A 287,528-nucleotide genomic window follows, 5' to 3' on the forward strand; every position below is an offset into this window, starting at 1 on the left:
AGAGTTAAATTCCTGGTATTTCCATATTAGATCTATCTGAAAGTCTTGGAGATCTGCAAATAAACCCTTCCTGGGATGTTAGAAACAGAGGAAATGATGTGCAGGAGAGGTCAGGCCACCAGAGCGAGCTGACAGGGTGAGAGCAAGGTCCCAGCCAGGAAGCTCCGGTCTGCTCCCGGCCTCAGTGCACCCCATATTTCATCCTGCCCCGGGGAAGTGGAAGAAATGATTTCATAATCCCTTGTCATGGGGTTGGGCACGCTGCAGGTCCTGTGGACAAAGCCATTTGTTCAAGTAGCTTGACCTGAGGACTCCTCAAAAGCTGCTGAAATCTCACGGCCTCTCATTCCTCAAAGAAGTCAAGTCCTGCATCCAAACTAAACAGGGATGGCTCCTTCCCCACTGAATCTTGAGTGCTGACCAAGACCTGCCTCCCTCTTCTCAATGGGGTCTTTTGTAGCTGAGAGATTTTGCTGCTTTTTCCACAGCATCCTTTAGGCAGAATAGGCCAAGATGAACTCAAAAGTCATCTTTCACTCTGAAAATTTTCAATTATTGCAGCTTGTCAAACCTTTGAAAAGCAGAAACATCAATAATATTTGGTGTTTTGGCGGTTTGGCCCAGTCCCTCACTGCTGGTGTTGTTGTTGGTGTGTCGCTGTCAGTATTTTGTACTGAACTATCTAACAGCTGTCTTGGCTCCCTTCCCCACTAAAACAACTGCTGCTTCACAAAGAACACAGATAATTTTGTCTTCCTTGATATTAACAGATCAAGAGAGGCCTTTGCCAATAAAAACTCATCTTTTATTTTTGCAGTCTGAGAGAGATCCTTGGTAGAATTTGTTGTTCTCTTTCATTCTGTACTTGGAGACCAGTTGGCATCTAATCTTTTCATTTCAAGTGATGCTGAGTGGGTGGGACATCCAGGAGGGGGATGAAAACTCTCACAAAAGAATCCCAAGTTAAAAGGATTTTAACCCAAAGGCAAAACAAAAAGCCCTGCACAAGGCACCAAAATGAAAGGGCTTGTTTAAAGGCAGAACACTGACAGCACAGTGTTGGTCTGAGCTTTAAAAGGCAGTGAAATGTGAGATGCTGCCTTGGGATCAGTGTTCACCTCCCTCCATTCCCTGTGTGGAAAGGGGAATGGCATCAAACACCAAGGGGGAAACGCTGCTGCTCGTGCTCTGAAAGGCAGAGCTGGAGCAGGGGGTGCAGCACCCACAGCAGGACATCTCCTCCTGCCCCACAGAGCCCTCTGGGTGCTGCCAGGCAGGTTCACACAGAGTATTCATGGAAATTTGGAAGTAATGGCAGTAGCTTGAAGGAAAAATTTATATTTGAGTTAATTTTGGGATCTAAAATAGGGACAGTATTTGGGGGGTTTAATGCCATTAACAGCAAATTCTGGAGGATGAGCCTTCCAGAATGGCCATGGGGATTTCAGATGATGAATGTCCCAGTGTCAAAGAGATTACTTGGGTCCTCTGAATAATCTGCTGAACACCTTGCAGACTCCATTTGTGAGAGCTGCTCAGCCTCCAGAGAAAAAACTGAGTTTGAGGTCAGTGAAGTGAGAATTTCACACAAACCAGTCCAGGTTTAGAATTCCAAATTCAGGGCTTAGCCTTGCATACATCCCCATGCCTTGTCATACGTACATAAATACATAAATGCCCCTGGTATATTCAACTGTGAATTTTACCTCTTGGCAGAGTTGCTTAGACATTATTACTTGCCAGTTATCTTCTTGCAATCATGATGGCAAAAAAGGTAACACAGCAGTGAGGGGAGTCTGCTGGTTTCAGAGCAGCTAGGTAGGTAAACAGTAACAATTCTCACTCCCACATACAATGAGTAATTTGTTTTTTAAGAACTGAAATTGACCCCAAATCAGAGCATCTGTACCACACTAATGCGTTGTTGAAGAAACTGAAGTTTCATCATTTGAATTTTCTATAAAATGTAATAAGATGGAATTAAGTGGGGAAAGGATCTTATGTGAAAGATGTAAGAGGTTATTTTTAAGGGATTACCAGAGGGCACCTGGACAATATTACCTGCTGCCTTCCTGGACTGTATTACCTACTTGTATGTGTATAATAAGTTGTTTCTTTACACCTGGTGTTATTTTTGCGTGCCTGGTTAAGGTGCCTGCTTGTCACATTAATGTTTATTTAATGACCAGTGCTGGGTAGCAAATGAGCAACAGGCAGATTGTGTGATGTAATCTGTGTGAGGAGCAGTGTGTGTTAACTGAGGGTGCTGGTCACCAGCAGGTCACCCCTGGCTGCAGATACCACACAAAGGTTGCCCAGAGAAACTGGGGCTGTCCCTGCATCTCTGGAAGTGTTCAAAGAGAAGTTGGACTTGTCCTGTGATGCCTTGTGCAGGCTGCCCTAGAACAGAGACTAGACAGAGTTAAAGAATAAAGCAGGGATTGATTCCAAGGATCTCCTCCATGGATGCACCTCGGGCAGCACCAGAGCCCAGCCAGGGCTGCCCCCAGGATGAACCCAAATGGCCCCAAAATGCACGAGCGCTGCCGGGGTCTCTCCCTGGGCTCAGCTCTGCTCCATGTGCACATTGCAGTTCAGTGTCCAACCCCAGCTGCAGCCCCTGCAGTCCCATCCTGCTTGTTTTTCTCTCTGCAGCCCACGGGGTTTGTGCTCCTGGCCTGACACTGGGATCATTTGTCCTTGGTGCCCAGCTGGAGCAGGAATTGTTTTGTCTCCCTGCTCTGTGCAGAGAGCTCATCATCCCCTAATGTGAAGCTCAGACCCACAACTAAAGCAGCATAGAATCTGAAAAATAGAAAAACCAAAATCAGAGGCATCACTTGGAGCAATCTGGGATAGTGGAAGGATGGATCTGGTGCCCATGGAATGTGATGAGTTTTGAGGTCCGTTCCCACCCAAACCAGTCTGTGATTCTGTGTATGGTTATCTATAGCCATTGATAAGCACTCAGAATAGTTATTTCTTTATTTTGCACCTTTCAGGGAGTACAAATTAATCCCTAACCTAATGGGATCCTAAACCACTTAGGCACATTCAGAATATCTGCTGTGAGTCTTGGGTTAGAAACATTGACTCATGAGAGGTTTTAAGGGTTGAGTGGTTTGAAACAAGCTTAAGAAATGTAAGACAAGGAAATTAAATATATTGAAAACCTCTTTGTTCCAAAACCCACTAATCCAAATGACTTGTCTGAATGGTGACGTGCTATCACTTCTGCCACTCCTGCTGCCATGGCCATATTTTGTCTTAAATCAAAACTTTGACTTTAAGAAAAAATAGCAACACAAAAATAAAAACAGCACTGGTATGTCTGACTACTTACTAATATTAGCAAACATAACCTTGAAATAGCATCACTGTTCCTAAATCTGAGCACTGCTTGAGTCCAAAAATGCTCAGATTACTGACGTCCACTGCAATTTTCTTCCCCCCAGCACTGTCAATAAGTCTTAAACCAACCTTTGAATGCACTACTTGCCTCAAACTGCTGTTAAGCAAATAAATAATTCTGTGATGCAGGTGAGGGAAAGAACCTGGGTTTCTGACCACGTTTCCTTGGACATTTTCCAGACAGCAGATGTGTGTATGCCCTCATTTAGCTGTTTACAGATTTTCTGCTGCAGGAGTTTGGTAATGCATCTTATACCTATAGGTGGAAATGTATGGAAAATCTGGGCACTCTGGGCTGTTCTTCAGCTCATGAAGCCATCACAGACCTCAGAGCTCAGCTCCATCTCTAATGTAGGGTTCATGGTTTCACAGAGATGTTGGAGGTACAAGGAAATTGTACCTTGGGAAATGAAACATTTCAAAAGAACATGTTTTCAGCTTCTGAAAAAGAGAGCACATCCTTGTGAGATGTGCCTCTACAGATTTTAAGGAAATGCTGAATTGTGTTACTTCATCTCCAGAATGCCTTCACTGAGCCTAAGAAAACAATCTGTAGTTGTTAACTTACATACATCCATGTTTTTCCTAATTAGCATTTGTGAAGTGATTCTAGACACCCATATATAGAAAGTTATTTAGGATTTAAAAATTACTATTTTTCCTAGTGCTCTCTCTGCATCAGCTGCATAAATAGATGCAGAACATTGCTAGTAAAATTAGAAGGGACAGCCAGAGGAGACTTGGTTGTGTCTGGATCAGCTGTGGTTGATGCCCATGGTGGGTTCCTTGGGATGACAACAGCCCTGCTCCCACATTCTTCAGTGTTCCTTCAGAAACAGAACGTGCTTGTTGCTGTCACCTTCCACCTGCCCTGGGAGACCTCAGGCTCTCAGGAGCTGTAAATTAAACAAGGATTATAAAAAGGATGAACATGATAAGCAATGCATGTGGTGTTCTTTACAGTTTTATTCAATGCACTCTGAACTTTGGGGTCCCATTTATTTCTAAAACTCTGGAAATTGGCAGAGCTGATGGTTTCATTAAACTGAGAAGTTTTGGTGACACCATTGACTGGCAGACTCTTTATCAAAAGAACACCAGGTAAAAGTATACTTAGTGAAAAGTACTTTAAATATAAATGGCCAGTTCTCATTGCAAAAAGAGACAGAAACTGGTACTTGGGCTCATCTATTGTTTCTTCCCTGCAATATGTAAAAATTATGAGGTGCCTCATTTCAGCAAATGCCTCTTTCTGATTTCTGTAGCTTGCTGATTTTTTCCTGCATTGGCTTTGGAGCCTTGCATCCCTAAACAGAGCACCATGGGCAGCCATGAGTCACTGTGCAGGAACTAAATGTCAAAGTTGAACTGGAGTTTACTGCCACAGTTGGTGTGAGCAGTGTGACTGGTGTGTCATTCCCATAGCACGGATGTCTGGGAGCGCCGGCTGACCCTCTCGAAGGAGGGTGTGATTCAGCAGAGATGCCACCAAAAGCACAGCAGCCTCTGCCTTGGTGGTCTTTAAAATGTACATTTGAGGGGTTCAACAGACCTTGAAAACAAACGTGGTGACCCAAAATGATCTGTGGGGCAAAGTGCCCCCCAAGGCAGGAGAGTGGCCGTGTCTCCAGCGTGACTCGCGGACGCGCCGCAGCCCAGGGGATCCCGTGTCTTCCCAACAGCTGAGCACGGAGAACTCAGGGCTCAGACAGGAGCAGGAGGCCCTGCTGGGCTCCCTCCTGCAGCCTTGCACTGGAACAGAATGTGAAAATTGTCTGTCTCGGGTCCTTGTCTGGCCTCTTCTTAACAGAACCTTGGTAGCCTCAATAGGGAGAGCCAAAGGATTCTGACAGAAAGCCCTCCCCTGCTCCCGTGTTAGGAAGTGACTTCAGGACACTTGTTTTGGCTCATTCCCTGCCCTAACATCACCCCTGCCATTGTGGGCTTTCCTCCTTGCGACTCACAGCATTGAAAATAGGAGCAGATGGAGGAGTCACTGTGACTTTGCAGAGACTGGGCTCTTTCTGCTCCTGACCTGCCCAGGGAACTCAAATAAATTCCTTCAGTGTGCTACCACTCTGCTTTGTCTTCTGAAATCAGGGAGAACATTTTTGAACCATTTTGAGATCAATGGCTGAAGCCTGTTGTTCACTATGAAGTGCAGAGGAAGTTAAAGAGAATATGTTAAGCAGAGGAAGTTAAAACACGAAAATGAAAAACAAAATGCAGAAACAAAAGTTGCAAGTATTCCTTACTGCTTAAATTGAGACTTCTTGGAATCAAGGATCATCCTTTCTGAGCTCTGAGCAAGTATCAGATGATGACTGTAAAGAGTTAATAACGGGTTAGACCATGAATTTGGGATAGGTTGTGCCACTGTGATGGGAAGTCAGCACAGTTTGATTTCATGGGGCATTAAAGGCACACAGCATCTTGCAGTTCGGATGTTAGGTTTTTCTCTTTTCTTATCTGGGGTTAAAGCTTCATTCCCATTCAGAACAAAAATAAATAAAATCACATATCCCAACAACTGAAAAAATGCCCTTTTGGTGTTTTTTGGTCTTTTTATGGAACCTTGTTTATAGAATGTTATTTATAGATTTTTTTTTATATGCTCCCAGCTAACCTGCCCTGCTGGGTCTTTGCAGGAGCCTCTGCACTACCACAACACATTCCTGGGAATGTCAGCATTCCTCTGCAGAGGTGTCACTTCAGCAAGGACACCCAGCTCAGGAGGTACATATTGTCCTACATAAAGTGCTGGTGCTGAGCCTGTTCCAGTTTTAGTAATTCCCCTTGTCTACACACAGCTTGAACATTATAAACTAGGATTCATTCTCCTGCTCACTATCTGTAATACTTCCTAAGGACAGGAGAGAAAAACTGGGAGCAGGGAGTCATAGAAATCTCAGTCTGTGGGATGAAATTCAGAGCAAGAAGGGGAGCTGTCTGTTGCTAGAATTCCTCAAATCAAAGTGAATTAACCAAAACTTTTTAGATAGGAATGAGACAAGGCAGAACTCATGGTGAGGAAGCATCTTGGTAGCAGAGACCTGGAATTCTGAAGCGTGTTCCAAATCTGGCCTTTCCAAACACCAGTGGTGGGACTCTTCTGGGGCCCAGTGTCCCTGGTCACTGAGAGGTGCCAGCTCACAGTGCCAGCGTTGCTGAGCAGCTGCTCTGTGGCTTTGGAGGCTGTCGGGATATTCCGCTTGGCCGCCAGGCTCGGAATGTCACACTGGATCCTTGGGCACTCCTGGCCTAAAAGAGCCAGGCAGCTCTCCTGGGACAGAGTCCTTTCCACAGACTCAGCAGGAGCCAGCTGTCATGACACCGAAAAGGCTGGGGGAGCCATGGCTCATGGAAACAGGGCTTAGGTTCAGCTGAAGGAGGCATGTCTGAGAAGCAACTTTTCCCAAAACTTAAGGAAAGGTCAAAGCACATGGAGCTGGCACTCTAGGACAGTCCTACTGCTCGTAACTCATGTAACCCTATCTGTACAAAGCCATTCCCATCTTTCACCCCCTTTTCAGGAGAAACTGAAACTACTTCAACTTTGTGAAAATGCCTGAACATCACACTTACTGTAGACCACTAACACTTTCACCTCTGTCTCATCAGACCCTAAAAATAACTGATTTTTGTCTCCAAAGCCTTGATATCTCTCCAATCTTCGCTCTTATTGCTTTTGGATCTCCAGCTCTTGTGAGTCATATCTGCAAATTACAGGGCTCGGGTTTCAGTGGTGACCATCTCAAAGTGGCTGGGGGAAAAACTCACCATTAGTTCATGGGGTTTATTTGGTGAGCCTTTGCCATTTCTCTTTTAGTTTTTAAAGACATTTAATTGTATGTTGGCATTCAGATCCATTGTAAGGAAAACTTTTCTCTGCCAGCCTTGGAGGCCTTATTAACTTAAGTTATCCTCGAAGCAGTAAGAGGAGTTTTAAGTTCTGTGTGGGGTTTTCAGGTAACAAATAACTTGAGGAGTGTGGCAGGCAGAGCAGGGGTGACAGGCACAGGCAGGGACAAGCTGTGGGAAGATGCCAGCAGCTCTGCCAGGAGCTTGCAGGGACACCCAGACAAGATGCACTTGCCATGCGGAAGGTGACACAGGAAACATTACGTTTCCCGGAGCGGTGGCAGGGAATGACAAAGAGTGTCCTCTATGAGCTCAGATGTACAAAAAGGAAAGCATTTTGTCAGCTGCAGCTTCTGACAGAATGAGGATTGTGGGCTTCTGCATTCAAAACCAAATTTCCTTAAATTGGCAAGCGGCTCCTAGCGCTGCTGTGGAGAGTCCTTCCAAAGCCGGAGCGAGGGAATTGACACCGTGCTGAAAACAGCAATGAAATCACCCGGCTTCCTTCCTCCGAGCCGGGCTTTGTGCCGGGCCCGGCGAGCCCGGCCTGGGCCTGCGATGGCCGCCCGGGCCCGCGATGGCCGCCCGCCCGCCGAGCAGGCCGCGCGCAGCACGGCCATCGACCATGGACGGGCCCGGCTGGCCCAACGCTGGTTTATGGCACCAGCACACATTGTGGTGTGTCATGCTGCAGGGGGAAAGGAGAGCGGGGCCGGGGTCATGAACAAAAAAGGAATTTGCTTATCCAATTTCCGCCTCTTTCTGAGTTTGATTGGAACTCGCAGTTGTCAGGCCGCGTTTAAGTCTCGTCTTTACCGACGCCTCTTAAACTGCGGAAGGTCAAAACCAATTATTGTTCTGCCTCCGGGGACTTTCCTTCTTCACAGGGACCTTACAGTGGATATTCTCTGAACCCTTTCCCTTCCAATTAAGGCAACAAGTTCCTCTTTTTCAGGGTTTTTCAAGGGGTGAGGGGGACAGTAATCAGGAGACTGATAGATTTATCAATAGCCTTGAAAAACAAAGCCTGTATGTCTCAGGAAGCTTGAAGCCTAATTCCTTTCAGTGACTTTTCTCACTCTGCACTTTAAATCTGTCGTTTCATTACACCGGGAATGGAAAGTCCCTAGTTTTCCCAGGCTGCACATTTCCTCTGTTTTTTAACCTTCAAATACCACATGGATTTATGCCTCTGAGTACCTGCTGGTTAACTTTCTCATGTAGATAAAAATGCTGAAGTCCTGCTTTTGGAAAGAATTTACAGCTTTTTGGACTGGGGGAAATTAAAAGAGGCTGTACCTATGTTAGAAGCTATAGTCTGACTAGTCCTGAAGAAACCTTCCAGGTTTTCAGGGTGAAAAGAAAACAAACAGATAGTTTTAGATTTTTTTTCCCCCTTTCCTTTCTATTTTGAACAGCACTGTTTTCACTTTTATTGATATTATCTCTTTTTCTGCTCCAATCCATTGATATATCTAGAGCCTGTGTCAGCACATGGATTTTTAAAAATTCATTTATATATCACATGCTGCTGTACTTGCTCCTTTATCCATTGGAGGGGTTAAATCTACTGCCTCCCCTATATTTTTCACATACTATTTGTTGTGGCAGAGGTGAGCAGCAGAGCAGACAGGAAATAATGTCTCCTGCAAGAGAAAATCCAATGTAAGGTCAGGGGAGGGAGGCTGTGGAGGAACAGTGAGTACAGGAAGCAATACTTTGGTATTCCAATTGGTACAGCACGTTTCAAAACCACTCTGTAATTGTTATTTGTATCAGGGTGAACTGTGAAACCGCAGTACAGGTGTGGGATGCAACCCCTGCTCCTCTCCAGGTACTTCTGGGTACTGTAATGTTTGGGTGGTTGCTGGCCTGGCTACACTGGCTGCTCCTACAAAAATACTGGATTGTGGACAATATTGAAGGAAGTCTGTTTTTGTGGAGCTGGCAGATTTAAGACCCTTGATTAAATGCATTCACAGCTTCTCTGCAGAACTGCAGAGCTATCATGATGTGATTATAGGGCAGCTGTGGTCTGGTGGACTCAGAACTCAGAAATTAGGAAATATGAATTTTCTTGATGTGCCACAGTTTGTTTTGTGAGATCCTGGGCTGGTCACTTAAAACATTTTGGCTACTTCTTGACAGACCTACTTTGGATGTTTACTTTTTTTGGAGGACTCAGCTCACTCCTTTGACTGTATTGCCCACAGGGAGTGTGGACTGACTGGTGAGATGCTCAGGCTCCTATCCCAGATGCCAGCATTCAACCAGATAATGTGGCTGATGCGTGCCTGTTGGCCCAGAGACTATTTGCAATTGGTTTATAAAGGGTTAATCTATCCAGAATGTCTTGATCAGTCATTCCCTACCAAGCTGAATAAGTTTAGGAAGTACTGATAAACGACTTGCCATTTACTGTTCCCTCTGTGATGTGTGTGTAAAGAGTCAGCCAGGTATTAATCCTTTCTAAAACATTTATAAATAAAACTTGAATACCCAGGGTGGCTGAAATCCCCGCAGGTATGACTGAAAGCAGAGGTGCAGAGCACTGCTCTCCTGTGACACTGCCCTCAGCCCTGGGATCACATCTGGCCACACATCCCAGCAGCAGTACCCAGAAATCATTTCTTGGTTGAAAAGAATGATTCCCTTTTTACCCAGAGTAAAGAAAATCACCCAGCTCTAATAATAACTCGCTAATCTCACCCCACCGGAGCAGCGCAGGGAGCGCAACGGAAATTTCCTTCCCAGCTGCTGGGAGAGCCTGTCCCCAAAAAGGGCTTTTCTTTTGATAAGGTGCCTCCTCTGCCGGGCTGCTGAACCAGCCTGAATCAGCACGTCACCCCGGAGTGCAGGAAGATCCCGGTCTCCGCCGCTGAGTCACATGAATAACTGGAATAGTTCTGCAAAGCAGAATTAATTCCCAGAACCTCTTCAGGCATATACCAGCAGGCACATGCTTTTGCTCTGGCGTTACTTTACAGCTCCGTGATGTAGTGGGAAGGACACTACTGATATTTTTAATTGAGATAAAGCAGTTTACCTGGTGCTAAGAGTGTTAAACCTTACAAGTTTATTGTTGACACTCTCCTGCTTTCAAGAAGATTTAGGAATAAGCCAGGACATAACAGAGCTATTAGGGTTAAGCTCAAATCAACTGTGCAATGACTCAGAGCTTGTAGTCCTTTCAAACCAAGTGCTGGGGGAAGAAGCTGCTTATTATTAACTGTTGGGTGGCTCATGGTTTGTGCAGCCTGTTTAGCCAGCAAAGACATCTATGGAAACTCTCTGGGGGTTTTGATCTAGTACACTGTGAATAAGAAGTCTGATTTACAAGAAAACCAAATCAACAGCACCGAGGCTGTGGTTTATCAAAGTCCTTATACAGTGTGATGGAAATTTGGGCAGAGCTATGAAATTCTCTATAGAACCTTTCAGTAAATGCTGCCAATATGTTAAAGAAATGAACTTGTCTGAAAGAGGGAAGTGAAGGAAAAAAGCTCTGTAGCAAAGGTGGGATCCAGGTGTTGCTCTAAAAAGTGGACCAGGGTGGGCAGCTGAAATAGAGAAATAGGATGATAGAATCATAGGAAAGCAAGGAGAAGGCTGATTAGTAGTTAATGAAAATTGTCGAGATTTTTTTTCCACTTAAACTGTATTTTGTTATCCGAATAATAATGATAAGCTGACCAGGCACACAGAAGAAGCATTACTTGTACTTCCACCTGTTGCTCTGGAATACATCATAAATAAATACAGGATAACCTGTTCTGCACTCCAGCATCAATGATAACAGGAACTGATTACATGGCTTTGATTTCTGCTCTTTCTTCATTGTTCTAGAATGTTAAAATCAAAGTTTTTGCCATTTCTCCAGAAAACCTGATGTGAGGTTACTCCTGACCTTTCGCTTTCAACAACGATCACACACAGACACAAAAAAAAACCCCCTTGAAATCTAGAAATTCAATGCCATTGGGAAACAGCACTGAGGTAGAGCTCCAAGCCCAGTGTTTGGAATCTGGATGTCTGTACTTTCTTTATGTTTTGCCCACTGATGAGCTTGTGCCACTTCCTTGGGCTCCAGGTCAGTACCTTTCCCCGTGGTGTATCCAAAATGAACCCTCACCAAACCCAAACCTTATTTACAACATCTGTTGCTTGTTTGGATGGCAAAATTTGTGATAACAGTGAGAAGAAAGTAAACAGTCCAGTAGCCATGGAAACCTCCTGTCGTTTTTTCCTGTTTCTTTTTCTGCTTTTTGCAGTGAATGAGTCGGTGCCGAATCCAGCTGGAATGCAGCCCAGGAGACGGCCATCCCCAGCTCAGCCACGGCAAGGGACAAAGCCTGCCCAAAGCCAGCAGCTTTCTCTTTGCACACTCTCACCAAAGGACTTTTTCCAGGGAGCAGCTTGTTCAGGAAGAGTAGTTCAGTGCCTCAGGAAGGGTGGCCGTTTATTCCCTGGTCTCTCTGGCTGTGGCCAGAAAATAAAATAACCCAAACACACAGTAGAGTATTGTGACTCACATCCATATGATTCATCTCTTTCCCCCCATTCCTGCATCCCAAGCAGGTGGTCTCATCCAGACAGTCCACAGGGAACAGTCCTTGGACTTTGATGTATTCCAAGGCATCATCTGGGAGAGCTGGGACAGGCCAGTGCCATGTCAGGGAGGGTTCTAACAGTGACACACAGCTCTAACACAGCCTGGGAGATCATGGACTGAATTGTGTCCTTCTCCTTCTGGATTTGCAATATGGACACAACCTCTGTGAAAGGTGTGAACAGGGCCTTATGGTTCACACAACATATCTGGCTGAGCAGTAAAGCTCAGTTTATGTTCCAGAATGGGGCAGGACAGGTATTTATTGTAGGAAAGCCCCCAGAGTACCATAGTTAATGGAATGCTTTTTCTATAAAATTTTATAACCAGTTTACAGAATTCCACAGAGAAGATTGTCAAGATGCAATCTTTATTATATTCCAGTCCAAATCTCTTGTGTGGCTGCTAAATATGCGCAGTAAGTGTGTCTCTAAATGGACTTGTCCCTGGTCACATGGGCACTGTGTCATGCCAGCATTGATATCATCATTGGATTATCCTCGTTAGCACTTTGAATCTCTCTAATGCACTTTGAAGTCTTCAGAGGAAGAGCTTCATGGGAATATTTGGAGAGCCTGATTCAGTTCTTAATTGGACTGACTCATGTTGAGTCACCAGGATATCCATTAGCTGCATCTTTAAAATCCAACATGGAGATTTTCAGTGGTGTGTGAGGGAATCAGACACCCCCAGCAGCTGCTGAGATTCCCTAGGACTGGGAAATCTGCTTCCATTGTAGAAAGTGCTGATTCTGGTGCACCAACCAGCACAGCTCTGGCTGCCAAGTCATCCCTTTTCTGTGTTCTCCTGATGCCTGGATGACCAACTGCTTGCCAGGAAGATCTTGGAAATATCTCCTCCTCCCTGGCTGCTGCATCACTGGCACCTCTTACACACACAGAGCCCACCACACCCACACCTCCCCCTCCTGCAGGGAGCACTACCAGGAGCAAAGTTAGAAATGCAAGGAGCATTTTCCTTTTCATTTCTAGGAAAGGCTTTTTACTCCGTAAATGCTCCTTGAACAAAACAGCAAAAGGCAGTGAGTAAGGCACCTGATGACTAAAATAATTCAGGTTGTGGGAAGAAGCAGGATTTGATGTTTAATACAAATCTGAGTGTGGTTCACTTCACCGAGCTCCAGCCATGTGAAGTTAAGCATTCAGCCTCAACAAGGCACCCAGGTCCTGAGCTGCTGGCAGAGGGGACAAGCACTGAGAGCTGACTCATTCCCCTCTCTTTGTTCTGCTGGGCTGAAATGCGTTGTCCTTTGATGTTCCTTCCTAATACCACTTCCTAATACTCAGCAAAACATGTAGAGAATCTGGAGAGGGCAGCTTATTGATGTTAGACAGCTGAAGTTAGGTAAGATAAAGCTAGCACTGATTCACTGCCATGTGCCAAGGACCACAGATCCATAGGATCACAGATTCCATGATTCCGTGGGTGCCAGCAATGGTTCACTTAACCTTGTTCCAGTCGTCCCATAGAGTGTCTTAGCAACTTTTTTGTCTCTTTATAGGTGGCATTTGTAGCAGATTTTTGGCTCATTACCACTCCTTTTGGAATAGAAAAAGGGGAGATAACTACTTTACAGACCACCTGGGGAATCTCTATCCTGTAAGTCTCTTTCCTAGGGGAAAAAATATTTGCTTGATTCTCTAGTAACAACAGCATAGAATGGAAGGCAGAGGAGAGAACAAGCAATTCCAACTTTTAGAATAATGAAGGGAAAACAATTGGGCCACTCAGCCAGAAAATTAAACTTTGGCAAACTTGGCCAAACGCTTACCTGTTCTAGACCTACTTTACTTTTCTTTGAGGATGCAAACCCTGGCATCATTATGGGGCTGCTGAAATTTCCATCAGGTAGATTCAATATGGGACAAGACTTGCAAACCTTTCTTTGATGCAGTAAAAAAATTCCTACAGGATATTTGCAAAATTGGGGGTAAAGTACTAATGCCACAGCCTTACCTAGGGTGTGATTTTCCTTTTTCATTATGACAGATTAAAATTCTAAAACTAAGAAAAAGAGCTCTTAGGCTCACTAAAAACAACCCCCATGAAACAATGTAAGTGATCTGTGACAACTCTCTCTGAGCAGCAGAAGGTTTGACTTGAGAATAACTGTGAGCAATTAAATATTGAATATAATGAGAAGAATATTTTCTTTGTGTTTCTTACGACATTTCTTGGTTAATTATATCATGCATCTGTTGAATATGTAAAGCTTGCTGCTAAAAATGTTCCACTTCTAAAATTAATAAAAGTATGTCAGAGAAAGAGATACTTTTAATTTGTGTTGTGAATAATACAAGAAATGTTACAAATAATGACGACTATGGAGCCAACGGGCCTACTCCCACAGGCAGAAATTATCAGGGATGAATAAGAATTGTGGGATGACAACTGTAGTACTTTAAATCTTTGAAAACACTTCACACGCTTTCACCCTAGAGACACCTTGAGACAACAGCAGAGGAGAGATGGGGGAGCTCATGGTGTAACAACAAAACAGCTCTGAGTTTGTTGGAGGAGCTGGTACAGACTGGGACTGGGGGTACTTCCAGTTAAGAGTGGCTGAGTCTTCCCCTCTGGGCAAGATCCATGGATATTTGTTCCCTGAAATAACCCCTTTCCCTTCTTATGCTTATCTAAACCCTGTTCTTACTGGCAGCAAAGGGAGTTTCCATTATTTTTCTTCAGTTTTTGCTGGGTTTTCACATCTTAGTCTGTTCAGATATCAGAGAAGTTCTTTTCAGGGCTTGTTTCTTAACAAATGTTTATCAGAACTTACTTTTAGTGCCAAAGTAATGTGCTTGCTCTGTGTGTCTCAGTGAGAAGGGGAAGGTGGGCTGTGAATTCCCAACATTTCAGCAGGTTCGTGGTGACTGCATGGATACTCATTTTCCCCTTGGAAAATGGAAGTTATCTCACTTCTCTTTTCCTGAAGGCAGATTATTTTATGTCTACTGGAAACAAAAGCAAAGCACTGAAGCCATTATAACAAAATTCTTCTACTCCTGGAAGTTCATTTTTGTCCTTGTTCTGCAGGTTCCTGGCTGCTCCTCTTGGTGCCAGTCCAGCTGTGTGTGGAGTTGTGCTTTCAATTAGATCATGGGCATAATCTGGGCTAAGGAAAATAGAAAATCCCCTGGTTTTTATTGATTTTTTTTAACTTATTTCAATTATCCAGTTCTAGGTGTGATTATAAATTTTGGCAAAAGTAGCTCAGAGGCTGAAGCAAAGGTTGGAGAAAGCCTTGCTGTTTTGACAAGGTATCACTGAACCCTGACAGTGTGTGCTCCCTACCCAGCAGCTGAAAGCCTTCAGTTTCATCCTCTACCTTACCTTTTTTAAACTTGTTTCTGTATTCCCAGCTAAGGCTCACTGGTAGCTATTGGCTGTATCTTGGGAAATCATCTGAAATTGTTTCATGGAATAACTTCAAACCTCACTAAAGCTTTTTTGACTTGAAGATCTGAGCCTGCTTCCACTGTCAGAAATGACAGAACTCTCTGATAGTGAGGCTGCCATGAAATTGAAAAGTCCCTGTAAATGCTTTAATACCAGTGGATTTAGGGATTTCCTCAAGCACTTTATGGTTATGTTCCCAGCTTTGTCTGTGTTTCCCTGTCAATTGTCTACTGTTCTCCCTAATCCTCCCTGGGCATTCTGGAGCTCTATCTTCCCTTCCCGCTGACAGACAAAAATTTATCGTTGCTACCTTCAATGTTCTTGACATGCTAAGAGCTCGTTCCTTTCATGTAAACAGAGGAATGTTTTGGTGTTTTAGTCTTGAATTCTCTAAGATAATTAATTCAGTCTATTATTCTGATCCCCTTAGCAACCTAACATCTGAGTTTCAATTACTCTAACCTTACTATTTAATTAGTTAAAGCTTCCTCAGCCCTTTGAAAACTGAAAGTGTTAATTACTTTTGCAGCATGATTATTTTATATTTCTGAACGATTGGCATCTGTACCTTTTAACCTTCTCTTACTTCAATTGATGGAGCAGTGTCCCTTGTCACTTCCCTCCAGAAACCAGAGATGTAGACCAAAATCATCCATTGAGTAACTTCTCTAACATCATTTGACTTCTGACAGGGAGAGATTTAGTACCTTTGTCTCAGCTTTCCCCACTTTCTCCTATGGATCCTTGTCAAATGGTTGCTTAAATGGATCCCAAAAAGACTTGGGAATGGTGCTGCTGCTGCATTTGCCTGCGGCAGAACCCACTGCCCTCACCACAAATGCATTCATGATGCACTGGTTTTCATTTATGCATGGAGGGACTAAAATTCCCTGCACCTTGGCTGATTCTAACTACAGAATTCTATCTCCTGTCCAGGAACAGAGAATGTGGAGAATTCACGTCCATAGCCCATCCTATGTTGGGCTTTGTCAGGGGAAGGAGAGCCAGCAGTTACACGTCAAGGAGCTCTGAATATTCACCCTGAAGAGCTAAACCCCTCTCATAAGTCAATCTTCGTAAGGGCAACAATTTTTTTTTTTTATCTTTGAAAGGGATGTAGACTTATTATTCAACAGTAGTCATCAAGTGATTCTGATATCTGTTCTTGTGAATCACTGGTATTCTCCAGGACTATTGCTTTTAAATGTCAGCTCTTCACATCTCTGCTTCTTATCTGCCACCTCAGCCACCACGGATTGTTTCCTAATCACCATCGTTGACTCCCAAACCCACAAAGACTCACCGCTTCAGGAAGGATTTTTTTTTTCCTGAGACTGATTTATGCAAGGAGAGTTGTGTGATCACTCACAACAAAGTCCTCCTTGAATGTACTCCCTCCTGCAAGTCTGTCGTGAACTAAGTGAGAATTTGGTTGAGGTAAATGTAGTTCCTGTGCACCTTTGTGAACCTTTGTGTTCCGTGTGACACCAGAGTTGCAAGAGTCGTCAATGAGAGAAACACTTGAATTTCTGCTCTACACTAACTTTGAGACATGGAAAAATTATGACAGTACTAGAAAGAGGGGGTTCTTCAGAGTCAATTTTCAAGAAACCATTAGAGATTTTTTTTTCTGGTATAATTCCCAATCTTTTCCTACTCAGCTTTGATAATAAATATCCCTTGAGGACAGCAAATATGAATCTACTGAGAATCTTGGACAAGGGGTTTTAATGATTTCCTTTAAAGTGCTGTTCATTCAGTTCTTGCAATCTGCCTGTCTCTTTCCTCAATTCCTTATGTTTTACTCAAATAATTCTCCCTTCCAATTAAGTGAATGAAGCTTAGAATTAAGTAAGGCTGTCATAGGAACTAAAATGAATATGACTGATTTTTATAATATAAATTGGAAGCAATTACCAGTTTTCGATCTTCATTTTTGCTTGGAAAATTTACACTTAACCCAGCAATACACCTTAATTAAAGGCCTATCTATCTATCTATGCAACCTTCTCTTTCTAGCAAGAGTCCTTCTGCGGGCTATATTAAATTTACTATGGTTTCATCTCTTCGTTAATAACCTTTTCGTATATTTTCAATTAAGTTTCTGGTCACATTATAGCACTGAGGTAAGAGCTCTGGCTGACCTTTAATAGGATATGGATAATAGAACATCTTTGGCTCATGTTCTCCTTTGGTAGCACAACCTTGCACTTCTACTGAAAACATCTCTGGAATTTGCAGACAGCAAAATGTGCTCCTTGCATGAAGAAATTCTATTCCAGACTGCAGTAAAACTGGATGGACATCCATCCATACTCCCTGAGACCAGACAGTGCTGAAACAACCTCACTTTGTCTTGGTTTTATGGCAAACACCAGTGGGAGATCGTGAATGGCCTTCTATGTAAGATAAAAATACTTTCCTTTGACTGATATGTTCCATATGGCAACTCATGCTTCTCCCCACATGAACCCACAGGACTGTACTGTGGGGTAAAGGGTGATAAGGACCTCTTGTATCTGCATTCAGAGGTCAATGCTCTGGTGGTTGGACAGAGTAGGACTGGCAATTAATGATGTAGAATGATAAGGGATGTTTGTGCTCCCTTGAAGCCCACAGGATTTCGGGGTGGGAAGGGATATATTTGATATCCAGCCAGAGTTTTGTCAATATGAATATCTGAACCAGCTGCTTTTCTTGCTGTTCTCCCGTGGTTGGATTACTCTGTTTTTCTTTATGTCTTTGTCTTTTTTTTTTTTTTTAATTTATAGCTCATGATTCTCTTATGAATTTTTACTGCCAGAGTATCACATATTTGTCTTTTGATAGGGGATTATAATTTTACTTCCTTGAGTATGGAACCCCCAGCTCCTCTTCAGCTCAATTTTTTGTTCTCAAATCAGCCTTTCCCCAGTTTAGTTCACCAAATCACAACCAGCCTCAGCTGAAAGCTGGCAAAGCACTGAGGGGACACAGTAAGTTAAATCTGCCAAGGGGACATCTCTCTTTTAATTCCTGCTGATATTTCCATCTCCCTGGGTGAGTGTCCAGGAAACCTCATCTGGCCTGTCCACATAAAGGGGTGTCTGAAAATAAAGGTAAATTTATCCCAGATGAGGGAGAGCTTGGTATTTCAGATGGAGAACTCCATCTGTGGCAGAGCCTGAATGGATGGAAAGGGAACAGCTCTGGGATGGGCTTGGCTTAGGGGTGCCACTCCTGCACGATGTGACTCAGCCTTATTCCCACATGGGTTTGTCCCATTGCCTTGAATGCTTTGTTCAATTAATTACTGGTAGAACCTGCTGCTAAATGTGCCACATCAATGGCCTGTGGAGCAATATCTTCCCCAGGCAGGTGCTTGGCTTCAGCAGTGCTTTGGAAGTGGCTGAGATCCCAGATAACCGAGGTGGCCCTTGCCCTGCAGCAGCAGAATCTCCCAGTCTGGGTTTCACCCTGAGTCAGCAGCAGTCATGTTCCATCACTGTGCAAACTGAAAAAGGATTCTTCATCATCATCATCATCATCATCATCATCATCATCATCATCAATCATCAATCATCATCATCATCATCATCATTCTTTGCTCACCTGTCACAATTTCAGCTCTACCAGTATTTCCAGCCTGGCCTATCTTTCATCAGCTTCTTCCACAATTATTTCCATCCTTCCTTCTGTGTCACAGCCTTTGTTCCCCATGTGAACTCGCTGATTTTTTCTACCAGGCTGTGAATCTTTCAATATTTACTCTGTCTTAAACACATATTTCAGCTTGTTTTCCTAAGAACTGAATTTACTTCTACACACATCAGGTTTTGTTCCCACACAGCTCCACACTTTCTACTTCCCTATCTGTCCTGAGAGTGTGGGATGAGGAACAATCCCTTGTTTAACATGCAAAGCATGCAAACACACGCTAAATAATTATGCAAATATTTTTCAATTGCTTTCTTTGTGATTTTTATTACCATTGTTTTGGTCTCACCATGGAAAATGGAAGCCTGTGAGCCGAAGTGTCTGAGTGGAGCTGGACTAGAGCCTGAATTTCCCAATCCCTGTTCAGGCTAGAGCACGACTCTCTCCTCTGTATGTTCTCCCCTGGAAAATTCTTATTTACAGAAACAGAAGATCTGGAATTTGCATAACTTTGTAGCAGCAGTTCCTGCAATATGCTCAAAATACTGGGTTTTTTTTTTTTTAGAAACCTGAATTTTCATGTTGTTTGATTACATGAGGCTTTCAGCCTTCAATGAAAGGTTCTACTGTTTCTTCAGGTCATTGAGAAAACCTTCACACAGATAACCCAGTTTAGGAGGCTGAAAGCCTGTAGTGAACTGCATCCTTTGGGATGTCGTGTGGGGTTCCCAGTGCCATTCACCGTGTCCCTTCTTTAGAGCCAGTCTGAGCTGCCACACGTATTTGGGTTTTCAGGCCATGCATTCCACCTAAAACGTGGTAGGTCTGTGGGAGGAAGATGGAACAGCCCAGAAATGGCATCATTTTGACACATGGAAGACAGTGATTCAGTTATTTCACAGGTACATGGACTTCTGCAAATATGCAGCTCATAAAAACCTTGACAGTGTTTGAAGAAGCAGTTTGGTAGTGTCAGACCCTTGTCACTCTGCCAACTGGCCACTTTGGTTTCCATATAAGCCACGGGCTGGAGGAACAGGTGAGCACGTGGTTGGCCTGAGGAAATGTCCTGTCTTCTAAGGCAGCTTTGTGCATGAAACTTCTAAGCAGTTTCTTGATCTGGACTTGTTCTGTGAATGAGGAGAGGACCTCAGTCTCTGCAGATGCTAATCCAGCACTTCTTGCTGACCTAACATTGACCTACATCATTTAAACCGAAGTGATGTGCAGGCGACACAGTTTCTGCTGAGAAAGTGCAGTACGTGCCAACATTTTAATATCACTCTTTTCTCTCAGTCTGTTTAATCCAGTATCTGACATGAATGGAGGGAAGAAATGATGTACAACACATTCCTTGCACCAAAATCTGAGAAAATGAAATGTAAATGTGTGAGTAGGACACAGACTCCCTTTCTGTGAACACACACTCGCAGAGTTGCTGGAGTTGCCAAGAGCACAGCGAGCCAACCCAGGGCCTGTACGCCTGTAATTTACTGAAGGGAGGGGACAGGTCTAATTTATGCACTTGGCCCTCAGACCAGGGTTTACCTCAATGCTTTTCAATGCACAAATTCTGTAAATCTTTCTGGGAGAAGGAATGTCAGCTCCCGCCAGGCTCTGGACATGCCGAAAATGTCGCTCGCACAGATGATGGCTTGTGTTTAATTTGCTGGGGCCTGAACCAAACTCCCCTTCTTGTTCCAAACATCTCTAAATTTAGGAGGTTTTGGCAACCCAGTCCAGATATGAGTCAATAGTTCTCTGCGTTCCAAAGAATAAGTATTAGGCTGCAAAGGTGGGAGTCGTTATGTAAATGGGATAAAATAAGGGAATATCAGTATTAATACCTTTGTTATGCTCAGAGCTAGAGGTTTGCCAAAGCTTAAGTGGACTCAGGATGAGCTGGACACATCCAATTAATATAAGTAATGTGGCCTTTCTTGAACAAATGTGACTTCTCAGTGCACATTACAGCTGCTGAGTGTTCCAGCTCTGCTGCATCTGGTCCTCAGAGGGTTACAAATGTGTATTCTAGTGCTGCAGCCTGCTCTTATTTCTGCATTTGTTTGGTACTAAATAAATGGGTTCTGATTTTCAGTGCTTCTGTGAGGGAAGTAAAAAATATTGGCGTGGCTTACTGATGGACATTAAAGCCCCAGAGAAAAAAACACAGAATATGAAATGAAGAATTACATATCCACATGCAAAGTAAGAGAGCTGGACCTCCCATCCCTTTTCCTGATGTCACTGCTGTGTTCACAAATTCTGCATCAAGTTGTGGCTTACTGATGGACATAAAAGCCCCAGAGAAAAAAAAAAAACCAGAACATGAAATGAAGAATTACATATCCACATGCAAAGTAAGAGAGCTGGACCTCCCATCCCTTTTCCTGATGTCACTGCTGTGTTCACAAATTCTGCATCAAGTAGGTGTCTTCTAAGGCTCTTCTCAGTGAACGTCTCATCTGAATTTCTTCCACAGATGCCACAATTAACACTGACCATGTTCTGCTGCTCCTCTCTCTTGTCCAGAGGGAAGCCATCCATGTGTTTATGGTGGCACTGGAGTGCTGGCCCAGGCAGGGCAGGTGGAAGGTGAATTCCTTGAGCTGTGCAGTTGTTTTATCAAGTGTGCAATTCTGCTCAGTTTCAAGAACAGAAAACAGGATTTCCTTCCACAGTCTCCTACAGCACCCTTCATTTTCTTTAAATGTTTTGTGATTGTCCCATCATTATGTACCAGTCTCACTCCAGGATGTTTCCTGAGGGACTGGGATTTACCACTGGCAGATAAAAAGGCAGAAATGCAGTGGCATGGAGGAAGATTATTCCAAACCCTCTTCTGGCTTCCCAGGCTAACAAGGCAGGCAGATCTCCCAACTTTCCCTGTGGTTCACCATGATCTGCACCTCCACTCCCTCCCAGGGCCTCTGACTGTAATTCTGGAATTGTCCTTTCCCCCTCAGTGCTCCCTTGCTGCTCTGCACCAGGCTGGCTGTAGCATGTGGGAGAAGCAGGTCTGTGCCTTTTTCTGTGCTGACTGAAGTGCTGAGCGCTCTGAATTACCCCCCTGGAAGCAGTAGGCAGAATCATGGAGCAGGCACAATGTGCCACATGAGGATCAGCTTAGCGAGCTGGATCAGTGACACTTTGCAGCAGAATAAAAACTGCTTTTTCTCGTTCCCAGCTGTTCTCCCAAGCACTTTGAGCATTCATTCGCCTCAGCGCGCGGGAGATTTACGTGTCTCACTTCCATTGACACGGCAGAAGAGACCCTCCTCACTTGCAGATTTGTTCTTTTAATAGGCATCCAGCACAACTGGGAATTAAGTACATATGTGTGTCCAACAGAGAGGAGACCAGAACCAGCTGTAGGCACAAAGCACTGCTTAGGAGGCCCATTTTTTTGTGCTGATTTGGTAACTCAGGGGACAGCCAAATCTTCCTTTTTAGGAATGGGGAGAAGAGGAAGAACAGAGGACATCATCTTCAGATTGTATCACCCATGGAAGGGGAGAGATAGCAGGGAGAGAACTCTCCACATGAGGTTCTCCTTTCCCTGATGGGGCAGCTGGAGAAAATAAGGTTCATCGTGGGCAAATGTGAATTTCTTGTGCCTCCACTCGGAGCTGGCAGAGCAGCTGTGGTGTTCAGGGCTCTGAGTCAGTGAAACTTCCTTGGTGACTTCCTAATTGAAGTTAGAGATACTAAAAGACACTGAGCGGCTGTGGCACAGACCTGCTGCTCCCAGACTGAGCACTCTTACACTCCAAACCTCTTCCAGTTGTAGATCTTATTGCAAGGACATCATGGATTTGGGGAGAGACGGGTAAGGTCCTGTAGCCATTCTCACCATGAGAGATGCAGGGAATTGAAGTTAGAGATGATCCTAAAAGATACCGAGCGACTGTGGCACAGACCTGCTGCTCCCAGACTGAGCACTCTTACACTCCAAACCTCTTCCAGTTGTAGATCTTATTGCAAGGACATCATGGATTTGGGGAGAGACGGGTAAGGTCCTGTAGCCATTCTCACCATGAGAGATGCAGGGGTGAGTCACCTGTGCCAGCCCAAGGAACACGATCCTCAGCGAGGTCCTTTTAGAATTAGCCACACAAGAAGTCCTTGGTGACTTCCTAATTGAAGTTAGAGATACTAAAAGACACTGAGCGGCTGTGGCACAGACCTGCTGCTCCCAGACTGAGCACTCTTACACTCCAAACCTCTTCCAGTTGTAGATCTTATTGCAAGGACATCATGGATTTGGGGAGAGACAGGTAGCCATTCTCACTATGAGAGATGCAGGGGTGAGTCACCTGTGCCAGCCCAAGGAACACGATCCTCAGCGAGGTCCTTTTAGAATTAGCCACACAAGAAGGTGAATCTTAAAGACAAAAGGAAATGGTGTTAGGAGGGAAGAAGTGGCAATGACCAGAGGCCTTAATTTGATGCCAACCGGTATCTCAGAGAAAGCAATTTCCCAGAGGATTGTCAGAGATGTGAAATGAATTGTAAGAGCTGCTTTACAGGCATTTGTGGGCACACACACCTGCTTACAGCAGGGGAAAGACAGTGCGTAAATGTCTGGAATATTACATAAAAGCTGTCTGGTAGACTGGGCAGAGCAATTAAAATCCATCTCGCTTAAACGAACCCTGAGTGCAGGTCAAACAAATCTAATTTTTATTGTTCCTTAAGGAGATGTCTGTACAGGAGACAAAAGGGGGATGCAGCCGTCAGGTTAAAAAATCAAGATGCCTTTAAAAAATTAAATGTTCACAATAGTGCTACGGCAAGCTGGATAAATGATATATTACAACGATGGTTTAAAACTAATTGATGACTAATGTTGTAATGCATTTGTAGCTACACTGATCTATTATATATCTTGGCCAAGCTGAAGGGACACTTCAAGGAGAAAAATTGCTAACTGTTTTAACCTGATGGAACTCAGGGAAAAAATAGTTACTTTACGAGATAAATGGAAAGGTTGTGACCTCCTAATGTACATCTGGGTCTTGCAATGCAAAATCAAATTATCATTAAACAGAATGTGATCTGTGATGGAATTAAAACAACTACAAACCAGCACAGAAGTTTCCTCAGAGAAACACAATAGCCCAGTTTGAGCTGGGAGCAGTGGCTGCAAAGCTGCCTGGCTAAAGAACTGGTGTAACAAGTTGGGATGGAATTGTTTTGCTCTGTAATGAAAGTTGGTTTAATTGGAGAGTGCAGGAAAAACGTAAGCATCTTTACAGCCATTTACATATGTAAGCCATTCTATAAACATTACTTAATTAGTGTATAAATCATTAACAATTTAGCCTAAGTCCTGAGTAAAGTCTCTCTCTGGCTCTTGCAGGGGAGACAGGAAGCCCCATTTTCCCCTCCTCATTTTTGTCATGCCTGAGGCTCATGCCCTCTGGGTTTTACCCTTACAGTTGGAATTTGGAGGAGATGTCAGTCAGGCTCTGCTTATTTTCACATCTAATTCATGCAAAAACCAGGTTTCCTCCTGAGGCAGTAAACTGGCCCAGATTTGCTTCAAAGTTTGGCCCAGGTTCAGTGAATGACTCACTTTAACTGAGGTACATCCATCTTCCTGGCTGGAACACGTGGTGGGAAGTGTTGTCAAAGAGCAGAGATCCCCTAGAACCACAGCTCAGGGCTTCAGGACCTTGCAAACCAAAAGCAGTGGCTCATTCCCTCCCCTGCTTTCTTGTCACCCAACATTAAGGACATTGAGTGGGTGTCCCAACCATTGCTGATCAACCCAGGGTCCCAACGTGGGGTTTTGCAGGCTAAAAACTCTGCAAAGGGCTGGGATGCACTGCTGGGAGCTGGGCTGGGAGGAATTTCAGCCAGAAGTCTCCCTGGTCTTGGGATCTGTGCAAAATTCTATGGAATAAGTCTGGCAATAGGTAACAGATAAAGATAACATTGTGGGCCATTGCCAAAATATGGATTACCTTGAACGGGCCATGATTAAAAGGCCAAACCCACCACTCTCACCCTCTGAATTGGTTCCCTCCAATCGGAGTATGGAAAATGAAAGAGAACAAGATAACCAGGACACCCCCTCACTAGGGGTGACACTAAGTTTCTTCTGCCTGAGAAAAAGTTAATGTAGCGAGGACATGACCAGCCTGTGATATCATCTGAGAGCAGCTATTCCTTCATGATAGATTCACCTTCCAGTGGCAGGGAAATGCCCGCAATACCAACCTGCAAATATGTTGTACTTTGAAGGGTTTGATGTACCAAAGCCCTCCAAATCCTTTGTATATTTTAACTGCTGTGCATCAGACTTCCTCTGCTGCATTCACTTGGTTTTGGTTTGAAGCCCAATACAGGCAGCAGCTTGGAAAATTGTTTTATAGCTCAAAATGGAGCAGTTGGAGTTTTAATTTGGGGGCATCTTTCTTTTACAGGGGGACATTACTCTTGGTGCAAAATTTTAAGTTATTCAGGTCATGGTATTTGTATCAATTTTCAACATTTGGAAACTCAGTTGCACAAGGATCACTGAGCTGACTTAGAACATTTATTTTCTCAAAGGATGGCAAACAGTCACATCCATGGCTCTGTCTGGGAGATGTCTTTCCTTCACCAACATTTAAACAAAATAACTCAGATAGTTTTTTATTCCAGATCAATGTGATTTCTTAAAGCTTCATGTTGAGTAGATAATCCTCAGACGGGCTTTTTTTAAAGCAGAAAAGCATATGAAACAGCTTTAGATGAAACTTTGAGCTGCCAGATCATTTAAAAGCAATAAAGAGAGGAGAAAAAAAAAAAGAGTTAACTTGAAGTAGGGCACTTGGCATTCAAGGTGACTGTGAGAGGTGGTCACAAAGGAAGGTTGCTCTCTCAGCAACCACGTCAGGTCCTGTGCCACTATGGCAGAGTCATGCCCTGCACATGGATTTGCTGCTGACCCTCAGTGGCCAGGATTCCATGGAAGGAAATATGGGATAATTATCTGCAATTCTAATTTTCCAGTCCCATATGTCCCAAGATGACAACTTGCCAGTGTTCACTGTGGCCATGGGGATGAGGTGTCCACCAGAACATCCCATGGCATTTCCATGACTGCAACTGGAGGTAAGGAAACTGCTCTGGTGTTTGGATACACTCACAAACAATGATCCCAGCAATCCTTGGAGAGGGTGGAGTTACATACCCAGTCACATATTCCTCCTCATTTTGGAACAATCAGATATAAAATACTCTAAAATAAGAATGCAGTTACCACTTGTTTCCTTCCTCAATTTCTTATCTCGCTTTATCACAACATTTGTAGCTGTGGCTGACAGAAATGGCAAACATGTCCAGTATTTCTGATTTTTGTCGTGTCTTGCTTTTTATTTGAACTTTCGGCTTTTTTGACTGCCAATGACTCAAAAAGTTAACTAAAGCCATGATAGCTTTATCATAGTTTTGGGAAGACAAGCTGCAAAATCCAGAGGTTACCAAAGCAGAATGGGATTTTAAAGAATGCTTGAAGCAGGTTCATTCTGCTTCTTGTGAGAACTGCAGCTGTGCCAAAGTTTTTTGTAACTTTTGTACACACATAAAAGCATATTCTACACATATTTCTATCTATATTTTAATTTACTGAGAGCATTTGCTCCATTTGATTTATACTAAGGCTTTATGATTGTCAGATTAGTGTAAGAATGAAAGTAAGAAAATTAAATTGTACCTGTGATTGTCCTATCATTTTTCCATGTTTTTCAGATATTATGTCTAGAGCCCAAAGGAGTTTTTAATGTGATGCACTGAATATTCTGACTTATTCATAGGAGAGCTCAGCATTGGGCACATCATTTACCAGCTCACTGCTGTCACAGGCTATTGCATCCTTCTTCCCTCTTGACCCAAGCTCGATTAATCTTTTCATAGTTTTGGTTCTGGTATGGTTTTGAAAAAGTGTTGTTTTTGCCAGGAAGCCTTAAGAACCTGAGCATCTGCTTCATGCTGTCTGGGCAGCTCAAAAAACTGCAGAGGGAAGGGAATGATCTCCCCCAGACCCTTGACAGCATCACATTTCCACCCCGTCACGGTGCCCGGTACGTGCAGCGCTGGCAGGAAGAGCTGGGGAAACTCCTGTTTGCTGGGCCATGACCTGTGGAGCTGCATGATTTTAGGAAATACCAGGTTAGCTCCAGGAGCAGGGAATTGTTACAGCTCTTTGTTCCTGCACAGAAGTTTTCAACATCAGTGAGAGCATCAGTGTGTGTATTCAGATTTCCATCTGTCATGCAAAGCATAAATCCAAAGCACTCTGTGAGATCAGTCACGCCCAGAATATTTGAAGTTACCCAAAATGTTGGCGAATTAACATCTCACATTTTTCTCCAGAGTCCTGAGTGGTGCAGGCATTCTGTTAATCATATATTGCAAGCTCAGGCAATACATTAAGTATGGAAAATAGGTTTATATAACAAAGATAAGGCAGAACGAACTGGATCCACAAATATCTTTCTACTCTGTCTATAATCATTTCATTACATTTCTTTGGGGTTTATCCAGTTTTACTGTGACCACCTACTGACAATGTGTCTGAAAGGAAAGAAGAAAAAGCATGAAATTCTAACATGCAAGACATACAAAATAAATCCTGTGACGTTTTCTAATATGGGAATGTTCCTAAATGCCAGACTAAAACATCCCTCCAACGGCTTCTTTTACAGACTTCCCTTGTTCCAGAAACTTGGCCTGACTTGGAGGAAACCCCATAGCTGTCCCTTAAAAGTTGAATTGCATCAGTGTGGGCAAGATGTTGGGCCAAATTCCTTAATGGTGCAATTCCATGAAAATCAGAAATCCTACACCAGAGCTGAATCTGCCCTGTGGTATAAAATGATCTCCCTGGAGGCAAGACTTTTGGAAACAGTATCATATTTTAATTCTAAACAGACAATTTGTTTTGGGTTGTATACAGAGCATGACAATCTCACTGCTATAGGAACCAGCTACATAAAAGGTGACTTTATCCCTGTTTCTTGTGCTGTTTGCTTTATCTGTGTGTGATTTGCAGGTAGCTACATGATCCTACAAACTTCTTTTTATGTAATGGAATGAGCCCCTGTTCTGTTTAAGATTTTAAAAGATTACAGAGCTGGCGTTGGAACATTTGTACATTTTGCAACGAGTTAAGGAGAAAGGCTGCGTGTTGTTTATAATCTGGGAAGTACAGATCCCAGTTAATCTTACCCTTGGAGAACAGACAGTTATATTTTTTTACAAATTAACAGATCCTGACTGATTGCCTCCCATGACTGTGTTCACCAGTTTTGGAATTCCAAGGGCAAAATAGGATCTGCCTTTTGTAGAAGGTGCCAGGAATGGCATCAGGACACACTGTCTGGAGGGTGGCTGAGCCTTTTCAATCCTCCCCACACCGACTGGATTTGGCACCACTGTGTGATATATCACCACTGTAACAAAGCACTTCATGCAAGCTGGTCATATCCTATGGAAAAAGTCTTGGAAGGATGTTGCAGAAAAAAATATTTAACCTCTGTTCACCATTTTTCTGGAGATGTAAGGTATTGTGAAATTTGAGGAGATTTTCACAGCTTGGCTTGTGAAATTCATTTCCAGCTTGACAGATTGTGATTTCATGATTTTGCACATCTGGATTTTGGCACAGGGCTGTGGGGGGGATGTCTCTGGCAGTTTGCCTCCCAGGACAGTGTGTTTGCTCCTGGCCAGTGAGGAGTCCTGTCCTGGCTGAGCTGTCCCCTGCCTGCCCTGCCCTGGGCACTCTCTGTTCCACAAGGGAAAGGCTGCACAGCTGGAGCTGGCCCTGACATCAGTGAGCTCAGGAATCACTTGAATAAAAATGTTAATGATAAAGTCATGTCTCTAAAATTCAAGTAGTGTAAGGGATAGGCAAAAAAAGTTGTAGGGGTATCTGTACTGTGTGTTCTGGGGAGCAAACAACATTTTCACTTGCTGAAAACACTGTGTGCACAGACTACTGAGCAGTCCCTCTGCCACACTGCACCAGTGGGCTGCTTTTCTGGCCAGGCATTTTGGGAGGGGGTCTTCTCCTTCTGGCAATCTTCCTAGAGGGGAGCCAGTTGATGAAACAGGACTTTAAGCCAGGATTTTTTCAGCATTCACACCACAGAAGGAGAGTTTACAAAGGTGGCAAGACCCATGTGCATTTTCCCTTTGTGCATCGCTGTGTGACAGCAAAGTCATCCTATTTTCCCACCAGGATCACACGGGATCACAGAACCTCCCTTATTCCTATGGCATTGGAAGTGTGGTTTCAAAAGAAAAATCCCTGTGCTGTCTGGAATGCTCAACTGTTGGGTACCAGAGTCGGAAAACATCCTGCCTGCCACGAACGTTAGGAAAACAGAGCAGCCCTGGCTCCAGTGCCAAGTGGTTTTTTGGAAGGCTGACTCCCCTGAGAATAAAGGATATTGGTGTCCAGCCAAGTGGGCAGGCAGGAACAGGCCCTGGGCAAGACACTGGAATTTTGGTGGAGCCTGAAATATTGTCTGCTTGTTTGTATCAGCTTCTCACTTTGGTATTAGAAGGTGAGCTGCCCAAAACGTGAGGAAATGGGCCACAAATTGATAAAATTGGAATTATTTTTCTGGCTACATTTAGAGGAACTTAAAACAGGGATTTCCCTTTTTGGCCACTCCAGTATCCAAGAGTAACTTAATATTTCTGTTAAAACCAGAAAAAATCCCCCAAAGGAAATTTCCTTTTTTTCCTATTGTACACTCAAAAATCCCTTCTTGTTGCAGAGAATTCATTTGGTTATTACTTCCCCATTTCCCTGTTTAGATGAATAGTCCTGGTCTAATGGCCCAGTAAGCATTCATCCAGAGTATTCCCCAGCTTCTACTTCCTATTACACTTGAAGAAGTGCTACACTTCATCAAATGAGATTAAAACCCACCCTCATGTGCTTGTATGAACTGCCTAAGCACACACACAAGCAGGAACTTTATTAAATGCTTTTTCCCTTCTATTTTTATGCTAATAAACATCTAAATGTAATTTTGGGGTGTTCAGAGGTCCATTGCTGCTTGAGATTCACCAGAAGTTGGGGCAAAACTTGCATCCACTGAGCTCAAGAGACATTTTTGTTTTGATCTCAACAGAGCAGGGCTGGGTCTTTATTTCCTTGACAAGGCTGGAAAATGTTCATTCTGCCTCTTTCCCCTGCACACACATATTTTCTTTTCTTTACAGAAGGAGTCATTTGTCTTTATCTCACCATTCACCTCTCTCTCTGATTGCAGTTAATGGAATTGTCACCTTTATGGACTCATGCTCCATTTCTCAACCTGTCTGGACTTTGGCCTCCAAAGGTTACCACAGCTAGTGAAGTAATATGATTGAGTCTTTTTCGACAGATTTATGCAAGATTTCTTCTCCAGCAAGTGTCACATCTAGTCTAGTTCTGCAAAAGAGAATATTTCAAAGATGCCAACTGTCATCTAAACCCACTAAATTGTTCTGTGGGGTTGAGAGGACTCAGGGCCATCTCGGGCAATGCTGATTTACACTACCTGGAGCTGTTTCCCTGCTGCTTGAAATACGGGCTCTGGTTAATCACGAAAAAAAAGAACATCCCTGTCTCCCAGAAAGCACATTTAAAATGGAATTTTCATTAGTTACTCTGTAATGAAAAGGCAAAAGGGTGTATTTTAAGTGAATCTGTCCAGAATCTTGGAAGAAGGAGGGGTTATTTGAAGGAAAACTACAACAGCCACACGCTAAACAGGAAAAATTGGTCGAGTTCCATTTAAGGCATGTACATCCACGTCAAGATCCACAGAATATTTTCAAGTTTATAGAAGGATTTTGGAATTATAGAGGATTCACTGCACATGTATCTGCTCCTTCTGCATTTGATACAAAGCACAAATTAATCATCATTATTCTGCACTAATATAACACCTCTTAACCCTCAGCTTTCAGAATATTTCAAATGAGCAATGAATTAAGCCTCAGGTGGGCTTGGGAATATGTGATAATCCAAAGTTGGATTCTTTAATAAAAAGCATTTTCAGGTCTTTCATTTTGGAAGTTGTAAACTTATAATTGTTCTTGAAAATATCTTCCTTTGTCACTCACTTGGAAAGAAACCATGTGAGTACTAGAGAAGTGAGATGAAATGGAAAATGTATTAAGCAAAAGTTAATAAATTTGTCTGTACTTATTTTTGTTATTTATTGGAGCAAAAAGACCTGGGTAAATTGAGGTGCTAATGTGATATAGGTGTAAAAAGGGCAGATTTGATGCCTGTCTGACTAAAAGAGTGCAGGGGGGAATCATTATTGCCACTGTACAAGTCTCTTGCAAGCCATCATTTAAACATTACACAGTATGTCAGACTCTGATCACTCACGCTCAGAAAAGATGAATTCTGACTGAAAGAAGTGAAGGAAAAACTATTAGATAATCCACAACTTGCTGTTATGAGAGAAAATAAATGATTAATATTTAACTTGGCAAAACAAATAAGGGACTTCAATGGTGTCTACAAATACATTGTGGGAGGAGAACAAGTATTATACTAAAAGAAACTGTCAGTGTATGACAATAGGGAGGGCAGAAATAAATTTGTTTTTAATGAACGGAGGAATGGGATTCTGGAACAGAATCAGGTCCATTTCTCTGGGCTTCATTTTAGTGCTTTTCAGTTGAACAAAACATTTGGGTATCTCCCCAGTCACGGTGCCTTGTTTTAGGCCACTGAGCTAATGTGAAACAGCTCGTTTGTGTCTCTGAACTTTACACTTTCCCTGCATGGAGCGCTTCCCTGGCCAGAGTGGTGGCCCTGAGCTGGGATTTGTCCCCACGGGCCAGGTCTGACTCAGATTGGGATGTGCACATCTCAGAAAACAGAAATTTAAATCTCACTACACCGCAGACCTCCTGGGGAGCAAGGCAGAGCATGAGGGCACACATTCACACCATGCTGTAAGATGACTTGGAATTACAGTCAGGAGGGGGTATTTTATTTTTTTAACCTATCTATTCAAACCAAAGCATTTGGACTAATAAAGAAACCCCCAAACACTGCAGTTTGGGTCAAATGTCCTTTCTAAGCCAGCCCAGACACAAGGTATTCCCAATGGACAAATCAATTTTCACCCAGATTTCAGTTTGGTATAAGCAGTGTTTTCCATCAGAAAATCATCCCAACGGAAAATTCCTAACTGGTTCTAGTACAAAGTGACTAGCAAAGCTCTCAAAATGATTCAGTGGCAAGGCTGGAATGAGAACCCACAGCTCCTGACCACGAACCCTGTGCTCTAACCACGAGACAAACACTCATCTTTCCCTGAGCAAGGTTGTTCCTGCAGCATTTCTGCTCGGGCCGAAGTGGGAATACTCTGGAAATGTTGCAAGAGAACTTTTTTTTTTTTTTTTCTGCAAGATTTCCTGTTGTAGAATGTTTGGGGGGGTAACGGGAAAAATCCCTGGTGGCTCCCTGGGGCCAGAAGTGTTTGGATGTGATGGGAATGTGAGGGCTGCTCCTCCCCGCGTGGGCTGAGGAGGGTCACGCAGGGCTGTGGTGGGATCTGGTCCCAAACCATGGAGTGCTCAGCCACGGCTGGCCCATGGGTTGGACTCGACGACCTGAGAGGTCTTTTCCAACCTCATCGATTCTGTGATTTCTCTGTTTCCCAGGGATGCATTTGAGGGCATCCTGCTGCCCCATCCTCTATCCGTTTTAAGAAAACCTTAATTAAACCCAGGGTTTTCTTCCTCACATCAGCAATTCTCCAGCTTTTCAGGTAAAACTCTTAGAGCGACCCCACGCAGAAAATCAAACTCATGGCTTGCAGCCCCGTTTTACTCATTTAAGAAGCATTTACATTACACTTAAAGAGGGTCAGAATGAGTACACTTAAGGAAGGTCAGGGATGTCCTGAGCCCTGACATTCCCTCCTGTTTATTTATTCTTCTATATGTTTCTACATAGTTATTGGCCTGTATGTTTTTATGTATTTATTCTTCTGTACTGTATAAGTTCTTCTCAGCGGTCTCCACGTGGCTTCTTGCACCGCTTCTCCGACCCCCGATACTTCGCAGCCGTGTACGGGGCAGCAGGGCTGGAAAACCAGAAAACCAGATTTATCATGGGTTTACCAACCCGCGCCGAGCTCCCGGTTCAGCCCCGGGCGAAGGGCGCTGCCCTCAGGGAGCCGCCGCTGCCCTCAGGGAGCCGCCGCTGCCCTCAGCGCCCGGCGCCGCCGCTGCTTCCCCGCCCGCCCCTTCCCGGCGCAGGCGCGGCCGGCCCGGCACGGGGGAAGCCCGGCGGCTTTCCCGGCAGCGGCGGGCTCAGGGGACGTCCCCGCCGGGGTGTGCCGGGGCACAAGTAAGCGATGGCTGCAGAGTAAGTGACGGCGCTGGCCAGGCCACGGCGGCCCCCAGCCCTCAGCGCGGCCGCCCGCGGGGGGAGCGCGGCGCGCGCTGCCTCAGCGCGGCTCCCGCCCCTCTCCCTGCCCTTGTTCCTGCCCCCGTTCCTGCCCCTTCTCCGCCCGGAGGGTTCCGTCCTCCTCCGTCAGGGCTCGGATCGTGCTGCTCTGAAAGGAGGTCTGGCGTTCGTGTTGTTGTTTAATCACCAGCGCCGCCTCCTTCCCCGGGGAGCCGCTGGCCGCAGCCGCGGGCCCCGTGCGGCGCGCCCCGGCCGTGCGTGGGCTGAGGGCTCGCATCGCCCCGCATCGGCTCAGAGCCTGCTTTTCCTACAGCCGGTGGGATTTACGTCCTTCTGGCTGCCCCGAGTTGTCTCCTGACGTTTCTGTAGAGCACGGCCGTGTGTAACTCCCGCTGTGGTTCAGTGGGAGCGGGGCTGCCCTTCACAGCCCGCACCGCGGTGCCCTGTGCCAGGCGAGGCGTTTGGTGCTGCCCCGGGCGGGCACACGGATCCTCCCGGTGCCTCCTGTGCTCTTGGATCACCTTTATCCCTGCCGCCTTCCCATGTGCTTCAAATGCAGCTTCCTGGTGAGGGAAAAAGGAGAGGCACACGCTGATTCTTCATGATGCCGAGGGACAGGGTGCGAGGGAATGGCCTGAACCTCTGTCAGGGGAGGTTGAGGTTGGATAGTAGAAAAAGATTTTCCCCCGAAGGGTGGTCGGGTGCTGGAACAGGCTGCCCTGCAAGGGTCACAGAACCAAACCTTCCAGAGCTCAAGGGGATATTTGGACCGTGCTCTCAGGCACATGGTGTGATTTCTGGGGTTCTGTGCAGGTCCAGGACTTGGACTCAATGATCCTCGAGTATCCTTTCCCAGCTCAGCTTTTTCTGTGATTCTGTGAAAGGGCAGCGCTCAGGTGACCTGACCTGGGGCAGGTGGGACATGCACAGCACCCACACACTTATCTAATCCTCCATATCCCCAGGAAATTCCATAAATACAGTCTCCATTCTCGTCTCTCTGGCCCTGGTGTCCTGCTGCCACCACAGCCTCTCTTGTCCTCACGCAGGTCCCCTTTTCTGGCACCTTCACAGCCTTGTCTCCTTGTCATGCCCCTGTGATCCCAAGCAGCTCCTGGGCTGGCACAGAGCACCCCCCAGGAACCTGCTGGAATTTACTCGTGCTTGGCTCCGGAGCTGCCAACACGGCCGTGTTCCTCACTGGTGCCAGGCTCTGCCCCGGTGAGGAGCTGGTAACTTGGCAGATTCCTTCCCTGCTGAGGTGCCTGGGATTTGTTAGGAAGTTTAATAAACTTAGCACCAGTGCTCTTCTCTGGAGAGCACTTACGAAACAAATTCCAGGGAAGTAGAGGAAAGGGCTCGGTCATCTCGGAGGTTTTTAGAAAGTAATAAGCAGACACATTGCTGGGAAGGTGGTCTTGTATTTCATTCTCGTGTATTTCATTCTCGTGTATTTAATTCTTGTATATTTCATTCTCGTGTATTTCATTCCCTTGTATTTTACTCTCGTGTATTTCATTCTCGTACATTTCATTCTATTTTCTTATCCTGGAAGAACATTTGCTTAAGTAGTTGAGGTTAACTTTTTTTTAAGTGTACTTAGATACAATACAAAAGCAAGGAAATTTTAAAGGCTCTGTAATGTTAATGGTCCCTTTCCTTCAGGAATGTGTATGAGTATTTGGAAAAAAAGAGGCACTTCTTTTTTCCTGGAAAGGGTGTCTGGGATAGGAGGATGAATGCAGAGAGAATTGGTTGCTTGTAGGGACAGCTCTTCCCAGCAAAAAGAATCGTGGCAGAAATAAATTTATAGTGTCAGGAGAGACTAAATAAACTAGTTCTATGCTAGGAAGTTTTTATGTGTATTCTCAGCCACTTCTGTTACTTCATTCTGTGTTTCTCAGTTAAATTATCATTTTAAAATGTTGGTTCTTTTGAATAAATAAATAACTGGTTTTGTGCAGAATTAGTGTTTCTTTTAACCTAAGTTAATATGCAACCCCACTTCCTCTTAAGTAGTTGTGACAGGAACTTCGGGGCGAGTGTTTTTGAAATTGCAGCCCAAATAAATGTTTAATTTTGAACTGACAGATTACTTGGGGCTGTCATTCTTCTCAGGCTTTTACTATGCAAGAGTGAGCAAATCTTGTAAAATAAACCATGTATTGAGCTCATGGACACATGTTTGCTTCTGGGCTGAGCATCTTGAAGTGGTTTGCAGCATGTCTTTAAAAATTTATTTCACTGTTGCATCTACTGCTGGCCTAAGTGCTCCAGTATCTGCCAGGAGTAATTATAGGCAGTTGGTTCAGATGTTGCTTAAATGTGTAAGCCTTGATGGGAAATGCAGTGGATTTCAGCCAGAATGCTAATTTTGATGTTTTATCATTTCATAAAACTGTGAACTCAGAACAAATTATTTTTATACTGATCTGCTGATACGTAATCCCAGGGTTAGTGCCAGATTCAGCCGTGATGTAGCACCAGAATCTAAAGATGGGATTGAAGTTAGAATATCAGCACTACCCTAGGTTGGCTAATTTGTATCCACAGTGGCATAGTGGCTGTGTTTACCCATGTAACCTGCACAGAAGCTCCTGGTGCCAAGGCTGGTTTGCTGCAGGAATGCAGTTTAAAGCTGCTGTGTGAATTGTAATTGTGCCTTTTGAATTGCATTCTCCTCCAAATTACATTTTGTGACTTATGCAGATATTTTGCAAATTCACGTTATTGTGAATTTGTCTTTATAGTATACTGCTTTTTTGTGGCATGTGTTTTGTTGGTTGTTCAGGGTTTTGTTTCTCCATTTTCATCATAGCATAGAGTGAAAAAAAAAGTCACAGTACATGAATCAATTTTACAGGCAAAGAGCAGAGATTATTCTCTCTGCCCATCATGAGTAGGTTAAAGTGATAGACACAGGGATATGAAAGATCTTCCTTAGCATTAGATTGATAAGCTGGTGGATCCAAACACTTGGGTCCATCAGTCATTTTGGAGCCTGTTACCTCTTTTCAACTAGTCATGAAGCTGCTACAGCCAGAATTTATGTAATAATTAGATGGCATTTTTTCCCCCCTCAGTCAATGTAAACAAGATAGTGTCTTCTTTCAGGGCTCCAGGCATTCTGCAGAGTCATTTGGGACACGTCTGTCTGCCAGGTCATTAGCACAGCCTTTGGGGATGTGTGCAGCTGCAGCGTCAGAGCAGGGAGTGGATCTCAGGAGCGTGGTGTGCACGGCTTGTATCCACTGCTGCTGCCAGGCTGGGGAAAAGAAAGGGTGCTGCTGTACACCCCCCTTATTCCTTAGGTTTTCCTGCCTGGGAATTGTGTCCTGGCATTTACTGATCAACATTTCCTCTACTGGACAAACTGGAGGTCATGGCAAGTGTTCAAAATCCTGCCGTCGTGTGAGTGCACCTGTGATGTTCATAAGCGTCAGGGGCTTAGTCCTGAACTCCTGTAGAGGCTGGGAGGTTGCCACTGATGGATGCAGGATCAGAATCTGTTTTTGAAGTGGTGGCCCAGTCCCAGCAGGGCCCAGAGTGCCCTGGAGGGAATTGGAGCTGTTGCTTTTCCCCAAAGGCTGTGTCTTCTCATCTCATGTTGCGTGTTCTCACAGCCCTCTTCTCAGCCTTCCTTCTTCCTGAGAGCTCCTCTCGGCAGCTGCTTCCTGCTGTTCCGGGGTTAGGTGGGCTCTGGAGCAGGGGGAGCTGCACTTGTTTCCTTTGTGTGCCAGAGTTACAGACCAGGGAGCACCGGGGCAGCCGGGTGTGCTCGGCGTGCTGCTGCTGCTGCTGTGCAGAGCCCATCGCACTATGCAGCAACCTCAGTGGGGCCAGGGAAAACCAGGGGCAGCAGTAGCCCCAAGTCTTCCCCAGGCATGTATCTGGAAGAGCTCCTGGATCCCTCTGTTGTGAGCTCAGTGTTTTGGGACCTGCCTGAAGCTGGAAATCCCTGGTCAGTTCCGTGCTCCTGAGCAGCACCTCTCAGCTGACACCAACACATTGTTTTCCTACTGCAGCATCTCTGAGTAGCATCTCCACTTGCCCACAGTGGCCTTGGCATTATTTCTTGCTGTTTATTAGTGCTGACTGCTTCAGTGTGTTACGGTACTGCCACATCCCTGAGCACTCAGAGCAAGAAAATGCTTTTTGTCTTACCTGACCATGTAGGGATTGTGAGTTCCAATACCCGTGGTCTGTGGATCGCTGCAGTGAGGCCTTTGGGGGTGATTCAGAATGCGATGGAATCATGAGTGTATGGAGAAAGTAAATACACAGCAATTGCTTAATGTCTCCTCTAGCTCAGGAACTCAGACACATCAAACAAAACTAGCAGGTGGCATGCTCAGAACGAACCAAAAGGCTTTTTCCTGCATTGTTTACACAGAACTTTATAACTCGTTACCGCAGTAGTTTGCAGTTAGAAAAGTTTCCCTGGATTCAGAAAGAGCACAAACAAATTTAGAGAGGAAAAAGCCTTCAAGGTCTGCTAATCCTAAAGATAAAATTTCTGGCTCAGGAAGTGCCTTTACTATAGATAGCAGGAGGAAAGGTGTCCTGGGGAAGTGCTGCTGGATGAAAAGGGCAGGCATATGCTTTTCTTACGGCTTCTGCTGTTTGTGGAGGATCCTGGGCTAATTGGACCTTTCATCTGACCCAGCACAGCCATGCTCTGCTCTTTAATCAGGGGCCAGAATGCCATTGCTCCTATTTGATCATCAGTACCACAGGCTGTCTGCCTGTGTGTGAACTGAAGACAGGAACTGGAAGGAGAGCAAATAATTCTTCTGTTTAGTACAAACTCTTCTCGAGCAGAATATAGAGAAAACCAACTCTGCTGTTGGTATTTATGGACACTGGTCATGCTGACATCCTTCTGCTGTTCCTGAGTGAGATAACTATGTAGGCACTAGAAGCTGAAAAGAAATAATTTTTTGATCTAATTTCTTAGAATAATTTAGTCATTTTCATTTCTCCACTTACTGGTTACACCAGGATAAACCAGAATGTGCCTTGCTTTAGGTCAGAGCAGGTGGAAGTAGTTTGGCCTGAAAGTATTTAAAATCCAAAAGATAGAATTAGAGGGCAGAGGGCAGCAATGAAGTAATGACTTTGTCTTGGACACCGAAAGCAAGGAGAAGAAAAAAGATCTGGAGAGACATTACAGCAAATTAGTATGTAGTGAATTATTTATATAGAGAAAAAGAGGTACTAGAAAATAGTAGAATATTATCAGTCCTGCCTATGCTGGGGTTTATTGACATTGCATTGCAATGTTAGGGAGACAGGAAGGTTTTGATGGAACAATCTAAATATTATAGGACCAGAGTCAGGGTTGAATCTTACTACTGAAATCTTCCATTATTTCAAGCTGTTTTGCCTTGTAAGATGTAAGAAAACTTCACAGAATTTACCAGAGAACTGATGAAAGAATCTAGACGTGTTTGGTTTTCAATGAAGAAGCATATTTTCCCCAGCTCCAATTTTATTTATTCCAGTTTTCTTACTGTTAGCACAGTCCTCACATTCCTAAGACGGAGATCCTGCATGTAGGTGTTTCTGTTTGGGGAAGGGAAAAGGGGAGGTGACGTGTGCTTTTGTTCCCTGTGTTTGTTTTGTTTGCTGTGGGGTAGCTGACAAATAAATGCTTGTTGATAGTTATAGCACAGTCCCTTGGGCATTTAAGGATATTTTCTATATTAGTACTGCCCTTCACCACAGTGTTAGAATTCCCCATCTGCTCCTGCTCTCCCACACAGACATGTGCCTTCTTTCTCTTTCCACATCCAAACAGGAATTACAGAAGCTGGAAGAGCAAAGGGAGTTCACTGTCTTCAAGGAGATCCTGCCACTCTACCACCACCACTTGTATTGGTTACTTACCTCTAGCAAGCCAACAAAGTGCTGAATTTCCAGTGTAATGTCAAAAGGACTTGTTTTGGTTAATGTCCTTTTTTCAATTGAAAAGCAGCTTTTCTTTAGCATATTTAGATCTTTTCACACAAAGCTTATGAAGCCTCATTTGAGCCTGTTAATCTTTTTCTTGGTAACCCATAGAAAAGCACAGCTGCACTACTAAAAACACACTGTGTATCCACAATCACTGGGTCTGGGCAGCCCGCAGCGTTCCAAAGATCAAAGTTTAAAACAGACATGCCAGCCCTTCCTAATTCTTTGTGTTTAAGCACACAGCACCACGAAGTCTAAATTGCTGCTGCTGAAAGCTTGTGCTGAGCTTGGGCCTATGCTGATGTGAGTGCAGCCCCTCCTGCACCCTGGCTTTAACAGAAAGGTACGTCCTGGCAGCTCGATAACTGTGAGGTAAAGTGGGACAGACAAGTCTAACAGTGCTCATGAAAAACTCATCTGGTTACTTACTCATTCCTTTTAAATTAAAGTAAATAATGTTAAGGATTTTCTGTCTTTTTTTTTATACTTAGTATTTTTGCAACTGAGTTTCACCCCTCCTTTTTCTTTCTTCATTGCTTATGTGGGAAAACTAACACATTTGTACAAGGATAAACTGGGAAGTCTGTGGTTTCCAGCATGCACATTTTGAATAATATTTATACAGACTATTATTTAATGGTTCATATAAATATTTATAATATGCTGTAGCCTTTTGATCATAAATGCTTGTTTGAAAAGCCATTCTGTCCCTGCTGTGATTTGCAGAGAAAGAGGCCGTTGCTGGTTTAGTGCTTAGAGGGAATTTTGGCTTCTTGTCCTGATTTAGCAGTTACAGACATGGATTAACACGGTCAAGCTGGACATGTCTTTTAAGTTTACTTTTTTCCTCTGCCCCTCTCCTTCTGTTTGCAAATTCAAATAATAAGTTGAAAATATGAGGCTTGAATTCTGCAGTGGATAGACAAGGCTGTATTGAAGTTCTGGAGGCCTTTTTTCTTGGCTGCAAGGAGCCAGGCTTCCTGAGTTTAGATTCTTCAGGGATTTAGAAGGTCCTATCTCCACTGCCTTCCACCCCTTGGAAGTCCATGAACGTGCATCATCCATGCATAAAATATTTTGGTGTCATGTTAGGAATATTGTGCTTGATGAACTGACCTGTCTGACTGGACTTTTAGGACATTGTATTTCAGTTATTTTTCTGGTTTGTTTTTCCTCATGATTGTATTGCCTGCAGAAATATAGAATCCAGCAGGTAAAAAAATCCAAACCAATGTTTTATTTGCACAGTACTTTTCTTTTCACATGACAATTAATGTTGGTGTCCAAATTCCAAAGCAACAAGCTTGTGCAGGGACCTTCTGCTACCCCTGAACTCCATTAAAGAGTTCCTTCAGCTCTGATTTGGAACTTCCTTTTGTACCAAAGAAATCTTCTGGAAACACAACAGAATGACAACATTCCTTTTTTAAATTCTTATCACTGTACTTTGGCTAAATATTTTCCACCAACTTCTCTGGTGAGTTCTTAGGTTCTCAAGAAATACCCTTGGGCAGAGTCCATAATTGCTGACATTTATGACCTAGAGATGACAGTGCTTTTTGTGGATGGGGTTGATAAGTAGGTGGCATACCAAGTGTTTGGTATTCCAAAAAAACCCTTGGCATCAAATTATGTTTTTGCAAGCAGATCAGATCCTGTTGCAGACACTTTACTTTGAACAGCCTCTGTTACTTAGTGCTTGCTGTTCTTGAAAAAGGATTAATATTTACTTTTAGCCTTTTTTTTAAAATGTGATATTGAGTGAATCTTGCTGCTTTGTGAATCTAGGTGAGCTTTATTCAGAAAAAGACCAGTTAGAGTAAGTTTGGGCTCCTTGGTTTTGTACTGTCACTTAACTCTTTCCTGTTCCCACTGATTGACAGCAATAAACTGGTGGATGTGCAAAGGCTGATATGCACTGCTCAAGCACATAAACAAACTCTGCTTCCTGCCCAGTCACTCACACAGGCACATCCTGGTTGCTTAGTAAGGAAAAAAAAGGAAAGTAAACATTACATGGGCAGATTGGGTTCCAGGTTTCAAATGTTTGTGGGAAGAATCCAATGCAAAGCCATAATTTCAAGTGCTGAGTAGGAGGTACTGTGAGCTTAATTCTCTAACATCTGCTAAGCTTGTTCTCTAAGTAGCAAAAACACATTAATGAGCTAAAATCAAGGCTGCCATACAAGGAAGAGAAATTTGGAGTAATATTGTGTGTGTGAGCAAGAGGCAGGATATAAAATACTCCTTTTGCTATTTGTATTTGGTGAAGAGCAAGTAAGAAGGATTTGCCTATGTTTAAAAAAAAGAATCTGTTTTGCAGCTTGTGGTTTATTCTCAACTTTTTATGAGTCAGCAGCTAAAGGCAGAGCCGAAATAGGGAAAAAACAGGGAAATTTGTGAGATAGTATCAGGAACAGTATTATGCAATGTCTTTGTAGTAAAATTTCTCACAAGGAACTTGCAGCACCTGCAGCCAGCCTTTGGAGCTTTGGGGAGGTGCAGTGCAAAATTAAGAAGTAAATACCATGTTGAAAAGAATGTCTTAAAACTGCTCTTCCAGCTGAGAGCTAAGAGGGAGAAGCTGAGTGCTGTCACCCCCCAGGTGACAGATGCAGTATTAATCACCCATAGCAGCAGAGTTGTCTTCTCTGGCAGAGGGGTTGGCTTTTGTTCCTCTGACCAGGTCACAGAGCCAGGGCCAAGAAAATAAAGCAGGCCTTCTTGCCAATATTCCTAGGTGTTAGACTCATGGCACACCATTATTTTTAGCTGATTGCTCATCGCTTGGACACATGACCTTGCTTAAGGAGATTAGTGTGTGTTGCACCTAATCTGCTGGGCAGAGCCAGCATGCTGGGAGGCAGCAGCCAGGATTTCCAGCAGGACCACAATATGCTCTATAGCTTGGAGGTTTTTTTCTACTTTCTGACATTATTACAAGCTGGTGATCTGTGCAGCTACTCCGGTGACCCTGCAGGGTGTGAGCAGAATGTGGTGTGGTCACTGCTTTGGTCTGTACCAGGGACAGAGCTCCCTCCTGCTGGCCAAGCAAAGAACAAAACCATGGACCCTGGACCCATCAGTGGGGTTTGGGCATGAAGTGCTAGATTGAAGCAGGGAAGAATGATTGTGTGAGCACAGATCTCCACTGACTGACCACATTTCCATGAGCTGTTTAAGGGGTGTGAGGAAGGGAAGCCTCAGTTGGTTTCTTCAGCCAAGGTGTTGTTTTATACCATTTTCAGTGCAGATGAAACTTTGTTCTAATTCATTATTATGCAAAATTGGAGTTTTTTGAAATAGGGGGCTTCTTGTTTTCTTCTCTATTTCACCTGCTGCCTCTAACCCTCAATGACTGTAGATTTGTGGTATCTATCAGCAGCAGTGGTTACAAGCCAGCCATGGATGTGAAAGACACTACATTATGCCAGTAGATCTTGACCTGTACTCAATGTTATTATTAAAAAAAAAAATGAAATGTGAATAATCATATTCTGTTAATCAGGACTTTGCAAATCTTTCCCCCTTTGCTTATATTCCTCCCTTAAACCACCCTATCTTCCATATCCAGATATTAGCAGGTCACATCTTTAGAAGTGGGCTGTTTTAAAGTAGAGCCATTTTGATGCTCTGTAAATACCATGTGTTTTAAATGCCAATTTATCCATTCATTTTCTGAAAATCAGAAGCTGTGTGTCAGCTGAGTTTCACGTGTTTCAGAGATGTGAAAGGTTCATACAAGCACTGAACATGGTACTTGTCTGATGTTTCAAATATTTCTATCAGCTCTTACTTAGCATTCTCACAGCTTGATTAAAATGTAAATGTTAACTATTAATTAAGAACAAACCGTGAGAAATTAAGAACAGTGAATTTGTCACTGTATTAAATGTCAAATAGTTAAACTTAATATAGTGAAATAAGCAACTCGTTGTGAATAATTAAATCAATTAACTTAACCTCACTTTGTTCTTGTGGGATGTCAGAGTAGGCAGAGTTTTCACACCATGCTCTCATGGCTCAACACATTTTCAGAAAATTATTTTCTGAGTCTTAAAAGTGGTGTGAATTGATGGTGGAGAGCTCTTGGAGACTTTATTTATTCTTTTTTTCCTCTGGGTAACATGTAGCTGATTGTCATGTAGTTACTTTATAATTACCAGCATCACAGCACAGGTGGGAAGTTTCGCTTGATGTGAGGCAGCAGCTCTTGGCACTTTTTCCATCAGTCTTTTTATCTGCTTTTAACCCCTTTTTTCCCCTTTTCCTTCAACAGGTTGTATTAAAAATGCCCAGTGAGAAGCAGACTGCAGTGAAATACTATGTTGGAGTTGACGTGGGCTCAGCCAGCGTTCGCGCGGCGCTGGTGGACGGCTTTGGGACGGTGGTGGCACACGCAGAACAGCCCATCCAAGTTTGGGAGCCCCAGCCAGACCACTATGAGCAATCCTCTGCAGACATCTGGGCTGCCTGCTGCTGTGTCACAAAGGTGGGCAAGGACAAGATGAAGGATTTGTGTTGCAGGTGGCTCTGCAAGTTTTGAACGTTCATGGCCCTGCAGTCCCCGTGCCTGTCATTTCCACTTGGGTCTATTCATGCTGAGTAACTTGTGACCATCCTTGTGCATTCAAAGCACCTTGAGGCTGATGCAGCCTCACAAATGTCTGTTTTACTGGTGAGGAGTTGAAGGCCAGAGTGAAAAAAACCTCATGCTACAGCTGCAAATAGGATGAAAGACCTTTGTGCTGTTATTGCAGGGGGAGGATTTAGCCACTGCCTCCAGGTCTCACATCTGTGAGCTTTGTTTAGCTGGTGTATGTTCTACCCACGAGACAGTTCTTGGAGGAGTCAAGGTTGCTCAAAACCTGGCAGTGCATATATCTAGAGATGTGCATTGGGCTGCTCTGGAGTCACAAAGGAGGATTTATTGTAGAGAAATTGTAATCTGGATTTTGGATGGCCCCTAAAGTAACACTTGTTATCCTCATTATAAGAGGATCCAGTATTATAAGATCAAAATAAATAATAAATGTCTGTGGATAGTATGAGGCATAAAACCAGATTGAAATAGACTTTACTACAGTGGAAAATTTGTACCCTCTGATCCAGGCTCTGCCTGTACATGCTGGAGATAAAGGTAAATTAGAGACCTTGCTTGCAGTGCACACAGAGGCCATTTCATCCTCCTCACTACAGCCCTTGCCTGCTGCATGTTCTGAGGTTGGCTTTTTAAATATTCATGATACGCTTGGTAATTTGCAGATGGACTGTTCACCCATTGTCTTGTTATTGATCAGCCTTTTCAAACATTAATGAGCTTGGCTCTGCAGAAATGCCCTGAGATGGGGAAGAGGAGGTGAGTGGATAGAAGGAAAAGAAGGGAGTGACAGGAATGATAGGGAAGAACAGCTTGACATTAAAGCAGAGCAAGTCTTCCTCTGCTTATTTGATTTTTCTCTGTCTGAGTGGCTTTGTTCTTGCTCTTGACCTCTTTAAATGCAGTCTCTTATATTTAAGCAATAAAATGGTCTCAGAAACTGCAGTTTTACAGAGCCAATAAGAGACTGGCACTGTGCAAATCTACTGAAAGTCTTTCCTTATAGTACTAATTAAAATAATGATATTTTTATTGTTGCTGAGAAGTGGCAATTTATTACCGTGCTACATTTTAGGTGTCTTGCAACCTCATTTGGCACTTAATTCTTGTGGGTGTTGTGTTTTCTTTTCCAGTGCTGCTGGAAGCCATGAAGTTCAGGCATTTTGGGGCAATGGTTTGGGTTTTTTTTATTTTTGAAAACCTTCCAAAAAGTGTGGTATTCACACTCTTGGTAGCTGAGTAAAGGTGTGCATTGCAGAGGTGTTATCATGGCTACAGGTTTTGACCAACTTTAGGTTTGGAACCCTTCAGTATTGCCAGAAAAACACAGTATTACCAAAGCAGTTCTGGAAGATTGTTGCTTCCATGGGCAGGAGGTCAGTGAAGTAACTGATGGAAACACTTGGTCCTACTCCTGGTCCATGTTTCACATCCAGCTCAGCTCCAACCTTTAGACAAGAGAGAAAATTAACATTGCAGGTTTTCTGCTACCTTTATTTACTGATGTTTTTGTGCTCCCTGCTTTTATCCAGGACTGTGGATAAAGAGCTCTGAATTCAGATTTGAAACACAAAGAATTTCTGGTAATTTCATGTGTTTATATTGGAAGTCTTAAAGAACATTGAATTTAGGAAATTTCAGCATTTGAGCTAACTTGTAGCTCTTTTTTTTTTTTTGGTACTGTCTAGTTCACATGGCACTTGCACATGCATGGACATATCTGTATTCCTGTGTGTTTTGTGCATTTTCAGGAAGTTGTCCGTGGAGTGGATGCCAGCCAGATCCGAGGGCTTGGGTTTGATGCTACCTGTTCCCTTGTTGTGGTGGATAAACACTTCCAGCCTTTGGCAGTCAACTCTGAAGGTAGGGCTGCACACAAAACATGGTGTTACTGTGTGAGTTTTAGCTCTGCTGGGAGGGAACTTCCCATGTCCTCCAAATACCAAGTGGTGGGGCTGACTCTTGGAGATGGAGATGACCCAGACTCTTTTTTATAAGAGGATTTTTTCCCTGGTTTTACTGTTTTAATTTTATTGAAGAATTAAATTAAATCTGAGAATTACTTATTCTTTGGTTAAATATTTGGCATCTTAAGATCACATTCATTCATCTTGGCTCTGAGAAATTTCTTCTTAGGGAAATGTACACTCATTTGTCTTTTCAGCGTGTTTTCTTCTCCTTCAGACTGTACTGATCATGGCTTTTATAGTGTGTATAAATGCCCATCCACACTGGCTAAAGGAATGTTAGAAATGTTAGTGTTAGTGTAGTCTAACTGCTTGCTCTGTCATGGAGCTGCAGGCAAGAAGTTCAGTTTGTGTATTTTATTACACTGGTGTTCTGTCTTTGTCTAGGACAGTGCTGAGCTTCAGAAACAGTCTGTGACCTTTTTCTAAAAATCTGGGGGTTTTATTAGTTTTTGGGTAGATGATTCAGAAGACTCACAAAAAGTCTGTTCTGCACTTCTTTTACCCAGTGAATCCCTCTTAATATTAAGTGTGTGCTATATCAGTAGTTACAGAGACATAATCATAATTCTGTGTATGTTCCCTTTCTGTTCTCAGATGTGTTTGTCATCTCCTTCTATCCTTCTCAAAACCTAGCTTTGCCCCCAAAATGTCCTTTTCTAAATTTAGATCAGATTATTTATTTTTCAGTTTGAGAGTCTCTTACGATCTGTTCAATGCCTAATGATGTCTGAGGCTATTTTGGGTCTAATGAGTCAAATTCAGTTCTCATTTTCTGTGCTCTGATATCCCTGAGAACTTTGAGTTTACACAGTGGTGGTGCTAAACAACAAGACAAGAATTCACTCAATATTGTAATGCTGTGAAGAGCCTTGCAGTGGTGGTATTTCAGGCAGTTTCACAGTTCTAAGCTCTATTTCAATCCATTTTAGAAATATTGATGCACCTCACACTTCTGCCTTGTTTTGCACTGTTTTCAAGATGAAGCTTGAGTGGCTATGCCTTGGAGTGTGCAGTGTACTCGTATTTCAATCCATTTTAGAAATATTGATGGACCTCACACTTCTGCCTTGTTTTGCACTATGTTTTCAAGATGAAGCTTGAGTGGCTATGCCTTGGAGTGTGCAGTGTACTCAGCCAGAGAGGAATCTGCAGTGTCACCTGGATTACTGTTCCCCCTCTCTGCCAGGTCCTCTGGAGGTTAATTTGGATAAAATGTTCTTTGCTTCTTGTTCTCATTTGTGTGTGCTGCAGACTTGCCAAATGCTTTTTCCTTGCACATCCAAAATAAAAGCATTTCAGCAAATTCTCCCCCTTGAAACAGTATTTCAGAAAGGAATTAGGGTGGTTCTTCTCATAACCATAGAAGAGGAGAGAGAATCCCTGTAGCTGATTGAGGTAATTTCAGTTCACAACATAATTGTTCAGATTTTGTAATATTTTTAGTTTTTGGAGAATGTTCCTTTGTATTTTTAACTAAATATGTGAACTTTGTCAGGAAGTTTGGGTTCTTTGAATGAAATACAAGAGAACATGGTGTTTCACAGTTCTTGGATGCTCACAAGCCTGACTGGTTTCAGTCAGCATTCTCAGTGTTCAGCATGTGCTAAAGTTGGGTCAGAGGGCTAAAATTTTATATTTAGAAATCCACTGTGAATTATTAACCCAAACAGAATTTGAGTTTCCAGTGTAGAAGTGAAAGTGTGAAGCAGTTTAGAGCCTAGTAACTTAGAGTGCTGAGCTGGGGTTAAAGCAGGGCTAAAAGAACTCTTTTCCTGTTTTCCCCCAAGGACAGAACCAGAGGAATGTGATCATGTGGATGGACCATCGTGCAGTGAGCCAAGTCAAGCGCATCAATGCCACCCAGCACAGGGTTCTGAGCTATGTAGGGGGAGCCATGTCTGTGGAAATGCAGCCTCCTAAATTGCTCTGGATAAAGGAAGTGAGTACATTTAACACTCTGGTGCATTTTTACTAGTGATTAGTGCCCTTGTTAATTCCTGAGAATGAAATTTCTAAAACAAAAGCCTTCAGTCTTAGGGTTGAACGCCAAGGTGTGTGCAGAGTAAGGTCAGGCTAAAGTTGTGATTTAAACCTTTTAAGGTTCTTTCTTCCTCTCAATTTTGTAGAAATATGTTTGATTTTATTGAAGTGGAGTGTTCCCTGAGATAAACATTCCATATGCCTTCCTTATCTAAGATTAGATATACATACAAATAGAGGTTCAGATAATAAATGAAGTATCCCAGGATTTAGTTATGGAGATGTGTTTCCTACTCCAGCTGGAGCCTGGAGGGCCAGAGGAGTGCCTTTGAGGCATCCAGCATTTCAGGGTGTGATGGCCTTGGTTGCTGGTAAAGGAATTCTCTACTTCCAGCTTCAGTTCAGTTCTGTCCCATCAGTAGGAATAAACCATGTGTAGAGGGAAGGTGCCCTGTGTGTAATGTGGACCTCTACCTCTGTCTCCTGTGTTTAACTTTGGTGTGTTACAATGAAGTATGGCCTCTTAATAACAACTGTCAGATAAAAGGAGAGACACTTGCCACTTGAATTTTTTATAACCTCCTCCAGTCTGGCTTTTTACATTTGGCCTCAATGATGCTCACTGTCATTTTAACAAAGCCCAAATGTAAATTACTTGCTGCCAGTTTCAAGCAGCCAAATTCTCCTGTCCTTACAGACATGAGACATTAGATTGTAACAAGGTGCAGACTGGGGAAAGTCTAAGGAATTAACTGGTAGAAGCAGGTACTGACAGATTAATGATAACAGAGGGTAATGAATGTTGATAATGAAATATGAATATCCATCTACTAGTTCTTCCCTTCTTGAGCTATGAGTATCATACATCAGTCATTTTATAAATAATAAAATGTAAGCTGTAAAAACATTAAATTAATCCTTTGCATTTAAAGCATTTTTATATTGCAAGGTCTGGGATATCAGTACCTGACTGCTCAGGAAATCCAGAATTATGGGGTGACCAAATGTGGTCACGTGGAGGTGTGAGCCTGCTGTGACCTCAAAGCCCTGTGCATGATTGCTGTGGTGTAAAGAGCAGAGCATTGCAGGGCTTGTTCCCTCCATGAACCGTGGGTGGGACACAGGATTCTCCTGACCTCAGGTGCCAGCCAGCAGCAGGGATTTCCTGGCAGAAGGGTGGTACAGAACAGGGCTTGTTCGCATGTCCCTTTTCAGCTCCTGACACACCAGCTAAGGAGATTATTGTCCTTAAGAGAGGGTTTTTCACCTCAGTGTCTGCCTGCTGAGCTGCCCACTCACAATTCCTGAGTGCTCTGGGCATGACTCACCATTAAACTGCTTAAGCTTGTCCTGCTTAGCTCGGGCACCTCAGCACCCACAGCAGCACCTCAGCTGCTCAGGAGCAGGAGCAGTTATCCTGCAGTGGGCTGTAATCTGCTGAGATGTGGTTAAACCTTTCAGCTCTGGAGGGGTGAGGGATTGAGTGCTTTTACTGCTTCTGTATTCCTTGCAAAGCAGGAGGGGGAAAAGAATTAGGTGCAGAGGGAGGGTTTATTTTCAGTGCCAGGTGCAGTAATGCATTCATGGTTTACCTGACATCAGGGCTGTCAGCAAAGGGTCACTTTGGCTTCTGACAGCTCAAACTCAGCCTCATGCAATGCAAGTGTCCTCACTTTTAGCCAAGGAAGGCAAATCTTACAATAACTTTGAATGTCAGGTTGTTCAGATGAAACCTACAACAGCAGTTTGCATATCTGATGTTTCTCAGTGGGCTGTCTTGAGCTATGCTACAAATGTAAATTACTGAAGTCTCTTCAGATTCTTTGTTACTAATATTTTATATATCATAAACTGTAACACAGGTATTACAGGTATGGTAAGGAAAAATGCTTACAGAATGGTATTTAATGTGTTCCTATTTTTCGAGTTGTATTATTTTAATTTTCTGTGATTAGTGTATTTCTCAATGGCAGAATGAGATTTTGGTCTAGCTCACACACCACAGGGAAAATATACTTTATATTCTGACTAAAGGATTATCTCTTAAGCTACTGATAATGCACAAGCTGGTAAAAAGGAAGCTTAGTTTTCAAATCCCATGGGAGAATTGCACGATTAGCAGGTAGAAAGACACATTTTCATTTTATTCTATCCTTTTCAACTATCTTAGGGCTTTGCAGTGTTAAAATTGAAAATCCCATTATGCTTCTACTTAATTATGCTATCTGGTGTTCAGAAAATGAGTGCACTTTACCTGGTTTGACCTGGTCACTGCCTGGCTAAGTCTCACAGTGTTCCCCACACTGTGCCTGGCTGTGATCATGGCTTTGATCTCTCCAGCTTTCCTGACTATTGAGTGCAGTGAGATGGGGTTTTTCCCCCTTTCCTACTTTATTCCTTTCTCAGTATTCCTCCCTGAGGAGGAATATACCTGACAGCATCCCAGGAAGTTAAAACAAAAACAGTGGGTTGGGCACATTCTCCTATGTCTGACCATAATCAAAACTGGCTAAACCAAGGTGTATCCAGAAGCTACTTTGAGCCTTTGTTCCTTTGGTTGGCATCATGTTTCTGGAAAGTTCTTGATCAGAAGACCTGACATGGCTGCAGCACATTCAACACTGGGATGTTTGTAAAGAAAACAAGGCAGAACAAAACCCACAGCCAGACACTTTGCCTAGTCATGCTCCAGGTCAGCTTGCACACCCTAATATATGAAGAATCACTGTTGATTTTTGCTTTGAATTCTCTGGACCTTATTTTGAACTCCCCAGGAATTTAATGTTTCTGCTGGTAAATGTTTTTGCTGATTTCCCTCTGTACATCTTTGCTTGGGATTGGAGCTGTGCACGTTCCACAGCTGCTTGCATTCATATGGGTTTTGCAGAGAGAGTGGAGTGGGAAAGAGTACTCCTTTATGTCTGAAGTGAAATAATAAAATAGAAGTTAAATAATAAAGATAAATAAAAGATACATTTAGGAGATTACTTAGGTGCACTTTTGGAAGGAAGTTATTTTAAGTATTGATACTAAATGATGGTTGGTCAGTGCTTACACTGAGAAGTTAATTGTGTGTACATTGTTACCAAATCCTCCCTCTCCCTTTCCATGGTGCTGACTTGGGTCTGGAAGGCCACTTTAGCAGAAATTCTTGTCTCATGTTTTGCCCTGGGTTCTGCTAACAACAAGTGTTTGCAAACCTGATCTCTGTGAGGAAGGGTCTGACATGGGTCTGACCAGCAGTGCTGGTAAATTGTGAGTGATTAGGGTGTCTCTCAAAGAAAGAAGTGGAATTTCTGTGGCTTGAATAATTTTTATCTAAGCAATTAAAAATATTTCTAAAGAATATGACTTGCAAATTTACTGTGAATTGGTTGAAGTGATGAAGAGGAAGGAGAAGGGGGAAAGGACGAAGGTGACTTACAAGGCAGCTGGAGAGGGACTTTGGACAAAGGTCTGGAGTGACAGGACAAAGGGGAATGGTTTCACCCTGACAGAGGTCAGGGTGAGATGGGAAGAAATTCTTCCCTGTGAGGGTGCTGAGGCTGTGGCACAGGTTACCCAGAGAAGCTGTGGCTGCCCTATCCCTGAAAATGTCCAAGGCCAGGAGGGGCTTGGAGCAACCTGGGATAGTGGAAGGTGTCCCTGCCATGGCAGGGGGTTGGAATAAGATGAGCTTTAAGGCCCCTTCCAACCCAAACCAGTCTGGGATTCAATAATGACCTAACTGTGCTTTTCCATTTCCATCGCCTTGTTCCTGGAATTGAAGCTGCAGATGACCTCACTCCATGAGAGGAATGAGCTGACACCACTGTACAAGAAGTAGATACTGGTCCTTATCTCTTGTGGCTTTCTTCTTCCTCTCCCCCTGTATTTATTTGTGGAGAGTTGATGCAGGTTTTCTTTCAAGTCACGAGTTACTCTCATCTGCCTCTTTTTTACTTTCTTTTCTATATGATGTTTTGTCTTTAACATTTCATTTCCCTACACAACATAGAGACATGACTGGAGGCTTCAGGGTATATTCTCTTCTTCCAGCTCTTCATCTCCATTCCATTTTGAGTTTGAATTAAAAACCTAAATTTTTAAGGCCATTATAGGCTTTTTGAGGTCTTCTCTTTGATTTGTATTTGCTTACATTCAGTCCAGTTTGATTTGGGCTGAACCATTTTACCCTCTGGTACCTCTTAGTTATCATCCATGAAATTAATTGGTTGATCTTGATGCTTGTGATTGCAGATGGGTATTCCTATGGCAAAGCCATCCCTGCAAGTGGAGTTTGTGTGTTGGCACAGCTGTTGGCAGTAAATGATCAGCTGAATGCAGCTACCATGGGGCCTGTGGGGCACTCTGGTTAAAGTGTGCATATCTGTGGCTCACTTAGGAGCAGCATTGTATTTTTCTGCCTGTGTGGATTGATGATAGAGTGCAGTGTTAAATGCAAAACCAAACAAATACATGTTTTTTTATGAAGCTCACTTCTGTGGATGCAGCCACATTTGACTTTTGACATGTGGTCACATGAATTAAGAACAGCAACTGTAAATGAAGGTGAAACAAAGAATCCTTTGACAAATATTTAGCAACCAGCTGAAAGATGGTTCTGACAAAGTCTTCCTGAAGCCACTAAGGTAAATTTGAATATAACCTTTACTAAAAAGGAAAGTAATTCCTGCTTACTGGTTCTTTTAACAAAGCCAATTAAATTCACTCCTTTTGCTGTTTTTTCCTTAGATTTTGTTCTCTACAAAGTTCTTACAAAACATGATTGCAATAGTTTTTTACTTCTGGAGTTGCTGATATGTTTTTGTGCAGTTTATTAAGTGGGTTCTGTAATTTTGGTGACTTTGGCTAAAAAAATTGGACGTTCACTGCCTGAGTGTGTAGGTAGTTCTGGGAGGTAGATGCCTGCATGTGAGCTGAAGCTGTGAGTACATAACTCCTTCACTTGGGAATTATTTTGCTGCAGGAGCTTGTCAGTACAACCCAACTGTACAGAAATGGATGCTATGGCAAACCAGTGTTAGAGCAATGAGAACACAGCTCAAACACAACAATGCAAGAACTGCAGGGAAGGGTTGCCCAGCTACAGAATTAGGCTGTTAGTATTTTTTTTTTCCTAGAGATAGCAGAAGAAAAAAATGTTGTTTACTAATTTTTGGCTGAAAATGTTATTGTAGCTTGTGCCAAAACGAAAGGATGCATGTTATGTTTTCCTCATACTAATGACATTACATATCAGCTATTTCTAAAAAATACTAGTCCCATTAAATCAGAGATGCTGAACTTCATTGTTTATTTTAAATGGGTGGGGGATGTTGGACTGGGGGCCAGGTATTTGCTTGGTAACTGCCTCCAAATAAAGTGCAGTCTTCTATATTCTGTTTTCACAACTCTGCTCTTAGTTTCATGTTTAAGCGCAAAGAAGAGCCTCACTTTAGGAAAAAAATCCCAAACCATGGAGTGACTGTTTAGCATATCATTCCTCTGCCATTAATAACTACAACCAATAGTCAGTGAGTAGGTTTTTTTTCTGGCAGTCAGTGATCTTGCTGTATGTTACAGTTCACATCCTCAGAGCTGCTGTTTGATCCATCACCCTTCTTCCTTCTGCACACCCATGACTTGCAGCTAGCAGTGGGATCATTTGCAGAAACAATTAAAACCTCTCTTTCCCTGGCAGTGGGGGGAAGGATAGTGCATGTAGGGGCATTAGCTTGGCAGCAGCTCCTTTGCTGGTGCATGTCTTCTTCACTGCTTGCTGCCCTTGCAGCTGGCTTTTTGTCTTGTTGAATGTGACTGAATATTTTTCCATTAAAATGCATAATAAATTCTGTGTTAAATGAGAATGACTTCAGGCTGTTGAGTTTGGAACTGAACTCTTGTTTAGAATTGTTTATAAATGTTTCAACACTCTGTGTTATCACAGTCCATACACAGTGCAGACACACATGCATAAGCTGTACTTCAGACTGAATCTGGTTTTTAGCTGCAGTTGCTGATCAGGCAGAAGTGCCATTTAGGAACAGCACTCACAGCTGGGAGATTTGAAGCACCTGCACCTCAGAGCATGTCCTGCTTGGGCTGTCCCCTCTGTGTCTCCTCTCCTCTGCAGTGGGACAAGGCTCCCAGCAGGCACACACTGTCCTCCCTGCCTCGTTCCAGCTTCTCCAGCTCTGATTCCACGTGCCTGCTCTGTCCCTATGCAGCCTTGCCTGCCTGTGGTGCCATGCCTGGGATGCCTCAGGGTTTAAGGGTGCCTGCACCAGTGTCTGGTGGTGCAGGCAGTTTTCTCCCCTTCAGCAGCAGCCTTACTCCAAGAGTTTACTTTCCAAGCCCCTCCTCTCCCCCTGCCCTAGTTCCTGACTCTGATAATTCAGCCAGTTAATCTTTTACCAGTTAGACTGCAAGTTGTGTCAGAATTGATCAGTTTGCAGGCATGACTCTGGCAAGGATGGAATTTCTGCTCATGGCCTATCTTGGGTGTCTGGAATAGCTCTATCACATGGCTTGGCATCCACTGTGAAGTGTGGGAGATCCAAGTTGTAAATCCTTGCTTTGAGTTGGAGCAGGGCATGGGACATGAGTTTTTAGATCCCTGTGTGTGCATAATTCCCTTTCTTCCTTTCACACAATGTGCATTTGTTTTCTGTAATGTAGATAAAATGTATGTATTTTCAGTCCAATTAAGAAATCCCTCATTTTCCCTTCTTGCCTAGGAAGATTAAAGCACATTGCACTACATAACTCTTAAACTCTTTGACTCCAGGTATTTGGGATTACCTATAATAATGTCAAAATACTATGCTGTGGAGATGTAGCTGTTAAGCAACCCAAAGCAATCAGAGAGAGAGATGAAGAAAGGGCACCCCATAAGTACCTCTGGAAAGCAGAAAGATGGGGAGTTCCTTTGCAAGTAAGTTTGGAGGGGTGAGTTGCAGGATGTGAATACAGCATTGGGAACTTTCCTGGATCTTTTCCACAGTCCTTTTAATGTGGTCACAGACTCCTGACTGGGTGAAAATAAATTTGAATTAACTTCAGTGAGTGTTGAAAACATGGAGACTTAAAATTTGTTTGGAAAAAGCATCAGGGCGTGCTATGATTTTTTTTGTCTGTACTAATTAGTGATGACACAGCATCAAGATGGCAAAAAATGAATCATTTGGATGTTCATGAAACAAAGTATTTTGAATGTCACTAACATGTGGCTTTTGGGAATTCTTGAAGTAATAGTATAAGGATCCAAGGAGTATTTGATGAAACAGATTCATTTGAAGAGGACAGTTATTCTTAATCCAGTTTATTTTCTGATTAAAGTAACAACCAGACTACTCCTGTTGCTTCTTGAAGGCTCTCAGGTGTGTTAGCAACACATAATGGCTTTTATTATCAAAATAATCAGGCTGAATGATCTTTGGGCTAAACTATAGAGCACCTTGGCATTTGAAGGAAGTTCATGAGTAGAATGTCTGGGAGGTGAGCTAAATCTGAGTGGTCAGGAGCAGACATCCAAAGGTTGTGTGTTTTATGTTAAAAAGGTGTAATCGCAGCATTTCTTTTTTTAATTCAATAGAAACCCAGTAAGTTTTAGAACCTTTTCAAGGTCTAAACTCAAGAAGTTTTAAGACAGATTCTTGGCACAACCCAAAGCTAAGCAAATTTTGCTTTTTTTGTACTTACCCAGTGGCACCTTAGTTTCTTGAATTCATTGATTCCATTTCAGCAACTTTGTCAACTTGGAAGATTTTGCTTCAATATCACAGTGTGTAAATTAGGTTATAGAATCACAGAATCACAGGATGATTTGGGTTGGAAGGGACCTTAAAGCTCATCTTATTCCAACCCCCTGCCATGGCAGGGACACCTTCCACTATCCCAGGTTGCTCCAAGCCCTGTCCAACCTGGCCTTGGGCACTTCCAGGGATCCAGGGGCAGCCACAGCTTCTCTGGGTAACTTGTGCCAGGGCCTTACCACCCTCACAGGGAAGAATTTGAAGAGCCAAATATTATTTCTCTAAAATGGAATCATCATCTCCTTTAGTTCAGCCTGTACATTCTTGACACTGCATGGAATTAATTTCTGTTCCAGAAAGACCCCAGATAGGACTGTGTTTCTAAAGTAGGAGCTGATATTAAGTGACAAAACTTTGCACTTTTTGATTATTTAAGAAGCTGGTGGAGGTTTTTCAAGCAATCTTATCTTCCCATGGAAGTTTAATTTGTGACCCTTGTGGGCTTTTGTTTAGTTTTTATATTCCCTACTTATTTTAATGTGCTGGGATCAGAGGGGACCATTGGGATTGCTTTGCAGGACAGTGATGCTCACTGTCTGTCACACTGGAATACAACATTACTTCTGGGAAAACTTTCTTCCCATTCATCATGGTCTGATACCTGTGGGTGGTGTGGGGATTGTGTTTGTGGAAAAGTGGTTTTGAGACTATGCAGTACTAACATCACATGAAATCAGACTGAGCTTTGGAGGTGGAAACAGGGAATAGAGCCTGGCCCAGGTGTGACCAGCTTTTTCTGGACCATCATCTCTCTCAGAAAACAGTGGTGGAAACTCATTGTAAATGGTCTATCTTGGTGGAAGAGTTTTTTAGGAGTTTGGGAATGTCATATGGCTTTTCAGATCTGCAGGCTTTGTTTGTATGTTCACAGAGCTTTTTTCTTCCTATGCTTATAATTAACAAGTACTAAATTTTAAATCTTAGATTTTAAGCATTTTTAAATCTTAAATGGCTTTTATTAGAAAATAGAACATTTTTCAGGCAAATGTTTTTTGATAAAGTTGTTGACTTTGAAACTGCTCTGACGTGAAGCAGCTGATGGGGAACAGAGACACCCCAGGTTATTGATCTGAAACTTGTGCCTCCATGAAGTCTTCAGGGGGAACTTTGCCTGTGATCAGTCTGTGCTGGGGGAAGGGCTCAGCTCTCCAGGCAGTAAATCTGAGAGTAGAACTGGCTGGATGATCAGAGCAATGAGTTTGAAAAAATTGTCATTTTTACCTAAATATCAGGATTTTAATTGCATTAAAATAAGGGCATGACCATGCCTGACCTCTAATATCTGCCTTTCTAAACATATTTTTATTAGAACTTGCCAGAATCGTGGGAGAAGGTTGGCTACTTCTTTGATCTTCCGGATTTCTTATCTTGGAAAGCCACAGGTGTCACTGCAAGGTATGTTAATTATAACAATATGATTTTTGTCTATTTTCTTATGTACATTTCTGCTCTAATTCATTTTGACTGGACCTGCTGTTATGTACATCTGTCTGTAATTCAGCCAGCCCCAAAACATCTTGAACCTATCTCCTGCCTCCATTGTGCATTCCTGAGCACAGTTGTTCCTGGGAGCAGTGGAATTCACAGATACAGTGTGTTGCTTCAAAATGTCATTTTGGAACATAAATATGATTGCTGGAGTTCCTGTGAAATACACTTCCAATAATTCTTTGAAATCTATTTTGTTGACAAATTTATTGACTTTTTTGAGAGTTGGAAATGCACACTTCTTTGCCATGTGGGAGGGCTCTGGTAAAATCTAATTTTAAATGGTCACTTCACTGTAAAACATGGCAGCTGTGCTGCTCCACAAAAGTACCCTGGAATCCTTGCTGAGTAGTTGAACAAAGTCCTCTGAGAGAACCCCTTAAAAATCTGGATTAAAGTGACCAACAGAGGGTCATTTGCAGATCCTTGTGAGAAGTGAGGGCCAGTATTATTTATTTAAAATCATGCCCGGTTCAGTGCAGTTCACAGTTGTTTCCATTGCAACCTGTGGAGTAGAATCTGTGCAAAATCTGAGTAGTCTCAGATGAAAACTGGCCACGGGATAGTTTTAGTCTCTTTGGAAATGAAGATACCTTCTTATCAGATACAGTTGTTTTTATTTGAGTGCTCTATTTCTCCCTAGTTAGTTTTCCTGATGGACAGCTATTGTTAGAGCATTATACATTATATATTCCTTGCATTATACAGCAGGGAAGTGCTATGATTGACTTAAAAATGCAAAAAGAGGAGTTGTGCAAGGACTTGCCAGATGATAATTGATAAATGGCATCTTACATCTTCTTCCTTTGGACTTTCAGTCAGATTTTGCTGTCTAACTCTGAATTATGTAACAGAAGAACAGCTCCCACCCCACAGATCTTGCAATCTAAACAGTCTTGTCACCTGACCCAACTCTACCTTCAAGAGGATAAATTCCTGGCTCCCAGATGATATTCCAGGGTCTGCATCTTGTGAAAGTACTCAAAACTTTTAGAATTAGCACCCTTTACTCGGGGCATAAGGTGGGAGAGGCTCTGAAGAGGAAGGGCACAGTGATCCTGACAGCTCCATGGTCCTGCCTGGCTTTGGCTTTGTATCCTTGGCTGCAATTTCCTGCAGGTGAAGCAGAGAATCTCTGGAGAAAATAAAAAAAAAGAGTTGCAGAGGATTATACTCAGAAGTTAAGATGCCTGAATTTAGACTGACAAGTTCATTTCCTTAGCAAGGACAATGTGATTACTCAAAATCTTTTGATTGTATTGATGAATGTTGAAAGGGAGAATGGAATGTTGGAAAAAGACTCTCTGGGTAAAGTCTTCCCTCACAGTTTGGTTCAGAGTCTTCTATTTTGAGTAAAATAGCTCCTTGTAAATCTTTCATTGCTGTCTTTAATGTGCTCCCCAAAATCAAGCCCATTGTTTGGGCTCTAGTGGATTTTCTTGTAGGATATCAAAGAAGGAAGAAAAAGACAGGAAAATAAGGACAAGAAGCATTTTGCTAGAATCAAACCTTGTTTGTTTGTTTTTTTTTTTTCCCTTTCCCTGCTTTACCCCATGTACACCTGTTTTCTGAGAATTTTCTTGTAGGCTGGTGAAGTCAAGTAATTTGTCCTGCATGTACTCATAATACAGGGGAAGTGTGAATTTATCATGTATGAGATTATTACCTCTTACCACCCTTTCTGCCTTTGAGCACAAAGGAGTCTATTCACAAGCAAGACACAGTGTTAGTCACTGTGAATCATACAGAACTTGGCCCTGATAAAAGAAAGATTTATTTTTTTAAAATTTGTTTTGGTGATGGGGATTTTACCAAAATAAATGCAATTCTGAAGGCACTTTTATAGCAAAGACCTTGCTTCTTTAAATTTTTAAGGGGCTCTCTAAAACATTTTCTATGTATTTGACATTTAGAAATTATGTAAAGTCTTTTTGCCTTCAGTGAGGTCACTGTGCACAAAGTTAAGTAGTGTGTGAGATCAGAGTTTGATGTATTTGAAAAGCAGTTCTTGATGTGTGTTTCTAAGTATGAAATCCAACGTCTTTCACCTTTCATTCTGCTGGCCTGAACTGCCTTGTTGCCAATTTTTTTTTCCAGTGGACCTGTAATAAACAAGAAGTGTTTCTTACCTCTTAGGTGGAGGTTCAAACATCTAGAATTTTTTACCTTCTGGATTTGAAATTGCTCTGTATCTCACTAAACAACATCCACTCATCAGTTGCAAAGGATGAGTTCCAAATTTTTGATTCCTGTTGTTCTTGGACAGCTGTTGCCTATAATGCTCCATATTTAATGTAGTTATGCTTTATTGTTTCTGCTTTGGGCTGATGAATGACCATTGACTTGTTGTGAATGATCCAGGCAGCTGACTATTCTGCATTAAAAAAATGTTATTCAAAAAATTAAAATTTAAAATGTTAATTTAAATGATTAGATTAACATTTAATTTAAATGTTAGCTAAAAAATTTAAAGCTAGAACTTCTCAGCTTTGCCCCCCAAGGCTGCAACAACAAGTGTTGGTTTTGCCACTTGAATACTCAGTTGTCTGAGTGGTGTGGTGGAGAGGAAGAGCTGTGACAGACTTTCAGCAGTGCTTTTCAGAGGCTCAGCGCTTCTGCTGGTGCTGAGTGTGACTCACTGCCCTCCCTCCCCCATGCAGGACCTCTGGTAACCCTTCCTTTATATGGTACTTTGGGTACAGCTATCTTAATAAAATCTCAACTCCTCTCTGGTTTGGTTACAGGCTACTGTGTTATGGATGGGGAGTTCTTACCAGAGATGCACGTCTGCAATCTGAGTGTGTTTCTGGAGTCTTGTGAGGGATTACATTGCAGATAAGAATAGGGCTGAGCTGTTAAACTGGGTGGAATCCACACACAAATTTCTCAAAGGTCATGTGTGTTTAGACCCAGAGTTCTGCTTCAGGGCCATTTCCAGTCATAGGCAACTCACTCACTGCAAAATGAGCTAGTGTGTACTGGAATTTAAGATGAATTCTAACAAAAGAGAGATTAGACCTGTGAAGGAGGATTTGGAAATGTAGGGAATAATGTCAGGCTGACATTGTTGAGATAGAGGGTGTCCAGCATTGTGCTGGAGGAGCCACCTCCCAAAATGACCAAAAAACATTGGAATAAGTTGAATATTTATGCAGATTATTTTTTGTCATCTTATTATACTCTAGACATGTTGGGAAAGTAATGTACTATCTGGTAGAGACTTCATCTCATCTATGAATTTGACCCAAATTATTTTCTTGTGAAAATACTTGTCCAATCAGTCTTCAGCTGCTTGCCATCATGACATGGGAAAGGGTGGAACAGATGTTTCATATACTTCACTTTTCTAAGTTATCTCCTTCCAACAGATCTCAGGATCACGAGTTTCTCAGTTTTATATGGAAGAAATTCATTCTGTTTATGGTAGTAATGGATTGCAAAGTGAAAAGCAAATGCTAGTCGTTGATAAAAAGCACATGACTAATATTTGTATCTCTGTGAGAGAGGGGGATCTCTTTTAGTTCACAGCCTATTTTCAACAGGAAGATACTTGACAAATTGTTTTCTTTCATTTATGAGTTCCTTGGCTTGTGCACGTTTAAGTAGCTGGCTCTTTGTGTTAAGCAGTGATTGGAGTCCTTAAAATTTATTTGTAACCTGTTTTGAGTAGCTGATAATTAGGGCTGGAGATGGCTCCATGGCACTGATTAAATTCCAGAGAATTCCCTGGACTTTGTCAGAGTCCACTGGGATGAACAGTAGTAGAGTCTGGTCCCTTGTTGAATTGTAGTGAGGGAAGCTTGTAATAAAACAATAAAGCTAGGGAGGTGCTCTAGAATCCAGGAATCTGGATTCAGATCTCTGCTCCGTGATTTGGAGAAGTGAATTAAAATCTGTGTCTTTGGAGGTGTTCAGGGAGCTGAATACATGTGAGAATTTGATGTTTGTTCATTCCCGTGTTTGTTCTTCATCTGTTAAACTGGTGCACCCACACATTCTTGGGAGGTTGCTTACTTTTACCACTGTGAGGTCTCCTGTGGCTGTGTCAGTGGAGCCCTCACCAAATATTTCATCCAGAATAGGCTGGAAACTTTGAGGAGGGAGAGTGCTTTTAGAAGAGGAGCTTATGTTTAGAGGCGCTGTTAAAAAAACAAACCAGTGCGAGTTAAACCATTATCTGAAGGATGTCTGTGTCCTTTTCAAGGATTGGGCAATCCTTTCAGAGAGATGTGGTAACTGCAGCAGCACAGACACCACGTTTTGGGGCCAGCTGCCCTTCCCTTCCTTCCTAGCCTTGCCATGACTAATGGATACCCTTTGGCTGGGATCTGGCGCTCGGATTCTTGTTGATATTTTGTGCCTGCTTCAAAAGATGCCCAGTCTAAAAGTCAGGCCTTGTCTCTGGAAAGAAGGGGCCTAGGGAATATTGCAGAAAGCTGTTGTGATTAGTGCTGAGCCCATGGGGCAGTGACAGTGTCCTGAATTACACTCGGGTGTTGTGTCCTGTTTATGAAATGAAACCCAAGAGTTCAGACATGCAGACTTGTTTAGAGAAGTCTCTGGAGGAGAGAGAATTATCTTGAAAGGCTGCTTGGGAGGGGAGGGATGGTGTTTTTGTGGATTGGACAAAGTACCATGAATTTCTTGTCATGGAGCCAAAAGCAAGTGTCCCTGTGATGGTATGTTTGCCAAATGAGAGAATTCTACTGCTATCAGGCTTTTAATAAATTCAAAACATGTTCTTTGGAGACTGGTGACACACAGACTTATCCAGAAAATAGGAAATGTGTAGCTGGAAAAGTTTTCAGGACTATGAAGGGCAGGTGCAGTGTGAACCATTACTGTTAGATTTTTCTTTTTTTTTTTTTTAATTTAAAAATGTTATGTCCTTGAATCTACCAAGTAATCTGAAAGAATTCTATGTGCTGGAGAAAAAAATTGTCGGCAGGTCTCGTTAATGTTAGCCAGGAAGCACACAGGCAAACAGGAAGCTTTAGCTATTGTTATTGTACAAGTGCCCTTTACAAAATATTAGCAAAAGAAGCTTAATGTGTTTTCCACAAGAACAGGAGCCCTTCAGAGTGTCTCACTGTATCTGCCCAGTGAAGAAAAACTGCACTGTCCCCTTCCAACAGCTTCAGACATACATTGAGAGGTTGCACTGCAGAGGCTTGCATTCAGATCTTCAAATATTTACTACTCAATTTTTTGAAGTTGTTAGGATTGTTAATTAGTTGTGACAGTATCTAGCCCTTCATTTTCTATTGTGTTCATTTGCTGCTAAAAAAAAAAAAAAAAAAGCCAGCTAGGTCATTGTAGAAAGGATTGGGGGCAGGGGATGTATTCCTGGCAGTTTGCCACAGAGACACTGAACTGAGCCAACCATGAAGTCATCGTGAACTCAGGGAGTCTCACTAATCCAAGGCAATGTGTCTTAATTTGACAAAGCAAAGGCTGCTTGATAAGCAAGCCCAGCTAGAAATGCTGTGAAACGGGGGTGTTTGTTAAGTGGAGATTGTGGACAAGAAATGTGGTGATATGAAAGGAGTCATCTTGGTTTCAGGTCCTTCCTCCCCCAAGCCCAAAGGCAGGCTTGGCTCCCTTCTCCCCTGCAGCTCGGGCTGTGCAGTGGCTTGATGTGAAATTTGAGAAACATATGTAGTTTTCTATTTCAGGAAAATGATCTCAGGGATTGAATGTGTGTTTTGTTGGCTGTTAAGCTCTGATCTTGCCTAGTGTGGTAGTTTGAGAGTGTGTGTGTGATGGTTAAAACGTTCTCCAGCACTTAAAAAACAAAATAATAAAAACAGATCAGAGTTCATATATTCATTGTTGTTAAAAGTCTTATTTCTTCAGTCTCAAAATGCAACATCCTAAGAAGACTCTTGAATAACTGTACTAATATACTGTGGCTATAAAATGTCTTTTATTTTTCCATAATAGTTATTAACATTTACTTGAGCTGATAAGTGATGCACACACAGTTTCCCATCAAAGCAAAGAAACTCTGTTTAAACAACCATTTCATTGTTGGTCCTGTGCAGAAGCAATGGAGATATATGAACACTGTAATTATTAACTTCTGTGAGGTTGAGATGACAATCTCCCCTTAATAATATTCATAAAGGCTGGGAGTCTGAGATTCCTCTTGCTGACATCCTCACTAATAGTGGGACTGGACAACTGTTCTTCACTGGGCCTGAGGGGGAGTATTGAAGGAGGTTGTGGTGTTACAGCCTTAAATTCTGAGGAAAAATGAGACATAAACCACAGAGGAGTTTGTTGTCTTTCAGTTCTCTTAATCTCTTTTTTTTTTTAAACAATCATTTCTGTTCTCCTCAGAGCCAGGCTGCGTGTTCAGGGTGTTTCTTTTGCATTAGCTCCTGTGAACACCATCAGGGATCAGACCCTCATGGTACAAGGGATGTAATAAACAATCTGTCATCTCCTTTGAACTCTTCCTTATGTGAAACCCTATGGAAAGCCCCCTTGTCCCTGTGAGATTTGGTCTCTGTTCAGCCAGAGCTGTGTAACAATTGCTTCCTTGCATAAATTTGAACCAGATAAGAAAATAGCCATGTTTATGAACTCCTGGGTCATTTACAGCCCCAGCAGTGTTTTGGTGTGCACATATATAATGCATGTATTCACAGTAAATTCTTAAAAACCACCCCCCTGAAAACAATAACATTCCAGGAGCGTTCTCATCCAGAGAAGGGAAGAAAAGCTGTGTAGCATGAAGTCTGTGCACTGTATGTGTACATACACTGCTTAGAAGTATTAAAACTCACAGAAATTTATTATCCCATAAGGGCCTCTTTTGTCCTTTCTTCTTTTTTTTTTTTAAACCCCCAAACCTTTACTCCTCTGTAATACCTTGCATATGAAAGAACCTTAATAAATTCAGCGCTTAAATGTGCTCTTAAGCAAGAAAGTGGCATTGTTATTTTATAGTTGGGAAAAGAGCCGTATAATTTGAAGGGCAAAATTCTTTAAGTGTTTAGCTGGGCATCCAGCTTTTCTGTCTAACTTGCAGTGGGAATTAGGTGTCGTATTCCATAGGCATTTTCACAGATCACACTATAAATTATTTATTCTGGACCAATTCTTCCTCCAGACTTCCCAAACAAATGCCTTTCACCACTGGAGTGTTCCTCCTCTGCCTCTCACTGTAATACATGGCTGTAACAACAGTCTTGGCCTGGAGGGCAGTTTACCTACAGGTTTGCTTTATTTTCTTTGGCTGGCTCTCTCAGTCTGCTTAATGTTAGTAACTTTCACTGGAAATTCTCTGCGTGCTTTAGGATGACACTGATGGTGTCAGGGTTGATTTACATTATCTCTTTAAAGTAGCATTAGCTTGCCTAGGACTTTTTCTCTTATTTGTTTTAGAATTCATGTTCTCCAGAGAGGAGCCTTTTAACTGTGAAATGTAAATAACCTGACAAGGGAGACTTCAAAAGAAAATGAGTCTTTGTCCATGGCAGTGATACCAAGCTTGCCAACTCCGTAACCTTTAAAACAGAGCACTTTTATGCTTGACCTGTCATCTGCCTGTAAAAATAATCTTAGATCAATGATACAGTGCTTTCAAGAATGTGTCTGAAGAAAGCAGGCACTTCTATGGATGTGTTCTGTCATTTCTTCATTGTGATGGACCATCTGCTGCTTTAACTCTCGGTAGGACCTGGTTATTGATTTGGTGTAAGTGCCTGGCTCAGCCTTTTGCTTGCACTGAGGTGATGAACACTTTTACTGCAGCTTGCAAATTGATGCTGCCAGATAGCCAGCCCAATATTATATAAATATATAATGTGTTATATGAAATCACCAAGAGTTTGTTTTTGCCTTCCCCCATTCTTTATTCCAGTGCCATTCCATTAAGCTGTTCTTTAGATGAAAGGTTGTAATTCAGTCTTCAGTGGATGAAATGTATATGTACTTATGGAATCAAAGACATTCCAAGAAAGGTTGTTTATTTTCTTACTACCTTCTTTAATTAAATGTCGATGGTAGGATTCTGACTGACTTCAGAGAAACAGATGAAGCAATAATGCTTGCAGTGTGATCCAGCAGGGATGACTGGAATTGTGCTTCTTGGTTGTTGGACACTGCATGCATAGGAAACTCAGTTCTCCTGTGGATAGGAGAGTTGGAATTTCAGATTTCTGCATGGCTGTTGGTTTAATTTTAAAGTGAAGGGGAAATTCTGAAAGTTCTATGTTTTATATTTTACTATGATGTAACTTCAGATAATATTTGAGTTATATATCTGGTTCAGCTTGCTGGCACTCAGCTTTAAACTGGAGCTGGGAATCTCGGGTCAAACCTGTGTTTGTCTACTTTTTTTAATTTCAAGTGCTCTGTCTCAGACTTGTCAGCCTGTGTTCTGAGCTTGCTGCTGTTCTGCAGTGTGGATGTATCCTGGAACTCTCTGGAGAGGGGATTGGGAGGCACAGGTCCCTGTGTTCCCTGGCAGGCAGGAGCTGTCCCAGAGTCACTCCCAGCATCCATGTGTCAGTGTTGGAGTAGAAGAGAATTTATGGAAGGTGACCCAGCTATTGCCTCTAGTGCACATGCACAAGGATTTTTGTCAAAGCGGGAAAGAAAGTAGGAAATCCCTTTGTGCTGTAGGTGAGTGGGAAAAATAGGATGTGCGGAGAGATATGCCTGTGAAATCCAAAACACTCCCCACTTTCAAAGCCCACTTGCATTTATCCATACAGAGTACATGGAGTTAGGGTAATGGAAATAACCTCAACTTTCACTCTGTAATTTGAAACAGTTTTGAAACTATTTAGACACTCTCCTCTTCTCCCAGTCTCATTTTGCAAGGTGAGCTTGTTCTTCAGAGGAATGAAGCTGTATCTGCACAATAAGGTGTTTTCATATTTAATTAAAACTGATAAGATGGGGAGAAAATGCCACAAAATACAAAGAAAACTATTTTTCTGTGGTTTCCATCTTCTGAGCCTCCCTCCACGAAACTGTTTGGGGGTTTCTGATGCTGGTTTGTCATTGTATGTAAAATACCTCAAACAGACTCCTTAGATAAAAAGAAATACCGTGATACAACTCTACTTTCAGGAAAGAAATTAAGTGTTCTTCCTGTCTTTATGGAAAAAACTGGTTTTGTCCCTAATTCCTTGTGCACAGCATCTGTACAGGAGGTTAAGGCCCAGGGTGCTTTCATCTCCCTGCAAAGAAGGGAAAACAGGGAATGTGTAAGAGCATGATACCCTGCTGGCACCTGTTCTTCATGTCCATCCCATCCCGTGCCATTCTTGCCCTCAGTTCCACTCTGAAGCTCTGTGGGCACATGTGCAGTCTGGATTTAGTCTCCATCACAGATGGCATCTTTCATGTGCCATCTTGGGCCATGAGATAGATAGAAATATATATATAAATATAAATATATATATATATATATGTATATAATTTGAATGTGTATGACAAAGACAAGGTGAAGTTCTTTAGTGCTCACCACTCCTCATGCTGTAGCACCAGGTGTAAATCTAACAGGGGGACTCTCCAGAGGGGTTCCAGTTTGTTTAAGACTTTCTGGGTTTGTATATTTTGTCCTGTAGCAGCTCTTCATTTGTGTATAAGGACAGTTCATAAACAGATGTTGAATCTCACCATGGTGCCTGCTATTTCCTGCTATTTCTGCCTGCCTGGAACACAGACAATCCTTATTCACACCAGTTAGCTCCACTGGTAATCTACCCAAGAACATTTCCTGATACCTCTTCTTCTTTTTCAGGCTGCCTCTTTAAATGTGGATCAAAGGAAGCTCATACCTACTAAAATGTTAAGAGATTTCTGATTGTCGAGTCTATCAGGAGATGTGTTAATTAATTAAAGTGGGTGCTCATTTGCTTTGGCACAAACAGAGGAGGTAGAATATAAAGAATGATTAATTCTAATCATTCAGAAATTAACCTTGTGACTGTGATACCTGCTGTGCTGATGGAAATCACTTCAGGCTGATGAAGGCTTCATCCACTATCTCATTTGCTGGTTGTTTTATCTGAAAGGGCCTCTATTTGTGTGTGTGTGTATAAAGTAGGGACTACAGTTTTACCTCATTAAATGTGAAACTCTGCTTGGAGGAATATTGCTCAAGAAAACCACATCAGGCCAAGGTTTTGAAAATGCAGACTTGTTTAGAGAATGCATTTTAATATATTGAAGCCTCAAGCCATCTACCTCTGCTCCTGAGAGCTCTACCTGAAAATTTTCAGGGCTGAATAATTTAAAGTTTGGGGTTTTTTTTATTCTTTCTGCAAGAAATACTAGTCTGATGTTTTATTTTCTTAAAGTCTGAACTCCACATAACTTTTTTTCAGAACTGTTTATCCTCACTCCAGACATGAACCTTGGAAAGGTGGCAGAAAAAACAAACAGCTGCTGTGTTTTTGGGCAGTCTGCATTCCTTTAAACTCTCTGAGATCAGACTTGTGCTGAGATTTTCAAATTATTTGTCCTAGGGCTTAGCCACTTTCACTCCTGCTTAAAAGTCAGTGAATTTGCCATACTGGTGCTTGTGAGAGCTGTCATGCAGAGCCTTAATGATTCAAGAACTATGAATATATGATGTGTTCTTAGGGCTTTTTATTATTGTTTCATTCAAACTTCACCTACCGCCATAACCATCTTTCCATTTTTGGACTCCAGTTCTTTTTTTAACTTAAGCACATTGCTTAAGATATTCTAGGGAACTTTGTTTTGATTTTGGTTTTGGGGGTAAATTTGATACATATAAAAATGTTATTAATGGACCAAGGTGGAGGTAGTAAAAAAGACTGCCACATTGCCAAGGCCCAGAGTCAGAAATTATCTGCTCAAGTTTGGGTTTCCTTCACAAGCTGAAGATAGGAAGAAGAGCTGTGGCAGCATTTTGTGTCCTCTTTATGAGGTCTCCAAAATATGTTCTCTGAAGCAGGTGGAAGAGTCAGAGCAAGGCAGGCTTGTGTGGTAAAAACTTATTTAATGGTTTGGGCTCTCATGTGGATTTTCCTGCATGAGAGACGTGGAGATGCTCCTTCTACTTGTGCCTTTTAAGTAGCCTAAATCCCAAGTGTGTCTTGTACTGCCTTTCCAGTTCCCGGAGCTTCCCTGAGTGCAGAGATTGGCTGTACCAGGTCACTGTTCTTGTGAGATGGTTAAACCCAAACGTGTGTTTACTAGCAACTGGAATGGACAAACAAAGCAGTCAGGCCAGTTCTGAAGGGCTTTTCAGTTAACTGTGCTCATTCTTTTCTTTGGGCCTTTTTCCAGCAAAGCACTTAGGCACGTGCTTAAAGTTAAAGCCTGTGCTTAAGTGCTCTGCTGCTCTGGGTCCTTTATTTGCTGTCCAAGCATGTTGGTATGAGCAGGCTGTTGGCTCTAGCAATGTTTGGGGAACTGTTCTTGCACTGCTCATTTTCCTTCTCTGACCCTTATGGCCACCTGTGGCCCAGAAGATTCATTTGTCCTTTTAGTGTGACACATAGAATGATTTGAAAATGTCACAGGTTATTGATTAATTGGCATTGATTGTGAAGAAACAGTATTTGGAAAAATCAAGGTCAGTTCAGCCACAGGAGTTTTCATCTGGTGTCTTGCTGGCAGTATTTGTCATATGCCAAAAGCATCTTCAGACTGTTCAAGTACAATGGGTTTAATATCTAGAAAATTCTCCTTAAGTAACTGCTGGCTTTTAGGGACTTGTTATTTTTTGATCTGTATGCAGATTTGCTTATTTATTTATTTCTGGTTTTCAGTGCTGCAGTCCAGAGTTGCCAATCTCTGATTCCTGCAGGCCAGCAAGTCTTGTGCTGCTCCTCCTCATCATTCCCATACCATCTGTGGCAAGTCAGGGCAGGAGAACTCAGTCAAATTCAGACCTTGGGATTTCTCTCTGGGTCTTGCAGCAGTGAAAGTTGGCCTTTCACCTCTAGAGCCAATTTAGGACACCAGGCAGTTGATTTTCTTCGTGCTTTTTTTTCTAAGGGTGCAATCCTCTTTTCAGCAATGAAAATGGCAGAATGTGCAGCCTGATATTGCTGACCTAATTGTGGAGGTAGCAAGGAAAATCCATATGGGATAAGTCAAGCACAATCCTGCAGTTGCTTCTGCAGACACGTGACTTACAGAAATGCCCCAGCTGACGTCAGAGACACTTTTTGTTCAGGTCAAGTTACTCACACCCACATCTCTTTAGGACCAAGCTCATAAATAAATACTTGACAAAACTGCCTTTAGAAATTTCATTCTTAATTTCTTTTGAATAAAAATGTACAGTCTCTCTATGAACAGTGATCTTTTTAATTCCGTCATTTAATTTGGTAAAATACACAGATGTGGAAATTATTTTTGGGTTTTTTTTTCATTAGAAACATATAAACCATTAAAGAGGGAATAAAATAGTCCTTTTTTTAGGTATCTGACACTAGGATTTTGAATTGATTTTTAGTTCATGCTTCTCTGTGCTTGCAGCATTTGTGAGTGTATTTTCTGCAAGTATTGCAGTGTAATTCAAGTTCCAAGAAAAGGAAAGACAAATATTTTAGTCTTGTTTGGGCTGCATGAAAGGGTTCATTAGAGTAGTGGTAAACTCCACCCTGCTGTTCAGCCTCACCTTTCCTGGTGCTGGATGTGAGACAAGCTCAGGCAGTACCTGGAAGGCTGAGTTCTGGCTCTGAGAGAGCTGGGGATGTGCATTCCCAGGTGAAGTTGTTTTTAGGATTTAAATGAATGGCAAAACCAATCGTGTCACCTTCCTTGTGTAAAGGCAGTTAAAGCATCTGAAATTAGAGAAGCAACTTCTTTCTTTCAGCCACTCTCCCAAGGGCCCATTCGTTGATCTGGTTAGTTGTTAGAAAAAGTCAGAGTGGAGTTTATTTAGTGCAGTCCCTTCTCTTTGGCAGTGGCAGCAGAGATGCTTTCAGGGGAAAGGAGAGGAGTGAGGAATCCTAGAACTGACAACATGTTAGCATCCTTCTGGGGCCAGTGCTTTGAAATCACGCTCAGTTAATAAGCATTTGTATTCCCTTATGTTATTTCTCTCTATTATTGTGACTGGAAGCAGTCTAGGTATCCATGTAATGTAGCCTCCTTTCTGTTTTTCTTTTATTTTCTCCTGGTCCCAGCAATATCCTCTTTCAACTGCAGAATGATTGCTTGCTTTCTTTGAATGTCTCCATTTCTGCCTTCAGAGGAATAATGACACCTGGTTTATCTACTCCGTAGCCTTCCTTATTTTCTGAATTGATCTCCATTTATGTCCCTGCTGATGTAAATAAGCTGAAATGTTTTTTCATTCTTACTTTATGGAAATTTATGTGTTATTTTACTCACTTCTATTACCTGGTTCAGAGCTCCTTGGTGGAGTTTTCTTTGTTTGGTTTATGAAATCCCACAGCTGTCCAAATAATACTGTTGGTGTCTTTGCTTTTTGAGATTTGCTCAGAAACCTGTCCTCTTTTTTACATGAATACAATTACAAAGGGCTGTACATGCATACCATAATTATTAATTAAAGATCCTCTAGAAATAGATGCACTGCTGCTGTCATTTAAAATATTAAAATACAAGTATACAGTACAAGTATGATGTATGTAAAATCAGCCATATTGCATTTCCTTTGATTTAAATCGCTTACTTTAAAATCTAACAAAACCTGTTTTCAAAAATTGATACTAATGGCTAAATTTTGACCACATATATCTAGTATTTAGGAATGACTTTATGATTTTAAGAGTTTACACAGACTGAACTGATTTTTGTGGTGGGAGGTAACAACACAGCTCACTCCCTGAGTAGGAATATCTAATGTGTATCTTTGATTCAGGTGCCCCTGGCAGCTGTATCCTGTCATCCAGACTTGAGTAAGACTTGAAGGTGGTTTCCCTGAATAAAGGAGGGCTTAATATTCAGGTTTAGCATGTGAAATGGGAACGGCCTCCATCAGAATGCAGTTATTAAGACTTTCTTTTATTGCAGTACTCTTGGCAATTTCCCTGCTTCTGTTCTGGTTTCACTTAGGCTTTGTCTGGCCACAAGTGCATGACAGCCGAGGCTCCAGTTCAGCACAGTCTGACTAAGCTGGTAAAAACTCCCATTAACCCCACTGACAGCACTCAGGACTTGATACTCACACACGTGTGCAAGTACTGTGCTAAATGAGACTATCAGCAGTTTGATGTTAAGAATATATACATTATTTACTCATGAATTGGTAAAATGTCTTTGTGTGAAGAGATTTCCGGGCTAACAATTTTCTCTTTCAAAACACCACTGGTAGGGCTGTAAGGGTGGGGTTTTTTCACACCACTCTCATTCTGCTCAATTGTATGAAAACAGCAGAAACCACATAATGAAGCGTAGCCCTGATCCTGTGGAGATTTGTGTTCCTGGGGTGTCAGGGTGCACGTGGTGCTGGCCAGGCAGCGCCCTCAGCATCTGCCACACTTCCCAAACTGCTGGAAGAATCAAGGACTCCCTAAATCCTCCTGCTCCCTAGGCATGGCTGGTGGGTGTGCGTGTCCTGTGTGTCCTGTTCACCCAGAGGAGCCACACAGGGCCATGGAGCAGTAACTGTGGTCTTCCTGCAGCCTGCCCATGTTATTCCCTGTGGGATAGGGACATCTGGAACAATGAAGTGGCCGTGTGTCCGTGGCTGGGGCAGTGCCTGGTGCTGGCAGATGTGCTGGGTGATGCACATCTGGATGTGCTGCTGTTGTTGTGCTGGGAGAAGCTGATGTTGCTGACAGGAAGAATCTCACTCTGTCCAAAGCCACACGGTGGGGAGGGAGCTCAGACCCAACTTCCTTTTTCTCAGTGACTTGTAGCATTTGCTTAATCTCTTTACCAACTTCCTTGAGTGTTTGGTGAAGTCTTGAGCTGTGGTAAATTTGCTCCAGCTCAGACTTCCAGAGGAAGCTGTTCACTGGCTCTGTGTACCAATACTTCCAGTTTTAATTGTGTCATATTTTTAACTGCCAGAAGGTAACAGGAGAAAATGTGTTTTTTAAATACAAGCTCTTAATTGAAATAAATATTTGGCTTCCTATTGCAGAGTGGTTTGGTTGAAATACTGAGCTTGAAAGAATATATTCTTGTGATTAAATAGAACTGAAACATTGCTGATGTTGCAGAAGGCAGGAGGAATGTCCCAGGGCTGCTGGACTGCAGTGGCTGGAGACGTGGGCTCTACTTCCAGTTTTGCTTTTCATTTCCCTTGCCATTTTTGCATGATGTTTTCTTTATAACCTGTCCTCTGCTTGTTAAGCTTACAAAATTTAAACAAGTGTTACTTAAAACAGTGATTTAATTTTATATATGTGCACAATTCTTTGTTTCTCTCATATTTAAAGATTTAAACTACAGTTGTCCATAGAAAGGTTATTTTTAACATGTTCAGCATCAATGTCTGAATGGTGTCTTTCTGCCTGGATCTCAGTCTCTAGACTGAGCCTCTGGAGTTCAGGGGTTTGATTAAAGTTTTCTCTTTGGCCCTTGGCCAAATCTCTGAATTTTCTTTGCCTCTGTTTGCCATCTTCTAAGGGAATGGACTAAGATTTCCAGCCCCACATGCTATGTCTGATTTGTCTAGACAATACATTTTTTTGTCTAGGACTGTGTCTCATTATGAGTTCTCCAACAATGCCGAAGACAATGGGCTTGAATCTTGGTTGGGTGTCTGTAACATAATACAGAATGAAATTAATAAAACAACTCAGCAATCTGCTGACTGTTGGCTTGCCCTTGCCTCATGACATGGCGAGGCGTATGTGGGTGGATAAAACAGTCTTATTTTGTACTTTCTGATCCAACTCAAAGTGTTTAGCTAAGTACATCCACTGAAGTTGTTAGATGCACACAAGGGATTAATCTGACTTGATAAGCTGCACTGCAGACGGGTGGTTCCCTACAGGTTTGGTGACATAACTTCTAGGAAAACTGAATTCAAGACTCTTCAGTCTTCCCATCTTTTGATAGCTTGTTTCTAAACTGAAACACACTTCTAGAAAGAATTGGGCTCTGTTACACATCATCTCTGTGTGGTCAGTGTGATTCACCTTCTGTTGGATGGCTTTTTTGACATTTGCAGTGTTTGATACATTTTTTTGTATTTTTAAAGGACAGGTTTAAATAGATCACACAGAACACAAACAGGCACATTCTCCCAATCCAAAGTAAATATCTTCATGTGTACACATTACAAACACGTGTGTGTGTGTGTATTTATGGAAAAATAAAACAAGCCAGTTTCCTACAGTAGTTACATATCAGATGCACATTTCCACATTTCTAACATGATGGGCAAATTTCAAATTTTAACGTACCTCGTCCAACACAGAATTTTCTTTAAGTGGATTAATCCTTAGAGTCTGAACATCATGAAAGGGGCTTTCCCAACAACCTCTCAGTAAATTTGAGATTTATCTATGTACTATACCATACCTCCTTTGGAACACTGGAAACATCTACACTCTGCATTTCTCAAGAGACTTTTGTGCTTATTGTGGTGGTAATTGGAGGTCAGTCTTCGCCCTGGTTGGGTGGTCAGAAGGTTGATGCCAGAGTTTAAAGCACTTCATTGCTTTGAAACCTTGTGCTGCTATGTAGGCTTTGAAAATGATCCTATTGTTCTTCTTTTTTTCCTTTCAAAGTGGCACCCAGAGTTTAAATATAACATGGAATCTCGTCAGGGAGTGGCTGTATTCAGAGGAGATTAATTATAGATGTGGGCGTAGAAAATTGCAAATGTGAATTGTGTTTTTCATACAATAAAAACTGTCCCTTTAAGTAAGCAGCAGACTTGCTTAGAAAATCCTGTGATTTGAAAAGCCAGCCAAAAACCTCTTAAGTGTTACAACATGAGCACCAAATATTCGAGCAAGGTTTGAGTTAATTAATACTTCTTCCCCTTTACAAAAATAGCTTTAACTTTTCGATTTGCTGATTGAAAGACTTTGTTTCCTGTTCAGTGCTTGTTGCTGAGAGCTGAGTGCCCTCCACACACATACACACACAGGGTGGTGTGAGCTCAGGAGAATCACGACTCCTACACCCTGTATCCCAGCAAAAGCCCTAAACCCCCAGTCTGGATGAGTTTGGAAGTCCCGGTGTAATGCCTACGCCTGCTGGTGAGAGTGTTGATGGATCCCAGTCCCCCAAGGGCTCTGATGTAGCTGCCATTCCCTAAGGGCCTCTCTCTCACCTAAAAGACAGTGTTGCTCTTTCATGGGCTCTGCTTTGGCAGTGAGATTTATAGCAGGGAAAGGGAGACCTGGTTTATATTTTTAAATAAAAGCTGTGCCACCAGTCCAGTGAGAATTCTGACTTTCCAGATGTGAGGCCAACAGAGCTGCTGAATACAAGTTCAGAGATTTTTAACCCCAAATTTAGTCTTGTTGGCTGGGAAGGAGTCTGGTAGAACCCTGTGAGTTTCCTGAGTCAGCAGTGCTCAGGAAAAAACGGGGGGAATAGTATATCTTTAAACCAATGTTTGAACCACAGCTTTGAAGGAAAAGCTGTGAAATCTTCACACCATATGTAGTACTTCAACATAATTTTTTTGCAGCAACAAAAAACCCAAAAAAACTGTAAGGGTTTGGAAAGGTATTATATAGGCAAATATCAGTATCTGCATTACCTTCAAGTATGCAGGTTGTAGGTCCTGAGCTGTTCACTTTCTTTTTGGTGGCTTTGTGGCTTGGTGTCTTCCACCAAACTTGCACACTTGCTGGAAAGAGAAATCTTTACTAATAAATCCTTTTAGTTGGAAACTGAAGAGCTATTTTCTGACACTCAGTTTTTCCTGAGGAAAAAGAAAACATCCAAGTAATTTTTTGAACATTAACTTTTAAGGTTTGAGGTCTGGAGTTTAATCCTATTTCAACTATGAAATATGACAAAATTGCTACTAGCCCTAGTGTGAACAAATATTGGCTTTTCATCATGATATTGGATCACTCTTATTTGTATTAATATTTTTTTTCTCCACAGCTTTAGTGAAGATTTCAAAGTAGGGAGAAAGCTTTGCTTTTGCTGTGGTATTTAACTTCCTTCAAAAAATCTAAATGGCAGCCAGACTACTTTTAATTATTTATGATAAATAGAAGTGTTACCCAGAGCATAGGAAGACTGAAGCTGGTAGAATTGCTAACTCTGATTACAGTAATTTCCTTGCTACCTTTATTGAATAGGTTTAAGACATGCAAAGACTGAAAGTCCAGGCCTGAGTACAACTGGGAATGTGTCTGCTACTTGTCCCAAACAGGCTTCCCCACCTGTCTGCTTTGTTTGGCCTGTTTAATGTTTTGTTGGAAGATGAAAACCCTTTTCAGGCAAGAGTCAAATTGCACAGCTTGCTAAGACAATGGGTTTGGGCAGGCAGGAATTTCATAGTCTTTGGGTCAAAGGCAATAATCATAAAAAGTAATGTGTTGTAAATGTTAGGGACTTGGGGTTTGCATGGCTGGGTGGCTGGAGCAGCCCCTGACAGGTTTTGCTGTGTGTACCTGCAATTAAAGGGCTGTTGAAGAGGTGAAAGGAGGGGAGTGCAGTCAGGGCAGCCCCAGGCTCTGTCACCCTGACCTTTGCAGCCCACCTGGCCCAGAGATGGGCTGAGGGACAGCAGGGGCAGCTCCTCCACACCAGCCTGAGCTCAGACCCCTGCCCTGACTCCTTTTAGCAAATGCTCAACAGGGGCAGCATCTCGTACCCTTCATACATTTCAAGACTCCCTGTTCAGATGTCACTTTTCTTCTCCTCTTTCTTGAGAAGTATTCCTTTAGGACAAATTTTCCCTGTTTCCCTCAAGCAGCCAAATACAGCAAGCAGGCAGAGACATTTTTCCTGAATGTCAGTGGTGGATGTGGATCCAGTCTAGTTCTGTTTCAAAGGCTGTGGATTAATGGATATGGCATCACTATAAGAGAGCAGAGAAAAATTACAGGTTTCCTATTGCTCTGTGATAACCTCCACTGTATTTTAGGCTCTTGCAGCACCAGTGCCCAGTTCTGTTCTTGGATGCTGGGAGTATGTAATGGGTATTAAATTTTTTTGCCTGGAACATTTTTGCACAAACCACAGTCAGATCTGTGACTGTGTTAGAGCTGTAAATTGCTTGCTTTTGTGAAAAGCCTTGAGACTGTGGGGTGCATAATTTGGGAGGACATTGGCAGCCTGGCCCAGATGTCAATATGTGGAGACGTTCATTTGAGCAGAATCTACTCCCTGGTTTACAGTTTGAATTCAAAATCTGTTTTGAATTTAAACTTTGTAGAACAAAAGAAAAATAATTTGTTGTTGTGACAGTCACACTCCATTGTTTCAGGTCTCCTTCTTGCGTTCACAACGTCATAAAACTTTCTTAGCTTTTGATTCTTTGTAGCTTTAAATAAATCTGCCCAACAGACCACAGAGAGTTACTTTATCCTACTGCATGCTGTTCCTTTTGGGATCTAGCTGTACCCTACGCTTGCTTCTGTAGGATTTAGCTTTGGCACAGCCCTCAGCAGGTGCAGCTGGCTTTAGTTCAGTGATCCAGTGATTGAACTGCTGCGCTGTTAATGATGCCTACAAAATTAATAAAGTTCATGAGTTTCAGTTAATTTCTGAGTACTTGGGATGAATAGAGCAGATCCTTTTGCTTTGGAATTAACAACAAGGCTTCCATTCACCTCAGGATGCCCCAGCCAGGGGTTCTCTGCCTTTCAGGCTGGTGGCTGACTCGTTTTCCAAGCTAACTAATCTTGTACCAGCCCTGTGGAATGGAAGGTCATGTAGAAATGCCTTATGGGCTCACTTTTCAGGAAAAAAAAAAAAGGTTTTTTAGTAACTTTTAGTTGATAGGAGTTACCTATCAACCTATACTTAAAATAGGGATGACTTCCACAAGACAACTGCAGTTAAGGAGTAGCCCCCAGGATTATTTTCATAGCAGGTGCTGTCCCAGGCAGGGCAGGATCTCTGCAGATTTGGGAATCCTATCTGTGCTGGCTTTATCCCTTTTGGAGTGGGGATATGTGTCAACAAAGAAAGGACCAAAGTCTGAAGCTCTGGTGACTCCTAAGTAGTTGTGGAAAAGTTTTTTGTGACTTTTATGTTTTAGATACATTTTTATGCTGATAACTTAGAGCATGCAGTAATTCCCATTTTCAATGAATGTATCTGATTTCCTTCTCTCCAAGAAATACAACAGAGTGAAAGAAAATACTCCTAATGGGCAGATAATGTGGCAAGAGTCAGACAGAAACAAATTTTGATCACTTGAGTGATCACAACATTTTGGGAATTACAAGTGTGTGTTCACAGCCTCTCTGTGTTTTTAAGACTGCTGAGATTCTGGTTATGCAGGACTTCAGCACATCCAGTCAGTCCTCAGCAAGAAACTCCTAGGAAACTCTAAACATAATCATTTTCCTGTTGAAAATCTGGTTTAAATAAAATAAAAATTTTCCATGCACAACGGATTTTTTTTTTTTTCAGTAGGAATATTCTAAGCAAAACTTTTTGTTCTGAACAGAGAAAGGAAGTCCTTCATTTCATTGTGCTGAGAATATGCTTGAGGAAAAGTGTCTCCAAAACTCATGGTATTTCAGACTGGCTACATATGGCTTGTGCTACTGAGGGGTTCCATGTATGGCTCCTCAAATCCTGTGGTGGATCAGGCAGTCAGGAGAGGGCTGTTCCCTCTGGGATTGCCTCTTCTCTGCCCCTTTTAACTCAGCTGATCCTGGGAGTAAACTAAGAGGAGCTTTTGCTTCAACCCATCTGGTTCATCCAGCTTCAGCCAGCACAAGTCTGGTGTTTATGACCAAATAATTGAGGCGATGCTGCCAAATAGGAAAAATTGAATATACCATGGTACGTATCAGTTCTGTTTCTGTTTAATGTCTGCCCTTCATCTCATCAAACTTAGGAGTTCTGTGAAATATAAAATTTTCTCATAGTTGAGGCTTTATTTGTAGGTGCACTGATTTGGCTCCTCAGGTGGTTCTTTCCCACAGTGTCTTTCTGGGCAGAGTTTTCCCATGTTAGGAGTGATGCTATCCTCTTTTCAGGGTGATGCTCTGAATGAGAATTTCTGAGTGATTTCCTATAAAGTTAATATGTATATGTAAAAATATAAATACATATATATAATATACATGTATACCATTGGCTTGAGCAGTGACAAGGCATGAATGAGGTGTTCTCTCTGCATGTGCATAGAGCTCTCTGGGGCATACAGATTGAGAACCTCATCAGGTGAGGGGCAGGACTTTGAGTTCAGCCCATCCAGGTGCCTTTGAAGGATGTGGTGATGTTAATCCATCATGGCCATCACAAAAAAAATCCTTTCCTTTGAACTGTTATCTAAGAGAGCAGAATACCTTTCTGCAGTATGACACTTTTTCTTTGATATTAGGGATTTGTATGAAGCCATATTGTTCCATTAAACACCTACTTTTTGAGAGGCAGCAAGAGTGGAAGAAAGAGATTGAATCCCAGAGAAGTGTAAATGCTCAGACTGTGTTTAAAACAAGCATTTTGAGTTTCTTGCTGTGGCCATGAAAATAAAAATCTGCCAACATAATGTATTAGTGTTTTAGCTCAGATCTGAGATTGGTTTTCATACCAGAACCTTCCACTTAAGGATGTGCCAGCCAGTTAGTTTGGGAAGAGTTGTCTTTCCCACTTCATTTTCCACACTGTACTAAAAATCCACCCAGAACTGCTCTGTTTATCCTTGTTCTGTGAGCACTTTGCATTTATGAATCTCCAGGATGTGCTCAGTGCAGCCATATCCTGCCAGAGAGCTGGGATCTGCTGGAATTCTGTGGATTGGCAGGGGGGATGGCTCCCCATCCCCAGCGATTCCATGGGCCTGTGTGTGTGCTGTGGTGTTCCACAGAGGGAGCTGTGTGGGACAGCAGGCCCCTGCTTAAAACATGTTCTTTGGAGCCTCTCTCAGGGTGTGGCATTAGTTCAGAGCTTCAATCTAATTAGAAAAAGACATATTTGGTTTTGATGATAATTTGTTGTGATTTGGTATTTCCCATATTTGGGAAAACTTGATGCATTGTTTTTTGCTCTTTATGTCTAAATTTTTCCTGAACTGATGAAGTGCTTTTTATTTCAAATACCCTGTCTTTATTTTTCCTTTTAATGAGAGGTTTGAACCAATTCGGGGAAAATGTTTATTTTTTCCCAGTATTTTCTTCAGCCTAGAATTTATTTATTCACCCAGTTGTTGTCAAAGGTCTTAATTAGGTTTTTGTGTCTGGCTTTTAAATCCTTGGAAATTGGAATTCCTTATATCAACATTGCCATTGCTGTAGTTACAGGTCATGTGCTTTTTCTGTTTTCAAACCAGACACTGAGTTGAGATTGTGTGGTCTATTCTTAAACTATTAAGAAGAAAAAAAAGGGGGATGGGGGTATCAGAAATGTTTTATGAGTAGTCCTGAAATAATCTCTGCATTTTTTGACTGCATTTATTTATAGGGATATAAATAGTTAACTAATGTCTTTTTCCCTGCAAATGGGAATTACAAGTGTCCTGTTAATTGTTCTCTTGCAGCAAAGAGCAACCAACACACCTTTACAACCAGTGGGATGTGAATGACCATCACTTGTGTTCTGGTTGTAAAAACTCCAGTACAACAGGATGGAAGGAAATATAAGGCATTTAAAAGACACATTTCTGTCCCAGAGGAGAAAGTGGGAGTTTAGAGAGTCCATCTAACCATCCCATCTTCTGCTCAGTGTCACATAAGAGGATGTTGCTTCTTGTTGTAACCCCCCAAAACATGAAATACATATCCCAGATAGTTTTCCAGCTGTGTGGAAAGACTCTTGCTGCTTTTCTTTGCCTTTTCTCTGTCTGCAGTATCAGTGGCTATAAACTCTAACTTTGATTTAATAAAAATAAATTTTCTTTTTCTGCTTAAGGCCAGGTTGCATAGGGCTTGGAGCAACCTAAGATAGTGCAAGGTGTCCCTGCCCATGGTAGGGGGTTGGAACAAGATGAATTTTAAGGTCCGTTCCAGCCCAACCCATTCTGTGATTCATATTTCAGTCCCTGTGTAATATTCTTGGATGAAAGGGAAGATTTCCTTTTACTCCAAAAAATAATTTTGAAGAGAGAAATTTTATTTGGTTTTTACTTGGGCAAAACTGCAAGAAAAAGTCAAATACTTCAGTAAAACTGAGTTTGCTTTGAAGATACACGTTCAAATTGTACCATCCTAATAAAGAGAATATGTCTGTGTAAGCTCACCTTGGCTAAACATGAGTCACAAATAAGCTGTCTTGTAAAACATCAAAGAAAATCCACCTCTGAGCAGGGTTTCTCTTTGAGAACAGTTATGATGTGCTTCCCCAAGATGCATCTGAGCTGTCTTGCACTTGCTGGTACCGTGGTATTCCCAGGACTGCACAGAGCTGCAGTTTTCAGTGGTATTTAGCATCTTTAATACCTTTTACTTGACTGACTTTTCAAGCACAGTTTAATATTGATTGTTGGAGATGATTCTTAGTGTTCAGACAGAAAACAGCCCATGTGATACTAAATCATCAGTAATATTGTTCATACTTTGGGGAGGAATAAGGTCAGGGATATTGGTAAAAACCATTGTCTGTTAGCACAGACTTTGCTGTGAGTGTTCTTGTCCTCTGTGTCCTTCTGCTCCTGCCTGTGCCCCTTGGTGCTGTCCTGGCTCAGCAGAGTTTAACATCAGCTTCTCAGAAATCAGAGTTGTGCATCTGTCCCCATCATCCAGATCTCCTGGGAACTGCAGTTCAGCTGTGAGAGAAGGAACACAGAGTTTTCCTGAGGACAGGCTGTGTGCAGAGCAGCCATTCAGGCTGGAGGAGCAGCACTGAGCTCCAGAGCTGCTGTGCTCCTGCCCTGCTCTCCCCCAGGCACATGCACAGCCTGTTATTTGACTGATTTATGCAGTGAAGTGGCCAGACCAGGAGTTGTTTCAGCAGAGAAGAATCTTAAACACAAGGTCCTTTTACGGTCCTCAAGACATGCACTCCAAACAGTAACCAGTTTTTTTTTTTTCTTTTAATGTGAGCATTCTGCTGGAGTTTTTGACCAGTGGAGAAGAGATCCTTTTGCAGGAACTTGTTTCTAGTCACAAGTTTGAACCCAAACGTGTTCATTTGCCTAACTCTGTGCCTATATTGTCTCTTTTTTAGGTCTCTCTGTACAGTAGTGTGCAAGTGGACATACACGTCAGATAGAGGTTGGGATGACAGTTTCTGGAAAATGATTGGTTTGGAAGATTTGGTGAAGGATAAGTATGAAAAAATAGGTATATCAGGGTTGGGTTTTAATGTACATACATATTCATATTAATAAATATACATATAGAGTCATATTAATAAATATATCAATATTAATTAATATGCAAACATATTTATATTAATAAACATAGATAGTATTATTAATAAACATGCACATTTATTAATATTAATAAAAATGTTTATGTATATATATAAAAAAGATATAAATATATATATAGAGAGATGAATCTTTGAGCAACCTGGTCTAGTGGAACATGTCCCTGCCCATGGCAGGGGAGTGGAATGAGATGAGCTTTAAGGTCCCTCCCAACCCAACCCATACTCTGATTCTATGAATAAAAGATATATACATATAAAAAGATATTTTGCTATATTATCATGAATGTCAGCAGCTTCAAATGGGTTGCTGAGATGCCCATAGGGAACAGATTTCCTAAGTGCATTTTTTATTTTGCATTGTTGTGAGAAACTGTGTTTAAATTTTTTATCTCCTACCCTGGAAGGCCTTTCTGTACTGCTCAGTCTCAACAATAGAGGAGTAAAAAGGAGCCCCAGCAGCTGATGACATGAAGGACACAGTTGATATGGGGTATATTGGATGGCAGGCTACAAAAAAAGCTACAATATAGTAATATTTTAGTCATTACTGATGGTGTGATTTGTGACCTGTACCCATCTCCTTTATAGTCATTTTAAAAAAAAGTGCTGCTTATGCTTGTTGTTATCTTTATACTTTTTTTTCACTCTCAGAGCCCAAGTTTAATTAGAATAGTAGCCTTGCTAATAGCAGTTCCTACAGCAGATATTCATTAAAAGTCCATAACATTAATATACCAGAAAATTTCCAGGATAACTTTATTAGACTTTCCCTGTTAACTTAATGGACTTTTAATGGATGTCCTAAGCAGACATGTCATTAACAAGAATATTACCAGACATGAATTAAAATATGCTCATTCATCAAAGTTAATTATCTGAAATTTCCTTTGATTTTTTTTTTTAATGTTGAGCACTTTGAACAAGTTTGTGCAGCAGTTTAAATGCAGCAACATGAAATGGAAATGGTGGAGGAAGGATTGTAGTGAAAAGAAATGTAATGAAATCTATAAACTTTTCTGATCATCACATAATCTGTTATCAGTCATTTCTGGGTTATCAGAAATGGTACTTGAAAGCTTCCTTGAATAGATTTCAGCTTTTCCCCTGCAAAGGAAAATGCTTATGCAGAGGTACAAAACCTACCAGGAGAATGAGGCTTTCAGCTTCCTGAGGTTTTGGGTTGAATACAGTTCTTACAACATCTGTCACTTGTGGCTTTTAGCAAATCTTCAACAAGTTAAAATAAGACTTGCAATAAATACATGTTTTTACCAGAAAATTGAACATCTTGCCAGCTGGTGGTCTCGTGGAAGGGTATTTTAAAAATAAATTATTTATGAAGTGCAAGCTAAGACTTGAATACAATATTTATGCAATGCACTTCAAGGACAGTGCAAAGCAATTTGCCATTTTAAGTAACAACATGCATGTTTTAAATGATAAAGTAGCCATTAATAAAAGGGGCCTTTTGTTGTGATGGGAGCCTCATAACACTGGCCTATATATGGCTCAACATTCATTAAGAGAGAAACCATCAATTCCCAGTATCAGGCTTCCATGTTAGTTAAAACACAACGTTTACAAAATAAATCAGTAAGTTATCTTCTATTGATATGTTTCTTGCAAGGCAAAAGTGTTTCTTGTGAGTTACTGGTGGAAAGTGTCTAGTTCCATAAAAGACTATGGGATTTTTTAAAGAAAGGTACCATAGAATCCCTGAGAGGGTCTTGGCTGGAGTTGGAGAAGCACAGTCTGACCTCCAAAACTGCACCAAACCTTAGGACAGAACTTGAAGCTTGTGCTCACCTTGAGGAACCCTTTGGATTTCAGATTCTGGGGCCAATTCCCTCAGGTGAATCCACAGCATAAGACAATTTCTATTTGCATAATAATGCTGAAACCTGTCCTTAGGGAGAATATGAGCTTATTTTCCTGACCATTTGTCTAACCCTGCCTTTTTTAAAAAGGAAGGTGTTTTTGTTATCATTAGCAGTGTGATAACATCACAGAAAGCAGGAGAGTGTCCTTCATCCCTGTGTCTGTGCAAAGGGCATGAGGAGCTCGCTGCACCAGCATAGAACCCAGACAGGCACCACTCCATTCCTTTGGGTTTCTCTCCTGCCCTGTCCTTCTTGGAGTCTCTTGGAAGGGTGTAGCTTCAGAAGGAGTCAAGGCAAAGCACTTCACCCAGCCCAGGAGCTGCTCCATGGTGGTGTGTGCCAGGGAAGTGCTTTGCTTTCTGCCACCCTGAAATCTTACCAGTGTCCCTGGGTGAGGGGGAATGGGAATGGTGTTCCAATGAGAGCTGGGGGCTTTGCTTGTTTTAAAGTGTTCGGTGGTGTTGGACTTGAGCACTCTGAATCAGCTCAGCTTTCCTTAAATTAATCAGGACAGAGTAGATCCACCTACCAGGAAGGTGATACTCAGCCCCTGAGGAAACTGCAGCTGGAATGGTCCTGGGTGGTGGGAGATTCCTTCCCACACATCCCGTGGTGTCAGCAGCAGTGGTGAGGCACCATCCCTGCCACCACAGCACCACACCTGCACCAACTCGGCTCAGGCTGTGTTTACACAGTGCTGCCCACAGGGGAACAGCCTCAGCTGCTGGAAGTGCATCCCATTCTCCCAAGGGAAGGCCTCCCTGGACAGTGTGTGCCTCCAGGAGGAGCATCAGAGCCTGCCACGGCTGACAGGGAAGGATGGGAAGCAGGGCACTGAGCTGCCCTGCAGATAAAGGAGCTCAAACTTGTCAGATAACCCAGGTAGGAGGAGGGTGAGGGGAGGTTGTACATGCTCAAAACCTCCTCTTGAAATGAAAACAAAACCAAAAACCTGACAGGACTGAAGTAATTCTGGTGGAATTTCCTCTTGTGTTCTCAAGCTACTCTAAGCTCATGTCTGTCTGCTCAAGGTTTGTTTAGCTCAAAGGCAAGGATGTATTTTAGTGCCTGCACGTTCCCCTTGTAAAGAGAGATAATAGCCTTTTTTTCATGTATCTCTTCTAAAAGATAACAAGGCTCTGAATTATCATTTCTTTTAACCAAAGCAAAATGTCACAAGATAAAATTAGAAAAATTTTCTGACTGTGACAAAAGTAAATACAAAGTTTACCAGTTTAAAATATGCAGAAAACCTATATTTGTTTTGTTGGTTTTGGGTTTTTTTTTCAATCTTTACTGAAATCATTACTGTTTCCAATCAGAGGGAACCAAAGATGAATAGCTACAAATAGATTTTTTTTCATTTGGAAGTATCTTTAACTTTCATGTCACTGGAAATTCTTATGCACATTACCCAAAAACAACTTCTTGAAGGTACCTATTTCTTTATTCTGGTAAATACACTTTTAAGCATCACTTTTAAAGCTCCTTGCCCTTTAAAAATACATTTACTGTAATCAGAGTGCTGTGGTTCCAGGGAGTAAACTCCTCTTGGTTTCAGTTTAACTTAACATATGACCTTGTTGATAAGGGTGACCCTCACATCTGACCTTTAGGATCTTCCACAAACCTTTCCCACATCAGGGCGTGGGTTCACATCTGAAAACTCCCAGGCCTTTGACATTTTCTGTTTCTCAGAGCGGACTAACCTTTCAGGGAATCCACATAACAAGTTGTTTGTGATCCCTTCTGTATATCAGGCATTTACTGATCAGGCTTGTGAAGGTAAAGAGTCTTTATCTGGAGATACTGAAAAATTTATTGATCCCGTTAATTTGCTCACCAAGAGAATGGAAGATGACTTGTATTCAAACCACTGTGAAAGTGTTGTGTACTAGAGGCATTAGCAGTTATCTGCTGTGGTAAAAGCACATGATGAGTATCTCTTTGTGGTATTATAAAACCTAGAAAGACATTAACAATTCTTTTAAAATTTCATGTACTATAGAGCTCGTAGGGTACTGGAGCGTACATTCCATTTGGAGAAAAATGCTTGATAAATTTTCACCACAGCCTTCTACTTCAGGGCCTACTTAAGGGACCAAATAATGATTTTTTAATTGAATGGTAATATTTCATACCAGGTCTTTTTTGGGTTGAAGATGGTGGCTTTGTATGAGAGAGCATTGTGGGTACTGCAGGATATGTTCTACATATTCTTACAGGTTTTGTAGCTTTTGTAAAGGGCAATTTGTCACCTTCTTTCATCTGTGCAGGAGCAGCAAACTGATATCAATGAAGTAGCTGAAGTTTTGCTTAATTTGCTTTAGTGTACAGTTGGAAGAAGTCTTTCATTTTTGATTTGGGGGTGATGGTGGCATAAGGAAGAACAGCCTGTGCTCGTTATACATCTCTTTACTTAAATCCTATTCTGCATCTTTTCCCCCCCCCATCCTTCTTTACCACCTTCAAGAAGAATGTTTTCCATTTTCCACAAATTGCCCCTGTCTTCCTCCAGTAGGATTTCTGCTTTTGGTTTGTTTGTTTGTTTTTGATTTAATTTTGTTTTGGTTTTGTTTGGTTTTTGGGTTTTTTTGTTTTGGTTGTTGTTGTTGTTTTAATTTTTGCACTGTGTTTTCAATTAAGAAGACTTTGACCTGACTCTAATGTGCATTTCTGGTTAGTGGCCTTCCATCAGTTTGCCAGTTCATCACCTTTCCTATTTCAACACTCTGTCTGTGCTTTAATGTATGGCCCCAACAATTTAGAACCCCATTTTTAACTCTCTCCTTAATTCCAGGACTCAGCTTGTAGCTGCCAAGACTTCATAAAGCTGGATTGCAGCAATAAGCTTTAAACACTGTACTTTGAAAATGGTAGAGAATAAAAAGTAAAGAGATTCTCTGGTATGGGATGCCTGTATCTTTCTTTCCCTGGTCTTTTGCTATCCCCAATAAATTACAACACGCTGCTATTTCAAACAAAATTAAACGGATGAATCAGAGGATATTTACACTTACATGCTGTCAAAATCCATGGAATTTACAAGTGAATAGTGTTCCAAATATGCTAACATTTTTCTGGCTTCCTGTCATTTCAGTCTGTCCAAGAGCTGTAGCAACTGCAAAGGAGCTGAAACTGGCACAGTGCAAAGAGGTTTTTGGGTGTCTCCTTCCTGAGAGCTCGAGGCACTATTTCATAATATATGATTCAGCAGGAAGAAGTTGGGCTTTTCCTTAGAAAAGCTCCACACTCCAGTGATTTCTGTTTTATTTTATACTTTTTCCATCTTGAGATCACTGAATCACACGAATCATTGGGATTAAAAGGGCCATCCTGAAATGATCAGAGCAGGCTCACCTACTGAAGTTTGCCCAGGGCTGTGTCCTGTTGAGTTTTAAGTATTTTCAAAGGTGGAGATGCTGAAATCTGCAACCTGTTCCAGTGTCCTGACCACTTCTCCCCAATAAAAACTTTTTTTTAGTTTGGTTTAAATGTAATTTCCTGTATTTCAGTTTGTGCTTGTCACACTTGTAGTGTCACTGGGGGCCACTGAGAAGGGTCTTTCTCCCTGATCTCTACTCCCTTCCTCCCATCAGGTATTGATAAACTCATAGATAAAATCTGCTCCCTCCACCTCCAAGCCTTCTCCTTGCTGTCCAGTCTGAAATACTCTTCCTTTTTTCAATAACTGTTCTTGAACAGGCTGAGCTGAGCTCAGGTGGCTCAGGTTTCTCCAGGATGTTTTCTGGGTGACATTTTCCATTCCTCTTCCACCAGGAAAGGAACCATCATTCACCCTGCTTATTGTCAGCTTGAGTTCTGCTGGCAGGTGGTTCCTTTCCACTTCTCCTCCTCTCTGCTCTAAGATGTGAGGAGTACTGTGTGCTGTCCCTCCATCCCTCATAGCTTAGAAAACTCTTGTAAAAGTTTAGGTCTTTTAAAAAATAGTAATACAGTAATATTCCACTGTCCACTCATAGAGTTCTGGTCTCAGACTCTGCCTGCCTGAGGAATCATGTTTGCTTCTACTCTGGCAACACTGGGGACTTGAGAACTTTTGAGTATGAAAACTAGGAGCATTTTCATTGAATTTGTGGTTTTAAATTTCATAGAAGTTTTGAGTAGACTTGGGCCTGTTGTAATTGTCCAATATTTAAATTTCTGAGGTGTTTTTCTCCTTCCTTATTTTTCATACTCTTAAAAAAAAAAAGAGACAATTCTCAGAATAGTTCTGGGCCATTCCTTCTTTTTACCTGACTCTTCCTCTCCCTGGTCTCAATTTGTTATTCATCTTCTTTTTTTTTGGCTTCAGCCTCGTGTTGAGATAACTTTTAAAACAGTGCTGTCTGCTTTATGAGTCAGGATTCACAAAATCAGAAGGGCTATTTCAAACAATTGGCTAACTTCCTTCAAGTCAGAGGCTGTTGGACTCCTTAAAATTAATGTTTAAGTAGTTTAAAGTATATCTTAGAACCAATCTTGATTTTATAATTTCCTGTGATGGAGAGCCCACTTCAGACTGAAAGGTTGTTGATTGTTAGTTGCTGTCATGTCTCAAAATTAATGAATTAATTAAAGAACATTTGATTTTTCATCTGATTTAACTTCCTACTCCTGCCTGGCAGACCATGGGGCCACGCTTGACCTGAACAGACTCATATTTCCTATGATCAAGGAAAACACTGAGGTTTCCCCCCAAAACTCTTGGGTGAACTGTCATACTTCTCAATCCCTGTAATTGTTTTCCTGGCTCATTTCTGAACTCCTTTAGTTTACAGTGCATCAGTATCTTCTCAGGGATATTAAAACTGGATACTGTGTGAACGTGGTGGGGAATAAGCTTGGCTGAAAGATTTAAAAGTGTCCTTTCAGTAACTGATGAGATTTTTTTTGGTCTGGCATTTATTTCAGCTCAGAAAAAGGGATAATTTGTTATTCTAAGAGGAGTTCCTATCCTGTGAGTTGTTAAAAAACATCCAGTAAAAAAAAAAACTCAACAAACTATTAGGTAATAATCCGTGATTAATACAAGCTAAATTGCCTTTACAGTCTTAGCAATGTACTGTACTAGAGCAGAGCAACTCTGAAAGGAGAGCAATAGTCCTGCCATCTGCATAGATTTTTGTATCTGGAGAGACTCTGAGGAATACTGTGCTGTGAAGACAGAGAGGAATGTCAATTACCAGCCTAGTGAAATTACTGTTTGCAAGCGAAAACGTGAACTCAGGTAGCTGAATTTGGATGTAAATGCATTCTCTCTAATTACTTAGTAAGACATCAAGTTACTGCATTCCATACCTTTAGTAAGACATCAAATCTCTGTGTTTTATACCCAGATGCAGTTCAGCAGTGAGCAGTGAACCACACATGGCAGGACACATTCATTCTGCACTGTTTCACTGCAGTCCAGCAAAGAAAACTCAGTCCCAGCCATCATAATGTGCCTGTTGATCCAATGATGCAGAATTTCTTTTTCCTTTTGACCTTTCACCAGGAAAGCTTCTAATTTATACATGGAGTAGCTCCCATTCCTTGGGCCAAAGCAGCCTTTGTTGAAGGAGGCACCTCTGGTTTGCTGACCAATTTGCTGCTCAGCTTAATGAACCAGGATCTTCCTGATTTGATTTTGCCAGAGTTTAGCAGCCTAATACATCTGCCTGAAGTATTTACACATTAGGTAGTCGAGATGTAGTTCAGCCAAAGGCTCTCTGGGAGAGTGGGATGGAAAGGCCCCAAATTAGATTTGCCTCAAGCTACTGTGGCAGCTCGTGTAGACAGAGATGAATTTTGAACCAAAGGAAGCCAAAGTGATTTTGTTTAACCGTTTTCCTCACTTTTAAATAAGCTGGCGTATAATATCACAATTTGTTTTGGTTTTCCTCAATGAAAATTCTGAAGTCTTTAACAGCTGACAAGGAAGTTTTATGGAGGTTATTTGGAGGTTAAAAAGCCCCAAATCTCACTGTTCTTAATATCTTTTAACCACCATGCGTTCAGTCCTAAGGAAAAAATAGTATTGTAACTTCGCAGTCAGCATCATTATTCTGTTTCCTTCTCATCTTAGTGTTGTTCTGGCTACTCAGCTGGGGTAAAAATTGTAGAAAAGTCAGCCATACATATCTCAGTTAAATGTGAGTATTGTCTGTAATTGAGAGGGATATTTGATAATGTGTTGTGTGTGAGATAGGGTTGGGACAACGTATATTATTTATTGAGATGCCTTACATAGCCCAGATTTTGGCATTGTGAGACTTATTATGAAACACAAAAAGTGGAGATTATCTGCATGCTTTGTAATGAACATGAAGGGGGAAAATCCCTTACATTTCTTATTGCATTTGGATGGACAGTGGTTTTTTATACTCAGGTCCTGTTTTCTTTGATGCCTATTCAGCACTGTTTTGTTTAACAAGATAACTTCTTCAGTTCTCTATCACTTATTTAACAGGATATCTGTTTTCTGTGTTGTCCTTTAAATCAGAAAGCAGTTTAATTGTTCAGTTTGGGTGGGGCTGTGAAATGGGGACGGGATGTACCCTTGGGTTGTGTTTCTGAGGCTGCTGGGATTTCAGCAGGGGATTGTTATATCCAAATTCAGGTTTGTTTGGGTCTCAGTGAGGGGACATCTCCTTTGAATTTTCTTCCTTTCATATTTTTGTGCACTTATACAGCCAAATATACGAAGTGCAGCCCTGTTCAGCGAGATAGATAAAAAGCTGTGCTGGAGTCAGCTGCACCCTGGCTGCTCTCAGCTTTTGTTTGAAAAGGGGCTACATCCTGAAGTACCTCATTCTGTTAAATATTAGTGAGCCAATACAGTGAATTTGGATCACTACAGTTGACTGAAGATACATTATCTGCCTGGTGTGTTGTGGCTGGTAAATAGCTGGTTCCTGTGGGAAGCGCCTAAAAGGGTAGAGGGTCTTTGGTAGCACATTAATTCTTTAAACAAAGCTTGATCACAGCAAACTCTAACATCAGTCTTCGAAAAAGGATAAAAGAGAAGGAAGAGATTCAGACAGTTTTTTCCTTTTGTAAACTGGCTGCTTTATGGGGGAAAAAATAGCTGGAAATAGCCTGTCTCGACCCAAATGAAAGGTTGTGGATTAAGGCACTGCATTAGTGAAACAGCTGCACCAATGTGAAACAGAAAGTCCTCCAGCTTCAGCCATTATGGGTTTGTTTGGTTAGCTCTAATTTTGGAAGTCATTATAGCAAAGGTAAATGACTTGCACAGGAGACTACTGTCAACAAAAGACTCGATACATTTATTTTGGCAGGAGCCTTGAGAAGTCTCAGGCCTTTCAGTGCCTCCTTTATGCAGTGCTTTCCCTGCTCTCACTGCGTGCCTGTGTGCAGGCAGCTCTCCCTGCCTCCCTCCCTCCCTGCCTCCCCTCCCATGAGTTCTTTCCCCCTGACAGGTCGGATTTAAGGGTGGCAGCACCTGCTGCTGAATTGCTGGTGTGTAGCTGTAGAATACCTTTGTGTTGCTGTATTTTGCTCAAGGGAGAATCTGCTCTCTCCCCGTCTAGTACTGGAATACAATCTGTGTCAAAAACTTCACTTTTAATTGTGTCTCCTTATTGGTTGCTATTTGTGTTTCCTTATTTTATCATTTAATAGCTTTATACTTATAGATTCTAAGCGTGCTGATGCTTAGCTGAGTTTTCTAGCTTTTTGGTGAAGATTGAAGTGTTATCTCACAATTATCATTATGAGAATGATAATTCCCTTCCCAGGTCTGTGCCCATGTGGTTGAGTGAAGGCTCAGAGAGTCCATTCCACACTGACTTACACTTGTATAGGTGAGGAGGCAAATTCCCCATGACAGAAGGAGTGCCCAAGCAGAGCCTGCTCCTTCCTTTCAGAAAGCTCCTTGGGAACATTTCCTGTGGGCCTGGCAGAGCTTTCCTTGCCCTGTAGAGCTGGGAGGGTGAAGGAGAGGGGCAGAGTGAGAAGCCCCTCACACGCACTTTATGCCCATTGCTGCTGGTCATTCTGACAAATAACCAGTACCAAAGGAATTATAAAGTCATTTTCTTGTGCTGCTGTAGAGGAGAGAATTATCTTTATCTCTAAAATTGTTCCCTTAGTGGTTATTAACTAGAAATACAGTAATTGAGAACCTGGTAGGAAAAGATTTTGTCTGATAGTAGCTCTGATCTCTCAAATTGAGTATAACTACATAATAATTACACACTCAAGTGTTTGACTGGCATGACTGATATAAACTAGCCAACCATGGAATGGCATGCCTGGAAAGAGGTTTTATTTCAGATTAATTTCATCTCATGCTGTATATACACCATAGTTATGCTTTCAGGTCAGGCAATTGATTCTGAAGAAGGAGATGTGGGTTTAGCTGCATGAACTCTTTTGAACTTCCTTCCACCTGCAGGGTCTTTGAATGTCAGGAGAAGCAGACAGCTTTGGTATTTTGCTCCAATGTCTTTAAAAAGCCTGAAATGTTAATACAAAAATCTCTTAAAGAGGAGCATCCTTCACTCCAGCTTACTGGGGGAAAATGTAAAAGATACATCTCTTGGAAAGGCCAGGACAGGACAATGTTTTGACTTTACAGTAAGTAACTAGTAAAATGCAGAAGTAATAAAATACAATTTTTTTTTTCCTGCAAGGAGATGACTTGATGTCCTCATGTCCTTCTGTATAAAGCTTAATGATGAGGTTTGCTTACCAGCCCCAATATTGAATATAAACCTGCTGTCAAGTGCAACTGTTTTGGCTGCACAGACTTGTTTTAAATTTCCAGTGTGAGGTTCAGTCTGGAATTTCAGTGGCAGTGATGTGTGGCTGTCAATAGAACAGAAACTCTCGGAGAAATGAACAACTATAAAGTTGTGTGTGCTGATCCCAAAATGCTCCATACACTACATCCATCAGGAAGTGGGCAGAAGGAGAAAGTAGCTTTTAAAAATGAAGAACCAACATAATTTACAGCAAAGATCCAATTGATATCTAGAACTGAATACCTGTGAATTGAATATCATAACCTTTTCTTCAAACAGTAAGGTTGTATTACTGCATTTCTAGAAGTTTATGCTCGTGGGAATTAGTGTATTCCTGATACTTTATGATATGCTATTCCTCTTAATTAATGTCTATTGTGGAGGATGTTTTATGTCCTTTCTATGTATCAGAACATGCTTCAGGTGTAACATTCTCAATAAAATTGACTATGAAAATAGTCTTGTTTTATTTTAAAGAGTTTTGCCAACTCTTCCCAGATTTGTTGAATTTAGTAAACACTCCAGGTAGGTACTAAAAGCAGGGAGGTCTGTGGGAACTCCCACTGAGTTTTCTGCCTCTCACCCCCAAACCTTTGCATAAAAATGGAAGTGTGTGCAGTCCCAGGAGCTGTCTCACTGCTCCAGCTGTGGGAGGCTGAGAAGAGGCTCTTGGGGGTGTCCCTAAATTCTGGTACTTGAAAGAATCTAAATTTGTTCTTCTGAGCTCAGACAAAATTGGGTGTGTGTTGTGGCAGGACCTGCCCCTGGGCTCCCTGGGGCAGGGCAGGGTTGTGTTCTTGTCTTCTTCCTTCTGCACAGGCCAGAGAAGGCTCAGAAAGGGATTATTTAAGTCCATGAGGAAATACAGCTGCAACTGGAGGAATTTGCTGTTTAAGCCAGTTTCTTTTTCAGAGTTTCTGTTGCTATAGCCACTTTATTCCTAGCAGAACTGCTGGATAGGATAGAAATGGAAAGAAAAAATTGGCCAGTTCCTTGTGCATTCCTTGTGCAACAGGTGCAGTGTTCATTTGTGAGCACAGACTGAGCTGAATCTCCTTCCATGCCCAGAGAATGCCTGCAGGCAGCACCTTCCACAAGAACGTGGCATTTCTGCATTTCATATCTCCTGAAGAGATGCCAAGCAGAATTTAATTGCTTGTGGTGCAATCTTTCTCTGTGGCTAGATAGGATATTGAATGCTTTTGAACTCCTAAATTGCCATGGGATGGCCTGATCTGGCACAGTTGTGTTTAATCTGCAGACAGATAATGAAAGATGCTCCATCACACAGAGCTCTGTGATGCACTTCTTTCTTTTATAGATACGAGACTTCACTGGAGGGGGAGGAAGGGAGCTCTTGCAATAACACACACGTTTGTTTTTCTGTTTAGTAAATTGACAGGTGTTTGGTTTGTCTTGTGTCTGCCCAGGAAACCACGTCCTGTCTCCTGGAGAGGCTGTTGGGAAAGGTCTGACTCGGGACGCTGCGCAAGATCTCGGGCTCCCCGAAGGGATTGCAGTGGCAGCATCTCTCATTGATGCACATGCTGGAGGACTAGGTACTCACTCATGGATTCACTGCTCTTGGAGACAGGAATTGTTGAATTAAGTTTAGAAAGCCATTTTTGTCACAGACTGTTTTTATCCAGCCATTTGCTCTGATGGTATTCTTAAAAACTACCCCAAATCATCACAATAACTACCAGCATTGCAAATCTGTTTCTAGAAAGAGGATATATCACTGTCATATGTCTTTTCAGATGGATTTGCAAATTGTTTGTTAATTTCTGCTAGTTCTGCTTTTGAGTGAAACACCGTGGTGTTGGAATGCCAACATGCTGAGAGTTTGCATCTTGTGTTGCTTAAAACTCTGGGGATAAGCAAGAAAAAAACATGAACAGCCATTGTGAGGGAGAAGCCTCATGTTTGATGCTTGTTCATAGTTAGGTTTCTTATTAGCATTAGAAGTGATTAATGATTCAAAGCTTTAAGGTCTGGTGCTTTGACTTTTTTTCTTTTCCAGCACAATAGTCTTATGTTCAGGCCTGGTTCCTTTTTTCTGAAATACATTTGATGAGGCCAAACAAGTTCATTTTCTTACTATGCTGTTTGGCCTTGTCCAAATACTGTCAATAAGAAAGAGATTCAGTGTAACTTTCTCAGCAGGAAATTGAGGGTTTTTCAGTTTAGAAAACAGTCTTACCTCAGGAAGTTTCACTGTTATTGAAACAGTACTCTTTAATGGAAATCTATTGCTCATCAGAGGATGTTTTACTAGATCTAACTGAAATGTGATTAGGTGTTAAACTACCAGTTTTGTTTCAAATGTTTTGTGCTGTTTTAAATTTCATTCGTCCTTCTAGAAACTGTGGCTGGGAACTTTTTTAGTGTTTAAATCCCTTTACTTTGCTTTTGGTGAGGTTGAATAATCACGGAGATTGCTTTTCTTGCTACCTGGAAAGGATTAGATGTAGATCTGTCTGCAAAAAGGAAGACTGAGCTTCATTGTCATATTTGTAGGTGTGTTGTGACTGACTTAAAAATATCTGTCAGTATCCTAATTGCATAAAAATGTGTTCAAAACTGTGTGCCTTGGCAGTTCTATGTTATTGGAAAAGAACAGAGTAATAATCTGACCTGAAAGAATGAACTTGCTGCAAAACTCACAGAGCATGTGAAAATGGCAGTGGAATATCCTTGTTTAATTGGCATCCTTATGGATCCAGAGCACAAAAAGTTTTCCCATTTTTTCATGTGCTGAAATCACTCAATACAATTTTAAAATGAACAGAGAGCAATTGTCTGTTCCTTGATACAGAGTTGTGTAAAGAAACTGACATCAGAAACACTCAGCTACTGGCATCCCTCAGTAAGGGGCTGCAGTGGATAGAGACAGTCTGCTAATCTGAATATGTTTTCCCAGATGGCACCACAAACACCAGCAGACTCCTGGAATGACTGCCAGGAGGAGAAAAGCAGCACACAGGTTGTTGTTAGGGAGAGGGGGGCATTACAGAGGGAAGAGTCAGGAAGATAGTGGGAGAACCTGCATGATAATCCCACCATAGCTCAGTGCATTCTGGGACAAGAGGAGCATTTACAATGGAACTCATAATTCTTGAATCTGGGAAGGGTAATAAATGTATTGGAAATGGTGAGGAAACTTAGTAGAAAGGACAGCAAAAATGAAAAGATTTGATAGCAAAAATGAAAGGATTTGATAGCAAAAATGACAGCAGGAACAAAAGGAGAGTCAAAGAGTGTAGATATCTGTAAAGAAAATATCCTGCAGGCTAAGCCAGAATGATGTGATGGACATCTTGTTTGCAGTGTTAATAACTTTTGATGCAGCTCAGATCTGCTTTTGGCTAGATGTGAAGTGTGGTTTGGCTGAGCAGGTTCCTGAAGTTTATGAAGGCTTCAAAGCTCTGAGTACAATAAGGTAAAGAGCTGTTTAGTGTGTGTGTTTGAGGAGGTCATGTGTGACTCCTGGATCAGTCCATCTGATACCTCTTATGGAAAAGTGAGGATCTAAGAGCCAAGCAGTTATATCTGGCATTTTGACCTACTGTACTAATTCCAGAGAGTGTACAGATAAAACTGTGAGGATGGCAGGCCAGGCTTGTGAGGCTGGCCTCATAAAAATGCTGTTTACATTGCACCTTTTCAAAAGGCATCAGCATTGTTTCAACAAAAGTAGATGATTTATGGTGCAGTGTCTAAAATACCATGTCACTGTGGAAGAGATCCAGAAGTACACATTGCTAAGCACTGCTTGCTTTCCTAAAAAGCTCTCCTCTGTTCTGTGTGGTGCATAGGCTTCTTGTTCTCAGCCTCTGCTTTTGAATCTGCCTCAGACTATGAAAAATTCCACCTAAGCTAAAGGTGAAAGTGACTTATAACTGCAATTATATAACTTTTTGCCTATATTCCAGACTTAATTGCTGTCTGACTTTTATTAATCACAAATAAGAAGCCTCTAACAATTCTAAACACTGGTGAAGCCACTGACTAAAATTCCGAAAAGAGCCATAATTCCTGTTTTGCAGAATGGATATTTTCTTAGCAATTAAAAAGATCTTTTCAGTTTTATATTGTTTATGAAAATACATTTGCAGCATATGCTGACTGTTTAGTTTAATAGATTTCTTCCCTCTCAAGTGTGAACAGTATTTTTAACTCAAGAAATTTTAATATGGTCTTGCTTAGTACAGGAATTTGCCTTGTAGACAACCCTATCCAAAATTCCTAATATGCATTTATTATGTTGGAGCAGTGAAAAAATAAAACATGATGTCGAAGCCTTACTTTTAGCTTTTTGTTGTTCTTAGGTCTCTTTAGGACAGCTGTGCCACTTCATAGTTACAAGTCAGTTTAGTGAAAAGGACACGAGGATGGATTTTTTAAGACTTCAAAATTTTAGCCCTGAATTTTCTGATGATTTTGATGACTTCCAACCATGGTAATACCAGGATAACCATGGTGATCCCAGTAAGACAAATCCCAAATCTGATTTGATAACAGAGCATTGCAGTGGTGATCTAAATAAGGAGGTGTTAATGAAATGTAGGATAGGAACCAGCCCTAGCACTTAGCATCTTTCACAACATCCAGCAAATGTTTTCCTGATCCTTCTACAGGCAGATGAAGGGAATTTTTTTAATCAGTATTGACATGCTGGTCTCCAAATTGAGCTTTGCAGATGAAAATTCACAGTCTGGTGACCAGCTTGCCAGCTGAAAAGCAATGTTTAAGAAAAGAAAAGTCCAGTGTAAAAATGTTACTTGTTGGCTGCTGCATTTTGCTGAGTGCAGCACAATGTGGTGCCAGGATGCAGCCTGGGAGAGGAGGAGGAGGAGGAGAGGGCAGATTGCCTCTGTAGCCTCCCCTGAAGTGACTCAAGCAGGATGGGATGTGTTCTGAGGCTCAGCTGTAGTTCTGCCTGGCATCTCCTGGGTGTATTTTCTGCTGCAGGCTGAGTGGTGCTGACTCTGTTCTCCTCAGAGCCAAGCTCAGTTCCTCGAAGGGGAGGAAAAATCTGCCTTTAGATGGTTCTGACATGGACAGAACAGCAGCAGCAGTGAAGACAATAAAGCTGGCAGCCTTCCAGTCTCCTGCCAAGTTACCCCTTTCTCCAACTCATCCCCTGATACAACACATCATCCAGGATGTTCTTGATAAACTGTGAACAAATAAACACATCTGCAGCCTGCCAGTACAGCAGGGCACTTTTATTCTGCATGCCAGTGAGCTACCTAAGAGAATAAATGTCAGGTAAAATAACACTTTCTAGGTAAAATAACACTTAAAAATCATGATGATAGGCATGCATTTAGAAGTAATCATCTTAGGTCCTTATATTTGGAATAAATACTTCAATCTGATGGATAAAATTATTTCCTTTGTTGGCTAAGTGGACTTTCTTAATTTATGGTAGTGGTGTGAGATACTCAGCAATTATTTGAGTGCAGAAAAGGTCTGTTTGGTGCAGGGTGGCTTGTTCTTCTTTAACAAGGAAATTTTAATTTTACTTTAATAGGAGTAATTGGAGCAGATGTGAAAGGACACAACCTTCCATGTGAGAACCAGCCCATTACATCCCGAGTCGCTATGATCTGTGGAACATCTTCGTGCCACATGGGGGTAGGTTGTATGTGTCATCCTAATTTGTGCAGAATTTACTAACTTATGTTTTTGAAGGGAAAATTGACCTTTGTCCTTCTCACCCCATTCTTTTTTCCTTGAATTTTTTTTCTGGTAACTCTATCTTTACCTTTGGATATTAATTATAAATTACTGTGCATTTGCTATTAAGCAAGAACTTTAATAGTAGTAGAAATCAATACTGAAAAATGACATGGAAAGTAAAAACCACGATGCCAGAGTGGTTTAAAGAGCAGCCTGAAATCTGAGCCAAAGCCTGAGCCTGAGTTATCTATGACAAGCCTATCACTAATGTGTTACAGAAGAGTGTCTTTGGAGAAGGAGTGCCCATCTTCAGTCACAGCCCTGCTCCCCCACCTCTTCCCTTAATCAATATAAATCCTTCTCCCTCTGAAAATTGCCATGGTGTGTAGAATTATGAGACAGATCATGACTAAAAAGAAAGAAAACCCCCCAATAAGCAGTTTTCACTTTGCTAATTTTTCTCGGTGAATTAATACAAAAGCTTTCTCTGAGATTGCAATTAAAATTTAGTGTCTGCTTTTGAAATTTATACTGTTTTAAAATGTATGAGTCTGAGAGCATTCCATTTAGATAAGTACCCTTTTCTGCCACATTTTTTATTTAAAACTCATTTTGGTCTTAAATTTAGAATGATTAGAACTTGGATTTTTCCAAAAAGGAGTAAATGGCACTGGGAGTGCTAGAGGAGTTGGAGAGGAATGACATGCTTCATGGAGAAAGCTCCAGGAGAGAAAAAGAAAGGAGGCTGATAATAAAACATCAGGCTTAACAATAGATTAAGTTGTCTCTGTAGTAACAGCATGAATCCATGGTGATCTTGAGCATGAATAAATGGTGATCTTGTCACGTGGATTGTCGTTCAGCAAAGTATTTTAGCACGTGATTGAATTTAAGGACGTGAATAATCCCACTATTGTGAAGCAGAGCATTAAGCTTAAATCCCCTAGACCAACTGGAATATGTTTTGGTTCCTTCCTAAACAAAAGTTTCAAGGTTCAAACTCCATCACTCTTGGCTTGCTCTGTCTTTGAAAAATTCCACTGGTACCTGTCTGTCTGTCATAGGGCAGGTGGGGCACCCTGGGGGAAGAAGTCACCCTTCAAGCCCTGCCACTGCTTCCATTGTTTCCTGGTTTTCTGATGGAGGTTTCTGCCCTTTCAGTAGAAGCTGTTTGAGTGAACTCTTCCTAACCTGTTTCATATAGCTGAGTTAGTTTGAATTGTTAAAATGAGTTAATAGAGACATAGTACTGGACTGCAGTAGGCTGAGGAGCTCGCAAGCAGCTTCCCCCAAAGGTCTGAGGGCAGTGTTGGGTAGCTGGCAGTGGGCCAGCTGGCTCTGGCTCATTCCTTTAGCACAACCAGCCCTGGAGGAGGACATGTGTGTGGTTATTTATTAATGGTTGATATTTGTGCATTGGTAAGTTCTAACATACACCCAGTTCACAACAGTGGAGGACATGTGTGTGGTTATTTATTAATGGTTGATATTTGTGCATTGGTAAGTTCTAACATACACCCAGTTCACAACAGTGGAGGACATGTGTGTGGTTATTTATTAATGGTTGATATTTGTGCATTGGTAAGTTCTAACATACACCCAGTTCACAACAGTGGATTGTTTGACTTCCCAAACTGGAGCACAGCACATCAATATTAACACGTTTTGTGTGCACTCTCCACAACCATGAGAGTTGTGGCTCCATTAAATATGCTAATGTAGCAAAAGGGATGTGATAAAATCCATGTTGATGCTCTGTCATCAAAGCAACCCCAAAGTCGAACACAGACTGCATGAGGCAGAATCTTTTAAGGCTTTTAATCACTTCAGTTCAAACTCAGGAATAGATGCTTGTGCAGTTTTTGCTAGATTTAAGTAGATTTTTGCTTAAATCTACCTACTCAGCATTTTATAATCATTTCCTTAACTGCCTGCTTTCACCCATCTGCACAGGGAGGGGTATAACAATCTCTAGCCAGCAGACAATAAGTAAATTCTAAACTTCTCTGGATCTAATCTGTGAAAGGATTTTGGTTTTCTATTTTTTTATCTATTACCTGCACAGGCTGTGTTGAAGTGAGCGTGGAGCACACAGAGCAGTTGTATTTGTGTTTTAATGAGACCTATATGCAGCTGCATTTGGCCAAAATTAGCTGTTCCTTTTTTTAATTAGGGCTATAAAATGAAAGTATATTATACTTGTGTTTTGATAGAAATATATATTTTCTCTCTCCGTGTGGACCAAGGGACCCTGAGGGCTACAGAGATTAATCATCGAGTTTAATTTAATGCAGTGGGAGAGAGACCTGTGTGGTCAGGCGGGCATTAAAAAGTGCCTTTGATGTGCCTCAGGTGCACTGAGCCCCAGTGAGCCAGCAACAATAATACCTTTGTGAGATGATCAGAGACGAGAGAGGGAGAAAATGGCCTGTGTGGAAACTCAAGGCCATCCTTTGTTGTGGTTCTGGCAAACGAAGGAGCCAACTGTCAGGAGAAATTCAGCAAACAGAAAGCAGGGGGAAAGTACGGCTGGGTTTCTTTCAAGGGGCCGTAACAGGAAACTGTTCAAAATCATCTGCAATGCCTTTCTTTTCCACCCCTTCCTCCTCCTCTGCTCAGGGCAGGGGGACTGCTCTTGGTATCTGTGTGTTGGTACAGTAGTTCCATTCTCTGGACTCCATGAGTCACAGGACTTGAACACAGCATTTACTTTAAACTTTCAGAGAAACTGCTCCTCGACCCAGTTTTCATTACCTCCAGGACTCTAGAGATCTTAAACAAAAGACTTTGCTAATCATGCCTTTGATATTTTAGAATGTACAAATGTGGAACCTAATTTTACTCATGGCTATAATAGGTTAATTTGTGGTGGAACTACCATTTTTAAGTGAGGATGCGCTTTTGGAATTAACCACTGACAGTTTGGGGTAATCAGAGGGACACAAAGAATTTCATGTTTCTGTTGAATAGCTTATGAAAGCAGCAAAATGCTTGTTATAATTAGGTTATTGACCCCAGCCTAGGTCTGAGCTGTTGGTTGCTGAAAGTCACTGCCTCCTCAGGGCTCATCCATTATCCATGAGGAAAAAGAAAGGAAAAGATGGTTTTCTGAATATTTTTGGACAGTTATGCATTTTACATGATTCTCTGCTGCCTCCTTTGCCCTAGCAAAAGACATGGGTAGAATTTGCATTTGGAATGGCATATAAGCTGCTCTTTCACTTGTGAAGGATTGTTTTGGGGCTGGGATTCATCCCTGCAGATTTGGTCTCTGTGCCCAAGGGTATTCCTGACTTTCCTGGGTGGGCTGCCACTGCTTTGCAGGCAGGGGCTCTGAGCTCCAGCACCCACATTTGGCTTTGGAACTTTAGGAGCCTTTCCCTGTGTAGCCATGGTGACTACACCAAATGTGTGAGTAGTTTTTTCCCAGCAAAATCACAGCAGGTTTGAGGCACTGAAACAGGAGCTTGCCTGTTATTCCTAACTTGTAGTTTGCGTGGGTCTAACAGACATGCCCTAACTTCTGGGAATAAGGTAGTTGGTTTCCCTACAAGCCTGTCTTCCTGCCAGTGTCTTAAGAGTTTTATGGGGTATTATAAAGGTTTTAAAAATCTCTTTTTTTTTTTTTTCCCCTGAAACCTTTATGTAGGTTTCTGTATTCCCATGTCCCAGTCCTGGACAGAAGGGTGCTTTCGCAGGGCAAAGTTGTACCATCATGAAAATATTTGTCGTTCTTGCTCCAACACCTTTTGTGATTCCCAGCTGAAGAAAGTAGGCAGAGCAGCTTTCAATGGGAACTTGGTCTGGCCTAATTTTAGCCTATTAATGGGGGGAGTGTGAATTTGCTGGTATTTTGAATCCCAAATGTGTTCCATTATCTCCAGAGTCTCTGGTATTTTTTTCTTCTATCTTCATTTAGTGATATGGTCTGTGTTCTTCTTCAGTCATTCCTTCTTTATCAGTTCTCTGTACTCAACACCTCTTTTTGGGGATTGTGAAGGAATCTCTTCAAGTTGAGATGCAACCTCTTCTTTTGCATCTGTTTTTGTTAGTTATGTGACTATTGGCATTGGCACCTGGCTTGGTGCGCAATTCTTTTTTCCCTGGGTGATAATGTTCATGTGGTTTGAACTGTAGAATTTAGTTATTTTTTTCAATTGGATAGGCACAAGTAATTTATCTTCTACCTTTTCAGATTTTATACATGATCTAAAAGACAGATCAACTACATGAACAGCAAAATGAGCAGATCGTTTTGCTGTCCCAATGTTTACTATGGATTATTTCAGGAAGAATATCCCATATTCTCTCTCTTCCTAAGCCTGACTAGCCTTTGAGTACTTTCTGCTAAAGGAACTCCAGCCCAATTTGCTTATTCTAAATTTGTTCATTTGATTCTCGTGATGACTGGCAAACACAATAGAGCTTCTTTGCTCCACAATATCCGCCCGAGCTGCCAGCTTTGTTCGCACAAATAGAGTGTTAAGCACGTTTCCACCCCCAGAGCATGCACAGTACGTGTCCTTTGCAGTACATCCTGGAGAGGAGACAGCAGAGACATGCTGGCTCAAAGTGTTCTCCGAGCCTGATCTCTAATCTCAGTGGGAGCCAGACCAGCAAGTGGATTCAGTGTATTTTGGCTCTGATACCGGAGTCTCCTCTTCAGAACACGCCACGTTGTTAAAGCAGCAGCCTTGGGAGTAATCGCAGTGCAGGGGCTGCTCGGTGCCCCGAGCAGGGCAGGGGGAGCCGGCTTTGGCAGCCCGGTGGATGCGGCGCTGCAGAAATCAGAAATCCTCCGTGCGCCGCTCCGGCATCCCCGCCTGGCAACGCGCGGCCTCCGGGGGGACAGGGCACAGCCCAGCCCTGCCAGCTGGCTGCCACCCAGCCTGCTGCAGGCACGGCATTTGTCCTTCTCCTGACCAGGGGAAAGGCGCTGGGTCAGGCGGGAGAAGGGGGAGGAATGCAGGAGGGAAAAAAAAAATAAAACCAAAAGCAAACCTAGTGAGGCTGGGGCAGCCTGGGCAAGTATGGGGGATGATCTGTGTGAGCTTTATGGAATCGATAGGCACCTGCAGTCTTGCTTTTTAAATATTCCTCTCCCCTGTAAAGCCTGTTGTGCATGTGAGCCACAGAGTGTTTGGGGTGGGAGAAAGAACTGAGTGTCACAGGAGGCTCTCCCTCGCTCTGTCCTCATTCGGCACAGTTCTGCTGCCTTCTATATTGTATTTGGCAGCAGTTACAGTGCTGACTTCCCAGCTAATGAAGATGTTTTACATTTAGGGAAGGCTGCATGAAATGAAAACCACATTTACTTCACAACTGTTGTTGCAGGTTGCCCGTCCTTGGTGTACACAGATTTAGGCTCAAGTAGAAAAGGTCACGGAGCCTCTTTAGGTGCCTTTTCAGCCAATGGCCTTAGAAGGGTTATAAATCCATAAAATTGCCACCTTCTTTTACTTGTCCCTCAAAGAACTCCTCCACACCCTTTTTAATGAAACTCTCTTGTTCCATGTTCCAGCATCCTCAGTTTCAAAAAGAAACAAACACAACTGTAATATCCCCTTTGCTGGCATTAATTTGCCGTTGTATGCTTTGCTTGCTTTGTTTTGTTTTTGAAAAGCAAGAAGTAAAATATTTCTGCTAGCAGGGCATATAAAAGATTGTTGCTTTTCTGACCTCCCTATTATATTAATAAAAGCTAGGAAGACTTCAGTAGTGGTGGGAGATCATGTGCAGGCAGCCTCCAAAACCCAAAGCACTTACTTGCAGAACTAGTAAACCACAAAGCTTAAGATCTCGAAATGTAAATAGGAAGTTGGAGAGTTTACTTTAGAGCCAGCAGTGGTGAGTCTGTACAATGTTTATTTCTGCTTGCCTCCCAGCCTTTCCTAAAGCTTGGCAGAGATGAAAGGGAGGCTTTCTCAGCAAGTTATTAAAAGTTTTTGTTATGAGCAAGATTCCTTTGTTCCTGGCCTGGCATAATTCAAAGCTCAGGTATGCCTTGGTGATGGGGAGAATGGGATGCTCCTATTTAGCCTATGCCAGTCAGAGACATCAAAGTTTTGCACCCCAGTGCCTTGCTGGTAATCAACCTGTGCAGAGGAACGTATCTGAAAGCAATTTAATCTCTATTGTACATAAAGTAGATAATGCTCAGTAATATTCCCACAAAACTGTACATTCAACTCTCCTTGCTTTTTTTGAACAGATCAGTTGAGTTCAAAGACTCAAATAATAGATGAGGACAGAGAAAAGGCTTTGAAACATGCTCTGCTTGGAGATCCATGAAGGGTGATACTCAAGAGGCAACTCACTGGCATCAGTGGAATCTTTGAAAGTTCCAACACACGCAGTTCTTTCCATGCTGTGCTTCACTGCAAGGTGTCCTGTCTGACAGGGGATCAGGGTGTTGGATTTGGGGTACTGAGCCTTCAGAATACTTGCCCAGAGCAGCTGTGGCTGCCCCATCCCTGGGAGTGTCCAAGGCCAGGTTGGACAGGCCTTGGAGCAACCTGGGATAGTGGAAGGTATCCTTGCCATGGCAGGGGGTGGAACTGGGTGGGCTTTAAAGTCCTTTCCAACCCAAACCATTCCATGATTCTTTTTGCAGGGTCTGTGTGTTGGGCTTTCCAGGTCTGACTGCTAATAGGGCTCCTCTCCTCTTCTTCACTCCTTTCCCCATGTTTTGCTTTAGGAAGAGTGAGCAAGAGAGACTGAGCTTCTTTCCATTCTTATGTTGACACTACAAAGGTTTAGTTAGTCTGGCTGCTGGAAATATTGAGCTGCCTAGTTTGGGTCCCTCTGCTTAAAGCAGTGTGGGATTGAAGGTTATTCATTATTAGATCAAGCCCTCAATCCACTTTGCACCTTCATTTCTTAACTGTAACAGCTGTATATTTTAATTGGATGTGGGGGATTTTGCTTCTTTTGTTGTAGGAAGGAGGTTGTATTCTGTACTGTGTGATTCTGGGAAGGTTAAATGTTTGTCTTTCTTCACTGATGTTCACATGACAGCATCATTCCATTGTGGGGGACAGGGCAAAGCAGCTTACTTTTGATTTGTTATTTTAAGTAGCAATATTCTAACTTTTGTTAATGAAAGCCCATCAGCGGCAGCTGTCTTTTATTGTAACAGAAGATTTTTGGTTTTATTTTCTTATATTCTTCCAAGTGGTACTATCAGATCTGACAGGTGCAGCACTCCCATCAAGGCTGCAGGGTAACCAAATCTGATCACTCCTCTCTAGACCCAGAAGGATGGATTGGCCTGAAGCCCAAAGTCTTGAGCAACCCCAAGTGTCTTCCTGGAGTGCCCTGCTCCAAGGAGAGCTGCACAGGGGAGTTTTCTCAGCTGACAAGCATACAAATGTATAATGAATGACCTTTCCAGATCCCTTGTCTCTCTTGTTTTTGTGAGTAGGCATGAATTTATTGAACAGCCTGCTTGCTCTGTGTGTCTATATCTCAGGGAGAACAAAAAGGACTCAAATTTCTGCTCTTTTTCTTCCAATAATTGTAAAAGAATAACTAAAATATAAATTGAATTAGATATGATAAGGGATATTCTTGGTCATCTCCTGGATTTTTTCTGGGCCGTGGAACAAAGAAATGGAATTTTCGAGGGAATACAGTAATTGTATGAAAAACAACATCAGACTTTTCTGTTAGTTTAAAATTTTTGAAATTAGCCTTATGTGCAGTGAGGGTTGTGAAAGTTTGGGGTCAAATCCCACATTTTGTTTTGTGAGTTGGTTTGCTCCGTGATTCTGTCAGATTATTGCCTTTCCTTGGTTCCCTCACTTGCACGATGAGCACGAAGTGAAGCTGTGCAGACAAAAATCTCTCCAATGCAAGGTATGGTATGAGAGTGCTGAGTATCGTGGGCTCCACAGCCAAGGGGGTATAAATGCAGTGCTGTTTATTCTTCTTAACAGCAACAGTTCCTCAACTCAGGCAAATTCCATCAGTCTTTGGGAATTAGGTCTCTGGCTTTTCCCCTCCATTTCCAATTCTGTTCATCATCTCATGAATCAGTAGTTCTTCATCTAAGTTCCTTGTTGCTGTTCCAGCTGTGAATGGGGCAATATCTGGGTTGGGGCAAGTTCTTTTAGGGAGAAAGTAAATCTCTTGTCATATAATCCCTCTGGGAGCAAAGTGGGGAGAAGCATTAGCTGCTGCTTTTCTCCCAGTGTCAGCTGGGAATCACAGTTTATGCTGAGTTCATTGTTTATAGCTGTGGGTAAAGGCCTGAGGTCCTCTCTCACTGTTTACTCTGTCCTTGGGAGTTTGTCTCAGTAAGTAAGGGCTGAATAAACACTGGGTAAGATCCTCAGGATTTACCCATTTAGTTATTCAAATGTTTAAAAACATGTTTTAAATAGTGTGTGAATGCATATCCCATATAATGTGAGAATCTGCTTGCAGCATCAGGAGTACTGTAGAGGATTTATTGAAGTGCAGGCATAATACTGTTGTTGGTAGTGGCCTTCACTGATGTAGAAGGAACACTTAGATAATGGGGGGAAAGGAAAATCTCTAAAATGAACTCTATTATGCAAAAAATAAATAAGAAAGTCCTTAAGGTGTGTGGGAAGGGCATCCAGCCTCAGAGACAAGGACTGGGTCTGCCTGGGAATGCTCAGAGCTTGGCTGGGGGTCCTGGAGGGCTTTTCTCAAGTGCAGTGTAGGGGTAGAGTTTGTTTTGCTATTTGTGGCATAGCTGTTCCATGTGCACAATTCCCAACCTTTCAGTTTGGGGTGAGGTCTCAGTAGTTCCCTAAAATAAGATTCTGCTGCAAGTAATATCTGAGATATGTTTGTTTAGGAACCAGAACTGAAGATTGAAGGGCTATGAGCTATAGGAATAATTCCGAGACTTAAAAAACTCCAGTGTTCTTGTAAGACTTGCACTGGTCTGTAACTTGTCATTATAGTAAATTTATTTTCTACTGCACAAATGGAGGTTTTCTTCATGAAAACTGGGGGTTGTTTGCAGTATCAGTCACTTCTGAAGACTTGGTTTCTTGTGTTGGTTGAAAGTAAGAACAGAAATTTACTTGAACTTCATCTCACTGAAGGCTGGGAGGACATTTTTGTGTAAATTATTGTATATTTCCTGTGTTTCTATGATCTTCCCTAAGACACCTGTTAACAACAGGTAGAAGAGACTATATGGCTTTTGGGGTTTGATTTTTTTTTTTTTTTAACATGAGAAGAGTTAGTTCATACTGTGATGAGCTTTAAGGGATTTAACTTTCCATAGCAGCAAACTGTAGTATTATCAAATGCAAAGCTAAAATGGCTGTGCTGGAAGATTTATAATCTTCACACAAACTGGCATTTTATGACAGTGAATATCTATCACTGGAGGAGAAGTAAAAATAAATGGGTGGAATAAATGGTTGTAGCTCATTTGAGGCCCTGGATCCCCAGTGAACTGTTGTTTTGAGAGGCGCAGAAGTAACTGCAGTGAGTCATGGAGCAGCACTGCTGCAGAAGGGTCCAGAACAGCATTTCAGCAAGGACACAAGCACAAGCCATGGGGTAACCAGACAACCTTTCAGACCATTTATCAAAGCACTTGTAGTGCCCATTTCAAGGAAGGCGACACAGTAAATATGAGCAAAGGAAAAAAAAAAAAAAGGTTAATGTGTATATCTGTATCCAGACATTTCACTAAATAAAACAATAAAATAAATCAATGCAGAACTGTTAGTGCTTAAGTGCTTAGCAAAAAGCATCTGAATCCATCACAAATGGGGGTTCTTTTTTTTCTTTGTTTGATTTTGAAAACAATTTAGCAGATTAAAGTTCTTTTTTTACCAATTTCTGAAGGAAACCTTGACCTTTGGGAATACAAAGAAAAGGATCATGGGCTACTGTGTGTCCATCGTGTACTTTCCCAAGCTGAAACATAAATAAGCTTAGTGTTAATGGATACTGATAAAAAGCAGAAGTAAGTGGATGTGAACATTTAAGCTTGGAACAGTCAAAATTCATCTAATTTAAAGGGTTTGCTGCAAAGCTGAGCATTCAGTCAGGGTCCCTGACAAGACTTTTGAAGTTCTTGCATCTCTGATTTAAGCAGAAGGAAATGGTGGATGTTGAGTGAGTCTGGAATGATTACCCCTGCATTCAATCCCATTTAACTTCTTCCAGAGCTGAAACTTTCAAGTCATCCCAGGCTTAATTCCAGGTCTGCTTCCTGGAATAAACAGGAGTTTAACCTCACACACAAGGAATACAAACTTCACAGGGGTGCAGATTTTCTGTGCAGGACACAAGGATTGTTTTTTTTCAGTGTCCAGGGACAGCAAACCCAGGGACAGTTCCAGAGGCAGATGCTGTACTTAGACCTGTCTGTTCTCCTGGAGACTCCTCTTGTCAGTGACTCTGATCTGATAACCTGGCACTGCTCTCTAGACCCTCCTGGGCTCTCCTTGTGCTGATGCAGAACTTGTTTGATCCTCCTGCTCCAGCCCCTCTCTGGGAGTGGTTCCCTATTCTTGAATCTGGTCTCTCAACTATCTGACAGTGCCTGCTGAAACCCTTCATTCTACACAAATGCACCATTACTCTGAAAGAAAACATGCACACTGAGACCTCTGAGCCCTTTTAGGGTATGACAATTTTAGACAATCATTTGTTGGATCCCAGACTGAACCAGGACTTGCCTCTTTCTGACTGGAGTCTCAGGATCCAGCTTCCCAAGATGGCAAATCTGCTGTTCCCTTCCACCACCTGTGGGGCTCCTGACCCTGATTCACAGAGAGGGGTCAGAGTTTTTTGATGCTTTCTGAGTGAAAGCTGAGAGTCTGCTACTTACAATGCCTGGGGAAAGTCGTGGTCAGGAGATTGCTGGCAGGAGGTCTCGTGGAAGGTTGAGAACTTTGTGTCTCTTCCACAGCATTGATTTTTATATTTCCACTTTCTAATTGTTTCTCCCAAAGTGGCTACAGGTGGTCTGGTAGGGTGGTTAATTAGTGCTCCTGATAGATTTGTAAGTAAGCCATGCTTCTCTTCTAGCTTGTACTTTAAGTGGCCAAATTCCAAATGCTCACATCCCATTGCAGCTCCCATATTCTGCAAACAGCAGGTAAAATCCAGCAAAGAACTGGGAACAGGACTTGAGGAACACATTCAGACATGGCCTTCTCAGCTTCTCTTTTTTTAACATCACTCCACTTTTACTTAGGTAATAGTAAGGCAAACAAAATTAAGAGCATTTTTTGCTTCCAGTATAATTTTCTCCTTTTTTTCCTTTTTTTTTTTCTGCTTTTGAATTTAGAGGTTTGAGTGCAAAGAGAGAAAGTCAAAAGTTTACAGTAGAAGAGGTAGGTACTAGTCTTGCTCTCTATTTTGCCCTGGGGAAAATGGCAGGATTTTATAATGTGAAAAGTATTGTTCTACTTAAAACAAATATCAGTTGTCCAGCTTGGCTGGTTAATGTTTAAAGCTAATATCATTGCCAGCTTCTTTCATAAGACTGGTATTAAAAAAAAAAAAAAAAAGATTTTAAAAATCCTTTTGTGCGATTGTGAAATAAGAGTAGGGGCAGATGAAGAAATGAACTGAGTAATCTATAGTGTGTATTTGTACCATGTCAGCAACTCCCAGCAGCACTCCTGGCCCTGGTTTCCTGTGCAATGTGCCAGGTCCCTGGGATCTGTCACACTATACACCACAGAGAGATGATGAGTAGAGGTGGTTTTGCTGGGCAACTGACCTCCAAGTTTTGCCCATAATAATTTATTCATGTGGCTGTACCCTAAGACATTCTAATGCCAAACATACCTTGGGCTGAAAATTGATGCAGCCCATTGGAAAAAATACCCACAGCCAGCTCAGATGAAAAAGCTGGACCTGGCTTCTGCCTGAACATGGGGCCTCAGGAGGTTCAGGGGGTCACAGCAGTGAGTTAGTTCAGCCCCAGAGCATCCACTGTCAGAAGCTTTTCTCAGAAATGCAGCTTCAAACTGGTTTTAATGGCAGATATCCAGAAAAGCTGCTCATGCAAGTGCAGTCTCTGACCTCTTTATACCCTGCCTGATCTGTTGCATTTCTAAAATACAGCAGAGTAAAACAGGGGTGGTTTTTTTTGTTTTTTTGGTTTTTTTTGGGTGTTGTGGTTTTTTTGTTGTTGTTGTTGTTGTTTGTTTTTTTTTTTTTTTGGCAAATGTGATTTTTTTTGTTGTTGTCAGTTTTAAATAACATTTTAATTGATGTGTTCTCTTTTAAGAGCCAGTATCTTCCTTGTCTTTTCCTTCTCTAGATGAATTTCTCTTTATGCCAGTAAATATAAACTACTTCTGCTGCTCTGGATTAATTCCTCTTTATACCAATAAGTATAAACTCATAAAATTGAGTAACTAATATTATCATGAGTCAATCTTTTCTTTTATTAAAAATCATAAGGTTTTTTTTTTTCTTTCAAATACCTTTCCTTCTTTAGCAAGGAAAAACAAAATCTAACCGTGCAAATGTTTAATAAATTCTGTGAAGTTTTACTCAAATTGATTCTTGTTAGATATAAAGCTGGGTTGTGCAGTATATAGTCCCAGTGTATATCTCACCTGAAATATTTTTTGAGATGAAGCAATCAAGTTGCCCTTGGAGTGTGGTTTTTTTATTGCACATTAATCACATACCTGGTTTGGCCTCTAGTTTGTAGACCAGTTAATGTTTTATGGAGAATTTAGAAAATTAGAAATAGTTCTGTATGTGTGTCATTCACATTTTGCTGCCCTTCTCACACAGGTTACTACTTGGAGTAAGAGGTAACAGAAGTCCCCAAGAACTCATTTGTGTCTCCTAGTTTTAGGCTGTACTGAGAGTTTTGTCTGGGAGGTAATTAATACAGGGATTGAATTTTCCAGATCTCTGTGGTATAGCCTTGGCAATAAATGATGAGGTGCATATTCAGAGAGGCATTCATGGAAGTGTTTTGTATCCTCTAAGCCAGACTTCTTCAGCTGCCTGTAAACAGGTTACCAAACCATCCGTGGGTGGGTGAGCTCACGCAGAGCCCCAAAGTCCTCGTCCTCTGTCTGTTGTTGTTGTCACTTGTGTGACTTCCATCCTTCCAGTGGGATAAAGTGAGCTCTGTGCAAGAATTCTGTGGTCTAGTCTTAATATCATGGCAGAGTAAATCTGTCACTGAGGATGGCTCAGGGGATGCCAGCCTGTCACGTGGGGCAGAGCTGGTGACTTGCCCACCACGAGCTATGCAGCTGCATAGCAAACCCATGATGGCAGGGGACCTGAGCTTAAAATATAAGCAAATAAATTGCTGGCAGTGTACGACCTGCAGGAATTGGAATATTAATAAATTTTAATTTCCTTTGTGTCCTGAAGTACATTTCTTGTGTTTCGAAACCTTATTTTCTTAAGTATATCTTATGTCAGGCTGAAGCTAGAATACTGTTTTGTGTTCAGTATGTAATTACTACTACTAATAGACATACTTTAAGAAGTTGACTTGGTGCACCATACACTTAACTTAGAAAATAGCCTCCAGAGCTATGGGGAAGCTTAGTTCTAAACCCATTTAAAGCTTGAGAAATAATGCCAGCATGGCAATTTTAGAGTAGGATCAGTTCACTGAAAACACAATTTCATGCCCCAGCTCTGCCCAGTTTATATATGCGTGTGTGTATATATATCTATATGCCACCAGCAAGTGCTGTTATTAAATCATACATTCAGTAGCTATTACTGTGACCTAAGTTTGAACCAGAAACCTAGAAATGAAACATTCTTGGGTTTCCCTTTGAGTTCTTTCCTTTTTTTTATGAACCTCTTTCATTCTTTGTCAGAGAGCTGGGGTCGAGTAGCTCTATAAGACCCATCTGTCAGCAGAAGCAAAATGATACAGTTTTCTTAATGCAGGATTTTATGCATCTATGTAAAGCCTCTGAATTGAATGACTGTCAGTATTCTCAATCCACAGTCAGTCAGGATCTTTGGAAGTTAAAAGTCAGCAAAAAAGTTAATGAAAGTATTTGACTTGTCAGTGATCAAAGTCCAGAACTGTAAAGAGCATTTATTAGTTGGTGACTGATATGGTGCTTTTCCTTGTGTCTTTCTCTGCTCTCTCCATTAATGTCTTAGATCTTTTCTTCATACCTGTCTTAGCCTAACAAAAGCAGCTGTTATTCTGAATTTCTGGCTATAGAAGCTGATAAGTGAGGTGATTTTCAAACAAGTTTTCTGACCTAGCTTCTCCTTAGCAAATAATTACCTTAAAAAGTTTTGACTCTAATGTGACTGTACTCTAAAAGTAGAATAAAGGATTAAACTTGCTTTCATGGAAGTGAGTGTAAGTCAAGAATAGTCCCACAAAAATTATTTCCTCTCTCTGTGGCATGTTGCAGGTAAATAGAGAAGCTGATAGTGATTGCAGAATGCTGCCACATATCAGAAGCTCAGTATTAAAAAGCAGAAATTAAAATGGCAGAAGATGGATATAGCAGTCTACCTTGTTAATATAAAGATTTGCTTTTCAGGTAATAGCCAAATTCTCCAAATTCTCTGTCAGTTTTATTGAAGGAGTTTGTGTGAGCCTACACCAGCAACAGATGGTGTCAACTAGGGAAGAAAATTGCTGAAATTCATACTTCACAAAACCGCTCTCTCCAGCGTGATGTGTTTTATTTTGTCTTGTCTCTGATTGCCCTAACATTTACATAAAGCTGAGGAGGAAGCACAAGCATGTGCCTGATCATCATGGCTGGCCCAGGAAAACAAAGCTAAGTGAAACAAATCTCACAGTGCCACTTGCTCATTTGATGGCATGGCTGGGTGCCAGGTGAGGCTTGTCTCTGAAGGTCTCTGTTCTGTCCTGTCCTTGAAGCCAGGGACTGTCCTGAGAGCTGAACTTGGGTTAAAGACTCCTCTGATTCACTCACATGAGCTGTGCATTAGCCTCTCCTGCTTTTTTTTTCCAGGTAGACTTTTATAACTGAAATGGAATTTTTTGCCTGCCTTTGTTTTAAAGGGAGAGGCAAGTGGGAAGGACTAATCTAAATTAAATACATTACAGATCTCATATTAATGCCATTTAAGCAGGTCCTTTCTTAATTTACCTTAGTTCTATATAGCCTTTTATATTTTAAAAACATTTTTCGTTTCTGTGGGCTGCCAGATGTGCTGCTGATACCTTCTGATCTTAGGTAGTTTGACACTGATTTTCCCAGCGCACGCCAGGGTTCAAGTCTGGCCTGTAACTCATCCAAATGATCTATTCATAACAAAAAGTGCCTTCTGGCAGTTGCACCACAGCTGAATATTGTTAAACTGAATTCATCCTTTCATTTGTTTCTGATTGCTCTATAATGTTTACATATCTTACATATTAGTATGATCTTTTATAAAGCACACGCTGAGGTTAAACCCGCCCAGAGAGAACTTTATTTCCCTTCTTCTCCCTTTCAGAAGGTGTGGAACTCTTTTTTTTTTTTTTAATTTTTTTTTTCCTGTCAAATGAATAGGAATCTTGGAACTGCTTAGTGCTCATTTCATCCAAAGCAGTGGGGCTGAGCAAGCAGGAATGTGTGTAGTGGGGAGGCAGGGAAAGGTGACATTTCCTTGCACAAAAGGTTTGTCCCCCATGCCCAGACAGAGTAACTGTGAGGTGGAATTGCCTGTCTGGGTGTAATCCCTGTCTGAGCTGGCATCATCACCCATGAGGGCAACAGTCCCTGTGTGAACACGTTCAGCTGAAATATTTATAGATGCAGCTTATGACTCAAAGTCTGAACAGGTTCAGATTCCTCTCGTCTTCTGTCTTCAAATTCCTGCTGCATTAATTGTGCAGAGATCACTCTCACCTCTAGCAGAGGATATCCTGTGTTTCAGTTTCACTCTATATAAAAGATAATAACTGTTACTATGTCTCACAGTGGGAGTGTGTCACAGGAGGAGTTTCAGTTCAATGGAAGGCAGAAAATCTTAGGCTCCCTTTGAATTAGTATTTTAACTTCCAGAGAAGGATGACATCTCTTATTTGCTTTAAAAATAAAAATCAATTGCCCATAAATCTGAAACACATGTTGTTTTTCTACTAAAAAGATTAAGGATTTTCTTAAGCTCATTAAAGGAAAAAAAAATAATGACATTGATCCTGCTATATCACCATAAGAATGTCTGAAGGCAATTGAAAGCTGTAAAAGAGACATGGTGTTATTGTAACCAAAATAGCCCTGAATCTGGAAAATTGTGCTTTTCTTCTCTTCTAGGTTCTGCAGCAAACTTTGCACTGTTTCTCCAGCCTTATGCCTCTGTCTAGTCATGTGTTTTGGTGGGATTGAGTGGGATGTATACTCAAACAGAATTAGGACCTTTTATTATGAAAATACAAATGCCAGCTGCTGCGTGGCTTGAAAGATTTAATCACCGTCCAAATATTTCAAGGAGGGGAAATGGAAACCATTTGCTGTTTCTGATGCATATAGTTACAGGAGGATGCTCACCCTGTTGCTTCTCAAAGTGTGTCTGTTTTGAGGAGTTTGTTATTCCCAATTTTCTTCCTTTCCATGTGTATCAAAACCCAGAGTCTGCAAAATGTGAATTAAACTCCTTAAGTGAAAGGGGGAAATGGGAAATCTGATTATGCCCTATCATCAGCAAAGCCAAGCATGACAGCCAGTGTTCTTTATTCCAGTTAAAAGTTCCCACAGCAACAAAACTGATAACCAAGTGCCCTGCTGGCTTTATTCATCAGTGTGGCAATTCCCAACGCCCTCGTTTGCTCTGTTCATGTGTTGAAAGTTTGCTGGAATGTGTACAAATGGTACTTTGGTAGTAAGAGGATAGGAAGGTCTCAGTGTAATGTGAGAAGAGCCAGCATGGAAATATCCTGTCCTAAATTCCTGTGAGTGTCCAAAACGCTAGGCCAGAAGTACTGGCTGCAGGGAGAATTTGGTCTTTTAATGAATCTAAACGTTTTTACAGGAGAATTTGGTAAATCATGGACTAATGACAGAAAAAAGGTGTGGGTTTGTTTTTTTTATTTTATAAACTCTGTTGCCCTTCTTGATGTTGAGACTTTCCCCTGATTTCATAAAGCATCTTGATGCCTTTAATATCCTTTGGCTGCTTTGTGTTTTTTTTTCTGGTGACACAGCATTTAGATTTTAGGCTTGATCCCTTTGCCATAACCAGATTTTTCCTTCAGCACACTGCAGAACCCTGCAAAGTTCTCTGCATCACAAATGTTTTGAGATAAGCCTTCAAACCCCAGGCCCCTTCTGTCCTAAATGTACCTTGTCAGCTCCTGGGACACTGTGCTGTGTCCATGGCTGTAGGGTGGGAGTGAGTTGGGATGTTTGGGTTCTCCCCATCACCAGTTCAGAGCAGATACTGACTGGGGACTTTGGCTACATGCTGTGTTCTCAGTGAGGTCAGTGAAGTGGAATTGGTCTAAAAATCAGCTTGTTTTAGGATTTGCTTTTTCTTGTGCTTCATTTTGTTATTGAAATCGTAAAAGAAGGCTTGCCCCATCGAGGTGTTGAAAACTCAAAGCTGTATTAATTTGTAGTTTTAAGAGAAAACAAAACAAAACCAAATGTCTTTGCAATGTTTTTGACGTAGCTTTGTCCACTTGGAGTCATAAATGCCTTTGTAAATTCAGTGCAGCTATTCTTGCTCTTTAATGGGTTTAGTCAGCCAAAATCTTGCACAGACACACAAGACACATGTGTACACATACATCTGTAAGGAAAGTAACTCAGGGCATCAGAGCTGATAAGGGAGAACCAAGCAGGATTCTCAGATTTGTTAGATGTGTTCCTGAGAGAAATCAGCATTTCTTGACACTGTGGTGATGTATTTTGAAAAACAAATTTTTGTTGTTTTGTTTTCCTACTTAACTTCCTGACAAGAATCAGCTGTACTGTAAGTTTATGGCTTGAGCAGACTATTGTTTGTGCAGAAACCTCCCTGCTGCTGTATTTACTAAACATGTGTGATGCACAAATGCCAGTAAACTGTATCTTGGAGCATATTCCCTACTGGCTAGTAAAAACTGCCTTTAATGTTCAGCCTGTTTAAATATAGAGAGAATGTGCATCAAGTTTAAGAGGAACAGGCCTGAATTTTTAATTATTCTCAAAACTGTTTTGATGTAAAGTCCAGGCTTTATTGAATTCAACAGCAAACCTTGAGCATCCTTCAATGGGTCTAGAATTTTGCTATTGAAGAGCAAGGTCTAAATACAAAAAACCCCATTGTCCCATTGACTAAGACCTCTCTTTTTGCTCTTCAGCATTGGAAACAGACTGATTTTGTTAGGGAATTAATTCTTTTGTATCCTTCTCCACTAGTAGTTCCCACCTTCTAGAAAACAACAGTTGCAGATTTAGCCATCATCAGTGGGAAGTGCAGCATAAATCATGGGATGGTAGGACTGCACTGCTGTTCTCTTTTCCCAGTGAAATCACAGCTGTGTCTCACTTGAGAGTATATACGTGGTCCTGGAAGAGAAAACATGGATCCTGCTTCCAAGAGAAGCCTGGCAGGGCGTGGATGGCCTGTGTCCTCCAGCCCCTGCTGCAAGAATTCCATGTTCGACCAGTGGGGTTGAATTAGTCTTTGGAGCAAGTCCTGGGACCCAGGTCCCACCATCCCAGTTCCTGGTGTGTCTGGGCCTTGCTTGCAGACTGGACAGGGATCTGCTGAACCGGGAGGGAAGTGTAGAAAGTCTGTCTGGTCTACTGAAAGTGAAACCACTCTGCAAGAGGAAGGAAAATGCCCTCCACCCTTATAAACTGGTAATTTGCATCTTCTGAAGGACAGAAAGGAAATGAAGCAGTGTCTCCCACATCCTGAGTGGTCTAACCACAAAAGCAGGGAGTGCAGGGGCCAGGCTGTCACTGTGCTGGGGATATTGCTGTGTGAGTGGTGGAGCACTGCTCCATGGCGGGGAGACACTGCTCAGATATCTGCCTGATCTGCCCTCACAGCTAGGTGTGGTTTTTGTAAAGCTAAACCTAACTAAGGGGCAGAATCTGGTGTTTACCCAGGCACGTTTGCTGCTGAAGCCAAGCAGATGCCAGCCCAGGTGTGCAGCCTGCACCTGAGGCACCCCACTCTCCTGGCACTGTTGTGAGGGCCCTGGGGCTTGGGCTTCCACTGCCAGCATGGAGCTGATGGCAGCTCTCAAGGGACACCACTGTCCTCTGTCAGCAGGATTCCCTCCTCATTCTGAGCTCTCCAAAAGTACAGGATGGGAAACTCCTGTGCTGATTACAGTGCCTGTGTTTGCTCATGCCAATCAAGCAGAGTATTGTATCCCACTACTAAATAAGTCCTTTTTCTGGAGAAATGATCCAGTTTCCCTCTCTGTGTAAAATACAGATCCTATTCCTGAAATTTCTTACTTTCTGTTTGTCCAGACCCAGCTGTTCTTCAGTGGGGATGAGTGGGTTGTGGGCTGTGTCTTATCATCTAAAAATTATGTAATGGGGGAAAACATTTTCCCGTTTTTTTTGGAGTAAATTTCTACCTGTAAATCTCCACTTCTGTTGGTAATTCCAGTGGAGAAGCAGGAATTGTCTCAGTATTGGGCTCTGGCAGCTGCCAAGCTTTAATTGTGGACTTCCTACTTTGACAAGCACTTGGATTCACTAGAGCTTTCTGTTGCTTTTCCAGGTCAGTGAAACCCCCATTTTTGTGCCTGGTGTTTGGGGACCGTATTTCTCTGCCATGATACCTGGATTATGGTTGAATGAGGGAGGCCAGAGTGCTACAGGAAAACTGGTGAGTGTTTGGAGACTGGCAATTCAGACCTGAAACATCTCCATAAGATCATGGGATGTACCAGGCTGCTGAAAGCAATTAACAATTAGATGAGTGTTATGTGTGTTATGTAATACTAATTTGCATAGAGATAGGGGATTATTTACAGGGCATGTCTTCCTTTTATGGTGGTAGTGATGATTATTGTAATTACCTTACAGGCAAATTGGCTTCATTCTTTGCTTTAGCAAGAGGCTGACACAGACTTTAAGGTGAAGAAAATGATACATATTGTATTATATAGATCAGTTGTGTTCATTGATGAGCGTAAATGAAAGCTAGGGACAGAGCAGTAACATGGTAACATATTATTCCATCATCTCAGTTGTTTCAGTGAATACAGTATTAGGTTAATTTAATTTACCAATAAAAATTAAAGCTAAGCAGAGTTCACTAAAAAATGAATTTTCGTATTTACGGGAAGGCAGTCAGAAATAAAATATATCAAATTTAAAAAAAAAGCTGCATGTACACGACAGTATTTAGGCTTGAGTCCAAAAGTGTCAGCAAGTCCTTGGTGACTGCTTAACCCTGGGGTTTCTGGATCTCCTTGTGTTAATGCCTTGTGAAGGCTGACCTAGAACAGAGGCTAGACAGAGTTAAAGAATAAAGCAGGAATTTATTAGAGGCCTCAATGGACACACCTTGGGCAGCACAAGAGCCCAGCCAGGGCTGCACCCAAGATGAACCACAATGGATGGCTGGTCATGGGATACATTTTTATAAGTTCTGCTCCATTTGCATATTGGAGTTAATTGTCCAGTTATAGCTTCAGGTTATGAAGTCCCATCCTTCTTGTTTTTCTCTCTTCAGCCCATGCTGTTTGTGCTCTTGGGCCTGAGATTTGGATCATTTGTCCTTGATGCCCAGCTGGAGCAGGAATTGTTTTGTCTCCCTGCTCTGTGCAGAGCTCACCATCCCCTCATGTGAATCTCAGAATTACACACTAATGCACAGAATCTGAAAAATATAAAAGCCAAAACCTGAGGCATCAGTGTCACCTTGCCCAACCTGTGGAAGCTCTGGCTGCCCTCAGGGCTGAGCTGCCCTGGAGAGGCTGCAGGAGACAGCCCCAGGCCTGTGGGTGTCCCTGGAAAGCCCCGAGTGCAGGTGGGTTTGGTCTGTCACAAACTGCAGCTGTGATCACTCCTGACTCAGCACCACCCATCTCTTTACAAGCCTGGAGATGGGAGTGCATGGCCAGGAAATGCACTGGGGCATTTCTGCATTTAAACATTCCATATGGAACAGTCACTGAGTGAAAAGCAGAAATCCTCCTGGATCAGGAAGCCCAGACACACCCCAGGCTGAGCTGGGACTGGGGATCCGTCCTGAGCTCTCTCCTTGGCCACACCAACCTGACATTCCTCTATGTCACAGCTGCAGTGGCACAGTCATTCCTCCTCCTGCAGCCTGGCTTCCCACCCCACTTCCAGCCCATCCTTAGCATTGTGGCTAAAAACTTTTAAATTAATAATTGATAATTTTTAATAATTGCTTTTGCAGCAGGTGGGATGTGTGTGCTTTACATTTTTCAGGTAAAGATTGGGCCAGGACCATAAAGTGTCCCATTTTACAAATAACTGCTACAACCAGACATAAAACTGAATAATGTCCATATAAAATAATAAATGTATGCACATAACATTACCAGTTTTCAAGGAAAATAGCAAATCTTGTGTGCTGCTTTGCGAGAACAATTTTGAGAAGGAAGTTTCTGTGTGCTTAATTCTGGACAGGTAAATACACTTATCTAAGTTCCAGACAGGATACAGGCAGTCAGGAGTTTTTCTTGGCTGGCTCACAGTGGTTCCACTCTTAAAATGTACAATGAGAATTAAGGCATTTGAAAAAGATGATTTTAAAAATCCTTTCCTTTCTTGGACCAGAGAACAAGGTGCTCCTGAATCACTAAAGAAATTACTAGGAAAAATGAAGAGTCTTGTTAGGACCCACAGCAAAAGGCAGCTTGAAGTACTGTTAGGAATATTAGGGAAAGTGTCTCATTAAAACATTCTTGGAATATCCCCTGTGGTTTTCTTGAGGTGAACAGAAGACACATAGGGAGCCATGGGAGGAGACACTGCTATGTGCACTGTGCAGGGTACACTGCATTTATTATCTCTGTCATTTCAAAGCTCCTGCTTTCTCACACCTAAAGTCTTCTGAAAACAAACAAAAAAACCCCAAAAAAACCAAAACACATATTTAGGAGTTCTTTCCATTGCTTGATCAATACCCCAAGATGAATTGTTTCCATAGTATTTGAACAGTCTGATCAAACTTCTTAAAAGTAAAGCTGATCCCTTTAAAAATCTCTAATTTTTTGGGGATAAAAGAAATTTTTTTGGGGGCTGCAAAAAAATCAGTTGGATCTTGAAAACTGTTTATATAGTGCCCAAATGAAGGATTAAGAAGTCCCTTGTTCTGCAAATTCTTGTTCAGTTGTATATTCAATGGGATTTTACACTATATTTTCAAAATTTATAGGAAGAAATATATTGCACAGTGGAGACAAAGGATGGCATGACATCACTGCGAAATGTGAAATAAAAAATAACAGAAAAGGGTTTCTAGATGCATCCTTCATGTGGCCATGGCTTGAATTAAGGGCAAACTTCATAACTCCTGTAAGAGTTCTGTGTAACAGTGTTTTCAGAGCAGACACCTATATATGATGTTTATTTATAGATTTCTTTCTGAATTTATGAGCTGCCCCTGTGTTCTGCAGAGATTCTGCAGGATTGCAGAATTCAGGCCTGAGCTGTGCTTCTGGTGCATGCACATGTTTGACCTCTGTCTTTGATGCTGATCTCAGGGAGAACAGACATGCATTATTTTCTTTGCTGTGTTCACATGTGTATGCTTCATTATGTGGTTCAGGACTAGACTCATGCTGTTAAGATTAAATACCAATGTGATTTGCTGTCAATAAGTACTGCCAAATATACTCAGTGCTCTTGAGTAGCTGTAGTTTTGCCTCCTTAGCTTTTACTGTCACCTCTGATGGGATATTACCAAGAGGCCACAAAACCTGCTGAATTATTGGCTTAAAAGCCCATATTATTCTACCTGATACTTTGTTTTGTGAGTAATGGTAACCACTCTGGAGTGAAAGGACAAGCTGATTTATAAATTCAGCATAAGACAGAGCTTATATTGATCTTCTTTTATAGCAATAATTGCTTCTCAGGGTATACATTTTGTTTCCTGCAATGAATGCACAAAGCATCTATCAGGATGACAACACACCTTGTGTTTTATCATAACAGTGTGATAGAGAAAGATGACATAGGGACTTGGGCCAAGAAGATGCTTCTGGTAGAATTCCAATAAGGATATCCATGCAGAATGGGACAGATTAGAGGACATGCAGGGGGTGCTGGACAGGAAAAAAGTCATTCTTTCACCTAACTCTCCTGACTGAGGAGCTGCATGCTTAGCATTTGGCCTGGGTTTGGTGCAAGGTTGGTTGTTTTTCTTACTGTTTATATGCCAAATCCTGAATTTCAGTGGGAGTTTTGCCATTGGCTTTGCTAGGACTAGGATTTAACACTTTATGAGTAATTTAGAAGCTCTCTTGTCTTTTTTAAAGCTGTAACACTGCCTTTCCTTTTTTCAGGACTGAATTTTCAAGATGCACTCATCCTCAAAATGTTGCTTTTCTCTTTTTCAGATCGATCATGTGGTGCGAGGCCACGTCGCCTTCCCAGAATTAGAGGCAAAGGCTGAAGCCAGGTCACTGTTTTATTCCTTTATCACATACCTGCCTTACTGACTGAGGCACATTGTATTCCCAGCAGTGTCCTCATTCTCACTCAGGGGAATTAACAGTCTGATAGTGGGCTGGAAGTATTTACAAAGACTTTCCAGGTGATTGCTCATAAATGTAAGGTTTAAACTCCCCTCAGATACCTTTGGCATATCTAAGTAACCATGTTAACTTCTTGCTTTTCTATCCAGCCCAAGGTAGTTCTTGATTCTGTAGCACCAGCCCTGTTCAGCAGACCTCCATGCCTTGGGCTAACAGTATGTCTTAATTTGTAGGTGAAAGAATTGAGCTCCTAGGATGGGATGTAGCTTAATTAGGAATATATTATTCAGTATTTTTGAAACAGTCATCTAAAGGTGGGTGTGGCCAAACTCCTGTTTGGCAGCACAAATAGAGAAACACAGGATGAATTTTCAGACAAAGCTTTAAATGGAGGGGTGACTTGGAGGTAACTCCACTATTCCTTGAACAAGAGGCTCTGTGTGATGTGGAATTTGAGCTTGTTCTGCTTTAGAAGTGGATGAAGACAGTTCAGAGACTTCTGTCAGGCCTGGACTTCCTCAAGCTTTTTTGGCCTGGATTCACTCTGAGATGGTTCATATCACTCCCAGAGAGGACTTAGCTGAACAGTTGGGCACATTGGATGAAAATGTGATTCTTTTAAATGTCTTTTTCCTCTTTAGATTTAAGAAAAAAAACCTGGTAAACTTGGCATTTTCCCTTCAGTTTCTCCCTCTGGTCTGAGAGGCAGGGCCAGTCCTGATAGATGGATTAAGCACGTGCTGTTACAGAGATATTTTCAGTCCTCCCTGGGGAGATAAAGCTCTACCTGGCTTCTCTGGATGACCCTTCCTTGCCTTGCAGGGCCCACTGCCTTACTTGTTTGTTAAGAACTTCACCAGGATTCCCAGAAATGTATTGGACTTCATTCAATATGAAACAGATTCATGCTTCCTAGAATTCTCTTTGTTGTTCTTTGGAAAAGGAAATCAGGAAATAAATGCATCTGTGTATGTTTGGAATAAAGATTGAACTGGGTCTTTTTCAAAATTCTGGCTTCCAGGCCATTTTTCCAGTGCCCCCATTTGAAGCACTAGCATAAGACAAACAGTTTAGTCTGTAATGCCAGGATAAACCATCTTTTTTTTTGTGTTGGAAAAGTGCCTATGGAGTAGCCTACTTGTGTCTGCTGGGTCTGATACTGAACTGACTGACCACAAACAATGCCACAGTGCAAAAACTGAGATTGTGATGTGAGCAGGACACTAAACACAGAATATTGGCAATAGAAGTCCATGTTATCCAAGGGGATGGTATCATAACTTTGAATTTGAGTCTCCTGCAGTTAGCAACATGGTGGAGAATAGCACTGATAGTAAGAGTTGTAATATTTTTATAAAAAAGAGTGATAATATTTTACTAAGTTAATTTGCTCAATGGTATTTTTGTAATGCTTTCCAGGTATCACTCTCCTATTGAAACATTGGTATTGCTATAAGTTTGCTAAACAGGTCTCATATTAATTTTCTCATTTTCTGTCTCCCTGTCCCTCTCAAATACTTGTTAAATTAAAGAATTGAATTTCAAAAAAAATTCAAAAATCAGTAACTTTGAAATTTGAACTTGTTTCTTTCTTATTTTTTTCCTTTCTATTTTTCCATGATTCCCCAAACTTCAGCCTTATCCTGGGTACAAGTAGCAGCTGCTGTTGGCCAAAACTCTGGATTGTGTGTTTTTCTACATTAAGTCATATACACAGAATAAAAATAATCAGAGAATCACAGAAGGGTGTGAGTTGGGAGGGACCTTAGAGCCCACCCAGTCCTACCTCTGCCATGGGCAGGAATACCTTCCACTATCCCAGGCTGCTCCAAGCCCTGTCCAACCTGGCCTTGGACACTTCCAGGGATCCAGGGACAGCCACAGCTTCTCTGGGCACCCTATGCCAGGGCCTCACCACCTTCACAGGGAACAATTCCTTCCCAATATCCCATCCAACCCTGCCCTCTGGCAGTGTGAAACCATTCTCCCTTGTCCTGTCACTCCTGGCCCTTGTGATTGTCTCTCTTCATCTTTCTTGTCGGCTCCCTTCAAACATGGTATCTTGTTTTGGAGGATTATTGGTGATGATAAATTATTTCACTGGAATTCTCAGCAGAACAGATCAGAGAATTTGGTTTGTTATGTTTAAGGATATTTTCTGTGTGGCTGTAGGAATTTGAATCTCTCCAGCAATTGCAGATAGCTGTGGAGGGGGAACCAGATGAGAATTCCATACTTTGGAAGTATGGGTTTCCCCCTCCATGGCTAACTGCTATCCATACTTTGGTGTGCAATTCCATGTTGCCTTTACTTCCCATGCTGGGTGCAGTGAAGTGTTAAGCCACATGCATGTCTGGATCATTAAATACACAACATCAGAGGTCACAAAGCCTCTTGCTTCTTTGCTCTCACCTCCTTCTGCCACCCCAAACCTGTCCTCTCTTTCTCCTGAGGCTGCTAAGAGGCAGGTTTGGTGTGGCAGGTCCGTGCTGAGCAGCTGATCTGGGGAGTTTCCCTGGGCAAACTCTCCTTTGCCCCCACCAGAGCAGATTTCCAGCTGTTTTAGCACCAGTGCAGAGATTTGTGGTGGTTTGGGAGGGCGTGAGAGGCTCAGACAAGCAGCTCTGACCACTGCTGCTGAAGGCCAGGCTTGTGCAACCCTCCCAGTCCTATTCCTGGGTTCTTTTTTACCCATCTTTTACTGGAAGTGGAGAGGGTTGAATTACACAAGGATTTTCTGGACAGTTTAAATGTAGCATTTGGTCTATCTGATGGGCACAATCTGTGAGCACCAAAACTTGGGGTTTTTCAGGGAATTCAGTGAGTTGCAGAAATTATTTAGTCATCACTGCTCTGTTAAATCCTGTACAGGTAGATTAGAATAGGAAATTAAAAGAAATAATATGATCCCTTTTGCTTTAAATTTTAAATGATTCTGTTTTCTAGAATGACAGTTTATAATCTGATAGAGAGGGAAAGTGTCTAACTGGCAGCAGAGTTTGTATGTCCTTTGGCACTCAGTGAAGTGCTTTTTTAGGGCAGAATTCCCTTTCCTGTAGCTCTCAGTGCCATTTCCTCATCTAAAGAGATGTCTCCTGAAAAGAAAGCATTGAAGTTACACACACAACATCCACCAGCAATTCTGGCATCTTCCTAGCAGAATATAAGAATCGTATTTGGCAGGTCTCTGTGTCTCTAGATGGTTTAGAACCTTTTTTTTTTTTTTTTAATTTAGAAATAAAAAAAATTTGGATTGTTTTTTTCCCCTGAAAGATACCTGCTGGCATCTCTCAGATTAACCTCTGGTTGCTTTCTGAAGTCATGTCCCAAGTATGAACACAGCTCTGGGCAGCCTTGCATTGATTTCTTATTCTTCCACATTCAGCACAGTTCCTTTTTCATGGCAACAACTCATGCTCAGCTCTGCAGGTCAGAGGCAGCTGCCACTGATACTTTCACAGAGAACTGAGTAGAAAAAGCTCCAGGAGGTGATGGTGTTATACTGGGTTAAACACAAAGGTGGTAAAACAGGCTCTGGCAGGTGTTTGAGGGATTTTGCTAGTCACTCAGTCCAAATGTAGTGCCTTGAACCCTTATCTATATTTAGGAAAAAAATAAAATGTGAAAAGGTGTGGGGAAAAGTGTAATTCCAAGGTTATGTGAATCTTAAGCATATTTGGCTCAACTTCAGCCTCCTTTTGTTCAGTCCTTGTGTTCTGACAGAGCTGCACAAATGGCTAATCCTTGTGAGAGCAATCAGCCAGGATGGAGAGGAAAGGAGAGAGACTGGGATGTCTGGTGGTTGAGTGAAGCTTTCCTTTTTTATCCTTCCCAACAGTCAAGCCATGATTGAGACTGGAATTAAAACTACTTTATCCTTAGCATGTACTGCTTGTAGTGGAGTCTTTAGGGATGGAGAAAACAGGGCCACTTTTACAAGAACAGGAAAGAAATGATGGTGACGTCCAAATTATCATAATTCGGGTCCAGGAAGACACATAAAGCACATTTAAAGGACGTGAATAATGATGTAAATTAGTTATTTTAATGTCTTCCAAGTGTACTTCATTTTGAATGATATCCTCTGATAATGTACACATGGTAAGGTATAATTGAAAAAACATGCAGCTGAATGGTTGAATGCAAAGTATAAATATACAGCTGCTAGTGGGTCAGAAGTCAAACTAGTAAAGCATATGCCAAATTCCCTTAGGGATCTCATTAGTGCATGATTGAATATACATGTAGAGGCTAAATGAATATCACTGTTTGGGTCTGCAGTGGATGAGACAATGACTAATCAATTGTAATTAGGGTTAGATGCTATTATTGACCCACATGTCTAGAATTAAATGCCTCACTTGGAGATTTCCAAGGAGTTGGAAAATATATATGGGTTTGTTTGTGATAGGATGAGTGTTTGAAAAAAAAAAGATTCTGAGTGTAATTGCAACATTTTTTAAATGGAATGTCACTAGAGTCATTGCAAGCCAAGGCACTGAAGAATTCACCATTAGTCCAGGAAAAAAGTCTGTTGGATATTGTGGAGTTGGGTGTAGCATCTGAACTTAGATACAATCATATTTAGGCCCATGTTGGGCTCCTCCCTAAAATAGCAGCCACTAACTTTCTCTCCTCCACCCTTAGTGCTGCATTTTAATCATAACACACACTGAAATAATTATGGTTTAAAAAAGGAAAGCTGTACATCCAGCGCTATTGATTAATCAGAGAAATTTTTAAACATTTGCAATGGAATTTGGTTTTCATTTTTGTCTGGAATCCTCTTTACTCCTCCCTCAGCTGTGGGAGAGGAGCAGCAGCAGCCCCCAAATCTCAAACAGCTCTTAGGAGTCAGTGGACAAGCTCAAGGTCCCATTACCTCCCCTCATCCCAGGAAATTAAGGAATTCTGGTGGCCTGTTGAGCCCACATGCACAGAGATATCCCTGCAGTGCCATGGCCTTGGCAGACAGTGGGATTTTGCTGTTCTTTACTGGGGTTTATGCATTTGGTGGTGGTACAAATGTTTTATGTTTGAGGAATAACCTCCCCCCTCTTTTTCCAACTTGTTTTTCTTGCAGTGCTCACAGTATATATACATACTTGAACAGTCACCTGGATCTGATTAAGAAATCTTTGCCTGTGGGTTTCCTCACTGTTGATTTACATGTTTGGCCAGATTTCCATGGTAACAGATCTCCCTTAACAGATCTGACACTAAAGGGCATGGTAAGAAACAGCCTGTCTTTGCAAAAAGGTCAATACAGGGTAAAAAGAAAAAAAAAAAGAGTTTGGAAGGAGCTTTTCTTCAATTTTGAGTGCACTCCTCCTTAGCTATTTACACTGTCCCAAAGGATTTAGGTTTCTTGCTGCATTGCTGATGTTTCAGTAGAAAACCAGAGATCATTGTACTTGAGATATCACTACAGCCACATTAATTTTCTAAAAACTTGAGGAATGTTGTGTGTGTGCAGGTATCTTTTCTAGGAGTCACATTCACAGCTCTTGCTGCTGTTATTTCACCTGTGAGATAACCAATCTTACAATTTGTTGCAATGAATTTCAAGAGAATTTTGGGTGAACCTGTCTGGGAAAGGAATGAAATATTCTGCCCATAGGTGGTTGATTTAAGCAGCTTTTCAGCCCAACTTTCAGAGTTTGGGCATTGCTCTTCCTTTGATTTACAGTGGTGGATCAGCTCACTCACAAGCCAGGTCTGTGCAGAACTGTAACAGAAGGGTGTCATAAGAGTATAATTTGGTGATATCAAAATACCTGGTGATTAATGCAAAAATCTCCTTCAAAATGGCAAATTGTCCTTGAAGTGTGCCTCAAGCTGCTCACTAGCACCAAAATCTGCTGTAATTAAGGCTGAGATAGGAAAGGCATAAGCACTTCTGCATGGTTTAAGCCACAAATGAGGCAAACATTAAAAATTAAAAAAAAGGCCTATATATTTTTGGGTCCTAAGAATACCTCCATTATTTTATGAAAAAATAACATGCTGCAGCAAAATCAGAATTTCCTTGGTATGATGGCTGTATGCAAATACTGGTAATAGCAACCCATTTTATCTGTCACAATTCTGTCTGCTTTCAGGTCTTGCCTGATATTAATCCAGAGTAACTACAGTGCAGTATTGATTTATGTCAGAGTAAAGGAGGTTAAGATATAGTATTTAATTATTAATTGTGTTTCAGTGTTAGGGTGCTTGGGAGGGCGGGGGAGAAATGCTTTTAAAAAGTTATTTTTATGTAATAGCATTTTCATATTATTACATTAAATACATTCACGAGCAATATCTGAGTCATAACATAAAACTGTCAGAGTTAATCTATCTCTAATCCCATACAATATGCTGTTTGTTCTTTATTTCTTCACAAGGGCAAGGATAATTTATGTGGCTCTTCCCCAGATCAGGAATAACATGTTTAACATAACATTATGTGTACAGCTCACAGGAGTAAGGCTTGGAATTAGCACTTAAAACTTGTTACAACAAGAAGCCATAGAGAATAATAGAGTTGTACTTTGGCTGGATTTTTACATCTTCCTTTTGATCTCTGCACAGGTTGTTGGACTAACATTGTCTCGGGGTCTGGATGAACTTGCCCTTATCTACCTGGCCACGATCCAAGCCATTGCTGTAAGACATTTTTAGTGCATAAAAGAAGAAATGAATTGTTCTGTGCAGACTGATCATTCCCTTCTGCTAACCAGATTTCTAATAATACATGAATGCACTTAATGGGCTTCTTAAAGGAGCAAGATACTGTTCACCCACATTGGTGACCACTCCCAACTGGAGGATAATCAGCAGGCTGTGGGGGAAGATGTTCCCCTAAAAAATCCTGTCTTTATGGCAATTCTGCACGTGGAGCCTTTGCCTCTGGTGCAGATGTGAGGGAGGAGGCTGACAGCACAAGGAGCAGTGTTAACATCCCAGCTGTCCTGAGGGAGGCTGAGAGAGGGGGAGAAAAGCTCTGGCAATTCTACAAAGGGCTCTGTGCTGCCCTGAAAAGCCTCAGCCTCAGATTGTTCCCAAATCCGTGGATTTGCCCTCCCTGCCCGCTGGGTGAGGCAGAGCTCTGTGCCAGGGCTGTGGCTCAGACCCAGCAGGGCACATCTTCCCCCTGTGTCCCTGCCCAGGGGGAGCAGGCCCAGCCTGTGGCCTTGGCTGGGCAGGCAGGCTGGGAAATGTCCCTGGTGTTTGCCAGCACCAGGCATGGGGAATTTATCGGAATTCTTTTTGTTCTGCCCTGATTTTCTCTTGAACCCAGGATTTCCAGTTCACGAGAAGTTCTGTTTTGAGGTGAAACCCTGGCTCACAGAAGTGGTTTGGAAAGCCTGGATCAGGGTGTTTCCAGAGGGACATGCTGTCCCCAGCCCTCTGGTCACTGAAATCCACATTCCTTTAACGTCCTTTCTGTCCATTTTTTTTTAATTTGTTGAACTTGAGGTGTTTTTGCAAAACATGAACAGGCTGATGAATTGGGGAGTTTTCCTGACAAAACTCTGTTCAGTTGGAAAATTTCCAAACTCCTGTCCTGGTTAAACAACAACTTTTCTAGGCTGGGTCAGCCATCTGGGATGGAGAGGGTGGGCGGCTGCTGTAAATTTATTGGGAATTGTTCATCTCATGTGTTAACCCTCCCTCTTCAGCAAATAAGGAGAACTTAACCCCAGCCTGGGATTCATTGTTGTGAGTTTGGAGACTTTTGCAGATGAATGTAGCTGGGTTATACCTGATGCTTCAGTATAATCCCACCATTGAAAGAAGAAAGTGGAGGAGAGGTTCAACAATGCCAGGGACTGCTCCTGTCTCTGAAAGAAACTTCCCAGTCTGGAACAGGTGCCCCATGATTATCTCGTGCTAACGAAGTGGAAACCTTCTCTGCTGGAAATCCTGGGAAAGTCACCTATTATCTCATTATATGATACAGCTCAAACTTGATTGTAAAACACAAATACTGTCTTGAGCAGCAAACTCAGCAGCTGCATATCTTTTGGAGAGCTGATTGAGCTGATTTAATATAAAAAGGACATATTGTAGTTTTCTTTTCACTATAAATTAAGGGAAATTATTTTTTCCCAAAAGCAGTATTGAAACAGTAACTAAAAAGTAGACAGAGAACATTGGATTTGACTCGATATATTTACTCATTGCTAATGGGATACCTAGGAAATTAAATGTTCACTCCCAATTTTAACTTCACTTTTATTGAAGGAAACAGTTGTAGTAATCCTGTACCATTAGCTGTCCTCAATGGGTGCAAGATAAACTTTAAACCTATGTAAAAATCTTGTACAAAGTGTAGGCCTGCCCACAGAATGTTAATCTCTAGTTTTCTTTTCAGCAGGAGATGCTTTTTCCTTTTTATATAAAATTTGCATTTGAAGCCCCTCAATTTGCATTTTCTCCAACCCAGGATTAAATTAGTTCACCCCCCCCACCCACAGTGAAATAAGTCTGGCTTTAATTTAAATTGCTGTGTGAATACAATTTTCCAGGCAGGTAAACACAAAATAATTTTCACAGCATGTTCTTTCTCAGGGTCTTTGACGTGTGTATGTTGTGAGAGAAGTTGTTAATAAATTTGAATTTCAGAAGCAGTGAAAGAGAATCTCCTTTTAACTATTCACTGCAAAATGCAATGCAACAGTTGGCCAGATGAGAACATGATCAGAGATGCAATTGTGGCTGTCCAGCCCGTTCTGAGCAGGCAGGCTCCTTTTGGAGCAGTTGATTTTTCCATAATTAAAATCGTGGCTGTGCAATTTGGAGATCAGCCCTCTGTGTCAATAGGGAAGCGATGGATTTAGTCAGCTGGGACTGGGGCTGCTCAGGTTCCTCTGAACTGCCTGTCTAAAAATCAAAATACATTTGAAGGCCTGTCCAGAATAGTGCTGGGCATTCACTGTGGACATCTCCAGCCTGGTGGAGCCCTGTGGCTTTTATTTCAGTGCCTTTTATTTGAAGAGGGGTTTGTTGCAGCTGCAGCCCTCTTAATAAACTGCAGCATGGTCTAAAGAAAAATAACAGTTTATGAAAACTCTGACCAGATTGTGTTTTGTGGGGAATCTGCCTACCAAGAGTCAGCCTGGGCAACATTTTGCCTTGAATTTGGCATTTTGTCAAATATGAGCTTCAAACATAACTTCCAAGGTATTGTAAAGAGCTGGGAATTATTTTTGGTCAAATAGTTTGTCAAAGAAATGGAAAATATTCTTGCAAGAGGGAAAAGGTTGACTTCAGTGAGGAGGGAAGCAAACAAAAAGAAAAAAATAATTTTTTTTAATGGCAAAGCATTTGCTTCTGCCATTCTGATTTGAGTTTCTCAGAATGGAGACTGTAAATGAAAAGTTTAAAATATGCTTGCATTTGAGATGTTTCAATTAATCCAGCCATGAAGTAGAACATTTTATTTTGCATAGGGCAAAGGCCAAGAGAAATAGTTAAACCAATACAAAATTCTTCAGGTTTTCCTTTTTGCTGAAAAGACAGAAAACAGTTTTTTGTTTGCCGTTCTCTTTTTGTTCTGTTTTGCTATTTGGCTTCAAAATTGAAACCTCTTTACTGAGCTGGATGTTCAGATGCTGTTGCACAAAGTAAAGAGGAGGTTCTGGTGGGGATGCCTTTGCCACGCAGGTGTACTGCTGTACTGGCTGCTCTCCTGTGCTCATCTGGTTCTGTTTTTTCTCCTCTTTTTGAAGTTAGGAACAAGACACATTTTGGAGGCGATGCAGGCTGCAGGACATGAGATCACCACGCTGTTCCTGTGTGGTGGGCTGAGCAAGAACCCTCTCTTTGTGCAGATGCACGCTGACATTACTGGTGAGCTTGGAAAGGAGTGGAAATACTTTTTTTTCTTAGGTGTCAAAGTACTTTGTCTTTGGAAAAATAAAGACTTTATATATAGATTTATTTTGCTAAATGGTTAAAAAAATGTGCAATGAAATGTTCCTTCTATTGGCTTCATCCTATTTGACTTGTGACACTTCCTGCTCATGCTGGGCATTGCATCCATCCTACAGAACAATTCTTTCCTGAATTGCTTCCATGCCTGTGTCACTGGTGTGGTTTAGAGGACAGCATGTGGATCCTTGCTCCTGCAAGGTGTTGCACTTGGTTTTGTAAAACTCCTGGTGGGTGGAAGGCCCTGGGTGTGTGTTTCACTACAGGAGAAGCTCTCAGGTCTCCTTGGTGTTTTTGGTCTCCCTTCAGCCCATGTGTGTTGGATATCTCTGCACACCTGCGAGTCAGTTAAATATACTTCAAAAATGTGGAAAAATAACAAAATTTAGTGTAAAGGACTTCAGAGGAACATTGAGTGATGTGTGGTTTGGGTTTATTTCAAATTAAGATTAGTTAAGATGTCATAAATGAAGTTTAAGGCCCAAATTTGGGCCGTTTGGTCTGGAGATCTGACATCAAACATCAAACCACACTTTATAACCCTGATGGACAAGCAAAAAACATAATGCCTGTTGACCTTAAAATTCACTAAATGTATTGTAGTCAGAGTGATGCTTTGTGAAAAAATGATGTTAAGTCCATGCCTTCCCTTCAAAAACTCACATACTTTAGGTGAATTTCAGCTACATGTAGAGTTGGGCTGCTGGGTGGTGATGTGTAAAAGAAAAGATCTGTGAAAAGGTATTCTGATTAAAATGTAATCACAAGTTCTTTGACTGTAACTAATGGCCAAGTACAATTCAGTACAAAAAGGCCTTTTTGCAGTCTGGAGTTCTCCCCCATTTGTAAAATCAGTGACTGACAAGGGATGTCAGAGTTCATCTGACTGAAATGCTCTTGGTTATGTTGAACTCATTAAAGCCTATCAGATAAAATAACTAACATTCCAGGATCAATCCCCCATTCTTTCCTGAAAAGAAAAAAATCTGAATATATTATTGTTAGCACAAATGCCCATGACTCAGCCATGCAGACATCCAATAGATAATTCCACAGGCCACTTAAAAAGTATCTTGATCTTTTTGTTTGCCTGGTAAGAATTCCTATTCATTCTGACCATGCGGGAAATGGGCAGTAAATTTCAGAGCACGCTGAAAATTGCTCACTGACGCCTGGCAAAGAGCCACGGAGCTCTGAGCTTGAGATCTGCTGTTCCAAGCTGACCCAAGTCCTGAGCTGTGCTTCAGCTGAGCTGCAGGAATGCTCAGGTGGCAGGGCAAGCTTTGCATCAAGTAACTGAAAACCTGGTGCGAGGTGAATTTGCTTTTTTATATCAATAACTTTATTTCTCATTTTGCAAAGTGTGTGTTTTGCCTTTTTCCTCTATGGGAGTTGTTCATGGCTGATTTTAGGACTTCACCCAAATTTCAGCTCCTTCTAATCTTACAGCTGGCTCTCAGGAGCAGCATTTTTTGAGGCATAATATGGTGGAGACTGTTCTGAGCAGGAATCCCTGCTCCCACCCCTGTGTTTGCATCATCATTCACTGCATGACATTATCTCAGTACTGGAAAAGCAGACAAATGCCAAATACTGCAGGAATATTAAATTTTTCAGAGGATAAGCATCTGAAGTGCAGCTAGGAAAGTATTTAGGTTTATGCTCCTGGTTAGATTTTTCAGGGGAATTAAGAAAGCAGGCTAGTTTTTGTTTGGTTTTTTTAGCCTTTTCCTGCTTTTCTTTGCACTAGTGAAGCAGGTCTCAGAAAATTCTGCATAAACCAAGGGAAAGTATGTTCTCAATAGTACCCATGGGTGATGAAACACTAATATTTAATTCTACTTTAGAATATATATTGTTTGCTTGTTATTCCAGTGTTTTAATTTTGTTTTCCAATATCTTGCCCAAATTGGAAGACAAGATTTCTCTTATTATTTCATACATAGCTTTAGAAAACTTGCTACTCATATTTTCATGTCTTCCAGCAAAACCAGGCTGGCTTTGTTGGCTGTATGTTCAAAACCAAACACAAACAGTCTTTTTTTGTTTGTTGCAAAAGAGACAAAAAGGAGACCGCCTTGTTTTCCCCTGCAGGTCAACTTTTAATAGGCACGTGGGTTTGGAGGGTGTGGGTAACAGGTTTATACCAAGCCCTTTGAATGAGATAAATAGCCAGTGTCAAAGATCTGGGGGGTTGTTTTTTGTGTGCTTTATGTTCTACATTAATATTTTGCTAAAATGATTTTATTGAAATGCTGCACTTTCCTTGGAGCCTGGAACCACAGAGCAGAGAGATTTGCATTAACCTACAGCAGGATGTAGCTCTGAATGGGGTTTTGAATAATGGTTTTCAAGCCCTTTTTGATTCCTTTTTTGTTTGTCTTTTTGGTTTTAATTATTTGTGGAGCTGCTGGTGCTGCTGTGTTCCCTAACAGAGTCCTGGCTCTTCCCTCTGCAGGCAAACCTGTTGTGCTGTCCAAAGAAGTGGAGTCTGTTTTGGTGGGTGCTGCTATTCTTGGAGCTTGTGCTTCTGGGGATTTTGCATCTATCCAGGTATGCAGCACCTGATTTTATGTCATTTTTTGTTCAGTTTTAATGTGTCTTACACCTTGACTTTTGGCCCCATGCACACACCTAAATGTAAGTGGAAAAGTTTGTCCCTTCTGCACAGCCAGACAAGATCCAGCATTACTTTCTCTCCACCCTCTGTTTAACTCCTGGTATTATTTAGGTGTGTTGAGGATTCATTTGCCTTTGGACATGTGTGGGGACATGCATAGAAGCTGCTGTGTATGAAGTTAGCCCATGTAATTTTACAGACAAAACAGGGAATTTGGCAAGGCTCTGATCCTGCAGGAAGGTCACACTTTCATCTCAGTTACATTTCTCCTACTTTCCTTCCTTCATATTGAGGAATGTTAAACATAAGAAGCAACATAGCATTATTTATGCAGTAAAAAATAACACATCTTAGCTCTTGTCTTGCCCCCAGTGAATGCAGAGTTAATAATGAGGATGGAACTGCATGTTCATTCATGTTATTTCAGTCCATTAACAGCTGAAAAAGTAGCAGTGAGGCTTTTATTTTTAGTGGATCAGTCAAAGCATGGCTTAACTGTATTTATACAAACAACAGTGGCATCAGAAACCCAAAGAAGGGGCTGACTGTCCCAAATCATGCCTGCTTTCCCACCTGGCAGTCCCATAAGCCATGTCCTCTCCTTGTGCTGCACAAGGACACTGAGCAGCAAAATGCAGTTGGACAAAATGATTTATCAGGATGGTCCCTAATACATTTGTTGCATTTTGCTTTATAACATCAGGGACAGATATTTGTCCTGATGAAATTTTGCACAAAAACTTATCTGGAGATATTTTGTGAATAGGGAGGTCAGCTCCTTGACCTGGTTAAATTGGTGCAGTTCCACTGGAATCAATAAACAGCTCAGCATAAGCTGAGGAGCTGGGCTGTGCTTGGCACTTCTCCAAATGGGAATATTCTACAGTGCTGTGTAGGTTAGCACAAAGAGCAGTTTCCTTTCATAAGAATGTTTCCATTAAAACGAGTCCTATTGCAGCAAATACACAGTGCAACATAGATATCTGTGTGTAATAATTCTAGTGCTTGTAAAGAGGCCTTGTTTTGATAAATGTAATTTCAGTAGCAACTTTTGGTGACAGGACTTCATATTTAATTCTTACTCTTCTGTTAATCTTCTGCCTTCAAACACATATTTCATTCCAAGTCTAGGATGTTTTCCACTACTGTACAATAGCTGGATATCTCAAACGTGATTTTACTGAGTCTGTTTTCATCAGCATTGGAAAAATAAAATGCTGTGAAGTTTTCTGTGTTGTGTTTTAGACAATTTTTGTGTATCCATTTACCTTTAGTTTTTAACTCTGCCCTTATATATAAATATATTTCACAAGAATATCCAATAATGTCAGAACATATATGAATATTTTTAAAAGCATTTAGCTACATGGGATCACAAAGGAGAAATTGCATACATTTATTTTAGGGTCAGGGAAGTGCAAATGTGTATCTACCATTGCAGTTCAATAACCTCTCTGACATTTATTTTTATAACACGTCTTCCAAAACAACCCTTTCTTAGAGGTGCTGCTGCAAACATTCAGCATCTTTGTAGATTTTGCAAATACAGGTTATTACCTCTCCTCTAATAGATGGTTTGTGCTTAATTACTGTGCTTTCCAAAGCTCTTTGTTTGCTCAGTGTAATAATAAAGGAGAGAGCTGTGGGTTTTTTACAATAACCTCTCTTCTCATAGACCTCTCTATGTCTATGGTTTTTTGAAGGGGATTTTTTACTGTATTTTTCCCAGTCACTGGTCACATTTCTCAGAACAATTTTTGGACATTTCCACTCAGTGTCAGAATCAAAAAGTTTGAAAGCTCCCTGGTTTTTATGGGTTGGCTGTTCTCCACTTTCTATAACTCAAGCTGTTTTAGGACAGCTTGGAAGTAGCACCCAAATCTGGATCTCTCCAAATCACTTCTGTTAATCTTAGTCCAGCTTTACCATGCTCTGCTGACAAGAGCTCTGACTCCTGCCCACCAGGGATGCTGAATTTCATGGAATGTGCATCCTGTAGGTATTTGGAGCATGGGGCAGCCAGGTCAGAGCAGCTGCCTCACTCAGAATCTGGACACAAGGCAAGGTCCTCAAAATCCCCCAGGACATCTTTTCAGCAGAGGAAAGACAAGGTGGGTCACCTAGGGAAGAGCCAACTCTGTGGTGACCTGATGGAGTAGTCAGAGTTAGGCTTTATTTACCTGCACAGGACAGAAGTGTGTTGGAGTTGGGTGACATTTCCTGGGGCAGGTCTGTGGCTGTGCTGGTTGCTGAACTCTCATCCTGCAGAGCCCTGGTGCTTTTCCTGTGGTGCCCCATCACGGGGGTTTGCAGATGGGGAAGCTGCTGCTTCAGAGGAGGGTTTATCCAAGGACAGGCAGTCACTCACCACACGTGGCTGTTGATGCACCCACCCCACGTGGGACAGCAGGAGCCTCACCCTGGCTGTCTTGGGCACTGGGTCATGGAGGCTGGAACACTCCAGAGCTTTTCCTTTATCCTTTGGTATCCCTAAATAAGTTTATTCTCACAAAGGAACATGCAGCAACATTCCTCCTGTCTCTTCTCCCTTCCCATACTGCAGCTCTTTGAACAATTCAGCATTTTGTGCTAATTCTTAATTTTCATGTGTTTTTCTTCATATTTCAAGTGATTTGTGTGAAGTTTTTTGTGCTTTCTACTGACCACATCTGTATTAGCACGAAAAATCTTAATATGCTGAGCCTTTACAGAGAAACCTTGGAAATGAAGGTTAATGCAAAAGCTGTGACCAAACAGGTTAATTTGCAAGCTCCTAGTGTGGATTGAAAAGTTCAAGCCCCTTGAAGCTGCAATTTCATCTTTAGGTAATTCTATCAAGGGAAGATTTATAACCTCCATCTCTCAGGCCTGGTCACCATATGTTGTTGCTTCAAAGAATGTTGACTTCCCTATTTTCCTCTTCATTTACTCTCCCTGCATTTTTCTTGTCTGTGGTAAAACAATTGGTCTATCCAAAAAGAAAAAGAAAAAAACACACAGTGTGGTGAATTCTTCCCCATTTCATCTCTTGGTTATTTAGTCTCTAGAAACTCCAGAAAGGGGAGAAAATCCTCTGAATTTCTTCTTGGTTTATCTTTTCATTTGTCCCTACAACTGCTGCTTACTTTTTCCCTGAGTGGTTTTGTGGGAGCTCTAACACAGCCTGGCTAGGCCCGAGCAGACAGTGCTGTGTAAAACAGTGTGGCATAAAGATTTGTGAAATATACTGTATTTTTGGGGTTTGGATTTTTGAAATACGTCCTCTATTGAATGAAATAACCTTAACATTGCTATCTTAGGTGGGTCAATTTATTGGTTCTAGCCATTCCTTTCATGCTGAGCAGCAGGATCCTGCTTTTCTATGGGATTGTTTCTATAGTAAAAATATAGTTTCCGGTTTAGCCAGCCAGCAATTCCTTCTCAGTAAAAATGTTCAATAAATAAATGTCAAAGTTTCCAGTATATCCTCGTTACTCTGCCTCACTCGTACGTAATTGAAAATGGGAAGAAGGTGCTGTTTGATTTGGCAGTCATCCAGCTAATTTTTTTATTTTTTTTTTGCTAGCCCACTCTTTGGGACAGAGCTGTACACCAGGGAACAGGATTATTGCCTTATAAAACCCTGCAGCCCACTGACTATTCCTTAATTGCGTATTAAAGCAATTAATAAAATTACCTGTATGGAACCAGATTACCAGATTTATTTTGGATATGCTGCATTCACGTGGAGCATTGTTACTAGCCAGCACAGAAGAGAAGAAACCCTGATTTTCTAGGTGCATTTTGTTGGTAACTCTGTAATCAGCTTTCTGTGAATATTTTTGATGTGAAACACTGAACTATAATTTAGAATCTACATGAGTACAATATTTTTCAGGTCTCAAATTAACTTTAAGGGAAGTTTAGCCTTTTCTTTGTTGGTTTTGGTTGTTAAACAAGTTGATGGTATATCCTGCAAAAAGAAGTGAGGAGATTTTTCATTCTATAAGGAATCTTTTTCATTTCTATAAAGCAGGTCATAGGTGCATGAAAATGAGCTGGGTCAATAGGAAGAGGTATCAGGTAATTATCTCGTGTGGATTAGCTGAATTGTTCAGCAGCTGAGCAGGTGAAGAAGCCCCTGGGTCCAGTCTGCAGCCCTGGAAGCAGCCCCAGGAGCCATGGGGCTCGTTGTCCCCTGGTTCAGAGTCTGTGGAATGTATTGCAGGTGGGAGTTGAAGTTAAGGTGTGCAGGGAAATAATTCACTCACAACTCTGTACTAACAGAGCCTGGAAGAGTTTCGTTTGTGCACTGCTGGGTTTTGCTTCATTTGATGGACATCTCCTCTCAGTTGGCTCAGGATGAGTTTGGGTGGTAGAACACAGAGGGAAAAAAAATCAAGTAACAAACCCCACAGATAGCACAAGTTTTATAAAGATCAGCCAGGAAGAACATAGGATACATGGAGTGTTTGCCTTGTAACAATTAAAGCGTTACAGACAGTCATGAATGTAAAGAAGTTCCTGAGTACAATTAGTCCACAACCTTGGTAATGAACCAACTGGCAATGGGGAAGAGACAACATTTTCATAAGAACACCCATAAATAGTACTGGGACATATTCAACTTTTGTGCTGACAGAACTGGAGGGGGTTAGGCTACTTCCATTTCCAAACCAGGCCGTTTCTGGTGTAATTTTGTTCCATTTATTTCAGTGGACGTGCATTTGATGATCTGATCCTCTGTTCCTTTTCCAAAGCATCACCTGTCAGGCCATGGATTGAAATTCATGCAAGCGTTCCATGATTTCCATATTTTCAAAAGCAAGGACTGAGTGGAAGATCAGGGAAGGGATAAGTTTTTCCTTAGAAATGGTAATAACTTGGGAAATCAAAAGAGGAAATAAAATGACTTCTCCCTGTTGAGTTTAGGAATGCTGCCTTCCCTCATCTCATTAAAAATTTAAAGCACTCTTGTTTTTGAGCAGGGTGAATTAGTAATTAAGTGCTATAATCAACTTGTGTAAACATAATATTGAAGGAGAACAGAAAATTAATCATTTTGTTGGCTTGCATTACCTAATTAATGCACCTTTTAGCAAAGGCCTTCCTACCATGTTGTTTTTTTTCTCCCGTTCCTTTAATCAGAGGATTTTGGAAAGGCAGAGGAAGGAGATGGTTTTTCTTAGGCACCATGATGTACACAAGGAGTGTGTTGAGGTGCTGTGACCTTGCCTTCCTTTTCTTCAAGAACTCCAAATGTGCTCATGTAGAGTTTGAGCCCAAGTTTAGTGGAGACCATCATCAGGCACAAAGTAAAAAGCTCCTGCTCTCCTAGGTAGGCATTGGTTGGTGGGGCCTCTTCTTCTGAGAGACTTTGAGAACCAAACTATTTCATGTAAAATGTTCAATGGCTGTGGAGAATATTTACATCTAACCAAGCCTGGGCTCAGGGCAGCGACTTGGCAGTAGAATTCCATCCTTTTACCTCTTTCCTTGGTGTTTTGACACTGAAATATGGCTTTCCCTCGTTGAGAGTGTTTTTTTTTTTCCTTGTGTAATAAAGTTAGATTCAATATGGCATGCATGAAACCACCAAGATACTGGCAATGCCTCTGGCTTTTGTATAGAGTCAGCTGCCTCCTTACCAGAAATTTTGAGAGAAATATAGATGAGAGAGAGAGAAATGAAAAGGCAGTGATTTAATGGCCACTGTCCAGTTCCTTGTGGCCTGGTGTTTATGGTACAAAGAGTGCCTTTTTAGTTAGCATATTTTGGCCTTACTGTCAGAAGTCTTTGCAGTGAGGGTAAAAAGCAGATGAATCACTACTACTCTTTTGCCCTAAGGATGATCCTTCTGCATTAAAGCTGAGGAATATAAATGCTGGTTTGTCTCTGCCAAGCACAGAATGAGCTTTCAATCAGTTTGAGAGTGTGACTTTTTTCACTTTCCAAGCCACAACAAGTATGTAGAAACCTTTCTACTTTCTTTCAGCTGACTCCAGGGGACAGCATTTCCATGTGGCTGGAGTTCCTCTCTTGGTGGGAGTTAAATCACACACACAAACACCACCATGTAGAGATCACACAGCTGAGATGTGGCTCTAGCTGCTCGCACGATGCTTTCACAAAAGTGCTTAGAAAAGTACCCTCTGCCTTGTTGCTGTTTACTGACATGTGATACTGGTTGACATCTGTTGCCCTTCTCATTTGAGGTCTGTTTGCTTTACTAACTTTAACATTTCCACATTGCTGTGCTGCTGAAGTGCAGATACACAAATCTCCTTGCAGTCCCCAAGGTCCTTTTATGAGAAGCAGAGCTGCCATCATTTGATATCATCCTGCTGGCTGCCTTTTATACTGGAGTGGAGAGAAATAATTCTGTTGCTGTGAAGTGTTCTTGGGGGAGTGCAATGTTTAGTGCTATATGTTGTCATACATTTGATGTATTATCAGATCAGTACATGCTGTGCAGTAGTGTTTAGTTCATTGTCATGGCAGATGATTTGTGGCTGGTTTATATCACTTGAAATTATTACAGGTAAAAACTTGTCTAAGTAAATGTCAGAGTTTGTCACAGCAGGTCACATAGCTGCTGCAGTGACAGATGATCTTAGTCCACAATCCTAATGCAGCATTCCCAGTTAATGCAAATCGGTGTTGCTCCAGGATTGCAGGAGTGACACCAGTTTACTCCAGTACCCCAGTCCAGTCAGGCACTGGGGTGCATCATCTGACTTTCAAGCAGGCAAGAAGCTCAGCTGGAGACAGAGAGGACTGCCCACATGCTGAAGTCCTTTACTGGATCAGAGCCCAAAGAGGAATCTGACACAGTTCATTGGGAGATGACACATCTTGAGATGATAAAGGTGATTAGAGCTCTTGCAGCTGGTTTGTGTTATTGCTCCTTCAGGAACAAGCTGGGGATGCTACAGGTAGTGGGACACAAAGGCTGTGTCTTTTGTTAAGTGCTGTGCTTTTTGTGGAATCTCAGCATGCTGCATTTGAAATGTCACGCAGGACACAAATGTTCAGATTTGGAATTTCTCAGTAACTCTTTAATGACAGGGCAAGGCAGCTGCAGTGAGTCCGTGTGATATATCAGCTATAACAGAACTGCCCATTTACACTAGCTGAGTGTTTGGCACAGCTCTTCTAACACTGGAGGCAGCAACCTCAGCAGTCCAGTACTTAGGGGTGTGGCCTTGTTGCTGCTCTGAAAGCAGAAATAAGCATGAAATACCACACTAATGAAATAAACCATGGTCTTTCATTTGGGCACTGGTGGTTGGAGATGGGGCACCATGTGTTTGAATATCAATGTGACTTCCCTGTTTATTAATTCTGGCTGAGACTGGTGATAAAGATTTTATTACCTATTTTTCACATTTACGAGGATGGACTGAAAAGGTAATGAAGACCTCTTGGAGGGAAGCATGACAAAAGAAATCTATTTTATCTGTCTTTGTGCTGGAAATGTAGTTGGCTTTGCACAGTGGCACAGCTCCACTGACTTCTCCCAAGTTCTGGTTCTTTAACACCCTGAACTACTGTGTTAGAAACAACCACATGTATGTGAACATAACCTCCTCTGTCTGTAGGATTAACACTTACATTGTCGTGTCTTTCAGCTTTTTAGAAGCTCACATCAGCTGATGCTGGCAAAGAATAAGATGTAGTGTTTTGTTAATCTGCGCAAGTTGAGAGTCTTTTTAAACCAATGGTGTTTTTCTCATCTGTCAGTAAGCCCAGGACCTGGCAAGTAGGAGAAAAAATGCTGCCTGGAATAGTGCAGCTTCTGCTGCTGCATATTTTTGTAACAAACCATGAAATGACTACAGTGGAGTTTGTGAAAGGAGACATACAATTAGTTGATTTTTTTTTTCAAGAAGAATAAGATTAAGATCAGCTTGTAGAAGTTTAATAATATCACAACCTTACAGTTTTTTCAGCTTGCTGACCCTGTCTTTTCTTGAAGAAAACCATAAATATGAGGAAACCATAAATGTGTCTTTATTGTAGATAGATACTTTCTTAAAAGTGTACTGTGATCCTTCCCCTTTCTATTTTAAGGACCAATTTTATCCATGTGCTCAGAGACACAGCTGAAGTCATTTGGACCTTGGACTCCCCTTCTGTCCAGGCCATTTAAGCAGGGAAAAGTGTGATAGCAATATTTTATAGGAAGGATGAGGACAAAGGAGGGACCATGGATCTTTTGTAACTGTCAGTAGCCAAGAAGGTCCTTTTCAGAGCATGTCTTGCTTAAATGATGTTTGGGATGTCAAACAAGTTAAAGTCTCTCTGCCCTCACCTCTTCAGTAGCTGAGCAGAACAACCTTCAAGTTAGGCACTGGAGAATTGGAAACTCAATCTGGCTACATTGTGAGATTAATTTTCCATCTGGGATTTGCACTCTTGCTATGTCAGCACAGGGATCAGACTGTTCCGTGGCCAAGCACGAGCATGTGGAGTCACAGCACTGTCTGAAATGCTTGAATGTCTTTCACACTGAAGGACATTATGATCACTCAGTTGTGGGATTTGGTACCACTAGTTCAGACCACTAGGACATACTTTTGCTACCCTATATTTGAAAAAGTTTTATGTTTTACATATGTTGTTATCCTTGCTCCTAAGGTTTCTAGAGGGATTTGTTTCTTAACATTTTCTCTCTCTGTATAGTTTAACAAGGCTGTTTACTGTCTCAGAGTGTTCAATACATTTTATTGTGTTAACAATAAAGACATTTTTCTTTATTCCCTTTAATATAATCACAGATCTGAAATGGTGAAGGAGAGATCCCATAACATCTATTAGAATGCAGCTGCTTTTTTAAGGTGTTGTCTTTCCTCAGAATTGGAATCCAATTCTCTTTTCTTTGCTCAATCATATGTTCTTGTTTCCTTGGTTTCTTAGATAAAGACATATAACAACCATTCTCAACCCTTTCCTTCTTGTTTTGATACAACTTTTTACATGTCCTGTGCTTAAAATTTCTGTGGCACATTTTAAAGTTGGGTAGTGGGATAAAGAGAATCCATATGAAATTCCTTTGTGGCTCTGTTTTGTTTTTACTTGGACACGTGTCCACGTAATGAGTAGCAAGACCATAATTGTCACTCTTGAGGCAAATAAAGGCAGAAAGGCTGACCACCAGTGGGCATGGAAAAGCCTGACTTGCAGATTTTTGCACAAAGATATTTCTCCAGATGAGGCTTGAAAAACATTGGAAGAGCACAACCAGGGAGAACTGCTGTGCCTATTTCTTGCTGTGCCTTATAAGTGCACAGCAAAAGCGAGTTGGGTTGTTGTCTTAGGAATGATTTATGGGGCATGTTCTCAATGTGTAGCATTCCTGGGAGCTGCATTCCTCTGAGCATCACTAACCCTCAGTACAGAAATACCTCCTGACCCATGCAGGGCCTGTTTGTGTGAGCACCTGCTGTCAGCTGCTGTTTGCCACGCAGCTTCCAGAGAGTCCTTTGCCAGGTAGAGGATTTTGGGAGGAGTGTGGGTGTGGGAGCTCTGGGGGGAGCACAGTTTTTGGGTAAGGAACAGAGAAAAGTGATGTGGCAATGGACTCCTCACTAATGAGGGATGGTTAGATCTGACCACGTCAATTCTTTGGGAGCTTGGGAAGCACAGGGACCCCTCTCTGGAAAATAAACCAATTTCTAATCAATGGTTTTCCCTTTGAAGAGTCTCTGCATGACAAGCCTATATGGGAGGGCTGTGCCATTGTCCATCCCAACCTCTCCTTCCCAAAACCATGGGGTGGATGATGATAACACATCACCTTTGAAAGGTGCCTTCATTGCCCAGCCCTGTAGCACAAACACCTTGAATGTATTCAGCAAAATACTGCTGAGTCTTGTAGCCTGCAGACTCCTTTTGCTTTCAAAATGTCTTAATTTTTACCTAATTTTCCCATAGAGAAAACTGGTGGTTTTGTCCATGTTGTTGTGAAATTACCCATTTCTGTTAACTTTAAGTAGTTTGGGTATTAGATGCTGTATCTTTAGACCAGACTGAGGGAAGCAGCTCATGTGTCTTCCAGCAGATAAATGGGATGTGTGTTAGACTCTTGGTTGGGAGCTGGCACTTAGCTTAGGTGTGGGAGGTGAGTAATGACCCTAAAGATGCTAAGCTGTGTGAAGCCCTTCTGATAAATGGGGCCTTTTTGTGATGAGCTCTCCTCACGTTCCTGGGCTGGTTGGCATAAAAGCTTTGAGCATACAAGCACATTACTCATTATTTACTGGTTGTGGTTGTAAGGTCATTTAATTTTGCAATAGTCCCATCTAAGGGATGATTCTTGCATTGCATGAAAGGGAGACTAAGCAAGATTCACTTTTTTATTTGCTTTGTGTAACTTTGTCCCTGTAGATATTCAGCACATTTGCCATAAGACACCAAATGCCAAATGTGTGGCTTTCTGGACATGGACGTTCCACTCATCCCAGAGGAGAATCAAGCATGGAAAGAGAATAAAGATAAGACTGGGGCTTTTCTCTTTCAGCATTAAATCCCCGATAGCCACCATCTCCTTCTCTCTGTTCCCACTCTGAAATTGTTTATTCTTTCATCTTGTACTTTTGCCTCTAATTTGTGCCTCTCTTTCGTTTAGTAACTTTCACTTTTTTCCCATCTCTTGGTCCTCTCTTCTCCTCTCCTCCTCCTTCATCCCAGCTCTTTCCGCATCTAATTCCCTTACCCCTGTCAAAGAGTCAGGGATGGTTTGTGGCTCAGTCAGTGCTGATCCCTCACCTCAGGACCCCTCTCAAGGCTTGCAGGACTTCAGTAAAGCCTCGTGGCAGTGCCCTCTGTTTTATGGGCACAGCATATGAACAGTGACTGGGCTGTGCCAGTGTTCTTGGACTGGAAGAGGGGAGATTTATGATGGCACTGATCACAGTGCTAAAATAAACTGTCCTTCCTCAGCCAGAGGAATAGGAGTTTGTAAATGCCAGCATTTTATACACAAACTGAAGGACAGGGCTGAGGGAGCCAGCTGCCCAGGTTAGCTGTTCAGGATCTGAACATGGCAAGGCTTTAAAAGCAGAGAGCCAGAAGAAGTCATTTATATTAAAACAAACTCTGTCATGAGTCATTTGACTTCTTTTTCTCTTACACACATAGTTTATGTCCCAGGCCTTCTAAGGCCCGGGTAACATCTGATACTCTTTAGGCTGAGCTGGCTTTAGTAGGAGTGGGATCCTGCTTCCACTTACACTGTACCACTTAGAACTCTATTTAATTTGAGTCTTGTGTTTACAGGCTATAACTGTTACTTATTTGTCATTTTTATGGTAATAAAAAGACTGTTTGTCTGTGATTCAGTCCTTGCTGTGCTGTTGAATAGGTCTGTGTCCTTCAGCAGCCACAGAGCAAAAGAGGGGCTTCACCTTTTCACTTCAGTCATTTTTCCCTGCAGGTCCAGTCAGGTCAGCATGCAAGAGGGGGTGCAGGTCCTTCCCATCCCTCCCAACCACTGTCTCAGTCTACTGATGTCAGCAGAGCATCACTCCGCATTTTTCACACCATTTGCAATGATGTGAATGTGATTTTTCTTCCCTTCTTCAAAAGAGCCAACACAAAAGTGTACCCGTCTGTGTCCTTCAGCAGCAGCAACAGAGGAAAAGAGGGGCTTCTCCTTTTCACCTCAATCATTTTTCTCATGCAGCTCCAGTCAGGTCAGCAGGCAAGAGGGGGTGCAGGTCCTTCCCATCCCTCCCAACCACTGTCTCAGTCTACTGATGTCAGCAGAGCATCACTCCGCATTTTTCACACCATTTGCAATGATGTGAATGTGATTTTTCTTCCATTCTTCAAAAGAGCCAACACAAAAGTGTACCCTGTCTGCAAAATACAGCTTTGTCTCTTTTACCATTTTTCTTATTTTTCATTCTCTCCTTTGTCTCATCTCTTCTGATCCCAGGTTTTTGTTTAAATATTTTAAGCAGGTGCAAAAAATAGTTAATTGCAGGTAGGAGATGTGAAAGGTGAATGAGTTCTTCAAGTCTTATTCCCTGCTTATGCCAAGGCCTATAGAGACTTGAAAGGGGAGGATGAAACACAGACAAAGGGCAGGAAAGCTTTGTCCTACTCCGAAGTTTACAGGGAATGGCTTCAGCCCCTCCCCATACAGCTTCCCTGGGCAAGGATAACCCTCAGGCCCCCCTGCTAAAAGAGGCTGCACCTTAATTAAGAGCATGACTCTTGTTCCCTCTAGTGGCTAATTACACAGCATCTCTCACTCCAGTGTCATTCCACTGCCTTCCTGCCTCCCTTCCCAATTTTCCTCCTATGCTCCCTTTTTAAATATGTTTTGTAACTAAATTTCTCCAAATAATGGTATTTGCCATTCTTTGGATTGTGCCTCTCCCATGGATAGATGCAACACAGCAGAAGGATTTATTGCTGGAGAGGTTTTTGCTCCTGTTCCAGCCATGGTGGATTTTTCTGCAGCATTACCAGGAAGGGTTAAGGAAAAAGGGCTTTTCTTGGTTTATCAGCATCCCTGCTCCTATTGTAATTCCTTAAGTATGAGCAGATATGGATGTCCAGAACTGCTGAACACCTCAAATCCCAGACTTGTTTCATGTCCTGGAGATAAGGAGTGAGTTGCCTGGCTCTCCAGATCAAACAAATAGCCTGTAAAATGTAGTTTAGTGTTTCCTAAGGACACAGGAAAATTTGGTGTTTGCCAAAGTAGTTGTTATTAACAGCCTGCTAATGGGAGGCACTCTGTGCTAGTTCAAATTGACACAAACTACTGCAGCACCATGTTCTTCTGAGTATAAATAAAAGCAGAATGTTGCAATGAAAAAACAGTCTGTGTAACCTAACTTGAGAGGCAGAGTACATAGACTTTATTCCCACCTCAGCCACTGACTTTGTCTGTGACTTTGGCCAAGTTGTGTAAGTTTGTTCTTCTTCCTCCTGACTTGTGAAGGAGATTTAGTGATGTTTACATACCTCAGAGGTGGGCTTTATTGTTGTATTAAAGTGATAGAACAAAAAGTGTAAAGAAAATCTATGATGATGCTAAAGGTGTTCCTCTGATGGGTTAAAATAAGTCAGAATGGAAAGGCTGTAGATTGACAACACACTTACACATAACTGGAACATCTTTTTACTTTAAAGTCTTTGCTATGTATATAATATGGAAGATGGATTATATACTGTGGCATGGTTACAACTCTGATGTTTGTATCAAGTTTTAGTATTTACAGCATTCAGAACATTTAGAGATTGTGTTGCACATCTGCACAAAAATGCACTTCATATGCAGAATTCTTGTTTTTAGAGAATATTTGGGAAGGAATGGGAGACCACATCCTTTAAAGCACAAATTCACTCAGGGTTTGGATTGGCAATTTCTTAGGAACAGCAAAAGCTAATTCCAGGTCAGCATTTTCATTCCCAGGCTGAAGCTTTAGGTGTCTAATGCTGTGCCCAACACATAACTGAGGTGCTCTTCTTGCTCAGGTATGAACCCTTCTAAACTGCAGTTGTAGACATTTCTGGAGACTTCTGAAAATCAGATGTTGCCTTTTTTTGACTGCAGTGGGACCAGGATTAGCAGAAACAACAGATGCATCTTGCCTTGCTGAGCATTTTCTGAGGTGCATCTGAAACTGATTTGTGACAGGCCAGTAACCCAATGAGAGTAATGTGAAACATCCAGCAGGGTAAGACCTCCTCCTTAGAACTATATCCTTTTTCTTGCATGCCTGGGTTGCATTTTTCTAAATTAAGTTACTGAGTTGTAGAATGACCCACATTCCTTTATTCCTGTAAAACCAGAATGACTGACAGCTTTTAATTGCACATGCTCCTACTGTTTGTTGGGAGAGGAGGGGGTAGGATGGGATCCTACCAAATGTTTGAAATATTACAAATAGAGAAAAGATTGTTAAGCATGAAAAAATGGCTTCTTATCAAGGGTTTAGTTAGATATGTTGCTGATGCTCTCTGATGTTATATAGATCTTCACTAATTATTCCAATGTGAATAACCAAGCCAGAGCAGAACAATGGATAAGTGTGTTTAGAAAGGTGTGCAGTAAAATTCAGACTTGCATCAGATAAAAGTAATTTAATATCTTTCCCTCCCTTCTAGACTCATCACAGCCAAAGAAATAACTTTGAACAAAAACTAGTTGTTTTTTTTTCAGGTTTACTGCATGAAGCAATTTCCAAAGTACGGAATTGCTACTAATGGAAAAGCAAAGCAAATCTGGGATTTTGAGCTGGTGGAGTGTTCGTGCAAGTGATTAGGCTGTACAAAAGGAGCATTCATCTTGAAATGACAGATAAGTGCTAAGGACAGGACTGAAAACTGTAAATATGTTAGCACTTTAAGCGAGAGCACAGCTTCAGCACTTGTGAGACTCATCAGCTGCTGTAAACAATATGGATCTTTGAGCTGATCTCTGCCGAGATCTCAGCACATCAGATAATGATAGAGTTGTTCATTTTTGCTTCTTCCGTTCTGTTTGTTTTTTTGTTGTTTTTTTTTTTCCTTTCAGAAAGTACTTTCTCAGAGAACAGGCCAGCACACACTCACCTCCCTCCTGGAGCAGCCACCGTGGGGAGCAAAGGACAGGGCTGGGCTCTGCCTCTCCCCAGTCCTGCTCCAGTCAGGAGCAGAATGTGCAGCCGCACTGCCACTCTCCTGGCAGGGCTCTGCCCCCACCCACGACTGGGGAAGGCTCTTTGAGCTCCTCCAGCGTCACTTCACAGTCAGGACACTTCTCCAAGTGTGATTTTAAAAGGAAGCTCTCAGGTGGTGGCAGCAGTTTCTCCTGTGGGGCTTTGCAAAGGGTTATCAGTGGCTGAGCTGTGATAACGGAGCATCTCATGTTGGGAACACTGCATACAATAGAAATTAATTTGAAACTAGTAAATCCCCTTTGCAGAGGGCATGATAAAAAGCTGGCAGCCCACCATAGCTCCCAACACTCACTGAGGTTCTGCTCGGTGACCTACCAGTGAAAAGCTCCATGAACCATTTGGGCCTCTGCTATTCATCTCTTTTCCCAGCTTGCTGTCTTTAAATAAAAGGACAGATCTTCAGCAGCAGGAATTGGCTCAGTTCTTAGGATCAGCTGAATGGTGAAGCACAAAGTGGTTTTTCTTCAGTTGTGTCCCCCATTGGCCAGATTTTCCTCCTGAGTGTTTGGTATTATCTTGTGGTGTTAGTGATTCCCATGGAATATGTGAGGAACTGAGGTGCAGGAGGCTTCACAGGATCACAGAATATTCTGAGTTGGATGGACCCACAGGGATGATCAAGTCCATCTCTTAAGTGAAGGGCCCCCAAATGGGGATCAAACTCACACCTTTGGCATTATCAGCACCATGTTCTGACCAGCTGAGCTGATCTCAGGGCTTGTGTGGCTTAAAATTCAGGAGCCAATGAATCCAGTGAGTACAGTCATGGAAGGTGTGCTGGGAAGAGCTTTCCCCCATAAGCACTTCAGGAGCAGTGCGTTAGGAATTTCTCACTGAAGTGGCTGAAGGGGCAAAGCTTGCTTGGAAGCAGGAGCCACAAGGTGCAGCTCACTGGGGACTTCTTAAAAAGCTGGGAAAATAGGATGAGATAGCAAAGTAGAAGTTGGAATGGTGTCTGGCTGGTGTTATAAGCTGAGAACATCCCTCTGGAAGGATTTGGTGTTGTTTGCCTTTCCTGCAGATAAAAAGGAGAGCTTATAAACCAGCTCTTACAAACCCCAGAGCTTCTAAACCCCAGGCTTCCCACATGGCCAAAACTTGGGAAGGTGGAGACTGTCCTGGGTGCTCTTCTCTGTGGGATCTCAGCTTTCAGGATGGTGCTGGGTTGGATCTCAGGCTGTGACCAGCCCAGCTCTGGTGCCACTGGTGCCTCACTCCCACAGCAAATGCACTTCTAATTCCAACTGGGGTGCTTGCAGACAGAACCAGCCTTTGTTTTGGGCACGGGCAATTATAAAATGTGCTCTTTTTCTATTTGCCAAATGAATACAAATGCTTTCTTAGAACATCTGCTAAGGGAAAAGATGCCTGAGATACCTTTAAAACTCCTGCTGGCAGTGATGAATAGAAATGCTTTTCAAATTCATTTTCAAATAGAAAATGAATACAAATGCTTTCTTAGAACATCTGCTAAGGGAAAAGATGCCTGAGATACCTTTAAAACTCCTGCTGGCAGTGCTGGGTGACAGGTTTGGATTTGCTCAGTAACAGAGGTTATTGAATATTACTGTAATCAAAGGCTCTTTCTGGCTCTGGGGCAGGTGTGAATAAATAGTTCTTGGGTTTGGTTTTGTATAGAGAAACTTCAGCCAGGGTGGTGATGAGGGTAACCTGACATTTGCCAGTAAGAATAGTTTATTCCAAATTAATTTGTTAATTTGTTCAAATTGGTGCCTACAGGTTTTCTGTGCAATAAATGTGATTGCAGTACACAGACATTGTGCACATAAAGAGATTCCTGCTGACAGAGAAGTTTTAGTGCTAAAGGGAACTGTATTTGCCATTTCCCAGTGGTCTCCAAAGAGATACAAGCCAAAGTTTTTAGGAGCAAGGGGAGCAGAACACCTATTCTGGTGTGACTTTGGCAGTTTCCTCCTATGAAACTCTCTCAGTTCTGTGTCCATGGGAATTCCACAGCTCAGTGTGAGCTTCTCCCTTGCTGCTATTAGAGCACATTTGGCAACTCACTGGCCATCCCATCCTCAGTCCAGGCTTCCCAGGTTCTTAAGGAATCCTTCCCAAAATAAAATTGTTTAGCAATATGTATCCAGCATTTAAAGTGCTTTTTTTTTTTTTCTTTTGTTAGAAAGAGCACTCTTGGAGGACAGTTCTAGTGGCAGAAGACAAATGAGAGCAATAGCTTCTTATTCCTGGCTGATTTTCAGATCTGGAGAAGAAAGGATGCTCAGTTTTAAACAAAACAGGACAGTATCATCAGCTGATCACAGAATCATAGAATAGTTTGGGTTGGAACAGACCTTTAAAGGTCATCTAGTCCAACCCCCTGCAATGATGAGTGTGCTTTGCTTCAGCTTCACTCAGTTCAGTCGCTGCTAGCCTTTAATTTGGGAGAGAAAAATACTTTCTGGAGCAGTGTGCTGGAAAAGGTGGCTGACCCCTTGTCTGTAGCAATCATGGCAAGGAAAGCAAATGCCTTGTGCCATGGACGGCTGCCTTCTCTGTGCTGTGCTAAACTCCCAAAAGATTTCTATTTTTTCTTCTAGGATTTATTCTCTGTTCACCACTTGTTGGATATCTCTGTATCTCTTAAATTATATTTTATTTTTGCTGGACATGGGATATCTGTAAGGATACTAAAAGGCTTTCTCTATATTTTAATGCAGTTTTACTCTCTGTTTTAACATCTCAACCTTCTACTGGCTTACAGTAGTGAAATACTTTTTCTAAAGGTCTCTTGTTTTTTATGAGCCCCTGTCCAGGGTAATTTCCCAAATGCAGTCCAGATTGGGTAAAATGTAAGCATATTTCTGAGGTACAGGGTTTTTTTTTTCTTTTAATAGTAAACCACACATCAGATGAACCAGTTAAAAAATATCACAAATCAAAACTCACAGCAGGGATTTTCCTCATTAACCTCAGGTAGACAGTGGAGGATGGCAAAGAATATATTTGAAAGATGAGGGGGAAAGGAAAGGAAAGGAAAGGCAAGGAAAGGAAAGGAAAGGAAAGGAAAGGAAAGGAAAGGAAAGGAAAGGAAAGGAAAGGAAGGAAAATCAAGTCTCCTCAGCCAGTGTTGGAAAGAGGGAAAGAATAAATAGATGAAGAAGAGCGAAATATTGCAAATAGTTTTTCTTTCTTGATGGAGTAACCCTAAAGCAAAGTATAGGCAGAAGTTGGTTTTATGACAATCCCAGCTAGGTACCCCAAAAATGCTGAAACTGCCCAAAGTGGGAAAATGAACAGAGAGACGTGTGTGGATTAATTAGATTGAAAAAATGTTTTGACAGCAAAAGCGAACATATGGAATGAATTGTGAGAACTTGATCCAGTTCCCCATGTGTAAATGATGCCTTAGCCATAGCTCATAAAGCAAATACAGATGCAAAAAAAAAAAAAAAAAAAAAGCTCCTTTCCTATCCCCTCCCCCCAGTAAAGCCCAGTCTGTTGCCAGATGGCAAATAAAAGTCTGAACTTGGTGACTAAATGTGAGGAAAGCTGAATGTTCATTATGGATGTTGAAAGAAATCAGCCAAATAAATCTGAGTTTTGCACCTTGGAGGAAGTCATGCAGCTCAGCTAAATACTGAGTGGAATGCCCAGCTGAGTGTCAGGGTCCCCTGGGCTGGGTCTTCAGAGTCTCTGTTTTACCCTTCCTGGTCTAAATCAGAATCGTGGAATGGTTTGGGCAGGGACATCTCCCACTTTCCCAGATTGCTCCAAGCCCTGTTTCAGCTGGCCTTGGACACTTCCAGGGAGGCAGGGGCAGCCACAGCTTCTCTGGACACCCTGTGCCAGGGCCTGCCCACCCTCAAGGGAGGGATTGCTTTGTGTCCAGCTCAGTGCTTGGTGCCTATGTCCATGTGGAATCACACACCTGCCCCAAAGGCTTTATCTCCTAAAACTGAGGGTAGAAGCATTGGGACAGATGGCTGCAAGCAGAGGGTGAGGAGGGAGCCAGAGAAGAAAAGAAATGTGTTGCAGGTTATGCAGAGGAACATTCCCTGGATTTGTTTGCTCCATCTCCAGGAAGTATGAGTAGGGAGAGGGTGGATTGGGCAGTGCCCAGCATCAGGAGCTGGTGGAGGAATTTGCTCTCCTGACTCCCAGTTGAGCTTGTGTTCTGTTAAACACAGCTGCCTATGTCAGCATCATATTTCCAAGCCTAAAAACTGTGTTAAATCAATGTCTTTTTTTGTGGTTTCAATGGATAGAACTTCTTAGTTTATTTTAACAGCGATGCTGTGCATGGTTAAATTTATTCCACCTCAGAAGGGGGTGAGGGAGATGTGCTGCCAGTGTCACTTGGTGCTGGAGTCAGGAGCCTGTTCCAGCTGTGGCATCAGCACCATGGCATGGCTGGGACCTTCACATACAGCCACTGAAGGGAACAGTCCCTTCATGGAGAAGCTGCACAGGCTCATGTCAGGGGAAGAGCAGCTAAACCCTGCCCCAGACTGCTTGGGTGGTGCCCACAGACTTGATTCATGGCACCCAGTGCCAGCAGTCTGTGAAGCTGAAACAGGAGCTGAGCACTTGGGCTCCTTCCATTGCCCAGGGAAGCTGAAACCCCTGCTAAGCTGTCAGGTTTGTGTCCAAGCACAAAGAGGTGCCAGCAGCAGAGCCCTCACAAAGAAAACTGCTTAATTATTTGCTAGTTGGAGGCAACTTGGGGGAGTGCAGACTCAAATCAACAACTACCCAACCTATATTTAGTAGCAGAGTGGCTGGAGCTTAGACTCAAACATAGTTTCCAGTGATAGATGATGTGGCAATCAGAGCTGACCCTCATCCCATTCTAAATTTGGGCTGTGGAATAAGTCATTAATATCATGGCTGGCATGGAAAGGCACCCTTCCAGCAGCTGCCCTGCCACTGCTGCTCCTCTTCGGGCTGTGCCTGTGGCTGGCCAGCCTGGCTGGGCTCTGGGACACCAAACTGGGTGACCACAGCCTGGCTGCACTGTGGAGACATTGAGGGAGAGGCAAAGTCAGTGCTCTGGAGGCAGAAGTGATCCTGTGGCCTTATCTGTGTTTGTCTGTGGTGCTGTGAGAGCTGTTTTCCATTTGCTCTGGTACTGAGGAGTGATAATCTTCTCTGGTGGTGCAGGACAGGTGGGGTGATCCATGCTTCAGTGGGATGGGGAAGGTGCAGGAGGGCTGGGAGCTCCGTGTGGCACCCACAGTGCAGAACTGGGGACACACAAACTCTGTGCCCCAGCCAAACCAAACTGGGGAAATGGCACAGCCCACTGCAGAGAGAGGTAACTGAAAATTAAAAGGATAAATTATATGTCCCAGATAACTCCAGAAATCTCTTGAAACTTTCTGGAATCTAATTCAGTGCTGGAACCAGAAATGCACCTTGTCTCAGTGCTCAGGATCCATCCAGTTGGCCTCTGTCAACTCAAGTTGGGTGGTTGAAGGGTAGAATAATGTTGGGCTTCTTTTGAGCTGCCTCAGTGTAACAAACAAATGCATAAAATATTCCTCTAAGGAGGGCCAGTGCTGTTACTGAACACATGGACAGGGAGATGCCAAAGGCCAGTGACTTTTCCTGGAAGACAGACTCAAGTCCTGAGCTGGTGTCCTGCTTGCCAGCCCTCCATCCTTCCATCCTCTTCTCCCTCTTCCTCTGTATCTCATGTGCACAGACAGACAAAACTCTTCCTCTCTCTCTCTCTCTCTCTCTGAGGTTTGATACAGACACAGAAATCGATGTTGGATCGGAGCAAAAGGAAAATGCTAACTTGTGTGAAATTTTCCACCTTTTCACTAAATGAATCAAAGCCAAATTTTCACACTTTGGTCTTAGGTGTGAATTTTTTGCTCAGCTCTAATATTTATCCATAATGTGTTTTAAAACTTGGCTCGCTCCATCTAGAAACCCACAGGGAATTGAGTTACAGATTCTGGGCTTTGTGCATGCTGCCAAAATCTGCCCCTATAACTCAAACCAATTTAAGGGGGGGGGGAAACCACTAGAAAAATATTGTATATGGTCCATCACATGCTTTCTTCATGCAGTCATATACCACTAAAAAGTAATGTTCTGCAGAAACACATTCATGTAACTCCTGTAAACACAGATAAGATGAATTTTGCATCTCCAAAGCAATCCCTAAATAAAAGCCTAGGAGGAAATAGCAGCATTGCTTAAAATTCTTATAGAAGTTTAAAAGTATTTCTTCAACATCAGCATTTCAAGAAATCTATTTATGCCCCTCAAATCCAAATATATCCTTCACTGAACTTCTTAAAATGATGCTAAAGACATCTGTTAGCTGAGTTTGTGTGTGTGGAATAGAGATGAGTGAGAGTGAGGTTCTTCACTGCTGCAGAACAATTAAAATTATTACATAGAACATTATTTGTTTGATTTGTTGTGAGGACTAGAAGGGTAAGGAAACTCTGATAGTTTGAAGGTTAACACCTGCTGAATCCTGAAATCAGGACAGATCTGGTGGTAAGAATGTTCCTACATTTCAGCCTCTTGTGAATGGGGCAACTTTTACATTATTTTCCTCTTGCTGCTGGATCTGTGACAGGAAAACTAAACAGAAACACTGGAGAGATGAGACTGGCCTGAGTGTGAGCATCAGATCCCCCGGTTTGGCTGCTTTGTGCAGCCACATGCTTTCAGCCACTGAAATGGTGCAGGAGAACTTGAAATGATCTGTGGTTGTTTTGTTGTTAATAGTTACCTTAGGTTAAAGTCCTAGCATTTCTTGGGATTACCAAAATGACTGAGTGGTGACAACACAGCTGGAAGTTACATTTGTGCTTGGATGCCTTACCATTTAACTTCGGATACAATTTTTAAAGTCTCAAAATAAAGAAAAAGCCCAATTGGGATTTTGTGACTTTCTAAACTAAGGCTGGTGTCCCTAAATCTGATTTCTCATTTGCTGTGTACTTTAAGGCTCACGTCCCATTAATTTTCAGTAATACTCAGTCTTATCAGTCCTTGAGTCACAGCTGAAAATCAGACTTGGGGACTATTCTAGGTTGGGCTTGATGATCTCCAAGGTCTGTTCCAGCCTAGTTGATTCTGTGATTTTGTGATTCCATCCACAAGTGGGCTTCACTGGCCTCCCTGTGCAGTCCCAAGGGATGTGGGCTCATCCTGTGCGATGTGCAGGGTTTTGTGAGGCAGCTCTTGGAGGACCCCGAGGGCAAAGAATCAGAGAGGATTGGTCTCCCAGCCTGAAGCTATTCCCTGTGTGCACCTCCTGTGGCTCCTGTGCCAGGCTGATGGGCTTCTCCTGCTGCCTCCTCCCACACAGGGTTAAAAACCTTTTCCTTCCCATTATTAAGGGGACAATGATTGAAATTTCCAGCTTTAAGATGCTGTGTCAAAGTTGGGCTTCCCTAGGACATAGGATTTTCCCTGGGTTTCCAGTAGGGTTTCCCTTGGAGATCCACTGCCTGTTGGGGCTGCCCTGGATTCCTCAGCTGGGCAAGTGTTGGATCCCCAGCCCCAGATGATGCTGGAGAGTGGAATTCAGCCACCAGGACTGAGTGGATTTGAGTGGCTACTGACCTTCCCAGCAGCAAAATGGCACCTCGTCCTGAGATCTTGGTGGGCCTCGGAGAGTTTGGTTCCCTGTCCCTTCCCAGGCAGGGATAACCCCGCTGGGCTGGGTCTCTCCATGGAGAGCAGAGTGTTTACTGGCTTGTATCTGTCTCAGCGCTGACACTCCAACAAAAGGTTAGAAATCATGAATGCATCCCTTTATTTCTGCTCCACAGTGCCTCTCTTTTTTTCTGTGTAAACCCTTCACTTGCCTCTTGCCCAGCCTTTAGAAACGATGATCAAATGCGAACTTTCAGGGTTTATTTATAGCGTAGCCTTTATGGAAAGAGAGAAAAGAAATGATTAAAAAGCAATTTTACAAAATATTTTGTTTTAAGAGAGAATTCATTGTGTTTTAAATCACTGTATTCATTGTGCTGTCTAGACTGGCAAACAAAGAAGATAGAGCGTCATTCAAATTAAGATTGTGAAATCCTTGGTGACTGGAATTATGGATTTGGATGTCAACCCTCAAACAAACTATTTCTGAACGGCAGTATTATCACTTTGCTATATTTAAGGCTTTGTTGGAGACAGAGCAGTGCACAAGGTTGATCCGATTCAGTAATGCAATTCTAATGTTCCTTTGTTTTCCATTTCATTATAAATTCATATTTTCAATGTTCTGTTCCTCTTTGTCCCCAGAAAATTGTTGAAAGGACTCTCCTCTGGGAGTAAAGTTTTTTGTTCAAGCTAACAATGACCAAACTGACTTTAAACACAGAAAAACACACAACTAAAATGTGACTTGAGAGAGAGAATTAATTTAGGATATTTTGAGCAACTCAGAATGGGTGAGTTGTTGAAAATTGCTGGCTGTGTATTTTTTTGCCATGCTATTCCACAGAACCATGGTAGTTGCTGTGAGACTTTAATGCTGTGGATTCTCAAAGGTCTGTGTGTTTTCAGTAGATTTAAAAACACCAAAGTATTTTAGCTGATAAACTGAAAAACTGATAAACTCAGAAGTCTTCCTCCTTAGCTCAGGGTGGATGATGGGGGTCCAGCAGAAGAGAAGCAGCATTTTCTGGAAGCTGTAAGAGTAAAGCAGAACACGAGGGCGTGGGGAACCCATGTCAGAGGCAGAACATAGCCTGGGAATGGAGCTGTGTCCTGTCCTGAGTGTGCACAGGCAGGGGAATGCAAAGTCTGGCCCTCCTTTTCATTTTTGTTGCACCTGTGTTAAAAAATGGATTTGCCAGTTGAGACACTTCAGATGTTATGTGTTTATTTTCATGCAGTGTCTCCAGGGCAGTTCAAAAGGAGGGGTAAAGCAGGGAGCAGAAAAGAAGGTGACTCTTTCATTCGTGAGAGAGTGTTTCAGGGGGCTTTGTTTTCCCTAAGGCACAATGGAAAATCAGTAACCATTGTACCAGAGGGAATTGGCTTCTACTTTGAGTTGCCTCTTTTTTTTTGCTGTGTGTTCATTCATTTTTTGGATAGTCTGTAAATCCAGATGGCTGTGTAAGGGACTGTCTATTGTAAACAGGGACAATGCTTGAGCATTGTCAGTGTCACCTGTTAAAGGCCAGGAAATAAAATGCCCATTTCTCTTACTGGGAAGGATATCAGCCTTTCCATGGCAGTAGTTTAATCTGGCTGCTGTGCAGAGTCTCAGTGCCAGCAGGCTCACATGTCCCAGGGAAAAGAACACACTATCTCTCTGCAAGTGTTATTTCAAGGGTGTTTCTTGGGGAATCAAAGTACAATCACTGTATGAAGGAGAATGGGCATATTAGAGCACAGAAATATTCCCTGCTGCTGTATCAGCACCCTCAGCAGAGTGCAGTCCTGAGTGCACACCTGGCAATGCTTCTGCCTTTGGTGGAGCCTGTCCTGGGACAGTGACACTGCACTGACATTGCTCATCCACGCTGTGAAGTTCTGTGAGATCCTCTGTCAAGTGCTGGGTAAGTGGAAAGCACAGATTTCACTAGGGCAGGTATTCCAGCCTGTAAAATCATCCAAACCTTTCAAAAATCCAGCTGTAGCTGACTGGAAGGTTCCAGCAGCAGCACAGGGTTCTGCAGGGTCATCCTCATTCTTAGGCACTGCATTAAAACAGGTTCAGGGTCCTGCTTAGAAATTCTTAGATTTTGTCACACACTGACTCTTGAGTCCTGACCTTTAATGTTTTTAACATCTAAAAGCTGTTGCTTTGATTGTCCTTGTGAAATCACTGAGTGTCTGCTGCCTCCACTGTATCCTGAGAGCTCAGGCCTCTTAACTTCGGTGATTCTCTTTCCAGTGGGATTGCTTGGGAGAATCCACGGAAAATCAGAATCTCACAGAGATCAGGAAAGGAAGCAAATTACTCATCCCTCTCCCTTCCACACATGGCTGTCCCAGAGACTCCTTCTGCAGGGGATTCTGTGGGCTTTGACTTTATTTTGGCCAAAAGCAGAACAGGATCAGAGTTTCCCTCTTGCACCTTTGTGCTGAAATGTGAGGACAGCTGTGAGCTGCAGGACAGACATTCCCAGGTTACCTTCAGCTTGTGGAGCACCCTCGAGTCCTCCCTCACTGCAGGGAACTGATACTTTCAGAATATGATACAGGATCTCAAGTACAGTATCATTTTATTTGGGAACCTTCCCCTCCAGGGATGCAGTGTTTAACATTTCCTTTGGTTAGAGTAAATAATAAAAGATAACTCTGTTCTGCCTGGGACTCCCAGTGAGAGAGAGGAGCAGACTTTGGTTACTGAGGGTCTGCAGAGCTTTGTTCTCTTGACTACTTTATAATGGGATTGAACATATTTGCTGCCATCTGGCCTGTTCAGCCGAAACAAAATACATCACTAATGTTCCGATTGGTTTTGAAACATCTTGTTCTTGTCAAAAAGTATTTTAAATCAAAACAGGCTTTTCCAGTTGGTGTTTGTCTTTTCCTAGGAGGCCATGGCGAAAATGGGGAAAATTGGAAAAGTTGTGCAGCCCAACCACGAGCATAAAAGGTAACGCTGGCCCTGCTGTGTTCCACTGGGAGAGTTCAAGGGAGATAAAGTTGGGGTCTGGAGATGAGGTTGGGGGGTGTCATTTTACAGCCCTGCTCGACTGCAGTAATGTTTAGCATACAGATACTTTAAGAATCACAGTATATTATATTTTATAAGAACTGTTCATATTGTATTTCTAATGATTATTTATATTAATTTTTAAAGCTTGATTATTCACATTATATTTTAAGGATTATTAATATGATATTTAAAAGGATGATTTCTATCAGTTTCTGAGGATTATCTTCCATTACATTGTACTTTAAGGGTAATTCGCGTTACACTTTCTCGGGCTCCGGATTCCACAGGCGGCGGCGCGCGGGCTCCCCCTGGCGGCGGGCCCGGGCTGAGGGGACATGGCGGGGCCTGTGCCCGCTCCTGGGCCCCGCTGCACGGGACTGCTCTGAGGGCCCCAGCCTGCCCAGGGGAAGGGCTGCAGCACCCCGAGCGGCTGAGGGAGCTGGGAAGGGGCTCAGCCTGGAGAAAAGGGGGCTCAGGGGAAGCCTTGTGGCTTTGCACAACTCCCTGACAGCAGGGGACAGCCGGGGGGTCGGGCTGTGCTCCCAAATAACAAGAGACAGGACAAGAGGAAACGGCCTCAAGCTGTGCCAAGAAAAGTTTAGATTGGATATTTGGGAAAACTTCTTCATGGAAAGGGTTGTCCAGCCCTGGCACAGCTGCCCAGGGCAGTGCCCGTCCCTGAAGGGATTTGAAATCCCTGTGGAAGTGGCACTTGGGGACACGGGGCAGTGGCAGCCTTGGCAGTGCTGGGGGAATGGTTGGACTCGGTGATTTTGAAGGATTTTTGCCACCTGAATGAATTCTGTGAAGCTCCGGTGTCTCCTCACTCTCACAACAGAGAACTCTGGGGAAAACTGTCTGAGAAGCCAAGCTGGCTGTAGGGAAATGAAAGGTGGACTCGCAGCTGGAAATCACAGCTTGGGTGGAAACTCAGCAGTGCACAGGGAGGGCTCTGACCCCAGCAGCAGCTGTACCTAGCAAAGAGTCAAAGCATCTTTAATGCTAAGAGAAGCAAGTAAACATGTATATTGCAGGGGATTTAAATCTTCCAATCACAGGCTTTGCTGACATTAACTTTCTTACATAGATTTTATGACAAGAAATACGAAGTATTTTTGAAGCTTGTGGAGCACCAGAGAGAGTATCGCTCCATCATGAACAGCTTGTGATCCAGAGGCATGGGAGCTGGGAACAGCAGGCAAATTTCCAGGCATGCGTGATGCGGGTAATTTCTTCTTAATGTACTGTCCATGTTGAAAATGTCCTGTTATCATTTAAAATATACATTTTAATGAGAAATAAAATGCAGTCACTTTAATGTGAAGCACTGGGTATTTTCTGTCAATAATCCTTGCACACAGGGACAAGGAATATTCATTTGTTCCAGTTAGAGAATACAAGACAACCAGTTGCAGGTACCCCAGTGCCAGTATTTGGACTGGCAGGAACAGCACAAGGAATAACATGATTCACTCAGATGGACTTGAGCCTGTGGAGTCAATATTCACATGGATGGACTTTACACACTTAGCTTGAGAGAAATTTCTTATTTAGTATTGGCCTAGGCTGCAATTCCCAGTTAAATGCAAACAGGAGTCACACAATAACCAAATTACACTTGGGTTATTTGGAAAATAATAGTTTCTAGCTTTTTTTTTTTTCCCCTAAATCTTAGTAGTCAGCCCTGAAAAACATCTGGTATTTTTTTTAAAGAAACAATGCACTTCCTGCCTTGTAGTTCATGGAAAAGCAGTTGTTACCCTTTCCAAAGTACCCATTGTTAGGAGCTTTACAAGTTCAGGGACATAATTAAAGACAATGAAAGTTGATGGGAATAAAATGAAGAAACACCATGACAAAAAGAGTAAAACAAGCAAGAAAATGATTCTGACATAGTGGGGTGTCAGAGCTCCCAACTCAGGGGCACAATAAAATCTGTCAGCTGAAAAGACAAGAGTGGGAAAAAGCAATTGGAAACCAGTGTGTTGTAACCAGTAAGTATTCATAAATCTTAATATCTCTATTTTAATATGCAATTAGTGTGTAAAAATGAAGTCCAGAGACTCCAAATGGAGAGCAAAGGTACAGGTTATACAGGGACAGATGTGCAGGGTTGGCTGGCACTGCACCAGCACTTTTACCTCTTTGCAGCTCAACACAAACAACTTCAGCAAAGTTTCCATAAACTTCCTGCTATTTATATCATTATCCTCAAACTGGCCTCGATTTCTCTGGCTGAACTGGTAGCAAGACTTAGCACGAGGGGTGTAGGGAGTCTGGAAAGGGAACAAACAATCACACTGCCTTGGTGTAAAATGTAGATGCACAGGGTTCAAGGACTCCCTGTGCCTTGTGTGGGCTTGCACGACACAGTTACAGAGATCTGTTCACATTTCCTGCATGGCCTTTAATGCCTTCCTCCCCTTGTGATACTTGTACTTTACAGTTGCATTTTTGTTCCAAGCCAGCGTGCCTACCAGTTTCATACGATCCATTTTAAAACCAGAGCTGTGAGAACTCTGTATCCCAGTGCCTGAGAAATCAGCTGTGATAACACAAACACTGCTGCAGGATTTTGCAGTGAGACTGCCTGGCCATCCTTGTGTTATACAAGACTTAGCAAATTGTTCGGTTTGCCAAGTTCTCAAATTAAAATTTAATTCAAATTGAGCCAAGAAGTAAAACGTTAAAGCTCAAGAAGTTCTAACATTCTTCAGCTGCAGGTCGATGGGCACTGTAATGTTAAACTCTGATTGTGGCTTGAGGCATTCTTGTAGAACTGCCCTCTGAGGGCTCCACATGGAGTGCCTTGGCCATACCAAGCACTGCTGAGTCCTTCAGTCTGTGGCATCCCACTGCCCCAGTCCAAGAGAAGCCTCAGTCATGGCTTGAGGAAGTTTGGCCAAGGCCTCAGCTGGGGCCAGTCAGGCCCCTGAGCTGCCATCCTCACCCCTTCAGGTGCAATTTGCTGACAGATTTTTATCATGCAAATTAAAAGAAGGGAAGCAACCACCATGTCATCAGCTGCTCCAAGAGTCCTGCAGAGAGGCCCAGGCTTCACTCACATGGAGAAGACAAGAATATGATGGTTCCAAAGAAGCAAAGAGCAACTCTTAGGAAAAAACTCCATGAGACCCTCCTGGGTGAAGAGGCCTCATAAGGCAAGAGTCAGGAATAACAGCTTGTCATACAGGTAACCTGCAAACTGAATGTTCACATGAGCTTGGTTATTTTGTATTCTGATGCATTTCAGTTCCATGTGTCTCTTAAGCACTTTGAAAGTTAAAATCTCTTGAATGCAGAACCTTTCTCTGCTGTCCAAATGCCTCTACACTGTTCAGTCATGGTACAGTATCCAGAGGAATCCTTCTAAAAGGGATCCCTGCTGCCCCAGCCCTTGGAAAAGAAAGTATTCAGCTTGACACAGAATCCTTCTGGGAACTGGGATTCCAGCATTAAGAAAGGACAGAGCCAGTGTGAACTGTTTGGATTTGGCAATATCTGGGGGGAAATCCAGCTGCTTTCTACACTGGAAACTGGAAATTCTAGAGGCAAGTTAAAATCCTGCACTTCAAATCTGAGTGATGTTTGAAAGGTCCAGCCTGACCCTTCCTAGGTCTGTTTTTTAATTAACCAGGCTTTTCATGGCACACGGTGTTCTCCTCCCTGCCAGGGCAACTGCAGGACTTTTCCAGGTAAGAATTCCAGAAGCACTTACACTAGAAGGTTCTGGATGCAGCAGGATGGTAACACTTCCACCACAGAATTGCCAGTACCTGCATCAGAAGGTAATCACACAATGGTACAGACTGCTTTTCCTTGCTGGGTCTCTTTCAATCCATTTGTTATGTGCTGCTCACTCAGTAAATGCTGATTTATAAACACTTAGGGGTCGAGGTTGTTTCCTTGGCTTATTGTGTTGCTTCTCACAAGAGGTGTGAAAAGCAACACAGTTCTACAATAAAGAACATTTTCCCTTTTTCCCCTGTATCCAGCCTCTCAGTGCAACAAGCAACCTCTGACTGGGGCCTGGTGAGATTAGGAACTTCCATGCTGCTTTTTGTGGAATGTTGTCCCAGAGATTCAATAAACTACACAAAATAAAAATGCTAAAGGACTGTTTGATATTTCACAGAGTTGTTTGATCTGACATGTGTCAAATGATAAATGCAAATGGCTGCAGGATCATTCAAGCCCAAGTGGGTTTTGAAATGCTGTGGGAAAATTAGAGGATAAATAAATCTGATCCCAAGAGCTCAAGCTCGTTGTTTGGCATGTGTCAAAATGCAGGCAGAGGTAAATATTACCTTTGTCTGCAGGGAGGGCAGATTAGTGCTGCTGACCAGGGACTGTGCCTCCAGTAGGGGGTCAGGCAGCAACATGCCAAATTAAAAAATGGAGATATGCTAAACATATTGGAGGTTATTTAATGTTTACAGGGAAGTTAGCAGGATTAATAAACCCTCTTTCTACAATGGACTGTGAAAATGAAGGTGATTCTTTATTTTTAATACGTGGTTTTCCTCTGCAAAGTGATTGTGCAAAACTGGAGCCTTTGCTCTTTTATACTAGTATGTGCAGAGGTTCACAGATCAGCTAGGGAAGGGTTTCCTTTCCACACCTTCTTTCCCTGTGGATCTTACTCTGGAAGCTCTCTGGGTCATGGCTGAAGCCCTCAGGAATATGGGTGCCCATGGAGAGAAGCATTGCAGCTGCATCAAGGTGGAGTTGTCCAGAGTGACTTCCAGGGCCAGTTATCCCAGATAAACCAGCAGGCACAGCCAAGGAGCAGCTTGTACCCCTGGAAAAGCCAATTGCCACATCCTTTTTTACCCAGGCTGCTGCTGATTTCCAAGTACGACATAGAGAGGTCTCAGGAGCAAAAGGGGGAAGAGTGTGAGGACAGCTGCACATGCAGTGACAGCAGTGAGTTTGTGCTGGTCAGAAAACAGGAAAATTGAATGTCAGGGCTGGCACCACCAGCAAACCCAGCAAAGCACAAACAGCATCTCAGCAGAAGCAGCACAGCTTGACTGGCAGCTCCGGGGCACAGCGAGCAGTGTGACAGGTCAGGGAAATGAAACCTCTCAGCATTTCAACTGATGCAACTTGACAGGGACCCCAGTGAAAACAGCAGCACAACATTGTGTTGCCACTTTGATGGGATTGTTCTGTTGAGCTGAACAATGATCTTTGTTCTTAAAAACAGCCAGCAAAAACAGTTTGTGTGAGCTGTGCTGTAACGAGAAGTCTCCAGGAGCCCTCAGTGCAGGGGTTCTGCACCCAGCATCCCCTCATCTGCTGTCACTGAGAAAGGGAATTTAAGAGAAACCATGTTTGAAATCCAGAAAAAAAAATGTTCCTGATGCCATCAGTTACATCATGTGTACAAGGACTAGGAATGTGAAATTTGGCCCAAAGGTATTTTTATGAACCTCGCTCTGACTTGTGCTTTTTACTCATTTTCATTTGAGTGCAGCATTTATCTTTGTGCCTCTTGTGTTTTGTTTGCACACACAGAGCGTTTGGCTGAGCCCACAGCTGTGTTTATTCCTAAATCCCCATCCAGTCTGTATGAACCCAGTCTGGCACCGAGCTTCCAGCTTCTCCTTGAGCTTTGTGCTTGACATCCATCACCTCTGACTGGCTTTGACCCACTGGGGTGGTGGATCAGAGTCTGGGGATCCCCACGGCTGCACTGCTGTGCCTGTGCTCAGTCCCAGTGAGGCCAGTGGGGCACTGATGGATCCCAGAGTCCTTCAAGGCCTTTCATAAAAGAATCCTCTGGAAACTAAGATTTGCTGCACTCAGAATCCTTTGTTTGGTAGAACAGGAAAGGAAGGACTCCTCTGAAGTTGACCCATTTGTGCTTCAGTGAATTTTTCATAAAATTGACAAAATCCTGTTTTAATCTATCCCACTCTACAACCTTCTGAGGGACTCTGTAGGTTTCTCTAAAATACCTCTGTGGTTATTGTTAATTAGAAAAAAATAATATTGCTGAAGGATCGCTTTTCAGTTGAACTTCCTGAACATATGGTTCAAACTGAAGCTGAAAAGGAAAACTTCAGGACAAACTGTATGAATTACTACTAATAATAAAATCAGACATTTTTTATAAGTCCACATTAATCTTCTTTAAAAGCTTTGGGTTAACCACATTTTTTAAATAAAACTTTTACCGGAGCGGAATTTATTAAGAGAGCTCAGTGTTGCCTTAGCTCTGTTCCATGGGGCATCAAGAGAAGTTTTATTACTGATTTCAGTCACAACAGTCTTAGATCTACACAGAATGGTTTTGATAAGCCCAATGTAAAAGTTTTATTGGTTTAAGACATGAAAAACAGACATGTTACAGAGACCACTTCTACTCTATAAACAGCCATAACATGGATAATGCATCGCACTGGAGTCGGTGCTCTGGAGTGTAAATAATGGTGTGGAGGGAAGGAAAGCCTGGCCAAGTATGTACAGCTAAGAAAAACAACATAGACCCAGCTTGTATATGGTACTTCTCCTCTACAGATCTCAAAATTAAATACAAATAAAGTCTGTATCATTAGGTCATACTCACAGATGGAAAAGGGAAAATTAACCAGGCCCGGGAAAGAGGGAAGTTGATGCTCTTTGTTGTTATGTCTATCTTTGTACTTGAAACTAGAACTACTGAGGCATTATTTGAAACAGGTTTTGAGGCCATGTGGTTGCTGTTTGTCCTGGATGGGTTCTGTTCAAAGCCTCCTTTTCCTGTATGTTATAAAACAGTGTTAGAAAAACATGAAACAAGCGGAAGTATTACATGGTGTCTCCCAGAGGTGTCCCTGGCTGTTGGGGATCCACTGATTTGATTTGTTGTGCTCCCAGAGGATGGGCATAGTGGCAGTGGTGATGTGGGGCTGTGCTCTGTTGTCTTTATCCTAAAGATAGAAATGTGCTTTTATTGCACCAGCATTAACAACACGGCCCCTTGTTCTCCTTTGTACTTAGATCTTTTTATAGTGTGGTGAAAAAAGTGTGAATGGCTTGTAAATATAACTTGCACTTGCTTCAAGGTGCCAAGCTCACACTGGCTCCAGTGGTGCAGAACACGGGCCTTAAAAATCCTGAAATCCCTTTATAAATGCAATTGTGGACATACTTCCCTCCACTATTCTGTGCTTCATCCTTGTATTCACTTGGAAAAACTATTTAAATGCTGTAATCCCAACCATATGGCTCAGAGCCTCAAAGAAGGCATTTAGCAGACACGTTTGTCTGGAGAATTAGGGTTTTACACAGATTATCCAGTGAGTGGAGATGGGATACCTCCTCTGGGGGAGGACAGGAGCCCACACCAGGGGCTGCCTCAACAGAAGGACCCTCTGAATCTGTTTTGTCCTTTTCCTGTTAACAGATCCTGGGCTGGAATAAACAGTGAGCTTACGTTGGGATGAGATGTCTTTGAACAATTTTCCTCTGCAAGACCACACAGATTTACTTAAAAACAGTAAACAGATTTAAAAAACCTTCATGCATGACTGGAAACCAACTTACTGAATTGTTTAAAATGGAACTTCCACTACTTTTGTTTGTGTAAAAAGCTTTTACAGGACTGCAAACCAATGTAATTATGCCTAGATCACTGTTTTATTTTAGGCAAATGTTTCACATGGGAAGCAGGAATGGGGGACAGAACCAGACCTAAGCCTGCTGTGTCCTACTCCTGATTTTTACCCGTAGAAATTAATTTTATGGGACAGCTGGATTTTTATGCTGCTGATTAAAAAGACAAGCTGTCTTCTCAGAAGTGAGTTCATGCTTGAAGATGAGACTTCATGTTTGTTACATCTCGAGCTTTCACACTTACAAATGTGATTATTGGACTGTTGATTTTTGTAATAGATTGGGGATTTTTTGCATAGTCGAATACAAATAATATGATTTTCTAGTGCATTTTACCCATTCCACAAGTTTGTATTGTAATTTAACAGTATCCTCTGAGATCATCTATTACATTTTGGCAGCCTAAGACTTCATGGGCATTTCAAAAGCGTCACCTTGTAGATGTGAAAGCAATGAGCAAATAAAAATACAGTTACTGATTTTTCAGGGAACATAAAAATGTGATTTCTCCTGCTTCTAGTGATGGAACTTATATTAATTCCAGGGAGAAGGGCTTGGTCCTGGTTCTTACACAGGCCTTGAGACTGCTGCCAGAAGAATGCCTTGTTTAATAGCCTGTGTAAGCACTGCCTGCACTGTTAGTCCTGAACACTTCCCACAGAATAAATGCCCACAGCTGGTTTCTGCTGGGTGAGGGGCTCACTGGAGGCAGGTGGGGTAGCTGAGATTCCTGGAAGAGAAGTACTGCAGAGTCTTCACTAAATTAGTAATTTGATTGACATATTCAGTTCATTAATAATAATTTACTGTGATTAGTAGAGAGTCACAGAAACTCAGTGTAGATATCACGCAGAACTAATTGTCACTGTTTCCCTCCTCCTCTGCAGTTGTGTCAGTCACTTAAATGTACTGAAATAAAGTCTGGTGTGTTCTCTGCCTTCCTGGGATGTCAGAATTGGATTCTCTCCGTACCATAAGGTGAATGGAAAAAGAATCCAGGTGAGTGTTCAGGAAACCAGGACTCTTGCCAGAGCCAGGTCTAAAACTATGAATTCACCAAATGAGTAATTTTAAATCAGCACCATTCATGCCATTCTTTCCTCCTGTAATGCGGATCTGTAAATAAGAGCAACTGGAGGTTTTAATGTGCCATAACTTTGATTCAATGATTTTCAAGGGCTTTTTCAGCCTTAACAATAGTGTTTCTATAACTGCTGGGAAAAAATCTTGCTCCTTTACTGTGAAGTTATAAATTTATTTGTTTCCATCCTTAACAGAACAATGTCAGATGTCAAAGGCCTTTTCATTATTTTCAGATTTTCCTTTCCCTGCACTGATAAGATTCTCTCCTGCAGAGATAACAACCACACAATAACCCAGCAAAGGATGGCTGGGTAGGAGTAAGACACCACAGTGATGGTCACATCCAAGTCCAGGACACTGAACTCCAGGCAAGCAGATTTTATTTCACACAGTGGCACCTAAAATTCATCTGGCACATCCCATTCCTTTCTGCCTTCCTGTTCAGGGCTGGGGGGCATTTGCAGATCCAGAACATCCTTTCAGCTGGACAAGCAGTGATGGTTTCTGTCAGCTGCAGCCCAGAGCAGTTGTGTTTACAAACACTGCACACACACAGGCCCATTAGGTATCTACTCCTTTTGTGCACAGGAATAACACCCACTCTTTAGCTTTGTCTCCTACAACAAAGAGAACAAAATGTGTTTCTGCTTATGTGATAGATATGGAGTCAATGGAAGCCCAGCATTCCCAGACTGTAACCAATGCAAATTCTGAAAGGCTCCCCTGCCCTTTGCAACCTCAACAAGTTGGAATCTCTTGTGTATTTTGTATTAGCTTGTCTTGTACAGTAATTAACTTATATATGACTCCTAGGGGACAAGTGATTATGGTTTATTTCCAGATGACTCATGAGCAGGTCTCCAGAAAGAGAGTTTGTGCTGCTCAGAAAACAGGAATTTTTAGTGTTGCTGATGATACCAGTTCTAGCTGTTGAGCTCAGGCACCAGGTAAAGGGGCTGGAAACTTGTCAGCTTGAGTGCAAGGGCCTGTTGAGACCCTGCAAATGCTCAAGCTCTGCTCCCAGAGCTTTTGATTAGGACTAGGAATTACAGCAAAGATCCAGGCAGTGATCCTGCACTGTGTGAATAATACGTGTGTTTGAAGGAAGAATAAAAATCATTCAATCATCATTCAAATCCAGGATTGTGACACATTTTTAATCTCTCACTGATTGAGTGAAGCAAGGCAGGAAACTCAATCAGCTCTTGCAGGAAGACCAGGGGTGGCAGATCCAGAGGGAGCAAAACCAGGCAGTTCCTTACATACACAGTAAAGCCATGGACATTCTTATGGATGCTAGGAATTCCTGAGTCCAGCAGGTCCCAAGGTAAGCTGGTGCTGGTTTCACCTGGTATGACATTCTTTCCTCCAATTGCATTAACAGAGCATTTGGGAGGAAAAAGGGACTCGGGGTCACCTTCAGCTAAAACATCAGTGGTTTAGTCTTGTCCTGAGTTGATCTGCTGGGAAAACCATGCCAGGTCTGTCATTTATTTGTAATAGATTATCTGCACATAATCAAATTTCTGATTTATTGGGTCCAAGCACTCCCAATGATGCTGGAGTTGGCTCTAACCAGCATCAATGGCTATGAGGGGCCCGCCCAGCTGGATCTGATAGAAGGAGAAGACAGATGATATCTGAGATTGCTGTAAGGCTGCCAGAACTAATTTACCCCTTCCAAAATCCTGAGCCGGCCTTTGAACATTTGAACTGATTGAATTAGAGATTGATTATGGCACTCAGTGTTTGTGTCATGAGGCTTTGAGGTTTTGATGGCACTAAACAGTCCTAGCAAAATAAAATATTTAGTGTGACTTTGGCTAAAATGACAAATTTTTAGGGAGCTTCATCTCATGCAGTAATTCTGTGTGTTATTTCAAACAGCGCTATTAAAATTATCATTGCTCTTAACATTTTAGGCTGGCAATTTTGCAAATGCCCTTAGGAATGACTATTTCACAGTCTTATAGTTGGATCTGGGTGCCTTTGGTGGTTCTAAACCATATGTTGTTGGGAATCCTGTTTAGTCCAGTAGAAGTCAATTTAATTCATCTTGAGGAAATGAAAGGAAAAAAGTCCAACCAAAACTAAACTCCAAATTCAGAAGCAAATTATTGTGAAAACAGAATTCAAAGATCCAAGAAAGCCTTAAAGTTTTTCAGGAATCAGATCCTTATGTTTCTATTCCTTTCTCGGCACAGAGCACAGGTGTTCACTGAGGTCACATTTCCATAGGTCACATTTGCAAAGGAATTCTTCATGTAGGTACCTCACCAGGGGTCCGGCTTTGAAACTGTGACAATCAGATTTTTGAGGAAAAGGAGCTTTTCAGATCTGGACACATCTTTTGGCTAAAAATGAAAGCTGTGCATTTCAGAAAATAATTCTAGTAGAACTCTGCAAAACCAAGCCCATTGTACTAAACCCCAGCCAGCAGATTTGATACATTTTTAATTCTTGCCCACAAAAGGAAGGCGTGAAGCACTGATCTGTTTGTTGGCTATGAAGCCAGAAGCTGCTGGGTATAAACCTTTATCTCTGTGACACAGCTCAGCTCACAACATCTTCCAGTTTTACCACAAGGAAATTTAGCTCTAAAGCATCAGTGGTGAGTCCGTTCTCATCAGCATCTTTGAGGAGAGGTATTAAAGTTTAAAAGCCCTCAGCAGGTCGAGCGCTCACAAACATTTATTGGTTTTTCCATGAGCACGTGGCATTGTTCAGTAGAGCAGCTTTGAGGTTTGAAGTTGTCAGGGAGGGGGACAGGGGAGCAGCTGCTCCCAGTCTCAGTTACAGGGCCAGTTCAGATGACAAGGGAGGCTACACTGGACAGCTCATGCTTGGGCAATCCAGATCTAAACTAATCATAAGTAAATTAAAACCAGGTCATTTTAGAATGAAGAATTGATTCATGTGGATTTTCCAACAGTAACCTAATGGTAAAACATCCAAATAAGTACTTCAATTATTTATCCCTAACCAATCTAATGAACCCTTCTTACAGTGGTCCAGGAGACTTACATGAGATTGAGTTTGCTGTTCCTCTTTGGAAAAATGTTTGAGAGGAGCCGAGTCAGTGACACTGCTGGTGTGGAATAATTCAGCAAGGCCAATTATGCCTTATTTGCCAATTAATAATTTAATTGCCCAATTTAGTTGCCTTTATTTGTTGATTATTCATTTAGCTGGCAAGGGACTCTCAGGTTTTATAAATTATGAAATGAAATGTACGTTTTTTCCATCTGAAAATAATGCCCTCCCTTTCTAAATCTTCTCCCCTAAAACACATTTAACATCATTGAAAAGGTACCTGAGCCCAATAAAAAAACTTGCATTCCTATTTTTAAATATTAACTTGAATCAAGGGCACACTGTAAGTATTTTGATCACCTGACAGAGTAGCAGCTTATCAGTCCTGTTGTGAAACATCTCTAAAACTTGCCAGACACTTGTGATACTTTGGAATTGCATAACTGCAGACTTAGGTTGTGTAATACAAATTTGTCCACATCCTAAGTTAAGTGCAGAATTTAAGCAGAAGGTCTAACATGTTGAGGTAATTTTTAATGATGGGCATTTATATGCCATAGAGTATTTATTCTTTGTCCTGTTCTATGGTCCTTGAGAAAGGTTTGATTTTTGTAAAGGTGTTCTTCAATTTAATGCTGTAAAATTGATAAGGAAACATGTTCAGGGCTTGGTTTTGTGCAGTGTTCACCATCCTGATCCTGATTCAACAAGGCACTGAAGCACAAGCCGAATATTCAGCCCTCAGGTAACACATAACCTCTTATGTGTCAGTAATATTGGAATAAAAATACACTTAGAACAGAAATACTGCCCCTGGCATTCCTGCTGAAGCACTGATAAGCTAAACAAAGCACTTTTCAAAGCCTAATAACCGGATGGGATTTGTAGCATAAACAATGCTCCTTGTTAGTCACCAGTCCCCAGGGCATCTTCCTCACTTTGTTACAGATAAATTAGCAACAAATGAAATGCTGTGTGTGATTTCCTGCCCTGGGTATGCCTGTGTGCTCGCGTGCCAGTGTGAGAGCTGTCATTTATAATTTATCCAAGAATGTATTCACGTCCACAGTGTGATTTAATTACTTATTAAAGGTGCCAGACTGGCAGATGCAGAAGCTGGAGCAGTTTGGCTGTCCGGAGAACGTGGCATAGGCAGTGACATCCTCTCCAGGATGTTCAGTGCTTCACCCCAATGGATTCCCCAGATCTCCAAGCACAGCTCTTTCTCTCCAGCCTTTTCCCAGGTTCTCTGCACAAGGTGTTAAGTTCATACAGGCTGCTAGCAGACATGTCAGTCCTGTGGTTTTTAGACAGCATTGTTGATACTCTGGAAAATGGTTTGAACACATTAGGTCAGTCTGTTTTAGCTAGGCCACTCAAGCATTGAGTTAGTACTAACAGAGGTGAAACCCCTTCTAGATAAATAATAGCAAAAGGTATTATTTGTAAAGGTAGAAAGAGCCCAGAATATTTCCTTCTGCTTGCCAGGGACTGTGTGCTGTGGCTCTACTGCAGTCACTCAGGCCTTAGCACAGACACACTTGTCTTGGAAACTGTAGAATTAATTCTGCACTGTTTGAAGAAACAGGACTTTGGGTTCATTTTTTATGTCACTCTAAGCCTATGCTCAGTTGTGCCTTTGAAAGCACTTCCCCTGCCCCCAGGCACAGCTGGATGCAGGACAGCAGGGAATCTTCTCTCACTTCCATCACTACACAGGCTTGGTGGGGAAACCGAGATTTTATTTGGCCTAACTCACTGAATTTGACCAGAGAAAGGCTGTTAAATAACAGCAAGGTTCCTTTCACATAGCTCCAGAATATTTTGAGGAAGATAATGAACACAGGAAAACCCAAACTTCTGTGACTTTGTACATTAAACTAGTCAATCCATGATTGCCCCAGGCCAGCCATTCCTGTTGCCTTGCTGACATTTTGGTCTCAGTACATGCCTGAAAGTTGGAATCCTGGATCCATATTGTCTATTGTAGGTTGGGCTTTTCTGGTGCTTGATCTTTGGTAGGGTCTGTAAAGCAGAACTGCAGTGCCAGGACCAGTGTTTGCTCTTAATGAGCTCCTTGTTTTGGCTCTGGAGTTTGAGCTGGCAAACACTGCTGTGCCTATTTTAGTTTGCACAGTTGAATAGTCCCATCAAAGCCAACAGGTCTGGACATGCCAACCACTGGCATTGCTGCATTATTAATTCCCAGTTTTACACATCCAGTCTCTTGATGTACTCCACAAAGCCTACCTAACCAAAAAAGAGCCTGTGAGATACAAAGATGGGGCTGAGAGGTGTGAAGGTGTGAAACCCTTCTGGCACTGCTCTGGAGCAGGGCCTGCGTGATGGCCCTTCACACAAACTGAGGGGGTTTTGACTGAGATGGGCTTTTGCATTACACACCCCCAGTGAGTCCCATCTGTGACTGAATTCCATGCTGGAATGTGAGAGTGGGGGTTGCTGGATATGTAGGAGGCTTCACAGAGCTCAGCTCAGAACTACTGTGCCCCTGGTTCCTGTGCCTGAGCAAAACAGAGCAGCTCTTGGAGAGCAGCACGACAGCAAGGGAGAAATCTCTAAATGCAAACAGAAGGGACAGAAAGATTAGCCTTTATCTTAAAACATTACCCAAGTGCAAAATGCAGTAACCAAAAATATAATTGCAACCTCGCTGGCAGTCTGGCCACGACAGGCTCAACCCCTGCTGTGGGAGTTGGCTTTTCCTCTTTGGAATATGCCATAGCAGGAGAACCTTCAAACATGAAAGAAAATGTGTTCAAAATTCTGAGGCAAATCGCAGTCTATTTGCAAATAAAACCAAGAAAAATGACATTGATGTAGAAATGATGGGAAATCTGAACTTGGTTTTGACACAATAACTTCTGTATTTAATATTTAAATGTTGCACTGTCAGGACAGCTCACACTTCACACACCTGTAGCTCTCCTCCTCTGTCACCTGTGGTTGGGTTTGAGACACTGTTGTGTTATTCAATAGCAAGTGGTGGCTGTGACATTTTCACCCAGTGTTTCTATTTTTGAACACAGACTCTTCTTCCACTAAAGAATACTTTTTCAGTACTCCATTTAGAAACATGTCTTTATGTCTTTTAGTGCTTTTCACACTAACTTTCAGATGTTGGGAAAGGAATATTCTTTAATAACTTAGCTGTTAATTTTCCATTTAAAAATAATGATCAAGTTACTAACATTTTATTTGGTGAATCTTCTATGCTGGTAATAATGTTTCTAATAATAAGATTGTGGTCAATCATTGATATAATAGAACATAGAGTTCTTAAAATTATTTTGTTTTGAGAGATTAGAGCTATTACCAGAATTCGTTTCCCTAGTAGTACATATCAGTACCCTGGCACAAAATCAAAGGGGTTACTTCTTGGAAATTGAGTTTGTGTTTTTCCTGATCTTGAACAAAACACGTTCCTGATCTTACCAGTGGATTTCTCCCTGACTGTGGTGAGTACTGGAGGTATTTGGTGCACAATATTAAGTGTGAGGATACTTTCAGGATCAGAGTCTGTATGGCACAAAACTGGGACACAAACCCACCTGCCAAACTGGTGCCTTAGGAGTCACCTTTCAGCACACCTCTGGGAACAGGATCTCAAAGGGTCACTGTGTTCATGACCAGCAGGTCTCTGCCATAGTTCATAACCCAGTGCTGCATTTTTTTGTCCTGGGCACAAACTGAAATTGTATCTGAGACATTTAATACATGTGCATTTGCAGAGGGGCTGCTGCCATCACACTGCCAACAGTTCCATGATGTCAATTAACGTCAGCTGGATAATGTTGGAATTGCCAAAGCCCACTCTCTTGTGACCTTGTTCACTAAAAAAAGATAAGGGTACTAAAACAGAAGTGCACATATCAGTGAGAAAGTAAATGAAAAGGCAGAAATAAAAAAGAATAGATGGGAGATGAACAAATGTTAGGGAAACAACTGATGCAGTGAGAGCAGGGAGGGAAGGGTGCAGGGCCAAACTGGGGTTTTGCTGAGCAGAAATGATGCTGTAGACGTGTAAATATTCAATTCTGTTCAAGTCACCATTCTTGAAAGTTGCCAATTCTGAGTTTTTTCCCTGAAATAGTTGAGGCAGATAATTCCTTAAGGATGTTACCATTTCTCTCTTGCTGGATGAAGCCTAAAGGTGCAATTACAAGATCTGGTCACAGTCTCTTTTATAAAGGTAGGTTGGTAGTTTTCTACCTCAGACCTGCTTTGTCTCCAGTACAGCTTTTAATGGAATTTAATGAGCTATCACAGATTTTGGTTCTGTGGCTGTATTTCCATATTTTCTGTTTCAGTTTATCAATACCTTCCTCATTGGCGTATGATAAACCTTAACTATTATTTGCAAAAGCAGTTGTTATATTTTTCTGAAGCTCCTATAGTAAACAATATTATTGTTCTGTGTGAAAGGTGTGCATGCATTTGTACTCTGTATATACACACTGTACCACATGGGCTGAGATAACTCTATCTGGGAGTCTCCAACCAAGAAGCCCAGAAATTACTCCAGTCAAAACAAAATTAATTATAAAAGACTAGAAATGCCACCCCAAGCCTTGAGAGTTTTAATGAGATGACTGTTTCTTACCAGCATTAAATCTGTGGGGATAAGGAAATGTTCACTGAGTTAAGATGTGCTAAGAAAAGTGTAAAGAAGAGCATAAATGGCTCAGGAATTTCAGGAATCCCACTGGCTTAAACACTCTTTTATTTAAAGCAAATGTTCTCATAGTTGAATGACTTCCAAGAAGGGCCTCAAGTGATGAAAGTATTTCCATCTAATGTGAAAATACTTGAAAGATGCTTGTTCCATGTGAAAATATTGCCACCTTTCAGAAAAGCCTGAATATGAGACTGCTTTAATGAAAATACTCTCAGACAAGGTATTGATTTTCAGAACATACAAAATATCCAGAATTCCTACTATTTTGATAATAAATAGATTTTAACGACTTTCATCTCCCACAGCAGCCAGGGAGAATATTTCAGAGTATTTCACAAAACAGATACTTCAGTAATAGAGTGAAAAATTTCACACTCATCATCCTGACATTGCTCCCTTTTCCCTCAGGGCATGACTGACCTGGAAAGTACCACAGAGCATCTGCAGGGAAAAGCAACGGGGAAACAAAACCTGTAGAGACCAGCAAGGCACAAACAACTCTGGTCCACAGCAGTGGCTTTTTAATTCCTATTTTAAGATTTTTAGATGTTCACTTGTGCTGAATAAACTCCATTTAATAGCTTCTAAATTTGCCGCATTTAGAGAATAAACATAGTCACTGCTTTCTTCATGAAAGCAGAGTAACTTCAACACACAGTTTGATTCAAAAGTGCCAGGGAGGTGCCAGGGATTGTGACAGGGTGTGAAGGGATGTGTGGCCCAGCAGGTGTCAGAGCACTTTGTACTGTGCAATAATTCATTGCACACATATTGGGAATTGGGTTGATGCTGGTGTCTGCATCTAAAAATTCAGATGGGGATTACTGGATGCTCCTAAAGCTTTTGCAAGATGCTCAGGAAGTGCAGACTTCCAGAAATCAAATCAACTGAGCTACTAAATTTGATTGGAAAGCAGAGGTAGATTTTTTATCTTGTTTTCCTAAAGGCAAGAAATGTGCAAGTACATGACTAACCACCAAGGGTCAGTGTTCAGTGTTTTTACATTCTGACATCTTTGTTCCCAGGTGCTTGGAAAATCCCCTTTAGATGCAGTCCTGTAATCAGGATTTTCCAAACATATTTTTAAACTACCAGTGAGATGCATATGTGCCATACAAAGTATGGGAAAATTCAAGTGTCTGCATATGGGGCTTTTGTCAGCCAGCTACCGACTGAGTATTGTTCATATTCCTGGTTATAATTATATAAGTCCCATTGAAAATAATAAAAAAAAACACCCTAGGAACTGGATTTTATTATTATGAATAACAATTAAGTTATTGTAGCAAATGCCATTCTTCTGTTTTGTTAAGAAAGTTAAGACAGCCCTTACTGAGAGATTGTCAGGTGCTTTGTCAAGATGGCAAGGGATGCACTGTCAAGAGGAGTGAACACATTTTAAATAAGTTCCTGTGGAGAGAAGTAATTTAACCTGACTTTAGAACATAGTTAGGGTGGGTATCAGACATCAGGAGATTGAGCTGCAGGCCTGGCTGGCCTCGCCTGTTTCTGGGATGTGAATGTAGGTCATAATCCTTGATTGGCACAAACCCAGAATGTACTGACAGGCATTCATATAAACTGCAGCTCATGAAGAAATCTCCAGCCAGCCTTACAAAATAAACCCAACCCACCTTACTCCACGTAAGGCACAGAGATCCCTTTGTTCCCCTTCTGCCCCACGGCTGAGCTCCAGGCACAGCTGCCCATGCTGGGAGCTTCTGATGTGCCCCGGCTCAGCTGTGACTCAGAAGGTGTAAAACTGGGCAGATTTCTGTGTGGAGCTCTTTATTCCTCTGTAGGCACAGCCCAACCCTGGCAGTGCTGACACTGCTGTGTCTGGGTGAGCACTCGGCCACCTGGAGCCCGTCTGAGCTGGGTGCAGCAGCCGGGAGCACAGGGGGAGCCGATCTGTGCTGACTTAATCCCGGATTACCCGACCTGCATGTCTGTACACGGGTCTCAGCCCCACTCCCTGCCCTGGCCAGTCTGCATCACCCTTCCAGCACTGCCATCCCTCAGCAATCATCATTTCTGCATGCTGCTGAATGAGGATCAGCCCTCGGGAAAGGACATGAAATTACAAAGGAAAGACGGATCAAATAAAACCCAGTGGAAATTTAAAAAGAGCAAAAATACTAAAAAAACTAAAATGAGAGTGCTAAACAGTACAAATCCTAGCACAGAACTCTGGGGGATTTTACTGTAAAAACCTTTTATTCCTTATTCTATTTTTAATAAGGATTTATGTTAATCTTCCATGGCAACCAAATCTCTTTAAGAACCTTTGGTGAAGGAAACAGTAATAGGGTTTCGAGAAATCCGAGTCCACTCTCAAGTTTTTATCAGTTATCTTTATCAGTTCTGGAGAACACTAGGAGGGGAAATAGTAATGTAAACACCATCATGTCATCACCACAATTTTAACCTCTGTGAGGCAAAGTAGAATCAGTAATACAAAACTAAAGTATGTATCTAGAAGAACAGCCAAAACCCAGCAGATGCTGCCTGTAGCAGTTATTATTCAAGTTGTTTAGTCCACATTAAACCAATGTGTGTAATGCCATCCTGTATGCTTCTGTAACAATATAGAAATGTTCATAAAATTAGCTAAGAAAAAAATAATGCTTCAAATTTGTAAAAAAGGCTGGTGGAGGAAAAATTTAAGTATATTCTGGTGAAATAGTGAATGGACAGAATAAACACATCTCCTTAGTGTAAGGTACTGAGACTTTTCTCTGAAGTGTGTCTGAAGCAGACAGGATCCTGGCTCAGGCATCCACAAGTTTGATGAAATAAGGCTAACCTCTTCCTATGAAACAAATACAGTATTTTCTGGAACAAAAAAAGATCAAACAAAGAAGTACTCATGCGTTTTAGCTATCGTGTAGTGAACTAAGCAAGATGAAAAGCAGGCGTGAGGTGGGGTTTGATGTGCTGTGAGGGCTGGATGCAGAGCCTTGGCTGCGAGCCCTGGGCTGAAAAGAAGAAATGACAATATGAGTGAAGAATAGGTAAAACTACCCCACCCCTTCTCATCCTGTTCGAAGGGGGCACATTTCCCACCTCTAGGGGTTAAACGCAGCTGCTCCTCACCCCCGTGCTTAGAGCACTTGTAATCCTTTACCTCCTCAAATAACTGAATTGGTATTTTCACCTCATTTAACTTTATTATTATTTATTATTATTATTATTATTATCATTATTATTAAATTTAACTGTTTTTAAGCAATTCTTTACCCTACTCTGATTGCAGTGTCTGTGGCAGGTACAAGTACACTGCCCGACCTACACCTTGAGCACAGGTAATTCTGCACCACGCCAGCAGCTCTCCACCCGTGACCTCCACGGCCCGTCCGCGCCCGCGGCAGCGCTGACAGCCGGGCCGGGCTGTGAAGAGGCAGCACCCGCCACGTTGGGACGGAGCGGCGCCTCCCGGGCGGTGCGGGGGGAACGCGGGGCGGCTCTCGGCCCGGGAGGTCACTCGGGGCTGGTGACACGATCGCGTTCCGCCCACGCGTCACCGCGGGGCCGCTGACACGATCCCGCCTCGCCCCCTCACGGAGGCGGCGCGGCCGTGAGGGCAACCCCCGCCTCCAACGGGTCTCACCGTGATTGGCGCGAGTGCACCCTTTCTCCGCTGTGATTGGTTAGACCTGCTGTCGCTCTCGGCCTCTGCGGGCAGGGGCGGGCGCTGAGTGGCCGGCGCTGGCGGTGGCCCCGCCCCCGCGGGGACGCGCGGGCGGAGCGGAGCTGCGGCCGGAGCCGCAGGAGCCGCCGGAGCGGGGGCGGCCTGAGGGCGGGTGACGCGGCAGCCGCCGCCGCCGCCGCCGCCATGGAGGCGAAACCGGCGGACCCGCTGCTCTGCGACAGCCTCATCCTCTGGGTGAGTGGCGCGGGGGTTCCGCCGCCGCTGGGGACCCTCGAGGGCAGCGAGGAGGCGCCAGCGGCGGAGCTTTTCCCTCCATGCATCTCCCGTCCCTCCGTCCCCGCCCGGGAGCAGGAGTGCGGGTGGGTCGGGCACGGCCGCGGCGGCGGGGCTGCCTGGGACGCGCTGCTCACAGCCGGCAGAAGGCTCCCGCGGCACCCTCCGGCTGTGCCGTGCTGGCTGGAATACCCCGTGGGCCCAAGTGCGGAAACTGCTCGGCAATTAACGCTATTAATAAATAAATGCAATTAATTTGAATTGACAGGCGTAGAAACCTCAGAGTTTTTCCTGCTGGCTGGTTAAAGCGTTTATTAGTCAGGTACGCCACACCTGGGTGTGTGATGTTACCTGTGCCAGAGGCACCTGTTTGGAACTGCAGAATTATTTAGGTCGGAAAAGACTTTTAAGGTCATCGAGTGCAAACATATTTGTCAAATTCATCAATTACTTTTGCTTCCTCTTTTATCTTTCTCTCCAAGCCTCTTCTGTGACCTTGTCTGTAGCTCTGGTGTTGCAGGTGCAGTAATTTCGGTGACAGGGAGCTCTGTGAAATAGAACTTCTGTAGGAAATCCTGGCAGGGAGGGTCACGATTACCTGTGTGAAGGGTTTCTCTAGAAATAAATCTAGGAGTGCTGCCTCTGTGAAGTGTAAATCATGGAGAGAAGGGAGCGTTTTAGAGGCACTTTAGAAATCCAGGAATGAAACTGGTAAAAGTAACAGGAGCAGCAGCCTGAGTAAGGTGTTCTTGATTTCTGCATGGCAGTACAGAAGTGTTAATGAGTTAAAGTCTGTAATAAGTCACTGATAAACAATTTCTTTCCTTCTTTTTCCTCCTTCCATTTTCCTTTTAGTGACATTGTATTCTCCCAAGGTTTTGTTGCTGTCTAAAATTTTGGTTGCCTTATGTTGGTTATCTTTTGTTGTTTAATCTTTCTCTTTTTTTGGGGTTCTTCAGCTTAGTATTTCCCCCTCAGTAGTCAGGTGACAATAACTCCATCATGATTCAATGGCAAAAAAAAAAAAAATCACTGCATTCCTGAACTCTCACAACAATCCTGTCAGCAGCTGAACTCTTTTGTTTTTCACAATTCCTGCTTTAAATATTTCTATCCTAATTGTAATTTTTGTTATGCTCACAATGCAATAGCTGTAATCACATCATGAATCTTAATGGAACCTTCACTGGCCTTAAACTGGGGAATTGTGTCTGTGAAAAGCAAGACCCAACCCTGTGTTGGGTTTTCTATACAGCACTCAGCAGATGCGTGGTTTTAGATTTAGCACCCTATTTCTCAGGCCTAGTTTGCAACTTAGAAACTGATTCTTAACACTTGGATCTGTCTGAAACATCCTTTCACAATTTGAACTTTAGTGTGAATAATAGGGAGAAAGTTGATGTGAGGAGAGGGGGATGAAGTGCTCTGTGTTTGGAGAGAAAAGGGAACTGTAACTCTGTGCTTGTGATGGTTTCTCTGTTTATTTACTCATTAATATTGCAAACAGATGCTTATGATTCTCTGTATTTTGCTGCCAGATCTGGCGTTTTCCTATTTTTATTTTACCAAATGCAGTATTAGAAAACATGCTGCATCCAGACAAGAAAGAGAATATTCAAATAAAAACATTACCTGTTGTTTCTACAGCCCAGGTGTCATTGAATTTAAAATTCTGAGGATTTCACAGGAAAAACAAAGCAGCTAATCTGAATTATAGGGGTAATGTTTATGAGTATCCACGAAAAATTGACGTAGGTAATATCTGCTACGGTGGAACTCACAAGCTGCAGCAGAAACAATTTCCTAAGTTAGTTATTTTTCCTCTGTGTAGAGGAAAAGTTAACTGGATGTTTTTCAGTCCTGTACTGCCTTAGCCTCCAAACCAGGGACTGGATGTATGGCAGCATCTTAAATTTGAAGCATTTTCCACTATAAATGCACTGCTTGGCACTGGCACCACTGGTAATGTTTATTCTGTCCAGTGGCTGATTTATTCTGTTAATATACTTGGTTTCAGCATGGGAATGTTTATTTTTATTTTAAAATCTCTTTGCTTACTCTGTAAAACCTCTGTCCCTCGTGTGTATAATTGTGTGTATAAACTCACCCCCTCATTGTCCGGGGAAACTGAGGGCACACCTTCCCAGGTGGATGGGCTGATTTCTGCTGGGCACTCTCTACACTCATGTTGCATCTGCAAATGTTTGGTGGTAGAGGTACAAAATTACCTTTTCAGCTGTATATTGGGAGCAGAACAGCTCTGTGTCTGAGAGAGGAACTTCTGCTGTAGCAGCAGGTGGCAGAGTGCATTTGGGGTGGAATTCACAAAATGGTTTTCAGTGTGAGTAGCAGTGTATCCTTGGAGCTCTATTTAGTAAAACTGAAAAAAAGACGGAAGAAAGAGCACTGCTACAGTCCTGAAGTCTGTGGCTCCTTTTTCCAGCCTGCTTCCCACACCTGCCACTTTTATTGGTTTTGCAAGAACAGTAAAAATCCATTTTGATGAAATGATTGGGCTGGCATGAGGTTTGGAGAACCCATAATTAATACTTCTACTCTCTTATTATTTCTAGGTCCTTATGTGACTTTTAAATACATAGAGAAGCCCAGACTGTCAGTTCTGCTTTCTACTTAATTTTAATTAGCTGTTTCTATTCTGGGAGATCATGCATAAAGCAGTGTTGCATGTCAGGGTTTTCTGAGGCCTTGTTTATCTGCTCTGACAGGCTCAGGTGAAAGGATTGCACCTGTACACAGCAATTTCCTTGTTTTGTGAGGGGAATATCCAGATGGCAGCATCACAACATTACCATAAAATTCTGGATTTGGGAAGCCCAGCCTGAAATGTAAACTTGCATGCCTGTGCTTGTGCTGAGGCTGTTGGAGTAGTAGAAGTGCTGTCAGGCATAGCAGCTTTGGGCTGTGGTGTTCCACTTAATCTTTTATGTAACCTACGAGGGATTACTGACTTCTCACTTCCTGTAAGACAGGATTTAAACCCACTTTTTAAATTAAAAAAAATCCCCTTGCTCTGCCTATTTTTCTCTTGGCTTGATTGGACTCTCCTTGAAGGAAGCAAACAAATATTCAGAATTATGGTCACTCTTTGTAAACACAGAATGGAGAAAAACTGCCTCAGATTCTCACAGCTGAAAACTGCTTTTCCATCACTCTGGTCCCAAAGCTCCATTTCCCAAACAGAAGGTCATTTTTTACCAGGAGTTCTGAAGAAGCTTGTGTTGCACAGGATGTTTGGGAAAGCCCTCTTGCAGAGGGACAGGTAATTTAGGACATTGTAAATGCACTAAATTTAAGAAGTCAGTATCTGCAGTGAATGGGGTTTGTAAGGATTTGTACTTGCTCCCACTCTATTCTGTTTTTTAGTAGTACTGATAATAAACTTTCTGTTTTGTTTATTGTGGTAAAGAAGGCTCTTATTTTCCTGAGTAACTAAGATGAACTGACCTGGGTATAAAAATGGCTCTCTCATATAGAATAATTAGTTCTGAGTTGATTGGTTTTGGAGGAATAAAATATTGCTATTCTAAATATACAGCTAAATTCTGTCAAAATGTTAGCTATAGGCTTGGGGATAGTTTAAAAAAAATCACACAATATTTAAAACAGAGAAACATTTTAACATTGAGGTAATCCCATCCTGTTTCTGTTACTAAGTTCTTGTAGGAAAAGACTGGGTTTTTTTTTCCCTATCAACTTTCACTCCTTATTCTGATACTGTTTTTTGTTTAGGTAGTTATGTACAGAAATAAGCATTACAAACCAATTCAAAGGCTGGATAAATATGACTTTAGTCTCCCAAGTTATCTTTCCATTATCTGCTTTACAATAGAAGGCCTAGGGTGAAAAAACAGAGTGTGGGTGTTTGTACCAACTTTTAAAGCTACCAGTCATAACAGTCACAAGTGTTGAGAAAATTCAGTTGGCTAAAAGTCTGTGTGGTTCAAAAAGGATTTCAAGTAGAAAGACATCTTGCTAAATGCCTGAAAGGGGAGGAGGAAGATGGCAGCTAATTTATTGTCTACTGAACTAAACCCGTGTTTTTCCCTGTTTTAGCTGCAGACATTCAATACAGCTGCACCCTGCAGGGATGTCCAGGACTTGACTAACGGGGTTGCCATGGCTCAGGTGCTTCACCAAATGTAAGTTGATTCTTCAGCTGGAAGAAGAGGGATTCAATTGCCTGAGGTTTTTGTGTTTGACAGACACAGTTGCTTTTAAAGTAGGTAGAAATGGACAGTTTGTAGCAGAAGATAGGTCATGCCTTTGTATTGCTGTTTTGGGGGTGATATAGTAGCTGATTAATGATGTGGTGGAAAAGGTGATGAGAATATACACAAATACTGCAGTGTTAAATTCATACTTGGGGATAATTGGGCAAGGATGACATTATCTTCTTCACTTCTCCCATCAGCACTATTTCCATGCTTCAGGCAATGTGTTCCTTTTTGGAATGCGAAACTAAAGATTCCAAAGGCATGGCTTTGTGCTCTTTTCTTCCTGAGGTTGCTCAATTTATTTAGATTTGTTCTAGGTTTTAAATGGCAACTTACTATTCGTGTGGAAGACAAGAATTGTAAAACTTCAATTGCAATTAATAGTTTACTTTTGATTAGCTGTTCTCTTGGTGTGATGAACATTGGTAGTCTGAGTGATACACTAGTTTTGAAATTTGCATAGAGGATTATAATGCAAGTCTTTTTTTTGGAATAGTATAATGCTACAAGTCACCATTGCAATGTTATTGTTATTGTTGGCCCAGGTAATTGAAGAGAAGTCTGCATTACCACCTCAGGTTCAAAGTATCATTTTGTAATTACTAAGAAATTCAACATCATCACAACCCCCCCAAAAAAAAAATCCCAGAAACTATTCTGTCTGTTTGTAAAGATTTTAAATGTACTTTTTAAAGACAGTGCTCACCCTTTTTCTGGACTTGACAAAAATTGATTTAGGGTTTGCTGAGAGTTGCTCCCCCTGTATTTGGGGTATTAGGCAGCCACGTGCTGTGGTCAAGCTTCTTAACACCAAGTTGGTTTGTGTGCAAGTGGGGATAATGATTGTCCTTTATTAGGTGCTTTGAGACCAGTGAATAAACAGTGTACTGTCAGAGTTAAATATTGTTAACTATGCTGTGATTGTGCTGCTTGGCAGCTGAGTGTGTGTAACACCTCCTCAGCAATTCATCCTTGTTTATGCTGGCAAACTGAATCCCCTTCTGCCCAGGGGAACCAGAGTCATACAAAATATACAAAATGCCAATAGTTTAAAGTGTTTTCTTAATATGTGCCTTTGACAAGTTGTAGTAAATGTTAGTTAGTCCAGCCTACAGGAGCAGGTACCAAACATAATGTCAGCACTAGTCAAAAAATGATGTTTCTTCACCTCATTATGGTTACTTTATCAGGTATAAAAATTCAGCATGACAAAGGCCTCCACCTCCTTGTGCTCCGTCCATGGCTGGCTCAGACGCACAGAGAAATTCTCCCAGCCCTGGAATGTGCCTTAATGCAGCCAGCAGGATGGAAATCTCCTGTGATATAAGTTTACCTTGCAATCTGCAGGAATTCGTGTCTTGTTAGACACTGGAGCTCAGCATCAAATGATTTAATGCTGGGAATTTGCTGTCTTATTTATTTAAGTCTGTGCTCACTGATTAATAATTTCATTTTGTTTCAGAGATGTTGCCTGGTTTGATGCATCCTGGCTCAATCGCATCAAAGAAGATGTTGGTGACAACTGGAGAATAAAGGTATTTAAAACTGAAGATAATGAAGTTTGTGGGGTTGTGCTGTCCTGAGATCTGGCAGTCCAAAACCTACAGAATTAAGCTCAAGCTTTTGAAGGATATTTTAAATGAGCTTGAGTTGTCTGTGGATAGTTTAAGTGCCTTCCAGCATTGTTGGATGGGGATTTTCTGCTGTGATATTTCTCTTATGTCCTCTCATAGAGCTGCCTTGTAACCATTTTACTAGAAATTATTATTTGATTTAATAAGAAGTAAAATTTTAAATAAAATTATAACCTTGTCTTTCATGTACAACAACTAGTCCAGTAATTTGAAGAAGATACTGCAAGGAATTATGGACTACTATCATGAGGTATGGAAAAAACAATTTGCTGTTATTGTTCTCATCATTAAACACAATGATTATTGCTCCCCTTGACTTAGCCAAGTAGAAAAAAAGCTGTAATTTGTTTTGAGGGCCTTTTAGGCAGCAGATGTATGATAATTATCTGTTAAGTGGGAGGTCTGAGTGAATATGAAATTAATTTGAGCAGGTGTGTTTTTGATAAGCCTCTTGGAGTACAAACTGGGAACCATGTGTCTGCCCCAGTGAATGTTGAAAGGACTGAGCTGCAGAATTGTTGACTTTTGTGTATGTGCTCATGTTTGGTCTTGTCTAGAGAAGTTTTAATCCTTTTGTACACAACAGAACAGACTCAGCAACCCCAGTGTAGGTTTTATGATATTCAGTGGGAAGCTGGGAGCCCAGGTAGGCATCTTCCTGGACAGTATTATTTGTTCTGTCTCATGCAAAGATGAGTACAGTAGCCATAAAAGGCTGCTGTATTTTGAGTTTAAAAAAAAATTGCTGAATTTTGTATTGATCTGATTACAGTTATGTAATGGGTATGGTTTAGAAAAACTTGCCAGATCTTGTTGTGGCTTCCTGGTCTTGCCGGGCTGAGCTGTGACACCAAGAGCCAGGCCCTGACATGCTGCCAGTTCTGGGGATCTCCGGCGGGCCCAGAAGCAGAAGGTTTTTAAGGTTATGAGAAGAGTTTGGAAGCAACTTCATCTCCAAGTGTTATTAATTCCTTCTTTTATTATGTTGGTTAAATAAATGAATTCTCTCATATCTGAGAACTGTCCCGGTAACTTTTACTATTGTCACTTTTTCTTGTAGAAGTGCTCAGTTAACTAAACCCAATAACAAACTTCTAGGGCATTTTCTCTGGCTGGCTCATTGAGCCCAGATTTCCCACGTGATATCAGATTTTCGTGTTGTACAAAAGTGGGAGTCTACTTTTCCTTATTTTAATTGTTTTTTCAGTTCCTGGGTCAGCAGATTGCAGAAGAGCTTATTCCAGACTTGACCCGCATATCTGAGAACTCGGATCCCACTGAACTGGGCAGGCTCCTGCAGCTTATTTTGGGTTGTGCAGTCAACTGTGAGAGGAAACAAGGTAGGCACTACCTTAACCTGCTCAGCAAACAGCAGACTGCCTCAGGTGATAGTTAAGGTGGAAAAGATGTAGAAACGTCCCTTTCTTATCCATCAGCATTGTTAATTTGCTCAATGCCTGTTCTGAAACTGGAGTTCACTTAAAAGCAGAAATTCCCTGGGAAATGTCTGTGAATAAAACTCAAGACTTTGTTCAGAGTAGGTTTATAAATAGAGTCTGAAATATGTATGATTTATTCATATTGTTAAAATGTGTACCAAGACCTATTCAAATGCAAATATAGCAAAATTAAATTATGTCCTTAAATTTGAAACTGCTTCTCTGCCTGCAGAGGCTCAAGACTGAATTGGTTGTTTTCTCTCCCATTACCAGAACTAATCCTCCATGCTCTGATGGCATCTCTCCTTAAGCAGAGTATAAACATGTCCAGTTAAGAGTTTATAATCTTTTGTGCTTATCTGCCATATTACTGCATAATAATGATGGTGGTTAATGGTTCTCCTCTGTATGAAGAAACCACTACTTGTTTTGAGGAGCTTTATGGATAATAGTTTTTTCTGGATCTTTCAGCAAACAGTTTATCATTTTACTCAAACCATTGAGATGACCATTGTCATGAGTCAGTGCAAATTCTTTTTCACAGAACACATACAGAACATCATGACCCTTGAAGAGTCTGTTCAGCATGTTGTCATGACAGCCATTCAAGAGGTAGGTAACAGTTCATAGCCTGATGCTGTCAGTTGAGAAGTCCAAAAACCTTTTTGTTGACCTTTGTGAAATTTTTTACATCCTAGGAAAGGTCAGGGTGGAGTAGAAGTACTTTCCTAAATTATTTGGGAGGTTTGGGGCTAAAAGACCTTAAACCCCAGCCAAAAGCTTTTGGTTTTAGACTCATGGTGCCCAAACATACAACAAACGCTTAAGGTTTTTTTATTCCACACAAGAAATGTACACAGTTGCCAGCTACTGATTATACTGGAGTTAGATTCTGAAATTCTGTCCCTGTGCTGTGGTCTTGGTCCCAGAGTTAAGCTGATTGTCTTTGTGAGGTTGCATTGTTCTGACAGACCATTCCAGCCTGTGACTTAGAAGCTTGCAGCTGCATCTCTTCTATTTTTGTCATGGTGTGCTCCTCCTCCTGTCTTAATTTGTTCTTGGTTGGATCATCTTAGTGATCCAGCTCACAGCTTAGCTCTGCAGTCACTGGCTTTTGAGAGCTTCAGGACTGTGAAGCAGAGTGTGGAGAGAGGCAAAAACTAAATACTGAATGTGAAGAGAAGGTGGTGTGTAATTGCACGCTCGTCAAGGTAACAGTGGAGTTGGTAATAAGCTTTATAACTTAGATTTAAATTGTCTGTATATTCTTTAAAGATGAGATGAGGAGGAGCATTATTAATCTGTTTTGGTATATTGAAGGGATGCAATAACACAATGGAAAATACAACTGGTACTCAGTAGACAGTGAACTTACAGATCTATAACCTCTAATTTAGCCTTTTTTTTCCTCTGCCTTCTTTCTGTAGCTCATGAGCAAGGAAATAACAAGTGCTTCCCCATGTGATGCATCAAGTGAAGTGGAACAGCAGGTAATTGCCTGATCTGTGTTGCTGTTGTAGATCAAGCCTGAACAACAAGTTGGTATTTGGCCATCCCTTAAATGAAGAAATGCTGGTTTTCAGTGCTGATTAACTGAAAATTTAAGTGTTATTCTATAGCTTCTTTAAAAACCCACAGTGACTGTGTGGGGAAACTGGTCAATGCAAACCTACATTGCAGGGAGGGGTAAAATTCCTGATAACCTGAACACTGCAAGGTGTTGCACATAAAATGAACTTTTCTTTAAAGGGATATGAAAATGGTGACAGCATGTTCCTATGTTTTGTTAAGCCTTTAGCCTAAGGTGTTATGTTTCAATAATTTTCTTTCTAAGTGTGATAATCATTTAGAAGGCAAGTGAAATGAGCAGGGATCCTGATCTAGCAGAGCATTTAAAGGTTTGTGTCTCAATGTGTGCACCAACAGCCAACTTAGACAATGGGTGTAAGCAGTTGAGGCATTTTAGAAGCTGTAACTGAGTACTTTGAATATGGGCCATAGTGATTGACTGCCTTATTTTTGAAAGCTTAAAAAAGCCTTGGAAGACCTTCAGGAAGCACGAGCAGAAAAAGAAGAGTTGGCACAAAGATGTCAAGAGCTGGATTTGCAGGTAAGAAGCAGTCAGTTGTTTGTTTCTTTAGTGTAGTGGTGCTGCTATTAAGATGTAGAAATTTTTAAGGGCAAACTGCATTTTGCATTGTTCAAATTTTTGTGAGAATTTGTAGCTGCTTGTGGGGGAAAAGCAATTATTCTGTGCTCCAGTGCAATTACTGGGAAGAGTTTTCTGATGGAAGTGTAAGCTGAGGTCCTGTGCCAGGTTATCTCAAAGGTTCTTTGTCTCAGGTTAATGTTTATCCTTAGTAGCAGGTAGTGTTAAAACAACCTTATCATGGTTTGAAAAATTGCCCTTTTCATTCTTAGTCCTCTAGTCTTTTGTACTGTGTCCAAAAAATCCAGTTCATGTCATAAACATTAATTAGATTTAATCATAAGAAAATCACGCTGTTTCAATAGGAGTTGATGAAGGACAAAAATATGTAATTTATCTAAAACTTGCTGACTTTTTCTCATACACAATTGCAACATGGAGGAGATTTCAGGATAAAAATAATGAAAACTAATAGATCCTTGCTGGCACTTTCAAACAACTCTAATAATAGGCCTATTTTTGTTTTTAATGGATATAGCAGTTAATCAAGTCACTCTTGAGAGAAAGGAAAGAGGACTTCATGACAATAAAGAGAAATTTGCATTTCAATCAACACTTTAAAGAAAAAAAAACACTTATTAGTCCCTCTCTTATGGCACTATAATCTGAGAATAGAAAGAGTTTTATCTGGGAAGGCAATTCTTGTCAGATTTGGCTCTGCACAAAGAGAACATTTGGGTGGCATCTTCTTGTAGGAGCCAGAGGGCTGTACTGGCTGTGAGAGCCTCTGGAAATGAACACCCACAAAAGCAGAGGCCAGTTTTACATTTCTTACTGACAATGGCAACTGTAAAAGCAGAATACTTGTGTCTAAAGCAGCTCAGAGCTACTTGCCGTGCCCAGGAAGCCACTGCTATAACTGAATTGATATTTAATTTTCTTTTTTTCTTGAGGCAGTAGTAAGGCTTCCTAGTGAAAGCAGAGATGTAAAAATGCTTGTGAGAAGAATCTGCAGAAGGAGTCCCATGTGTTCTCCAGTTTTCCCTGGCTTTTCTCCCAGCATTCTCTATTAATTAATCATAGGTGATGTAGAGCCAGTTGCTCATAATGTGGCATGGGACAGGTGAAAGGTTTGCAAGGGAAAGGTACTGAATATAAACAAATGAGTTAATGACAGCACATCTCTGTCATACTGTGATGTGTCTTCAAAACATCTCTTCATCATTTCTGTGACACCACTTCTGCTACATTGAAATAATTAAAAAAGAAGAGAAGGCTACCAGAAAGCAACTGAGAAAAGATGTAAAACTTGCTCTCACTTGTGTCACAGTTTGATCTTTAGGGTTTTTGGATCTGAGAAGAAGTCTGAGATGAGGGGTGTTTCAGGATTATTCTGAAAGTCTGAATGTTGTGCATGCTTAAGGAGTGGCTGAGCCCTGAACAGGAGGCTGAGCAAGGCTCAGATGTGCTCCCTACTCACAGGTGTTTGTGTGCATGTAAATAATAAATGACATCTGGTACATAAAAAGGAATGAACCTAGAAAGCCAGCACCTTATGAAGTGGCAGATGAATCACTGTTTGACTTTTACATCTGTTTGCCTGATAGATTTTTAAATTATGATCACAAACAAATTGTTTCTTAATATTGCATACTGTAGATTATATCTGTTTAATAATGTCATCATGATATGTTTTATTTTATTTAATTTATTTGAAGCCATAATATTGACTTGACGCTTCTCATTTAAACTAATTCTTAATAAATTCACTTGTAAGGTCTCAGTCTTCCTTGATATTTTCCAAGAGTATAAGAAAGGTAGGTTTACTTTATAATTCAGGAAAACATAACCCAAAAAGCATATTGTCCCTGTTTCAATGCAGTCAACTAACACATGCTGCGTGCTCTTATGTTCAACAGGACGTTAAAATTAACACAGCAGCTTTCACTAGACAAACTTTAAAGGTTCTATCCTCTTAATCCTTGTGGCTGTGAAGCTGGCTGCTGTCAGTGAAGTGCTGTAGCCCCCGTGCTTAGCTGTGACACCGGGTAGCCGTGTGTGTGCTGCCGGGGTTGCATGCTCCCCCGAGGCTGGCCAGGCTGTCCGTGCGTGTGCGCTTCGGCCCACCCTGCTCCCGCAGCCTGGGCTGCTGCCCGTGCCCTGCTGCTTCTGGTTGTCAGCTCCAGGCAAGATGGACACTTGTTGCAGCAGCACTCAGAGTTTTTTTTGTACGGCGTCCGTGGTGTTTTTAATGGAAGCAGCAGTTTCTCTCCATATCACTTTGTCTGCCTTTTTACCGTGGTTTCAGTTACAGAAATTTGTCTTTTTATTTAGAGGGACTTTTCCTGTAGTGCTTCATAACTGTCATACACTAAAGCATCTGTATGCTCAAGTGTGCTCTGTAAACTACATTCTAAAACTTCTAAACGCTCAGCCTTTTTCATAAACTAATTTGGTGATGTATTGCTGTCTTGCTTCAGTTCTTTGGACAGGTCTTACAGTGTTCATGCTGTTTTATCTGTGCTAGGTGGCTGCCCTCCAGGAAGAGAAAAACAGCTTGATGTCAGAAAATGAGATTATGAATGACAGACTAGAGCAATTAGATGACTCTCTTGATGATCCAAATACCATGGTTGCAAAAAAGTATTTTAGTGCACAGTTGCAGCTGGAACAATTGCAAGAAGAAAACTTCAGGTATGAAATAATTTCCCCCCAAAATCTCTCACTTGTCTAATGCACTCCGAAAATTTCTGGTATTCTTTGGGGCTTTTCCATCTCAATTTCTTTTGCATTAAAGCTGTCTAGTGCTGTATTAGCATATTTTAAAGGCAGTCCTTATATTTAAAAGGAAAAAGAATCTGTTACTTATTGTAAAATGTATCAGTTTGTAATTGCAGTAGCCCTCTAATACTTAGAAAAAGGGAAGAATGTGATGGAAGGCAAAAAAATGAGTGCTGATTTGTGTGTCAACAAATGAAAAGCTAAACCCCCCAACACCACCACCATGTCTCTGTACTGAACTGATTTCTTTCCTTCTTTAGTCTCCGTGATCCATATTGGGAAACAAAATCCCTTTTAATGCTATTCCTTGATACTGATGTGATAAATTTGCAGTGTGCAATGCATTATGATTTAACAGGTAGACAACAAAATGTTCCATGTCTATTGTAACATTAAATCAGTAGTTTTCCTTTTATCTTGTTTCTTTTTAGTAATTCTAGTACCAAATGAAACTGTGCAATAATGATGAGTTCCTAACAGAGGTACTGGTTTTGATCTGGTAGGCTTGAAACTGCAAAAGATGATTATCGTGTCCATTGTGAAGATCTAGAAAAGCAATTGATTGAGCTGCAGCATAGAAACAATGAACTGACCTCTCTGGCAGAAGAATCAAGAGCCTTGAAAGATGAAAATGACATTCTTAGGTATGTAGCAGAGACAGCTCCACACACACACATTAGGATTTAATGGCTAAATCCAAGGATTTGTACTTAACAAGATTTTTTTGAGGTGTTATTTCTGCAGATCTTACCTGAATGAGCTCTTTGCTAAGCAGAGGTGAAGTGCAGCCTTTAAGGGAAAGGCTCCATTGTTTGACAAGAATTACACATGGAATTTGTCTGTGAAGCAGAATTAATGACTACAGAATTTAAGCTTCTTCATATGGGACAGAAAGTGGAAGTTCTCATATAGAAAAACATATATGCACCTAGAATTTTCACCTAACTTCTGGTGTCAGCGTTCTAGGCCAGATTTAGGTTAGTGAGATCATTAACCAAATGAAGATGAAACACACAGTAACTTTCATGAGAATTCAGTGCAACATTCCAGCTTGTGTAAACTGTATTAAATACCAGACCACCCAGGAAATATCCAAAATAAATTGTGTTGTGAAAGCAGATCTGATATTCATAAAATAATATGAATCAAACATGGAAAGAAAAGTGGTTTCAGGTGTTTAACTTAGTGGTTATTAAATAGCATCTGAAACAAAACCTAGCTGTAGATTTTTTCCATTATTTTCTTGTACCAGCTTCTGGCGGGATATTAATGCAGATAATAAACACAGATATTAAAATTAATTTTAAAATTATGGTCCCAGTGTTTTCTTACCATGTAGATTTTTTTAAATGATCAGCTGACAGTTCTCACGTGTATGTGCCAGTGATAATTTTCACAGAGCAGTTATGTTCTAATTCTGAATCATACCCCAGTGAGAATATACAAGACACCAGTATTTTGAGGTGATTGTCTAGCACAGGATGTTGTGGTGCCACAGAATTCCTCAGGGATATTTGACCTACTAACCCTTGCTCATATTTCTGGCATGTGACTGTCAGTCTCACTTGAAGACTGGCTGATTTCAGTTTTTATAAGCAAGTTTGTGTCAATTATACACTTAAAAATAAAGCGGTGAAATGTAGCTGCTGCTAAGCATGTCACATCTCTCTTTGAAAATACTGTGTGTCAGCAGAGTTTGGGTTTTGTAACCTTTCCTTCTGGTTGCTGTTGATCCTCAAGGGCTACTGCAGACAAGGCAAGCAAGCTGGAGTCAACAGTGGAAGTGTATCGGAAGAAGCTGCAGGACCTGAATGATTTCCGCAGGCAGGTCAAGTCCCTGCAGGAGACCAACATGATGTACATGCACAACACTGTCAGCCTGGAGGATGAGCTCAGGAAAGCCAACGCAGCACGAGCCCAGCTGGAAACCTACAAGAAACAGGTAGTGCTGCACTTCTGTAACTGGGAACACCTTAACAACCCCGCATTGTCCTTTTGGAATTTCTGAGTTGTGAAAACTCCCTCATACCCTGCAGTTCCCTTGTGGGCTTCTTCCTGTTTGTTAAACTTGCAAACTTAACTGTAGTTGCCCTCTCAACTGATGTGAGAGTCCATAGTCTGCAGGCTTTTCTTCTTTACTCTGTCTGAGGTAATTTGTGTGCCTGGGAGAGGTTGTTCAGCTGTTACTGAGATTGTTTGTATGGAATCATAGAATGGTTTGGCTTGGAAGGGGACCTTGAAGATGATCTCATTCCACTGTCATGGGCAGAGACACACCTTCCACTATCCCAGATTGCTCCAAGCCCCATCCAACCTGAGCTTGAACACTTCCAGGGATGGGACAACCTTTGAAATCTGTGCCAGGGTCTCACCACCCTCACAGTAAAGAACTGTTCTCTTTCAGTTTGAACCCATTCCCCGTGTCCTGTCACTTCATTCTTATATGTTCATATTCTTACCATTCTTCATGAAAATTAAAAGTTTTATTTTAATTTCAGTAGGAATTGAGAAAGCGTTAAATAAAAAAAAAACCAAAAAAACCAAAATCAACCAACCAAAAATCAATATAATCCCTGAAAACACAGAGGCACCCATCCCATCTCTGCTTCCTTAACCTTGAGGAACCAACTGTTTTATTTCGGCTGAATTGGGCAGGAAGGATGTTTTAATGTAGCTTTTTAAAGTAGCATTTTGCAACATTCTTGTGCTAAATAATGCTTTTATAAAAAGGTCCAGGAGCTTCATAACAAACTGTCTGAAGAATCCAAAAGAGCTGATAAGCTGGCATTTGAAATGAAGCGTCTCGAAGAAAAATATGAAGCTTTAATGAAGGAAAAAGAGGTAAGTCCTTTTAAGAATTTGAGCACCTAAATCTCTCAGATCCTCTGCTTGAGGAGAGCCTTCCTGGAAGTAGTGCCTCCATAAGAATGAAGTTTAGTGCCCTGTGTGTGTGTATTCACATATAAAACAAAATACAGAATCATCGAATTGTGAAGGTTCGGAAATATCTCCAAGATCATCAAGACTGACCAAAAATTTGCATGTGTCATTATTACTTCTGACTAATGTTATTTGGACTTAAAAGTGGTGCAGCCTGAACTAACTCCATCTCCAATGTGTCTTGTTAGAGACTGATAGTGCAGTGTGATGCATTAAGAGAGACAAACGAGGAGCTCCGGTGTGCACAGATGCAGCAGGATCACCTGAGTCAAACAGGTACTGCTTTATCTTCAGAGACTCTTTTATTGGGATTACAGGTTTCTTTGAGTGTGCTAATTTAAACCCCTCATGTGATTTCAGGTGAAAAGAGCCATGAGAATCTTGCTGCTGAAATTCTACCAGTGGAATATAGGTGAGACCCAAAGGCTGAGGTTGTTTGGGATGTTCATATGTGGGGCATGACAATGCCTCTGTGAAAGTTGAGTGTTTACATCAACATGATTCTTTGTTCCCCTCCTTGCTTTACCTCCATATAGGCATACTAAAATTACTTTGCTTTTTTCTTAAAACCATATCAGATTGCTGTATGTAAGGCTGGGTTTGGAGTGGGAATTTAAAACTCTGCTCATATCTCTTAAAGTTTTCAAACATTTTCAGTTACCTTTTAATAACAAATTGCATTGTTACCCCAATTACATCATTAAGTACAGCCTGCTTAGCTCACTTTAATGTTGGGGGAGTGAACAGGACTATTGCCTCTTCCTCTTAGTCACCTTCTTAATTAAGAGTGACTTTTTTTGTTGTTTTTGCTTTAGGGAAATGTTTATTCGGCTGCAGCATGAAAATAAGATGCTCCTGCTGAAACAGGAGGGATCAGAAAATGAACGGATTGCAGAACTCCAGGAAGAGCTGGAGCAGAAGCACCGGACAGTGAACGAGCTGGAAACTGAGAAAAGGTGATGGGTGAAACTGCACCTTAAAATACACTAAAAAGTGATCTCTGGAGTTTTTAGGGTGACGTGTGCCTTGCATCTGTAGTGTAGGAACCTTTTCTTTCACCAGTGTAATTATAAATGAAGGATAAATGAAGCAAAGAAGAAGGAAGGTGGTTTAAATGTGGTAGATCTGTGTGTACCATACCCTGAAGGAAGTGTTGCTTACAGGACACTCCTTCACTCTGAGTTAGTGAATTGGTAGACCAAGAATGGATGTGAATGCTATTTCTAGAACTTCAGACTGTTAGACCATGAATTTTTCTATCAAAGAATGCTAAAAAATTTTACTAGAATAAGAAAATTAAAATGACAATAGGAATTTCATTACAAAATGTTCAGTAAAGCTCCATGTGTTTGTTTCTGCAGAAGTAGCAGTCAGACTAAAAGCATTTGAAATCAGTTTATTTGTGGCTTAAGTCATGCTGGGTAGACCCTCTGAGCAACTAATGAAACAGACAAATCTGTCTGTGAACTATTTATTTAGATGGGCAATAACTGTGTTTTTGTCCTAAAAGGCTCAATGAAGAGCGTATTGGAGGATTACAGCAGCAGATTGAAGATCTGCAAAAGACTTTACAGGAGCAGGGATCCAAGACTGAAGGAGTAAGTGAAACATTTTGCCAGTTTTGTTTAAAGTCCTGCAGTTTAGCATCAAGTCCTTTGTTTAGCATCTTATTTTTCAGTGTATCTGAAAAATACCTCCATATCAACTGCAGTTCAGTTGAAAAGCTCATGTGATTCCTTCTATGGAACTGTAACCCTTCTACTTTCCTTTCAAAGTCCCTGGCTTTATCACTCAGTGGATTTATTTGCTTTGGCTTATTTAGTTGTGCTGAGTATTCTTGGCTGATTTGTAAGAGCCCTTGAATGTTGCATGGTATGCAATACTGAAATACAACTGAATTTTAACTCTCTCCTTTCACAGTCCAGCAACCTGAAGCAGAAATTGGCAGCACACATGTAAGTAAGGCCCATGCATCCACAATAGCTTAATTACACTAAATAGCACACAGAAACTGCTTAAATCTTGGTAGGGATGTCTTGGTTTGTCTAAGCCACTGATTTGAGAATTTGAGAACTCTGTGCATAGAGTTAAATATTGGTGTCATAGTTTTGTTTACTGTGACCATGATGATCTTGTACCAGTACCACTTCACTGTCTCTTCATCACCACAAGCATTTTAACTGTTCTGATTCTATAACAGACTGCTAAAACCATCACTCCAAGTGTATTCTACTCCTCTGAAATATTTCCAGTCCTTTCAGCAGATGTAGTTCTTCCTAAGGTGATGCCGGAGGGGCTTAATTGTTAATTTTCCTAGTTTTAACTAAAGGAGGAATAACTCAAAAGTGACAATTTTTATGATATTAATATTTCTATTCAAACCCTGAAGAAATGCTAAAAATAGTTATTTAAATACTTCTGTCATGAAGGTAAAGCTTCCAGCTGTTAAACCTGGAATTATTTGTGAGCTTAATCCTTAGCCCAACTTTTCATTCACAGGGAAAAGTTGAATGAGGTTCATGATGAGTTACAGAAGAAAGAGGCTGATCTTGCAGAGCTCCAGCCTGATGACAGTCAGAACCGTGAGTTGTTTTGTGGGTTTTGGTTTTTTATTTTGGTATTTTTTAATAAGACTGTGTTAAGTTTCTTCTGAAATGATTCCCATATCCACTGGCTTATGGGATAGCTGTCTGGATGAGGCTTTCTGCTGCAGCTTATCTTTCAATCTGAACTGGGGGGCCTGGAGGGGTTTGTGTGTGGTGGTGAGCAGGATCCTGTGGGGGGTGAGGTTTGTTGAACAGTGCTCTGCAAAACAGGACAGCTGAAACAAAAATAAAAACTTAAACCTTCTAAACTTAAACTTTTAGCTTCTACATTGTTCTATATTTGAGGGGTGGTGAAGTCAAGAGAACACAGAAGCCCTGAGAGTACCATGTCTGTTTTTATTTTGTGTGTCTTTGTTGATAATTTCTGTAAACAGCCCAGAAGATTGGAGAGCTGGAAGCAGCTTTACGAAAAAAAGATGAGGATATGAAAGCAATGGAAGAAAGATATAAAATGTACCTTGAAAAAGCAAGAAATGTGAGTGGCATGTTTCTGAACATATGCATTCCTCCCTCATAAATTGTTAAATACATTGAGTGTGTGTCCCCCTCCCAATTAAAAGCAGTAGCTGCAAGTTTCATTTTTAGTCAGATTGTTCAATTGATTGCAGTCTGTTAAGTCTGAGAGAATAAATAGGGTTTAGGCTGAGCATGAGGTGCAGTAGGGATTCCTTTGTCCCCTTTGCTCTCTGTTGTACAGGGAAACAGCCTGACCAGTGCCCAGCCTGTTCTCACATTCCTCCTTTGAGCAGATGAGATGCAGAGCTGTTGAGAATCAAACTGACTTGCAATGCTCTTGTTTTGCCTTGCCCAGGTGATAAAAACCTTAGACCCCAAGCTAAATCCAGCATCAGCAGAAATTATGTTGCTCAGAAAACAGATACTGGAAAAAGACAGAAGAATTGAAGCACTAGAGGTAAAAATTTTGCATATATTTAAAAATAACTTCTAACATAATCTGTGTCTGATATGAGGCATTAAAGATGTTGTTTCCTAGTGATTCAGTAAAATCTGCCTGGCTGAAATTCTGAAAGAATTGTTGACAGTAGTCCAAGTATCAGAAAAAAATGGGGAAATGCATTGAGTTTCACAGCATTATTGATGGGACTGTTTGGAATAGTTGCCTGAGCAAATACAGAACTCCTCAGCATGATTCAGTAGGCTGATAGGTCTGACTGTAAATGCTGTGGCCTCACATTTCTTTTATGTATGAGTACAAGGGAAGTATATTATGTAATAGCAATTAGCCAGTCACTGGAGGTACATTCTTTTCAGGTGAAAAATTACTAAATTATTTATAGATTTTGTGATACACAGCAGACCTCTTGTGCATTTCCCCACACAAACCCTCAGAGTACATTTCCAAGTTCTGTTTGTGTTTCTAACTGCAGCTTGTGTAGTTTAGCCTCTTCTTAAAGCAGGCTGATATTTAACTCTCAGTTTTTTATGGAAGTATCTTTGTTTATACTTCTAGGCTTTGTAGTTATTTGGTGTATCGAAGCATTTCTGCTGTGTTTATTTCACTCAGTGGACTGCAGCAAGTTTAAGCAGATAAAATTTGTGTTTTAAACTGAGATTTGTGTCCTTGCAGAATGAATACAAAATAGCCAAGCTACGTGACTATGAGGAAAAGCTGATTGTAACTGCATGGTACAACAAGGTGGGTCAAAAATCCACTTTTTGAAACATCTTTTGCTACGCGTGCCAGTTAAATCTTAGTTTAACCTAAGAAATACAGCAGAAAAAATTCTGTATGTGTACTAAGCAAGCATGAGCGGGATGGATAACTTTTCTCCTCCTGTTTTTGCTGTTGTTGAAGCTGTTGTTTAACATTGCAGAGCCTGAGCCTGCAGAAGCTGGGCATGGAGGCCAGGCTGGTGGGCAGCAGCGGCGGCTGCGGGGCCGGGCCCGGCCGCTCCTTCCTGGCGCAGCAGCGTCACGTCACCAACACCAGGAGGAACCTCACTGTTAAAGTACCAGGGGCAACATCTGATTAAACACGAGGACATGGAGAAGACTCACATGCTAAAGTGTCCTTACATGTTTTATACCTTTCCACTTTACCTGCTTGATGAGAGAGGAGGTTAGAATGCTGGGCAGCTGCACATGACAACATCAGAACCTGTCAAGAAGAGATTAAGGTGATCAGCCAGAAGGTGGCATGCAGTTTTCCAAGTAGATTTAATAAATGCAGCATGTACAAGCACAACTGAAAAGATTTCTATTTGCCTTTAGATTATATTGTAAATATGAAATTTGGCACTATATATTTAAAACTTTATTTAAGTGGGTTTGGGCTAGAAGGTTGACTTTTATAATGGGAAGATGTTATGCAAAGGTGTACTTCACGAAACTGGCAATATTGGGCATTTTTGCTGGGCTCTCTGAAAACAGATCTAAAAGATTGGTAGCATCTTTTAAAAAATGCTTTTTTAGAATAGAAAGTACAATTTTAAAAGCAAGAAAGTACTTGTATTTAGAGAAGAAGAAAATTAAGGTGTGGTACCAGTTGTTATGTAACAGAAGACAGGATTTGTTTTATGAGAAGCAGAATTTCTTAAAGTTTATTAAAGAAAAAAAAAAAAGCTAAGCTTAAGTTGGTGCAATAATGCACTGAGAAAAACCTGTCTTTAAGATGTTGAATTCACTTAAGCCAAAAAAGCTTGTCTTTTCCTGGGTAAGAAAAAAGCTATTATACTAACTCAAAAGTCTGGGCTATATTTTAAAACTCTGGTATACTGCATTTATCTGCAGAAAGGGGGATTAGGTGGGAAGGAGCCCCATTTATTTCAACCTATTTATACAAGCCTGTGCATGGCAATTGCATTTCCTCTTTCTTAAATGTAGTTTCACTCAGCTCTTCTGAACTAACTGTGCTAGGCAGAGGAGTGAGAGATGGCTTTGGCAGTTACTGGCAGCAGAGCTTGTTTGTTGGCAGGGAGCAAAGTGCATAAACTGTAATAGTTTGATTGAAAATGAAATGAGGGTTGTTACCTGACATCTGTGTGCAGGAAGTTGCTGTCTTTCACAAAACTTGTGACTTTATTTCCCAAAAGTCTAACTCTTGTTTTGAATTGTAATTTTAGGAAAGGTGCTAATGTCTGTTCTTTACAAATGGTCTAGAAAATGTTTATTATACCCACAGTTAATTGCAGCAGCCCTTAATATGAAATGAATACACTTAATTTAACTGCTTGAGGGTGCTGTACCAGACCACCATGTAATATAAAATTCAGCTGCCTGTGAGAATGAAAACACTTTTGTGTTTTACCATTAAGGCCGTCTTTGATTTGAGAACAGGGTTCAATTTTGTAGAATTCTTAGGTTTTGAATTGTGACATTTGGGTAGTATGTCATTTTGCCTGCCCCTCACTGTAGCTTGTCCTTTGATTTCTTCCTTCCCCAACATCTTAAATCTTTAATTTGGCATTGTATGTCATGCCAGAGAAAAGGCAAGCATTCATTTTTGATACTTAGGGTTGCTTCTTAGTTGTGGTGGTTGTTTTACAGTGCTGTATGTATGAATAGGCATTCAACAGATTTCCCCCTTCAAAAGGCATTGTGTAAAAGCCAGGCTCGTGCTCAGCGTGGCATGAGCCACACATGTGGCTGTTGGAGAGCTGTCTGTGGTGGTGTTCTTCAGGACTCTGCTCCTTTGTACTACCTCGTGGGTTTTGAGGTCTTTTTTTGCTGCAGTGGTGTTAGTGGGGTTGCTGTTGTTAAGGTACAGTTGCATATTTAATCTGCCAGTGCTGTGGGTGGGAGGGAGGTGGTGGTGAGCAGGAGATTAAGGCTTAGCAAGATGCTTCCATTCCTAAAGTCTGGTATTTGGTGTGTTATAGTGAAATGTGGAGCTGTTTCTGATGGTGTTGAGTGGGTCTCTTAACCCTCGTTCTTTGCAGCATGGAAACTTTCATGGATGTCCTTCAAATACTCATGTAGTTGGTAGGCTTGATTTGTTGTACTTCTCCCAGTAGTGGAGCTGTGTCAGTAGTCTGTCAGGTGCTGAATAGTGACAAACTTGGAGCAAATGTCTTTGACTTACACTTCTCAAAACTGCAGACCCTGGGACCAAAAATAACTAAGAACCTCTCTATCATTTAATTGGAAGTTTGTCTTCTGACTAGTGATGGAAGAATTCAAGTCCTGAGCTACAGGTGGGGATCAGCCTTTTTCAGGGCACAGCTGTCCCCAGTAATCATGTTGGGGTTGCCAAAATGAATCTGGTTTTCAGGTATTGGATGAAATGTTGCTTATTTGGGACTTTTCCAAACTGTTAAGATTGAAGCCTGTGAATATCACTCAAGGGTTTCTTTGGGACTGAGAACCTGTTTAAAAGCAGCTGTTACACAACTAGTGAAACCTGGGTTCTGTCCTGTGAGCAAGGAACTGATGTGTGGCAATAAATCCTGGATTGTAAGCCATGGTGTTGTATTCACTTCAGCTCATCTGCCTGTGCAGGAAGGACCATTTTAGGTCAGGATCATTTTAGTGTTTGCTTCACCCATGTCAAACCAAAAAGCTGCTCAAAACACTGCTGTGTTTCAGCTGAGCTGTGTCCAACATGCAGCAGCAGAGCCCTGTCCCTCCATGTCCTTTGAGGCACCACAGCTGAGGCAGGAGGAACAGAGAGGCCCCTGGGCTCTCCTGAAAGGTGAATTTGGACCAGCACAGTTGAGAGCAGACTCAAATCTGAGGTGAAGCCACTGAATCCTGCTGAAGTTAAATGGCATTATTAGGAATTGAGCCAGTTTCCAGTAAAACGGGTAATATAGATCCAAAGAAACAAAAAATGTTCTGATTGACATATCATTTGTTAATTATTTTTATATAAGATTAATTACTATGGAAGAGAAGTGTTTTATAGCAATAATACAAAATATGGACTAGTAGGTTCTTTTTACTCAAGATGGGTCAGGCAGCAGTTTTGAGAAGATTCTTTTGCAACAACCTTATTATATAGTGGTTTAAGAAACATTCACTGGAAATAAATTTTCACCTGATTTTTTTGTTGAGTAAAAAATATATATATATGGGTATTCTATTTTCTATGATATACACTTACTTGGAAATAAGTAATATAAGCAATACTGATGTTCTATTTAGGTAGCCATAAATAGTTTAGAAATTAGAAAACGAAAACAATTGTTTAGGAGTTGGTAATGTCTAGTACAATAATTTTCTTACTTGTTTCTTTTTCCCCTTCCCCTAAGCTAAGGTTTTCAGTGTATCGGTGTCTACATCTTCTGTTTAAAACAAATGTAAACACTGTGTTACATAGAACTCGAAAAATTGCACTAATTTTTAAACTTTTGGTTTTATTTTTTTCTTTGGAAAAAAATCCTTTTATATTCACATAAAGATTTTTAAAATGAATTCTTCGGTGTCTTTATTCCAAGCCATGTATCTAATGGTCCCTAGATGCTGTTTCTGGGCAATGCAGAGCCTGGTTCTGTATTTTGGTACTTTTACACCACCTTGTTTCAGGACAGACTTGTATTGTCATGAGGGTATGGTTGTGATGGGTTGTGCTGCTCTCCTCTGCTGCTTCCAGCTCATTCCTCCCACCCAAAGCTGGTTCTGTCTGCTCAGCCCACAGGCTGAGAGCTGGGCCTTGTGAAGTGCAAGATGAAACCCCTCTGCAGATGGGCTGTGGAGTGACCCCAGTAATTATTGCTGCCCAGGTAGGTGAGGGTGTCTGCCTGTTCTCAGCCCCTCCTGAGAGGACACAGAGGATCAACTACAGCCCTAAATCACTGTTCTTGCTTTTATTGGGAAAAGAGAACTGGCTGCCCTGTCCAGCCTGCTGTGCAGGTGATTTATGTGCTCCATCCTGAGTCCCATTGCCAGCTCTCATTCCCTGAGCTCTACCCCAGCCCAGGAGTGCTGTTGGTGAAGGCTGGCAGCCTTCAGCCCTCTGGAGTGGAGATCTGAGGATGAGGAGCTGCGTTGATTGCCAGCGTGGAAGGGCCTGTCCCAGAAGGGATGAAGCCATTATGGAAGAACTGGTTTTCCTGCTTTCTGAGGCTGGACATAAAACCAAAAAACACTGACACCAAAGTGTGCAGGTGTGTGAGGGAGAAGGGAAGGGAAGAGGTGCTCAGCTGTGCAGGAAGCCCGAGCTGAGCTGCAGGATGTGTTCAGTCCTGAGCCTGTTTGCTTGCACCTTCTGGCAGCTCCTGAAGAGCCAAGCACTGCAGCAGGAGCTCTGTGTTCATGTGAAGGGTGTCCCTGAAGAATACAGGATTACAGCCCGGGGTGCAAAGGAAAGGAGGAGCTGAGGTCAGTCATGTGTGGGAGATGGTTTAGGTGGAGGGGGGCAAAATGTTCAAGAAGCCTTTGAAATGTATTCTTCTTTTGGAGTTTAACTGAGCAGAGGCCTATGGAGGGAGCTTTTGGATAGAGCAGCAGCTTGGGAAAGGAAATGGGAATCTGAGCAAAGCACGAGGAGGAAAAATGTACCACAAAGCAGTCAGATGACACCTGTGCACTGGAATTGTTTTGGGAGGAATAGCAGAAATAGCTCACTCAGCAGAAACTTAACCACTGTTCCCCAGTCAGTTCCAGGCATGCAGCCCACTTGCAGCCTTCCCCTTCAGCTTCCCTCAGAGAACCAAAAGAAAGGAGATCAGGTCTAGAAAGTCAAATTACTTTCTTGTTTCTGCTGGAAAAGGGAGGTGTGGGAGCCTGTGCCAGCAGCAGGTTGGAGGGCAGCTGGTGTGAGGGAGGAGGAGTGTAGGGCTGGGGCTGACCAGGTTCTCCCTAGGAGTGGGATGAGACAAGTCTGCATTTCATAAATGGACTGGTTTGTGTCCCACCATGTGTCCTCACTTCTCCACCTTACTGGATCTGTGAAACAGCCTCAAGTACCAGGAACAGCCCAAACTCTTGTTTCCACTGGCACAGAAAATCAGAGGAGGTGGCAGAACCTCCCACCCAGCCAGTGCTGAAGGAGCTGTGCCAGAAGCTGTGTTCACCTGGGAGAAATTTGCTTCCTTTAGGAACAGGTAAGCTGTAGTCCAGGGAAAATTGAAAAGAGGAAAAGATTGCTCTCTTCTCGTTTCCTCAGCAGGAGAGCAGGAGCTGGAGGTGTGTGTTCCTGGTGCTGTGCTGATTTCCCATCCTGTTCCTGGGGGCTGCAGCTTCTGCCTGGAGGTCTCAACAGGCCCCTTGTGGTGCAGTTATTTCCCAGTTCAGTGCATTTACTGGTTTTAACCACTGGTTGCCAATCTTGGGACTGTTTCCTTGTGTAGATGATGGCTCAAAACAGTAATTTGTTGTTATTTCCCAAGGCACCCTTTTCCTCCCTAGACCGTTGAGTGCAGCTGAACTGCATTGTGTGTTGCTGGAGCTCACTGCCCTCGGACACACCAGCCACTCTGTGATGCTGGGCAGGTAAACAGAGAGGATTTTGCATATTATAATTTTAGCTGTGCTGCCAGGATCATTTTTCCATCACTTCTGTAGGAATTGCCTTTGCTTTTACAGTGCCAACCTCCAGCAGTGCAGGAACAGAGACACAGAGCATGGCCAAAGCCTGCAGCCCCTGCTGGAATTGGTCTTCACTTTGCAGAACACTTCATGACAAAAATGCTTTGATAAGTATTTATTATGTATGAGACAAGTGTTATAGAGTAACTTTTTAAAAGATAAGTACATATTAAGGAAATGTCAAATTAATGCTTGTGTTAATTTTATAAAACAACAGTGCAGTCTCTAAAGTGTCCCTCAATTTTGCCAAGGTGAACCATGGCCATCCATCACAAAATTAGGAAATCCCCAAGCCCCTCATTAATTTACAGTGCCATAGGGCAAGCCTAATAATGGTCTGGAAGCTCCCAGACTGATCCCATGATCACACCATCGTGGGATACAGAGTGCAAGGTCTAATCGTGAAAAAACTGATTTTACAATTGCTTTGAAAGAAATAAACCACCCAGCCTCCCCCTAGAGCTGTGCAGGGCTTGTTTTCAGCACCCTGACAAAGGGTTTTCCCTGTGAGGATGGTGGCCAAGGCTTCCCTACCGAGGCACAGCACAGATCTTGTAGGGCTGTGGGGCTATTGCAATTCCTATCATGGGCTGCAGGCTGAGCGTGGTGTCCGGGGGTGCCTGGAAGGTGAATTTCTGGAGCAGGGAGGTGAAGAAGAGGAAGAGCTCGGAACGGGCCAGCAGCTCGCCCAGGCAGGCACGCTTCCCTGTGGAGACAGAGCCCACAGCATCTCAGAGTGTGCTTTTTGTCCTCAGGACCGTGGTCCAGCTGTGTTACCCCATTCCTGGGGGAGTTTTTCAACCCAAACCAAGCTTCCTAATAATAACTTTGGCATTACAGCATGGCCTGCCCCCCAAATTGCATGACTTTTTACACACACACATGACCTGGATGTGCCCATGCTGGGAGAGCTCACCAAAGAGAGCTACCAGAGATGTGTGGTGCTGGTGTAAAAGCAGGTGCTAAAATCAACTTCCCCATGGAAGCTGCTGTCTGGGGAACCCTGTGGTGGTAACAGTGAGGCCCCTGGTGAGCTCAGCCATGTGGGAGCAGAGCAAAGGCCTCAGTGAAGATGTTCCTAAGATCTCTCTAATTTACATGGTTTTTTTATTCATCCTCATTTATCTTCTGTGCATGTGAAAGACATAAGAGGACTCCAAGTGTGGTTGTGGTGCTTTGGGGAGGCAATGGGAGCATTTTGAGTAGCACCTCCAGGGTGCACCTGCCCTTTCCTTGCTATTTTCCTCTCTGTCTCTACCCTGCAGTTGGAAACCCAAACCCACAATGCACCATAATTCAGCAAATCTTACCCACAGAAAATGGTAGAAAACACTCATTTTTCCAGAACTTCCCATCCTTCAGAAAATGCTCAGGGTTAAAAGCATCAGGGGTTTTCCACTCATTCTTGTCAAAGAGCAGAGAGGATAAATTTGTCATTACACCAGTGCCCTAAGAGGAAAAAAGAAAAATAAATTACACTTTCTCTGACACTGACATCAGAAGGGGCAGTTTTATCTTCCAGTCTCCTCTCCATGAAGAACATCCTTAGTCAAATTCTACTGAAATTATTTGTGTAACACCCCACTGAGGCCTGGATTTTCTACTTCTTGTTAGTTTGGAGGTGCAGTTACATAACTTCATTTTCCCTCATCAGCATCGTGTAATCTTAGGCTAAAGTCCCTGTAAGAGCTGGGATCTGTGCCTCAAAGGTATGTGTGGGGGTGTGGCACCATCCAGGGAGCTGGAGAACACTGAATGGCAAAAGTCCACATCCAGCAGGAGTGAACTCTGGGCAGGGCAGGGACAGTGTCTGCCCTGGCCTGGCACCGTGCCTGGGGAGCTGGGAGTGTCCCTGGAGTGCCAGCACGCCAGAGTTTACCTTTGGGATGTAGTAGCCATCCACGTAGGTGTCCTCTGATGCCATTCTGGGCACGTTGAAAGGGATGACGTTGCCTTTCCTCTGCACTTCGTGGATGGCAGCGTTGGTGTAGTGCAGGTTGTTCCTGTCCTCCAGGGCTGGTGGCCGTGCCTGGCCGATGACCGCATCGATCTCGGCTTGCACCCGGGCTGGGGGAGGAGCAGGAAAAAAACTTGGATCAAGTTTTTTTAACCAGCAATACAAGGTTATTGCTGCAAGGGTCTACCAAGGGACTTCTCATGCGAGTGTGGGGACGCTCCCTACTGGTCTCTCACAAAGCTGTGAGGCATAAAAGCAAGGGAAAACACCAACTTTTTGTTAACTGTACCTTGAATTTCTGGGTGTGTGGCCATAAAGAGCAAAGCCCAGCGGAGGGTTGAGGACGTGGTCTCAGTCCCAGCAAACATTAGGTCGAGTGAACAGGCTATGAGGCCTTCCTCCTGGAAGGTGTCACTGTCGTGGTCCTTCAGGAGAAGGTGTGTTAGTGACAGGAACAGTGAGGGTGTCCTGGCACCACCCCAAGGATTTTGACAGAAGCTGCTGACCCCTCGCATCCCCATCCTGCTGATGGGTGGCCTGAACCTGATGTCTGTCCTGAGCTCATAAAAGGCTACACAGGCAGCTCAAATGGAGAATCTGGGCTCGTTTCCCACCCCTTCTGATTTCTAAGCCCCACTCCAGGAGGGTTTTCTCCCAGTTGCTGACCTTGGAGATCTCCAGCAGGTAACTGTCAATGTAGTCCCGGCACTCTGAGGGGTTCCAGTCCTCCTTGTGTTTGTTGATCTGCTCTTGCATAAATTTTTTCAATAACCTCCAGTGTTTAAAAATGGTTTGGTGGGCTCCAGGTAGGTACTTCATTATAGATGGGAAACTGTTGTACAGCTTTGAGCACAAAAGGAGAAAGACAAATTGAATAAACAACTTTAAAAAACTCTTCTGACATCAAGACACTACCTTGCAATTGCATTTGCTGAATTTCTGGAGCTCGTGGAAACAGCTCAGCTCCAGAAGAGGAGAATTCATTATAGGGTAACTTGTGTGTTACCCACTATTTCAGCAGGCAGGTTGGCAATCATTGGGCAGGAAAAGTGATTTTGGGTGAGAGAGAGCAGCGTGAGCATGGCACAACTTGAACAGAAGGAAGAAAGAAATGACAGGAAAATCTACCCTGTGCAAAGGAATAGGGAATGACAGCTTTGGTGACAACAACATTGTGGCTTTTAAGGTTGACTCCAGAGAAGAAACTATGGCCCTGGGTTGGGGCAGGAGGGCTGTACCTGGCTTGTGATAGCTCCATGGAGGGCAGTAATTTCATACATCAGCTTCAGCAGTCTTTGGAAATCCTCATCATGGTAATCAAACCGATTGCCAAAGATAAGGGAGCAAATGACATTTGCAACAGCATTCGTGACTTTAAGCTGAGGGTTGAAAGGGTTCCCTGGAGAAGAAAAAGATCAGTTCTCTTCCACTCCTCTCAGAACAGAAAACACACATCAGAGGTAAAGTAGTCAAGAAATATGAATTAAATGAGTGGCCCCTAATGGGTACTGTCCTGTGTCAGTGCTTTCCTGGGGTGCCTGGCAGACCCCATGAACTGGCCAAGCTTGGCAGGACAACCCCAGTGGTCCCAGTTCAATCAGCTTATGGAGATGTTTGTATACTTCTGAGAACAAGGATGTCAATTGAATTCATTGGAAACATCAGCATTTATGCAACATGGTATTTCCCAGAGAGGAGCAGACTGAAGGTGGGCTGTGAATAATGCTGTGGGTGTTGCCTGGCTGCATTCCCCAGCCAGCTGGAAGGCAAAGCACCTGTAGGAAGGAGCAGGGATGCTGGCAGGGTTGTAGCATTGCTTGCAAGGTGTGGTATTTTTCAGCAGGCAGTGAAATTATAACAGGCCCTACCAGTTCCTGCCTTCACAGCTGCTGAGGGCCATGGCACTCACCCTGTTCATCCCTAAACACATCCACAAGGAACCGGCACTCCTCCTGGATGCGCTCCTCCAGGCTCCTCTTCCCCAGGCCGAAGTTCCGGAGCGTGGACAGGGTGAACCTCCTCTGTGCCTTCCACAGGTGCCCGGTGGAGGAGATCAGTCCTGGCAGGAACACCCCGTGAGCCAGGGCCTATCTCCCTCTGAGGGGGAAAAGCTCCAGGGCTCGCTTTGCCTCGTCTCCAGCTGTTTCAGACCTCTGAGGGTCAAGGCTCGGACCTTGCAGCTGAGGCATCTCTTGAGGGGTAACTCACCGATCTTGCTGAAGATCTCCTCGTCGATGGGAATGTCAGGGCGGTCCATGAACTTGTTCCCTTGGTTTACAAGCACTTCCTTCATCAGCCGCATCCCACTTACTATCACAAACTTCATGCTGCCCATCTGTATGGCGAAGATGTCACCATATCTTTTACGTAGCTGGGAGGGGACATAAGCAAAAGGGGTTTTCATTTGCAATGGGTGTTCCTGGTGAGACCAGCACAGCCCTGCCAGAGGACATGGGTAAAAATAAGGGAATAGTGGGAGGGGAGACAGAATGTGTGCACTCTGCCTGAGGGCATAGTTTTTTCCTTTCCTCTTTTCCTGCATCAGTGATTGGGAGATTGTATTAATTGGCCATAAATCAAGCAAACCTCACCAGGTTTGATTTTTCAGTCCTGTGTTTTTCCAGTTTTTTTTCACCCCATTCCAGCCCCCACTCGGACCTGTCAGGTTTGTACATCTGTGACTGCACCTGTGGGATCGTGCTGTGACCTTTGCCCGTGGAATCACTCCGCCCTTCTCACCCTGCTTGTACTCAGGTAAGTGCCACGGATGAGGCCAAACCTCCTGCCTGCCTTCACTGCCTGTGGGGTTTGGGTTATCCTTTTCCCTGCACGGCTGAGGATGTGTAGCTGCAGTCCCTCCATCCCCTTCCCATGCTGCTCACCACCTGCATACCTTCTGCACTGTGACTGCAGGATCTTTGAAGTCTAAGAGGTAGATGTGCCCCACGAAGGGCAGGCAGAAGGGAGTGGGAGGGAAATTCTTTGGATTTCTGCTCTTCATGTAGTCTGCGACGAGCAGGAAGATGAAGAGAAAGATGAGGAATGTCTGGAGGGAGATGCTGTCCCAGAGGAAGTGCAGCATGGCTGGATGGTGGGGCTCTGCAGGGACGTGTCCCACAGCAGGTCAGGCAGGTTGAGCTCACAGGGCACCACTGAGGCCCCCAGGGCCAGGGGGAGATGGGTGATGAGCTGGCACAGCTGTGGGTGCAAACACAGGACAGCAAGGAGTGGCTTTTGCTGCTTGCTCTCAAGGCTACATTCAGACGCCTGCTTTCCCAGCTTTCAGAAAGGATTAAACTGAAACATTCCCTCTCATCTGGTTTAAAACAAACCCACCACAAACCAGAACACCCTCAGCTTCCCCCTTCCCCCCCAGCCTCCTCTCAGTACTTCACTAAACCCCAGTGCTCCATGTCCTTGTCTGAAGGACAGAAATGAGCTTTGTGGGACTGAGATTAAAAGCTGGCAGTTTGAGCATGCAGCTCCCACAAACCCATCTCTCAGGATGCCCCTGCTCCCTCCTTCCCAGGTGCCCTCACCGTGCTAGGTCCCAGTTTCAGCTCCTTAGTGCCAGGGAGTCTCCAGCTGCTCCGAGAGCCTCGTGCTTTCCTTGTTTATAGCAGCTCGCTTCCTGATATGAGGAGTCCTGGGCCAAGCCCCAGGTCTCAGGGGACACCCGAGATAAGGTTGCACAACCTTTCACAAACCATCTGAGTGAGTTTCCTGTTTCGTGTGTCTGGGTGACGTGGGCTGGAAGTAAACAGCTGTCCCGGAACTCGGCGCTTCCCAAGCACCAACATTTTCTGATCTCCACCAGAGGAGTGCAGGCAGAGCAGCTGGCTCCAGCCGTGCCCTGAGCTCTCCAGCCATCCCTTCCCACTTGTCCTTTGGGTCACAGCCCACGGGGAAGCTGCTCCCAAAGCCCCACAGAGCTGATGAAGGTGCTGAGAAGCCGATGCAGATGCCCAGCTCTGCAGGCTGGGGCCCTTTGGTGGGAGCTGGCAGCAGAATGTGCTGCATTTTCCCACCCAGGAGCAGCTCTGGGCTGGGGAGGTGATCATGCACATGGACCACGTGGAATTTTAATGTGTTTGTTGTGTTTTGCTGTGAAAGAAGCAGGGAGAAGCAGCACTTTTCCCTTGCATCACATGGCTCTGTCACAGCCCCGTGCAGTCATCAGCTGCCACCTCCTGTTCTGGGGGACATTTTGGGTGACTTTTCTCTCTTTTGGGGCCATCAGTTGTGGCTGTTGGGATTGTCCAGTGCTGATGACAAGGACAGAGGTGCAGCAGAGCCACTGTTGTGATGCTGTACACATGTTCTCCATAACCTTACACTTGGGAAGCTGGAGAAGGCAAATCTCTGTTTTACTGTGGAATCTTAAGGGGAGAAGCCTGCTTTTGAGAATAGCTCTTTTCACCTCTGGTTTTTAAGCACACTTAGGCATGAGCCCCTGGAGATGCATGTTCGCCAGCAGAGACATGAGAGGATACACTTGAAAATTAAATAAATTCATGCCTCCTGCCTTTAAGGTATGGTACCACTGCATTTAACTAAAAAGAAAAAAAAAAGAAAAAAAAAGAAAAAGAAAAGAAGATCACTTCAATAATTTATTCTCTTCAGGAGTAGGAGAGGAAACGAAAAGTAACGAAGAAACACAGGTTGGAAATGAAACAGAGAAACAGAGAAGAGATCAATATTAATTTGCTAAGCCAGTGCAAATAATACAAGCTGCAGCCACAAGCCAGAGGTCAGACCTACAGCAGAAGGAACACAGAAACGGAGAGAAACCAGTGCCTAGTCCCGAGTGGTGTTGAAGACTTCAGAGGTGAAAAAGTCCCTGTATCTTTTATGTTTTCTCTTTTACAAAAACAAAACCACAACATGGGAGCCCGTGACTGTGAAGCAATAATTAAAAACGCAATAGGATTAAAGTGATCAGTGGGAAGGACAGCTCAGTGACAGAATCCCCGTGTGCCTGGTGAGGCAGGGATGTGATGTGCAGAGGACTCTCCCCTGTGGCATAAATCTGCCACTGCACGGGGATTGCTTTGTACCGCAGCAAAGCTGCTACTGCCGGGGACAGAGAAGAAAACCACTGGAAACGAAACTCGATGTAATCCTCTTTTCCTGTTAACTATTCCACATCCTACGTGGGTACCCACAGAAAAGTGACTATGAAAGGTGAGAAGCAAAAAAACCCCAAAAAAACAAAAAAAAAAAAGAAGAACAAGCTTTGCTATGACACTTATGAAAGGTGAGAAGCAAAAAACCAAAAAACAAAAACAGGAAGAAGAAGAATCTTTGCTATGACTATAGTCCGAACTGAAGCACACAGGAGACAGCATTTCTAAGCACAAATACTTGGTCACATAAACAGAAAAATTCTCTGCAAGTTGCATATTTAATTAACTCATATCCAGAGAGGCCTGGCATAGGAAGAAGCTGTGTCCATGGTGCAGGGTGCCCTGTCCCAGCCGCTTCCTCACCCCACTGTCCATGCTGGTCACACAGACACAAATCCTTGCCAGAAGCAGAGGGGAAGTGCTGAACTCATGACTTCCCACCACAAAGCCACTGTTCCAACACTTCCTTCCTGAGGGGCAGGGCTGAGCCACCATGGGCATGACCCTTCCAGCTCTCTGCTGTTCCCTTTCTGCTGCACTTCAGGTGAACTGCTCCCCAGCAACCCCAGGGGATTATTTTGTTGCAGCTTTTCTGATTTGTATTTTACTAGCACAAACCTTTTGGTTTTCTAATATAAAATTGCTGTGTCTTATTTTTATAGCCCTCCAGACCTGCTGGAAGCACCTTGTGCCATCCCACTTGGGTTGGGCTTTGGTAGAAGCTCCTTTTACTCCCCTGTAGCCTCCTAATTAAAATTCCCATATACCCTTTGAGATCCAAAAAAATGCTTGCTGCTGCTTCAGAGATCTCTGCTTAGATATATTTTATCCCTGGAAGTGTCCAAGGCCAGGTGGGATGGGGCTTGGAGCAACCTGATTTTGTGGAAGGTGTCCCTGCCCATGGCAGAGGGGTTGATCTTTAAGGTGCCTTTCAAGCCAAACTATTCCTCGATTCTGTGATTTCCATCACACAGCAGCAATGTGGTGCTGTAGGGAATGTCCACCACCCTGAGCCCAAGCCCACCGGAGGCTCAGGATCGGCTGTGGCCACCCAAAAGTCCAAACTGAGGCTGGGTCATGAGTCCAGAGCTTGTGTCCCAGGCCAGCAGCTCTGAGCGGGGACACTTCAGGAGCCCTTGGCTGTTTAGGTGCTGCAGCATTAGGGGCTGCTAAGCGGTCTCTGGGTGATGGACATGTTCCCCACAGAAAAGTCAACATCAAACCATGCTTTTGCAGCTGGCAGACACCTTCCTGGGAATTGCTGACAGTGGAAATGAGGTAATAAGGCTTTTAAATCCATGCATTTTGTCAGACTGGTAGCGGGGAGCAGGAATGAGGTGAAGAGCCACAAGGGTTGTGTTTGCTGTGGCCTTTGCGCCCTTCCCCTGCCTCCCAGATGCTGGCAAGTGCTGGACCTCCAGGGCCTATCATTTCAGCCCAAAATCTCAGTCAGGAGAGGGGATTTCCCAGTTTGGGGGGCCGTGGGGCAGCCCCAGGCCTGGCTCAGTGCCAGGGCAGGGCGCAGAGCTGGAAGGGCTTGGGGCAGCGCGTGAGGCTGAGCGTGAAGGCGAAGGACAGCGCGGCCGCTGCTGGGGCCTGGAAGGTGAACTTCTGCAGCAGGGCCACGAAGAAGATGAAGAGCTCGGTCCTGGCGAGCTGCTCCCCGGGACAAGCCCTCTTGCCTGGAAAAGGAGCACAAAGAACCCGAGAGAGTCCCGAGTGAGCTCCAGCCAGCTCCGAGCCTCCTCCGGCCCGCGCCGCCTTGCACAGGCTGCAGCAGCTTTTCTTCCTGGAAAGGTTAGGTGGCAATGTTCACCCACACAATCTGCTCAAACCTTCCCAGAAGTTTACTGCCGAGCAAACTGCGCCTGTTCCGAGAGGCGAAGAGTGGAAACTGTCTGAACAACCCGGTTATGTAACTTCTGCAAGAAGAAAAAGCCTTTTTCTTTTTCTTTTTCTTCTTCTTCTTCTTTTTTTTTTAATCCTGCAGTAACAAATTGATTTCCTCCCTGCTCCGAGCAGCCTCTATTAACTGTGACTGGGATTTTCACTGTGGGGATGGGCTGGAAGCTGAACAGGAGCGGTACCCCCTACTCTATAAGCAGAGTCTTTTGGGGAAAAAATAAAAGCCTTGCAAAAAGAAAAGCCACCTCCCCATCGATCACCCTACCTGCAGAGAAGGGCAGAAAAGCCTCCCGCCTCCTGTACTGGCCGTTTTCCAGGAAATGTTCAGGATTAAAGGTGTCTGGAGTCTCCCACACGTTTTTGTCGAACATTATTGAAGTCAGGCTGGTCATCAGGGTGGTGCCCTGAGAGAGGAGGAGAAAAGGGGCGATTACACAGCGGAGAGGAGCTGAAATGTTGTCAGACTGGGTTATTATTAGCTCTGTAAACTACACTGTTTTAAGGGCAAAACGGGCTTTTTTCCCCCCTAAGCCATGTAATTAAATGAGGATGAAATCTGGCAGGACTGTTCACTTGTGTGTGCCTTTACAGATCACCAATCGTTGATCTCCATCCTCAGCTGCAGTAACAGGTGATGTTAATGCAAAGCAACTTTAAATTGGTAGCACTGCATTCCCACAGGACCTTGAAGCAATTTAATCAAGTAATTTTCAATTGATTTGTTTAAATGTGTTTTTTTAGAAAAAAAATTAAACTGATCTGGTTTATCTCCACATTCTCCCATCAGCAAGAGAAATATTCTAATCAATGTGGAGGAAAATGCCTGGATTTTTAACATTTGCCTCATTGCAACCAGTCATATATAGGGAAGAGACCAGTTATATAAATCCCATATTTGCTTTTGTAATTGCAGAACAGTGTGTGTGAAACAATACTCATTACCTGCCCTTCATCAAGTGCTACTTTTAATAGAGGGTTATTAATGTTGTGTAGAATTAACAAACCCAGACTCTTTGCTTTCCTATCTTTCTGTTATTCCTGTAATGTGTTGAGGGTGTCTTACAAAATTTAAGGCATAAACCTTTTAAAATTGGCAATTTCAGCCAACACCATGAGGATCTCACAATTCTCCTCTGTAAGGAGGTGAGACCTATAACAGCCCCACGGAATCCATCAAGAGGATTTGTATTTTCTATATAATTGTGATATTTCTGTAAGATCCTGCTGGTTGGTTCCCCTCCAGGTGAGATTTGGGGCTTGGGCTGTGAAGACCCTGCTCTGGTGGGATGAAGGCTGTTGGGATGAAGGCTGATAGGATGAAGGCTGATAAGGATGAACATGAAGGCTGGTAGGATGGAGACTGCTGGGATGAAGGCTGTTGGGATGAAGGCTGATAGGATAAAGGCTGTTGGGATGAAGGCTGATAGGATGAAGGCTGATAAGGATGAACATGAAGGCTGGTAGGATGGAGACTGCTGGGATGAAGGCTGTTGGGATGAAGGCTGGTGGGATGAAGGCCGGAGGGATGAAGACTGGTGGGACAAAGGCTGGTGGGACGAAGGCCAGTAGTCCCCACGCACTTTGGGCAGGTGGAAGCCAGCCAGGGTGGTGTCGCTGGTGGCCATGCGGGGCACCCCCAGGGGCACCACGTTGCCCACGCGCAGCACCTCGCTCAGCACGGCGCTGGTGTAGGGCATCTCCTCCTTGTCGGCCATCGAGGGCTGCCGGCACTGCCCGACCACGGCGTCGATCTCCTGCTGCACTTTCTCTACAGGGAGAAAAAATAATTCGAAGTATCCCTCTTCATAGAATTTTTAGGGTTGGAGAAGCCCTCTTAAATGATCAAGTCCAACCATTAAACCGGCACTGCCAGGCCATCACCAAACCATGTCCCCAAGTGCCACATCCACACTCCTTTTAAACACTTCCAGGGTGATTTCACCACTCCTCTGGGCAGACTGTTCCAGAGCTGGACAACCTTTTCAGTGAAGAAATTTTCCCTAACATCCAACTAGGAAGGCTAGTGGGAGGAAGGCTGTTGGGATGAAGGCCAATGGGATGAAGGCCAGTAGGATGAAGGCCAGTGGGATGAAGGCCGGTGGGACGAAAGCTTATGGGATGAAGGCCGGTGGGATGAAGGCTGTTGGGTTGAAGGCCAGTGGGATGAAGGCCAGTGGGATGAAGGCTGGTGGGACGAAAGCTTATGGGATGAAGGCTGGTGGGATGAAGGCCGGAGGGATGAAGACTGGTGGGACAAAGGCTGGTGGGACGAAGGCCAGTAGTCCCCACGCACTTTGGGCAGGTGGAAGCCGGCCAGGGTGGTGTCGCTGGTGGCCATGCGGGGCACCCCCAGGGGCACCACGTTGCCCACGCGCAGCACCTCGCTCAGCACGGCGCTGGTGTAGGGCATCTCCTCCTTGTCGGCCATCGAGGGCTGCCGGCACTGCCCGACCACGGCGTCGATCTCCTGCTGCACTTTCTCTACAGGGAGAAAAAATAATTCGAAGTATCCCTCTTCATAGAATTTTTAGGGTTGGAGAAGCCCTCTTAAATGATCAAGTCCAACCATTAAACCAGCACTGCCAGGCCATCACCAAACCATGTCCCCAAGTGCCACATCCACACTCCTTTTAAACACTTCCAGGGTGATTTCACCACTCCTCTGGGCAGACTGTTCCAGAAGAACCAACTGTTTCAGTGAAGAAATTTTCCCTAACATCCAACTTAAACCTCTCCTGCCACAACCTCAGGCCATTTTCCTTTGTCACTGAGCCCCACCTGGTTGCACCCTCCTTTCAGGGAGTTGTAGAGCATGAGAAGGTCCCCCCTCAGCCTCCTTTTTTCTGGGCTAAACACTCCCTGTTCCCTCAACAGCTTCTCCTGAGACTTGTCTTCAAAAGGTTCCCAAGAGGATGCCTGGGGCACAGGCACATCCAAGATGTGGCAGAGCTGGGATAACTCTGTTCCCTGAGTTTTCCTTTCCTAATTTTGGGCTAAGCAAAGGACCCCTCAGTGGCCCTACCCTGAATGTGGGGGTACGCAGCCATGTAGAGCAGGGCCCAGCGGATGGCGGTCGCTGTTGTCTCTGTCCCAGTTAAGAACAGGTCCAAGGTGGAGCACAGCAGATTTTCCTCATGGAAATGGGAGCTGGTGTCACCTTTAAACTTGGAGGAAAAACATAGCAATGAAAGCTCTTACTCTTTTAAAACCCAATCCAAAATCACTTGTGTGTAACTGAAGTCCTACTGCTCCTTTATTATCTACACCTGGACTTGGAAATTTCCAGCCTGTACTTTCACTGGATTTCAAGTCCTATGGACTGTTTTGACAGACACCCTGGTTGCTGTAGAGTGGCTCTTGAAAGCAGGTAGCATTTTTAAATGTCAAGTTTCACAATAGCAAACACAGGCGTGTGAGTGCTCACAGAAACATGAACATGTTCCCTGAGAGTCCTCCTACGCCGTGTGACAGAACGAAAAAGGGAGGAAGACAAAGTGTAAATCCTTTCAAATGGAAAAAAAAAATCTGTGTTTTTCTAAGTGATCAGGCTTCTGCTGCTGCTAAAGTTTGATGTGGCAGAGGTAGGGAGGGGAAGGCAACGTGTGAGGGAAGAGCTCCCCTGACAAAACAGCCCTGAATCTTCTCTGCTCATTCTATGGGTTAGTCTTTAGGTTGTTTTAGTTATTTTATTCCTACCTTTTCTATTTCCTTCAGGTAACAGCCAATATAATCTCCTGCCTCGGACTGGTCCAAATCCTCCTTGTGCTTTGCAATCACGCCTTTCACAAAATATTGAAGTTTCTCCCAGTGCCTGAAGATTTTCCTGAAAGGTCCTGGCAACCATCTCATGATGAGAGGAAAAGCATTATAGAGCTGGTAAGAAATCAAACAGAGCAAAAGAGCATTTTTTGAGTTAGAAAAAAGCAGGTATCATAGTTGAGAGGATGGGACTCTCAATTAATTGATTAACTCTGCTTGCTACCATGAAATAAATCATCCTTGCTGTAACAGTCCAATTTGTACAAATTTACTTACACAGGTGTAAATAAGTGCAAACAAGATAAGAATTGGACAGATATTTTCTGCTGATAAAGTTCTCAAATACTGAGTGGCCAGAGCTGCTCCCTAATGTGAGGTGGCCACAGGTGAGGTAGATGCAGATGAGCCCCTTCATGTGTCCCCATGGTGGGCACAGAGATCAGACCATGGTGTGTGGCCACACAGGAAATACATCACCAAATCCACCTATTTTGTTTCTAAACCTGGAATCTCAATTTTTTTTCATAAATAGAAGTTATTTAAGAAACTGGTTGGGATATGGGTGTGGGAAAAGTTAGGAATTTTCACAGTGTTACTAGTTCTTTTTAGATTTTCTTTTAAGATTTTCCTGTTGTTTTTTGGTTATGTCAGGCATAACATTGGTTTTGCAATCCTGTAGTGTTTTGGTTTTTTTAAAATTCCATGCGTCCCAATAATTTTAGCTTATTTCCTTGCTTTCCTGATAGGATTTGTGTATAAATCCAATCTAATGTAAAACAATTCTCCTGGTCATTTTCCTTTAAACATGGCTCTTTTTCTACAGGAAAAGGCAGATTACACCAGTGCCTTAGAAACCCCAGTTTCTGAGCTGTTCCGTGCAGCTGAAGCTGGAAAAATATCCAAGTGGCTTTACCTGGCCCCAGAAACTTCCGATGAGCAGCAGCGTTTCAGCCAGGGAGTGCAGCAGTTCCTGGAAACGGTTGTCATGGTAGTCAAAGCGGTTCCCAAAAGTTATGGAACAGATGATGTTCGAAACGGCACTGTTGATTTTGTAATGAGGGTCAAAGGGCTGTCCTGGAGGAAAGAAAAGGAAAGGAAACTGCCTGAAGGGAGGTTTGGCCGGGTGGGAGTTGGTCTTGTCTCCCAAGGAACAAGGGATAAGAGAAATCAGCCACAAGTTGTGCCAGAGGAGATTTTGACTGGATGTGGGGGAAAATGTCTTCATTTGAAAGGATGGCTTTGGAAGGGCTGCCCAGGGCAGTGGTGGAGTCACCATTCCTGGAGTGTTTGAAAGGTGTGTGGATGTGGCATTTGGGCCATGGTTTACTGGTGAACACGGCAGTGCTGGGTTAATGTTTGGACTCAATGAACTCAAGTATCTTTTCCAACATAAATCTCTCCACGATTCTGCGATTCTGAAGCTTTCATTTGTTTTTCCTGTTCAGTCTCAGTCAAAACCATATTCTCTATCAGATCCACAGCTGTGAAGCAGAGTGAGACCTGCTTCTCACCCATGGTAGTTTCACCCCACGTCCTGGGGTACCCACCACCCCATCACCTCCAGCATCCCGCTGGAGCCTGGGCACTATGGGCCAGGACATCCCGTCCTGTGTCCAGCCCAGGCTGTTGGCAGGCAGTGGCATTAGCAGTGAGCTGCCCAAGCAGGGTCTGAGGCATTTTCCAGGGAAAACAACCAGCAGCATGCCATGCTATGGCTGTCAACTTTGCAGCTCCAACTTGTGTTTGGTGCCAATTTTAAACACCAGGAGAGTGTCCCTCAAAGCTTTGCCCAGGGCAGGGAGCCCAGGACAGCCACACTGCAAAAATAGCATTGCCCTGGGCTTTAGTTGTGCACCATGAAGAAATCAAGGGAGCTGAAGGAGAGAGGGGAGAGGGTTTCAGATCCCTGTGCCCACCTGTAAACCCCAGCAATAGCTCATGTGGTCCACAGAGCCCGTTTATAAAGTGAACTGTGATGTGATGCTTGTCACATCTGCGTTCCCTGAGAGAGTTACTGAGCAGAGACCTTCATCTCCTCGGGCACATTTCAGCAGCCTGGAGAGCCACTTGCTGTGACAAGAGACTGATCTCAGTGACAAGCCCAGTCCAGCCCTGAGCTGCTGTTGAGCATCACTTTGAAATGCAAGGCACTCCTCGCAGCACTGCTGCTCTCTCCACTCTTCAAGAAAGTAATTAAACCGGGCTGGTGCTCAGATATCAGAGTGATGGACATGATCTCTATTTGTCATTACTAATGGGAAGAAAGGCCCAAACCAGCAGCTTAATTAGTTTATTGATTAGGACTATAGAAGACTATAATCAATTGGCAACATGGAGTATTTGGCCTGTTCAGTGCAACAGCAATTAAAATGGAGCAAGTTTAGTATATAATTTCACAATTCCTTTTTAGATCTTTCTTGTTTACTATATATAGCTCCATAGAATTAGCTCAACCCCATCTGCTTCTATTTAAAGCTGAAGTGCAACATCACCCATGTACCAACATACAAATTATTCTTACTAATATCCCTCTGGCAGTTTTTAAAAGCTGGACCATAAAAGAGCAAGGCACACGCTTCATCTGTGTGTGATACAAAAGGAAAGCCTGACTAAACAAGTTTTAAAATACTTTGCAAAACCAAGGACAAGCAGAGGTTAACTAAGCCTCTGAGGGGAAGTGCCTGATGGCAGGAGAGCTGCATTTATTCCTTCACAGAATGCACGAGACACTTCCTTAGCCACGTAAACACTCATGTTTTAATAACTACCTAGTATATATTTGGTTAATATTAATAAGGAACAACTAAAATAGGAGGCCTGAGGTCTAAAATAATTGCTAAAAGGCACAGTCTGGAAGTGTAAGATAGAGATTTGAGCTATTGAAGAAATGTTTTGCCCGTTTGGAGCTGTGCTGGGGTAAGAGTTTTACTTCTCATCATTCATTTAGCTGGAAGCTCTGAGCACAGTGTTGTGCATTAACCCCCACCTTTCTCCTCTTCAATTGTCTCCACGAGGTACCGACTCTCCTCTTGCACTTTTTCCTCAAAATTTACAGCAAGGCTTTTCAGTGTTGCTAAAGCAAACTTTCTCTGCTGCCTCCATATGTGCCCGTTGGATGATATGAGCCCTGTAGGTGGAAAAACAGGTGAACAATCCTCTCTCTGGGTCATTTGTGAGTGTTGGGATTCTGAAACCACGTCCATTCCTCATGGACAAAAACCCCAAACCAAGGCAAAGAAAGCTTGTGGATGTGGAAAAGGCTATGGCTTTGCCTGGGAATTAAAATTCAAGAGTAATTGGCTTATGCTAAAGATCTAGCTTTATGGATTTGCTTTAATCTGCTACTTTGTCACTTTGCGTGGGAAAAAAAGGTGTAAGCCAAAATACTCTGAGTACTATCACGCTGTTGGCAGAGCTGCAGGCAGGAGCACCCCGTCTCTGGAGCTGTGTGCTACCCAGGCAGGAAAAGTAAAGGAGAAATTAAACCCCGGGGGAAACGCTGCAAGTGTATAGATTTTGGGCAGCTTGCGTTTATTTTTCCTCTTTCATTAAAATCTGGTTTTGAGCCCATCCTCATCCCTAAATCTCACAGAGATTAAAACATACCCCTGTGAGATTATTAGCAGTCTTGCCTTCCCCTGTGCAGACTTTCACAGGTGCAGCTCACAAGGGTTGAATTCAGCCAGTTTCTTTCCCTCTAACAGTTATCATTCCAAAGAGGTGGAAGTTTTGTCCCAAAATCCTTGTAGCTGTGCTTACCAAAGCCTCTAAATATTTCTTGGAGGAGTGGAATGTTTGGCCGGTCAGCAAATATTTCAGCCTGGTGGACAAGAGCTTCTCTCACCATCTGGTACCCGTTGACAACCACGAATGTCAGACTCCCAAACTGCACGCTGAAGATGTTCCCGTACCGACCCGTAAGCTGAAAGAGAGGCCATTGTCCTCTGAGAAAAAGGAGATGGGGATTTTCAAATCTCACCAGGCCAAGACCTTGAACAGGGAAATCTGACTTTGAATTTAACCCTGCTTGAAGCAAAGGGACTTTAGAGAAACCCAAACCCAAGCATGCATGTCCCATCAAATCTCAGCTACTCTGTGAAGGCTGCAGAAGGCATAAAAAGGCTGGACAGCTGTAGTGTGGGAGAGGTGGATTGCTTATATTTGTTATCTGGTGTGACCTGGGCTTGACCAGGTGTTTACATCAGTTTGGCTTGTGACAAGGATGTAAGTTGCATTGTAACTGATTGGCATCTGCTCTGTCCCTTTTTGTCCCACCACCTGGGTCACCACACTCAGGCTCTTCCTGCTGAGGGCAATGCACAACAAATTATCCCTTTCATCACCTTTGTGTCTAGAGTAGTGTGGTTTCTTCTCCAGCTCTCCCATTTAGACAGGAGCTCTAACTGCTTATTGCTAGACACGTACTTCTAATTTTAAGGCTGACTGCATTTATGGCCAAATTGCAGCCATTTTCCTTGCATGGACTTTGCTGGCATTAGTGTCTCCTCTGAGATGTATAAGGGTAAAAGGGGGATCATATCTTCTCTCTGTCAAGGAGCTCATCCTCTTCTTAGAATGACTCTACATGTAAGGACACACAGGGTCACCCCAAACTGCTGTGGTGACTTGTGAAAGCAGCCTTGGACCAAATGGGTGTCTCAGTCATTGTGTGCTTGTAAATAAATAAATAAAATGCTTTTGCTAAGCAAAACCAAGAGACAAATAGTCACCAGAAAGGATTTTTGCAGTCAGCATGTCAGAACTTCTTCCACCTTTTCAGAGAGGAATACTCAGCATGTATAAAATCTCTCTCTTTTTGTCTCTGGTGGAAGTCAAAGCTTTACAGAGGGATCACTACCTCTTTCTGCAGCACAGAAGAAGCCACAGGACATAACGCAGGATTTTAAATGTTTCAGATGTGGTGGAGTGAATTGTTGGCTTCTTGGCAAAGACAATGACAGGACAATTTTCAGAGGTGATCTCCAAATAGCCCAGCTGTCACACAGCACTTTTCACCTGTCCCCCAGCCTGGCCCAGCCCTTCTGAGCCCTTTCTGAGGTCCAGAAGGAAATGGTCACAGTCAGATGGGAAGAAAAAGGAGGAACATATAGGTCTTCCTCCGTTATGGATTTCTTTCCCATTGGACCATCCTACTGCCCTGGAAGAGGAGCTGATAGTGAGAGATAAAACCATCTATCTCATGTGGTTATTATATACCCAGCTCTGCAGAGGCTGCCCTTGCTGCTTCTCAGGGTGGCAGTAAGAGTCATGGAAGGGTAAGATATTGTTAGTAGGGAAAATGTCCATGGAGCTCTTACCTTCTGCAGTGCAAGATGGAGGGGCTGCTTAAAGTCCACAAAGGTTCCCACGAGAGGAAAGAGCTGTGGCCCTGGAGGGAAATTCCTGGGTCGTCTCTTTTTCACTAGGTCAACAATCAAAAAAGATGTGACCAGAACCACCAAGAGCATCCGACCATTCAGCTTCTTCAAGAAAGATACAAAATCAGGCCAAAACTGAAGCTCCATCTTGGCCAATGAACTCGCAGGTTTTCATCCCAGGAAAGGACTTGATTCTGGTGTTACATTTGCTAAAACAAGAGTAAGCAACGACTGGAGAAGAAACAAAAAAAGCTAAAATGCTGATAGCTGACTGGAAGCTGCTTTTCCATATACAGCTGCTGCCAGACCACCTGCTGAATAACTAACTTTAAACACCAGGATCTCCAAAAGCAACCCTGAAACCTCACAACAATTGGCCAACCAAAAGCAATCTTGCAAACCTTGAGCTTTACATCTCTGCCAACTCCCTAATTTTCTTATGGAAGAGCATTCCTCCCTTTTGCCCTGAACAAGGGTCTCCTTTATACGGGCACCCCGCTGGGATTATCAGCACAGCAAACATTCGAGGTGAGGTGAAAGCAGCTTATGGGGCTGATCACATGTGGTGGCGTCGCGCGGTTTCGGGGCTGGTGAGGCATCTGAGGTGATGGACACCACACAAGGGGCTGAGGGGCTGATCCTGTTAAGTGCTAAGCACCATCTGCAAAGGGCTGGGTACCTTCAGGGCCCACCAAAGCCTTCCTGGCTTTGCCGGATCCATCAGGAGAGGTTCAGACAAGGGAAGAGCTGCCGGGGCCCAGGACTCTCCCAGCCGCACAAATGAGAGTTAAAGGAGCTTAATTTCAAGAGTGAGAACATAGGCTCATGTGCTTGCCATGGGATTGGAACTTATGCATTTAAATCTCCTGGGTTTTCTGAAAATCTCCTTTGAATAAAGCTTCACGCTGTCCTGGGGGAAGGCTGCAGTGGACTGACAGTGACCTCTATGACTTGGAATCAATCTTGTGTCACCTGCTGATATTTAGCTACAACTTGGTTCCAGCTCTCTCTTTCCTTGTTTTTTTTTTTTTTTTTTCCCTTTTACAAAGAATCTAAATTTATACTAAAGCGAAACTGTAAATAATGAGTTTTAAAATTATTTGTCTAGAACAATGTGATAAATTCTGAAGGATGGTCAATTTTTACTGTCATGGAATCCTATGATGGTTTGTGTTGAATGGGAACTTAAAGATCCTCTGGTTCCAATCTCCTGCCATGGGCAGGGGTGCTGTGTCTTCAGTTTTAGAGAAAGCTTTAATTTTTAAGGAAAAAAGTGCAGTTTTCATAAGAAACAATAGTTGGGAGAAAAAATCGGGTATTCTCTAGTCTTTCACCATTTTAAAAAGCTTTGCTATCCCTGTCTTTCATTATCTTAGAAGCACAAGCAGGCTATCTGACAGACCTGCACCTTGGCTGTAGCAGGAGTCTTTTTTAGGGGCGATAGCTATCTCCACTCCACCCTTCTTGCTCTGAAATATTATTTACAGGCTCCCAGATGGGATTAGGCAGCAAACAGGGAACAGCAATGGGAGAAACATCTCACATGCCTTGTGTACAGAGCACATTTTCCGTGCCCATGGCACAGCTGTGAGCAGCAGTGGTTGGATGTGCTGTGCTTCTCCTGCTGCTGGCGCACCCACGGCGCTCCTGTGCCTTTTGCGTCCACGCACCTCTTCCAGCCTTCCTGGTGTGGCAAGCCAAGCCTGGCTCACCAGAGGCTAAATCAGGATAGCAGGCTCGTGCTCCTCATGCTGGCACCGGGGAGATGACTCGGTTGGTGGAGGTGTCAGCCTACAGCATGCTCAGAGGGACTGTGATGATAAGGCGTCAACTTCTGCTAGCCCAGTTTCACTCCTCTGTTCCTCGCTGTGCCATATGATTTGTCAGCATGCACAGAGTGCAGATCCCTCTACCACTTGTGGCTGCTGTGAATCGGGCTACGTGCAAAGCCAAGGTGTTAATGTGTTCTTCTGGGTGGTGTTGTGGGGGTGGGTGCATCGTGGTTGACAGGAGAAATGTTATTTTTAGCAGGAGGAGCACATTCTGCATGTACTCACATGTGTCTTGTCAGTCAGAAACCTCAAGTCTATTCCTTTGCCTTGAAGCTTCACATGTCCAAATGCATCCCCTCACAAAGTTCTTAGCACGCCAGATTTACAAAGAATTAGGCAAGAGGCTTCCAGTATTACCAAGGCTCTCCTAACCTTGGCAGACAGTAACATCAGCATGTTATCAAACTCTGGTGGTTCTATTTCAGATCCCAGGCTTTAATCAACCCAGTTCTCAGCACGTGGTGATGTGCAAATCCCCAAAGCACTGAGGAAGTCAAATCATCATGGCACATGGGCAGTGCAGAGGGTGTTGGACAACTCCAGTCTCTGCAGTGTTGACAAGATCCTTATCTGTAAGGTCCTGGTCACCTGCAGGATGAACCTGTTCCTCTGGCCAGCACCATGAATGCTGGAACTTTGGTCTTCTGCAGATCAAATAACTCAAATTTGAATTCATAAGAGGATGTGCACCTACACATCTACTAGGGAACAGGATGTAGACCCACATTCCCTCAATTTCTCCTCAAATACCTCCCCTGATGCCAGTACACAGCTTTTGACCACCTCACCTGAGCTCAAGGATACCACACAGATAAATTGTGCCATATTGCATGGACAGGCACACATCACTGCCTGAATATTAAGGCATCTTGAACAGCCAAGAGACAGAAATTGGCCCATATGCTTTGTACCTTCTTCCCTGGCTAGATGTCTAACTGTGTGCAGAAGGTTTTGAAACACAAAGAGAAACATTCTGTTAAAAATGCAATTACCATTTGTTTTTCAAGATATAGTATCCCATTATTTTTTCCAGAGAAGTGAAATTCAATAAGGTTACAACAGAATGTAGTCCAACAGTTACCGTACTTTCAGAGCATTATTTAAGCTACAGAATTTCTTAATGATTAGAAACATATGTAGGAAAAATCACATGCAAAATGAGAATGACTGGAGACAATTTTCCCCCAAAACACTTTTTTTCAGGCAAGTAACAGCTCATCCACCACTGTTGTTCCATCCATCACGTTGGAGGTGTGAGACTCCCACCCACCTGGGGAGCCGCGTGCTCAGGTCACGTCAACAAACAGGCTCAGCAAAGTCCAAGGACCCATCCTGATTCCCAGCAAGGAATATTTTGCTGTTTCTCTCTTCTTTATGTCAGACCCAAGGAAGTGAGGCCATTTTCACCACGAGCAAGCTCTTGAACAGCAGCGACCAGCCTGATATCTGTCTTAATGCCTTCTTCATGTTCCAGAAGGTTTTCTCGCAGGTGCAGCTGCTGTTTCATGGTCCAGCACAGGTGAGTCTTCATGAACCTGGACTCAATGGCAGATTAGGACACTCATTTCCTTTCAGGATTTACTTTACTGGATCAAATTAATTCTACAGGGGATTTGTAATTTCAGACAGCCAGGAATGGAGAGTGCTGGGGTACCCATACCTCCTGGAGTAAACTTGGGAAAGACATGGTTGAACTCACTTAGGCTAAAGGCCCCACTTGGGGTGATTTCATTGGGACATAAGGGCTCCCACTCCCAGGCTTTGGCTTCAATGCCCTGAATTGGGAAGCCAAGTCCATATTTACTGCTCTGTGTGTGTGTGCTGAATACTAAAGTGCCTCAGTTTTGCATCTTCTCTCTCTCCTCCCTCACCCAGAGTAGGTGCAAGTGATCTCTAGGTTTTCCTGGGACCATGGAACTCTCACCTGTAACCTCCTGTCCACAACATTTCCAGTGCTCATTAGAGCTCCAAGTCAGGGAGCTGTCACCAGGAATGGGCAAACTGAGGCACTACGAGCCTAAACCAAGCGGTGTGAGCAGACCTACAGCGTCTGCCTGTGCCATCTGGGAAGGATCCCAGAAGATGGGATGCTCAGTCCCCTTCTGTTAGAGTCCAAAATATCCCTTTTCTGCTGTAGAAGCCAGTTGTGAAGGGATTACATTCGGACTTCAGCCAGATAATTAAACGCAGTTAGCGGAAAATGCTGCAGGGAGCCCTCCCCGCGCCCCCCGACCCTGCATCACCCCTGGCTTCTTGGTCCAAGATTTGATTCCCTTGGCACCCAGCGCCGCCCGGCAGGCACATCCCGTCCGGATGCAGCCGGTGGGATTTGGGGGTGCCGGGTGCTTCCCCCGGGGCCAGAGCCAGAGGCAGCGCCCGAGGCAGCGCCCACCCTGCCCCGGCACGGCTCTGCCTCCGCCTGCCGCGCCCTGGCAGCGCCGGGGCTGCTCCGCATCCCGCGGCTCCCCGCAAACCTCGGGAAAACTCTCCCGTCTGAGGCGCACCTTTTCAGTATTCACAGAGAAGAGTACAGTCACATATTCCTCTCAAAGCCACAAGGACTTGACTAGAGCTAAAATGTCATTTATGTACATATCACAAGCGTTTTTCTAGGCACAGATGTCTTTCTGGTGCCAATATGCTGTTTATGTACTTATCTGTCACAAGCACATGTCTACATACATATGCCCTGCTGGCAGAGGCACAGAGCATTTTGAAACTCTTATTAGACTGCTAATGAATAATACGCATACAAAGGAGAAAACAGAAGGTGGGTCTATCAGGAACAGCCTCTTTCTTAACTACCTTTTAATTGTAGGAGAGGAAGAAAAGAGATGAATTTTGATATGTTGGCATCTGTGAAGGCCTGCTTAGCAGCATCCAACGCCATCATTTTAAAAGTGGATTTTTCACAGGTTTGGGTATTTTGGGGGGAGGGGAGGATTTTTTTTTTTCCCTCTTAAAAAAAAACCCCACAAAATTTTGACACTGAGAGTATTGCAAATCCTGGTGCCAATGATGTATGATAGTGTGATTGTCACCATGGAATGCTGAAAAGCTCGAGCAGCTGTTTGGCATATTGACAGTGCGAATTTAGAGCGTTTTAAATGCAAATGACAGTATTCAATTGATCGCAGGAAAACAATGGGTCATAGCCTTACCTTTCCTTGGCTATGCTCTGAATAATCAGGCTGCAAATCCATGCACAATAGGGATATTGTACACGTTCTGGGGATTTTGTTCCCCGCGTTCATAGGGGTCGATACGATGCTTCTTTTGGGCAGAGCTGAAATAGAGGTGCCGCTGAACCGTCCCAGGCACCTCGCAGGGGTGAGGTGGGGAAAAGGGCATAATTTGCTCCAAATCCACCACGTCCTGAGTGTCAGCCTGTTTTTCTTCACTTCTATCCTTTTCTGCTTGCTCTTTAATCATTCCCAAGGGTGGCTGGCTTTCTGCCTGACTTGTCTCCATTATACCCTGCTGCAATCAATATGGCAAGCAGAAATCAGCAGGAGAAGGCATGTTCTGCTCCCAGTGAGAGCCGGTGGGAGGGAAGGAGATCAGGCCAGCCAGCTGCAGCCCCAGCCCGGCAGGCGAGCCGAAATCCAGCCGAAAAGAGCTGCCGCCAGACGGCTGGGTCCTGTTTCCTTCGCCGTGCCCCCTGCCCGGCAGCGAGCAGCACGTAAAGGTCTGCCTCCTTCCCCCAGCCCTGGGAGGGCAGGCAGGAAAACCTGGCCCTGGTAAAATTTACTCTGAAAGCCCCCTTTTTTACTTTCTTATTTTAATTAATTTATTTATTTATTTATTTATTTTTAAATTTTCCTTTTGGCAGTGGTGGAAAGAAAAAGAAGGGTCTTTGCAAAGCAGAAAAGTCAAGGAATGGGGGAGCCACACTTTCACCTGAGCAGGTCTGTTACATTTGGGCACTGGTGAGTGCTTGCTGGGTTCACCCTGGCTCAGGTCTCCAAGGTTGGCCATGATGGATTGAAGGCAGCCACTGCCACTCCTGAGTACCTCTAGCAATAGATTTTCAATTTTAACACCCACATTTCTTTGAAAACAAGTTAAAAACACATGCAGGAGTGGTGTGGATGAGGACATCACCAAGACAGTGCTCTCTGGCCATGGCTTTACTTTACCAGATTCATACATGACATCTCCCTCCAAGAATTTTAACTTGCCCTTTCCCTAATTTATAAGCCTGAACTGGATATTCAGGACCCGTTCCCTTATGGCAATCCCCTGGTTGTATCTAAATTATACCAGTGAGCACAGCTTTTCAGTCTCCTGTGCTTCCATCTACCCTTCTGGTGTTTCAGTCTTAAGCACTTTGGGTCAAGCACTGATTTTTGGGTCTCCTTGATCCATGGGTTGTGTGCTCTGGGACATTTCTGAGTTTCTGCAGTATAACCACTCTACAAGCAGCATCACAGTTGCCAGAGCAGTTGCTGAGGTGTCTGCAAGGTATCCATGATCAGATTTGCACCTGGGATCAGGAGGGTGAGTGGAACATCACAAATGGCTGATGCTCTTGTGCTGTCTGCATGTGACATCCGTGTTGTGGGCTCCTTGCAGAAACTGGCTTCTCCAGGGAATCTGACAATTACCAAAAGTTCTGTTCTATAAAGGGGAAGTTGATGAGGAGCTGGGGTTGGAAACCACATATTAATGGTTAATGTCATCCATTTATGGAGTCTTGTTAGAAGACTCCACAAGTTTTCCAGGCTTTCCCAATCTTGCCCAGCAATCCCAGATGCCCATTCTGCCTAGGTACAAAAATCAAGGGACTGTACAGCTAAATGACACCTATTTCAGCATCCAGCCCTTCAGAGCCCTTCAGTCTCTGATGGAAGGCGATGAATAAAAAAACCCCAGCATCATAATTACCTATGCCTTCCTAAGATAAATCTGTTTACCTGTAAAACAGATGCATTAAAAACCAATCAGCCAATAGAAATAATTAGTTACAGGGTAGGCATGTGATTTGCTCAGCCTCTGGAACGGGGTAATGTCTTGCTTAGCTTGAACTCCTTGCTGATGGATGCTTGGTGAAAGGTCTTGGAGACGATGTACTCAGCTAAACGCTGGGGAGACAGAAAATGATTACTACAGAGAGACATTGCTCAAGTCAGCTCTGCGAGAAATTCATCACCAGCAGCATTGGCACCACACATGAGCAGCAGCGTATGGAAACTGAACTGTAAAAAGTAACAAAATCAGTGAACTAAGGGAACACTGCATACCGGGAACGTGAGGGAATGCATCTTTTCCCAGAGGGAGAAACGTTCCTATTTAGCAGGCTTTTGTTTTGTTACAGGAAACACTTGGATGGGGGGATTTAGCTGTGAACACAGAGCCTTTGTTTTCTGGGAACAAAGGGAACCCAACCGGCACAGGTTGGTAAGGGGTGAACTTTCTATGCTGAGCTGGTAGGTGAAGCCTTGGGCTTGCTATAAAACATGCAGGGCTGGCCTCTTGTGCCTAAAATCCCCAAAAGAGCCCAAACCAGCATCCACTGGAGGTAAATTTATAGCTCATGTCTGCTTAGTGGCCACAAGACCACCCTAAAATAAAGCCAAGACCAAGAGGAGGGTCTGCTGCAAAAGCTGCTGCCCCTCCCCAGCATTAGCAAGATGCTCTTGATAAACCTTCAAAAGACATCAATGTTGTCTTTAGTCTGCTGTGAGTCCTTCTGGGAAAATCCTGCTGCATGGAAAGTGGAAATGGGGTCTCCTCTGCCCCAAAGGCTTCCTGTGAGCCTTTTACCTGAAAGGTGGAGCGGAGCAATCTTCAGAGGCTCAGGAACACCCCACAGTTTAACAAAGGCCCTCCTTGTTTACAAGCAGCTTGGCACATCTGGAATGAGAGAGAAGATGCCTTGACTTCAGCTAAATGAAGGGACTGATCTCACCCTACCAGAAGGAGAAGGGTAACAATAAAACAATTCCACAAGTGTCCCTTGCGTTGACAGGACCAGTAGAATTTTTCCAGTCCTGCTGGCAAACAGTAGAAGGCAAAAGTCTTGCGGAGACAGAAGGAATAAAAACAAAATGTCTTGCAGGAGGCTAGAAAACTTTCCCAAAGCATTTTTCTTTAAACTTAACCACATGATTTACAAGCTTATTATTAGTTTCCCCCCTTCCTTACATAAAAAGAGAAATTTAAAAAGTGTAGATTAACACATTTTTGGATATCTTCCAAGTTCTCAATTCCTCTGCTTAAAGGATTATTTTGACAAATCAAAAATCACTTTTTGGGTGGCCTGGAGAGACTCAGATTTGCTCTCTCTCTGTAGCAGAAATGATCCCTTCTCAGAGGGTGCTTACTTGTGCCTCTCAGACATATAACAGAGAGAAATCCAGTCCAGCTTCTGATCTAACTGTAATACAATACTGGCTGCTGATTCCAGGGAGTTTTTTCCAGATTGGTCAGGCTGGGGACTGTGTTGGGTACCTTAATCTCTACCTAGTTACTACTCAGAAGATACTAGAGGTTCTTCAGTGAAAGCAGAGCCTTGGGAGCTGCTACAAGGCCATCTTCACCTGAGTCATGAGAGCAGAAAATGCTCCTGAGCAGATACTCACTAACATTGTAGTGGAGGGACAGGAGTTGGGCTGTCTCCTAGAAATCCCTGGTGTCACCCACCTTGGTGGCACCCAGCTGGACACCAGAATGCCACATCCATGGGATATGTTGGCTTTCTCACTGGGCAGCTCATGGTCTGGCCCTGCCACAGTGATCACCCTGCACCTGACACAAATTCCTGGTGGCCTCAAAGCATAATGAGCACATTGAAGGATCACAATGCATATTGGAAAGTAAATGTATTAGCAAAAAAAGTGCCCAGAGAAGTTCAGAGAGGCAGTTTAAGAACAAATCAAACCACTGTGAAAGAAACAATTGTCCTGGAATAGCAAAAAAGACATATGTGTATATATATATATATATATATATATATATATATATATATTCACTTAAAGCTTAAAGACAATCTTTGTAAACAGGTTGAACAAGACTATGAGGCTGGAGGAACAGATGGGAAAATGGAACAAACAGATGGAAAAACTCTATTTCTGAAAAAAAAATATCTATTTGTAAAGCTATATCTACTTATCTACTTTGAATGGATGTTTCAAGGTTAGGAAGCTGAGGCATCAGGAAATTTATAATAAGGCTATAAATTCATCCACCTGAGATCAGTAGGATGGCAAGTCTTTCAGAGAGGTGAGTAAGGTGCTTCCCAAACAGCCATGTATATTATTTATCCATACTTATTGCCCCCATCCTCAGGGATACTTTGCTCCCCTTTAAGGCTATATCTTATTCACCCTACAGTTAAAAATTACCTTTCAGATTTTCATTAGCCATAGCTGGCTAATATATTAAAAGAAAAGGAGCAAGTTCACCTTGCTTTCTGCCATCTAATCACAGGGGAAAAATAGGCCTGAGCTCACCAGCACAGTTAGAAAAGTGCTAGAGACAAGAAGGGGAGAAGGAGTGAGCACCATGGCTCAGCTCTCCAACTTGATGGGGAAGTAAAGGCATCTTCATTAAATTCCTCCTACCCACCCAGCTGTTCTTGAGCAGCTCTCTGAGTAGTTTTGGAGGGGATGAGCAAGAGAAAAAGTGGGAGGAAAGGTTTGATGTTACTCCAGGGGGGAAACTTCTCTTGCAGGAACCAAGCTGCAATGCTTGGGGTGAGACAGCCTTGCAGGAAAATGCAGGGCTTGTGTTTTAGTCAAAGAACCATCACCTGCAGAGACAAATCCAGCCCAAGCTTCACATGGTGTTCCTTGGTGAAGAAGGGTGAGATACAGAAAAAAATTACCAGCCATGGACCAGATGTGCAGATGCAGAAACTCTCCCTGGAGTAAATGAGTTCAGCAATCTCTGAGCAGTGCTGGGATAAGCAACAAAAACTGCATTACAAAAAAGGCTAAGTTGCTCTGAGGGCTAGGGAGTTTGGGCTGGACAGTGTTAATAGGTGCTGGTTTATGGTGTTGGCTCCAATCCCTCTGAATCACAGCTTCACAGCTGGGAGAAGGGACAGTAGAAATGCTCCAGCTCACTGGGGAGATGCGAAGATTGAATTTTTAACTGAGTGCATTCAGCAGTGTGGAGGTAAAAAAGGATGGTTGCTTTCAGCACAAGGTCTGGGAGGGGGATACAGGGTGGGGACCCAGCTGCCAAATGTGTTTTGTTGTGTCCCTTATTTCAGGTCATTTCTTTTAAGTCGGTGCAGGGCTTTTAAGGACTGTGTCCCATATCTGGGTCTTAGCAGATTTGCCCACATGTTTTCCTGTGTGTGTCTCTGGGACTCATAAAAGCGTCTTTAGTGCTCAAGTAAGTTCCCCTTTGAGAAGGGACTGTCAAAGACAGGCACTAATGTCATTAGGAGGTTACAAGGGGGAAACAAGAGAGAATTTGCTACAGATCCTCATTTCCATAATCTTGCCTTGGCTTCCTCGTTTGTCAGTTCTTAACCTCAATTCCTTAACCTCCAAATCTGTGGAGTCGTTGACCTTGGGGATTTGTCTTCAAACTGATTTCAAGTTTTAGGCAATCTAAATTAGGCTTCCCGTGACAGAAGACAAAACTTGGTCTTTCACCCAAATGTGAAAGACAGGCCCAGAGTGCAAGTGAAATCTTGCAATCGTTTTTTCAAACCATCTGCCCATCTGCAGTCCCAGAACAATATCAGTTCGGTGCTGCCTTCCCTCTCTCTCTCTCAGGAATAAAGAAATTACCATAAACAAAGCAGATCAAGGGTCTTTTTAAGCCAAATGCAGCCAAGACACATTGCTTCAGAAAGGAGCAGGAGAGGAAAAAAGAGCTGCAGGGGAAGTTTCTTCCTAATTCTCATTAACTCTAGTTTGGCCAGTGGTGTTGGACGCTGCAGTGTAATTTGGACAGGATGGTGCTGTGTCCCTCCCCATGGGCACTCAATTTCCAAGGTATTTCTGTGGCAAACAAAAGTGATCACCACGGAAAAAAAAAAGGAAAAAGACTGCAGAACTGCTCCTTAAAACTGCTCCCTAACTGCGCAGAGGAGGGAGAATACAAGAAAACAGGGAAATTAGTCTGGACACAAAGAGCCTTTTGGTCTCTCAGACCATTTCTGCGTTGCACATGGCAGTCAAACCCCTGCCTGAATCACGCTCTTTATTTCAGGGAGAGAAGCCGCTGTGAGAAGATGCATTTGTTTCCAAGAGTGTGCTCTGAGTTAGAGAGGCTGCAGCAAGCTGGCAGGGCAGCTTGGCACGAGGATTTTCTGGAGCAGCAGGTAGAGATGAACAACGGGAGCTGGACCAGTCCCTGCATGACGGGGAAACAGGGGAGGCAGAGAGATTAAATAATTCAGTGTGTGTTGATGTGATGCATGGAAAAATACCGCCAGAAGTCACAAAGCTAAATGCCTGGGTACCTCTCCAATGGATCAGAGAGCAGGTTTGGGGGGTAAAGAGAGGGAAAAACAGGCACATCCGTGCTGGGGAGCAGCTTGTGCAGTGGTGGCTGCAGAGAGGCTGCCCCCGAGGTGCCGAGAGGGGGAAGGAGATCTGCGGGAGCCTCAGCCTCATTATTTTTATGTTCAGCTGCCTAATTACTACGTGTCAGCTGTCTGTTGGAAGGAACGATGTACTGCAGCCTCTCGTTTGGGAATTTATAGTGATTAATGGGCCTGGAGGGAATGACTAACGAGGAAATGTTAGAATTAGTAAATATGCATCACCGTGCAATGAGTAAAGCGAGGGACATGACAAATGAGCCCAAGTATGTGAAAGATGTAAATGTTGCAGAGGGACAACCTTTGGGATGTCCTGGGGACCCATAGAAATCGAGAGGAACAGGAGGGTGGGAGCAGCACAGGTGTGATCCCATGGGGAGACAACAAACCAAGTAAGGACTCTCCAAAGCTTTCCAAGCAGTCCTAGGCTTACTTGGAGGAACAAACTCGCTCTGGCAGGACTGCAGCAGGATGGAAAGCTGTTCCCCTGTCTGTTGTGTCCTGTGGAGCACAGCAAGGAGCACCAGTGTCCCAGCTGTGTGCTGGGCAATCACCACAATCTGTCCTGCACCACGACCTGGGTCTTTGAAGATATTGAGGTACTGCAAGACCAAACCACTTAGTTTATCCATTTCATGTGCAGAAATTGCTTTCAGCTTGACTGTTTCAGAAGAACTTGTTTACCAAATAACAGCTTTGCTGCGTGCCAGGGACCTGTAGCTGGTCCAACATCCATGCAAAGTAACACCTGCAGGCTCAGCCTTACAGGCAAGGACAGCACAGAACAGCATCATGGAGGGGCCTGGGGTCTGGGGCTACTTTCCTTCTATTCCTGTGTAAGAGAGATATGTAAACCCCCAGAATTGCAGGTGTTCTTGAATAGCTGGCATTTAAAAAACTGTAGCTTTAGGAAAAATTCCACTATTCTCAGTAAAATTATTGAAAGCTGTAAAATGAATGGGATTAAGGAAGAAAAGCAGCTGTCTTAATTTCTTGATCAAACATCTCACTGAGATCATCTGGCAATCGCTGGCCTGTACACCTGTCCACTGCCAGCATCTGCTGGTGAGAGCATTCCTTGAGCAGTGCAAGGTAAACCTTTGTACCAGTGTTGCAGTCCTGATATGAAACTAGAACCCGGATTAAAATATTTGTGAGTTTTGGGTCACGGAAAATCTAGAACTAGATCTGCTGCAGAAAACTGAAATTTGGTCTCATTTGGACCTACCATCAAACCCCTTGCTCCACGTGGCTTTTCCATTTTATTTCCAGCACAGCAACATTATTCAAATTTCACTCAATTGAAAGATGCAGCTGTTTCTATTTTTGGTGCATCCCTGTTAGAGAATAGGAATCAAACAACAATTCTGCACTGTTTGGTGATCAGCAGTATTCTGTCTGTAAGATAATTTTCCCTCATTGGAAACAGAAGTCAGGGGAGCAATAGCCTAGGTGCTTCTGCCCTTTAAATACTGCAAAACAGCTGTAATGTTATGTTTTCTCTAAAACAGATATTTCTGGAAGCTGAGGCAGTTTTTAGAGGACATAACTAGATTATAGACAAGCCTGTAGCTACAGAATAGATAGTTTTCCTTTTCCAGGATCCCTAGATGAAAAAATAAAATTATTTATAGGGGGAAAACAAATCAACAAAACAAACCCCCCCTCCCCAAAACCAATCAACTAATTTCCTTAATGAAAATTAAATAATCTAAATAACTCTTGCCCTGGAGGATAACTGTGAACTCCTACAGGTAGAAGCAGGATCACTCTGTGTTTCAAAGTGCTTTAGGGCTCTGAAGGCAAAGCAGAATCACCAGTGCTGACCTCCAGTTTCTGGATGGACAGCGATGATTTCTGTAATTACATTGTAAAAGAACAAGTACTTCCCTTGCTTTTTTTGGTAGAGATCAGTATAAACTGAGACTAGACACATACCAAACAACTTCTTCATCCACAGCTTGACTCTTGACAGTGGAAGTCATCCAAAGTCACTTCTTTAGTCCCTCCTAAACCAGAAAAAGCAAATTCCCCCTGCAACACACCCCCTCTAAAGAAACACTCACAAAGGCAATTTTGGCAAACCAAAGACCACCTCCAGTGTTCCCATGGGCAATGGGAAGGATCTCATGGACCCAAACTCTCAGGAGCAGCCCAGCACTGCCTCTTTCTCTGGCAGCAATGATGTGAAACACCAAATCCCAGTCTCAAAATTGGGACTTCTTCCTTTCCCATAGGTCTGTGGCCTCAGCCGAATGCCACTTCCATCACTCCTAATGGTGCCATGACCACTGCATCCCACATGAAGGGAGAGTTCATCCCTCTTGAGAAAGTTCAGGACTGAACCAGGGCTCTCACTTTTCCTGGTTTCACCACTGGCAAGGGCAGTTCAACACTTGGTTGAAATCATGAAAAAGAAAACTTTTAGCTGAAACATTATATATACTCTAATTTCAATCAATCCATCCCCAAACGAAATATTTTATTTCAATTTTCCCAACGATGGCTTTATTTGGGGGCTGTACATCCAGGGGAAAAGGATTTCTATTTTTCAACAGCAAAACATGATGTTTTCGAATGTACTTTTTCAGTTGGAAAATGACAGGATGGAAAATCCACAGCTATCTCTACTTATAACACATCATGGTTAGGTGTGTGTGCATAGCACTTAGCACAGCATAAAACATAACATAGCACATAACACATCCAGGTGGGTGTGCATATGGCATGGGCACAAAAAGTAAGTTTTAGAGACAAAGTTTGAGAACACAGAAACTATTGGAAAAGGAGGGTTAAATAGCAGTCAGATCAGATGGTACAAAGCAAGCTGTGCTTTCTTCATCTCAAGGAAAGTTAAAATACAAAAAACCTGTTTGCAGGTGACGCTGAAAACACTTTGGAGGTCCCTGCATTTATTGTTGGGTATAGGGAGACCTGGTGCAAGAAACATTTGAAATACAAAGTCATTTTGTACTGGGGGAACAATGTGCAGCCCTCAGCAGAGAAAAAGTCAAAACTCAGCTGATGTTTCTGAGTCAGAGGCAAGTGCAACTGGTCAGATGTGCCACACACTTCTCCCCCTCCAGCTGAAAATAACACTGCATTCAAATTTTCTGGGAGCATGAAGATTTCAACAGCAGCCTCAGCAGAGCTGCCCTATGCAGTGTTGTTTACTTTTGAGGGAAATTGTTGACTGCTTTCCATTTTGCCACATGTGAGACAAAACAATCCGCTATCCTTTTATTCAATAAAATTGTTTAATATTCCAAGTTTATTGTGTGATTCAGAAGGGAGCTGTTTCCTGGAGCCAACCTCTCCTGCTGGGGGGTGGAAAATGCCTGCTCCTGGCTTGGTTTAGCAGCAGGATGGCAGCAGATTGGCCTTTCCAAAGCAGGGGGCTTGGGCAGCGACAGGCAGACGTGCCCAGCCATCAGCCAAAAATATCACCCAAACCCAAGGCAGGAAACATTTTTAATAGCTCACCTAAAAAGGCAAAAAACATTTGCCAGAGGTTCCAGCAGTATCACAGTTAACACAGTCATTTCTCCTGGTAAACAGGGGGAATTGCCTGGATTGCCTGAAACGGGTCAGTTATCACCCTGGGAGCTGCTGGCCAAGCCTGACCTCTCCACCTCACACCTGGGTGCAATTTCCAGCAGCCCAGCCACTGCTTCCAGTGAAATCAAAGCCGATGCAGCCGTTGACTTCTAAGATCTCCAAGAGGGAGATCTCAGCTGTGGTTACCAGCTGGGCTGCGCAAGTGTCATTTTCCAAAAAACCCATCTGCCACACTGAGGCTTCAGTAGCCAAGAATCTGCTACTTACTACCACAAAACTGCTCCAGATTTTCACAGGGGTAACTACTAGCATTTACATTTTGGGAGGGACAGAGAAGGTGGATTTCAGAAACTGTTACTTTCAGTGTTGAAAGGAAATTTTTCTCCTCCTGTGCTGGTCCAAGTCTGCCTTTTTCTCTGCTGCTTTCTTGTTTTGCTGCTTCATTTTCAGATGGGTGCCCTTGGCTTCCCAGGACCATGGGCCACCTAATGTCTTTTATCTTTCTTGACATTTTGCATCTGTTTTATGTCTCTAACTGCCTTTGATTTCAGCCTGGCTTCCCTTTTCTCATATTCAAGCTTAGAGGCAGAGGCAGCCCAGCTGAGAATTGCATCTCCAGGGTTATTAGATATCTTCAGGGTTGATGTCTACATTGGAGTTGGTGCTGTAGATTTCCCTTAGCATTAGTGGAGAGAAATGAGTGACTAAATCATTATTTATCTGAGCTACTTGAGGCATCTGAACCTAGTGGGGGGTAATTTCTGCATCACCAGCATCTCTTTTGCTTGGTTAGCAACGAATGGAGAAATCAATGTTGGGAGGAATGACTCCTATCCCGTATCACAAAAAAAAAAATAAAAAAAAAATTGAAGTGCTCTGAATGTGCCATTCCTTTGGGAGAGTCCTGTCCCTTCACAGGTGCCTTTCTATACCCCTTGGCTCAAACAATTCACAGGCACCTGCCTTCCCAGGTGATGCCACCAAGGTTCATGGACCTGGTCACGGATTTCTGCAAGGTCTGGCTGATCCATCCTCACTTATTGCCAGGGTATCTGGTGTGATTTTTCCCCAGGAGGCCACATGGAACCTAAAATACCATCAACAACCTTGTTTGAAGAGTATGGCCATTTACAAACAGGGAGACAGGCTACAGAATTAAGGTTATTTAGTAGAAAAGGGGATTTATCATGATGGATGAAGGGCATTTTTAGCTCGAGAGGCAGCTGGTTTCCCTGCAACCAGATGGTCACAGGGTCCAGGCCAAACTTTGCATCTTGACCATGCTCCAGTGTGATGATTACAACTGACTGAACTCAGAGTTTGGCCACCGTGTGAATATTAAACACCCAAGAATGATTTCTAAAGATTATTAGATTAGTTCAGCACCCAGGTCAACATCTCACCACTGAGCTCGTGGAAAAATGAGAGGCTGAAATCAGCAGTATTAAATCACAGGCATCAGTAAAAAGCACTCTCCAAGAACGAGACACTAAACTCCTAAAACTGGATGCTAAACTATTAAAAAAAGGATGGAGATGCTTGAGCCCACCTAACATACAAAAAAATTGAAATATGCACCAAATCTGAGCTCAGAACTCAATCCTGATTTTACAAGCATGCATTTTGTCAATAAAAACATTGGCTACAAATATCTCAACACCTCCTGTTGTTTGGCCTGGGATGGAATTTCAGATGTGTGAGGCACCTCTACTACTTCTTCATAGAGATGGCATATGATTATCCACAATTACATACTGAACCACAGCCATAAAATCCAGCTTGAGTTGCCCTTATTCTAAATTACTCCAACACAGATGTGTGAAAACCTGCTAATAGTAATCTTTAGATTACTTTAGTGAAACAGCTGAGTGTGGTGGCATCTTGGGAACTTGCTATCAAGTAAATTCCTGCATTGGGGAGCAGCAGGAGCAAGGGGGAAAGGGTCTGGTACCTATCTGCTCTGGTCATTTGGAATTAATCTGCAGCCAGGCATCTGTCAAAGCTCCCAATTCTTTGGGTATCCTAGAGACAGCTGAGGGAGATAGTGCATGCAAAGGAAGTCCACTCTGGAAATCACTTCTGTGCACACAAGGCAGCCTGAGCACCCAAAACCTGCACCAACAGAAACCACTCATGTTCCCACAAAAAGACAGATTTTATACCTAGGTATAATATACATTTTAAGATTTACAGATGGAGACCTTATGAGCCATTTAGCAAAGAAAAAAAGGAGTCAATAGGAAGATAAAAGTCAAATTACTCTCTCTACAATGCCTGCAAGTGGCTTCTGTGGATTGCTCGCCATGGGTCTTCGGTGCATCCCGATCCAGGGTTCATCCGTGGAGGGAGGATCTTCCCCAGTGCATCTGCACTTCATTAGGAGTTTGTAGACTGCTAAATGAACAACAGACCCCAGCATGAATGCACATTGTCTGAGCTGGGCTGATCACACTGTGTGATACAAGGGAGTGTTAAAAAAAACTGCTGTTCTTCAGTAAACATTGGAAGAGAAGACTGAAGATTAATTCAAACAGCTTGGAAAACTGAAACAAGAGAAATGAGCTGAATATTTCCAAATATGGGCTACCTTACTTCAGTATCAAGCCAGGAGAACCTTGGGGCATGCGAGCCAACCAAGCTGCAACTCCCTGGATAACAAGGCCTTAATTAAAAGCTAAATTGCACATACATAAAAAACCCCACAGCGCTCACTTCAGCCACAGAGGTCATGAAATCACAGGCAATCGTATGACAAACATTAATCCAAAAGTCCAGGGAACAACTGCTCTGCACACACTCACTCAACACAAGCCACAGAAACACTTGCAAAAATGCCATAACGAGCTTAAGGCTTTTCGTACAAATAAATAAAGCCACAAATAGTAACACCAAAGGAAGAGAGAAAAGGAACCACCAAGGGTTCTGGTCTTCTGTAGCCAGGAGTTGTTCAGTGAAAATGCCAAATTAACTCCAAGAGAGAGATTCTATCCAGTGCTCCCCCAAATCTCTGCTTCCCTGCTTCACTTCCCCATCAACTCCTGCTAATCTGATCTGGAGGAAAGTCTTCCCTGCTCCAAATCTGGCACTCATTTTACCCTCACATACAATCAAAACATGCCAACCAGCACTTGAGATGTTTTTCTTTAATACCATTAGGAGCAATAACACACCATGTTCAACATCCCATCTCCAGCTGCTTTGGAGAAAAGCAAAAATCCCCAGCTCAGACACCAAACTACGCACAGGGGGCTCAGGGAGAGGAATAATTAGCTGATTTATGTAATTCCCACATCCAGCCCTGAGTTTTATTCAGCACCCTGTGTTGGATGGTCCTGAACCCCATCACCTCAAGCAGCAGATCTCCCCACAACGCCGTGGCACCAGGGATGAGCACAGATGGTCCAACGTTGAGGCTGCATCCAAGAGGTCAGTGCAGGGTGATCTATCCCTTGGAGCACAGCAGACCCTGGGACTCAGCTGCTGTAATTTGGGGGCAAATCAGCTACTGCCATGGATATCTGCTGAGGATCTGCTCCTCTGTTTCGGCACTTTTTTTGCCATTAAAGACCAGCAGCTTGAAAGAAAAGCAGTAAGAAAAACTGTAAAAGAGAGGAGTTATGTAGGGCAAACCAGGTGCATTGTCCCTGCCAGCAGTGCTGACCAGCCCCCAGCACATCATGGTGCACAACCTACCCTTGCTGGCTCTGTATTACTAATTTTGATTCAAGTCACCATTTAAACACTTTCTTTTCATTTTCATTTCAACTGGAGGCTTCCAAGACCATTTCCTTTGACAGACACACCTACTGAAAGCTTGGCATGATTTTGGGGACAGTGGGGTTGCCCACAGCAGAGTCCTCTTAGAAGAAGGCTCCCTGTACCTGTAGGTCTTTCCCCAAGCTTTCCCTGATGGCTCATTGCACCTCCCAGGTGTGACATGGAGTTACAAACCCTTGTCCCATGGTACAAGCAAATGGAGGGTTTCCTGAGAATTATTATGAATAATAATAATAATCATAAATAATCGTCTGGCTTCACTGGTGGAAGACCAGAACCTTGCCAAGAGTGGAAAACGAGCACGTGGATGTACTCTTGGAAAAGAAACAATGTCCTCTCAAACAGGCCACAAAACAAGACAATTAAACACAGTCTGCCAGCAGAAATACACTTGGGGAAATGCTTCCCAAGCCTCCCCTCTGCACCCATCACCCTGAGCACGTTGTGGATGTGGGTTTTGCTGTGCTGAGATAGGAACCCAGCAGCATCACTCTTAGGGCTGGATCCAAGGCAGCTCAGAGATGGATTTTCCTCCGAGGGTCCAGCCGGTGGGGATGCAGCCACACAGCTGTGAGGGAAGAAGCTGTAGCTATAAATGAGTGTTGTTCTCCATCTCCTGACGTCAAGGGAAGCTTTGCTGGCGAGCCCTGCCAAGCTCCCAGCTCCAGAGAAGCTCTCCCACCCCACACAGCCCCCACGTGAGATCTCAGCTGTCTCCCTCCCAGCCGGGTGCAGCCACCGCCTCCAGCCCGGCCCCGAGCTGCCGGCATGGGGGGACATGCTGCCAAAAAGCTCCTTGCCCAAAAAGCCACTTTCTGTCATCAGCACCTCGGGCTGGACCCCAGGTTGATGGAGGAGATGGTGGTTTGTATCCAGGAGACCCTGGGGTGGGAGTGAGTGCTCGGGTCCATGGATGGAGAAACCATCTCAGCAGCTGCTTCACCCTCTAGTGCTTCTTAATCAACACCTGGGCTTGAGCTGTTGCTCTTTGCTTTCATTGCTGACAGGGGATATCTCATTGCTTTACTCCCTTTATAGGGAGAGAGAAGAGATCTTTGTGCCTCTTCTAGAAAAGGGAAATAAATAAAATCGTACAGACATTTCCTCCTGCAAATAGTCAGGACTGAACTGGGGAACAGGTGAGGCCGGGAGCAGGTAACTCTTCAGAGCTGTGATACAGGATTAAAACAACATTCCCAGCATATCCTTAAACAAACCCATGAGAGAAGCCAAAGCCACCCCAAACTTTCCCTTTCAGCCTGTAATTTTCAGACAACAAACCAATCCTTTCACTTTTCTAAAGGAACGAAGAGAGAGGCAGAGAACTGGAAAAACCCTTTATAGAAAGATCAGCTGTTCCTCCTCATTCCCACCCCCAGTTCTGTTTTTTGACAAGTTAAAGTGAGGCCATAACTTACTCTGCTTTGTTCGACAGGGCTAATCACACGTGACTCTAATCACTCATGATGTTTTATTGATTTTAAGCACATTTAATCAGAAATTGGCTCGGAGTTAGATTCCTGCTAATTACTGAGAAGCAGCATTTTGAATGACTTCACAATTGGACTGCAGATTAGAATGGACAATATGTACTAAAATAATGATTCATGCATTCAGCTCCCTGGATTTATTTTGTTTATATTGGATTTTTTAATCTTTAAAGACATAATTCTGCATATAGGCAAGCAGCATTTAAAACCCTTAACAAAATGGGTTTCATTTAACAGGCCAGGCTTTCACCAGAGATGGGATATGGGGGAAACAGTTTGTCCCCAACTAATGCAGTTATTTCTCTGAAGGTCACTGGACATGCCTTGCCCCAAGGTGACACCATGCACAGGTGGTGGTGGTGGCACTGCCAGGATGGGGGAGGCCACTTCTGGGGGCTCCTTTAGCATCCCCACCAAATCCATCACTTCTGCTCTGAAGCCAGGTGGGATTTCCTCTGTCAGTCCCTGCACAGTCCCTATTTTCAACCCCAAACCCCACATGCAAATGCCTTATTAGGGGAAAGGCATCCAATTCTGAGAGCTGCCTGTGGTGAGCTGAGTTCTGCCACCACCTCACCCCTTCTGCTGCCCAAATCTCTCCACAACACAGGGTTAAACAGTTTGCATTTCCATATTTCTTGAGCTAAAAGTCACCTTCTCATGGAAAATCAGATTGTTGCTGATCACAGCCTGGAAACAGATTTTTCTTTTTCAACAGCTGCAGGTGTCTCATCTCCACCAGTGTCCAGGAGATCCCTGGCAATGTGGCTGCAAATGCTCCAGTGACATTGTCCATGCTCACAGAGAGCTGTGGCCAAGCACAGACTTTTCTCAGCTCTGCAAAGCTTCCTCTACCTCCTGGGAAACACTGATCCATGAGCAACAGGGAAGCTGGAGGCTGGCAGAGAGGCTAGACTAGAGACTACCAGCTATTTGAACTGGTAGGAAAGGAAAATTTCCTTCTGATTGAAAACAGAAACTTTCCACTTCCATCTCTGCTATTTTATTTTTGTTGGAAAACAAGAAGTCACACTGGGGAAGGCTCTCACAGTTTTCAGCTAAAATTTTCAAGTTTTGAGTTATAAAGTCAAAATTTTCCATTAAGAAAAGGAATCTTTTTTCCCTCAACACAACTCCACTGGGAATACTTACAGCAATCTTGCCAGCCAATTGCTTTCATACAAAAACAAGCCTAAATTCAGAATGATACACAGAATGCTCTACAATAACCAGTGTCTAAAATGTGACAGCTCCCAAGTCTCCTATTCTGCTCCCACTCCTTTCCATGGGCCTGTGACACCTCAATTCAGTGGCTGGAATTTGCTCATGAATGATGTGAAACCTCAGTTTCACAGGAAGTTGGCAAATTCACCCCAGAATCACCACTGGCCTCCCAAGGAACCAGCCTGCAAATCTGTGCTAATTCATCCTACATGGAGAAGTGGTGGGATTTTCACTCTTCAAGCACTGTTACACTCTGTAAGATGGCAAGGCTGCAGCCTTCATGTAGGACTCAAACTGTAGTAAGTCCAGAGTGTACCTGACTCCTGCATCCTTCCCTTCATCCTCACAACCCGCTCCATTCCCCACTGTCACTGCAGAACAAGATTTACAGGCAAAGGGAATTCTCACCCTGGGTGTAACTTCACAAGTTATAAAAAGGAAATATCTCTTTGAGTTGGACTCCTTTAATATTTTTTCTTGCCTCCTTTATTTCTTAATTTCTTAATTAATTCTTTCTTATGTTCTTTGAGTTGTCCTTTATTCTTTCTTTCCTTTTTACTTTCCCAGGAGTTGGATTCCTAGAATCCTGTGAGTCCTTTCTGATCATGATATTCTAGAACTCTATAAAACTCACTGCATCCAGCACTACTGGGTGTAGGTGTTCACAGCCCTGAGGAGTGTTGTTTTAGTAGTTTTCTGAATGGTCATGAGTGACAAAACAGCAAATCTGTGTTCTTCCACTCACTGGTTGACTCCAACTTCAGAGTCTTCAGTGAGAAGTACAGGCCTGAAATTATTCTGAAGTTACAGCACCTACAAGAATTTTACCAGATGGAAACCTGAAAAAAGATTGCTGATTACTTCTCAGATGCATTGCTCATTTGTTCAGAGTAATTACTAGATGCAAAACCAAAAATAGACCCTTTTCCTTTGATCCTCTCCAGTTGGAGTCTGCACATGACAACGCAGAGCACGTATCTGGATGTTCTGTACTGAAGCTGCCACAGTTTTCATTCAAAACCCAGCCAGTGTTTCTCATCTCACCTATGAAAATGCAAATGATGATAAAACCTGTCAAAGGACACTGGCAAGCATCAACCTGTCCCAGCTCCTCACAGTTTTCATCCTCCTGGAGGGGAAGAAATCACTTACAGAACTTGGAGTGGCTCAGTGATGACACTGTGCTGTTCTCCTCTGCTTATTTAATCATTTGTTAAAAAATCCACCCTGAAGCCAGCAGCCAAGGTCTTTGTAGGTCCAGCTTTGGGATTAGCCCTTTATATACAGCCTAGGGCAAAGGGTGAGGAAGAAGAGTGGTTTCCAGGAGGTTGGACCAAGGGCAGAGCAGATGAGGCCAGGGCAGAGCTTGGCATCCTTCTGTGTGTGAGAGCCAGGGAAAGCTGGCAGCAGGAGGAGCTCAGGGGTGCTCAGGAATACTCAATGCTACCAAAATGACCCAAAAGACACAGGCCAGTTGATTGCTCCAGAAAAGGAGGTGATTCTCTCACAGTGCAAAGCTGGCTGAGCACACACAGGCTGGCCATCCTGCTCCAACATGCCCAAGCAGGAGCTGCCTCACTCCCCTCTGAGGAGCTCCAGCACCTTGACATGGGCACCTGACTCCCAGGGAGGGCCTGGGAGGGGATAAACAGTGCATGAAATTTTCTCTGCAGGTTTTCTAGCAAGGCTATATTAAAGGAAGATTATGTGGATCTGTTGCTCATCAATGCCTGTAGAGACTTCTCCTCCTTGGATGACTTTGGTAATGTGGCACCAAGAACTGGACTGGCTACATGGCCAGGAGTGAAATGGAGGGTGGAGAAGCTGGAACTCCTGCTGCTGTAGCATTCTTTTGGCTTGTAGCAAAGCTTCAGCATGATAATACAGTCCCAAATTCAGCCATCAGCAAATGATTCCTCTCCCCCAGCAGCAGCACTGAGGCTGCTCAGTGAGTGGTGGGACTGTGGTCAATTTTCCAGCTGTACGTTCAACAAACCTCATTCTTTATGCTGGGCATTAGCCTTGATATCCTGAATTAGAGATTAGGCTATACTATACATTATTTCCAGCCAGGGATTAATTAAATCTCAACATTTCTGAGAGGCAGCTGGTATAAAGGAAGCCATTCATTTCAGCAAGGTCCAAAGGAAAAAGCTCCTCATTTGTTTCTAGGCTGGCTCCATGGTGGAGTGAAAAGTAACCTGGGAACTACCTCTTTTAAATGTCTGATAATAATGTATATTAGGTACCCTCCAGAGGTTCTTTGTGCCAACCACTTCTCTTTCCTCTTGAGGTCCTGAAACTGCCTTTTCTCTGCCCTAAGAGTAGGTCCCAAATGTGGCAGCAATGTCCCTTTCAGTACACTGCCCAAATGATCTCTGCAGTCCTTTCTTCCTGATGTTCCTTGGGCTGGAGAGAAGCAGCACAAAGCCCCTGGCACCATGCTGGAAAAGAAGGAAAACCCTGTTTGTTCTTAACTCAAGGGCAAGGGGGGATAGGACTGTGTGTTTTACTCCAACTGGTTGCAAACAGGGAACGTGAAGGAGACCCAGCAGGGAAGAAGATGGGGCAGCAGAGCTGATGTGCACTAGAGATTGAAGTGGGAGTCCACCAGCCAAAATCTTCAGGGGGATTATTCCTAGAAAAAATGGGAAATCTGCCATCAAATAGCCCCAAAGCTGAGCAAAACACTAACTTCATTAGAACTCTTCACTGACAAAACTGCTCACAGATTTACTCATTGTCCTCTCTTGTCCATGTTGCTCATGGCTATGGAGAGACCTGGGGATGTCCATGCCATTCCCCACAACAGGGCATTTTCCATGGTTTCTTGGCTTTTTGTGGGGCAGTGAAACAGCTGGGGCTGCCCACAGCTGCTCATTTTGCTTTCTCAAAATCTGCTGTTACTTGTTTGGGCTTATTTGAACTCGCTTTCTTCCTGTTCACTTTTATTCTGGTTTTCTTCATCAAAGACCTGCTTGGGCTGAGGAGGGACTTTGAGACCTGGAGGGTTTCCATGGGTCTGGCTTGTATTAGAGGGGGGCAATTTCCCAACCACCGGCTGAGTTTCAACATTCCCTCCCTCCCTGCCTTACTGAGGAAAACCAGGGGCACACATGAAGCCTCCTGCAAGGACTCCTTTTCCAGCAGGATGAAATCAAGGTGAGGGAATTTTGACAAGTTCAATAGAGTGGGCTGGGCTGGAGAGCTGCTGCTGGCATGCTTGGAGTTGAGATTTTTCAGACTGATGTTAGTTTCTGCAGCTCTTCCTCCATCCTCCTCCCTCCCAGCAATCATGACCCCATGATCACAGCAATCCCCATTTGCAATCTGCACAGGGGGCTTTGCACAGGTTGAAGTAAATGGCATTCCCAAAACAGTGCCAATGCCATGATAATATTATAAAAACCATCATAAATCTGGATTTCCTCTTCATTGTTTCAGTGCAGCTCAAGCTAGTCAAAGTAACATGTTGTAAAAATCAATGAAATAATAAGAAAAATAATTTCTTAGACATAAGATATTCCACCCCTGGAAACATTTAAGGTCAGGTTGGATGAGGCTTGGAACAGTCAGGTCCAGTTAAAAATGTCCCTGTTCACTGCAGGGGGGTTGGACTAGAGGAAGCCCCTTCCAAACCAAATTTTCTATGATAAGCATGCCAGCTATTCCACTCTAAATAACAGCTTTGGTGTCTTCATAATTTGGAGGAGAGTTTTCTCCTAGTCCTTCTCATGGATTAAATTCCATTCCATACCCACCAGAAAACCCCCAAATCCACTGGGCAACCATCTCAGTGTAACAAGGACAGTGTGTGGCTGCTTAAAGCCATGTGAGTTCCTGAGTGTTGGAACTGAAGCCCCCATTTCCCCCTCCAAACTCCCCTGTTGCAGGCCCAGCCACACAATATTCATTTTAGTCCCCCTGCGCCTCATCCACAACAGTGGATGTTGTGTTTTAAAAGGGGCCTTGGTGCAATTCAGCATCAGCAACGCGAGGAGACCTTCTGCAGAGCCAGCAGTTTTTGCAGAGAACCACGAGATGGCGATGGAATAGAAATTTCCATCCAGAGGAAAAGCAGTTCTGGGTTATGGAGAAAGGACTGAACCTCCTGCATGCTGAGCCCTCTGCCAGAAAGTGAAAAGCAGGGAGGTGTTGAAATTTTACATTATTTTACACCTTTTTTTTTTTTGGGCAGAGCACGTACTGGCTCTGTATTTATAGATTATCAAATATCTGAAGCATAGCCCAGTTTTCCTTTTTTTTTTTTTTTTTTTTTCACCCTCACAAGGCCCCGTAGTAATTTCTGTTATTATTCTCAGCATCAAGGAGTAATGTTGGCAGTTTTATATAAGGGGAACCAAATCAACAAAAACTGAACTGTTTTCAAATGTTTGCAAAGCAGAAAAAAAAAAATCCATGTCCAGCATCTCCATCCTCCCTCTAAAAACACTCAGTGAAGAAGTACTCAAATCCTAAAGTCATCAATTCTTTTTTTTTTTTAAATGTGACTTTTAAAGGCAACCCCATTAAAAAACAGTGTGCCTTTTCTCTGGATCTCTGTCCCCTCAGCTGTCACAGTGCAGGGCATGGGAGCAGCACCCACTTCCCACCAGCCCCTTCGACACCACACGGAGAGGGTGGCAGTTTTCACCTTCCTTCTCCAGGGTAACAATATTTCTACTGCCAAACCCAAATCTGGGGACCTGTTAAACTGAATGAGGATAAAGGTCCAGATTTTGAGCCCATAATTCAATTAAGACTTGCACAAATGCAGCCTCAAAGTGCCCTCATGAAGATTTGCCCTGCAAATTTAAACTTCACTTTGCAAATCTGCCCTTTAGGTTCCTGCTCGAGAAGGAGATGGGAGACAGCTTGAGGAGATTCATTTTTCCTCTAGTTTATATATAACTTGCTAAGCTTTTTATTTTTTCAAATGAGCTTACTATGTCCAATTTAAGTCAAAATTTAATGATCCCTGCAGTAATTCATTTAAGGATACAGCTTCCATAAACGGCATAGCATAAGTCAGGGAATAACTGTCCTTGTCCTCAGCGCAATCATTAATCAACTTTATTAAAATCAGGATTGGCTGAGGAGGTTTGCATAATAAAAGAAGACTCAGAGCCTTTTCCAGGACTAAAATGGACCTGAGACCAAACTTTGGGTATTTCCTCCCCACTTCCCCAGGACTTTGCTCCATGTAACTTGGGAGCATCCAAGTCCAGAGTTCACAGTTGGGCTCCTGTGTGGAATTGGATGGGGTAATAGTGGTCCTAAAAAGGGTTAAAAAAGACCAATAGTCCCTAACATATACAGACATGTTGCTTTGCACTTAGGGCAGGAAGGGGATGTGGGAAACTTCGTATTTCTGGCAATTTTAGTGGGGTTTCTCAATGCTTTGGTGTAGGGATGCTTTCTGGATGAGGCATTAACCTCAGAGCAAGTACCTGGAGGTTTTTTTATATTATTTTACATTATTATATATTATTTTACATCTTTGTCTTCCCCTCAGGTTGGACAAGGCCCTGAATGTCTGCTCTGCTTAGTGATGGTGCTGTGAGTGGCTGAGCCCCTTGGCAGGTCAGGGGAGGCAGGAGCAGCCCAGGGTGCCACCACGAGGGACCAATTAGATCTCTGGATGCAATTAGCAGTAGCTGTGATTTGTGTGCAGCCCCTCTGTACATATGGCTACGCTGAACTTTCCCTCTGCTTCAAATGTCCTCACGGAGCGCGGGCGAAACGAGAGGAAGGAACATTTGTCTGGGTTTTTTTTTTGAAAGCCTTTATCATGATGGACGAGGAACCTTTTACATCATTCTCCAACTTGCAAACAAATGAGGTACCTTCATCACCTTCCCCTGATAGTGGAGCTGGCAAGTGACAGCGCAGTGAGCTGCTGGGGACAGGGTAAGGGGTGTGCAAGTGTTTCATTGGACATCATCAACCAAGTTTGCTGGAAATAAAATATAAGTGAAGTCAGATGCTGAGGGCTTAAGTGTCCATGCATTAACCAAGATGGTTTCCATCTCGTGGAGCAATTTGGGCTCTGGCCATTTAGGGCAGGACAGGAATTGTTACTCATTTTAATGGATGCTGGGCATCCAAATCCCTTTGGTGGCATTGAAACATCTCATCCCTAATTTCTATGTGTTTCAGTCCCTCGCATGCAGCCAACTCCTGCAGGGCACTCCAGGAAGCCTGATGAAAGTGTTGCTGGTATTACCCATAATGATCTTCTGTTTCATTGAATGATCAGACCAAGAAAAAGAGAAAGGTCCAGGTCTGTTGACAAAATGTCAGAGAGATGAATAGAGCTGGTTCCTTCATCCCCATCAGTGGTTTCAGCCCAGAAACAGAAAATCCCATCACCTGCAGCCCACCAGCAGCCCCTAGCTCATGGTTTCACAGGCAATGAGGCAGCAGCAAGGCTGGCAGCAAAAACGGACAATGCAGGGCAGGGAGAGTCCTGCTGCTGCTAACCATCCTGGTAAGGGATGCTGCCAGCCCTGGGGAGCAAGGCTGTCATGAATGACTGGGAGCTCTGCAGCACAGCCCACGGGTGGTCAGGTCTGTCCCTCTCTCCTCCATCCAGAGGGATGTTAATGGCTGGATTTCCTTCCTGGCAGGAGGTGCTGATAATGGGGTGGATCACCAACTTCAGCGCAAAAAATCACTTTACAGGATGCTTAAAAAAAAAAACCAAACATCTCTCTGGAAAGTCTCTGTTAGAAAACAAGCAGTGTTGGAGAAAAAACCCCTGCAGACATTCGTAGCCTTGACAGAATTCTTTAGGGTAGGGTAGCAGGAAACAAGGCCCCAGATTTTTTCCTAAATGAGCTCTTTTACACAGCAGCTGGCTGTCAGTCAGCTCCTAGAGATGAGTGTGGGGAAAGGTTGTAAGTAAGTTAGGGGAGCAGCAAAGGGGGCTGAAGGTTGCATGACATCACTTCAGGTCAGAGTGTCTGAAAAAACTCAAAATAGTTTCTCCCTATTTGACTGAAATGTCAAGGGGGCAGTTCCCCATCCCTTCTCTTACAGGTGGTTCAATTTGTCTTTCCTTGGTGGGGAGCAGGCAAAGTTGGGCAACGTTATCTCTAGAGGGGAAGAATAAAGTGGGTGATGTTTTCCAGAAGTGGAAAATCCAGCAGAATTAAATTTGATCCTTGGAAAAAGATAAACATCTTTAAATGCCCAGCCCAAATGCTGAAGTCACCGTAGCTGACCCACAGAGAGGAAGAATGGTTTTGTGGTTAAGGCACTGAAAAATCTGGGTTTGATTCCATTAGCCACAACCTCCCTGTGTGCTCACAGACAAATCTCTTCCTATCTTTTTGCCCAGATCACTATTTATAAAACAGGGTTGAGAACTCTTCTTTTCTTACCGACAGTGCTGCCCATGGGGAGTTCGCAGCCATGGTGAAGTCCACACATTGTGGACTGAAGCAACAAGTTTCAGGAGTGTGTCTCCTCAATAATGATTTTATCTGTTCTTCTTCATGGAAGGAGCTGAATTCCCCACTTGAAAGCAGAATATTATAGCCACAATCCACTCCAATTCACGGGTCAGGATTTGAAACCAATTCTTGTATTAAAAAAGATGAATCACAGCACAAAAATGACTTAATTAGCTGTGCAGACAGCCAGTGTGAGCACAGAATACCCCGAGCGAGGGTCCTCTCCAGCCAAACATCGTCCTTTAGGGAACTTGGCATTCCTTCCAGGCTGTGTGTCAAGGAGACTGAGCAACTTTACATCAACACAACATGGATTTTCCTTCTACCAAACTACTCTGCAATCTGTAATTTTTAACCTCACAAGTTTGAGATTGTACCTTAACATTTGCAGGAAGCAGATGGCTTCTGCATACTGCCAACCTGTTGTTACAAAAGCATCTTCCAAGAATTGTTTTCTACCCACAGTCGCTAACCATAATTAACCTTTCATATGATTTAATAAACAGCAAAAAATATTTGCCATCTCATATTAATAAAGAGAGCTTTTCAGGACATTTTTTCCCCCCTCTTCAAGAACGTAGAAGCTGCGGTAATTTTTGCGTGTGCTTATTTTTATTGCCTTTCAAATTATTTAGGGATGCACTTTACCTATGCTGATTAAAGCTGAGAAAGACAGCAGAACAGTGGATGAGCAGAGCATCTTCTGGCATGGCACAAAGTGACCTTTTATTTCAGGGAAAAAACGAAGTTTGGGTGAGAAGCATGACTGCTAAGCGTGGGGCAGCGAGGGAGTGCGGAACCCATTGACAGACACAGTTATATCAAGTTGTATTTTCCAGCTTTCCCACACTCATTATTTTAATGCTTCATGGAGTTTTAAGTGATAATAATAGTCCTGTAGTACTTTGACCTTTTTTATATTGCGAAACTTCACTGACTGGTCATTTTTTGGGCAGAGTGCTTTCTCTCTATATACACACATACCATGGTGACAGACATCTTCAAAGTGCCTGGGAGACAGCTAAGTGAAAAGTGGGATATTACCATGATTTCATTAATGAATGAAAATGAAGATATTGGCTAAGACTTACCCCCATATTACAGGGGAAATGAAATGGCAGACATAAGTAAAAAGCTGGCATGAGGGACCAAAGTACATCTTTCTGTTTCTGATGGGCAGAACTGCTGCTGCTTTGGCTTAGGATATCAAAGGCTTTCTGAAGAGCTGAAACTATAAAGGAAATATTCTCTCGGTTTAACCAATTTCCATAATGGGGGCTAGGGAACACTGTCCCTGTTAGGACAGGAGAACTTCTTTAATTAATATTTCTTGTGACTGTTGAGTGCTCATCCATTAGTATGGTAATGTACCTTTGAAATTACAAATACAATTATGATGATAACTACTTGGCTATAAAAAATAAAATAAAACGATATACATACGAAGATTGAATTGTAGCCCAGGAACAGATTCCAGGAGATGGCCCCAGGTTTTCTGCTTTCTCCCTGGTTTTGCTGGTAGATTGGAATTTGCCAAATGGTGTTTGGTTCCTGTTTATTATCAACGTGCTGCCAAGATTGAAATGGATCAGCTTCAATTAAGATGAATGCACATCAAATTAATGCAAGCCCAAGGAGGCTGACTTTGTAGCTGAAAACAAAATATAGTAAAATAATTAAAAAAGAATTTGCTTTCTGAATCTAGAAATTAGACAAGAGAAATCAAAGATCTCAAGGAGACAACTTTTTTTTTTTTAATATTAAGGATAAAACTTCTGGTTTTTATAAATACAATATACTCCTGAAACCAACCAAGCAGTTGCAATGTTTTCTTTGCATCACATTTCAGAGGTTGACTCATATATTTGCCTGCCTGAAATACAGCAGAAAAGCACCATTTTGTTAAAGTCACCATTTCTTTAAATATTTCTGGTAGCCTTTTCCAGTAATTAATGCTTCAATTATGCCAGACTGTGGGTACACTCCTTATTCTGCTCCATTTTGAGATAATTTTGTCCTAGTCTTGCTCTAGAGATTTTTTTTTAGTGCTAGATTTTATCTAGTTTAGAACATTTTAAAAAAATATATTCCCACTAAAAATTATTTTCCTGTGGAGACAAAACATTTATCATTATATAGACACAAGTTTCAAACATGCAAATGTGGTTTTTACTTTTGTAGAGCTCAGTGAAATACAGGATAGAAGAAACACAGAATCAGTAATCTTTTATACAATCCTTTTCCTCTTTGCCTGGTACCCCAAGGTGCCCTCTCTGACTATGAAAATTCAGAGTTTGTTGCTGCTGTTGTCCTTGGAAACTTTTTTTTAAGTCCAGTTTACAAGGTCTAACCAACTGAATTAAATTTGCTTTCCTTTGCAATTTAGTTTAAAATTCAGGTGGAGGTTTAGCCTTTGACCTTCTGAATTTTCTTTTTCCTGTCCAATGTATTATATTATTATTATTATTATTATTATTATTATTATTATTATTATTTAAAGGTGTTTTATTGCTGTTGTTTCTGTTTTGGGGTTTTTTTGTTTATTTAGCCTGCTGGGGTTTTTTTTCCCCTTTTTTTCCAACAGGATAGGTTAAAGAGTCACTCCCAGGACTTTTTGGATTCATTGAATCCAGCTCAAATCCATGGGACAAACATTTTGTTGTCACAAGAGCCCCGAGGATCTATAATCTGCAGTTCTTTTCAGTCCCCTGGCAGCAGTTTCCAGCCAGGACGTGTTTTTAGGTTTTTTGGAAGAACACGTTTTCATTCAAGAGATGTTACAGCAAAATTCAAGCAAGGTCTGCAGTGGTCTGTATCCGAAGGCAACAAAGCCAGCTTTCTCCTCGGGTTTGGGTTTCTTTTCAGCACTTACCAACTTTGTCTCACAACACCCTTGAGGAGGCAAAAGCACTTTTTGTTCCTTTATTAACAGGCGAGAGAAGCGGGACATTAAAATCCCGGTGGTGCAGCAGGAGGCAGCCCTGGGGACGCCTTGGCGGGGCTTTGGGGTAATTCTTTGGGTAGCCCCTGGCCCCTGCTCACCTTACCCACACTCACCTCCTCTCACAAATTTATTCCCTCAAAATTCAGAGCCACAAAGCTCTGGGAGAGCTGCTTTGGCGGGAGGGCAGAGGATTTATTTGCCGCTAACCTCTTTGGGGAGTTATTTTTTGTCCCTCTCTAGCCTGCACATGGTCCTGCCATCACTGCCGCCCCTCGCCAGTTTTAAGGCATTTGTACACAGATCCCTGTGGAGGAAATGGGCTCCTTTTGTCCCGTATTGCAGATGGCAGCTATGAGAGAGGAAGATTTATGTCACTTGCCCAACTTCGCCCTGGAAGTCTTTGGCAGAGATTTGCACCCCCGTCTCCAAACTCACGCTACAATTTGTGACCATCACTTCTGGCTCCACTTCAGCCTCTCCTCTCTCAAAGCAGGGATAAGGACAATTTCCATCTTTCACCTTTTATAACAAATCTCATTGTAATTTATTAATATTTTTTAAAACACTCTCTTTGAAATGGTTTGAAACTGTGGAAAACTCCACTTTCATTAAAAGGAAAATTAAAGTTATGGACAAAAAGGCTGAAGCAGAAAGACTAGAAACTGTAATCTAACAGAAAAAATTCAACATTAAAACAACAATCTGCTGCTCTAAGGGTCATCCTGTGATTTACATGGAGTAATTCATGATTTTCCAGCACAGTTGCTGGGCAGACCTTAAAGATTGATGCCTCTGAGGGAATACTAATTTTAAAAAGTATTCATCTCCTCATCAGATGTTGAGGAGTATGGCACGCTTTCATTTCTCCCTGCACATTAGCCAAATTAAATCAAAATAAATATCAATGAAAATATTGCACAGGACATAAAACCCCATCCATTTGTGCTCTATCCATATGCTGCTTTACGAGACGCTGGGTTTCGCTCCTGCTCCGCTCTCCGCTGCCAGCCCCGAGCGCGCAGCAAGGCGCGGAGTCCCCGATGTGCTTTAGGCATTCATCCCTCCAATACTGCACCCCGGGGCCTGCCTGCAGTTTTGTTCTCACCCTGTATCTTCGCCAGGCTTGTTTGTGCCCACGGGCAGCAGCAGTGGCCTGGCCAACGCCTGCCAGGCCGGCTCCAGTCCCGGCCACCGGCTCAGGCTGCGCCGCCGGCACTGCGGGACCAGCCGCAAGGTGCATTCCTGCCAGCAAAAAGTACAGTTGCTAAAAGGTGCTTTGTTCATTAATTATCTTAGGGTGGTTTGGACAAAGCAAACATTTCCATGTCCAGGAAGTTGTTTCTGAGGGATGCTGGTGCATTCGCACCCCGCGGGGTCCCTCGTTGTGCATCTGCACCGAGGCGCCGCGCAACCTGCAAAGCACGGAGTGCCTGCGACAGAAATCATAAACCACAACTCGGGGTTTGGAAATGCAACCAATTTGTGCCAGCTCAGGAGCAAGAGCAGCGATTTCTGCTTTTAAAACCGGTGCAGTTTTTAGGGTAATGTGATTAGAGATTCAACATTTCCCCCTCTCATTATTATTTAGCTCCCTCATTTGAATGCTCAGGTTTGAGGAAAGGGGGATTGCTTGGAAATTACAGACGCAGCCAAATTTCTTCCTTCCCCTTTGACAGGGCAGCGCTGATGGTTATTGTTCTTTTCTAGCTGCATTACGCTGTCCTTGATTTTTGTTTCAAGCAGTCTAATGGCATGATGTCAAATCCTGCTAATTGGTTTAGGATTAAAATGCAGGGCCACATCACTCTCTTGATTAACCAGCAGCAAAACTGCTTTTGTCTAACGATCGTTTCAGAGGAGAAAGAAAATAAAGCATATAAAGGAAGCGTCAGGCTTTTGTCAGTAAAAATACGTAGGAAACTGCTTTTTTTTTAAGGAAAAAAAATTGCCACTGTGAGGCCCACTAAGTTTTGACTTGTAGCAGTTCAAAAGCAGCCCTGTGGGGAAAGATCGCTTCCTGAGGAGCAGGGACTGTGCTTTTATCCAGCATCCAGCCACTCGCTGCGCTGCAGCGGAGCATCCGTGCCTGGACCTGCTTGTATTTAACACACCAGCAACAAAAAATCAACGGGAACATCTCGGCCCCATTTCTGACCTCTCTGACACCCAAACAATCCCAGTCCCAGCCGAGTTTGTACTGGGATAAATAACCCAGGACTGAGCAAAGGCTGTGGTGGGCAGCGCAGCGCCAGGGAGGTGCTGGGAGCTGCAGGCTCTAGCAGGGATCTGAGCAGGATGTGGGATGCCTGGGGCCATAGGAATGGGCTCTGCGTCTGCAGCATCCCCCTCCACTCATCCCAAGGACTCAGAAATTAGTTCTGCATCCTGGAACGTGGTTGTGCTTACTGGGACAGAGCTCACCTGTAGGGTAATGAGCATAAAGATGTAGTTTTTCATGGGGATTATTGGGAGAGGAAGAGTGGAATCCATGGTTCAAATTAAAATAGTGGAAGCAACACCAAACCACTACTTTGTTACCCCTCTGCTATTAAAAATAATACCTCAACAAACTCACAAGAACACCCCCAACAACCCTCAAAGATTCTCTCTACTGCACTGTTTAATCTCTTTGGCTCCTGTTTTCCCTGACCAGCTGAGGGATTTAATTTCCAGGGAATTAGACGTCCAATTCAGGCCATTGTTTTGGGAATGTGCACACGATTTACCACACACAGTCCTGAAAGTCACCGTCAGACCCAGCACTCCCAGCACGCTCCAGTCCCATCCCTGCTCTGCCGGGAGGTGAAAGGGGCTTTATTGGGAAGGTTTTGATGCATTTGGCATGTCTTTGAACCTGGCTCCCCCAAAGGGAGAGAATGAACTCAGGCGGAGAAAGAAAAAAGGAAATAAAAGGGCCCTTCCCATCTGCCCGGCTGCATTCAATGGGGAGCTTTTTAAAAGGTATAATAGAGGTTTGTGTGTTCCTGCTGAGATTTGTTCTGGTCAACTTCTCCAGGGCGCTCAGACAGGGCGGTGTGGTGTGCCCGCCCTCCCCCAGCACCCTCAGAAAGAAATTACAGTCAGTTTCTTTTTTTTCTACTCATTTTTTTCTGCTGCAAAAAGTGTATGCCCTGCACACACATTGCTCTTGCACAAAAGCAACTCGAGCCAGCCCTGCTGAAAACTAATGTGGGTGTTTCTCTGGGTTTTTACCAGCAGTGCAATAAAGCCTGGTGTTCCCAAGCATGGCACTGAGGCATCCAACCCCCAAAAATCCCTACAGGATCCAGCCCAGGTTTTCCTAGAGAGCATCTCTGGGACAGTGGGGATGGGGAGCACACGAGGGCTCAGCCCAGTTTTCCAGCATCCCGTTGTGGAGGTAAATCAACAGCACATTGGCCGTACTCCAGAAGTTGTCTTGCTCTTTATTGTGCTCTGTGACTTGTTGGTGTGATTATTAAAAGCCAGGTCGGCTGCAAAGCTGATTTTTTAAATGCACTCCTGGCCCCAGAGCAGACGAGATGACATTTAACAACACCAAGCGCTCAAGAAGGGGCCCTGTGTCAGCACCCAACAGGTACAGAAACGCCTGAGAAGTTCTTGGCTGTCGTGAGCAGCTTTCTGCTTTGCAAACTATGATAGAAAGAGTGGAAATATGCTTTGTGTGCTTTTCCCTGACTCCGGGACTCCAAAGCAGGAAGATGAGAACATCCTGCACACATGTTAATTAGTCATTCCTTAAAACCAAATGTCACAGCGCTCATATTTAATTCCAAGAACAGACTGATGAATATGTACGTATAGTTATATTTCATTTACATACTCTGGGATTTGTTAAGAGACGCCTAATAAAACCATCTAAAATGAATTAGATGTTCTCTTAACAACATTTATTTTGAATTCATGTATATCAGAGAAACGTTCCCAATACTCTAATAGGGGATTTTCATAGATATAAAATACATATATTGCATTTCATAAATGAAGATCGGGAGTTAAAGCAGCCACCCTCTAAATGGGATTCGATTCTTGAAGTAGTAAACACACAAAACAGGGCTTGAGGGTCGGGGGAGGCAGTGAATGGGTTTGTAGGAGCCCAAAGAGAATGGAGCTCAGCACCCAGGCTGCTGTAAGAAAGTGTCCACATGAGGAAAATATTAAAGAAAATTAATTTGCTCCTCAAAGCCAGCAAGAAGAGAAAATCCCCCTGAGACATTTTCAGCCCCTTATTTTCAATTTCTCAGTTCTATATCTAATAATTTTTGAAATTTATTTTTTTATTTACTCGGAGTCCCTGCCCTTGGAGTGGAGTCCATCCAGGTAGCTGCACTCAAAAATGCCATTCCAGCCCAAGAGGCCCTTCGGGGATTTTTTCCCTTTTCAAACCAAACAAGTTTATAGGAAAACCCCTGTGGTTTTGGTTTGTGTTTTGTTCTTCCCCCTCTAACTGCCCTGCACCCTGTGAGCTCCCGGGGAGCACAAAAGCGTGTCCCGGCGGGCACATCATCGGCTCGGCAGGTCGTGCCGCGGGAATTCAGCTCACACTCCCGCGGATGTGTGAGTCTGGAACAAATCTGGCTCACCCGTCTGCCTTGGCCGGCCTCCGTAGGGCTACGAGGGGTGGAAGGCAGTAAAATCTCCTTCCAGTCTATAAAAATCTGCAGAGATATTTGGAATGTGCAGAGGGAGCAGATCTCCTGGGTAAAGCGGAGCAATGATTAAAATAGTCACTTTTCTGACCGTAATCGCAATTTAAATACTGCAGCTTTTGTTTGCAGAATGGCTTTGGTTTATATTCTAGTGACAGTCACACAACTCCAGGGGTTGTTTTTGGAGTTAGTGGCAAAAACATGTGGTTTGAATTTAAAGTCTTAAAGTTAGAGGATCAACGTTTCTCCAGCAATGATATTGCCAGTGTCTCTATGAGTCATAATTTTAAATCATCAGGAACCTGAACACTCCTCATTAAATGATTAAAGGGAACAGTAATGAAAAAGCTAAAAGAAAGGATAAATATACAGCTATAGAAACAGGAACATCTATTTTCAAAGCAGAAAAAAATACTACCATCCTGACAAAGGGCAATAAACTTATCAAACAAACTCACTTCTTTTTTTTTTTTCTTTCAGTTGAGAATGTAATCTTAATAAAGAAACAAATTTCAGATGGCAGGGTAAGATTACAGCTCTTCTAGACTAGGACTAGAGTTTTCCTATAAACAGGTTATTGCTGTGGGTTCTGGTCATAATTAACTCTGTATTTATGCCCCACTTTCTGAGAACAAAATGATCCCTGAAACCAAGTGCTTGATAGTGAAGTTTCCTGTTGGGGTATCAAGCTTGTTTCCCTCTACAAGCTCCATGTTCATGTTTTCTCCAATAATCATGGCCTCAGCTCAGCCCTCCTACACTTGAGCTCATTTCCTTCTCCCCTCCCAAAACAGAGAGTGGGACATGCAGACCAGAGCAGGGCTGGGTTTTGCAGACCAGAATCTGTATGCAAGACAGAGGAGCAAAGATAACCCCACTCTATGTAAAAACATACCTCAGCTGAGCTGCTTTTTCCTTCCTCAGAAAGAGCGGGGGCTGTCCAGTTCTCCAAAACCATTCTGACCAGTTTCAGTAAGGTATGGAATGGGAATGATTATGGTTACTAGAGCTGGTGCTTGTTGGAAACCTTGGCACATTGTGTTTACAGGAATTGCATTGGGTGGGTTGCAGTTTTGCTCTTTCAGTGCCTGTTTTGAAGAAAATATGTGAAAAAAACAAATAAACAAAATATATAAAAAATAGGTAAGTGTATTGACTGAGGCATTACGTAGCATAAATAAATATAAATACATGAGGCTCACTGCCTGACTGTATCGATACATTGGCAAGAATTCAAGGGTTATATTTGAGATGCAGAAAATAATCCAGTGAGTCATCTTCCCCACGCTTTGGCTTGCCATCCTCTCCCATTTTCGCTTTGACCCGGGAGGGCACAGCACACAGCCTGAAAATAGGCAGTGGGATGATGTGGCGTGGCTGCGCCGCTCCGCTCCGCGCGGGAAGCGCCCAATCCCATCCGCAGGCAAACAGGAGGGATGCACAGGAAAAGTCTGAAAAATGCTGCTGCCATAGGCATTCTCATGCTTTTCTTTAAACTGCATTCCACCAGCCAAGAGAAATAAGCATATAAGGAGAATCCCCCCAAAATAGGTGATAACAATAATAGTGATGATGACGATGATGATAATAATAAAATAATGACACATAGAAACACAACGCCCAAAGTTGCTGCATTTTTAGTCCACAGGTCTATGCACTTAAAACTGAATCACAAACAAAATCAGAACAGGAAACTGGAGGCACACAGTTTAAATACAAAAATGAAATTTTGGATCGTAACATTTGCAAATATAAAAAATAGGATTCAGCCTTAGGCTCCATTACAGATGACTCCACCATGGCAGCTTGGAAAACTGAATCAGTGACTTACCTCCCCAAAACAGCTCTTTTCTAGCAGATTTCCAGGGCCAGGCAAGTGGCAAGTGGTTGTGGTTTGGCTGAAAGAGCCTTAATGCAAATGGCCAAGGTGGACACCTGAGAGCAGAGGTGGTTCCAACTCCTGGGTCATCAAACTCTTTCCTGATGACATTCCAGGGCTCTGCTCTCCCACTTGCATTAGATGCTGCTTTTAGAGGGGACAGGACTTTTCCATAGCATCCCCCTGATCACTGAGTGGTGTGGCAGGTGCTGCATAATCCCCAAATCTGGACCTGGGCACTTAAGTCCTCTGCAGGGACCTTGTGCAGCCCAGCTGGAGATGTCCCCTCCTTCCTCATGTCCCTAAACATGGAATGCAATCCCCAGGAGAGAGCCTGTGCTCATGTTTAACCTGCTGCTTTCCTGGAGAAGGAATCTGACAGTCCTGATCCACCCTGTTTTGGTCCTCCACTACTGAGCACCTAATCCTGACTCACATGAGCATGAGCTGTTGGTCAGGTTAAAGGAACTTTGAAGTTTTATATATTAAAAAAATAATAACAAATATATACATGTACACACATATAATATACAGACACAGATGAACAAGACTGTAAGCAAAAGTTACCTAAACTCCTGTGATTCTAATCATAGTAATACACAGTAGTAGTAATACATTGATATTTTATTTCTAAGGACCCAAGGCATAATTTAAAGAAAGGACTCTTAAGAGGACAGCACCTGGCCTATAAACAGGTAATTTCCTTTCATCCCACTATTCTCCAGTCCTTACCCAAGCCTTGCTACTTCATATAAGCTGTAGAACCCTTCATAAACTACCAACATACTGTGTTCCTATTTAAGATATTGGCTATACTCAGTTTTTATGCAGCTTTTGATCCCCAGTCCTAAAGCATCCATATGAAAGGCCTTAAAAACAGGTGGGTATGTTTGCAAGAGCAAGTTTTCTCCCCCTTCCTGCCATCTCTCATCTTGCCATCTTTCATCTTCCGTCATGGATTTTTCCATTAAAAGAATAAAGCATTTTAAAAAAATTGAAGTCTTAAGACCTATGTATTAAGATACTTTTTTTTTCTTTTTCTTTTGCATATTGGAAGGAGTTATCTCAGAGATGCATCAAATGTGGCTGTCTCTTATTTTATCTTCTCAGTCCAACAGCCTGGCAGAGTCACACACAGGACACAGTGACCAAGGGCTTGGTTAAGGACATAGGAGAACATTCTCTGTTCTCTCTGCATCTATCCACACACAAATCATATGTACAACATGGGTGCCTGCTAAGCAGTGGATTCAGCACATTCACTAAAGAGATTGTTTTCTTAATAATTCCTCCAAGTGTGGGAAAACAACCGAGCGCTCAGTCCAGAGGCATCCCCAGGGCCAATGTGGTTTTGTTCTGTCCTGTCCTTGGAATATTTGTGCTTTGCAAGTCCCTGGAAAGAGGGATGCTCGTGAAGCAGCATAAACCCTTTTGGTGTGCTACCACGTGCCTTCCCTTGGACAATTTGTATTACAGAGGAGCTACAAAGAGGCAATATGTTTGGAATGGCTGATAGAGGAATTGCTCATATAGGCAAAACATAACATTTTTAATCCCATCCTCATTTAATTTTTTAAGCAAAATAAATGATCCCTGTATCTTGGCATATGCATCACGTTGAAATGGAGCCATTACTCTGGGCAGCTTTTTCACAATGTCTTGCATAATGTGGTATGAAAATCATGTACAGCTCCTGTGTTTGTATCTCAGAAGGAAAATAAAAGGCAGTTAAATTACAATGCAAGAATTAAGCTATGAATGGATGTTGAACTCAAGAAGTCTAATGCTTAAGAGGGGGAAATGACAAGATTTTTTTTTCCTCTTCTAGATATTTTATCTTTGCAACAAGCTCAACCGTCAAATGTTTCGAGAGAGGTCAAAACTAGTCTATCTGTCTTTTTTATGTGAGTTTGTGAAAGGAATCTCTCCGCGTGGAGTTGTACAGGAATTGACACGATAAACCTAAATGGCTCCTTTACAACTGTTAGGGTTTTCTGTAAACACATGCTGTCCTGCCAGCCAACCAGCTTCAAACCCGGGTGCTGAGCACAGCAGATGGTCTATCCTGCCGATACACACGCTACTAATTCATATTTCAATACACAGCTTTGCTGCCTAAACGAAGCCACTGCCTCTTGAAAAGTTTTAAAACTCCCCATAACTGGTAATCTTGGGGATGTTAATTGTGAAGACAGGGGAAGGCTGCAAAGAGAAGGCCACTGGCTCTCACGGGAATGGACGTTTTGGAGGTGCTTGTTGCAGAGTTGCAGACATGAGTCCTGCTATGCAGTGCCTCCTGCCAAAGGGAAACTATGGCATGGCTGTGCTGCATTAATAGAGCAATAAATAAACCCAGAGAAATCGGCCCTGCAGAACAGAAAAGGTAAGTGGCAATGAAAAATAGAGCTACTGGCAGCATAGTGGTCACAACACCCTGCTATGGGCATGGCCATGTCAGAGAAGGATTTTTAGAGAAAGGCAGGCTTTTGGGAGGGATGCAGGGTAATGCAGCAATTTAAATAGCTGCCTTGACCCTTACTGCACCAGCTCTGCTACTGCTGCTATGTGCAGGAATGTATTTTGGCATCAACACTTGATGTAAAAACCCTTGACTAAATAAGTTTCCTTTCTCATCTCCTGCAACAACCAGCTGTCTCCTCACAGGTTTGGGTATGATGGTGCAGTACAAGACCATTGTCTTCCCACTGGGCTGCCAGAATAGGATGTGAAGGGGAAATTGTTATTTCACCTTGAAAAAGAGAGGAACAGGGGAAAATGCAGGTTCTTGGGGGTTTTATGACTTTATGATGCACGGTGGCAGGTTTACAAAGCTGAAGGTACCATGGACATCATAGTGTGCAGAACCTTGGGTTTGTCACCATGTTCTGTTGCCAGGGCATTCTAGTGTCACCAACCAGTGACTCTGAGGATGAACTAGGAGCATCCACTGGTGAGCCATGGACCACTGCTGTTCCTGATGGAGGAAGACACAGGAGACACACCCTAAACACTTCCACAAGTGCCTGAAGACAGATGTTCCATGCATTTGGCCTGGAGCCCCCAGTGTTGTATTTACTTCTCTCCATTGCTGACAACTGCTTACACCAGGGGGAAAAAAAAAAAGCTAAACCCCCAAAGGAGCAGTGATCTTTAGCATTAATAACCCCTCTCCTTGCAAGGGGATTGCTGCTTGAATTCCCTTTGCTGAGATTTTATCAAATGCCACACCTCCTCCACTGAGCCATGATCAGCTGGGCAACTTCATCAAGTTCAACACTAAGTAGGAGCAGAACCTCCTTCTAAAATTCATTTAATCTCTCTCCCAAAGGAGAAATGCAAATTAATATTAATTTTCTCTTTTTATTTCAATTTACCTACTTCTCTTCCAGAGACTAAACTATAGAGGTGTTCTCAAATCCACATTTTTTTTTCCCTCTGGCTGTAACAGAGAATAAACAGTTCTGATAAATTTGTTAGAAGGGAAAACAGAATGAAAGTGTCTCTAAGAGGGGGAGAACATCCATTGTTTTCATACACTATTTTGGTTTTCCTTGGTTAAAGAGTCTCAGATGTATAATTGGTTTTATTCTTAAAATACCCATCCCCCCCCCACCCCAAACCCCCAGTTTTGAAATCTTGTGTATTGTTAAAGAATAGAAAACTAAAATCAGGAATTGCTGCAGAAGTCACTCACACTGTAAATAAGGAGAACATAAATCAGCAGAGAGACAGAGTTGTACCACTTAATGACTAATTAAAAAATACTAGTATGCAATTAAGAAGTGTCCTTTGATAAACATGCTGTACTACATGACTTAGCTCTATGCAGACACACAGCATTGCAATAATTTATTATTTTTATATTCTACGCATAAATGCATGGCATATGTGCCTGTGTATTATATTGATGCAAGGTAATGCGCAGGGATCTGTGTGTTGCCATTTGAAATGAAAAAACTACTTACTGTAAATCAGATAACCCCCTTCCATTCAGATTTAAACCTTCTCCTTAGCACACCTACTGCCAAGCTGTGGGCAAAAGGCATGGGAAGCATTTCCAGAGGGAAAAGTGGAAGCTAATGAGAAACATCCATGTGTCTGTGCCTTTTTGTGAGGATCTGCAGGGCTCCTGTCCATGGGATAGGAGTCATTGCAAAGGGCAGTGGCACTATTTCTGATGGATATGGGGATCTTGCTTCTCCAACTTGCTTTTGGTCACCTGAACCACTTTGAAAGTCCTCTAAATGAGACTTATTCCCATCACACACGTCCAGCTGCAAACCAAATTCTGCCACTTGCAGCTCCAAAAGTCTTTCCCAACTTCCAACTCCCGATTCTCTCAGTGCCTTGACTGAAGGCAGTTGACAGACACAGCACTACTCACATTTCAGGTTCCTGAGACCAGGATACTCAACCCCATGAATGGCATGAACCATGTTGCTGAAGAAGACCTAGAACAGAGCAGGTGGATGATAATAAGCTGGATTGACCAGACAAAAGATGAGCAGCAAAGCAACACAAGCTCAACATGCCATCCCCCTCAAAGCTTGTCTCATTTCTTCTGCAACCAGGCTGTTTAGATCAGGAATACATTTTCTAAAACTCTCCTCCTTTCTTACTTTCTGGAAGATCCTCCCAGAAATTCTTGGCTCTCTGCAAGCCATGGGGGGGTCTTGGGGTGCTGCTCGGGTGGACAAGTGGCTGCGCTCCTGCCTGGAGGCAGAAACCACAGCAGCAAAAAAACAGATTTCACGAGAAGAGCAGGGGAGGGAGGGGATGAACAAAAAAAAATGGGAATGTGTTAGTTAACTTCGTGTGGTTGTTCGAGCCACTTCCTGACACCCAAGCGAGTCATCTGAATTTAACACATTTCTCTTTTGCATTTTGCAGCTCACCTTTAAGAGAGCACAAGGCGGAGGAGGTGGGAATATATGGACTTCAGCCCTTCCCATCCGTTTCCCCCTGTTACTTTCAAAGATTTTCTATTTAGAAAGGAAGGCTTTTTTTTTTCCTGCTGTTCATACATTACACATACTTCCCAGCCAAAATATCTTGCTTGTATATTTTTTTAATTTAACCTACATTACTCAAAATTGCTCCAAGAATAATTAAAGAGAATTACTTTCCCCATCTCTTTGATTTACCTGAGATTTTATTTCTGAAGAGTGTTTTAAGAAAAACCATTAAAAAAATGGAGAGATTAACAATTACAGAAAAAAACAATCCCACATCCTCCTTCTTGTCTGAATCTAATGAAAATGTTTAAACTGCATGGATATTTATCCTTATGAAAAACATATGAACAAAACAAAACCCCCAGTATTCTGGTGAGATTCTGTAAACAGGACAAAACGTTAACTGCGGAAATATATCATTTAAGACCTTTATTTCCTTCTAGCTCTTTCCAGGCACCAAACGAGCTTTGCATGCAGATTTCGTTTCAGCTGGGTGGAATCATTCTCATAACTATTCTCCAAAGCCCAAGCTCTGAGGTCAGCCCTGCTCTTTCTGCAATGGGATAAATATTAACAAGTGTGACTAACCCATTCCTTGCGCCCTTCTTAAATTTTCCAGAGTGTGTCAGCAAGCATGAAAGCCAGAGATCAAAAAAGGCAAGGGTTTTATTGTTGGAACCGGATGGGAACAGGGATGCAATATAGGCGAAGTCCCAGCACCTCGCAGAGGTTGGTTTATAACAACACCAATAAAAAAATGAAGGAATTACTGGGCTGCAAGAAAATGACCTTGTTCTCCTGCTCAAAAATGAGTCAGTTTTCACTTGACCCCTGCAATAATGTTTTACAAGGGCTGGACCAGCGCCCCAGGAGCAAACCTGGCCTTACCCTGTGGGTCCCAAAGGACCCAGGAGGGGACAGAGGTGGTGGAGAAGGTGTAATATAGCTCGTGCCCCCTGGGCAGAGGTAACAGGGCTGTGGTGGCCTCAAGGGCTCAGGCTTGCTCCTGTTTTTCTCTGCACAGCGTCTGCTTATGAAGTTTCATGGACAATCTTCCCTCCTCCCAAGCAGTGCATTCTGCTGTGACCCAGCTTGTCCCCCATGATGGAGTTTGTGAGACCAACACATGTTTGGTTATATCACCCAGATGTGATATATATATTATATATATATATAAATAATAAGCATCTCGAGGTGTTAAAGCACCTTGAGATGCTTATTACAAGTGCAGTTTGATTTGTGCAGCAGCAGCAATGCAGAGCCCAGTTTGGAGAGGAATTGGGACACAGGAGCCAAATAGTTTCATACATAATCAGTGTAGTGACAAGGGAGATGTGGATTGCACTTCTGGTGAGCAGGGCATTGGGAATGGAGGGAAAGAAACCAGGGAGGGTTGGGAATTTAAAGTCATCTATCACACAGCTTCCCAAAACTGGACAAATCCTGTAGACATGAGGAAAGTATGGGGCCTCTGTACACACTGCTCATACCAAAAATTTGTCAAAACCAGATTACAGCCTTGAGAATATTCCTGCTCAAAGTCAGATCTAGCCCTGACAAAGCCAAGGAAAATTAAAAGCCAACTGAAAAAAACCCAAACCACCAGAAATGATGAGCAGAGGTATTAAATCCTGGAAGAGGTTTTATTCACATGAACAACCAAAACCTGGGCCCATATGATTCAGAGTTGTTCCCTCATAATGCACAGGCCTCTTGCTTTCCAGAACATGTTTAATGCTCCTACGCATTCCCTCAAATGAAAGGTATGCCCCACATTTCAGCACCTCTGTTGCATCTACTCCACTGAGCCCGCAAAAAATCATCTCACTCACTTTGTTTCCACACCTGGCTTTCCTCTCCTCCAGGATGTCAAACTGTAGAACAGAACACACCCAAGAATATACACTTTCTCCCTCCATCTCCTGAAGCACTTTAGCTTGAAAAGAAGCAATTTTTGAGGTTACTGGGTTTGCAGATTATAAGAAGAAAAAGAAGGTACCTGAATTGTGGTCCTGACTTAGATCCTGTTCCACAGTCTTGTTCCACCCTGGTGAAATGACAGCCAGAGCTTCCAAAGGCATGAAGGGAGCTTGAAAAGAAAGAAGAAAAAGGCAACATTTAGTGACCCCTTATCTCATAGCCTGTGAGATTTGCCATGACAGAACATGTGAAAATCTCCTGCAGACACTGTACAGGAGAGGTGGACCTGTCCAGAGGTGACACTAATGAAAGCAAGCCTCATATCCAAACCCCAGATCAAAAGAAAGCCCTTATGTTTTTCCAGCATAGGAAATATTTGGATTTGGGTTGTTTTTTTTTTTTTACTCAGTGTCTCCTTCTGTCCTAAAAATTCCTGTGTGTAAATGCCAGACACCCAGCTGAGTCCAAGGAGAATCACGAAGGAGCCACCTGCAAATCAGTGCCCACTGCTCTGCCCAGGTCACCATCTCCATGGCACAGCAGTGACATTCCCTGCAGGAACGCCAACTGAGCTGTGTGGGAGAGGCCATAAGGAAAAGTCCCAGGAAACTTTGTAACTTGCATAACTTCTAAACTCTGCCCAATTAAACTGTGGTTCCATTAAACTTTCCTTAAGCTGGCAAAGGACTGGCTGAGTTATTATGGGGAACAGCCCCAGGCAATTAAAAGCAAGAGCAACATTACAAATCTACAATTTGGTAGACAAAAACCCCTTGCAAAAGATACAGCCTTACAGAGTTATAGCTTACCCAAATGGAGAAAACCAAATTAAATGAAAAAACATATTGTATATTATCTTAATTTATATATGAGATTTTAGACAGTTCCAGATTTCTGGATTAAATACAATACCATGTGGCTCCATTAAGCCTCACTGGCCTTTTAGAATATTATTGAAAGAAATAATATATAACAGTTTGAAAGGTTTTTGGATGCTTGGTGGCATCATTATGCAATTTATTAATATGTGGGCAGAGTGACTAATGCCTCTGAGGATGTATTTTTAGTTTCAAAAATAAAATATATAAAAAAGAAAAGTGTGCTGGGAGGGCCAAGAAGGAAAAGCAGCTACAACTGGGTTTGTGCTGGAGGCATGTGATGGCATCCTTCATTCTGTCTGTCCCTCCACACACCCCGTGCCCGGAACAGCCCTTCTCCTTTCACTTATGCCATTCCCAAAGAGGCCCAGGGGCTCCAGCTATTGCAGTTTGGTAGAATTTGGATATTTAGCTCCTTTTCTGGCATCTTTCCTCCATTTTTAAGGCTGAAAGGGACAATTCAGATCATCTAGTTTAACGCTCAATATAAATCCCCAAGAAAATAATTTCACACATTCACTCGCTAATTGAGCCTACTACTATATGTTTCACCAGTCATCTGGGCTGGTCTCCAGTTCTGATTTCAAGATGCAAAAGGATGACAAATCCCCTGCCCCCTTCAACAGTCTGCCCCCTCTCCCTTCCCAATCTCTCAATTTTGCCTGTCTTAAATTTCCAGCCATTGCATCTCATTATGTTTTTCCCCCGTTAGACTACAAAGCCCTTTTGTACATGGTATTTTTTCCTCCAAAAGCATTTTCTGCCCAGAGTCAGGGCAGTGCCTGATCTGCTTTTTTTGCTAAGTTCACCAAATGGAGCACCTTAAGCCTCTCTCCACAAGATTTCTTTTTCCAACCCTCAAATCATCCCTGTAAAACTGAACCATAGGCTGAGAGTTTACAGCCTTCATCATGAAGCTGAGTCCCTGAATCTCAGGTTAATAAACTCTCTATTTTTTAATAAGGCTTCTGTGAAATGACCAGAAATAGTCCCGCAGGATGTGTTATTTGGAGGTAACTATTTCCACATGGGCTGGAGGTACAGCTCTGGGAGCAAAGCCTGGGCAGAGCAGTAGGAGAGCTCTTTACCCTTTTCTGCAGCCATTTTTAGCACTCTTCCAAGTTGCATTTCAAAATCCAGGATTTTTCTTGAAGGGCCCATCCTCGTGGACATTTCCTAGACCACTAGGAAGAAGCTGAACAATTTTATCTCCCAATGCACACACAGCATCCAGCTCATGAGAAAGCTGCTTCTCCCAGCACAAAACCTTTCCTGTGCTCAACAGCACTGGGAGCCCCATCTCCATCACAAGCAGAGGTCTTGACACATCTCACTTCCCAAACCACTCCTTCCCCAGGCCCAAAGAGATATCTAGAAAATCTGAGACATCACCAGAGCCCCTCCTTCTCCAAAATTAATAAGATTAAGAAAAAATACTGGGGTTTTTCTTTCCTATTTTTTTCCAGTGTTGTTGTCCATGCTTTGGAGCTGCTTCTTCCCATTATTAATTGGTTTATTTGCTGCTTGTTAAATGACAGTGTAGTTTCACAGGAAGCTTGGCTCTAGATCATTGGAGAAAACTTTCCAATATTGCCAAAAATACAGTGAAATGACAAGACATGGTGAGTTCTAGACAGTCTCCTCAGGCGCCGGAGCTACAGCTCACTGTTCCACAGAATCTGGATGACATAATAGTCCATTTTTTCATCCGTCCTGTTTGACTTGGATGTGAGATTACACACCAAATGAGGAGTTTGAAAGAAGTGCCAGCTCAGTTCCATTTGGCCTGGCCTTTATACACCCCACAGGGACAAACTTGCTGTTCTGAACTGAGACCAAAAATTTCAGAGTCAATCATAAGTGATAAAATATCTGAGCGAGGTCAGTGCCACTTTTGAACTTGTTCTCCTCGCTTGATTTGTTTGACTCTCTGTTGCTCAGCTTTACTCCCAATGCTAGTGATTAAAATCCTTCAAGACAGGCCATTCACTTCAGGCCATTTTCTATTTCCCAAAGTTGCCTGCACATGTTGTGAAATCTTCCTGTGACTTAAGAGCTCCCCTCACCTACTTTAACTATTTGGTTTCAAATAAACCTTTTGTTCCCCTCTCTGATGAAAGACCACCAATTTAAATGCAAATGTGAGTAGGCATTACAACTAGAGCAAACCAGCTAATAAACTCTCCAAACCAGCTAACATGGCCCTCCTTTCCAGCTGTGAATTGTCCACAAAGAACATATGGAACATCTGGATTAGAAGAACATGCCACTGATTAGTGACTCGGCATCCCAGTACTGGTGTTACACCCAAAAAGCAATGCAGGCTTGTGCATGCAGCCTGCAAAATCTATTAGATTTACAGGTGATTTTGAATTCTGATGTAAAATTAAAAATTTCCATATGGCAAGCAGAATTGCTCAAGTATTCTCAAAAATATCTGTGGTAGGGAAAGCCTAAAAGTCTGGTTTTATTGTGGAAGCAGGCAAGAACGGGTCAAATAATCTTTGAAAGGAAAGAACATTAGTGGATGTTTCCTAATGGTCACCATTCACCCTGGTCATTTTTTGCACTCCACTTGCCAAAGGCATAAGGTTTTAATTTATAGTCAATGTAATGTTTGTAGTTTCATCTACTTGAATGATTCTTTGGGGAATGGTTGCAATAGCTATATTCTGGGTTTAAATTGCATTTATTTTTTTTTTAAACTAGAACAGAATCTTACCAAGGAGTGAAACTGGAAAGGATAAAATTAGATTCCTGAACCTTCATCTCTTTTTAGAAACAGACATGAAAAAAACTGCATCCAGTTTTGTTAAATATTTTTTCCACATCTGGTGTTCAGTCAAAACCATAAGAAAAGTGCTGGAAATCTCACAAGAAGGCTCATACTCTTGTGATTTCCAGTCCAATTTTTGCAGCCACAGGAGATCTGTATAGTTCAGATAAGAATCTGAAGCAGAAGCCAAACCCAAACTGTGAACCTCCTGAGGCTCACCCCACCCACAACAGCTTATGTCTTTACCCATCATTTGCAGCAGATGTTCTCCCAAATTCTCCAGTGAGATAAATTCCATTAAAAGTTTCAGGAGAAAGATTATAAGATACATACAATACCAAATAAAAGTGTCCAGAGGAGCTCATCATGGCCCATTAAACTATTGTTAAAGACCTTCATCCAGCAACATCTATTGATTAGAGCAGTTTGCTTCTCCTCAGGACTCATTTTTCCATGCTGAGCTTTGGGGGCTTTTTGATCTAAAGGCCACTGACGTCAATGAGAGCATTTCCATTGTCTTCAGCGGGCTCCAGATCAAGCCCTTGACAAGCTGGTTCCCCCATAGGTCAGTCTGGAGAGTGGGTTTCTGCCAGCAGATTGTCCCTAGAACATTTCACTGTAGATTTACAATCTTTATAAAATTTTTAAATGAAGTTCTATAGTTAGATTCATATGGTAAATCATAAATTACAGCAGACTCTGCAAGTTTGGGTTTGAGGGTTGGGATTTTATTTTTTTCATTTTGCTCTCGGGAAACATATAGCTTTTTTCCATAGGAACTTTTCTCCAAATGCTAATTTTACCTGTTTTCTTCCTTTTTTTTCCTCAACATGTGCTTTTTCACTGCCAAACTCCTCAGAGGAAGGTTGTGCCTGTGGCAGTGTTGGCAATGTGGGCAGGCAGGGACTCACCATCCTCTGTCTTGATGTTTGTTGGAAGGGCAGGAGGTGTTTTTGGGCTCTGCCTGGTACCAGACTAGGGAAAAAGGAAAGCAAGCCAAGAGTTTCAGAGTACTGTTCCTTTTTAAGGTGTATTTAAAGTTAGAGGAACATCCAACTCTTCCATCCAACCCTTGAGGGATAAATCCCTGGAGCAAGGGATGATCATGATGCAGAGCCTTGCATACATGAACAGTGATGCTAACTGGGACCTCAAGGATCTCAACACTTCCAAAGTCACCAGGTCATATGAGAGCAGGACACAAGGGATTATCCTTGGACACTCGAGTCCTAATTCAGATCCCCCCTCTCCAGAGCCTAAATTTAAGAATTCAAGCAGCATTTACCAGGCCCATCTGCAAAGTGAGAGCAATAATCCCACAATACCTTCACAGAAACACTGTGAGGCCACGAACTCTCTCTGCACAGAGTAGTACTGTTCAGTAGTAAATGAAATCTGTTTTCACTTCCAAGGCTATGGCATAAATTACTATAGGCAGAAATCCAGCCTAGCAGGCAATGAACTGGATGGGGCCCACTCAGTTTCTTCCATCTTTAGCTTTGATTTTCATTGTTCTGTTTCATTAATAGAATTTCCTTTTTTTTTCTTTTTTCCCTCCCCCCGCTGTAATTTTTCTAAGCTGTTAATTTGCCAGCAGAAAGAACAGCCTCAAAATTGTATACCAGCTCCTCCAAAGCACCCACAAGAATCTGAACAGTTTTTAGCAGACTCAGCGTTTTCCTCTTTACTTCACAGCCCTGGTATATATAGAAAAAGAGGCTGAAGAAAGTCTGTTGTTGTGTTTGCACTGGGGGACCATAATCTGGCCACTTGTTTTTTGCTTAAAATACATTGCATTCTGCAGAGATTGTCCTTAAAATCAGGGTTATCCTCCCAAGTCAGTGGGGCTGTTACAATTTTGGCACCACAGGTTTCAAAGGACATAAATATTACCCCAAACCAGGCGTCAGCTGAGAATGCCTTGATTCATTCTATTGTCTCGTTCATTCCTTTTATTTTTAAGGAGGGAAATTCTGCTCAGATCATCTCTGCAGGAAGGAGAATGAGGGACATGCTCAGGAAAACTGAAAGGAACAACAAAATCATCCAGAGATTTTTCCAACTCTCTTCTTTGCTTTCCCATGTTCCCAGCCCCTAAATCCTACCAGGGACCAGCTCCACTGCTGGCCCCTTCTCTGATTAGTGGTGTCAAAGGCTGTGGATGAACAGGCATTTCATCACCTCTAGCTGCCCCTTCTGATTCATGATGTCTATGAAAGGAATTAACAGCAATAAATTTGATTCAAATCCTATTTTTTGCCCAATAGCAGAGTTTGTGAGTGCATACAAGTGCTCCCTCTGGAAAGAGGACTGGAAAGCTAAAAATAAATAAGATGAATGAGGGATTACAGGATGAAATGATGGCCACTTGCAGCCAAACAGGATTCGTTGCTGGAGGTTGATAAGTCTCTTCTGATGTTGAGAGCAGTAGAGAACCTGTTCCATAATTTTTGTTCAACCAAGCTCTCCTGGAAGTTCTACCTGACCATCTACTCTTTCCTTGGGGCATTGGCAGGAAGGATTTTTGATGTCAGCCTCTGCATGTCCTGATTGATGAGCTCAGTCAGAGTGCTGGGGTCTATGGGGATGGCTGAGCCAGGTTTTAGGGACTGAGGTGAGAAGGGTGGTGTGGAAACCATCACCTAATGCAACTCTTGCCAAACTTACCTCCTTCCAACCACAATCAAATCCTCACCAAGGAGGTTTCGGCAGGCAGTTAGGAAAGGACACACAGCAGGACATATCCACCCATATTTGAATTTGGGGTTTCCATTGTAGTTTGGCTTTGCCTATCAAAAAGCCCTTGCTTTACCTCCACTTTTGAGGTACAAACTCTCAGGCACAGAAAGGTTAAGAATGAGCCCGAGTCTCAGAGCCAGAAATAAAACTCATTAGTTCTTCGTCCGCAGGGAGCCCTTTGCTTCCGTCTCATCCGAGCTGCCGTACAAGCACCACTGTCAAAGGCACCTCAAAGGAGCAGATCAATTTTATAGTGGTTTTACTCTTTGAAAGCATGAACAGGCTCTGCATTAGGAGCTATAATTTATCTGTCTGTGACCACTGACTGCAGGTTTATGAAATGTATCTAAATGGACTGCACGGAGCCAGAAAACTCAACCCAAGTATGTATAGCACACATATAACAAAGCTCTGCAAGGCTGAAAGTGAAGAATATCAGCAAGTGCTCTGGTTTCTGGATTGATTTGGGAGGTAGGTAGGCTTAGCTGAGGGCTGTGGTTTCTAAATTGGACATGGTTACCTAAAACTATTGGAAATTTGAATTGCATGTCAGATGTCTGGAATAAATGGACTCAAGAGACATAAGAAAAAACATGTGGCTCAGTATTTTTCTCTTTTTTAAAAATGTCTTTTGGAAACTGTTTAAATCTCATCTGGGGCTTGTATAGTTTCTTTGTTTAGTAATTCAGAATTGAAATTCTTTATAAAGCTTTGCTAATCAAAGGTAAAAACTTGATTGTTGCACACAGAGCCCTTCATCCTGAAAGATGCCTGTACACTTTCCAAAAACATACTCTCCTTTCCAGAAAAGTAAATGATCCTTTGCAAACTAGGCAGTGCAGTTATTTTATTTACCTCAAGTAGACCAAATTTGAATTCCAAGCTGGGCCCTCATGGCCTGACCCTGTTTCTAACTCTGCCAAGAGCTGTTGTAGCTGGGCTGCTCCCCCCAGCTTCCTGGTGCAAGGCAGACTTTGGGCTGCACATCTTTAGCAAGACCATCCAATACAATGACGGAGATTTCAAGCCATAGATTTCCTGTGGATTGCAGTCACCTCACCACTGTATCACCTTGCCATGTCAAGGGCTGTACTGTCCCCCTGTGACACTGAAAGGGCTACAAGAAAACACCTTTCTGTAGGCAGAGTGGCCTAACCTGAACCAAGGAGGCAGAGCTTGGGATGAAATGTTTCCCATCAAGGTGTGGCTGTGGTTCATAAAAAAGAAAAGGGAATTTTTCAGCCTTACCACATCTTGGAGATGGCACATGGCTTCCTGCACTCACTTTGGGTTCTCCTATCTCTCTTTTTCTCAACCTTCATTGTCCAATCAACCAACCCGCTCTTCCTCTGCTTTTCCCACATTCTTTACCTGGTGGATCTTTCCAGTTCTGATGTTCTCTAGGAAGTTCCCAGAACAATGCAGATGTTTTATAAAGCTTTTCTACTTCTTATTTCTTATAGCATGCCCAAGCTGGACAAGAGATCTTACTCTTTTCACCTGATGTGATGCAAATGCTCAGGCCTAGAAAATGCTGGGAATGACATAAGGACATAAAAATATCACTTTTTGTTCTGGGATACCTCTTCCTCTCCAGGATTTTGAATACAAAGAAAAATGGCAGACAATCTGTGTAGGAGTCCAGACAAAATTTGCAGCTCCTCTCAGCAGAAACCTACAGTAGTTATTTAATGTTTTCTAAAAGCCTTAAACTACACCAGCTAAAGCAGAGTTAATGGCAGCATATAAATGTCATTGGAAAGAATTACTGCTGTTTTATTTGCTGCTTTTGCGGACATTCAGGAATCTCCATCCAGGCTCTGTTTTGGATATATGGATATTCTGATCTGCACAGTCTTGGCAGGGTTAAACTGCCAGGGATAAGAAAGGACAGAAGCTCTTGGAAGGATTTGACACCCCTCTCTTTCCCACTCCCAGCATTCAGGTGTGCCAAGACGTTATGGTTTCTTTTAGATCTGCATAATTAAATGACTGATGAGGATTTTCTCACCAATATAAAACTAAATTATTTGTTGCTTAAAATAGAGCTGTACCCTCTCCAGGTTGTCAGCTGGTGTCAATCAGCCTGTTCTGGGACACTTCTTGGGAATAACACCACAAAAAATCAGGACAGCACAGTGCAAATCCAGCACCAGGATTGGAAAGGGAGCATTAGAGTGACCAGAAGAGAAGCAATTCTTGAAACACTCTTTTTTTGGAGGTGTTTTAGTGTTTGAACAGGAATTCTCACTCCAGGGGGTGGCTTGTGGAGCTATGGAGGACACGGAAAATTGCTGAGGGGGAAGCCCACGCCGTTTCCCCCTCGGTTTAACAGACAGCCCGGGTTCATAGTTGCCAAATTTTGCGAGCAGGCAGTAGATTTACGAGCCCCAGGAGCGCACCCGGCTCCGGCTGCGGAGCTGCGCGGCCGCGGAGCCGGGGGACCGCGGCGGGGCAGGAGCCGCTGCCCCTCGCTGAGCTGCAGGGCCGAAACCCAGTATAAATTGGGGAAAACAACTATAAAAAGTGGGGGGAAAGCAAAGAGGAACAAAAGGGAATTCGGGAAATTCGGTCTCATCCCCATAGTCAGCACTTTTAAGGCGATGGGATTACGCCGGTCCCTGAGCATCGCGGGGCTCGAAGCGGCAACACCTGGGCTGGGAAAGGAGGAGAGTTAGGACAGGAAAACTCTGGGGAGGGGGAATAAAGAGGCAGACGAAAAGGATCCGGCGAGAAATCCTGTAAGGTTACGAAAAAGAGTAAGTTGTCCACAGGGTGTCACTCTTGACCCACATTTGGGCCAGCACCCGGCCTGGTCTGTGGCCCCAGGAAATTTGAGATTTTTAGCACCCCAAGAAGTCTCTGAAAAGGCAAAAGTCTCAAAAAAGGTCAGACTGGCACCTCTGGGTGTGTTGGCCTGGACAGTCACCTGCCAGGCTGCTCCTGACCCTGCTTGCCCACCTGGCATCCCCCCTTGCCTGTGTTGCACCTTGCCTTGCCCTGTCCACAGAACACAGTTTGAACTGTGTCTTCCTTAGTCTAGGCTCACAACTCACCATGGAAAAGGGGATGAAGAATGGAAGAAACCACTCTTCCCCACAGCCAAACTCCTTCTCACCATTCTTGCACAAACTCCTGCCATTCCCCTTCAATGTTTCAGGAGTGTTTTAGCTTTGCATGAAATTCCCCCATCATCCCATACTGTTAGTCTGCTCCTTCCCCGCAGGAAACTTCATGTTTCTCAGGCACTTCCTCATGGAAGATTCTGCATTACAGCTTTATGGTGAGCCCCAAACCAGAATAAATCAAGTTCTGATAATCCCTTGCTTTTGGTAGCTGTAACTCAGAAGAGATTAAAGGGGTTCTTAGGTTAAGGAGAAACCCTATGAGTTCCCACCTTGTTTTCTTCATGGAGCTGTAGGCTTTTGCAGCCCTGAGGGCAAAGCTGGGGGTTGCCTGAAAGCAGGGAGAGCCCTGACCTTTGGTGGGATGTGGTGCAGAGGCCAAGCAAGGCAGGACTGCCTGCCTGCATTGCCTGTGCCAGCTGAAGGGTCAGTTGGTGCATTAGCCTTCCCAGGACAGGCACAGGGAACTGCGGTCATCCGCCAGGCATGGAGGGGCTGCAGGCTGACATGGATGCTGGGGTCAGCAGCACAGCAGCCAAAGTACAGGCTGCAACTTTTATAAAGCATCAGCAGAGCATGAATTATGGTGTGTCCTCCTGGCAAGGTTCCTGGAGCAGAGGACACACCAGCAAGAGTGCTATCTCCTCTTCCAGGGCTGGTTGGGACAGGATTTGTGTGTAGTGTGTACAGCACATAATTCATCAGGCTATCACTTACAGAGCATGAGCTCAGCACTGCAGCACTCTCTGACATTTTGAAATATTCTGCTGGGGGCCCAGCAGTTTACTGGGAGCATTGCACAAGATACATCCCAAAAGGGATGCTGTCCTTCTCCTGCACAACTAAACCCTCTGTAGGGAGATGTGCCCCTGAAAAGTCCACATCCATTAATCCTACCTGTTTGTGTTCCCTTGTTCGTGCAGTGACTTCATTCTTCTGCCCCAGGATGATATTTTAAAGTGTGCTCAGTAACATTTTAAGAACTTCTTCATTTTCTTTCAGGCCATGCTGAATGTGTCTACCCTGAGCTTTTATGGAAACACCTGCAATATGTAAACGCAAATGTATAAATCTCTGTAATGCGAAAAAACAGCTTCATGAAGCTGCACAAGAATGCAGCCATATGACTGCAAAACTTCATTTATAAGTATCTAAATATAGATCATAGCAAGCAGCAAACCCAGCCTTCAATTTTAAAAGCGAGGGCATAGGGGAGAGCGCAGAGTCAGCACTTCTTAAATAAGAAGTTCTTCTTGTACTAATTCATTTACAGCGGCATCTTCCTTTGACACAGCAAATTTGCATCACCGAATCCTGATCACAGAGACATAAAGATTTTTATGGGAGTCGGAAATAGCCTCCATGCAGGCGCTGCTGTGGGAGCACTGCACCACCACCGACCTCTGTGCCCAGACAAGGGCATGCTGCAGTTTTTGCACCAAGTGCTGCACAGGCTTTGCTCCTCCAGGTGCTTTGATCACATCCCATTCCTGTCCCCTGGTTCCAGTTTGCTCAAGTTATTTCCCAGCACCCGGGGCTGTGATTGCCCATGATCCCATGCACAGAATGTGCAGGCCGAGTGGAGAATGCTGGACACATCCTCTGTTCCACCTGCACACACCTGCAGCTCAACTGTTTAGGTTGATGGGGATATCATAGTCTGGATGACATTCCTTCATTAGGAATTATAGTGACAGGATAAGGGGGAATGTCTTCAAACTGAAAGAGGGAAGGTTTAGGTGAGATGTTAGGAAGAAATTCTTCCCTATGAGGATAGTGAGGCCCAGGCAAAGTAGCCCAGAGAAGTGGATGTGCAGATGACACATCCCTGGAAATGTACAAGGCCAGGCTGGTTCAGGCTTGGAGCAACCAGTTCTCATAGAAAGTTTTCCCCCTAGAAGATCTTTAAGGTTCTTTCCAACCCAAACCATGTGAGGATCCTATGATTCTATATCCTACACATCGTGTGGCTGTCTACTGCCATTATCTGGGCTGCCATTAGGCATGAAACTTTCTCAAATCATTCTTCTAGCCTTCCAGTTTCCATAGAAATACATTTTAAATTTAGAAAAAGTCAACTGTCCTTTGAAAATCATTGAAGACTCTGCAGAGAGACAGTGGCAAGCGTCCTACCCAACTTCCCCCAGTCAAACAGTGGGGCAGTTTTGTAGGATTCAATGATTCTCCATGTTTGCACAAGGAATAACCTCACAAACTCACCTGCCAGGGTTTGAGTAGAGAGCAGAGTGAGAAACTAAGCTTTGAGAGCCAAAACTCTAATAACCTGAAATTAGCCTTGCTCTGGGTTTACAGGAACCACTTCCTAAACCATGAGGACTGTGTCCAACTCACAGCCAAGACTGGATCCAGCTGCAGGGAACAGAAGATGTTTGGGGAAATTACTCCGTCCCCCTGGACATCTACCCCAGTGTAGTTGTGGTTGTGAGAAAAGCTTGAAACTGACCCAACAGGGTCTGTTTTCCAACCTGAATCCTCACCTGGGAAAGTGCTGCTGTTTAGGAATGGGATTTAGGTCTTACAGCATCAACAGGACCTAAGCAGATGCTTGAATGAATCCCTACATCTAAATCACCACAGAGACTGCTCTGCAAATTCCTAAACATTTTCCACTGGAATAATCAGAAGATCACACATTTTCTAAATATTGCATAAGTTGGCTAGTTGCTTGAATTTAAAATTTTGGGGCAAGGATCTGTGTCATTATCAACAAAATCTGAAATTATTATAGAACATTTTTCACACTCTCTTTCTTACTCACTGATTTCCTATTTAATAAACATAAAGAACATTAACTGGTATTTGTTTTCAGCCAAATGTTGAAGCACTGAGATTTTCTTACAGAAGAAAAATCAAGTCACAACTGTTTATGTTGGATGGGACATACAATGGAACACTGTGATGTTCTCAGATCAGGACATCCAGCTGTAGCTGCTGGACTTTGGCACATTGGTGTGATCCCAGAACACACTGCTGCATTTTGATTACCCCCATAGGATTTTTCCATAGTAAATTTGACATTTTCACATGAAAATTTCCTTTTTCTTCAATTAAAAAACCCCAAACACCCAGAAATCTGCTCTATACATCATGCACTAGGCTGAAGAGCCAGTACATGACCAAAGAACACCCACCACAACCATTCTGCATTTCATCTATTAAAAATATATCTGTATTAGCAGCAGTTTTTATGTGCTCATGCCTGTGCTCCCTAGTGCTGCCTAATGTGTTTAAGAGCACTTTCTGCCATGGTGTTTGGCCAAAATCCCAGCAGGACAACCACAACTGCCCCACTCATACAGTCATGGGGCAGGCAAGAAGCAAAGGTTCCATCAGATGCAAGGAGATGACACAGGTGTGCCAAGAACTGGCCAGGCAACAAAGACAGGGGACAAAGCAGTTCTTCCTCCCAACCAAAAAGTGTGAGCAGAGGCTGTTACACCCCCTGAACTCCAGCAATGAAGGAGGCTGCAGCTACTTCATGCCCCAAAGCCCAGCTTCTCACAGCCACCCAGCACACAGAGGCAACACATTCATTATAACTACATATATATCTCCAAGAATGACCTGGTAACTATAAAAAAGTACCTATATTATGATATTTTACTACTGCTTGTGTTGGACTCACTCTGCAGTTACAAAGTGGTTGCTAAGGAAAACCAATCTCTTGGTTTTGCCACGAGCAATTTAACTCAGGTTACCAACATGATAGTTACACAGGGCCAAGGCTAACACTTGGCACCCAACCATATTATCCATCTCTCAGTTGTGGCTCCCCAATAATGAATGCTCTGCCTCATGTTACACAGCCACAAGTTCAGGGAACAAATGGCACCAGAAACCCAACTGTGCTACAGGAAGGAAAACCCCAGGAGCAGATACCTCGTGTGGGTTGTGGTTCCTTTCTTCTGATTCCTGGTTTTGATAAAAAGGCAGAGCTGGCTCTCCTCTTGCTCCATGGGGAATGTTTGTGGATGAGTATCTTTGCCACCCATAGGGTTTGTGTACACCTGGCTTTTCTCACCCCTCAGATTTGGTTTTCTTGTGGCTGCTCAACACCCCACTGCAGCACTGCAACAGTCTTGGGTACCATAAAGTCTGGAACAAGAATCCACTGACAACTTTGGAATCACATTTTAGGCTGCAGGATTTAATCCATGGTACACAGGAGGATCTCCTTGCCATGGGACTGTGTTCAGTGCTCTCTGCCATTTGACTCACCCATCTCTGATACACAGAAAACACAAACTGTGGTTATTTACAACACTAGAAATTATGGGGCAGATCATCGGTCACTTGCTCCTCATCTGAGGCACAAAAACACAGGAAAAGCTCCTTAGTGTTTTCATCTGTCCCACTACTGCATGTTAAAAACACTGTCAGGAAACCATATTTAACACTGTGCTGTTTTCTCAAAGTAGGAGAAAGACAATTACAGGGAATTTGGAACATTTATACCACATCTAAAACAAGGTAAGAAATAACAGCAGGAGAATCTGCCATTGCCATTCATTTCCAACATATTTGGCCTAGAGATTCCCACATCCTCCCACTGGAGCAATCACCATGACGTTCCAGTCATGAGGCCAGCACAACTAGATGACTATAGGAGCATAGGAGTTCCAGTGCCAGTGGTGGCCCCCAGGGAGCTGGTTTAGACTGGTGAGAAACATAAATAAATCTGTGGTCCCTGTCAGCCCAGAACACAAGGAAATGTCTTTTTCAGGTTTTTCTTCCATCCTGCTCAGGGACATGAATAGGAGCAATATTTGTATTTTATTGCCTATTCTGGGTTACAAAAGCACAACTAAGGACTTCAAAATTGCAAGCTACTTCTCAAAATTGCAGCCTGTATGGTGCCAGTGTTAGGAATGGTTTTCATTGTCCTTGCCTGGAAAAGTGGTCACACTCCCTTGCCTCTTCCTGCCTTTCCCATGCTGGGAGGTGCTAACACTTGTCAGGATAGGGATACTTACCCAAAAAACTCAGCAAGGCTGGATCCCAGTGGAAAACAATGGGTAAATTCTGGTGGTGGGTCATCGGCACTGTCTTACTCTAGAAGGAGCAACAACAATCTGTAGCCCCGCAGGTGAATCTTAGCCAGCTCCAGATGAACCTTCTTGCCCCTTAAAAACAAAGCAAGGCTCATTAGCATAAATTAGAGCCATCAACCAGACATTTAGGCTTCAGATCATTAAGAGGTGCTAATGGCAGCCTGCAGGCATCCTCCATCCAAACCTGTCTCATATCCTACCTTGATACTGGTGTGAATGATGGCTCCACACTCTCACCTGTCTCTGCCACCTGTGACAAAACTTTCACAAGCATGATCAAAAGTTCTGTGCAAATCAGTTCTGGACAGTTTTGTTTCAAGTCTGAAAAACAATCAAAACAAAAGGGAGCTTCAATAATAAAATAACATTTTTTTGCTACAGCTGAGGCAGCTCCTGGCCATTGCTGCCTTCTGTGATGTCACAAAGATGTCCCATCCTCTGAGTAAGGAGGATCTACCCCACAACCATGAGAATGCACTAAAGCTGTGTCTCACAAAGATGTCCCATCCTCTGAGCAAGGAGGGAGTATCTACCCCAAAACCACCCCACAACCATGAGAATGCACTAAAGCTGTGTTGCTTCATTTCACGTTAAAATTACAGATTTAACTGTATCATAGTTTACCACACTTGATTCTACAGCATCCAATCTTTTCCTTATTTTCAACATCCCCACATTTTTCATTTTCTTTCCCCATCACATATTCATTGGATGCTGTACAAACAAGTGTAGATTTAAAGTGTCCCTGTAACATTTTACTTATTCCGTGACTTAATAATAAAAAGAGCACTGAATAGAAAGGCTAGAGTTCAATTTCTGGGTTCTATTGCCACTTGCAAGCTGCACTCTCCCACAGCTCCTCGCCTGAAATACAGCCACCCATTCAGCTTTATGCTGCCTCTGGAGCAATAAAACTACACTTTGCTGGAAGAATTTTAAATCGTTCTACACCAATGCAGAATCTTTAAAAAAGAAATCTAAAAATGTAAAAAGTGAGGGTCAAAGCAAAACTCTGGATTTTACCAAGTGGGTAAATTTTCCAAGAAAATTTTCCTTTGCTTTCAGAAGTTAAAAGGGACTTTTTTTTTTAATGGGGATTTTTATTTAAAAAGGCCCCAGCAATGTAAAACTTGTAGAATGAGAATTAAAGAAAAACAAAAATCTATCTTATGTAAAAATCTCCATCATATTGATGCAATTTAGACTGCAGGAGCCTATAACCCAGACTCTGCTGCTGGGGTGGGTTCATGAGGGATGTGTGGGTAGTTCTGCTCCAAACCAAAGGGAACAACATCAGGTCTGTGCATCTTGCCTGGTGCAGGAGGGTCATTATTTGAAAAGTGTCACAGTGCAATGAGCAGGGCAGGAAGGGGACATTCCCATGTCCTGTTGCCTGTGGCTTGGCATTTCTCTGCCAGGTGCTTGTTTTTCTCCATGTTTTCTTTGTCTGCCTTGGATTGAGTGTCCCTGGAGGAGAGCTCACTTCTGCGCAGTGCAAAGCCAGGAGGCCTGGCTGCACCTGGCTTTCTAGGAGGGAAATTAAGCAATTGCAAACTGTTACTCTTATTTTTTGGCAATTTCAATGCCAAAGTTCTGTTTTTCTTCAAAGCTAAAGGTCAATGAGTAATCTAAAACTTCTATTTTCCCCAAAATTATGGACTAGGGAAATAATACAGAGGCAGTGAGCCCAATTCCACTCTGCTTTATATATTTGTAAAGCTGAAATAGCTCACTCTGTTTGTACCAAGTCTCTGCCTTCTGATTTCTTCTGGCCTGTTCCAGAGCTGTTCTGGGGACTTTCTACGAATCCAGGTCCTCCCACGACCCATGTATGCACTGCCCTCCCACTTGGGCCAGTTAAGCTGGACACCAGCTCTCCACAGCCTTGGAAGCATCTTATCTGGGGTTCAAAAGTCCTTTCAATGCAGGGGTTGATGATGTACATGGTGACAGATGATGTGATTCTTTGGGATGTCCTGTGTAGGGCCAGGACTTGGACTTGATGATCCTTGTGGGCACCTTCCAAATCAGGATATCCTGTGATTCCATGTATGAGATGATGTGCTGATTTAAACCTTCCTAGATGAAGGTGTTGAACCTGTGAGAGATCACAAAAAATTTAGTAGAGAACAGATTTAAAAATCCATTATGGACATTGCTGTGTTTTCATTATTAATGTGTCTTGAAAAATAAGATGTTTAGCTAAGCTTACTAATTCCTTGAAACTCAAATCATTTAAGCTGTCTAACCTTGTTCAGGATAATTATTTCTATCCATTATCCATCATGTTAAAAATGACAGCTCTGGGACAAGGAAGCTTTTCAAGCAAATGTTTTAAGACAGTGTTTTAGGTTGCAGGCACTAGCAAATGTTAATTAAATTAGATAAACAATGACTCAGAGTAGCTGTGCAACACTAGAAAGAAAGATGGGAGGTAATGGGGGAAGGAATTTGGCAGCTCAAAGGTCAAAGCAGCTTTTTTGGAACCAAGAATCTGTCCCTCAAGTAAGTACCTTGCCTGAATTCAACAGGATGGAAGGAACTGGTGTCTTTTTACTTTTACAGCTCCAGACAGCATTTGTGTGGGCTTGCTGAGTGTCGTTCTGCCAGGGCATGTGGTCCACACTACCTGTGCAAGGCGTCCTCCAGACTTGTCTGCCAGACTTGCTGATATGATCATAATGTCCTCCAACATCCTTTCCCCTGGGTTTTGTCAGTCCTGAAACTGTGGGTCCAGGCTGCGCACTGGATTGTTGCATTTGGTAGTAGTGAATTGAATTCAGTGAATTCAATTGCACTGAATCAAGCCCTTGGTAGAGCAAGGCTCAAAAATGACCTCCAGGTCTGGAAATTTCCTGATAATTCCTGTGACATGACCATTCTTAATCTGTACAGCAAGAGAGCTAAATACTTCTAATACATAATGCATCAATCTTGTGTGACTCTTCTTGCAGTGCACCATAACATTTGGAAATCAAAGCACCAAAAGAAGATTTTCTCCTGAGGACTTGTTGCACTAAAGATCCCAAATCAAATACCTGGGTTTGAGCTTACCCTATGAGAAGGGGCAAGAACTGAGATCCTCATTTTTGCTGAGAAAGAGAGTGACTTGCTAATGTGAGGGGTTCCTGGTGTCCCACACTGACCCACACCCAGGTCCCACAGAGGAATGGGGCTCATCCTTTGGAGGAGTTTTGGAGAGGATTTGTTTCACTGCTGCACCTGTGGAGTTTGAATAGGAAGACAGAATTCCATAAGTGAAGCAGGGGTGCACCTGTATTGGGGCGGGATAAAGGGAAAAGGGAAGAAAGTCACACAGCACTTTTAAAACAATTAGTGTTAAAGGAGTATATGGGAAACTTGTAAGTGTTAAGTCTTTTACATCTTGTAGTGCACAAGAGAGGTTCTTATGTTTGTTCCTGTTTTGCTCCCAGCTGCATTGGGGGCAATGGTTCCTCTGCTCTGCTGGCTCAATCACCATCACCTGCCTGAAGGGAGTGCAGAAGGGAGTGAAGGGTGGCCTGTCTGGTGCCCACAGAGAATGACCAATGCCGACTCCTGCCGTGACCGGGAAGCAAAAGTTTTGGGAATGAGTTGGCAAATAAGCCAGGGAGCTACAGCTCTCCCAGATGGAATCAGAAACTGCTCAACTATTCTAATCCCTGCACATCTCAGGTCATGCTCCTCCAAGCGTTGAGCTGACTTGCGTTTCTTTCTGGAAGCAGTGGTGCTGCAGTCCCCCACCATGCATGTCCCCAAGGAGGACCCGTGGTGCCCTCGCCCTCAGCATCCCTGTGAATTCAGCCAAGTGTTGGGTTTTATACCACAGAGATACTGATCTGTCCAAACTTTCTTCACCTGCTCTGATCATTTCAGCTCCTTGGGGACACACACCTCCATGCCACTGCCCAACTAATTAGTTGCTTCACTGGCTGCATTCTACAATTCTTCAGTGATGGGTCCCCATCTGACATCTTATGACAACTGATTAGTAAAGTAGGCCACGAGTTTAAGAAATATGTAATTTGGGCACCACTTGCTATTAACTGTTTGCATGCTCTTGTTTGTTTTCTTGTTTTTAAGAAATTGTTACCCTTCAATGTAAATATCAAGGGAGGAGAAGAAGTTTGTGACGTGGCAATTTTACAAAACAAGATGTGGTGAATCTTAAGATCATTTCAATAACAAGCCCTGCAGAGGCAATAAGGTAATATATATCCTTATTGCAACACTATATATTATAGAAGTCTAGATACCAAGGCAAGATCAAAAATTGCTGTCTGTTCTGTAATCTTGGGCCAGAACAAGATGCAAGCTAATTAATTAACTAGAATTAAGTCAAAACATCCTGTCTTCACCCCAAGTTTCTCCTGCCAACAAAGCAGAAAAGAAACAATAAATAAAATTGAAGGTTTAAGTGCGCTGAACACTCCTCTCCAGGTTAAAAGGATGTCAGCAAGCTACAGCACCACAGCGGTTAAATGTCGTTGAAGATTTGACTGCCTTTGGTCTGGGATTTGCTCTCGCTTCAGAGCTGGTCAAACCAATCTTTCCAAAACACTGACTTCTGAACTTTTGCCAGAGGTGCCTCTCTCCGGTGACCAGGCAAACGACATGTTAAACCTGTCAGCTCAGAATAAGCAGAAAAGTGTGCACGGCCATAGGGAGGGCATTTAAAGGCACAGGGCTTCCTTTGCTGAATGAGGTGGAGGCCTTGCTTACATAC

The 287,528-nt window shown here is 42.8% G+C and overlaps 4 protein-coding genes, 1 long non-coding RNA gene and 1 pseudogene across 24 annotated transcripts; 2 read left to right on the forward strand and 4 right to left on the reverse strand.

Annotated features, from left to right (window-relative positions):
* Window positions 1-32,845: 32,845 nt before the first annotated feature.
* On the forward strand, window positions 32,846-160,610 carry FGGY (FGGY carbohydrate kinase domain containing). 14 transcript variants are annotated; one of them, XM_039711506.1, is made up of 18 exons: window positions 33,216-33,323; window positions 39,557-39,663; window positions 43,600-43,812; window positions 45,672-45,783; window positions 47,678-47,829; window positions 54,640-54,786; window positions 56,976-57,061; window positions 81,341-81,456; window positions 93,608-93,736; window positions 97,717-97,820; window positions 117,516-117,623; window positions 121,339-121,400; window positions 126,560-126,707; window positions 128,050-128,124; window positions 131,193-131,313; window positions 133,853-133,947; window positions 159,162-159,223; window positions 160,374-160,610. In XM_039711506.1, exons 3-18 carry the CDS (start codon window positions 43,612-43,614, stop codon window positions 160,453-160,455), a joined length of 1,800 nt encoding a protein of 599 aa, XP_039567440.1. In that variant the 5' UTR covers window positions 33,216-33,323; window positions 39,557-39,663; window positions 43,600-43,611; the 3' UTR covers window positions 160,456-160,610. The 14 variants fall into 14 exon arrangements, with proteins under 14 accessions (XP_039567435.1, XP_039567434.1, XP_039567437.1 ...); XM_039711509.1 differs by having other exon boundaries at window positions 47,683-47,829; XM_039711507.1 differs by having other exon boundaries at window positions 33,257-33,305.
* A 1,557-nt stretch (window positions 160,611-162,167) lies between these two features.
* LOC120503353 lies at window positions 162,168-163,803 on the reverse strand (annotated as a pseudogene).
* A 3,994-nt stretch (window positions 163,804-167,797) lies between these two features.
* Window positions 167,798-200,310, forward strand: HOOK1 (hook microtubule tethering protein 1). Of its 3 annotated transcripts, none has more exons than XM_039711535.1 (22): window positions 167,798-167,887; window positions 183,700-183,785; window positions 185,323-185,395; window positions 185,694-185,744; window positions 186,702-186,834; window positions 187,478-187,545; window positions 188,361-188,423; window positions 188,960-189,043; window positions 191,610-191,776; window positions 192,367-192,507; window positions 193,604-193,805; window positions 194,594-194,704; window positions 194,992-195,079; window positions 195,164-195,215; window positions 195,619-195,759; window positions 196,314-196,401; window positions 196,724-196,758; window positions 197,303-197,397; window positions 197,784-197,884; window positions 198,221-198,322; window positions 198,998-199,066; window positions 199,245-200,310. In XM_039711535.1, the coding sequence occupies exons 2-22, from the start codon at window positions 183,763-183,765 to the stop codon at window positions 199,401-199,403; spliced, it is 2,046 nt and encodes a 681-aa protein (XP_039567469.1). In that variant the 5' UTR covers window positions 167,798-167,887; window positions 183,700-183,762; the 3' UTR covers window positions 199,404-200,310. The 3 variants fall into 3 exon arrangements, with proteins under 3 accessions (XP_039567469.1, XP_039567467.1, XP_039567468.1); XM_039711533.1 differs by lacking the exon at window positions 167,798-167,887 and adding an exon at window positions 179,138-179,586; XM_039711534.1 differs by lacking the exon at window positions 167,798-167,887 and adding an exon at window positions 179,141-179,586 and having other exon boundaries at window positions 197,303-197,385.
* A 4,687-nt stretch (window positions 200,311-204,997) lies between these two features.
* LOC120503274 (cytochrome P450 2J2-like) lies at window positions 204,998-214,270 on the reverse strand. 5 transcript variants are annotated; one of them, XM_039711628.1, is made up of 10 exons: window positions 214,151-214,270; window positions 209,748-210,043; window positions 209,063-209,225; window positions 208,764-208,913; window positions 208,093-208,253; window positions 207,521-207,697; window positions 207,144-207,279; window positions 206,777-206,964; window positions 206,208-206,346; window positions 205,428-205,603 (listed from the first exon to the last, which is right to left on the reverse strand). In XM_039711628.1, exons 2-10 carry the CDS (start codon window positions 209,934-209,936, stop codon window positions 205,428-205,430), a joined length of 1,479 nt encoding a protein of 492 aa, XP_039567562.1. In that variant the 5' UTR covers window positions 209,937-210,043; window positions 214,151-214,270. The 5 variants fall into 5 exon arrangements, with proteins under 5 accessions (XP_039567563.1, XP_039567562.1, XP_039567561.1 ...); XM_039711627.1 differs by having other exon boundaries at window positions 209,748-210,052; window positions 214,151-214,269; XM_039711626.1 differs by lacking the exon at window positions 214,151-214,270 and adding an exon at window positions 210,394-210,535.
* LOC120503273 (cytochrome P450 2J2-like) lies at window positions 212,106-223,169 on the reverse strand. Its single transcript, XM_039711624.1, has 9 exons — window positions 222,963-223,169; window positions 221,404-221,566; window positions 220,631-220,771; window positions 218,558-218,718; window positions 217,582-217,758; window positions 216,908-217,049; window positions 216,179-216,366; window positions 214,151-214,289; window positions 212,106-213,662 (listed from the first exon to the last, which is right to left on the reverse strand). The coding sequence occupies exons 1-9, from the start codon at window positions 223,167-223,169 to the stop codon at window positions 213,484-213,486; spliced, it is 1,497 nt and encodes a 498-aa protein (XP_039567558.1). The 3' UTR covers window positions 212,106-213,483.
* A 55,481-nt stretch (window positions 223,170-278,650) lies between these two features.
* Window positions 278,651-282,837, reverse strand: LOC120503288. Its single transcript, XR_005627701.1, has 3 exons — window positions 282,725-282,837; window positions 281,631-281,846; window positions 278,651-278,773 (listed from the first exon to the last, which is right to left on the reverse strand). It is a non-coding gene; the product is annotated as an uncharacterized LOC120503288 (long non-coding RNA).
* Window positions 282,838-287,528: the final 4,691 nt, after the last annotated feature.

Source organism: Passer montanus, unplaced genomic scaffold (genome assembly GCF_014805655.1).
Source record: "Passer montanus isolate IOZ18808 unplaced genomic scaffold, ASM1480565v1 scaffold25, whole genome shotgun sequence".
Taxonomy (NCBI): Eukaryota; Metazoa; Chordata; class Aves; order Passeriformes; family Passeridae; genus Passer; species Passer montanus.

Bases quoted from the DNA above. Each gene is read 5' to 3' on its own strand.
- FGGY (XM_039711498.1), top strand. From the start codon at position 32,922: ATGTTTTTATGTATTTATTCTTCTGTACTGTATAAGTTCTTCTCAGCG. The intron at 121,401-126,559 runs GTCACTGTTTTA...TTTTTCTTGCAG, and splicing joins GAGGCAAAGGCTGAAGCCAG to TGCTCACAGTATATATACAT. The intron at 128,125-131,192 runs GTAAGACATTTT...CTCTTTTTGAAG, and splicing joins CCACGATCCAAGCCATTGCT to TTAGGAACAAGACACATTTT.
- HOOK1 (XM_039711533.1), top strand. From the start codon at position 179,536: ATGGAGGCGAAACCGGCGGACCCGCTGCTCTGCGACAGCCTCATCCTC. The intron at 185,396-185,693 runs GTATTTAAAACT...TACAACAACTAG, and splicing joins GTGACAACTGGAGAATAAAG to TCCAGTAATTTGAAGAAGAT. The intron at 187,546-188,360 runs GTAGGTAACAGT...TTCTTTCTGTAG, and splicing joins TCATGACAGCCATTCAAGAG to CTCATGAGCAAGGAAATAAC.
- LOC120503274 (XM_039711629.1), bottom strand. From the start codon at position 209,936: ATGCTGCACTTCCTCTGGGACAGCATCTCCCTCCAGACATTCCTCATC. The intron at 207,698-208,092 runs GTACAGCCCTCC...TTGTGCTCAAAG, and splicing joins ATGGAGCTATCACAAGCCAG to CTGTACAACAGTTTCCCATC. The intron at 206,965-207,143 runs GTACAGTTAACA...CTCCTCCCCCAG, and splicing joins CACACACCCAGAAATTCAAG to CCCGGGTGCAAGCCGAGATC.
- LOC120503273 (XM_039711624.1), bottom strand. From the start codon at position 223,169: ATGGAGCTTCAGTTTTGGCCTGATTTTGTATCTTTCTTGAAGAAGCTG. The intron at 217,759-218,557 runs GTAAAGCCACTT...ATTTCTTACCAG, and splicing joins TCGGAAGTTTCTGGGGCCAG to CTCTATAATGCTTTTCCTCT. The intron at 216,367-216,907 runs GTAGGGCCACTG...TTCTCCCTGTAG, and splicing joins TGCGTACCCCCACATTCAGG to AGAAAGTGCAGCAGGAGATC.